Here is a 288358-nt window from a genome sequence, read left to right as displayed (position 1 = left end):
GGCTGACAATGACCAAAATACATAAGTAAAGTATATAGTATGTCAGATGGCAATAAATGTTATGAAGAGAAATAGAGCAGGAAAGGGGTAGAAGGAGTATTGGTGGGAGGGTGCTGCTTTATACAGGGCAGTTGGGGTAGGCCTCACTGAAAAGGTGAAAGTCAAGCAAAGATCTGAGGGAACTGAGGGAGCAAACTATGAGACTATCTGGAGGAGAAGCATCCCAGGCAGAAAGAACAACAAGTACAAAGATCCTAAGATGGGAACATGCTGGAATATTAGAGGACCAACAAGGCAGGCAGTACAGCTAGAGTAGAGTGATTGTGGAGAAAAGTGGTGGGAGAGGGGGTCAGAGAGAACATGGGAGGCAGATGGCATATGACTTTTTGCATTATTTTAAAGACTTTAAACTTTGTAGATTTTGAGCTGAGGAGTTGGCATGGTCTTAGTGAAATGTCTAGGGAGCTGTAGCAGCAAGGAAGGAGGAAACAGTGAGATCAGGACAGAGGCCCCTACAGTGATCCAGGTGAGAGGAGATGGTGGCTCAGACCAGGGTAGAGGCACTAGAGGTGGTGAGAAGTAGTTGAGTTCTAGATGTATTTAGAAGATAGAACTGGCCACACTTGGTGATGAAGGGTGTGAGAGAAAGAGAAGAGTAAGGAATAGGAGCTTTCAAAACTGAGAGGGAGGGATTGGCAAGGTGAGACCAGAGCCAGGACAGCTGGCTCTCCCAGAAGCCAGGGGAGACACAGGGTTTTTATAAAAGGTGATATTACCAAGAGTGTATGTGTCAGATGCTGCCCAGAGACACAGCAAGATAAAAGTAGAAAAGGTGCCATTGGATATGGATCTGAATAGTCACTGGTGATGTGGGCAAGGCCAGTTTGGAATAGATGTGAGGGTGTATGCCAGACTGCAGTGGAGTGTCAAGAATTTGGTCTGCAAGGAAAGGGAGAATGTATGCAGCTTCCTTGCTCTAGAAGTTTGACTGCAAAGAGATAGTAGGTAGAGGGGGCTCTTAGGTTCAGGTTTGTTTTTACAAGGTGGAAAGATATGAGCTTGTTTATATGCTGAGGGGGAAAACCAATCAAGGTGAAGATATAGGAAACAGGATAATTGATGGGTGCGAGGCCTGGATGTGGTTGAGGATGGGAACCAGAGCCCCTACAGATGAGTGGGCCTTGGCTGGGAGGAAAGACTAAGACAAGAGGGAAGGATGTGTGGATGCCATATAATGTGTTGTTATGGAAAGTTGATGATATCACATCTAATGACCTCTACCTGCTCTGGGAAATGGAAGGCAAAGTCCCCAAAGAGGAAAAGCAGTAACTGGGGAGGTTCAAGGAAACTTGCTATTATTGGACAAAGTTTGAAATAGTTACTGTAGAGAATGGGCAAGTCGATAAAGGCCTTTTTGTTATTATTTCTTCTATAGTGTTCATCAGTCCAGGCTTAGGAGAGGACAATGGCTTGATCCAAAGTTTCTGTGTTACTGGGTGAGAGATTGAAGTGATTTAATGAACACAGGGTGAATGATAGACAGGGAAGGAAGTGAAGACAGGGGAGGGAAACAAATGAAGAGAAGGTAGGAGATAACATGGTCCCTAAAACACAGAGCCTGGCACAGAGTAGATCTCAATAAATATTTGTTGTGTGAAAGAATGGGAGATTCTGTGGGGTCAAACCATAAGGTTCCAGGAATGTCACTTCTGGAAACAGGCAATTCTAGCTAGAAAGGAGGACCAGCATTTCCAGGTGAAGCCAAGGGAGCAGGTGGTAAAATGGAGGGTAGATGATGTTATGAGAGTCAATGAGGTGAAGGAACTGCAGGTGAAGGCATTGGATGAGTCATTTGAGCAGACCTTGCCATCAGCCCAGGCTCTACTTTTCTACTGGGAGGAGGCAACCTGTACTGGGAGGAGACTGGCAAAGTAGGAGCTAGCAAGTAGACTAGTTTCTGGAAGCCAATGTCAACTGTGACTGTAACTCAGAAGGTACCAGGATGAAACAGATGGTTGTTCATCTTGCATCTTCATCAAGAAGATGGCTTGAACATGGAAGAACAGGGTTTCCCTGAGGCTAGGAGAGCAATGAAACCCCTTTAGAGCTTGGAAATAACCAACAAAAATAGAGCAGGGAGAGGGAGAGCTCTGCTCCTCCCATATGTCCAGACCCTCACTCTGGACTTGCCACAAACCCTTTAGCCTATCCTCAGTGACTGGGGCTGCCACTGTTCCTTGCTTGCTGCATTACTCCTGAGTGCCAATTCTATCATAGGGATAAGGGCTGGGGCCTCTGACAACTAAGGGGCTGCCACCATTCTCAGTAAGAGAGAGCCCTGTATATACACTGCCCAGACCTATGAAATGAAGTCAGGGCTTGCCCCCCTCTTCCCCAGTGCTCCCACTCACATATGAGGCAGAACATGGTATCCTGTGAAAAGCCCTGTCTTAGACAAGAAACCTCATGGGTTCTAGTTCTGGCTCTACCATTGCCTCACTGTGTGACCTTGGGCAACTTTCTTCCCTTCTCTGGGCCTTAGTTTCCAAATCTGTACAAAAACTGTTCTGCCTACCTCAGAGTTATAATAGAAGTAAATGAAATAATGGATGTGTAAATGTTTTGTAAGCAGTCAAATGCTCTGGGCCCACAAGAGAGTGGTTAAATTAATGCTGCTGGAATAAACCTAAGTATATATGGTCAATTAATTTATGACAAAGAGCCAAGATATACAATGAGGACAGGACAGTCTCTTCAATAAGTGGTGTTGGGAAAACTGGACAGTCACATGCAAAAAAATGAAACTGGACCTCTATTTTACATCATACACAAAAATTAACTCAAAATGGATTAAAGACTTGAACATAAGACCTGAAGCCATAAAACTCCTAAAAGAAAACATAGGTGGTAAGCTCCTTGACATCAGTCTTGGCAGTGATATTTTGGATTTGACACCTAAAGCAAAGGCAACAAAAGCAAAAATAAACATGTGGGACTACATCAAACTAAAAAGCTTCTGCACAGCAAAGGAAACTATCAAAAAAATGAAAAAGCAACCTACCAAATAGGAGGAGATACTTGCAAACAATATATCCTATAAGGGGTTAATATAAAATATCAAAAGAACTCATACAACTCAACATCAAAAAAACAAACAACCTGATTAAAAAGGGGGCAGAAGACCTGAATAGACATTTTTTCAAAGAAGATACAGATGCGCAACAGGTACATGGAAAGGTGTTCAATATCACTAATCATCAGGGAAATGCAAATTAAAACCAAAATGAGATATGACCTCACCCCTGTTAAAATGGCTGTTATCGAAAAGATAAGAAATATCAAATTCTGGCAAGGATGTGGAACAAATGGAACCCTTGTGAACAGCTCATGGGAATGTAAATTGATGCAGCCACTATGTAAAAAAGTATGGAGGTGCCTCAAAATTAAAAATAGAACTACCATATGATCAAGCAATACCGCTTATGTGTATTTATCCAAAGAAAACAAAGACACTAGATATGTGCACCCCCATGTTCACTGAAGCATTATTTACAATAGCCAAGACACGGAAGCAACCCAAGTGTTCAAGAATGGATGAATGGGTAAAGAAAATGTGATGTGCCTGCGCGCGCACACACACACACACACACACACACTGGAATATTATTTTGCCATAGAAAATAATGAAATCTTGTCATTTGCAACAATATGGATTGACCCGGAGGGCATTTTGCTAAGTGAATAATTCAGAGAAAGACAAATACTATATGATTTCACTAAGCGAGCTTATACACAGAGAACAGATTGGTGGTTGCCAGAGGCAGGGGTTGGGGGTGGACAAAATAGGTGAAGGGTGTCAAAAGGGACAAACTTCCAGTTATAAAATAAATAAGTCATTGGGATGTAATGTACAACATGATGAATATAGTTAATAAAACTGTATTGCCTATCTGAAAGTTGCTAAGAGAATAGATCTTAAAAGTTCTCATCACAAGAAGAAAATTGTAACTGTGTGGTGATAGATGTTAACTAGATTTATTGTGGTGATCATTTCACAATATACACAAATATTGAATTCTTATGTTGTACACTTAGAACTAATATAATGTTGTATATCAGTTATATTTCAGTAAAAAATGTAATTATGCCAGATTTGCCCTGGGAAATCAGGGAACATGTTCTCTATACATTCAATAAGTCATTCCTATGACTATGCATGCCCCATTCTAAGGACTGAAATCTTCAAGTCCGAAAGATCAGGATATTCAGGGCCCTCTCCAGTCTAGTCCCCAGCCTAGCTCTTGTTGAAACTCATTGAACTGGAACCAGACTAAATTGGTTACCCAAACTGCCCTGCTTTTTCCCACTTCTATGTCTTTGCTCACTGAGTTCCCTCCACTAATACTTTTTCTTTCCTCTCTACTAATTAAAACACTTTACACCCTTCAAGGCCAAGATCAAACACTACCTCTTCCATTATCCTTTCCCTCAAGTTAGCAGCTGAAGGGGATCTCTGTGGTTTCTGCAGTACAGTAGACCATTTGCACTTTGGATCTTGTCTTTGTGGGCCACCTTTCTGAATAAAGCGAAAGAATTTTCCCATTGCAGGAAAGAATGCAGACTGGTCAGTGGCATGTGCAGAGCAGAGCCAGCCCTAAGCTAATGGCAATTCCAGGGAGGGAGGGAGGGAAGGAGAGAGGGAGAGAAGAAAGAAGGAAAAAAGGGAAGTTAGGAGGAGACAGGGAGAGAGGGAGCGAAGGGTTAAGATTTAGCTTTCTTGGAAGCTGCATTCCCACTTGTTCAGTTTATAGTCAGGATCTAACTGGGAAAACAAATTACCTGGAAACTGGTGGTTGTAATGGAGGGTGGGGGGAGGCTAAGTTATTACCTGGGGACAATGCCAACAAGAAACTAAAGGCCAAGGGTGACATTTCATTCCAGGAACCTCCTCCTCGCACCTCCTAGGGAAATTTGCCTCAGAAGATTCATCATCAGAATTTGAGATGATCCATTTTCACTCCAGGCCTGTTGTCTGGATGGGGAAGAAACCAAGGCAGCAGGCCTTAAAGTTGTTTCTGCCCACAGCAGCACAGGCAACTGGAAGAACAACAGCTCAGAGAGGTCTGGAGAGCTGAGCTGCCAATAACATGGGCACTTAACTTTGAAAGTTTCTCAGTCTGCTCATCTGGGAAACGGGGCAAAGAGTTTCAGCTCTTCCTCTCTGCCTAGAATTTGGTATGCTCCTACATCCTCGTCAATTGCAATTCTTTTGATATGCCCAGAGTATCTACGTGCTTTCAAGGGTCAACCAGAGAATCGGTGTTCCAGATGGCACAAGGGAGGCCACCATGGCCAGGCCCCATTTGAAGGGTGTACTTTCCTGGGGTCCTAAAGTAGATGGAGTTGCTGAGCTTGATTCCTAATCTCCTAAGCCCTGACTAAGGGGATGGGGAGTGGAGTGAGGAGTACAATCCCAGGTAACTCACCCTTCATGAACCCAGATTGAAAGAAAGGTAGAAAAGACCTGCAGCTCACTGCCCTAAAGTCTGTATTTACAGTCCAGTCCTTCAGTTCTCTTGCCCCTTGGAGATAAACAGTTGCACTGCTCTCCAAAATGCTTTATGCATTTGAAAGTCTGGAAGATGAGTGGGGCAGGACCATGGGGATAGATGTCCAGTATTCTTGCCTTCCTTCCTAAAGTCTCTTAGGCACTAGGAGCTAGGGAGAATGGGAGAGGTAAGAACGGGGAGAGGCAAGTCACTTCAAGACCCCATTCCCTGCCTCCCTTCCTGCATGATGGGAGATAATTATGTAGGGGCGTGTGGGGTGGGTCTGTCAAGGCAGCTCCCAGGAAAAGCTCCAAACATCTAAAGTACTCCCCATATACAGATTATCTGGGCTCGTATCCTCTACCCCTTCACCTTGTGTCTTTTTCACTGCTCATCCACATCCTCACCCATAGTGGTGCAGGAGATATAAAAGAAGTACTGTGGAAAGATGAAGATTTAGCACAATTGAAGGTGCCTGGATCTGGATTTGGGTGGTTATCTGTGCTGGTCCAGGCCCAGGTTACCTGGACCAGTTAGGAAGACTAACCACTGCAAACTGTGTTTCCCAGGCTCTCATATTAGTTGACATCTAGTTTTCCTCAGTGAGACAGACATTGAAAGCAGATTGAAGGACAAGAATGAGAGAAAGAAGAGGGTATTTCTTCCTTTTCTCTTGTTTGGATACCCATGATAAGCCTGTGATTCTACTTTCTATCAGGTGACCCCTGTCCCTAGAGTCTGGACATACTTCCTCCCTCACCTTTCCAACCTAAGGGTGATGTTGGCCTCCTGCTGTCACTAAACTCTGGGTTAACTTCCTATCCTTCTTAGATTCTCTGCCTATCACCTATGTAACCAATTTCTTCTTTGTGTTAAATTCGTTGTGACAAATATTTGGTAGTTTGTTTTCCTAGTTAGGTCTTGACTATAAAATAGACTAGTGTAATTGCAGCCTATGATTCAAGGTGAGTGAATGGGAGACTCCTTGGTCACTTGACTCAAATAAGGTATTGGGCAACAGCCCCTGAAAAGGGTGAAGCCCCTTTACTTCACCACAACCCGATGTCAGTAGATTGGCTGTGGACCCATGTTTGGTTCGGTAACAATAGCAGCCAGAGATTCAATGGAGATACAGAGCTGAGCAAGATGATGCTACCCTTATACTTACCTGAATTCTTCAGGACCTTGCTTCTAGGACATTACAGCTCCAAATTCTCTCAAGGATCTTGGTGGGGATGTATAGGTCATTGGGTTAGTTTTCTCCTTCATTGGCTAGGCTTCTATGCCTGTTGAATGCCAGATCACTCTAATCCTTCCCCATGGCCAACCAGACCCTTTCCCCCTGTGAACTCCCACATCACCCCCACCACACCAACACAACAGCCCCCAGGATTTATTTTGTTGAGGATTTTATTGTGGAGGATAATACAGGAGAGCAGCTTCAGGCGAATGGGTAGAGCTGTAGTGCCCTCAAGCTACCTGGGTCCCCAGGTGGTTTTTTGGAGGCATTGTGTGTTTCTGGGCAGGCTGCAAGGTTACAGTTGGTGTTTAAGATAGCTAATCAACACAGGGGGAATATCCAGCTGGTCGATGGCTTGTGGCTGGCTGGCGTGGCACAGGGCTCTGTGGATAACTAAACGAGCCTGTGATAGTAGTGACCGTGGAGTGGCTACAGGAAGGAAAAACAGGTCATGAGAAGCAATTATCAGTGTAGTTCTCCCACCCAAGCTTACATCCATCCTTCCCTGGCTACTGCAGCCCTAATTGCTCTCTCCCTTCTAAGAAATGTCCCCTCCCTGCCCTCAATGCATGGTACGAATGGGGACACACTGAGGCCTAGAGAGGGCATGTTCAAGGCCACAAAACAGTCATGGGCAATGCCAGAAGGAGAAGCCGGGCTAGTGATATCCCCTACTTCATCTTAGTGGTCACTTCCCTAAAAAGGAATCTGTAACCTCTTCTCCACTGGGGCCCCAGGAGAGGGAAGAAGATGGTGTTTTATCCAACTCATCCCAGAAGGATTAGCTTGGGGGGTGGGGTTTGGGGTCCTCGGCCTTCCAAGCCAGGAGGCCTATTAGAGCTGGTCTGCCTGACACTCACCTCGGGCCTGTAGCAGCAATGCAGTGCCTTTATCATATTGTGAGTTCAGGTCCAGGGAGAGAGATGGAAGGTAGATGTTAGCACCAAAATCAATTAATAGCCGGATGTACTCTGGCTCACAATTATGGTGCAGGCAGATTTCGAGGAGGGTGCGGGGCCGTGGGACTCGAGTCAGTAGGTGCTGGTCAGTACAGTTGTAGTCAGGGTCTGCCCCATGGAGCAAAAGCAGGCGGAAACAATCAAGGTGACCGTAGACTGCAGCTAAATAGAGGGGTCCAGAACATGAAGCTATGTTCGATGCCCAGACTGGTAGTTTTGCCTTGATGTTGACCTCTGCACCATGACCCAGGAGCTCCTGCAGGATGGCAACAGCACCATCACGGGCAGCTGTGAGCACAGGAGAGCAGTTGTTGTAGATGCTACCACCAGGACAAGCACCAGCTTGCAAAAGCACACGCACACAGTCCAGATGGCCATGACTGACAGCGGTAAAAAGTGGTGTCTGTGCCTTGACATCCAAGCTGTCAACATCAGCACCATGTGCCAGGAGGACCTGCAAGCAGCTAAGGTGGCCATAAGAAGCAGCCAAGCGCAAGGGTGTCCCAGGGATGCCCCAGCCACTTCTACTGTTGATGAATCGTTTATAACGCTCCTGGCGCAAAAGCTGGTCCAAGGTATAAGAGTCGTTGTTGTACACTGCTTGATTGAGAGCCTGCTTCTCCCCCGTGTCGGTGTCCTCCTCCTCCTTATCGGGCTGCAGGAGGGAGAAGATTTTGGTGATGTCCATGAGGTTCACCTTGGCTGCTTGGAGCAGAACTATTCTCATTATGAGCAGGAGGATATGCCAGATCTGTGGATGATGAAAACAGGAGAGACTGAGGACTCCCATCAAAAGCCTGGATGCTTGCCCCCCATCTTTCACCATCAGGCTCTTCACTCATGGGTCCCTTGCTTCTAACTCCTACTCCATCTTATTTCAGACCCCAGAGATGGCTGCCAAAATAGATCAGGCCATTTCACAGCCTGGTGCTTTTGCATATGCTCTTCTGCTTTCCCTTCAAACTCCTACTTCTGGGAAACCTTCCCTAATCTCCTCCTCCTCTGCTCAGGGATTCCAAAGGATTACAACTAGGCTTTAGCTATGAACTTTCACATCACATTTCCACTTATCTGTGCTTCATCAGTGTGTAAACTCCAGGGTGAGGACCCCTGTCTCCATCTTATTATTCCTCCACTCCCAGTAGAGCCTACATCGTGGCTGGGGTGTTGGTAGATACATCTTCCTTGGTTCAGAATGTGTGGACTAATGAGGTGGTTCTGGTCTGGTAGCTGCTAGGCCAACAGAATGGTGTTTTGTGGTGTCAAGCTGTCATCCCTGAGCATTCTGACATCAGTATCATGGGGCAGGCCCTCGACTCTACTTCTCAACCTTTTAGATGAGATTCAGCCTCTTCACAGCCCCTCATATGCGACCTCCCCTCAGACTCAGGCCCCATGCTTCAGGCAATAGGGTTGCTCAGGAAATGGATGTTGAATGGCATTCACTGATTAAATAAAGAGGTGACATTACAAGTAAAAGTAAAAGGTGACTTCAAGTAAAACACAGTCAAAGAGATAGTAGGAAATAGTTGAGGTTTCCAGGACAAGTCCTCCTCTCTGTTGACAACTAATTTTTCCACCAGGACCATTTCAATCCAGGAGTCCCTTTGATTGCCAGCATCTCTTTCGAAACTATGGCTTCCCAATCTCTCTGAGTCAAGCCTTTTCCCATCCTCTCTGTGCCACCCAGCCTGAAGCCTTGCCCCAACCCTCAACTCTTCTCTCCTCATTATCCCTAGGCCCTACAATATCACCCATGGCCCAATGACTGACTCAACCTAAACCCTTGACATTTCTAGTCCTGTTCCTAATGCTTCAAAATCAAAGTCACCCACCTCAGTTGGTAATGTCATCAGGGTAAGATGGTAGGGTTTTCAGAGGTTAAGTCTCCCTATTCTCCTATACACTGAAGCCCTGGGCTCAGGGCCTCACACCTCCTTTTATTCACTGTCTACCGCCACCCCTCTTTGTTAGCCTGGGACCTCAAATACACACCTCATAGAGTAAATTGTGAGATGGGTGGGTAGGGTCTCCCTCAACTTTAGCTCCCCCACCACAAGTCAGAATCAACTCCATATATGGTCTTTTATTTATTCACTTATGGGGTCCAATTATAAGAAGATAATTTTAGAAATCAGGCGGACCTAAGTTTGCAACTCAGCACCCCTATTTCCTATCTGTGTAAGTTTTGGGAAAGTCTCTTCCCTTCTTTGGGATTCAGTTTCCTCATTTATAAGACAGAAATGATAGTCCCTACCTCATGGGGCTGTTAAGAGAAAGAAAGCTACCATATACTAGATCTTCAAAGGTGAGCTTCCTCTGTGCCTTCAACCTCTCCACTGGCTCCTCCCCCCTCAATCATCTTTGGAAACATAACACTTCTATGGTCCTTTGTCCTACTCTAGCTACCTTTCTTTTCTTCTCTCTCTTTTACACCAAACATCTCCAAAGAGTTGTCTACCATCCATTTCCTCACTTCCAATTCCACCCTCTGCAGTCTGTCTCTACCCACCCTCAATCACACACTGCGATATTTCTTTAAAAGTCATCCTTGTGGTTAAATCTACTGGCTGTTTCTCAGCTCTTTCTTTTTCTGACTTTTCTGGGACATCTGTCTCCACTGACCACTTCCTCCTATGTAGTCTTCCCTTGGCTTCCTGGCCAGCACACTCTTCTTATTTTTCTCCCCTGAAATAGTTTTGTTCCCCTTGTTCTCTCTTTATCTAGAGCTGTAGCTCTCACCTTTATCAGGATGATTTCAAGCCTACCAGGATGATTTCAAGCCTACCACTCCAAGTCCCCCAGCTCTCTTCAGCAAAAGGTATGTATTCACTGAGTTCTTTCAGGTACTTCAAAATCAGCAGTATCATACCACCACTACTACTATCACCATCACCAAACTAGATCCACATCTCAGTTCCTCATCATCCAACTGGTCAGCCAAACCAAACGCCCAAGACTAATGTCAGGCCTCTTATGTCAGGCCTCTTATCTCATTGTTCCACTCGCATCTAATTGGTCATCAAATCTAGGATTTTACTTCCTAGAGGCCTCTATAGGCAACCCAATTGCTAGTGCTTTATCCAGACCCCCATCATCTTTTGCATCAACTGTTGTGGTAGTCTCCTAGCTAGTTTATCTTTTCAATAATTTCTCCACACTTTTTACATGCAATGCTGCATTTTACTTTTTTTAAACGTAACATGACATATTTCCATATTACTACATATACCAACTCATTCTTTTCAGCAATTACATATTGTAGTATCTAGTGTATAGACCCTCTTACTTAGTGTTTCATAACCTGCTTTTCACTATACAACTTTACTGAGGTATAACTGACATATAATAAACTGCACATATATAAACTTTTACAATTAATGTTTTGATGTACGTATGCACCAATGAAATTATCACTACAATCAATATAATTAATATATCTATCAACCCCCCAAATTTCCCTGCACTGCTTTGTTCTGCCCCTTTCCCACTCAGTCCCCAGTCAGCCACTGAGCTGCTTTCTGTTACTATAAACTTGTTTGTTTGCTTTTTTCTAGAATTTTATGTACATGCACTTATACAGTAGCAATCTTTTTTATGTTTCTTTTACTCAGAATAATTATCTTGAGATTTATCCTTGTTGTATGTATCAACAGTTTATTCATTTTTATTACTGTTATTTTTATTGCTGATTAGTATTCCATTGAATGGATGTTCAACAATTTGTTTATTTTTTCATCTATTAATAGGTATTTGGATTGTTTCCAGTTTTTGGCTATTAAAAATAAAGCTGCTATTTCTGCACAAGTCTGTATGGACACATACTAGTTTTTTTCTTTTGGGTAGATACTTAGGAGTGAAATGGATAGATTATATGGTAGGTGTATGTTTAACATTTTAAGAAACTGTCAAACTGTTTTCCAAAGTGGCTGTACCATTTTACTGTCCCATCCGAAGTGTATGAGAGTTCAGTCCTTCACATCTTCACCAACATTTGGTATACACGTTTTTTTAAGCCACTCTATTACATGTTCAGTGGTTTTGATTTATCCTTCTTTAACTACTAATAAAGTGATCATTTAAAAGTACAAATCCTCTCTATGCCAATCTTCTATTTTAAATCCTTTAATCACTCCCCTTTCTTTCAGAGTATAGCCCAGATGCCTTGCCAGGCTCACAGGTCCTTCATGAGAAAACCTTGGCCAATATCTTCAGCCTCATTTCCTACCACTCCTCTACTTATACCCCAATATCCATTGATAAGGGAAGAGAAATGATGGCTGTTGATATACATCATGCTTCCTTCTGTCACATGTAACTCCTTCTGATGGGTTAGTTCCTTGCTTTGCTCTTAATAGTACTATAGCAGTCATCACACTATATCGTAACTCCTTCTATATAGGTCTGTTTTGCTCCCAGTGCAGATTGGGAAGCCATATATGGAAGTGGTAAAACATGGTCTAGGATTCTGCTTCAATCTCAGCTCTACCAATTAGTAGTTGTGTGATCTAGGGCAGATCATTTAATCTCTCTGTACCTATTTCTTCATCTGTAAGGATAGTATGATAGTAGTATCTGCCTCAGAGGGTTATTGTTAGGATTAAATGAGTTGATATCAATACATCTTAAATGTTTAGAATACCACCTGTATGTAGTACTCAGTAACTATTTTCACTATGATTTTTATTATTACTTAGGTCTCTAATTTCTATGGCTGTTGCTCCCTCCTGAGGTTAATGCTCTATAACTTCAGAGATGGAATTCACATAATAAATTATTTAATTTCCTCAATTTAGAGATGGGAAAACCAATGCTTTAGAGGAGAGCAGATACTTTTTCCTAAGGTCACATGGCTGTTATTGACAGTTGTCTCATTAGCAAGAACTCAGAACACATCTATAATCGTGTGCTTTTCAGAGCTATTTCACGTAGTGGAATAGGTAATATTATTCTCATTTTGTGGATGAGGAAACTGAAGTCCAATAGGGTAAGGGATTTGCCAGGTGCCTTACATCAGGGCAATAGCAAAGCCAGAAATAGAATCCAGGTTTCCTTATTCCCCATCCTGTTCTTTCTACTGCCACCTGAAATATAAACACATAGCCCTCCCCCTTGCCTCAAGCAGTCATATTGTAGCTCTCAGGATCCTCAGGTTTGAGGGTCATACTGGATTCCAGGATCTCAATCATAGAAGGTTGCTTTACAAGTCATTTCTTCTGACAGCCAGTAGGGATTCTCTCCTATTTTATTTGGGGGAGTGGTGTTCAGAGAAATGAAGAGGAAAGGGAGTGTGAAGGGAAATGCTGAAGCTCTCACCAAGGTCATACTATGAGCCGACAGCAGGGCCCATATAGTGAGCCTCCAGAGGGAGAACAAGGCATGACCCCAGGTACCTTGGGCACTTGAGTGAATTGTGTCTCATCTCATTAGATAGGATAAAAAAACCTAACTCATCTTTTGTCTAATCTCACCGTACTGTGGTTTATTAATCAAAGAGTTTCTATGTGTGACTATTCTGTGCAAGGATCCTCGTCCTGATCCCCAAAGTGCAGGGATTTTAAACCCATTTTTGGTGGCATTGGCCCCTGAAAATCTGAATAAGTCTCTGGTCCCCTCTCAGAATGATTTTTAATACATAAAGTATATAGAATTAAAGGAAACCAACTATATTGAAATACAGCTATCAAAATATTTTTAAAACTGCATGATATAGTAATAGAAGTTCTTTACTAGCACATTAAATAACAAAATCTACTAATAATTTCTAAGTGATTATGAGCATAAATTGCATGTCCAGATCTCTGCCACAACTGTAATATGATAGGGAACATCTATGATTTCTTCTGGTGACCAAGTTACAGGAACTAGTAATACTATTGCTATTTGCTGCCTGCATTCATCCTTGAAGGAAATGGTAAATTTCAGTTAGAGATTAGGGGGACATAAAGGTGATTGTTTGCCCCATCTGTATTTTTGGACCCTTTGAATTCTATCTAAGGCCCTCTTGGGGGGGGTGTCTGTGAATCTAGGTTAAGAACACCTATGGGAGAGTGGCTGGTTTCAGTGGGCCCTAGAAGAGTCTGCCAGGCATTAGTAGACTATTTTTAATACTCATCTTTCCCCCCCCCACACACACACACTGAGGAGCTCTGCCCTTCTGCCCTGAGCCCACCCTGTTGCATCCACACACAGACTCACAAATACTACACAGGGATACAAAGACAAAACTTCACCCTCCCTGTATTGCATAACTGCAGCAATTTCCCTCAAGAAGTAGGCCCATTTGAACCCCAGAGCCTAGGCAGACACAGTTTCCTGGGACAGATGCGGCAGGAAACCATTCTTCCCTCTGCGGGAACGTTTCCACACTAACCTCCAAAGCACCCCCAGAAACCAGACCCAGTGGAACAGACTACTAAGGGTGGTGATCACAGGTCCACTGGCTGGCAGCCCTTAGGGTTCACTCGTCCCTGACAGCATCATCGCGTCCTAGGCGCCAGGTACTCACCGGGCTGCCCCTACCCGTCTGCGAAGCACTGGGCCCTGGTGGCCCCTCCAAGGGGAGCCCCTTACTTCCCCGGGGGCTGGTGCAGGCAGGGGCCTCAGTTTCCACTGTTAACAACACAGCCTAAAGGCTGGCTGAACAGATCCAGAGGGCTAATTTTAGGTTACCCTCCACCCTCCCTCCCAGGGCCGTATTATCTTACTAATGCCATACTGGGAGAGATCCCAGTGAGAGGAGAACCATCCTCGGGGAAGGCCTGGAAGGACTGACAGGCAGGTGTCTGGCTGGGCCAGGACTCAGGCTCCTAGTGTGTCCTAGGGTACCCCTCCCCACCATTCATATGGGCTACAAGGCCAGACTCCTGTGCTGTGAGTGTTCTCATCCTTTCACCAAGGGGCCTGAGAAGGCCTGGTCTCCCTTAGCACACCTTCCTCTGGCTCAGGCTTCTTCTTTTTCTCTACCTAACTTAGCCACTCTGGATTTCCTTTTTCCTTTTTTGAAGGACCAGCAACATATTTCTCTCTCCCTCTCCCACCCCAATGCCCCCACTCCCAAGAGTGAGGAGGATGGTGGGAAGCAAAGACCTCCATACTGGTACATATATCAACAAGGTTTTCTAAAATTTAGAAGGCCTGATCATTTATAAATGCCTCCTCAGTCCACAAACCTACCAGGCTCAGCTTGAAGAAAATACCCACAGCCTCTTCACTCTTCTCACACCTAAGGTATCAAACCAGATTCATGTGTCCAGCACTAGGAACGTTGTCAAAAGCTCAGGTCTTAAATGTATTGTTTTAGCTCCCTCGTTGCCATGAAATGAAGGAAGTGGTAGGGAGCTACATTTAGAAATAGTCACATTATCTACTTTAGATGTCACCCAAAAGAAAGTGGAAGCCAGCTCTCTCTTCCCTCTGGGAGGAAATGCCAGCCTAACATTTGGTATACAAACTACATCACAAACCATCTGATCATGTCTGAGAAACACTTTATGGAGAAACTATCAAGAAGCCACTATGTGTAAGGTTCTAAATGCAGGAAGAACACAAAAAAATGTAAAATATAGTATCCCTGAAAGAGTTCAGAGTTTATTAGGAAAAACAGACATGAAAACAATTGTATTTCTCATAATGCAAAAATACCAGAACTAAAAGCTGCCTATGGTTATCTTGTGTCCTTGTCAATCTCCCTGATTAGTCTGGGGGGTTACCTCAGGGTTCTATGGTTCATCCACCAAAACCAATAGTAACTTGAATTTTCCTGCAAAGAGATTCCAGTCTATATAGAACATTGATCCCAAGACCTCAGAGTCCCTTTCTTTCCCTTCCAGTCATCAAGGAAGAGAAGGTTCCAGTCAGGAAAAAACAAAAGCCAGTGAGGGAATGAGATATGTGTTGGGATAAAGCACTGGCAGCCCTGTTTCACATGATTACTTTGGTGTTAGAATCTGCACATTGAAAGGAAATTTCCACATTTCTGAGAGATGTTCAATGACTTCTCCTTAAATGCTTCCAATAATAGGACATTCTCTACATCCAGAAGTAACACATCTCATTATTGGACAGCTCAGTTAGTCCTTCTTTCTGCTAAGCCTATATCTGCATCTATAAAGCATCCCTAAGGTCAACTGCTGATCCGATCTTCATTTACCCTTAGGACCTCAGAGAACACAGTTACTTTCCTTGCCCCAAAACAGCCCTCTATCTCAGTGAAAACAGCTCAGCTCCTTCAACTATTTATTTCAAGCTGGTATCTATCCAATCACTTCCCAAGTATTGTCTACCACACTCATGAAGTGGTCATGCAGCCTGCTTACACGTTAACAGCACCAGGGAGTTCACAGGAGGTCAGATGACTTCCTAGGAAAGTGTCAAGTGTGTCTCAGTGTGATCAATGACTCTGACTATCAGAAACATCAAAAAGCATACCTGCTTCACCTCAGTTTAAACCAGTGGCCTGTAACTGTTTATTATGAGGTTTCATGCAAATCTGATTAGCAGCCAATAAACAAGCTATTATGATGCAGTATTATTCTTGAAAAAAAAGATTCATAGGATTTTTTAATAGAAAATTTTGGAGATAATTGTATATTAACACACAGTTATAAAAATAATACAGAGATCCCCTGTAGACTTTACTATTTCCTCCAGTAGTAGAATTTTGCAAGACAATGCAGTGCCACAAGTAGGATATTGACATTGATACAATCCACTTATCTGATTCAGATTTCCCAAGTAGTCATGTGTGTGGGTGGGTGTGTTTACTTCTGTACAATTTTATCACATAGTACGCTCTTGCACATACCACCACAGACAATATACAGAATAGTTCTATCACAATAAAGATACCTCAGATTTACTTTTTATAGCCATATCCATTCATTTCCCACTCTCCCTCCTTGGTCTGTAACCCCTGGCAACATCTAATCTCTTTTCCATTTCTATAATGTTGGCATTTCAAAATTATATAAATGAAACCATACTTTTCTTAAAAAATATTTTCCATGTCTCTATTTGACTTTTTAAAAAATTTTATTTATTTTTGGCTGCGTTGGGTCTTCGTTGCTGCACGCAGGCTTTCTCTAGTTGCAGTGAGCTGGGGCTACCCTTCATTGCGGTGTGTGGGCTTCTCATTGCGGTGGCATCTCATTGTGGAGCACAGGCTCTAAGTGCAAGCTTCAGTAGTTGTGGCACATGAGCTTGGTAGCTGTGGCTCAGGGTCTCTAGAGAACAGGCTCAGTAGTTGAGGTGCACAGGCTTAGTTCTCTGCAGCATGTGGGCTCTTCCTGGACCGGGGATCGAACCTGTGTCCCCTGCATTGGCAGGCGGATTCTTAACCACTGCGCCACTAGGGAAGTCCTAAAACCATACCTTTTGAAAGTAGCTTTTTTTCTTCCAGCATGCCCTTGGGACTCATCCAAGTTGTTGCCTGTATCAAGTTTTTGTTTTTGTGGTATGTATGTACCATGATTTTTTTAACCATTGACCCAGTGAAGGACATCTGGATTTTATGTAGTATTTGGCTAGTAAGAATAAGGCTTCTAAGAACATCTGTGCACAGGTCTTTATCACTCTAGTAATATCATAGGCCTTATTGAGTAAAGTGATTACCCTAACCCTAACCCTAAAGTGATTACTCCCACTTTACTCTTCCATGTCAGGATTCCTTTAGCTATACTAGGGCCTGTGACTTTTAATATACCTTTTAGAATAAGCTTGCCTATGTCTACAAAAAAAAAAAAACTTGATGAGATTTTGGTAGAAATTGTGTTAAATCTATATAACAAGTTCAGGAGAATTGACTGCTTTACTGTGTTGAACCCATGCACATGGTATGTTTTATTTTTTTAATTGTTATTGGAGTATAGTCAATTTGTATACAATGTTGTATTAGTTTCTGCTGTACAGCAAAGTGAATCAGTTATACATATACACATATCCACTCTTTTTAAGATTATTTTCCCATATAGGCCATTACAGGGTCTTGAGTAGAGTTCCCTGTGCTATACAGTAGGTTATGATTAGTTATCTATTTTTTATATAGTAGTGTGTATATGTCAATCCCAATCTCCCAATTTATCCCTCATCTCCCCCCACTTTCCTCCCTGGTAACCAAAAGTTTGTTTTCTACATCTGTAACTCTATTTCTATTTTGTAGATAAGTTCACTTGTACCCTTTTTTTAGATTCCACATTTAACTGATATCATATGATATTTGTCTTTCTCTGAACATGGTATGTTTTCTTTTCTTTTTTTTTCGTGGTATGCGGGCCTCTCACTGTTGTGGCCTCTCCTGTTGCGGAGCACAGGCTCCGGACGTGCAGGCCCAGCGGCCATGGCTCACGGGCCCAGCCGCTCTGTGGCATATGGGAACCTCCTGGACCGGGGCACGAACCCGTGTCCTCTGCATCGGCAGGCAGATTCTCAACAATTGCGCCACCAGGGAAGCCCCATGGTATGTTTTTACATTTATTTAAGTCCTTAATTTCTTTCATCACATTTTGTAGTTTTCAGCATAGGTATCATGTACATATTTTGTTAAGTGTATACCTATGTATATGAATTTCTTTGGATAAATTTAAATTACATTGGGTTTTGATTTCAGTTTCCATGTGTTCATGTAGAAATTTGATTTTGTGTGTGTGTATATTGATTTTATATCTTGCCACAGTGCTGACTTCACTAGTTCCAGTGTTTTTGTTTTTGTATATTCCTTGGGAATTTCTATATAGTCAATCATGTCATCTGCAAATAGGGACAGCTTTATTTCTTGCTTTCCAATCTGAATGCCTTATTTCCTTTCCTTGCCTTTTGCAGTGGCTAGAACTTCCAAAAATATATTGAATAAGAGTGGTGAGAGTGGACGTCTTTGCTTTTTCCCAGTCTTGGGGGGAAGCATTTAGTCTTTCATCATTAGGTATGATGTTAACTGTAGGTTTTTTATAGATGCCCGTTGTTTTATAGACAAAAACCTAGGTTCACGAAATTTGATTCTATTCATATTTCACTGAGAGTTTATATCAGGAATGGATGTTGGATTTTGTTAAATGCTTTTACTGCATCAATAGATGTGGTCATGTAAGTTTTCTTCTTTAACCTGTTCCTATGGTGGATTATGCTCATTGATTTTGAAATGTTGAATCAGCCTTTCATCCTTGGAATAAATTCCACTTGGTAATGGTGTATACTTTTTTTTTTAGTGCATTGTGGGATTAGGTTTGCTAATGTTTTGGCAAGAAATTTTATGTTTAAGTTGATGAGAAATATTGGTGTGTAGATTTTTTTTTTCTCTCTGATTTTTGTATCAGGGTAATACAGACCTCACAAAATGAGTTTAGAAGTCTACTCTTTTCTTCTGTTTCTGGAAGAGATTGTGTAAATCCATAAGATTAGCATTAATTCTTTAAATGTTTGGTAGAATTCTTCAGTGAAACCATCTGGGCATCGAGATTTTTGGGGGGAGGGGAGTTTTTACATAATGAATTGCAGTTCTTTAATGGGTATAGAACTATTCATATCAGATACTTCATCTTCATTAAAGTTTCAGTAGTTTGTGGGTTTTGAAGGTGAATTTTCTCTAAATTTTCATATTTATAAGTGTGAAGCTGTTCATAGCATTCACTTTTACAATTAATCAATTATTTTATTGTGAATATATATTTACCATTTTACTCACATTAAAAACATTTTTGTTTTATGTTCTGTTTTATGTATTGTTTTATGTTCACAGCAAAATTGAGAGGAGGCAGATAGATTTCCCATATGCCCCACCCCTATGCACAAATAGCCTTCTGCTTTATCAACATCCCCCACCAGAGTGGGCTATTAACAATTCATGAACCTACATCAACACATTGTAATCACCCTAAGTCCATAGTTTGCATTAGAGTTCATGCTGCTCGGTGTTGTACATTCTATGGGTTTGGACAAATGTATAATGATATGTATCCATCATTATAGTATCATACAGAATATTTTCATTGCCTCATAAGTACTCTGTGCTCCACCTATTCATCCCATCCCCATCCAAGCTCAGGCAACACTGACCTTTTTATTGTCTCCAAAGTTTTGCCTTTTTTAGAATGACATATAGTTAGAGTCATACAATACGTAGCCTTTTCAGATTGGCTTCTTGCACTTAGTAATATGCATTTAAGTTTGTGTTGACCTAAACTAAATAGACTGCCAAATATTTCTCCAGAAAAAATAGCTTTCTTCAAGATCAGCAGAGAATTGTAATTTGGGGTCTGTAATCATGGTGACACATGTGCAAGTCCCCCCACAGCAAGGAAAGAAGCACAGTTTTAAACATCTTTATGGGAGTATAATTGCTTTACAATGTTGTATTTGTTTCTGCTGTATAACAAAGTGAATCAGATAAATGTATACATATATCACCATATCCCCTCCCTCTTGTGTCTCCCTCCCACCCTTCCTATTCCACCCCTCTAGGTGGTCACAAAGCACCGAGCTGATCTCCCTGTGCTATGCGGCTGCTTCCCACTAGCTATCTATTTTACATTTGGTAGTGTATATATGTCAATGTTACTCTCTCACTTCATTCCAGCTTATCCATCCCAGTCCCCGTGTCCTCAAGACCATTCTCTACATCTGCATATTTATTCCTGTCCTGCCCCTAAGTTCATCAGAACATTTTTTTTAGATTCCATACATATGTGTTAGCAAAGGGTATTTGTTTTTCTCTTTCTGACTTACTTCACTATGTATGACAGACTCTAGGCCCATACACCTAACTACAAACAACTCAATTTCACTTCTTTTTATGGCTGAGTAATATTCCATTGTATATATGTGCCACAACTTCTTTATCCATTCATCTGTCGATGGACAACTAGGTTGCTTCCATGTCCTGGTTATTGTAAATAGTGCTGCAATGAACATTGTGGTACATGTCTCTTTTTGAATTATGGTTTTCTCAGGGTATATGCCCAGTAGTGGGATTGCTGGGTCATATGGTAGTTCTATTTTTAGTTTTCTAAGGAACCTCCATACAATTCTCCATAGTGGCTGTATCGATTTACATTCCCACCAACAGTGCTCTAGGTTTCCCTTTTCTCCACACCCTCTCCAGCATTTATTGTTTGTAGATTTTTGAAGAAGGCCATTCTGACTCCTGTGAGGTGATACCTCATTTTAGTATCGATTGGCATTTCGCTAATGATTAGTGATTTTGAGCATTCTTTCATGTGTTTGTTGGCAATCTGTATATCTTTTTTGGAGAAATGTCTTTTTAGGTCTTCTGCCCAGTTTTGCATTGGGATGTTTCTTTATTTGATATTGAGCTGCATGAGCTGCTTGTATGTTTTGGAGATTAATCCTTTGTCAGTTGCTTCATTTGCAAATATTTCTCCCATTCTGATACTTATCTTTTCATCTTATTTATGGTTTTCTTTGCTGTGCAAAAGTCTTTAATTTTCATTAAGTCCCATTTGTTTATTTATGTTTTTATTACCATTTCTCTAGGAGGTGGGTCACAAAGGATCTTGCTGTGATTTATGACATAGAGTGTTCTGCCTATGTTTTCCTCTAAAAAGAGTTTTATAGTGTCTGGCCTTACATTTAGGTCTTTAATCCATATTGAGTTTGTTTTTGTGTATGGTGTTAGGGAGTGTTCTAATTTCATACTTGTACAGGTGGATGTCCAGTTTTCCCAGCACCACTTATTGAAGAGGCTGTCTTTTCTCCACTGTATATCCTTCCATCCTTTATCAAAGATAAGGTGACTATATGTGTGTGGGTTTATCTCTGTGCTTTCTATCCTGTTCCATTGATCTATATTTCTGTTTTTGTGCCAGTACCATACTGGCTTGATTGTTGTAGCTTTGTAGTATAGCCTGAAGTCAGGGAGCCTGATTCATCCAGCTCCATTTTTCTTTCTCAAGATTGCTTTGGCTATTCAGGGTCTTTTGTATTTCCATAAAAATTGTAAAATTTTTGGTTCTAGTTCTGTGAAAATGCCATTGTTATATTAATAGGGATTGCATTGAAACTGTAGATTACTTTGCGTAGTATAGTCATTTTCACAATGTTGATTAATCCAATCCAAGAACATTGTATATCTCTCCATCACTTTGTATCATCTCTAATTTCTTTCATCAGTGTCTTATAGTTTTCTATATACAGGTCTTTTTTCTCCTAGGGTACATTTATTCCTAGGTATTTTATTCTTTTTGTTGCAAAGGTAAATGGGAGTGTTTCCTTAATTTCTCTTTCAGATTTTTCATTAGTTTATAGGAATGCAAGAGATTTCGGTGCATTAATTTTGTATCATGCTACTTTACCAAATTCATTGATTAGCTCTAGTAGTTTTCTGATAGCCTATTTAGAATTCTCTATGTATAGTATCATGACATCTGCAGTGACAGCTTTACTACTTCTTTTCTGATTTGGATTCCTTTTATTTCTTTTTCTTCCCTGATTGCTGTGGCTAAAACTTCCAAAACTATGTTGAATAATACTGGTGAGAGTGGGCAACCTTGTCTTGTTCCTGATCTTAGTGGAAATGGTTTCAGTTTTTCACCATTGAGAATGATGTTAGCTATGGGTTTGATATATGGCCTTTATTATGTTGAGGTAAGTTCCCTCTGTGCCTACTTTCTGGAAGCTTTCTATCATAAATGGGTGTTGAATTTTGTTGAAAGCTTTTTCTGCGTCTATTGAGATGATCGTATGGTTTTTATCCTTCAATTTGTTAATATGATATATCACATGGATTGATTTGCGTATACTGAGGAATCCTTGCATTCCTGGGATAAACCCCACTTGATCATGGTGTATGATCCTTCTAATGTGCTCTTGGATTCTGTTTGCTAGTATTTTGTTGAGGCCTTTTGCATCTATGTTCATCAGTGACATTGGCCTGTAGTGTTCTTTCTCTGTGACATCTTTGTCTGGTTTTGGTATCAGGGTGATGGTGACATAATAGAATGAATTTGGGAGTGTTCCTCCCTCTTCTATGTTATGGAAGTGTTTAAGAAGGATAGGTGTTAGCTCTTCTAAATGTTTGATAGAATTCGCCTGTGAAGCCGTATGGTCCTGGGCTTTTGTTTGTTGGAATATTTTAAATCACAGCCTCAATTTCAGTGCTTGTGATTGGTCTGTTTATATTTTCTATTTCTTCCTGGTTCAGTCCGGCAGGTTGTGCATTTCTAAGAATGTATCCATTTCTTTCAGGTTGTCCATTTTATTGGCATATAGTTGCTTTTAGTAATCTCTCATGATCCTTTGTATTGCTGCAGTCAGTTGTTACTTCTCCTTTTTCATTTCTAATTCTATTGATTTGAGTTTTCTCCCTTTTTTTTCTTCATGAGTCTGGCTAATGGTTTAGCAATTTTGTTTATCTTCTCAGAGAAACAGCTTTTACTTTTATTGATCTTTGGTATTGTTTCCTTCATTTCTTTTTCATATTTCTGAGCTCATATTTATGATTTCTTTCCTTCTGGTAACTTTGGGGTTTTCTGTTCTTCTTTCTCTAATTGCTTCAAGTGTAAGGTTAGGTTGTTTATTTGAAATGTTTCTTGTTCCTTGAAGTAGGATTTTATTGCTGTAAACTTCCCTCCTAGAACTGCTTTTTCTGCATCCCATAGGTTTTGGCTCATCGTGTTTTCATTGTCATTTTTTCCTAGGTATTTTTTCATTTCCTCTTTGATTTCTTCAGGGATCTCTTGGTTATTAAGTAGTGTATTGTTTAGGCTCCATGTGTTTGTAGTTTTTACAGATTTTTTTCCTGTAATTGATATCTAGTCTCATACCATTGTGGTCCGAAAAGAAACTTGATAAGAGTTCAATTTTCTTAAATTTGCTAAGGCTTGATTTCTGACCCATGATATGATCTATCTTGGAGAATGCTCCATGACCACTTGAGAAGAGAGTGTATTCTGTTGTTTTGGGATGGAATGTCCTATAAATATCAATTAAGCCCATCATTTTTAATGTATCATTTAAAGCTCTGTTTCCTTATGTATTTTCATTTGGGATTGTCTGTCCATTTGTAAAAGTGGGGTGTTGAAGTCCCCTATTATGACTGTGTTAATGTTGATTTCCCCTTCTATGGCTGTTAGCATTTGCCTTATGTATTGAGGTGCTCTTATGTTGGCTGCATACATTTTACTATTATTATATCTTCTTCTTGGATTGATCCCTTGATCATTATGTAGTCTCCTTCTTTGTGTCTTGTAATAGTCTTTATTTTAAAGTCTATTTGGTCTGACAAGAGAATTGCTACTCTAGCTTTTTTTTATTTCCATGTAAATGGAATATGTTTTTTCCATCCTCTCACTTTCAGTCTTTATGTGTCCCTAGGTCTGAAGTGGGTCTCATGTAGATAGCATATATACAGGTCTTGTTTTTGTATCCATTCAGTCAGTCAATGTCTTTTGGTTGGAGCATCATTTAATCCATTTACATTTAAGGTAATTATCTATATGTATATTCCTATTACCATTTTCTTAATTGTTTTGGGTTTGTTATTCTAGGTCTTTTCCTCTCTTGTGTTTCCTGCCTAAAGAAATTCCTTCAGCCTTTGTTGTAAAGCTGGTTTGGTGGTGTGAATTCTCTCAGCTTTTGCTTGTCTGTAAAGGTTTTAATTTCTCCATTGAATCTGAATGAGATTTTTGCTCTGTAGAGTAATATTGTTTGTAGTTTTTTCCCTTTCATCACTTTACATATGTCCTGACACTCCCTTCTGGCTTGCAGAGTTTCTGGTGAAAGATTAGCTGTTAACCTTATGGGGATTCCCTTGTATGTTATTTGTTGCTATTCCCTTGCCACCTTTAGTATTTTTTCTTTGTATTTAATTTTTGATAGTTAGAGTAATATGTGTCTTGGCATATTTCTCCTTGGATTTATCCTGTATCCGACTCTCTGTGTTTTTTGGATTCGATTAACTATTTCCTTTCCCATATTAGGGAAGGTTTCAACTCGAATCTCTTCAACAATTTTCTCAGTCTCTCTTTTTCTCTTCTTCTTCTGGGCCCCCTATAATTTGAATGTTGGTGCATTTAATATTTTCCCAGAGGTGTCTGAGACTGTCCTCAATTCTTTTCATTCTTTTTTCTGTATTCTGCTCTGTGGAAATTATTTCCACTATTTTATCTTCCAGGTCACTTACCTGTTCTCTGCCTCAGTTATTCTGCTATTGATTCCTTCTAGAGAGTTTTAAATTTCATTTATTTTGTTGTTCATCACTGTTTGTTTGCTCTTTAGTTCTTCTTGGTCCTTGTTAAACATTTGTTGTATTTTCTCCATTCTATTTCCAAGATCTTGGATCATCTTTGCTATCATTATTCTGAATTATTTTTCAGTAGACTGCCTATTTCCTCATTTTTTTTTCTTTGGTGGGTTTTTACCTTGCTGTTTCATCTGCTTTTTGTTTATCTGTCTTCTTATTTTGTTTAACTTACTGTTTTGGGGGTCCCCATTTCACAGACTGCAGGATTGTAGTTCTCGTTGTTTTTGGTATCTGTCCCCCGTAGCTAAGTTTGTCTCAGTGTGTTGTGTAGGCTTCCTGGTGGAGGGGACTAGTGCCTGTGTTCTGTTGGATGAGGCTGGGTCTTTTCTTTCTGGTGGGCAGGCCCATGTCCAGTGGTATGTTTTGGAGTGTCTGTGACTTTATTATGATTTTAGGCAGTCTCTCTGCTAACAGGTGGTGTTGTGTTCCTGTCTTGCTAGTTATTTGGTATAGGGTGTCCAGTGCTGTTGCTTGCTGGTCGTTGAGTGGAGCTGGGTCTTAGCATTGAGATAGAGAACTCTGGGAGAGCTTTTACCATTTGATATTACCTGGAGCCAGGAGGTCTCTTGTGGACCAATGTCCTGAACTTGGGTCTCCCACCTCAGAGGTACAGGCATGACACCCGGCTGGAGCACCAAGATCCTGTCAGCCACATGGTTCAGAGGAAAAGGGAGAAAAAATAATAAAGTTATTAAAATAAAAAATAATTATTAAAAACAAAAATGAAATAGTAATTAAAAAAGAAAATAAAAGCGAAAGAAAGAGAGCAACCAAACCAAAAAGAAATCCACCAATGATAACAAGCACTAAAAAGTATACTAAAAAAACCCAAAACAAATAAAACGGACAGAGAGACCCTAGTACAAATGGTAAAAGCAATGTTATACAGACAAAATCACACAACGAAGCATACGTATGCTCACTCACAAAAAGAGAAAAAGGAAAAAAATAATATATTTCTCCCAAATAATCATTTCTCCCAAAGTCCACCACCTTAATTTTGGTATGATTCCTTGTTTATTCAGGTATTCCACAGATGCAGTGAACGGCAAGTTGATTGTGGAGATTTAATCCACTGCTCCTGAGGCTGTTGAGAGAGATTTCCCTTTCTCTTCTTTGTTTGCACAGCTCCTGGGGTTCAGCTTTGGATTTGGCTTTGCCTCCACATGTACGTCAGCTGAGGACATCTGTTCTTCACTCAGACAGGACGTGGTTAAAGGAGCAACTGATTAGGTGGCTCTGGCTCACTCAGGCATGGTGGATGGTGGGGTACAGAATGCGGGGCGAGCTTGCAGCGGCAGAGGCCAGCATGACGTTGCAACAGCCTGAGGCATGCCGTGTGTTTTCCCAGGGAAGTTGTCCCTGGATCATTGGACCCTGGCAGTGGAGGCCTGCACAGGATCCCTGGAGGGGAGGTGTGGATAGTGACCTGTGCTTGCACACAGGCTTCTTGGTGACTGCAGTAGCAGCCTTAGCATTTCATGTGCGTCTCTGGTGTCTGTGCTGATTGTTGCAGCTTGCACCCATCTCTGGATCTCATTTATGCAATGCTCTGAATCCCCTCTCCTTGCTGACCCCAAAACAATGGTCTCTTGCATGTTAGGCAGGTCCAGACTCTTTCCTGGACTCCTTGACGGCTAGCTGTGTCGCAGTAACCCCCCTCAGGCTGTGTTCACACAGCCAACCCCAGTCTGCTCCCTGGGTTCTGAACTCTGAAGCCTGAACCTCAGCTCTCAGCCCCCAGCAGTCTTGGTCGGTGGGTGAGCAGACAAACCACTTGGGCTGGTGAGTGCTGGTTGGCACTGACCCTCTGTGCTGGAATCTCTCAGCTTTGCCCTCTGCACCCCTGTTGCTGCACTCTTCTCTGTGTGTCTGAAGCTTCCTCTCCATCACACACTGCCATATCCACCAGTGAAGGGACTTCCTAGTGTGTGGAAACTTCCTCCTTCACAGCTCCCTCCCAGAGGGGCAGATCCTGTCCCTATTTTTTTGTATCTGTTTTTTCCTTTTTTCTTTTGCCCTACCCAGATATGTGGGGAATTTCTTCTCTTTGGGGAAATCTGAGGTCTTCTGCCAGTGTTCAGTAGGTGTTATGTAGGAGTTGTTCCATAGGGAGATGTATTTCTGATGTATTTGTGGGGAGGAAGGTCATCTCCACGTCTTACTCTTCCGCCATCTTGAAGGTCTCCCCCAGTACCATACTGACTTGATTACTGTAGCCTTGTAGTATAGTCTGAAGTTGGGGAGACTGATTCCTCCAGCTCCATTTTTCTTTCTCAAGATTGCTTTGGCTCCTCAGGGTCTTTTGTGTTTCCATACAAATTGTGAAATTTTTTGTTCTAGTTCTGTGAAAAATGCCATTGGTAGTTTGATAGGGATTGCATTGAATGTGTACATTACTTTGGGTAGAGTAGTCATTTTCACAATGTTGATTATTCCAATCCAAGAACATGGTATATCTCTCCATCTCTTTTTATCACCTTTAATTTCTTTCATCAGTGTCTTATAGTTTTCTATAGACAGGTCTTTTGTCTCCTAGGGTAAGTTTATTCCTAGGTATTCTATTCTTTTCGTTGCAAAGATAAATGTGAGGGTTTCCTTAATTTCTCTTTCAGATTTTTCATCATTAGTGTACCAGAACACAAGAGCTTTCTGTGCATCAAGTTTATATTGTGCTACTTTACCAAATTCATTGATTAGCTCTAGTAGCTTTCTGGTAGCATCATTAGGATTCTCTATGTATAGTATCATGTCATCAGCAAACAGTGACAGCTTTACTTCTTCTTTTCTGTTTTGGATTCCTTTTATTTCTTTTTCTTCCCTGATCACTGTGGCTAAAAATTCCAAAACTATGTTGAATAATAGTGGTGAGTGTGGGCAACCTTGTCTTGTTCCTCATCTTAGTGGAAATGGTTTCAGCTTTTCACCTTTGAGAATGATGTTGGCTGTGGGTTTGTTATATATAGCCCTTATTATGTTGAGGTAAGTTCCCTCTATGCCTTCTTTCTGGAGGGTTTTTCTCATAAATGGGTGTTGAATTTTGTTGAAAGCTTTTTCTGCATCTATTGAGATGATCATATAGTTTTTATCCTTCAATTTGTTAATATGTTTTATCACATGGATTGATTGGCGTATATTGAAGAATTCTTGCATTCCTGGGATAAATCCTACTTGGTCATGCTGTATGATCCTTCTAATATGCTGTTGGATTCTGTTTGTTGGTATTTTGTTGAGGTTTTTTGCATCTATATTCATCAGTGATATTGGCCTGTATTTTTCTTTCTTTGTGACATCTTTGTCTGGTTTTGGTATCAGGGTGATGGTGACCTTGTAGAATGAGTTTGGGAGTGTTCTTCCCTCTTCTATATTATGGAAGAATTTGAGAAGGATAGGTGTTAGCTCTTCTCTAAATGTTTGAAAAATTCGCCTGTGAAGCCATCTGGTCCTGAGCTTTTGTTTGTTACAAAGTGTTTTAATCACAGTTTCAGTTTCAGTGCTTGTGATTGGTCTGTTTACATTTCTATTTCTTCCTGATTCAGTCTCAGAAGGTTTTGCTTTGCTAAGAATTTGTCCATTTCTTCCAGTTTTTCCATTTTATTTGCATGTAATTGCTTGTAGTAATCCCTCATGGTTCTTTGTATTTATGCAGGGTCAGTTGTTACTTCTCCTTTTTCATTTCTAGTTCTGTTGATGTGAATCTTCTCCCTTTTTTTCTTGATGATCTTGCCTAGTGGTTTATCAATTTTGTTTATCTTGTCAAAGAACCAGCTTTTAGTTTTATTGTTCTTTGCTATTTCATTCATTTATTTTTCATTTATTTCTGATCTGATCTTTATGATTTCTTTCCTTCTGCTAACTTTGGGTTTTGTTTGTTCTTCTTTCTCTGATTGCTTTACGTGTAAGGTTACGTTATTTGAGATGTTTCTTGTTTCTTGAGGTAGGATTGTGTTGTTATAAACTTTCCTCTTAGAGGTGCTTTTACTGCATCCCATAGGTTTTGTGTCATCATGTTTTCATTGCCATTTATTTCTAGCTCTGTTTTGATTTCTTCTTTGATATCTTCAGTGATCTCTTGGTTATTTCATAGTGTATTGTTTAGCCTCCATATGTTTGTATTTTTTACAGGTTTTTTTCCTGTCATTGAAATCCAGTCTCACAGCATTGTGTTTAGAAAAGATACGTGATAGGATTTCAATTTTCTTAAATTTAACCAAGGCTTGATTTGTGACCCAAGATGTGATCTATCCTGGAGAATGTTCCATGAGCACTTGAGAAAAATGTGTATTCTGTTGTTTTTGGATGGAATGTCCTATAAATATCAATTAAGTCCATGTTGTATAATGTGTCATTTAAAGCTTGTGATTCCTTATTTATTTTCATTTTGGTGATCTGTCTATTCGGAAAAGTGGGGCGTTAAAGTCCCATACTATGATTGTGTTACTGTCAATTTCCCCTTTTATGGCTGTTAGCATTTGCCTTATGTATTGAGTTGCTCCTATGTTGGGTGCACAAATATTTACTATTGATATATCTTCTTCTTGGATTGATCCCTTAATCATTATGTAGCGTCCTACTTTGTCTCCTGTAACAGTCTTTAAAGTCTATTTTGTCTGATATGAGAATTGCCACTGCAGCTTTCTTTTGATTTCCATTTGCATGAAATATCTTTTTCCATCCCCTCATTTTCAGCCTGTATGTCCCTAGGCCTGATGTGGGTCTCTTGTGTACAGCATGTATATGTGTCTTGTTTTTGTGTCCATTCAACCAGTCTACGTCTTTTGGTTGGATCATTTAATCCATTTACATTTAAGGTAATTATTGATATGTATGTTCCTATTACCATTTTCTTAATTGGTTTGGGTTTGTTTTTTTGATCTTTTCCTTTTCTTGTGTTTCCTGCCTAGATAAGTTCTTTTATCATTTGTTGTAAAGCTGGTTTGGTGGTGCTAAATTCTCTTAACTTTTGCTTGTCTGTAAAGGTTTTAATTTCTCTGTCGAATCTGAATGAGATCCTTGCTGAGTAGAATAATCTTGTTTGTAGGTTTTTCCCTTTCATCACTATAAATATGTCCTGATACTCACTTCTGGCTAGCATAGTTTCTGCTGAAAGTTCAGCTGTTAACCTTATGGGGATCCTCCTGTATGTTAGTTGTTGTTTTTCCCTTGCTGCCTTTTTATATTTTTTGTTTGTATTTAATTTTTGATAGTTTGATTAATATGTGCCTTGTTGTGTTTCTCCTTGGATTTATCCTGTATGGGACTCTCTCTGCTTCCTGGACTTTATTAATTATTTCCTTTCCCATATTAGGGAAGTCTTAAACTATAATCTCTCCAAATATTTTCTGTCCCTTATTTTTTCTTCTTCTTCTGGGACCCCTATATTCGAACGTTGGTGCATTTAATGTTGTCCCAATGGTCTCTGAGACTGTCCTCAATTCTTTTCATTCTTTTTTCTTTATTCTGCTCTGTGGTAATTATTTTCACTATTTTATCTTCCAGGTCACTTATTTGTTCTTCTGCCTCAAGTCATTCTGCTATTGATTCCTTCTAGATTATTTTTAATTTCATTTATTGTGTTCATCATTGTTTGTTTGCTCTCTAGTTCTTCTATGTCCTTGTTGAACGTTTCTCATATTTTCTCCATTCTATTTCAAAGATTTTGCATCATCTTTACTATCATTACTCTGAATTATTTTTCAGGTAGACTGCCTATTTCTTCGTCATTTGTTTTGTTTGGTGGGTTTTTACCTTGCTCCTTCATCTGCTGCATATTTTTGTGTCTTCTCATTTTGCTTAATTTACTGTGTTTGGTGCCTCCTTTTTGCAGGCTACAGGTTCATATTTCCTGTTCTTTATGGTGTCTGACCTCAGTGGGTAAGGTTGGTTCCATGGGTTGTGCAGGCTTTCTGGCGGAGGGGACTGGTGCCTGTGTTCTGGTGGGTGGTGCTGGATCTTGTCTTTCTGGTGGGTAGGACTGTGTCTGGTGGTGTGTTTTAGGGTGTCTGTGAACTTATGATTTTAGGCAGCCTCTCTGCTAATGAGTGGGATTGTGTTCCTGTCTTGCTAGTTGTTTGGCATGGGGCATCCAGCACTGGAACTTGCTGGCCATTGGGTGGAGCTGGGTCTTAGTGTTGAGATAGATATCTTTGGGAGAGCTCTTGCTGATTGATATTACATGGGGCCTGGAGGTCTCTGGTGATCCAATGTCCTGAATTTGGCTCTCCCACCTCAAAGGTTCATGCCTGACATGAGGGTGGAGCACCATGACCCTGTCAGTCACATGAAAGATGAGTGGCTTATTATCAAGGATATTTAACCACACAACAAACAGCCAGATGAAGAGATTCATAGGCTGATGTTGAGAAGAAAGAAACTTCAGTCCTCTTAGAGTTTGGAGCACAGTGGCACATGGAGGCATTCTGCTTCACCAACCTGGAAGCTCTCTGAAACTCCTCTTTTTGGATTTTAATGGTGGCTTCACTACACAGGCATGGATGATTAAATCCTTAGTCATTGGTGATTAATTCAACCTCCAGAACCTTTCTCCTCCTTCTGGGTAATCAGGGTGTCAGCCTGAAGGTTCCAACCGTCTAATCAAGATGGTTTCAGAACACTTTTATAGAGGGGGAAAAGGAAGTTGGGAAGGCTATAGTAAACACAATTCATCACTTTTCCTTGGTAGAGTCCTTGCCAGGAAAAAAGTCCTCTTCTTCCTATTGGGCTCTGCTATACTCACAGGGCATGAGAGCTCCCCCTTCTCGTCTCCCAACTATTTAATTGAGGGTTCTCTTGTTTTGCTTTTACAGTTCTTCCATGTCTTTTTATCACTTAATATCTCATTTATCTTCAGTGGTGGATTATTTTCCATTGTCTGGATGTTCCAGTTTATTTATGAATTCACCTACTGAAAGACATTTTGGTGGCTTTCAAGTTTTGGTAATTATAACCCTGCTAGAAACATCTGTATGTGACTTTTTGTGTGGATATAAGTTTTCAATTCCTTTGGGTAAATTCCAAGGAGTGCAGTTTCTGGAATGTATGGTAAAATTATGTTTAGCTTTGTACAAAACTGCCAAACTGTCTTCCAAAGTGGCTGTACCATTTTGCATTCCCACCAGCAATGAACAAGGGTTCCTATTATTCCAGATCCTTCTCAGCATTTGGTCTTGTCAGTGTTCAGGATTTTGGCAATTCTAATAGGTGTGTAGTAGTATCTCATTTTTAAAAATTTTGCATTTCCCTGATGAATATGATGTAAGCATCTTTTCATATGCATATTTGCCCTCTGTATATCTGTATATGAGGTGTCTGTTTTGATCTTTGTCCCAGTTTTTAATTAGGTTGTTTGTTTCCTTATTGTTAAGTTTTAAGAGTTCTTTGTGTAATTTGTATAGAAGTCCTTCATCAGATGTGTCTTTTGTGAATATTTTCTCCCAGTCTTTGGCTTCTCATTCTCTTAAAAGTGTCTTGCTGAGCAGACTTAAAAAATTTTAACTAAGTCTTGCTTATCAATAATTTCTTTCATGGATCATGCCTTTGGTGTTGTACCTAAAAAGTCATTGCCATACCCAAGGTCATCTAGGTTATATTCTAGGAGTTTTATAGTTTTCCATTTTACATGTAGGTCTGTGATCCATATTTAGTTAATTTTTGTGAAAGTGTAAAGTCTGTGTCTAGACTCATGTTTTTTTTTGCATGTGGATGTCCAGTTGTTCCAGCACCATTTGTTGAAAAGACTATCTTTGCTCCGTAGTATTGCCTTTGCTACTTTGTCAAAGATCAGTTGACTATATTTATGGGGTCTATTTCTGAGCTTTCCATTGGCCTATTTGTCTATTCTTTGCCAATAACACACTGTCTTGGTTACTGTAGATTTATAGTAAGTCTTGAAGTCAAGTAGTGTCTGCTCTCCATTGTTCTTCTCCTTCAATATTGTGTTGTTTATTATGGGTCTTTTGACCCTCTATATGAAATTTATAATAACTTTATAATCAGTTTGTTGATATTCACAAAATAACTTCCTGAGATTTTGATTGAGATTGCATTGAATCTATAGATCAAGTTGGAAAGAACGATGTCTTGACAATATTGTGTCTTCTATCCATTAACAAGAACTATCTCTCCATTTATTTCATTCTTGACTGATTTCATTCATCAGAGTTTTTAGTTTTCCTCATGTAGATCTTGTACATATTTTGTTAGGTCTATCCTTATGTATTTCATTTTTGTGGTGCTAATGTAAATGGTATTGTGTTTTGGATTTCAAAATTCTTCTTATTCATTGCTGGTATATAGGCAAATGATTGGCTTTTGTATATTAATCTTGTGTCCTGCAAGCTTGCTATAATTGCTTATTAGTTCCAGGAGTTGTTCTGCCCATTCTTTTGGATTTTCTACATTCAATAATGTCATCTAGTACAAAGACAGTTTTATATCTCCCTTCCAATTTTATACCTTTTATCTTCTTTTCTTGTCTTATTACATTAGCTAGGACTTCCAGTATAATGTAGAAAAGGAGTGGTGAAAAGAGATATACTTGCTTTCTTGCCAATCTTTGTGGGAATGCTTTGAAGTTCTTACCATTACATATGATCTTAGCTGCAGGTTTTTCACAGATATTGTTTATCAATTTGAGGACGTTCCCCTCTACTCCTATTTTAATGAGTTTTTGCCATAAATGAGTGTTTGATATTGCAAATGCTTTTTCTACATCTATTGATATGATGATGTGATTTTTCTTTTTCAGTATGTTGTTATGATGTATTACATTAATTGATTTTCAAATGTTGAACCAACTTTGTCATCATTCACTTGTTCATGTTGTATTATTCTTTTTATACATTGATTTTATTTGCTAATATTTTGTTGAGGGGTTTTGCATCTATGTTCATGATAGATATTGGTCTGTACTTTTCTTATGAAGTCTTTGCCTGGCTTTGGTATTAGGATAGTGCTGCTGGCCTCATAGAGTGAGGTAAGAAGTATTCCCTCTGCTTCAATTTCTGGAAGAAATTATAGATAATTGGTATAATTATTTTCCCTTAAGTGTTTGGTAGAATCCACCAGTGAACCCATCTGAGACTGGTGATTTCTGTTTTGGAAGGTTATTAATTGTTTTAGAAATTATAATTGACATACAATATTACATGAATTTCAGGTATACAACATAGTGATTCATCAACATGATAGGTCTAGTTACCATCTGTCACCAGAAGGGTTATTACAATATTATTAACTATATTCCCTATACTGTACTTTACATCCCCATGACTTATTTCTTTTATAGCTGGAAGTTTGTACCCCTTAATCCCCTTCATCTATTCACCCATCACCCAACAACCCTCCCCTCTGGCAACCACCAATTTATTCTTCACACCTATGAGTCTGTTTCTGTTTTAGCTTGTTTGTTTGTTCATTTGTTTTGTTTTATAGGTTCCAAAACATATAAGTGAAATCATACAATATTCATCTTTCTCTGACTTATTTCACTCCACCCATATTGTCATAAATTGCAATATTTCATTCTTTTTTATGGATGAGTAATATTCCATTATTTATATATCCCACCTCTTCTTTATCTATTTGTCTATTGATGGACACTTAAGTGGCTTCCATATCTTAGCTATTGTAAATAGTACTGCAATTAATATTGGGGTACATATATCTGAGTTAGTGTATTTTTATTTCTTTGGATAAGTACTCAAAAGTAGAATTGTGGATTAGATAGTAGTTCTATTTTTAGTTTTTTGAGGACTCTCCATACTGATTTTCATAGCAGCTGTACCAATTTACATGACCACCAACAGTGTAGGAGGGTTCTCTTTTCTCCACATGCTCTCCAACACTTGTTTCTTGTCTTTTTGATAATAGCTATTCTGACAGATGTGAGGTGGTATTTCGTTGTGGTTTCAATTTGCATTCCCCTGATGATTAGTGATACTGAGTATATTTTCATGTGCCTGTTGGCCATCTGTATGTCTTCCTTGGGAAAAAAAAATCTATTCAGCACCACTGCTTATTTTTTAATAGGGTTGTTGGTGTTTTGATATTGAATTTTTTATATATCTTGGATATCAACCCCTTATTGGATATATTGTTTGCAAATATCTTCTCCAATTCAGTAGGTTGCCTTTTTGTTTTGTTGACAGTTTTCCTCACTGTGCAAAAGTGTTTTAGTTTGTACTGTCATTTGTTTACTTTTTCTTTTGTTGCCATTGCCTGAGAAGACATGTTCAAAAACATATTGCTAAAACCAATGTCAGAGAGCATACTACCTATGTTTTCTTGTAGGAGTTTTATGGTTTCAGGTTTTACATTTAAGTCTTTAATCCATTTTAAGTTTATTTCTATATGTGGTGTAATGAAGTGGTCATGTTTCATTCTTTTGCATGTAGCTGTCTAGTTTTATCAACACCATTTATTGAAGAGACTGTCTTTTCCCCATTGCCTTCTTTGTTGTAGATTAATTGAGCATGTAAGTGTGGGTTTACTTCTGGGCTCTCTATTCTGTTTCATTATTACTTCTTGATTAAGTTTTTAAATAGATATAGGCCTATTCAGATTGTCTATTTCTTCTTGTGTGAATTTTTGTTGATTTTGTCTTTCAAGGAATTAATTGGTCTGTTTCATCTGGGTTATCAAATTTCTGGGCATACAATTATTCATAATATTCTCTTACTATCTTTTTATTGTCCAATTAATAATTTGTGTCTTCTCTCTTCTTTGCATAATTAACTTGGCTAGAGGCTTAGCAATTTTAGTAATCTTTGCAGAGCACCAGCTTTTGGTTTTGTTGATTTTCTTTATTGAATTTCTACCTTATTTGATGTTTTGATTTTCCTCAATGTCTGCTCTAATTTTAATTTTTTTCTTCTCCTCTCTTTGGTTTAATTTGCTCATTTTCCCTAGTTTCCTAATGTAGAGTCATTTATCTTAGATCTTTCTTGTTTTCTATTCAATGTTATAAGTTTCTCTCAATGCATTACTTTCACTGCATCCCATGAATTTTGATAAGTTGCATTTTCATTTTCACTTAGTTAGAAACATTAAAAAATTTCTCTTGAGGCTTCTTCCTTGACCCATGTGTTATTTAGAAGTGTGTTGTTCAATCTCCTAGCATACTGGACTTTTCCAGCTACATTTTGATTATCAATTTCTACTGTAATTCTATTGTGGTCTGAGAGTATACTTTGTTTAATTTCTATTCTTTTATTTATTTTTCCAGCTTTATTGTGATATAATTAACATACAACATTATGTAAGTTAAATTATACAATGTGATGATTTGATACACATATATATTGTAGAATATGTACCAAAATAAGGTTAGTTAAAACATCTTTCACCTCACATAATTATCATTTGTTGTTATGGTGAGAACATTAAAACTCTATTCTCATAGAAACTTTCAAGTATATAATATAGTATTGTTAACTGTATTTAACATGCTGTACCTTAAATCCCCTGAACTTATTCATCTTGTAATTGAAAGTTTGCACACTTTAACCAATGTCTCCCAATTTCCCCCATCCCTCAAGCCCTGACAACCACCATTCTACCGTTTCTATGAGTTTGATGTTTTTAGATGTCACATTTCAATGAGATCATTCAGCATTTGTCTTTGTTTGTCTGAGTTATTTCATTTAGCATAATGCCCTCAACATCCATCCATGTTGTCACAATTGGCAGGATGTCTTTCTTTGAAATGGCTGCATAATATTATATATCTGTATCTATATTTAAAATGTTTTCTTTATCCATTTATCTGTCAGTGGACACTTAGGTTGTCTCCATGTCTTGGCTGTTGTGAATAATGCTGCTATGAACATGGCAGTGCAGATATATCTTTGAAACAATGATTAAATTTCCTTTGGATACACACTCAAAAGTGAAATTACTGGATCAAATGGTAGTTCTACTTTTAATCTTTTGAGTAACCATACCATTTTTCATAGTGGCTCTACTAATTTACATTCCCACTAACTGTGCATCAGGATTCCCTTTCTCCACATCTTTGCCAGCATTTATTACCTCTTGTCTTTTTGGTAATAGTCCTTTTGAAACATGTGAAGTTATATCTCATTGCGGTTTTGATTTATATTTCCCTGATAATTAGTGACATTGAACACATTTTCATGTACTTATTGCCATTTGTATATCTTCCTTAGAGTCATGTCTCTTCAAGTCCTTTGCCCATTTTTAATCAGGTTCATTTTTTTTTTTGAGTTGTAGGGTTTCTTTATATATTTTAAGTACTAATCCCTTATCAGATATATGCTTCACAAATATTTTCTTTCATTCAGTTTTACCTTTCCATTCTCTCAGTAATGTGTTTTGATAGACAAAAGTTTTTAATTTTGGTGAAATCCAATTTATATATCTTTCCTTTTGTTGTCTCTGCTTTTGATGACATGTACAAGAAATAACTGCTCAATCAAATATCATGAAACTTTCCCCCTATATTTTCCAATTTGATTCTTTGGTATGTAGATATCATTTTAACAGTACCACCTGTTGAAAAGACCATCCTTTCTCTGTTGAGTGATCTTAACACTGTTACTGAGAATCACTTGATAATATATATGAGAGTTTACTTCTTTTTTTTTTCTTTTTTTTGTGGTACATAGGCCTCTTACTGTTGTGGCCTCTCCCATTGTGGAGCACAGGCTCTGGATGCACAGGCTCAGTGGCCATGGCTCATGGGCCCAGCTGCTCCACGGCATGTGGGATCTTCCCGGACCGGGGCACGAACCCGTGTCCCCTGCATTGGCAGGTGGATTCTCAACCACTGCACCACCAGGGAAGCCTGAGAGTTTACTTCTTGACACTCTACTCCATTAGTGTATTTGCCTATCTTTATACAAGCACCACATTGTTTTGATTACTGTAGCTTTCTATAATTTATGAAATCAGGAAGTGTGAGGTCTCCAGCTTTGTTTTTCTTTTTCAAGATGTTTTTGTCTCTATGGGGATACTTAAAATTCCATATGAATTTTTGGATAGAATTTTCTCTTTCTGACAAAAAATGTTTCTGGAATTTTGATAGGGATTGAACTGAATCTGTAGATTACTTTGGGTAGTATTGACATTTAACAAAATTCTTCCAATCCACGAATATGAATGTCTTTCCATTTGTGTCTTATTTCTTTCAGCATCCTTTTGTAGTTTCAGTGTACATTTCTTTTACCTCCTTTGTTAAATTTACTCCTAGGTATTTTGTTATTATACATGCTTTTGTAAATGAAATTGATTTTTTAATTTCCTTTTCAAATTATTCATTGTTAGCATATAGAAATCCAACTGATTTTTTGCATGTTGATTTTGTATCCTGCAATCTTGCTGGGTTCACTTGTCAGTTCTAACACTATATTGTATATTTCATTTATTTTATATCTTTATGTCTTCAAACATAGATAACAGATTATTTTGTCTCTTCCTTTCCAATTTGGATCCCTTATATATATATATTTTTTCTTGCCAATTGCTCTTCCTAAAACTTCCAATACAATGCTGAGTAGAAATTGTGTGAGCAGGCACTATTGTCTTGTTTCTGACTTTAGAGAAAAAGTTTTCACCATTGAGTATGATGTTCACTTTGGATTTTTCATATATGGCCTTTATTCTGTTGAGATAGTTTCCTTCTATTCCCAGTTTATTGAGATATTTTTTGTTTTTTTAATCATGAAATAGTGTTGAATTTTTTTCAAATGTTTTTTCTTCATGAATTGAAATGATCATGTGATTTTTCCCCTTTCATTTTATTAATGTAATAGGGAAGAACATATCTGACTCCATATTAGATCTGTTCTTTTTATTTTAACCTTACTTTAAGCTTTGCACTGTGTTGCCTGTGCTTAGGCTGTCTCTGCATCTTTTGTAAGAGAATGTTGCCTATATCTTGAAATATACAAAATAGCCTGACCATGACCTGACCTGAACAGAGAATAGCATTTGTCTTGTCGGAGATTTACAGGAACATTGTGACCTGACTGTGATCTGACCTACATGGACAGCTGCAAGAACAAAGGATCTGACACCAAGAAGTTTGCAACAACTAACTACACTCCTCCCTCACCTTGCCTTTAAAATGGTTTTGCTGAAAGCCTTCAGGAGTTTGGGCTATTTAAGGCATGAGCTATCCACTCCTTGCATGGCCCTTCAATAAACCTTTCTCTGCTTCAAACTCTGAGGTTTTGCTATTGTTTGGCCTCACTGCATTGGGCACACAGACTTGCATTTGGTAACGTTAATGTTGCATATTACACTGATTGATTTTAGTATGTTGAAAGATTTTTTGTATTCCAGGAATGTATCCCACTTGGCTATAGTGTATGTGCTTTCAATGTGTTGTTGAATTGTTTGCTCGTATTTTGTTGAGGACATTTACTTCAATATTCAAAAAAGAATATTGGCCTGTACTTTTCTTATAGTGTCTTTGTCTGGCTTTTGTATCAGAGTAATACTGGCCTCATAGAATAATGTAGTAGGTGTTCCCTGCTCTTCAAGTTTTCAGAATAGTTTAAGAAGAATTGAATTAATTCCTCTTCAAGTGTTAGAATCCACCAGGATTGCCATCTTGTACTGGGTTTTCTTTGTTGGGAGGTTTTTGATTATTGATTCAATATCCTTAGTAGTTATGGGTCTATTCAAATTTTTCTTTCTTCATGATTCATTCTTGGTAGGTTGTGTGTTTCTAGGACCTTGTTTATTTCATCTAAGTTATCCAAGTTTTTGGTATACTCTATTATAATCCATTTCTATAAAATTCTATAATTAGAATATAGAAATGTATGGAAAATTTATAAAATTAGTAGTAATTCTATTAAATTCTATATTTTAGATATAAAATATATAGAAAATTCTATAAAATTGGTAGTAATTGTATAAAATTAGTAGTAATGTCCACTCTTTTGTTTCTAATTTCTGATATTTGAGTCTTCTCTCTTTTTCCTTAGTAAATCTAACTAAAGTTGCATGAATTTTGTTGATCTTTCCAAAGAGCCAACTCTTGTTTTTTAAAAAATTTATTTATTTATGGCTGTGTTGGGTCTTTGTTTCTGCACGAGGGCTTTCTCTAGTTGCAGCAAGTGGGAGCCACTCTTCATCACAGTGCGCAAGGCCTCTCATTATCGTGGCCTCTGTTGTTGCGGAGCACAGGTTCCAGACATGCAGGCTCAGTAGCTGTGGCTCATAGGCCTAGTTGCTCTGCGGCATGTGGGATCCTCCGAGACCAGGGCTCGAACCCGTGTCCCCTGCATTGGCAGGCAGATTCTCAACCACTGCACCACCAGGGAAGCCCCCAACTCTTGTTTTTGATTTCCCTTATTGTTTTTGTATTTTCTATTTTACTTATTGAAGCTTCAGTCTTTATTATTTTCTTATTTCTGGAAGCTTTGGGCTGCTATATCTTTCTGGTGAATTAATACTTTTGTTATTATATAATGTCCTTCTTTGCCTTTTGTAATAGTTTTTACTTTAAGTCTATTTTGTCTAGTATTAGTATAGTCACCCCTCCTCTTTTTTGGTTACTATTTGCGTGGAATATCCTTTTCCAACCTTTTTCAATCTATTCATGCCCTTGGATCTAAGTTGGGTCCCTTGTTGATAGCATACAGTTAGATTCTGTTTTTTGTTTTTGTTTTTTAAAATCCATTTTGTCAACGTATGTCTTTTTATCGGGGAGTTTAATTCATTTACATTTAAAGTAATTACTGTTGGTGAAAAGCTTACTATTGTAATTTTGTTATTTGTTTACTGTGTTATACCTTTATTGAACGTCATTTTCTCCATTATTGCCTTCCTTTGTGCTCAGTTGACTTTTTTTGTAGTGATACATTTTGATTCCCTTCTCATCGCCTTTTGTATATTTTCTTTAGATATTTTCTTTATGGTTACCATGCGGATTACATAAAACATCTTAAAGTTATAATAATCAATTTTAAATTGATACCAGCTTAACTTCAATTGCATACAGAAACTACCCTTTACAGTTCTGCCTCCCTTTCTTTATGTTAGTGATGTCACAAGTTACATCTTTATACAATGTGCACCAATTGACACAGATTTCCAATTATTTTTTAGGCATTTGTCTTTTGCTTCAACTTGAAGGACTCAAGTTTTTTGAGTAGGGCAGGTCTTGTGATAACAAATGGCTGCTTATAAATGTAATAACTCCCCTAAGAGTTAACACCCCAGCTTCTCAAGGCCGTTGCTTTTATACTGTGTTCCTCTACCAGTATTTTCTTGCCTCCATTTTCTGTGGCTCTCTAGTCCTTCTGCGACTTTCACAAGCTGTGCTCACTTTCACGTGGTTTTTCCTAGCCTGAGATCTGAGGTCCATTTTAAACAACACAGAGACTGATCCTTCCAGCAGCTCCCAGGAAGGTTACAGCATTGCAAATTACTTCCACTCTGCTTTCTCTGGTTTGACAAAGTAACTGGGTACAGGGCCACTGCTTCCCTCCATCCACACCATGCCAGGGAGGGAGTGGGTCAAGGATGAGTAAAAATTCACAAAATTTTCTAGCTTTTTGAATGGGGCTTTTTCTTGATTGGGCATTTGCTTGGATACTATAGATATCTGTTTGATATCCAGAAGTCTTATAAAATCATTTTATTTAGTCTCTAGTCATTAAAAAATGTTTCTATGGGGGAATGAGGATTTGGATCTTCCTAGTCTACCATCTTGCTTTAAGCTTTTATCTCCTTCACATTTGAAGAATAATTTTACTGGCACAGAATTTTAGATTGGTGGTTTTCTTCTTTTAATGCTTTAAATATTTTATTCTACTCTCTCTGTGCTTGCATGGTTTTGAAGATTAGTTTGATATAGCACTTATCCTTGATTTGTTATAGGTGTAGCATTTTCCCCTCTGTGGCTCCTTTCAAGATTTTCTCTTTGTCTTTTAACTTCTACATTTTAAATATGATTTACATATGTGCAGATTTTTCTGGTATTTATTCTTCTTGGTATTCTATGAACTTCCTGGATCTGTGGTTTGTTATCTATCATTAATTTTCAGAAATCTTTAGTCATTATTGCTTCAAATGTTGCTTGTTTTCCTCCCTCCCTCTTTTTCTTTCTTTCTTTCTTTTTCTTTCTTTCTTTCTTTCTTTCTTTCTTTCTTTCTTTCTTTCTTTCTTTCTTTCTTTCTTTCTTTCTTTCTTTCTTTCTTTCTTTCTCTTTCTTTCTTTCTTTTCTTCCTTCCTTCCTTCCTTTCTTTTTCTTTCTTTCTTCTCTCTTTCAATCTTTCTTTCCTTCCTTCCTCTCTCCCTCCCTCCCTTCCTTCTTCTCCTTACACCCATGTTATACCATATGTAATTATTTCACTGTTCTTGGATATTCCATTATGTAATTTCCACTTAAAAAATCTCTTCAGATTTCAGTTTTGGAAGACTCTTCCAATGTTTCTTCAAGTCCCTGATTCTTTCCTTGGCTGTGTCCAATCTATTGATGAGCTGATCAAAGGCATTCTTCATTTCTATTACATTGTGCTTCATTTCTAGCATTTCTTTTTCATTCTTCCTTAGTGTTCTCATCGCTCAGCTAAAATTACCCATCTGTCCTTGCATGTTGTTCATGTTTCCCTTCTGTTGAAGAACTTCATTTAACTAGTATTTAAGAGTAGGTCTGCAAGCAACAAATTCGTTTAGTTTGCTGTCATCTGAGGATGTCTTTTTCCTATGCATTTCTGAAGGATAGTTTCAATGAGTACAGAGTTTGCAGTTAATAGGTTTTTTTTCAGTAGTTGAAAAAATATCCAACTCTTTTCTGGCTTCCACAGTTTCATATGAAAAAATCATTCTCACTTGAATTGGTAGCTCCTTATAAAGTCCTATTGATAATGTGTCATTCCACTCTGGTTGTTCTCAATATTTTTTTTCTCTCAATATTTTTTGTCTTTAGTTTTTAGAAGTTTAATTATGATGTATCCTGGCATGGATTTCTTTGGGTTTATTCTGTTTGGGGTTTGCTCAGCAGAAATCTGTAAGTTTGCACTTTTCACCAAGTTTGGGAAGTTTTCAGCCATTATTGCTTCACATGCTCTTTCAGCCCCATTCTCATTCTACTTTCCTTCTCCAATTCCAAAGATATGAATGTTGGCTTAAAAAATGTTACAAAGAGGCTTCCCTGGTGGCGCAGTGGTTGGGAATCCACCTGCCAATGTAGGGGACACAGGTTCAAGCCCTGGTCCAGGAGGCTTCCACATGCTGTGGAGCAGCTGGACCCATGCACCACAACTACTGAGCCTGCGCACCACAATCACTGAGCCCATGTGCCACAATTATTGAAACCCACACACCTGGAGCCCATGCTCCATGGCAGGAGAAGCCACCACAATGAGAAGCCCATGCACCTCAACAAAGAGTAGCCCCCCCCCCACCACAGCTAGAGAAAGCCCATGTGCAGCAACAAAGACCCAACACAGCCAAAAATAAATAAAATAAACAAACAAAAAATGTTACACAGGTCCCTGAGGCTCTATTTATTTATTTGTTTATTTTAAGTCAATTTTTTATGTTTTTCAGATTGGGTAAATTCTATTAACCTGTCCTTAAGTTCACAGATTTTATCCTATTATCTTCATTCTACTAGGATATCATCCAGTGAAGTGTTTTTCTTTCTTTTTTGAATATGAAGTGAGAGAGTAGCATTGACATGTACACTACCAAATATAAAATAGATAGTGGGAAGCAGCTGCATATTACAGGGAGATCAGCTCAGTGCTTTGTGACCACCTACAGGGGTGGGATAGAGAAGGTGGAGGGATGCTCAAGAGGGAGGGATATGGGGATTTTTGTATACATATAGCTGATTCACTTTATTACACAGCAGAAACTAACAACATTGTAAAGCAATTATACTCCAATAAAGATGTTAAAAAATTTTATTGTATTTTTCTGTTGTATAATTTGTTTGGTTCTTTTTTTTTAATAACTTCTATTTCTTTGCTGTGACTTTCTATTTTTCATTTGTTTCAAAATAATTTATTTGCCTTTTTATTAGTATTTTATGATGAGTTTTAAAATCCTTTTCAGATAATCTGATTCATCTCAGTGTTGATGTCAGCTGTTTGTCTTTTCTATTCAAATTGTGATTTTCCTGGCTGGAAAAATGACTTTCTATTGTATCCTGAACATTTTAGTTTAGTATGTTAGGAGACTCTGGGTCCTATTTAAATCTTTTTTATTAGGCAGTCACCTTAATTTTAGCATGTGGATTCTGGCCTACTTCTGTCAGCTGTGGTTCCAATGGAAGTTTAGGTTTTAGAACCTTTGTGGTGCTATTTTTCTGCCTGATTTATCTGGTATCACCAGGGCTCCCACTGGTTTCTGCTTGTGCTACCTCAGAGGGTGGAAGAAGGCCTGTTGCCCAGTGTCTCTCACTGGGGGATGGAAATCTCAGGTCTATAAGAACAAAGAGGCTTCCCTGGCTGGTCCTTTACTTTTACAGGGTCCTCCCTGCCTGTGGAATTGGAGAAAGCTTCCTGGGATGAGCATTTGTTGTGGCAGGGCATCTCTTATTGATGCCTCCTGGCTACTGCAGTGTCTCTGGGTGGGAAAGGGCAGAGATGAGAGCCCTCCACTTAGATTATCATTATTAGTGGGGAATATGTTTTTTTGTGTGTGTGGTATGTGGGCCTCTCACTGCTGTGGCCTCTCTCGTTGCGGAGCACAGTCTCCGGATGCACAGGCTCAGTGGCCATGGCTCACGGGTCCAGCCGCTCCGCGGCATGTGGGATCTTCCCAGACCGGGGCACGAACCCGCGTCCCCTGCATCAGCAGGCGTATTCTCAACCACTGCGCCACCAGGGAAGCCCAGGAATATGGTCTTGATCAATCCTCTTTGCTGATGCTGTCAGGCTCACCTCCTGTTAGAGGGAATCCTTTTCAATCTGGGGGAGAAATGAGCCTCCCTGGGCTGCCTTCTGTTGTTAAGTTGGAGATCAGGAAATACCCAAGAGAGGCCTAGAGAAATGAGGGAGACTTTCAAATGTGCTGTGACTCACATATACCCAATTGACATTTTCCACTTAAAGAATTGACATTGTCAGTTCTCAATTATTTGGCTCCTTGCTTCTGTGTGATAGCTTCTATGTTTGACGGGAAACCTGAAACTTCTAGGTTCAGTTTGACGGGATTTACCAATTTATATATGAAAAGCACCTCCAAAATTATAAAGTGCTTTTGCAGCTACAACTTCCCTTGCTTTCCACAATCACAGTGTGAGACCAGCAAGATTGAGATTATTCCTATTTTGCTAATAAGAAAACATAGTAAGTTCGGAGACTGAGACTCATCCAGAAGTGATTTCTCATTCAAGGCCTTCCATTGATACTTTTCCCCCTGTGAAACCAGACCTTTACTGGGTGACAGGAGGCTGTGGAAATAGTTGATTTAAGGGGACCCAGCTTGCCATGTCCTCAGCTGCGACTAACACAGTAGGTTACCATGGAACTATAGAGTGGATAAATTCCAAGTTCAAGCTTATGTTCCATATAAAATACCCTGAGAATTTGGAAATTAAGTTACCCTTAGAGAATCTGTTGGTAAAAAATCTTCCAGATAGATGAAATTATCCATCTGAACAGGTCACCTCAGGGAAGAGGGTATCATATCAGAAAGGAGGTTGCTGACTTCCAATAGAGGGAAATGAGGTGTAGTCCACAAAGGCAAGATTGAAATTTGATGTAGAAAGCTGTAGCCTGGCCAAACAATAGGGAGTTGGTTGAATAAACTATAGCTCATATATTGAGATACAATGTGATCATTAAAAGTGAGATCAATTTATATATAGAGAGAGCTAGAAAGGTGTTCAAAATATATAAGCAAGAAACATATAGGAGTGTATAGTACGATCTGATTTTTATTCTATATGCATGCGTGTAGATTTATCTCTGCATAGAGAAATTATGAAGTCTTTTTTTGGTTCTCTATATTTTAAAAACATTCTATAATGAACAAATGTTTCTCAGTTAATTATAAAATAGAGCCATAGCCTAATCCAGCTGTTATGAACTGAATGTTTGTGCCCCACAAAAATTCATATGTTGAAATTCTCCCTCCCCCAGTATGATGATAATAGGAGATGGAGACTTTGGAGGTGATTTGGATTAGATGAGATGATAAAAGTTGAACCCTCATGAATGGGATCAGTGACATTTTAAGAGTCATGAGAGAGCATGCTCCTCTCTCTGCTCTCCACCATGTGAGGATACAGTGAAAGATAGCTGTCTAGAAAGCAGGCTCTCATCAGACACCAAATCTGCCAGGTCTTGGGCTTCCCAGCCTCCAGACCATGAGAAATAAATGTTTGTTTTTTATAAGCCACCCAGTGTCTGGTATTTTGTTATAGTAGCCTAAATGGACTGACAGAAATTGTATTGTAACCTTATTGTATTGTATCTTTATTGTCTAAAGACAATGTGTCAAAAGTAAGAAGGGTGTTGAATGGATTGAAGAAAAAGGAAGCCTAAGAGTAAGAATTGGTTAGTTTAATTAGTAGCAACAGGGCTGAAAGTAGAAGGAGACTGACTAATGTATTTTGATTGATTATTAAAAATTTTCCAGGCACTGAACCAGGTAATACTTCACATATTAGCTCAGTTAATCTGCATAACCACTCTGTGTAGAAGGTATGATTATTACCCCCATTTTCCAGATGAGGCCTCTGAGGCTCACAGAGGGGAAGTAACTTGCCCAAGGCCATAAAGCTAATAAATGGCAAAGCCAGGACTAGAACCCAGATCTCCTTGTATTCTACCCACTGGAGGCCCTGGGCATGTAGTTTCCAGAGAGGGAGGCCCTGCTTTGGGGCAAGGAGAGATCACTGGCCTCTTTTGTGGCCTGGAGGAAATAATCCCTGAATTCATGAGGCTCCATGTGTGAATATTCTTGTTGGATGGGAGGTGGAGAAAAGAGAAGGGGCCCTGGAGGGGGTGAAGAGCCAGATCCCTGGAGAGATCTATCCCCCAATGTGAATGAACAAACTGGTGTTCAGTCAGTATGCTTTTGTGAGTTAAGTGGGTGTCAGTCTTGTCCTCCCAGCTCATCAATGCTAGATAGACTCTGCACTCCACAGTGCTGTCCAGAACCAGGCATCCTCTCGGATACCTATTTTGTCTTATTTTAACATCAACATTTAACCTACCTGCAGATTCTGTCTTTATAAGGTGGTTCATCCATTAAGGCTAGGTCAGGGTACCTTTTTTTTGAAGGTATACCACCTTTCCTTTAATTTGTAGCTATTACACAGTAAACTCACACACATAAATGATTGAAGGTTTTAAATTCTAGAACAAAAAACTGTATCAACCAACATCTTCAAATCGGAACACAAGTGCAGAAGGGAGCCAGTGAGCAATTTGGCACTGGACTAAACAAATGACAGTGAACATTCTGACAGGGTCACACACCCATACCTCACTGGTATGACAGGTTCAAAATAACACACAACAGGAAGTTTAAAATCAATTATATACACGGTTGTTCCTTGGAAAGTTCAGACTTGAGCTGCTGTGACAATCATTCTGTAAACCTGGGGCTAATGAAAAGTCAGGTTCTCAAAGAACCTACACAGCCTGGATTCTGATTTATACATCAGTTGCATGACGTTCATGCAGGTATATGGCTAACATTATCACACTACAGGTAACAATGGTCATATATTTGAATACTACTTCTAAAGCTGCCTGATCAATACACCCCAGCAAAAAGGACAATTACTTCACCATCACTTTGGTTTGTATCTCTGGCTTAACAAGTCCTAAAGTCCCCATGGCACTTAGCTGGACAATATCAAAGTTAGAGGTCTAGCACTAAAACAGTTTTTTATTCTTGGATAAATTATCTTCATTTGAATGCCCAAATGACCTGTCCAACCAGATGCTACTGAAGTTACAGTAAACACATACACAAATACTCTTACTATGAGTTACATTCCAAAAAGACTGAATTTATTACCTATTCCTAAGCCTGAGGCACTGTTAACTAGAATACAGGACATGGTCTGTTTCAAAACTAGTATACATGCTCTGCATTCCTATTGGCATTCACAAAATACAGAAATAACCCTGTCTGCAAATGTGAGGTGGTGGCATGGAAATACTTTATATGAACTGGTGTGGTCAACTGCATGTGAGGTAGGGTCAGAGACATGAGTCTTTTGACAGTGATCACCTCGTGACTTTGGTGTACATAGTCTCATGCGACTGGTGGCAGGGGATCCAATGATGTTTCACCTACAAAGAGGCAAAGAAGGAACTCATGACCCAACAGCCTTAGAGACATATATTAATGGGAGAGAATACCCCCTACCATCTTTGACACTTTAAAAGAAAAGAAAACCCAGGACCACATACCCTAGAAGAGAAAATTGTTGGCATAGAAAATGCACAACTCAGAGCATTCTAAAGGAAAGAATTTCTACCAGTGTAAAAGATAGCCTTAAAAGAAAATATGTCAGCCACAACACTACCTGGAAAAGAGGACCTTTTTTGGACCTTACTGGAGCACATTCAATCTTAATTAATTGGTATGCTGGTCATCCTGGACTAGCATATACTCCTTCAGCTTAATTGGCCAGGTGTATTTCTATATTACCTTCTCTTTCCTCCTCTCTTCCCCCCACCTTTTCCACAACTGGGATTCTATAAGGGCTAGTGTAGAGCTCTCTAAAGAGTCAGAGTACAAAGCCATGAAAGTGGTTGAAAAGCAACAAAGCTTTGGAAGAGAAAGAGGCTTTTAGGTCATCCCCAAAGCTTTAGAAAATGCCAGGGAAGAGAGCACCAGGCTTAACACAGAAGCTGTTGGTTTCACACAGGCCAACTTCTGAATATGTTTTTGTTTAGCCCCAGCAAGACACATGGGCCTAAATTAGCTTTCAAAGCGCACTTGCCTTTTGTGAAGACAAGTCACAAATCACAGAGCATGTAACACACTTTTACTTGCACTGACATCTAAAGGAGACATGCGCTGCTGTGACTGATGATGAAATCAATACTTCCTATTTAAGGGGAAGGCACAGACTGTCAAGTCTCACAGCCAGGGAATCAGAGAAGACATGTTCTGTATGGCTTGAAAATCACTTTTTTTTTTTTTTTTTGCATTGGAAAAGCTTCTGTTGCTGCCATCAAATGCTTTGAAAATGGAACTGCCTCTAAAAGGGAAACAAACTAAGAGTCCTTTACAACCCCAAATCTTTTCCCTTGTCCTTTGTTTGTTTGGCGTCATCTAATAGCCAAGCCATTTCTTCACATTATGTTAAAAATAACCGAATAGGAAAAAAATTCAAGGCTTAATCCATGTCTACTTTTTGTTTATAAATGTCTATATAAAAAGTCAGGTCTAGATTTGGCACTTAGAAGAAAGTAACCAGATTTGGTTACAAACACATCTGCCTGTATCATACATAGAATTCTGGGAGGGAGAGGCCTGAGGGTGGAGGAGAGATTTGGTACAACAGATATCATTAAATCATATACTTTGGAAATTGAGAGAGAAAGTGAGAACAATCTTCCTAGGAAGAAACCAATCTGTAATATACCTTTTTTAGACAAGTATTTTTCTTACAGGAAATTTACATTTCCCTACACAACTGTTTTTATAAAAAGCCACTTTATAAAATGCTCTCAGAAAGATTTTCCAGTGGTACATCAAAGCTTAATAGCATCAAGAAAAGGTATTATGTGTTTAATAAAAGTCACTATGTAACAAAGATCAGACATAGTTATTAAACTTCTCTGTCTGCTAAATTCAGGCCAAGCTTAAATATTTACCAATCTGGTTTGAAAGCAACTCATAAAAAGACTTGGATTCCTTCTGGTTGGAAGTGTTCAAGGAAAGATCTTGCATTCAGTGAAGTGTGAAGTGTTTCTTAGACAAAATGTGTCCATGCATGTTGACAGGCATGACAACTGACTTGGTAGTAACTGAACACAGTTTCTAGGGTGACTTTCCAAAAGATACCTGTGCCTAATACATGTACCATAAGCTTTACATTCTTGCCCAGTTAGTGCCAAATAAAGTTTCATGCTTTCTATCCTACAGCAAACCCCATCCTTGAATTTCTTCTTTAAAAAGATGTTACTTAGGCTTGTTATTTAGTATTGTTTTAGTTATTACCATGAGGAATCTGTTATTCTATAAACTAATACTTAATGAATTTTTAAGAAAGGTGTTCATGTAGAATCTGAGCATGGCCACACTCCCAGGCACAGAGCCTGCCTCATGCTTGGAAAAGATAAGGAGTGACCCCAGGCCCATGTAAGCTGTATAGGAAACAGGGAGATGTCAGGTTCATGGATGAGACAGTGGCAGGTGGTTAAATGCCTTCCTATTTAAGTGGAGCAGTCACATGAGAATGGAATTTTCTGCTCAGGGAACTGGAAGGGTAGGGCAGTGGCGGAGGGCATCACATTTCTTTCACAGCATAGGTGCTATATGAGGGTATGAAATGAAAGCCATTAATAGATGATCTTTTCTAGTATACCCAGTAACTTTCCTTCAGGAGCCTCCCCTCTATTGCTAGGCTCCTGACTACAGATAGCTACTGGGTTTTTACCAGTGCATAAATATTTGGATTCTACTGAACTTTTTCCTCCTTCAGATTTACAAATTCAACTGTAAAACAGGGAGGTGTTATGTGTTGAGAGTAAATAGGGGATTTTCACAAGGTTTTCCTTAGTTCCATGTATGTCATATACAGGTAACATAGGACATGCTGGGGAATAAAAATAATAAAAGACCAAACAAATTGACTGGAAATAGCAGTGTTGCTCTTCACCACTTCTCAGTCTAGAACTATATTGAAAAGAACTTGTCACTAATGATTAATTTTGTTTTGGATCTAAGAAATAAGGTGTGGTACTATGTACTGCCCTTGTACAGGTCTGTAGAAATAAATCTGAGACCCTTAAACTAACTTTTTACAGGATTTGCAAAGGTCATTTGCCGTTTTTCTTTCTCTGAAAAGACCTTAACACACTATTGGAAATATCATACTAGTTAATGGACTATAAAATTCAGATTGAGATATGGGAGGAAGCCCTGGATATAAAGCAAGATCCAGAATAAACTCATTTGTAGCAGATGATTGGTATTGTCATCCTCTTTGACAACTTCCTTCACAAAGCCAGGGTTTAGATGGAGCTTCCAGATCAAAATGACTTGTACAAATCCCATTTTTTTTTCCAGAAGTAAGAAGTCAAATGACAACTGGCAACATCTGATGATTTAAAGACCAAACAGTGGAAAGAGGGGATGACAAGATACAATCGGAAATCACATTGATGTTTTAAAATTATAGGAACAAGGCAGCTATCAAGGAGCGATAAGTAGAAAAATGGCCCCTATTTACATATGAAAAAAGACAACCAAAATGACTTAGAGTTCTTCCTCTAAATAGGAATATTTTTTTGTGTGTCCATAGTTTAACTAGGGGTAAGAAATCAAGGAACTATCCTGGGTCTTCTCTGCTACTTCTAACACTTCGATTAAAAGGTCCTTCTTTCTTATAGAGAAAAGTAACTAATGTGGTGATCCTTCAGAGATGTCTGTATTTACAAATGGATATGGTAGTAACAGAGATGGCTCTTTCACTAAGACATCGATTTTTTTTTTTTTTTTTTTTTTTTTTTTCAGTACGCGGGCCTCTCACTGTTGTGGCCTCTCCCGTTGCGGAGCACAGGCTCCGGACGCGCAGGCTCAGCGGCCATGGCTCACGGGCCCAGCCGCTCCGCGGCATGTGGGACCTTCCCGGACCGGGGCACGAACCCGTGTCCCCTGCATCGGCAGGCGGATTCTCAACCACTGCACCACCAGGGAAGCCCAGACATCGAATTTTTTAGCTTAAACCAGACCTATGGTATACAGAATAGACATCTTAGGTGAAGACATGGATTCTATTCGCAATGGGAGTTCTGAAAATGCTGACAATACGTAGTGCACGACCCAAACTACCCAAGACTCACCCTACCCCAGCATGTGGAAGTGGGTAAACTATGACTAAATATCCAATAGGAAAGTGTACAGCATGTATCAACCCCAAGTGGGGGAAAGTTTGGTGTTTAAACAACACATCCCCTTCTCCCTGGAGTATTTGGGCATGCTTTAAGAATAGACTTTTTTCAAAAGTGTACATTAGCACAAGGTGTTAAGACTACCAGATTTTAAAAGTAGTGCCAATTATGTCTAAAAATCCACAAACTTGATGTGATGTCTAGGGAAGTAAAACCACTGGTCTTCATAAAAAGACCTAAGAAGATGGACTTCCCTGGCGGTCCAGTGGTTAAGATTCCATGCTTCCACTGTAGGGGGAATCCCTAGTCAGGGGACTAATATCCCACATACCATGCAGTTTGGCCAAAAAAAAAAAAAGACCTAAGAATAGTCCTGTTTTAGGAAACCTTAGATGGGCACATATGCCATGTGCAAGCCAGGGTCTAAAGAACTGAGATTTTCAGTTGTCTCCTGAACTGATGTCGAGAATGCTATTGATCAATATTATTAATTCAGACCTCACTATTTTGGAATTGATCATTTTAGAATGTAGTGGATTTAAGTTTATCAATGGGCTATCTATGAAAAAGGGATTTGGCTGAGTATTATAAGACCTAACCAGGGTGTGAGTTGGGGAAAACAAGTGTTGTAACTTAAGAAAACTATTTCCTTATATGTTCTAAACCACCAAGTACCCATGGATCATTTTGATTTATTTCTCGGGCAAATGTTGGGGTCTCTATTGGCAATAATGTTCGCTTACATTGTATGACTAAATACAATTGCAAGTAAAATTTTCTTTTAAGCTATTCTGCAATTCAGTTACCTGTTGCACACCATCTCTCCACCCCCTCAACAGGTTCTTAATTCTCCACTGTGACAATATTTCAACTTGTTCTCATGCTATAATAGTAAGGGTGGAAATGTGAGGGAGGCTGATCTTTAAGGAAAATTGAAAAATGGAACCAGCCTAATATCTCAGCTGAAAAGCAATATTTTTAAAGCTAAATCCCATTCTAGAATAACATATTCTTTCTCTTGCCTATATTCTGGGCTGCTTGACATGCACATATTGGTTGCTTAACTAGTAAAGGCCCTAAATCCCCTTCCAGACTCTTAAGTGGGAGGAGGGTGCCTCGGCCTTGCCCATTTAACCCAATTAGAAAAGCAGCACAGCCTTTTTTGAGACAAGGATCATTGTGGGTGTTGCAGGTGCACCTAATATGGAAGCAGATGAATAGCTCACTGTTGCTTAGAGAAACCTGCCTCCTTGGTGATGGCCTTAGAGAGTCCTGTGTCTTCATAGATGCCTGTGGTCCCAGAGAAGCTCATGGCCCCAGAGATGCTGATGTCTTCATAGAAGCCCATAGCCTCAGAGGTGCCCGTGTTGCCAGAGATGCCTGAGACACCAGAGATGCCTGTGTCTCCAGAGAAGCCAACATCCCCAGAAATGTTTATGGCCCTAAGGTTGCCCATGGTCCCATAATAGTCAGGGTGGAGGTCTGCACACTGGCTTTTTACTTGATCCATCTGAACTCGAAGGCCTCCTTCCCTAGAAAGAGTGCCATTCTCCATCAAGGTATTCAGGTCTCCATCAATACCCATAAAGCCGAGAGGATTGGTTAAAGGAGTTCCCAGGTGTTGAGATAATAAACGCCCTAATTGAGCGCAGGTACAGACTTCTTCTGGTGGCTCATCATGAGCTTTCACTTTCTGTCATGGGAGCAAGGAATGGTTGAAAAGCATTAGAAACTGGAGTAAAACCAGGCAAACATCACATTGACCTATAGGGATCCTGCCTGCTGTCACTCATATGGTAGCAAATGACCTTTTGCCCCCTCCTCATCCTCAAACATCTTTTCTTCATCACTTGACAGTGCTTTAAAAGCCCTACTACTAAAGACCCTCAATAGTCTTGTATATATAAAAGTTCCCTTTTCTGATAAATGTAATTTTATTACTGGGAGCAGGGAGGGCAAGGGAAAGGATCACTAACATTTATTGAATACCTCCATGTCCCAGGCACTTTACATATAGTATTTCCTTTTATACTTAAGAGTCTTATTAGTTAGGAATTAGCTGTATTTTACAGATGAGGAAACTGAGGCTCAGAGAATTTAAGTCACCCCAAATTCACACATTTAGGAAGTGGTAGAGCTGAGATATGACCCTGCCTCTTCTTAATGCCAAAGTCTATGATCTGTCTACTACTTCATGCTATCTCCAATGGATATTTTCACCTTCAGGGATAACACAATGATTCACTGATACTTTACAACAGTGATTCTTAACTTTTTGTGGGTCATAGACACCTTTGAAAATCTGAAGAAAATGATGGACCTTCTTCTCAGAAAACTGCATGCATTCACATGTGAGTGCATGAGATGGCACACAGTCTTTAGGTATAATTTCAGGGGTTTCACAGATCCACTGAGGGGCATCTGTGGACATCTCTGGGTTCATGGACTCCAGTTAAGAGCTCCTGCCTTAGGGTATAAGCATACCACTCTTATTTTCCTGGAAATCACAAAATCATACACACACACACAAGGTGATAACACTTGGAGAGAGAAACTGAATGGGTAGGTGGCTGGAAGAGTTTTTTCAACGTTCCATTTTGTACATTTTTGTATTCTGCATATTCTAACTTTATACTTGTACTGCCTTTTTATTTAAAACGTCAACAGGGTTATCTGTTGGGCTGCTTTTGTTTCTCTTCTCTGTGTTAAAAAAGGAATGTTAATAATAGTTATTATTTTAAAAGGAAGCCTTACTTTTGAACTTTAGAATCAGAAAGTGATCTGATTCTATCTAGAATGAATCTGATTCTCTCAGGAATTAGGCAGGGATAAGTGAAAGGGCTGGGTTTAGAATAGGAGACCTGCTCTGGAGTCCTTGTGGAGAAGGCTGCTAATAGGTAAAAAAGGAGGCAGGAGACATTAGGAAAAAGGTTTCCAACTTCTCAGTTCTGCCTAGGGCTTGACCTTCTTGGGGCTGCTTGTTTCCTATGATTTTAAGTTATGCTTCAGTGTTTTCCTTCCCCTTCCCCTTCCTCTTCTTCTTTTTTTTTTAATGGAACCAAGTAACTAACTGACTGTTACCTGCCAAGAGGACATTCAAAAGTTTAGGATCTGATGTAATCACAATACATTTATTTTCACAATAAAAGGATATCTGTTTGCTTACAGTGAGCAGAAAAGCTATGCCTTATCTGGTCAAAAGGAGGTTCACACCCAGTACCTAAATAGCACACCCTTTCCAAGAATTCTTTTCTAAAAAATATCCCTCCCCTCTACTTCAAACACACCCTTAGGGACCTCTGGATTCCAGAAGCAGCTCAGTATTTTCCATTTTTTGAAAGGAAATCCCTGTTGAATTGTTTAACCTCTAATTAAAAACAAGTGTGTGACTTTGGTTTTGCTGGTACAATGAGCAGAATTTATAATCTACATGGGAAGGAAATCAGATTTTTTATAAGGTTTTCCTAATTGGAAATATAACAATTTCATTGTTCTCATTGGTACACCCAAGAAGTTATACTTATTCTCTTGATGGATAACAAATACTTGTATTACTTCCCTGTCATTCCCTCTTGTTCCTCCTAATAATTCCATCCAGATCCAAAAAGGGAACCAATCCACTTGTTTAGCTGAGTGTTATATTTACCACTTAATATGTGATGTAAAAAAAGAGTTGTGACTTAGAGCTTTATAGACACAGGATGCTTAGAAAGCAGACAGTATAACAAGCCAGCCAGGCAGCTTCTCACAAGTACCAATTCAACTCCCAGTGGATTGGGCCTACTCAGAAGGGGCAAGAGGTTCTCATTTTGAGGTTTAACTCGTCACCTTTTCTAGTTTGTGCACATCTGCCTCCAGCATTGATCTCTGCTTCTTAATTTCCAAGAGGCTCTCTAGCATACTCTGCTTGGGCTGCAGCCCTTTGTCAAAGCGGTTATACATCCCACACCAGAACCTTGAATAAACAAAAAGAAAAAAAGTGGTTAGCTTAGCTGGAGAAATAGATTATTTATGTTTTCCTCACGTCAAGAAAATATTAGCCTGGTAGGTAGGCAGATCTCAAAAGTAAGGTAACTTTGATGACATTAAAAAGACTGTACATGCTCATAATTTAAGAGTAAAGTTCCTAGCAGAAAGATCTAGGCTGAAGACAGGCTTCCTAAAGTCATACTGAGCTCACAGACACCTCTAAACACACCCCTTGAAATGGCCATGCCCCCATAGGGACAAGACCCAACTTCACCCACCAGTGGCCAGGCACAAGCACCAGGACCAACCTTAACCACCAGGGGGCAGACATCAGAAGCAAAAGGAGCTACAATCCTGCTGGCTGCAGAAAGGAGACCACACAGAAAATTAGACAAAATGAGATGGCACAGAAATATGATCCAGAAGAAGGCACAAGATAAAAACCCAGAACTAAGTGAAATGGAGATAGGCAATCTCCATAAAACATAATTCAGAGTAATGATAGTAAAGATGATCCACGATCTCAGAAAAAGAATGGAGGTACAGACAGAAAGGATATAAGAAATGTTTAACAAAGAGTTAGAAGATTCAAAGAACAACAAACAGATGAACAATACAATAACTGAAATGAAAAATACACTAGAAGGAAATCAATAGCAGAATAAATGTGGCAGAAGAACAAATAAGTGAGCTAGAAGACAGAGTAGTGGAAATCACTGCCACACAACAAAGAATGAAAAGAAATGAGGACAGTCTCAGAGACCTTCGGGAAAACATTAAATGCGCCAATATTTGCATTATAGGTGTCCCAGAAGGAGAAGAGAGAGAGAAAGGGTCTGAGAAAATATTTGAAGAGATAATAGCTGAAAACTTCCCTAACATGAGAAACGAAATGCTCACTCAAGTCCAGGAAGTGCAGAGTCCCATAGAAGATAAACCCAAGGAGGAACACAGCAAGACACATATTCATCAAACTGACAAAATTAAAGACAAAGAGAAAACATTAAAAGTTCAGTCGGAAGCTGGTAGAGGACTGGGGTTGGCTGCGTGAACAAAGCCTGAAGCGGTTAGTGCACCATGGCTAGCCGGAAGGGAGTCTGGGAGAAGTCTGGAGCTGTGGAAGTGGGAAGAGACCTTTTCTTCCCTCTTTGCTTTCTGGTGTGCAAAGAGAGGAGTTTAAGCACGCCACTTAAAGGACTTCCAGAGATGGGCGTGGAGCTGCCGAAGAGACAAGAGACTTTTTCATGCCTCTTTGTTTCCTGGTGTGAGAGCAGAGGGGATTAAGTGCACCAAGTAAAGCAGCTCCAGAAATGGGCGTGAGCCATGGCTATCAGCGCAGACACCAGAGACGGGCATGAGACACTAGGGCTGCTGCTGCCACCACAAAGAAACCTGTGTGTGAGCACAGGTCACTCTCCACACCTCCCCTCCCGGGAGCCTGTGCAGCCCAACACTGCCAGGGTCCTGCGATCCAGGGACAACTTCCCTGGGAAAATGCATGGCATGCCTCAGGCTGGTGCAACATCACGTTGGTCTCTGCCTCTGCAGGCTCGCCCTGCATCCATACCCCTGCCTACACTCAGCCTGAGCCAGAGCCCCCGAATCAGCTGCTCCTTTAACCCCGTCCTGTATGAGCAAAGAGCAGACGCCCTCAGGCGACCTATGAGCAGAGGTGGGGCCAAGCACAAAGATGAACCCCAGGAGCTGTGCGAACAAAGAGGAGAGGGGGAGGTCTCTCCCAGCAGCCTCAGAAGCAGCGGATTAAAGCTCCACAATCAACTTGAAGTGCCCTGCATCTGTAGAATACCTAAATAGACAGCAAATCATCCCAAGTTGAGAAGGTGGACTTTGGGAGCAAGATATATTACTATATACCCCTTTTTCTCTTTTTGTGAGTGTGGATGTGTGTGCTGCTGTGTGAGATTTTCTCTGTACAGCATTGCTTTCACAATTTATCCTAGGGTTCTAACCGTCCCCCTTTTTTTGGCTTTTTTTTCTTTACTTAAAAATTTTTTTCTTCTTAATAATTATTTTTTATTTTAATAATTTTATTTTATCCTACTTTATCTTCTTTCTTTCTTCCTTCCTTTCTCCATTTCTTCCTCCATTTCGTGCTCCCTTCCTTCCTCCCTATCTTCCTCCCTTCCTTCCTCCCTTCCTACTTTCCTCCCTTCCTTCCTTTCTTTCTTTCCTTTAGATTTTTTCTCCCTTTTATTCTGAGCCGTTTGGATTAAAGGCTCTTGCTGCTCAAGCCAAGCGTCAGGGCTGTGTCTCTGAGGTGGGAGAACCAACTTCAGGACACTGGTCCACAAGAAACCTCCCAGCTCCACGTAATATCAAAAGGCAAAAATCTCCCAGAAATCTCCATCTCAACACCAAGACCCAGCTCCACAAAACGACCAGCAAGCTACAGGGATGGGCACCGTATGCCAAACAACTAGCAAGACAGGACTACAACCCCATCCATTAGCAGAGAGGCTGCAAAAAATTATAATAAGGCTACAGACACCCCAAAACACACCAGCAGACGTGGACCTGCCCACCAAAAAGATAAGATCCAGCCTCATCCACCAGAACACAAGTACTAGTCCGTTCAACCAGGAAACATACTCAACCCACTGAACCAACCTTAGCCACTGGGGACACACACCAAAAACAATGGGAACTATGAACCAGCAGCCTGCAAAATGGAGACCCCAAACACAGTAAGATAAGCAAAATGAAAAGAAAGAAAAACACACAGCACATGAAGGAGCAAGGTAAAAACCCTACAGACCTAACAAATGCAGAGGAAATAGGCAGTCTACCTGAAAAAGAATTCATAATAATGATAGTAAAGATGATTCAAAATTGTGCAAATAGAATAGACAAAATGCAAGAAACATTTAACAAGGACCTAGAAGAAATAAAGAGGAAGCAAGCAATGATGAGCAACACAATAAATGAAATTAAAAATACTCTAGATGGGATCAATAGCAAAATAACTGAGGCAGAAGAAAGGATAAGTGACCTGGAAGATAAAATAGTGGAAATAACTACTGCAGAGCAGAAGAAAGAAAAAAGAATGAAAAGAACTGAGGACAGTCTCAGAGACATCTGGGACAACATTAAATGCACCAACATTCGAATTATAGGGGTACCAGAAGAAGAAGAGAAAAAGAAAGTGACTGAGAAAATATTTGAAGAGATTATAGTTGAAAACTTCCCTAATATGGGTAAGGAAATAGTTAATCCAGTCCAGGAAGCACAGGAAGTCCCATAGGATAAATCCAAGGAGAAACAAACCAAGACACACATTAATCAGACTATCAAGAAATAAATACAAAGAAAACATATTAAAAGCAGCAAGGGAAAACCAACAAATAACACACAAGGGAATCCCCATAAGGTTAACAGTTGATCTTTCAGCAGAAACTCTGCAAGCCAGAAGGGAGTGGCAGGACATATTTAAAGTGATGCAGGAGAAAAACCTACAACCAAGATTACTCTACCCAGCAAGGATCTCATTCAGATTGGATGGAGAAATTAAAACATTTACAGACAAGCAAAATCTGAGAGAGTTCAGCACCACCAAACCAGCTTTAGAACAAAGGCTAAAGGAACTTCTCTAGGCAAGAAACACAAGAGAAGGAAAAGATCTACAAGAACAAACTCAAGGGCAGGCTTAAAGATGGCGGAAGAGTAAGACGCGGAGATCTCCTTCCTCCTCACAGAGACATCAGAAATACATCTACAGGTGGAGCTTCTCCTGTAGAGCACCCACCGAACGCTGGCAGAGGACCTCGGACCTCCAAAAAGGCAAGAAACTCCCCACATATCTGGGTAGGGCAAAAGAAAAAAGAATAAACAGGGACAAAAGAATAGGGACGGGACCTACGCCAGTGGGAGGGAGCTGAGAAGGAGGAAAGACTCCCACACACTAGAGGCCCCTTCGCGGGCGGAGACTGCGGGCGCCGGAGGGGGAAGCTCCGGAGCCGCGGAGGACAGCTCAGGCACAGGGGTGCGGAGGGCAAAGCGGAGAGATTCCCGCAGAGGATCGGTGCCGACCGGCGCTCACCAGCCCGAGAGGCTTGTCTGCTCGCCCGCCGGGGCAGGCGGGGCCAGGAGCTGAGGCTCAGGCTTCAGTCGGATCCCGGGGAAAGGGCTGGAGTTGGCAGAGTGAAGACAGCTTGAAGGGGGCTAGTGCGCCACGGCTGGCCGGGAGGGAGTTCGGGAGAAGTCTGGAGCTGCCGAAGAGGCAAGAGACCTTTTCCTCCCTCTTTGCTGCCTGGGCGCGAGGAGAGGGGATTAAGTGCGCCGCTTAAAGGAGCCCTAGAACTGGGCGCGGAGCTGCCGAAGAGACAAGAGACTTTTTCTTGCCTCTTTGCTTCCTCGGGTGTGAGGTGAGGGGATTAAGAGCACCGCATAGAGGAGCTCCAGAAACGGGCGCGAGCCGCGGCTGTCGGCACGGACAGTAGAGACGGGTGTCGGACGCTAAGGTTGCTGCTGCCACCACCAAGAGGCCTGTGTGTGCGCACGGGTCACTCTCCGCGCCGGCCCTCCCGGGAGCCCGTGCAGTCCGTCACTGCCGGGGTCCCGGGATCCAGGGACAGCTTCCCCGGGAGAACGCACGGCGCGCCTTGGGCCTGTGCAGCGTCACGTCGGCCTCTGACGTCGCAGACTCGCCCCGCCCCCGTGCCACTCCCTCCCCCCAGCCTGAGTGAGCTGGAGCCCCCGAATCAACTGCTCCTTTAACATCGTCCTGTCTGAGCGAAGAGCAGTCGCCCTCGGACAACCTACACGCAGAGGCGGGACCAAGTCCAAAGCTGAACCCCAGGAACTGTGCGAACAGAGAGGAGAGGGGGAGATCTCTCCCAACAGCCTCAGAGGCGGCGGATTGGAGCTCCACAGTCAACTTGAAGTGCCCTGCATCTGTTGAAAACCTGAATAGACAACGAATCATCCCAAGTTGAGGAGGTGGACTTTGGGAGCAAGATATACTATTATTTCCCCCTTTTTTTTCTTTTTGTGGGTGTGTATGTGTGTGCTGCTGTGTGAGATTTTGTCTGTATAGCTTTGCTTGCACCATTTGTCCTAGGGTTAGACCGACCCATTTTTCTGTTTTTTGTTTGTTTGTTTGTGATTTTTGGGTTTTTTTTTTTTTTTTTAAAAGGAAATTTTTCTTCTTAATAATTATTTTTTATTTTAATAACTATACTTTATACTACTCTGTCTTCTCCCTTTCTTTCTTCCTTTCTTCCCTCCTTCCCTCCTTTCTTCCTTCCTTCCCCCTTCTTTCCTCCCTTTCTTCCTCTGCACCTTCCGTCCTTGCTTTCTTGCTTCCTTCCTTCATTTCTTCCTTCCTTTCTTCCTTCCTTCCCTCCCTCCCTCCTTCCTTCCTTTTCTTTCCTCTCTATTTATTCTACCTTTTATTTTGAGCCGTGTGGATTAAAGGTTCTTGGCGCCCCAGCCAGGCACCAGGGCGGTGTCCCTGAGGTGGGAGAACCAACCTCAAGACACTAGTCCACAAGAGACCTCCGAGCTCCACGTAATATCAGACGGCGAAAATCTCCCAGAGACCTCCATCTCAACACCAAGACCCAGCTTCACTCAAGGACCAGCAAAGAACAGTGCTGGACACCCTATCCCCAACAAAGAGCAAGACAGGTCTACAGCCCCATCCATTAGCAGAGAGGCTGCCTAAAATCATAATAAGGTTACCAACATCCCCAAACACACCACCAGACGAGGACCTGCCCACCAGAAGGACAAGATCCAGCCTCATCCACCAGAACAGAGGCACTAGTCCCCCCAACCAGGGAATCTACTCAACCCACTGAACCAACCTTAGCCACTGGGGACAGCCACCAAAAACAACAGGAACTACGAACCTGCAGCGTGCAAAAAGGAGACCTCAAACACAGTAAGATAAGCGAAATGAGAAGACAGAAAAACACACAACAGATGAAGGAGCAAGATAAAAACACACCAGACCTAACAGATGAAGAGGTAATAGCCAATCTACCTGAAAGAGAATTTAGAATAATGATGGTGAAGATGATGCAAAATCTTGGAAATAGAATAGACAATTTGCAAGAAACAGTTAACAGGGACCTAGAAGAAATAAAGAGGAAGCAAGCAACGATGAGCAACACAATAAATGAAATTAAAAATACTCTAGATGGGATCAATAGCAGAATAACTGAGGCAGAAAGACGGATAAGTGACCTGGAAGATAAAATAGTGGAAATAACTACTGCAGAGCAGAAGAAAGAAAAAAGAATGAAAAGAACTGAGGACAGTCTCAGAGACCTCTGGGACAACATTAAACGCACCAACATTCGAATTATAGGGGTCCCAGAAGAAGAAGAGAAAAAGAAAGGGACTGAGAAAATATTTGAAGAGATTATAGTTGAAAACTTCCCTAATATAGGAAAGGAAATAGTCAATCAAGTCCAGGAAGCACAGAGAGTTCCATACAGGATAAACCCAAAGAGAAACATGCCATGACACATAATAATCAAACTGTCAAAAATTAAATACAAAGAAAACATATTAAAAGCAGCAAGGGAAAAACAACAAATAACACACAAGGGAATCCCCATAAGATTAACATCTGATCTTTCAGCAGAAACTCTACAAGCCAGAAGGGAGTGGCAGGACATATTTAAAGTGATGAAGGAAAAAAACCTACAACCAAGATTACTCTACCCAGCAAGGATCTCATTCAGATTTGATGGAGAAATTAAAACCTTTACAGACAAGCAAAAACTGAGAGAGTTCAGCACCACCAAACCAGCTCTACAACAAATCCTAAAGGAACTTCTCTAGGCAAGAAACACAAGAGAAGGAAAAGACCTACAAGAACAACCCGAAACAAGTAAATGGTAATAGGAACATACATATCGATAATTACCTTAAATGTAAATGGATTAAATGCTCCCACCAAAAGACACAGACTGGCTGAATGGATACAAAAACAAGACCCATATATATGCTGTCTACAAGAGACCCACTTCAGACCTAGGGACACATACAGACTGAAAGTAAGGGGATGGAAAAAGATATTCCATGCAAATGGAAATCAGAAGAAAGCTGGAGTAGCAATTCTCATATCAGACAAAATAGACTTTAAAATAAAGACTATTACAAGAGACAAAGAAGGACACTACATAATGATCAAGGGATCGATCCATGAAGAAGATATAACAATTGTAAATATTTATGCGCCCAACATAGGAGCACCTCAATACATAAGGCAAATACTAACAGCCTTAAAAGGGGAAATCAACAGCAACACAATTATAATGGGGGACTTTAACACCCCACTTTCACCAATGGACAGATCATCCAAAATGAAAATAAATAAGGAAACACAAGCTTTAAATGATACATTACACAAGATGGACTTAATTGATATTTATAGGACATTCCATCCAAAAACAACAGAATACACATTTTTCTCAAGTGCTCATGGAACATTCTCCAGGATTGATCATATATTGGGTCACAAATCTAGCCTTGGCAAATTTAAGAAAATTGAAATCGTATCAAGTATCTTTTCTGACCACAACGCTATGACACTAAATATCAATTATAGGAAAAGATCTGTAAAAAATACAAACACATGGAGGCTAAACAATACACTACTTAATAACGAAGTGATCACTGAAGAAATCAAAGAGGAAATCAAATAATACTTAGAAACAAATGACAATGGAGACACAACGACCCAAAACCTATGGGATACAGCAAAAGCAGTTCTAAGAGGCAAGTTTATAGCAATACAATCATACCTTAAGAAACAGGAAACATCTCGAATAAACAACCTAACTTTGCACTTAAAGCAATTAGAGAAAGAAGAACAAAAAACCCCCAAATTTAGCAGAAGGAAAGAAATCATAAAGATCAGATCAGAAATAAATGAAAAAGAAGTGAAGGAAACAATAGCAAAGATCAATAAAACTAAAAGCTGGTTCTTTGAGAAGATAAATAAAATTGATAAACCATTAGCCAGACTCATCAAGAATAAAAGGGAGAAGACTCAAATCAATAGAATTAGAAATGAAAAAGGAGATATAACAACTGACACTGCAGAAATACAAAAGATTATTAGAGATTACTACAAGCAACTGTATGCCAATAAAATGGACAACCTGGAAGAAATGGACAAATTCTTAGAAATGCACAACCTGCCAAGACTGAACCAGGAAGAAATAGAAAATATGAACAGACCAATCACAAGCAGTGAAATTGAAACTGTGATTAAAAATCTTCCAGCAAACAAAAGTCCAGGACCAGATGGCTTCACAGGCGAATTCTATCAAACATTTAGAGAAGAGCTAACACCTATCCTTCTCAAACTCTTCCAACAGATAGCAGAGGGAGGAACACTCCCAAACTCATTCTATGAGGCCAACATCACCCTGATACCAAAACCAGACAAAGACGTCACAAAGAAAGAAAACTACAGGCCAATATCACTGATGAACATAGATGCAAAAATCCTCAACAAAATATTAGCAAACAGAATCCAACAGCACATTAAAAGGATCATACACCATGATCAAGTGGGGTTTATCCCAGGAATGCAAGGATTCTTCAATATATGCAAATCAATCAATGTGATACACCATATCAACAAACTGAAGGAGAAAAACCATATGATCATCTCAATAGATGCAGAGAAAGCTTTTGACAAAATTCAACACTCATTTATGATAATAACCTTGCAGAAAGTGGGCATAGAGGGAACTTTCCTCAACATAATAAAGGCCATATATGACAAACCCACAGCTAGCATCGTTCTCAATGGTGAAAAACTGAAACCATTTCCACTAAGATCAGGAACAAGACAAGGTTGCCCACTCTCACCACTCTTATTCAACATAGTTTTGGAAGTTCTAGCCACAGCAATCAGAGAAGAAAAAGAAATAAAAGGAATCCAAATAGGAAAAGAAGAAGTAAAGCTGTCACTGTTTGCAGATGACATGATACTATACATAGAGAATCCTAAGGATGCTACCAAAAAACTACTAGAGCTAATCAATGAATTTGGTAAAGTTGCAGGATACAAAATTAATGCACAGAAATCTCTGGCATTCTTATACACTAATGATGAAAAATCTGAGAGTGAAATTAAGAAAACGCTCCCATTTACCATTGCAACAAAAAGAATAAAATATCTAGGAATAAACCTACCTAAGGAGACAAAAGACTTGTATGCAGAAAACTATAAGACACTGATGAAAGAAATTAAAGATGATACAAATAGGTGGAGAAATATACCATGTTCTTGGATTGGAAGAATCAACATTGTGAAAATGACTATACCACCCAAAGCAATCTACCGATTCAATGCAATCCCTATCAAATTACCACTGGCATTTTTTACAGAACTAGAACAAAAAATTTCACAATTTGTATGGAAACGCAAAAGACCCCGAATAGCCAAAGCAATCTTGAGAACGAGAAATGGAGCTGGAGGAATTAGGCTCCCTGACTTCAGACTCTACTACAAGGCTACAGTAATCAAGACAATATGGTACTGGCACAAAAACAGAAATATAGATCAATGGAACAGGATAGAGAGCCCAGAGATAAACCCACACACATATGGTCACCTTATCTTTCATAAAGGAGGGAAGGATATACAGTGGAGAAAAGACAGCCTCTTCAATAAGTGGTGCTGGGAAAACTGGACAGCTACATGTATAAGTATGAAATTAGAACAATCCCTAACACCACACAGAAAAATAAACTCAAAATGGGTTAAAGACCTAAATGTAAGGCCAGACACTATCAAACTCTTAGAGGAAAACATAGGCAGAACACTATACGACATAAATCACAGCAAGATCCTTTTTGACCCATCTCCTAGAGAAATGGAAATAAAAACACAAATAAACAAATGGGACCTAATGAAACTTAAAAGCTATTGCACAGCAAAGGAAACCATAAAGAAGATGAAAAGAAAATCCTCAGAACGGGAGAAAATATTTGCAAATGAAGCAACTGACAAAGGATTAATCTCTAAAATTTACAAGCAGCTCATGCAGCTCAATATCAAAAAACCAAACAACCCAATCCAAAAATGGGCAGAAGACCTAAATAGACATTTCTCCAAAGAAGATATACAGATTGCTAACAAACACATGAAAGAATGCTCAACCTCATTAATCATTAGAGAAATGCAAATCAAAACTACAATGAGATATCATCTCACACCGGTCAGATTGGCCATCATCAAAAACTCTAGAAACAATAAATGCTGGAGAGGGTGTGGAGAAAAGGGAACCCTCTTGCACTGCTGGTGGGAATGTAAATTGATACAGCCGCTATGGAGAACAGTATGGAGGTTCCTTAAAAAACTACAAATAGAACTACCATACGACCCAGCAATCCCACTATGGGAATATACCCTGAGAAAACTATAATTCAGAAAGACTCATGTACCAAAATGTTCATTGCAGCTCTATTTACAATAGCCAGGACATGGAAGCAACCTAAGTGTCCATCAACAGATGAATGGATAAAGAAGATGTGGCACATATATACAATGGAATATTACTCAGCCATAAAAAGAAATGAAACTGAGTTATTTATAATGAGGTGGATGGACCTGGAGTCTGTCATACAGAGTGAAGTAAGTCAGAAGGAGAAAAACAAATACCGTATGCTAACACATATATATGGACTCTAAGGGAAAAAAATGTCATGAAGAGGTTAGTGGTAGGACGGGAATAAAACACAGACTTACTCGAGCATGGACTTGAGGATATGGGGAGGGGGAGGGGTGGGCTGTGATGAAGTGGGGGAGTGGCAGGGACATATATACACTATCAAATGTAAATTAGATAGCTGGTGGGAAGCTGCTGCATAGCACAGGGAGATCACCTCTGTGCTGTATGACCGCCTGGGGGTGTGGGATAGGGAGGGTGGGAGAGAGGGTGATGCAAGAGGGAGGAGATGTGGGAGCATGTGTGTATGTATAACTGATTTAGTTTGTTGTAGAGGGAAAACTAACACACTATTGTAAAACAATTATACTCCAATAAAGATGTTAAAAAAAAAAAAAGAACAAACTCATAACAATTAAGTAAATGGTAATGGGAATATACATATCGATAATTACCTTAAATGTAAATGGATTAAATGCTCCCACCAAAAGACACAGACTGGCTGAATGGCAAGAAAAACAATACCCATATATATGTTGTCTACAAGAGACCCACTACAGACCTAGGGACACATACAGACTGAAAGTGAGGGAATGGAAAAAGATATTCCCTGAAAATGGAAATCAGAAGAAAGCTGGAGTAGCAATTCTCATATCAGACAAAATAGAGTTTAAAATGAAGACTATTACAAGAGACAAAGAAGGACACTACATAATGATCAAGGGATTGATCCATGAAGAAGGTATATCAATTGTAAATATTTATACACCCAACATAGGAGCACCTCGATACATAAGGCAAATACTAACAACCATAAAAGGGGAAATCGACAGCAACACAATCATAGTAGGGGACTTTAACACCACACTTTCACCAATGGAAAGATCATGCAAAATGAAAATAAATAAGGAAACACAAGTTTAAAAGGATACATTAAACAAGATGTACTTAATTGATATTTATAAGACATTCCATCCAAAAACAACAGAATACACACTTTTCTCAAGTGCTCATGGAACATTCTCCAGGATAGATCATATCTTGGGTCAAAAATCTAGCCTTGCTAAATTTAAGAAAATTGAAATTGTATCAAGTACCTTTTCGGACGACAACGCTATGAGTCTAGATATCAATTACAGGAAAAGATCTGTAAAATATACAAACACATGGAGGCTAAACAATACACTACCTAATAACGAAGTGATCACTGAAGAAATCAAAGAGGAAGTAATAAAGTACTTAGAAACAAATGACAATGGAGACACGACAACCCAAAACCTATGGGATGCAGCAAAAGCAGTTCTAAGAGGGAAGTTTTTAGCTATACAATCCTACCTTAAGAAACAGGAAACATCTCGAATAAACAACCTAACCTTGCAGCTACAGCAATTACAGAAAGAAGAATTAAAAAAACCCAAATTTAGCAGAAGGAAAGAAATCATAAAGATCAGATCAGAAATAAATGAAGAAGAAATGAAGGAAACAATAGCAAAGATCAATAAAACTAAAAGCTGGTTCATTGAGAAGATAAACAAAATGGATAAACCATTAGCCAGACTCATCAAGAAAAAAAAGGGAGAAGACTCAAATCAATAGAATTAGAAATGAAAAAGAAGTAAAAATGGGCACTGAAGAAATACTAAAGATTATTAGAAATTACTACAAGCAACTGTATACCAATAAAATGGACAACCTGGAAGAAATGCCCAAATTCTTAGAAATGCACAACCTGCCAAGACTGAACCAGGAAAAAATAGAAAATATGAACAGACCAATCACAAGCACTGAAATTGAAACTGTGATTAAAAATCTTCCAACAAACAAAAGCCCAGGACCAGATGGCTTCACAGGCGAATTCTATCAAACATTTAGAGAAGAGCTAACACCTACCCTTCTCAAACTCTTCCAAAAGATAGCAGAGGGAGGAACACTCCCAAACTCATTCTATGAGGCCACCATAACCCTGATATCAAAACCAGACAAAGACGTCACAATGAAAGAAAACTACAGGCCAATATCACTGATGAACATAGATGCAGAAATCCTCAACAAAATACTAGCAAACAGAATCCAACAGCACATTAAAAGGATCATACACCATGATCAAGTGGGGTTTATTCCAGGAATGCAAGGATTCTTCAATATATGCAAATCAATCAATGTGATACACCGTATCAGCAAACTGAAGAAGAAAACCATATGATCATCTCAATAGATGCAGAGAAAGCTTTGGACAAAATTTAACACCCATTTATGATAAAAACCCTGCAGAAAGTAGGCATAGAGGGAACTTGCCTCAACATAATAAAGGCCATATATGACTAACCACAGCCAACATCATCCTCAATGGTGAAAAACTGAAACCATTTCCACTAAGATCAGGAACAAGACAAGGTTGCCCACTCTCACCACTCTTATTCAACATAGTTTTGGAAGTTCTAGCCACAGCAATCAGAGAAGCAAAAGAAATAAAAGGAATCCAAATAGGAAAAGAAGAAGTAAAGCTGTCACTGTTTGCAGATGACATGATACTATACATAGAGAATACTAAGGATGCTACCAGAAAACTACTAGAGCTAATCAATGAATTTGGTAAAGTAGCAGGATACAAAATTAATGCACAGAAATCTCTGGCATTCTTATACACTAATGATGAAAAATCTGACAGTGAAATTAAGAAAACACTCCCATTTACCATTGCATCAAAAAGAATAATATGTCTAGGAATAAACCTACCTAAGGAGACAAAAGACCTGTATGCAGAAAAGTATAGGACTCTGATGAAAGAAATTAAAGGTGATACAAATAGATGGAGAGATATAGCATGTTCTTGGATTGGAAGAATCAACATTGTCAAAATGACTCTACTTCCCAAAGCAATCTACAGATTCAATGCAATCACTATCAAGCTACCACTGGCATTTTTTACAAAAGTAGAACAAAAATTTTCACAATTTGTATGGAAACACAAAAGACCCCAAATAGCCAAAGCAATCTTGAGAACAAAAAATGGAGCTGGAGGAATCAGGCTCCCTGACTTCAGAGTATACTACAAAGCTACAGTAATCAAGACACTATGGTACTGGCACAAAAACAGAAATATAGATCAATGGAAGAGGATAGAAAGCCCAGAGATAAACCGACACACATATGGTCACCTTATCTTTGATAAAGCAGGCAAGAATATACAGTGGAGAAAAGACAGCCTCTTCAATAAATGGTACTGGGAAAACTGGACAGGTACATACAAAAGTATGAAATTAGAACACTCCCTAACATCATACACAAAAATAAACTAGAAATGGGTTAAATACCTAACTGTAAGGCCAGACACTATCAAACTCTTAGAGGAAAACAAAGGCAGAACACTCTATGACATAAATCACAGGAAAATCCTTTTTGACCCACCTCCTAGAGAAATGGAAATAAAAACAAAAATAAACAAATGGTACCTAATGAAACTTAAAAGCTCTTGCACAGCAAAGGAAACCATAAACAAGACCAAAAGTTAACCCTCAGAATGGGAGAAAATAGTTGCAAATGAAGCAACTGACAAAGGATTAATCTCTAAAATTTATAAGCAACTCATGCAGCTCAATAATGAAAAAACAAACAACCCAATCCAAAAATGGGCAGAAGACCTAAATAGACAGTTCGGGAAAGAAGATATACAGATTACCAACAAACACATGAAAGAATGCTCAACATCATTAATCATTAGAGAAATGCAAATAAAAACTACAATGAGATATCATCTCACACCGGTCAGAATGGCCATCATCAAAAAATCTAGAAACAATAAATGGTGGAGAGGGTGTGCAGAAAAGGGAACACTCTTGCACTGTTGGTGGGAATGTAAATTGATACAGCCACTATGGAGAACAGTAGGGAGGTTCCTTAAAAAACTACAAATTGAAATAACATATGACCCAGCAATCCCACTACTGGGCATATATCCTGAGAAAACCATAATTGAAAAAGAGTCATGTACCAAAATGTTCATTGCAGCTCTATTTACAATAGCCAGGACATGGAGGCAACCTAAGTGTCCATCAACAGATGAATAGATAAAGATGTGGCACATATACATACAATGGAATATTACTCAGCCATAAAAAGAAATGAAGCTGAGTTATTTGTAGTGAGGTGGATGGACCTGGAGTCTATCATACAGAGTGAAGTAAGTCAGAAGGAGAAAAACAAATACCGTATGTTAACACATATATATGGAATCTAAGAAAAAAAATGTCATGAAGAGACTAGGGGTAGGGCAGGAATAAAACACGGACCTACTAGAGCATGGCCTCGAGGATATGGGGAGGGGAAAGTGTAAGCTGTGACGAAGTGAGAGAGTGGTATGGACATATATACACTATCAAACATAGGGTGGATAGCTAGTGGGAAGCAGCCACATAGTACAAGGAGATCAGCTAGTTGGTTTGTGACCACCTAGAGTGGTGGGATAGGGAGAGTGGGAGGGAGGGAGATGCAAGAAGGAAGAGATATGGGAACATATGTATATGTATAACTGATTCAGTTTGTTGTAAAGCAGAAACGAACACACCATTGTATAGCAATTTTACTCCAATAAAGATGTTAAAAAAAAGAGTGATCCCCAAAATGATTTACCTAGGTTCTCCTAAGTAGTATAATATCACAACTAGGATGATATTGATATAGTCAAGATAAAATTCCCTCACCATATGGAGTACTTCTATTGTACTTTTATAGCCACACACAACTCTGTACCCTGTATCCTCCACCCTGTTCTTAACCCCTGGTAACCATTAATCTTAACCATTAATTTTGTCTTTTTAAAAAATTTATATAAATGGAAGCATAAAGTATGTAACATTTTGAGATTAGCTTTTAAAATTCATCACAATTCTCTGCAAGGTGTTACATGTATCAATAGTTCATTCCTCTTTATTGCTGAGTAATAATCTCTGGCATTGATGTACCAGAGTTTTTTTTACCTATGAACAATTTACTTGTTGAAGGAAATTTGGGTTGTTTTCAGTTTTGGGCTATTATGAATAAAATTGCTATGAACATTAGTGTACAGGTTTTTGTGTGAACAAAGTTTTCAGTTTTCTGGGATACATGTCCTGGAGTGCAATTAGTGAAATTGTTAGATCATATGGTAGTTGCATGTTTAGTTCTTTAGGAAAGTGAAAAACTGTTTTCCATAGTGATTGTACTGTTATACATTACTGTTATATAAATGAGCTAAAGATGGCCTCTGCATATTGGCTCTATATTGTTTACTTCTTCATAGAAGGCTGGGACCTGTTAGCTGAAAAGCCCATCAGTGCCAAACTCAAAATTTTACCCATCCAATTATTTTAAACATAGCCCAAATAAGCAGTTTTTAGCCATTTAAAGCCTACTTGCTTTGCATACCCTGAAAAACTGCACTCAGTATCTGCAAGCCATAGATAAGATGAATTTCAGCGCAATAACTGAACAGGTGCTCTGAACCACTAGACGTGTTGAGTTCTGCCAGAGGGTGCTTCTCACCAGGGCACTGCCTAAAGACGAGGTAGAAGCTTAAACTTCTGGGCGAGATGAAATGGAAGGCAGGACCCTATGAAAGAGGACTACTGCCCACTAGAGGGCAAGGCAGCACAATACCATCATGATAGTGATAAGGATACATTATCCTCTGCTTTCCTGGTAACTACTTGCAAAAGTTAAAGATATAGAAATGGCACAAGGGAAGGGCCAAAAAGGAGGGGCTGGTTCTCAGTTGGATAAAGAGATATATCCTCTCTTTTTTCCTGAGGCCCAGTCTCTCCTTAAAGACCTAACCTTGGAATCAAGTTAAAAAGGGGCTGCCTGGCTATACAGAACAGATCTGCTGAGGAACAAGCTTCACCTTATGGGGGCTGAAGTTAAGCAATTGGTTGCCAGAATTGGTGGTTCAAAATGGAAAAAAATGGTGTCCCTACTAATTAGTATGTAAGGTGGGAATGACCAACAGAGAAAGCTTTGGACCCCAGTCTATATATACCTTTTGGTATAGATTTTTATGGCTTGGAGAGCTAACCATCCTATGTCAGGCCTCATAAAGACCTAGGAAGACTAGCAATGGAAAATGTTAACTGAGGCCAAATATCTCCTTCATCAGCTGGGATGTTGGAGTGGACTTACCAGGTAATAGAGGATGCAGTATGGCATGAAGTATGATGACTCTGCAAGTCCAGAGGTAACTTAATTAGGTCCTGAGTCTACCCAGTTGTTTGTCAGGAGGGCTCCTGTTAAGTATAAGTTCTTTTTATGAGCCATGACAGCTAATGTTAAAACAATTGAAGAGGTCACAGCTGCCCTATATTTAAAAGAAACTCATGAAAGACAAACTCAGAGTTGTGTCGCTTGTTAATTCTACAAACAATACCCTATTGGCCTAAATTGAAATTGCTATCAACAGTGATGCCTCTTTCCTCTAGGCTAAACAAATCAATTACAAGCAGGGTGGGGCTTAAGTGTGAACTATGAGATGAACAAGAGAGGTTATACTGGGTTCAAAGAAACAAAGGGAATCCTAATTGGATGATCTTTGGTAAACTGGTGGAGTAATTACAATATTTACTAGCGTTAGATTACAATCCTCAATATGCATCACCTTCAAAGACAGCTACCCCTGCAAAGACTACTCCTGATCTCCTCCAGTGGCAGGCACCAGCCCCCATATAGGGATCTGGCAGTCACAGAAGGGGTGGCTGTAGAAGCTGGCCCCTTCTAGTAGACAATCACACTTTTAACATATTAACTTTAGTTTTTAATTTTTTGATATTGAGCTGCATGAGTTGTTTGTAAACTATGGAGATTAATCTCTTGTAGGTTGCATCATTTGCAAATATTTTCTCCCATTCTGTGGGTTGTCTTTTTGTTTTGTTTATGGTTTCCTTTGCTGTGCAAAAGCTTTTGAGTTTAATTAGGTCCAATTTGTTTATTTTTAATTTTCATTACTCTAGAAGACTGATCAAAAAAGATATTGCTGCAATTCATGTCAGAGAGTGTTCTGCTTAAGTTTTCCTCTAAGAGTTTTATTGTGTCTGGCCTTACATTTAGGTCTTTAATCCATTTTGAGTTTATTTTTGTTTATGGTGTTAGAGAATGTTCTAATTTCAGTCTTTTATGTGTAGCTGTCCAGTTTTCCCAGCACCACTTATTGAAGAGACTGTCTTCACCATTGTATAATGGTCAATTAATCTTGCCTCTTTTTATCGAAGATTAATTGACCACAGGTGCATGGGTTTATCTATGGACTGTCAATCCTGTTCCATTAATTTATATTTCTGTTTTTGTGCCAGTACCATACAGTCTTGATTACTATAGGTTTTTGGTATAGTCTGAAGTCAGGGAGCCTGATTCCTCCAGCTCTGTTTTTCTTAAGATTACTTTGGTTATTCAGGGTCTTTTGTGTCTCCATAAAAATTTTAAAGGTTTTTATTCTAGTTCTGTGAGAAATGCCATTGGTAATTTGATAGGGATTGCATTGAATCTGTAGATTGCCTTGGGTAGTATAGTCATTTTGACAATATTGATTCTTTGAATCCAAGAACATGGTATATATTTCCAACTGTTTGTGTCATCTTTGATTTCTTTCATCAGCATCTTAGTTTTTGGAGTACAGGTCTTTTGCCTCCTTAGGTAGGTTTATCCCAGGTATTTTATTCTTTTTGATGCAATGGTTAATGGGATTGTTTCCTTAATTTCTCTTTCTGATATTTGGTTGTTAGTGTATACAAATGTAACAGAATTCTGTGTATTAATTTTGTAACCTACAACTTTACTGAATTCACTGATGAGCTCTAGTAGTTTTCTGGTAGCATCTTTAGGATTGTCTGTGTATAGTAACATGTCATCTGCAAACAGTGACAGTTTTACTTCTCTGATTCTAATTTGGATTCCTTTTCTTTTTGCTCGCAGATTGCTGTGGCTAGGACTACCAAAACAATGTTGAGCAAAAGTGGGGAGGGTGGACATCCTTGCCTTGTTACTGATCTTAGAGGAAATGCTTTCAAATTTTCACCATTGAGTATGATGTTAGCTGTGGATTTGTCCTATATGGCTTTTATTATGTTGAAGTAGGTTCCCTCTATGCCCACTTTCCAGAGAGTTTTCATCATAAATTGGTGTTGTATTTTGTCAAAAGCTTTTACTGCATTTATTGAGAGGATCATATGGTTTTTATTCTTCAATTTGTTAATGTGGTGTATCACACGGATTAATTTGTGCATACTGAAAAATCCTTGCATCCCTGGGATAAATCCCACTTGATCATGGTGTATGATCCTTTTAATGTATTGTTGCATTTGGATTGTAAGTATTTTTTTGAGGATTTTTGCACCCATGTTCATCAGTGATATTGCCCTATAATTTTCTTTTCTTTGGTATCCTTGTCTAGTTTTGGTATCAGGGTGATGGTAGCCTCATAGAATGAGTTTGAAAAAACCAAACAACCCAATCCAAAAATGGGCAGAAGACCTAAATAGACATTTCTCCAAAGAAGACATACAGATGGCCAAGAGGTACATGAAAAGATGCTCAACACCACTAATTATTAGAGAAATGCAAATGAAAACTACAATGAGATATCACCTCACACCACTCAGAATGGCCACCATTAAAAAGTCTAAAGCAATAAATGCTGGAGAGGGTGTGGAAAAAAGGGAACCCTCCTGCACTATTAGTGGGAATGTAAATTAGTAGAGCCACTATAGAGAACAGTAAGGAGATCCTTAAAAAATTAAACATAGAGCTACCATATGATCCAGCAATCCCACTCCTCAGCATATATCCAGAGAAACCCACAGTTCAAAAAGATACATGCATCCCAATGTTCACTGCAGCCCTGTTTACAATAGCCAAAACATGGAAGCAATCTAAATGTCCATCTACAAATAAAGAAGATGTGGTACATGTAGACAATGGAATATTACTCAGCCATTAAAAAGCATGAAATAATGCCACTTGCAGCAGCATGGATGGGCCTGGAAATTAACATACTAAGAGAAAGACAAATATATGATATCACTTATATGTGGAATCTAAAACAAAAAAACCCACAAAAAACAAATGAACTTATTTACAAAACAGAAACAGACTTACAGACATACAGAACAAACTTTTGGCTACTAGGAATGAAGGGCCAGGGGCAGTGATAGAATGGGAGTATGGGATAGACATATATACACTATGATATTTAAAATAAATAACCAACACGGACCTACTGTATAGCATAGGGAACTCTGCTGAATATTCTGTAATAACCTAAATGGGAAAATAATTTGAAATAAGAAGAGATATGTGTATATGTATAATTTTCCCTTAACATCTTTATTGGAGTATAATTGCTTTACAATGGTGTGTTAGTTTCTGCTTTATAACAAAGTGAATCAGTTATACATATACACATGTTCCCATATCTCTTCCCTCTTGCATCTCCCTCCCACCCACTCTCCTTATCCCACTACTTTAGGTGGTCACAAAGCACCGAGCTGATCTCCCTGTGCTATGTGACTGCTTCCCACTAGTTATGTATTTTACGTTTGGTAGGGTATACATGTCCAAGCCACTCTCTCACTTTGTCACAGCTTACCCTTCCGCTTGCCACACCCTCAAGTCCATTCTCTAGTATGTCTGTGTCTTTATACCTGTCTGCTTACCCCTAGGTTCTTCATGATATTTTTTTTCTTAGATTCCATATATATATATATATATATATATATATATATATATATATATATATATATGTTAGCATATGGTACTTGTCTTTCTCTTTCTGACTTACGTCACTCTGTATGAGAGACTCTAGGTCCATCCACCTCACTACAAATAACTCAATTTATTTTCTTTTTATGGCTGAGTAATATTCGATTATATATATGTGCGACATCTTCTTTATCCATTCACCCGATGATGGACACTTAGGTTGCTTCCATCTCCTGGCTATTGAAAATAGAGCTGCAATGAACATTTTGGTACATGACTCTGTTTGAATTATGGTTTTCTCAGGGTATATGCCCAGTAGTGGGATTGCTGGGTCATATGTTATTTCAATTTGTAGTTTTTTAAGGAACCTCCCTACTGTTCTCCATAGTGGCTGTATCAATTTACATTCCCACCAGCAGTGCAAGAGGGTTCCCTTTTCTCCACACCTTCTTCCAGCATTTATTGTTTCTAGATTTTTTGATGATGGCAATTCTGACTGGTGTGAGATGATATCTCATTGTAGTTTTGATTTCCATTTCTCTAATGATTAATGATGTTGAGCATTCTTTCAGGTGTTTGTTGGCAATATGTATATATTCTTTGGAGAAATGTCTAATTAGGTCTTCTGCCCATTTTTGGATTGGGCAGTTTGTGTTTTTGTTATTGAGCTGCATGAGCTGCTTGTAAATTTTGCAGATAAAGCCTTTGTCAGTTGCTTCATTTGCAACTATTTTCTCCCATTCTGAGGGTTGTCTTTTGGTCTTGTTTATGGTTTCCTTTGCTGTGCAAATGCTTTTAAGTTTCATTAGGTCCCATTTGTTTATTTTTGTTTTTATTTCCATTTCTCTAGGAGGTGGGTCAAAAAGGATCTTGCTGTGATTGATGTCATAGAGTGTTCTGCCTATGTTTTCCTCTAAGAGATTGATAGTTTCTGGCCTTACATTTAGGTCTTTAATCCATTTTTAGCTTATTTTTGTATATGGTGTTAGGGAGTGTTCTAATTTCATACTTTTACATGTACCTGTCCAGTTTTCCCAGCACCACTTATTGAAGAGGCTGTTTTTTCTCCATTATATATTCTTGCCTCCTTTATCAAAGATAAGGTGACCATATGTGCGTGGGTTTATCTCTGGGCTTTCTATCTTGTTCCATTGATCTATATTTCTGTTTTTGTGCCAGCACTGTACTGTCTTGATTACTGTAGATTTGTAGTACATTCTGAAGACAGGGAGCCTGATTCTTCCAGCTCCGTTCTTCGTTCTCAAGACTGCTTTGGCCATTCGGGGTCTTTTGTGTTTCCAAACAAATTGTGAAATTTTTTGTCCTAGTTCTCTGAAAAATGCCAGTAGTAGTGGAATAGATATTGTATTGAATCTGTAGATTGCTTTGGGTAGTAGAGTCATTTTCACAATGTTGATTCTTCCAATCCAAGAGCCTGGTATATCTCTCCATCTATTTGTATCACCTTTAATTTCTTTCATCAGTTTGTAATAATTTTCTGCATACAGGTCTTTTGTCTCCTTAGGTAGGTTTATTCCTAGACATATTATTCTTTTTGATGCAATGGTAAATGGGAGTGTTTTCCTAATTTCTCTTTCAGATTTTTCATCATTAGTGTATAGGAATGCCCAAGATTTCTGTACATTAATTTTGTATCTTGCTACTTTTCCAAATTCATTGATTAGCTCTAGTAGTTTTCTGGTAGCATCTTTAGGATTCTCTATGTATAGTATCATGTCATCTGCAAACAGTGACAGCTTTACTTCTTTTCCGATTTGGATTTCTTTTCTTCTCTGATTACTGAGGCTAAAACTTCCAAAACTATGTTGAATAAGAGTGGTGAGAGTGGGCAACTTGCCCTGTTCCTGATCCTACTGGAAATGGTTTCAGTTTTTCACCATTGAGGACAATGTTGGCTGTGGGTTGGTCATATGTGGCCTTTATTATGTTGAGGAAAGTTCCCTCTATGCCTACTTTCTGCAGGGTTTTTATCATAAATCGGTGTTTAATTTTGTCAAAAGCTTTCTCTGCATCTATTGACATGATCATATGGTTTTGCTACTTCAATTTTTTAATATGGTGTATCACGTTGATTGATTTGCATACGTTGAAGAATCCTTGCATTCCTGGAATAAACCCCACTTGATCATGGTGTATGATCCTTTTAATGTGCTATTGGATTCTGTGTGCTAGTATTTTGTTGAGGATTTTTGCATTTGTGTTCATCAGTGACATTGGCCTGTAGTGTTCTTTCTCTGTGACATCTTTGTCGGGTTTTGCTATCAGGGTGATGGTAGCCTTGTAGAATGAGTTTGGGAGTTCTCCACCCAATAGTATATTTTGGACAAGTTTGAGAAGGATAGGTGTTACCTCTTGTCTAATCACTTTGCTATATACCTGAAACTAATGCAACATTGTAAATCAACTATAGTCAATATAAAGTGAAAAAAAATTTAAATAACTATAGTTTGGGTTTCATGAGACCCACTTTGGACCTAGAGACACATACAGACTGAAAGTGTGGGGATGGAAAAAGATATTCCATGAAAATGGAAATCAAAAGAAAGCTGGAGTAGCAATTCTCATATCAGACAAAATAGACTTTAAAATAAAGACTATTACAAGAGACAAAGGACACTACATAATGATCAAGGGGTCATTCCAAGAGTAAGATATAACAATTGTATATATTTATGCACCCAACATACGAGGATCTCAATACATAAGGCAAATACTAACAGCCATAAAAGGGCAAATCGACAGTAACACATTCATAGTAGGGGACTTTAAAACCCCACTCTCACCAATGGACCAATCACCCAAAATGAAAATAAATAAGGACAAACAAGCTTTAAATGATACATTAAACAAGATGCAGTTAATTGATATATATAGGACATATATAGGACATTTCAAAACCAGAATACACATTTTTCTCAAGTGCTCATGGAACATTCACCAGGATAGATCATATCGTGGGTCACAAATCAAGCCTTGGTAAATTTAAGAAAATTGAAATTGTATCAAGTAACTTTTATGACCACAACACTATGAGCCTAGATAACAATTACAGGAAAATACCTGTAAAAAATACAAACACATGGAGGCTAAACAATATACCATGTAATAACAAAGTGACCATTGAAGAAATCACAGAGGAAATCAAAATATACCTAGAATAAATGACAATGGAGACACGACTACCCAAAACCTATGGGATGCAGCACAAGCAGTTCTAAGAGGGAAGTTTATAGCAATACAATGCTACCTTAAGAAATAGGAAACATCTCCAATAAATAACCTAACCTTGCATCTAAAACAATTAGAGAAAGAAGAAAAAAAACCCCAAAGTTAGCAGAAGGAAAGAAATCATAAAGATCAGTTTAGAAATAAATGAAAAAGAAATGAGGTAAATGATAGCAAAAAACAATAAAACTAAAAGCTGGTTCGTTGAGAAGATAAACAAAATGGATAAACCATTAGCTAGACTCATCAAGAAAAAAAGAGAGAAGAGTCAAATCAATAGATTTAGAAATGAAAAAGGAGAAGTAACAACGGGCACTGCAGAAATACAAAAGATCATGAGGGATTACAACAAACAACTCTATGCCAATAAAATGGACAACCTGGAAGAAATGGAGAAATTCTTAGAAATGCACAACCTGCCGAGACTGAACCAAGAAGTAAGAGAAAATATGAACAGAGCAATCACAAGCACCAAAGTTGAAACTGTGATTAAAAATCTTCCAACAAACAAAAGCCCAGGACCAGATGGCTTCACAGGCGAATTCTATCAAACAATTAGAGAAAAGCTAAAACCTATCCTTCTCAAACTCTTCCAAAAGATAGCAGAGGGAGGAACACTCCCAAACTCACTCTATGAAGCCACCATCACCATGATACCAAAACCAGACAAAGATGTAACAAAGAAAGAAAACAACAGGCCAATATCACTGATGAACATAGATGCAAAAATCCTCAACAAAATACTAGCAAACAGAATCCAACAGCACATTAAAAGGGTCGTACACCATGATAAAGTGGGGTTTATTCCAGGAATGCAAGGATTCTTCAATATATGCAAATCAATCAATGTGATACACTATATCAACAAACTGAAGGAGAAAAACCATATGATCATCTCAATAGATGCAGAGAAAGCTTTTCACAAAATTAAATGCCCATTTATGATAAAAACCCTGCAGAAAGTAGGCATAGAGGGAGCTTTCTTAAACAAAATAAAGGCCATATATGACAAATCCACAGCCAACATCATCCTCGATGGTGAAAAATTGCAACCATTTCCACTAAGATCAGGAACAGGACAAGGTTGCTGACTCTGAGCACTCTTATTCAACATAGTTTTGGAAGTTCTAGCCACAGCAGTCAGAGAAGAAAAAGAAATAAAAGGAATCCAAATCAGAAAATAAGAAGTAGAGCTGTCAATGTTTGCAGATGACATGATATTATACATATAGAATCCTAAAGATGCTACCAGAAAACTACTAGAGCTAATGAATGAATCTGGAACAGTAGCAGGATACAAAATTAATGCAGAGAAATCTCAGGCATACCTATACACTAAGGGTGAAAAATCTGAAAGTGAAATTAAGGAAACTCTCCCATTTACCATTGCAGGAAAAAGAACAAAATGTTTAGGAATAAACCTATCTAAGGAGACAAAAGACCTGTATGCAGAGAATTATAAGACACTGATGAAACAAATTAAAGGTGATACAAATAGATGGAGAGATATACCATGTTCTTGGATTGGAAGATTCAACACTGTGAAAATGACTCTACTACCCAAAGCAATCTACAGATTCAATACAATATCTATTCCACTACTACTGGCATTTTTCAGAGAACTAGGACAAAAAATTTCACAATTTGTATGGAAACAAAAAAGACGCCGAATAGTCACAGCAATCTTGAGAATGAAGAATGGAGCTGGAGGAATCAAACGCCCTGTCTTCAGACTATACTACAAAGTTACAGTAATTAAGACAGTACAGTACTGGCACAGAAAGAGAAATATAGATCAATGGAACAGGATAGAAAGCTCAGAGATAAACCCACACACATATGGTCACCTTATTTTTGATAAAGGAGGCAAGAATATACAGTAGAGAAAAGACAGCCTCTTCAATAAGTGGTGCTGGATAACTGGACACGTAAATGTAAAAGTATGAAATTAGAACACCCCCTAACACCATACACAAAAATAAACTCAAAATGGGTTAAATACCTAAATGTAAGGCCTGACACTATCAAACCCTTAGAGGAAAACATAGGCAGAACACTCTATGACTAAATCACAGGAAAATCCTTTTTGACCCACCTCCTAGAGAAATGGAAATAAAAACAAAAATAAACAAATGGGACCTAATGAAACTTAAAAGTTCTTGCACAGCAAAGGAAACCATAAACAAGACCAAAAGACAACCCTCAGAATGGGAGAAAATAGTTGCAAATGAAGCAACTGACAAAGGATTAATCTCCAAAATTTATAAGCAACTCATGTAGCTCAATAACAAAAAAGCAAACAACCCAATCCAAAAATGGGCAGAAGACCTAAATAGACATTTCTGCAAAGAAGATATACAGATTGCCAACAAACACATGAAGGAATGCTCAACATCATTAATCATTTAAGAAATGCAAATCAAAACTACAATGAGATATCATTTCACACTGGTCAGAATGGCCATCATCAAAAATCTAGAAACAGTAAATGCTGGAGAGGGTGTGGAGAAAAGGGAACACTTTTGCACTGCTGGTGGGCATGTGAATTGGTACAGCCACTATGGAGATTCCTTAAAAACTACAAATAGAACTACCATATGACCCAGCAATCCCATTCCTAGGCATATACCCTGAGAATACAATAATACAAAAAGAGTCATGCACCAAAATGTTCATTGCAGCTCTATTTACAATAGCCAGGAGATGGAAGCAACCTAAGTGTCCATTATTGGATGAATGGATAAAGAAGATGTGGCAAATATATACAATGGAATATTACTCAGCCATAAAAAGAAATGAAACTGAGTTATTTGTAGTGAAGTGGATGGACCTAGAGACTGTCATACAGAGTGAAGTAAGTCAGAAAAAGAAAGACAAATACCATATGCTAACACATATATATGGAATCTAAGAAAAAAATGTCATGAAGAACCTAGGGGTAAGACGGGAATAAAGACACAGACCTACTAGAGAATGGACTTGAGGATATGGGGAGGGGGAAGGGTAAGCTGTGTCAAAATGATAGAGTGGCATGGACATATATACACTACCGAACGTAAAATAGATAGGTAGTGGGAAGCAGCTGCATAGCATAGGGAGAACAGCTTGGTGATTTGTGACTACCTAGAGGGGTGGGATAGGGAGGGTGGGAGGGAGGGAGATGCAAGAGGGAAGAGATATGGGAACATATGTATATGTATAACTGATCCACTTTGTTATAAAGGAGAAATTATCACACCATTGTAAAGCAATTATAGTCCAATAAAGATGTTTAAAAATAAAGATCTAAGCAGCACTGGCTGGCTTTATTGACCACGTTTTTCCAAATCTCCCTTATCCCAGAAATCACTCATGTTTTAAAGGGATCCCTTGACTCCCCACCACACCCAAGAGTTGATCAGGTTGGGAGGAAGAATAATTAAAGTAGTAATTACCCACTTTATTAAAATTGGCCCAGTTCTACAGAAAGAAGTTTCTGCTCTGGTTATAACTGTCACCCCCTATACCAAGACTATCCGGTTTCCTATTATTGGAATGGAGCTCTTCAGTCAGCACGTATTTCATGGAACTAGTTTAAGTTGTGGGCATTACATGGTAGAAACCAGTTAATCATCATTGCTGGTGCTGGTGGTAAATATGACACAGTATCAGCTAAGACAAGGCACTGAAGGTTTATGGCGTGACTTAAAGATCCTAGTAGGAAGCCTCACCTGTAAAAGGGTGCTATCAGGTGATCCATGCAGAACACCAAGGTATGCTGACTAGGAATATCCTTGTTGAAGTGAATCTGTGAGGTCTGGAAGAGGAGACTGCTTTCTCAAATGTGCAGATCAGTTAAACATGACACCACCAAAGGAAATTAATGACGTTCCAATAACTGACCCTAAAGAAATAGAGATCTATGAAATGTCTGGAGAAGTATTCAGAATAATCCTCTAAAAGTTTAGTGAACAACAAGAACACACAAACAACTAAATAAAACTAGGAAAACAATCCATGAACACAATGAGAAATGCAATAAAGAAATAGAAACAAAAAAGTATATTCTAGAGCTGAAGAATACAATGACTGAACTGAAGAATTCAACAGAGCTTCAATAGCAGACTCAATTAAGAATAAGAAAGAACCAATGAACACAAAGATAAATCATATGAACTTATCCAGGCAGAGGAGCAAAAAGAAAAAAGAATTAAAAAGTGTGAAGAAAGCCCACTGAATTTATGGGAGAAACCAAAAGAAACAAAAAATGCATTATGGGAATCCAGCAAGAAGAGAAAGATAAAGGAATAGAAAATATATTTAAACCAATAAAGGCTGAAACTTACCAAATATATTGAGAGAAATGGATGTCCAGATTCATGAGCCCTAAAAGGCCTCCAAAAGTTTGAACCCTTTTGACACCAAAAGCAAAGGTAACAAAAGCAAAAATAAGCAAGTAGGACTATATCAAACCAAACACGTTTCTGCACAGCCAAAACAAACCATCAACACAATGAAAAGGCAACCTGCCAACTGAAAGAAAATATTTTCAAATCAAATATTTGATAAGGGGTTAATAGCCAAAATATATAAAGAACTCATACAACTCAGCAGTGACAATAAAACAAACAACCCATTTTAAAAATGGGCAGAGGCTCTGAATAGGCATTTTTGAAAGAAGATATACAGGTGGGCAACAGGCACATGAAAAGATGCTCAACATCACTAATCACAGGAAAATGCAAATCAAATCCACAATGAGATCACCTCACACGCGTTAGAATCACTGTTATCAACAAGATGAGAAGTAACAAGTGTTAGCAAGGATGTGGAGAAAAAGGAACACTTGTGCATTGTTGGTGGGTTAGTTGGACCACTATGGAAAACAGTAGGGAGGTTGCTCAAAAAATTAAAAATAGAATTCCCAGATCCAACAACTCCACTTTTGGGTATATACCTGAAAGAAATAAACTCACTATTTCAAAGACATATCTGCACCCCTATGTTCACTGCAGAATTATTTACAATAGCCAAGACATGGAAATAACCCAAGTGTCCATTGATAGATAAATAAAGAAACTGTGGTATACATATATATAATGGAATATTATTCAGTCATAAAAAAGAGGAAATCCTGTCATTTGTGACAATATGGATGAACTTTGAGGGTATTATGCTAAGTGAAATAAGTCAGTGGAAGACAAATACTGTATGCTCTTACTTGTATGTGAAATCTTAGAAAATAAAACTTAAACCTAATACTAATACACTATTAAATGTCAATAAAATCTCAATTAAAAAAAGAAATGGGCAAACAATTTGAATAGACATTTCTCCAAAGAAGATACACAAATGGGTAATAATTACATGAAAAGAGGCTTAGTACTAACCATTAGGTAAATGCAAATCAAAACAATGAAATACAATTTCACACTCATTTGGATGGCTATTATAAAACAAACACACAAAGTAAGACCAGAAAATAACAAGTGTTGGCAAGGATATTGAGAAAATGTGCCTATTATGCAATGCTGGTAGGAATGTAAAATGGTGCAGTTACTATAAAAAACAGTATGGAAGTTCCACAAAAAATTAAAAATAGAATTACCATATGATCCAGCAATTTCATTTCTGGTTATATGACCAACAGAATTAAAAGCAAAAGCTCTGATATTGTGCAAACATGTGGATAGCTGCATTATTCACAATAGCCAAAAAGTGGAAGCAACACATACATCAACAGATAAACTGACAAACAAAATTTCATGTAAACATACCATGTAATATTATTGAGCCTTCAAAACTTTTTATTGAGGTTTAGATGATGTAAAATATTATATAAATTTCAGGTATATAATATAGTGATTCACAATTTTTAAAGATTATATACCATTTACAGTTACCATAAAATAGTGGCTATATTCCATGTGTTGTACAATATATCCTTATAGCTTATTTATTTTATACATAGTAGTTTATACCTGTTAATCACCTACCCCTATCTTGCCCCTTCCTCTTTCCCTCTCCCCACTGGAAACCACTAATTTGTTCTCTATATCTGTTAGTCTGTTTCTTTTTGATATATTCACAAGTTTTTTTATATTTTAGGTTCTACATAGAAGTGATAACATACACTATTTGTATTTCTCTGTCTGACTCCTTTCACTAAGCATAAAGCCAACCAGGCCCATCCATATTGTTGCAAAGGGCAAATTTTCATTATTTCTTATGGGTGAGTAGTATTCCATTGTGTGTGTTTATATATATGTATATATATACATATATACCACATATTTTATTTAAAAAATTTTTATTGAAGTATAGTTGATTTACAATGTTGTGTTAGTTTTGGGTATATAGCAAAGTGAATCAGTTATACATATATACATATATATATATACACATATACATTCTTTTTCAGATTGTTTTCCCATATAGGTTATTAAACAATATTGAGTAGAGATCCCTGTGCTATATAGTAGGTCCTTGTTGGTTATCTACTTTATATAGTGTGCATATGTAAATCACAATCTCCTAATTTATCCCTTCACCCCATGTTTCTGCTTTAGTAACCATAAATTTGATTTTGAGATCCATGAGTCTGTTTCTCTTTTATAAATAAGTTCATTTGTATCTTTTTTTTTTTTTTTTTTTTTTGCGCTATGCAGGCCTCTTACTGTTGTGGCCTCTCCCGTTGCAGAGCACAGGCTCAGAATGCACAGGCTCAGTGGCCATGGCTTACAGGCCTAGCTGCTCTGCGGCATGTGGGATCTTCCCGGACTGGGGCACGAACCTGTGTCCCCTGCATCGGCAGGCGGACTCAACCACTGCACCACCAGGGAAGCCCCATTTGTATCATTTTTAAATTAGATTCCAGATAGAAGTGATATCATTTGACATTGGTCTTTCTATGTCTGACTTACTTCACTTAGTATAATAATCTATAGGTCCATTCATGTTGCTGTAAATGGCATTATTTCATTCTTTTTTATGGCTGAGTAGTATTCCATTGCATATATGTTCCAATCTAGGTTTCATAAAAAAATTTTATTGTAGTTGATTCACAATGTTGTGTTAGTTTCAGGTGTACAGTAAAGTGAAGCAGTTATACACATACATATATCCACATTTTTTAGATTATTTTACCATATAGGTCATTACAGAGTATTGGGTAGAGTTCCCTGTGCTACACACTAGGTCCTTATTAGTTATCTGTTTTATATATAGTAGTATGTATATGTCAATCTCAATCTCCCAATTAATCCCCCCCACCTTCCCCTCTGGTAACCATAAGTTTGTTTTCTACATCTGTGACTCTATTTCTGTTTTGTAAATAAGTTCATTTGCATCATTTTTTTAGTTTCCACATATAAGTGATACCATATGGTATTTGTCTTTCTCTGTCTGACTTCCTTCAAGCAGTATGACAATCTCTAGGTCCATCCATGCTGCTGTGAATGGCATTATTTCATTCTTTTTTATGGCTGAGTAATATTACATTGTATATATGTACCACATCTTCTTTATCCACTCATCTGTCAATAGACATTTAGGTTGCTTCCATGTCTGTCTTGGTATTGCAAATAGTGCAGCAATGAACATTGGGATGCATGTATCTTTTCAAATTATCTGGTTTTCTCCAGATACATGCCCAGGAGTGGGATTGGTAGATCATATAGTAGTTCTATAATTAGTATTTTAAGGAACCTCCATAATGTTCTCCAAAATGGTTGAACCAATTTACATTCCCACCAACAGTGTAGGAGGGTTCCCTTTTCTCCAAACCCTTTCCAGAATTTATAGTTTGCAAATTTTTTGATGATTGGCAATTCTGACTGGTGTGAGCTGATATCTCACTGTAGTTCTGATTTGCATTTCTCTGATAATTAGTGATGTTGAGCATTTTTTGATGTGCTTTTTGCCCATATGTCTGTCTTCTTTGAAGAAATGTGTATTTCGATCTTCAACCCAGTTTTTGATGGTTTTCTTTTTTATATAGGTGCATGAGCTCTTTGTATGTTTTGGAGATTAATCCCTTGTCAGTCACTTCATTTGCAAATATTTTCTTCCATTCTGTGGGTTGTGTTCATTTTGTTTATGGCTTTCTTTGCCATATAAAAGCTTTTACGTTTAATAAGGTCACATTTGTTTATCTTTGTTTTGATTTTCATTACTCTAGGAGATGGATCAAAAAGACATTGCTGCAATTTATGTTACAGAGTATTCTGCCTATGTTTTCATCTAAGTGTTTAATAGTATCTGGCCTTAAAGTTAAGTCTTTAATCCATTTTGAGTTTATTTTGTTTATGGTGTTAGAGAATGTTCTAACTTCATTCTTTTACATGTAGCTGTCCAGTTTTCCCAGCAACACTTATTGAAGAGACTGTCTTCACCATTGTATAATCTTGCCTCTTTTTATTGAAGATTAATTGACCATAGGTGCATGGGTTTATCTCTGGACTTTCTATCCTGTTCCATTAATCTATATACCTGTTTTTGTGCCAGTACCATACAGTCTTGATTACTGTAGGTTTTTGGTATAGTCTGAAATCAGGGAGCCTGATTCCTCCAGCTCCGTTTTTCTTTCTCAAGATTGCTTGGTTATTCAGGATCTTTTGTGTCTCCATACAAATTTTAAAGTTTTTTATTCTAGTTCTGTGAAAAATGCCATTAGTAATTTGATAGGGATTACAATGAATCTGTGGATTGCCTTGGGTAGTATAGTCATTTTGAAAATATTGATTTCTCCAGTCAAAGAGCATGTTATATATTTCCATCTGCTTGTGTCATCTTTGATTTCTTTGTCAGCATCTTATAGTTGTCAGAGTACAAGTCTTTTGCCTCCTTAGGTAGGTTTATCCCTAGGTATTTTATTCTTTTTGATATGATGATAAATGGGATTGCTTCCTTAATTTCTGTCTCTGATCTTTTGTTGTTAGTGTATAGGAATGAAACAGATTTCTGTGTATTAATTTTGTATCCTGAAAATTTACCCAATTCATTGATGAGCTCTAGTAGTTTTCTGGTAGCTTCTTTAGGATTTTGTATGTATAGTATTATGTCATCTGCAGTGACTGTGTTAGATACTATTTTTCAATTTTGATTCCTTTTATTTCTTTTGCTTCTCTGAATGCTGTGGCTAGGGCTTCCAAAACTTTATTGAATAAAACTAGCAAGAGTGGACATCCTTGTCTTGTTCCTGATATTAGAGGAAATGCTTTCAATTTTTCACCTTTGAGTCTGATGTTAGCTGTGGGTTTGTCATATATGGCCTTTATTATGTTGAGGTAGGTTCACTCTATGCCCAGTTTCTGGAGTTTTAGTCATAAATGGGTGCTGAATTTTCTCAAAAGATTTGTCTGCATCTGTTGAGATGATCATGTGGTTTTTATACTTCATTTTTAAAATATGGTGAATCACACTGATTGCCAATATTGAAGAAATGTTGCATCACAGGGATGCATGGTATATGATCCTTTTAATGCATTGTTGGATTCAATTTGCTAGTATTTTGTGGAGGATTTTTGCATCTGTGTTCCTCAGTGATATTGGCCTGTAATTTTCTATTTTTTTGTATCTTTGTCTGGTTTTGGTATCAGGGTGATGGTAGTCTCGTAGTATGAGCTTGGGAGTGTTCCTTCCTCTGCAGTTTTTGGAAGAGTTTCAGAAGGACAGTTGTTAACTCTTCTCTAAATGTTTGATAGAATTTGCCTGTGAAGCCAGCTGGTCCTGGACTTTTGTTTGTTGGAATTTTAAAATCTCAGTTTCAACTTCAGTACTTGTGATTGGTCTCTCATGTTTTCTATTTCTTCCTTGTTCAGTCTGGGAAGGTGGTACATTTCTAAGAATTTGTCCATTTTATTGGCATACAGTTGCATATAGTAGTCTCTTATGATCCTTTGTATTTGGGTGGTATCAGCTGTAACTTTTCCTTTTTCATTTCTAATTTTGTTGATTTGAGCCCTCTCCTTTTTGTTCGTGATGAGTCTGCCTAAAGGTTTATCAATTTTGCTTATCTGTACAAATAATCAACTTTTACTTTCATCAATCTTTTCTATTGTTTTCTTCATCCCTATTTCATTTATTTCTACTCTGATCTTTATGATTTACTTCCTTCTAAGAACCTTGTGTTTTTTGTTCTTGTTTCACTGTTGCTTTACGTGTAAGCTTAGGTTCTTTATTTAAGATGTGTCTTGTTTCCTGATGTAAAATTTTACTGCTACATACTTTTCTGTTAGAACTGCTTTCACTGAGTCCCAAAGGCTTTGGATCATCGTGTTTTTGTTCAAATCTGTGTCTAGGTATTTTTTGATTTCCTCTTTAATTTCTTCAGTGATCCACTGGTTGCTTAATAGTATATTGTTTAACCTCCATATGTTTTTGTCTTTTAGAGTTTTTTTTCCTGTAATTGATTTCTAATCTCATAGTGTTGTGATTGGAAAAGGTGCTTGATATAATTTCATTTCCTTAAATTTACTGGGGCTTGATTTATGCCTCAAGATCCTCAGAAATGTTCCATGTGCACTCATATGTTCCATGAGAAGAAAGTGTATTCTGCTTTCAGATGGAATGTTCTATAAATATCAATTAAGTCCATCTGGCCTAATGTGTCATTTAAGGCCTGTGTTTCCTTAGTGCTTCCCTGTCTGAATGATCTGTCCATTGGTGTAAGTGGGGTGTTAAAGTCCCCCATGATTATTTTGTTGTCAATTTCTCCTTTTATGGTTGTTAGCATTAGCCTCATACATTGAGTTGCCCCTATGTTTGGTACATATATATTTACAACTGTTATATCTTCTTCTTGGAGTTATCACTTGATCATTATATAGTGTCCTTCCTTGTTTCTTGCAACAGTCTTTATTTTAAAGTCTATTTTATCTGATATGAATATATTGTTTCTCCAGCTTTCTTTTGATTTCCATTTGCATGTACACCTGTTTCCATCCACTCACTTTCAGTCCATATTTGGCCCTAGATCTGAAGTGGGTCTCTTGTAGACAGCAAATATATGGGTCTTATTTTTGTATCCATTCAGCCAGTCTATGTCTTTTGGCTGAAGCATTTAATCCATTTACTTTTAAGGCAATTATCGCTATGCATGTTCTTATTGCCATTTTCTTAATTGTTTTGAAATTTATTTTTTAGGTCTTTCTTCTTCCCTTCATCTTTTGTTCTCTTCTCTTGTGATTTAAGGACTATATTTAGTGTTGTTTGGATTCCTTTTTATGTTTTTTGTGTGGATCTATTTTAGTTTTTTGGTTTGCAGTTCCTATGATGTTTAGATATAGCATTGTATACATATACAAGTTAATTTTAAGTTGCTGGTCTCTTAATTTCAGAGGCATTTACCATTTCCTGCATTTCTACTCTCCTCATTGTTGCCGGTTTTGATGTCATATTTGTGTATGGATGATTGCTTACTTCTACTTTATGTTTGCCTTTACCATTGAACTTTCCTATTTGTGATTTTTTTTTACTATTTTTAAAATTTAAGTATAGTTGATTTACAATGTATCATTCTCTGCTGTACAGCAAAGTGACTCAGTTTTACACATATAAACATTATTTAAAAAAATATTCCTTTCCATTATGGTTTATTCCAGGAGGTTGGATATAATTTCCTCTGCGATACAGTAGGACCTTGTTGTTTATCCATTCTAAATGTAATAATTTGCATCTACCACCCCAAATTCCCAGTCCATCCCTCTCCCTCCTTCCTGCCTCTTGGCAACCACACAGTCTGATCTCTATGTCTGTGAATCTGTTTCTGTTTTGTAGATAGGTTAATTTGTGCCATATTTTAGATTGATATATATGTGATATCATATGGTATTTGTCTTTCTCTTTCTGACTTACTTCACTTAGTATGATAACCTCTAGTCACATCCATGTTGCAGCAAATGGCATTATTTTGTTCTTCTTTATGGCTGAATACTATTCCATTATATATATGTACCACATGTTCTTTATCCATTCATCTGTCAATGAATATTTAGGTTATTTTCACGTTTTGTCTATTGTGAATAGTGCTGCTATGAACATAGTGGTGCATGTATCTTTTGGAATTATAGTTTTGTCCAGGTGCATGCCCAGGAGTGGAATTGCTGGATCATATGGTAATTCTATTTTCAGTTTTCTTAGGAACCTCCATACTGTTTTCCATAGTGGCTGCACCAACTTACATTCCCACCAACAATGTAGGAGGGTTCCCTATCTCCACACCCTCTCCAGCATTTGTTATTTGTAGACTTTTTGATGAAGATAGAATAATGGAAATTACCCAGTCAAAATATCAGAAAGGCAAATGAATAACAAAATGAAAGCAATATAAGAGAACTGTGGGATAATATAAAGCATCCCAACCTATGTATAATAGGGATTCCAGAAGGTGAAGAAAGAGAAAAGGGGATTGAAAATGTATTTGAAGAAATTATGGTAGAAGACTTCCCAAATGGAAAGAAGGAAACAGATATCTAGATACAAGAAACACAGAGGGTTCCAAACAAGATGAACCCAAACAGACATATGCCATGACATAGTATAATAAAAGTGGCAAAAATTAAAGATAAAGAGAGGATTATAAATGTGGCAGGCGAAAAACAAAGAGTTAATTACAAGGGAACCCCCGCTAAGGCTGTCAGCTGATTTCTCTACAGAAACACTGCAGGGTAGAATGAAGTGTCAAAATACATTCAAAGTCTTGAAAGGGAAAAATCTGCAACTAGAATACTCTATCCAATAAGATTATCATTTAGAATAGGAGGATAAATAAGGAATTTCTCTGACAAGCAAAAACTAAAAGAATACAATACTAAACCTATCCTAAAAGAAATATTGAAAGATCTTCTCTAAATAGAAAAGAAGCAAAAAGATATAGAAAGAAGGAAATAATAATTTGAAAGTAAATCAAATTAGCCGGTACACAGATCAAATAGAGGAAAAAAAAACCTATTTGTGAAAGTGATCATAAACACAAGCAAAAGCACAAGGATGAATATGAAGATGTAAAAATGGAAATCAAAATCATAAAATGTGGGAAAGGAGAGTACAAAAATTCAGTCTTTTTTAGAATGTGTTTGAGCCTCTATGACTATCAGTGTAAAGCAAGAAGATATAGGAAGGGGTTAACATACATGAAAAACAGGGCAACCAAACATAAAAACATACAATATATTCATAAAAGCCAAAAAGGAGAGAATATGAGCATAACATAAAAGGAAATCATCAAAACACAAAAAGAAAGATAAAAAGAGAAAAAAAGGAACAGAGAAGAAACAAAGAATCAATAGGAAAACATGGTGTAAAATGGCAATAAATACATATATATCAATAATTACTTTAAATGTCAATGGAGTAAATGCTCTAATCAAAAGACACAGAGTAGTAGATTGGATGAAAAAAAAAAAAAAACAAGAGTCAACAATATCCTGCCTACAAGAGACCCACCTTAGGGCAAAGGACACACACAGGTTGAAATTGAGGGGATGAAAAAAGATATTTCATGCAAACTTAAATGAAAAGAAAGCAGGAGTTGCCATACTCATATCAGATAAAATAGACTTTAAAGCAAATGCTATAAAGAAAGATAAAGAATGACACTATATAATGATAAAAGGATCAAATACAAGAAGAGGATTTTACAATCATCAACATATATGCACCTAACATAGAAGCACCCAAATATATAAAACAAATACTAACAGTCATAAAGGGAGAAAATGATTGGAATATAATAATAGTCAGAGTTTTTAACACCCCACTCACATCACTGGACAGATCTTCTAGAGAGAAAAATCAATAAGGCAACAGAGATCCTAAATGATACAACAGAAAAGTCAGACTTAATTGATATCTTCAGGACATTACATAAAAAAAAAACCCACATTCTTTTCAAGTTCACATTGAACATTCTCTAGGATTGACCACATACTAGGGCACAGAAATAACCTCAACAAATTTAAGAGTACAGAAATTATTTCAAGCATTTTCTCTGACCACAACAGCATGAAACTAGAAATCAACCACAGGTAAAGAAATGAGAAAAAAAATGGCTACATGGAGACAAAAAAACATGCTACTAAGAAAACCAATGGTTCAACAAGGGAATCTAAAAAGAAATTAATAAATACCTTGAGACAAATGACAATGAAAACAGCGCCATACAAAATCTATGGGATGCAGCAAAAGCAGTTCTTAGGGAGAAGCTGATAGCAATACAGGTCTTCCTCAAAAAACAAGAAAAATCTCAAATAAACACCTAATCTACCACCTAAAAGAATTAGAATAAGAAGAACAAACAAAACCTAAAGTCAGCAGGAAGGAAATAATAAAGATTAGGGAGGAAATAGAGATAAAAACAATATAAAAATATCAATAAAACCAAGAGCTGATTCTTTAAAAGGGTAAGCAAAACTTACAAACCTCTGGCTAGGCTCACCAAGAAGAGACAGAACCCAAATAAACAAAATAAGAAATGATAAAGGAGAAATATCAAATGATACCATAGAAATACAAAAAACAAAAAACCATAAGAGAATCTATGAACAATTACATGCCAATGAATTTCACAACCTAGAAGAAATGGAGAACTTTCTAGAAACATACAGTCCACCAAAATTGAATCAAGAAGAAATAGATAATTTGGACAGATCACTAGATGTGAAATAGAATCTGTAACAATTAAAAAAAAATTCCCTACAAAAAAAAGTCCAGGACCCTATGGCTTCACATGCAAATTCTACCAAACATGCAAAGAAATTATACTGATTCTTCTCAAATTGTTCTAAAACACTGAAGAGGAGGGAACACTCACAAAGACATTCTCTGAAGCCACCATCACCCTGATACCAAAACCAGACAATGATACCACCAAAAAAAGAAAATTACAGGAAAAATTATCAGCAAAATATTAACAAACCGAATCGAACAACACATAAAGAAGATCATATCCCATGACCAAGCGGGACTCATCCCAAGCTCACAAGGATGGTTAAACATATGCAAATCAATTAATGTAATACACTACATTAACAAAAGTCAAAATCCCATTTCTGATTTTCTTGTTTTTAGTTGTGGCCTTTTTTTCCCCCTCCCGCCTAGAGAAGTTCCTTTAGCATTACTTGTAAAGCTGGTTTGGTGGTGCTGAATTCTCTTAGCTTTTGCTTATCTGTAAAGCTTTTGATTTCTCTATCAAATCTGAATGACAGTCTTGCTGGGTACAGTATTGATTGGAGGTTTTTCCCTTTCATCACTGGAAATATATCATGCCACTCCCTTCTGGCCTGCAGTGTTTCTGCTGAAAAATCAGCTGATAACCTTATTTTGATTCCCTTGTATGTTATTTGTTGCTTTTTAACATTTTTTCTTTCAATTTAATTTTTGTCAGTTGGATTAATATGTGTCTTGGCATGATCCTACTTGGGTTTATATTACATGGGATTCTCTATGCTTCCTGGACTTGAGTGCTTCTTTTCTCATGTTAGGGAAATTTTCAGCTATAATCTCTTTAATTATTTTCTCAGGACCTTTCTCTTTCTCTTCTCCTTCTGGGACTCCTATGATGCAAATGTTAGGGCATTTAATGTTGTTCCAGAGGTCTCATTTATTTTATTTTTTTTCTTTATTCTGTTCTGTGGCAGTGAGTTCCACCATCCTGTCTTCTAGCTCACTTATTCATCCATCTGCCTCAGTTATTCTGCAATTGATTCCTTCTAGTGTGTTTTTCATTTCAATTATTGTATTGTTTATCTCTATAAATCTTCTAGCTCTTTGTTAAACATTTCTTGTATCTTCTCTGTCTGTGCCTCCATTATTTCTCTGAGATTTTGTATCATCTTTATTATCATTACTCTGAATTCTTTTTCAGGTAGATTGCCTATCTCTTCGTTTAGTTCTTGTCTGAAATCTATTTCTCTCTCATCTCATTTTGTCTAATTTTCTGTTTGTTGCCTCCTTTCCATGACCTGTAGGGTTGTAGTTCCTCTTGCTTCTGTTGCCTGCCCCCTGGTAGGTGAGGTTGGTCCAGTGGCTTGTGCAGGCTTCCTTGTGGTAGGGGCTGGTGCCTGCCCACTGGGGGGTGGAGTTGGGTTTTGTCCCTCTGGTCAGCAGGGCCATGTCAAGGAGTCTGTTTAGAGGTGGCTGTGATCTCAGTATGACTTTAGGCAGCCTCTTTGCTAATGGGTGGGTCTGTGTTCCTATCCTTCTGGTTGTTTGGCCTGGGGCATTCCAGCACTGGACCTTGCAGGCTGTTGGATGGGGCCAAGTGTTGGTGCCAAAATGGGGACCTCCAGGAGAGCTCACACCGATCAGTATTCCCTGGGGCCTCTGCCACCAGTGTCCTTGTGTCCACAGTGAACTACAGCCAACCCCTTCCTCCCCAGGAAACCCTCTAAGACTCATAGGTAGGTCTAGCCCAGGTTCCTATGGAGGTACTGCTCTGTGCTGGGTCACAGCACATGTGAGACCTTGTGTGCACCCTCCAAGAGTGGAGTCTCTGTTTTCCCCAGTCCTGTGGAGCCCCTGCACTCATGCCCCACTGGCCTTCAAAACCAAATGCTCAGCAGGTTCTTCCTGTTGATGTCAGACCCTCAGACTGTCTTAGAGGGCTATTTTTATGTGGGAAAACCCCTTTGTAGCCTGCATGGGATAAATAATTTTTGGTATGAGGACTGTTTTAAGTATGGATGTCTGCCACCTCTTTAAGTGTATGTTGGCCATTATCTCCTTGATAGGAGGTGTGACTGATGCTATGGTGACCAGAGTCTGCACTGTATATTGAGTGGGGCCTCTCTGTTTCCCTGTTTGTCACTGCCCTTTCAGGGGCAAGGTCTGCTCCTTAGTTGTTGGAGTAGAAGCCTTAGATCTATTTTTAAGCTGTGTTTCTGATCTGTGGTACGAGGTAGGTGGGGTTGGAGCACTCCCATTGGGAAAGAAGGCACTGAGTATTACTCCTCTGGAGCTGTTCACCTGTTGAGTGTGATCTGTTGTGACACCTTTCACTTGCTGTGTGGGCTCACAAAAGTATACTGTTGTTGGAACTGCTCTCAGCACCACCTTAACTGTGGGTATGCTGGCAATTGGCCCCAGTGTCTCTCATTGTTTTCATCAGGCCACCAGTGCAGATCCACTGAAGTCAGGTCCCAGGACTGCAGTAGTCATGCACCTGGACCCATTGTGGGAACTATGGAGGCAGCTTAGACTCTGGCCTGGCTCACCCCCACGTGTATGTGCCCACAAAGAGCATAGCTGCTAAAGCCAGACCCGTCTCAGCTGCAGGAGCACTTGTCTGTTCAAATGTTCGTCAGGTACTGAATTTACAAAGCCAGCAATGGAGGTGTAAATCTGTGGTTTGCGCAGCTGCACAGAGTGATTTCAGCTCTTTTTCCTTAGCTGCACAGCCCTGGGGCTCAGCTATGGTTTCAGCCGTACCTCAGCTATGGTTTCAGCCCTACCCCTGTGTGTGGGCCACACACTGGCATCTGCTCCCAAGGAAGCCCTGGGGTACACAAGCCTGCCCATGTGGGAGGGGGCTAGGGCCATATTCAAGGCTCACGAGCCCACTCAGGTGGTAGTGGGTCAGAGCAGTGATTGGGTTGTGCAAGCTTGTTCAGGCAGAGGCCAGAGCAGCAATCAGGGAAACCATGCTTGTTCAGGTGGGAGGGGGCAGGAGTGGCAACTGAGGTGCATGAGGCTACTCAGGTGGGAGGGGGCCAGGGTAGCAGTCAGGGTGCATGTGCCTGCCCAGGCGGGAGGGAGCCAAGGCAGCGACTTGGACACGGGAGCTTGCTCAGGCAGGAGGGGGCCAGGGTGGTGATCTGGGTGTACAAGCCTGCTCAGGTGGGAGGGGGCTGAGACAGCAGTTGGGGCATGTGGGTTGCCCAGGCAGGAGCACTTCCTAGTGCCTGTGGAGGCACGGGTTGGCATGTGGGGAAAGAGGCTGCAATGGCAGTCCCACTCTTTGTGTGCCACTCAACAGTGGCACTTTGCTTCTATGGCAGCCTGGGCTTATTGCATGAACATTCCTGGTTGTGGAGCTCCACACTCCTGTCTCTTCAAGCTGTCTCCATGCACCCAACAGCAGTCCTCTCCACAGATCTGCTCTCCCAACCCCACATTCCAGCACTCAGCCCCCCTCCACACCAGCGGACATATGTCTCAGGCAGAGGCACACAGGGCTGTGGCACTGACCATCTGTGTAGGTCTCACTCTGTCCTGCCTGCCACAGAGCAGTTGCCACACTCTCCTCCAAGCCCCTGAAGCTCCCCTTCTGTTCCTGATGGTGAGGGGGCTTCTTTGGGTGTGGGAACCTCTCCTCTCCTTCAGCTCCTCCAGAGGCACAGGTCCCATTCTGCTTCCTCTTTTCTTTTCTTTTTTTCTTTCTTTCATCCTACTCAGTTATGCAGGGATCTTTCTTGTCCTTTTAGGTGTCTGAGGTCCCCTGTTAGTGTTCAGCAGCTGCTCTGTGAGAATTGTTCCATTGGTAGATGTATTTTTGATGTATTCGTGGGGAGAGGTGAGCTCCATGTCTTCCTACTCCACCATCTTGACTGATACTACATATTCTTTATCCATTCATATGGTGATGGATGCTTAGGTTGTTTCCCTAGCTTAGCAATTGTAAATAATGCTGCTATGAATATTGGGGTGCATGTATCTTTTCAAATTAGTGTTTTTCATTTTTGGAGGATATATACCCAGGAGTGGAATTGCTGGGTCATAGGGTAGTTCTATTTATAGTTTTTTGAGAAACCTCCATACTGTTTTCCACAGTGCCTGCAAAAATTTACATTCCCACCAACAGTGAACTAGGGTTCCCTTTTCTCCACACCCTTGCCAACATTTGTTGCTTGTGGACTTTTTGATAAAAGCCACTCTGACAGGTGTGAGATGATATCTCATTGAGATTTTAATTTGCATATCTCTGATGAGTAATGATGTTGAGCATCTTTTCATATGCCTGTTGACCATCTGTACATCTCCTTTGGAAAAATGTCTATTAAGGTCTTCTGCCCATTTTCAATTTGGTTGTTTATTTATTTTTTGATGTTGAGTTGTATGAGCTGTTTATATATTTTGGATATTAACTCCTTATCAGTCAAAATATTTGCAAATATTTTCTCCCATTCAGTAGGTTGTCTTTTTCTTTTGTGGGTGGCTTTATTTGCTGTGAAAAAGTTTTTAAATTTAGTTAGGTCCCATTTGTTTATTTTCATTTTTATTTCCTTTGTTCTAGGAGACAGATCCAAAAGAAATGTTGCTAAGATATATGTCAAAGAGTGTTCTGCCTAGGTTTTCTTCTAGGAGTTTTATGGTTTGCAGTCTTACATTTAGGTCTTGAATCCATTTTGAGTTTACTTTTGTATATGGTGTTAGACAGTGTTCTCATTAATTTTTTTACATGTAGCTGTCCAGTATTAACAGCACCACTTATTGAAGAGGCTGTCTTTTCTCCATTTGTATATTCTTGCTTTCGTTCTCATTAATTGACCATAAGTGTGTAAGTTCATTACTGGGATCTCTGTTCTGTTCCATTGATCTATGTGTCTGTGTTTGTGCCAGTACCACACTGTTTTGATTACTGTAGCATTGTAGTATAGTCTGAAGTCAGGGAGCATGATTCCTCCAGCTCTGTTCTTCTTTCTCATGATTGTTTTGGCTATTTGGTGTCTTTTGTCTTTTCATAAAATTTTTTAAATTACTTGTTCTAATTATGTGAAAAGTGCCCTTGGTATTTTCACAGGGATTTAACTGAATCTGTAGATTGCCTTGGGTAATATATTCATTTTAACAACAATAATTCTTCCAATCCATGAAGACAGTATGTTTTTCCATCTGTTTGTGTTGTTTTCAGTATAGGAGTATAAAGAGGATAGGTCTTTTACCTCCTTAGGTAGGTTTATTCCTAGGTATTTTATTTTTCCTGATGCTATTGCAATGGGATTGTTTCCTTAATTTCTCTTTCTGATAGTCCATTAAAAAGGCAGGAAATTCTGACCCATGTGACAAGATGGATGAACAATGAAGACATTTAAGCTGAGTAAAAAAAAGCCAGCCACCATAACAAAACAAATACTGTAAGATTCCACTTATATAAGGCACCTAGAGTAGTCAAATTCATAGAGGCAGAAAATAGAATGGTGGTTGCCAGAGACAGAGGGAAGGAGAGAATGAGTAGTTACTGTTTAATAGGTATAGTATTTTAGTTTCACAAGATAATAAAAAAGTTCTGGGATAGACGGTGGTGATGGTTGCACAAAAATATGAATGTACTTAATGTTTCTGAACTGTACATTAAAAATTGTCAAAAAGATAAATTTTATGTTAAGTACAATTTATCACCATTTTTAAAAAAAATAGTAAAAAACAGAAAACCCTATAGGGTCTCAGAGAATAAATCTGAGGATTCAAATTTGAGAAAAAGTTCTTAAAGGTGAACCTCCAAATCATTCCTTTCTTTTCCTCTCCCTGCCTCATCCTTCCCATTTCCATGGGATTGCTGGACATTCTTAGTGCAATTAACTCCACGTTTTATTTAACTCAAGGCCATACTCAAGGACAGAGCAGAGATTTTTTCAGTGTGATAATGAAATTCTACATGGAAAGATGGCCTTTTAAATCCTGCAGTTGTTCTGTAGCAATATGGTAATAGAATTAGTCTGAAGGGGTTTAAAAGAAATTTTACCTGTTGTGACTAGAAATGAGTTGCATAAAATTATTTTAGGGAAAAAATAAGCAAACAAAAACCAAACTCATAGATTTACTTCTTCTTTGTTGATTTGGAATGCTTTTATTTATTTTTCTTATGTGATTGCTGTAGCTAGGACTTCCAAAACTATGTTGAATAAAAGTGGCAAGAGTGGACAACCTTGTCTTGTTCCTGATCATAGAGGAAATGATTTCAATTTTTTACCATTAAGTATGATGTTAGCTGTGGATTTGTCCTATATGGCCTTTATTAAGTTGAGGTAGGTTCCCTCTATGCCCACGTTCTGGAGAGTTTTTATCATAAGTTGGTGTTGAATTTTGTGGAAAGTTTTTTCTGCATCTATGGAGATGATCATATGGTGTTTATTCTTCAATTTGTTGATGTGGTGTATCAAACTGATTGATTTGCAGAGATTGAAAAATCCTTGCATCCCTAGGAAAAATCCCACTCAATTATGGTGTATGAACCTTTTAATATATTGTTGGATTGGATTTACTAGTATTTTGTTGAGAATTTTTCCATCTACGTTCATCAGTGATACTGGCCTGTAATTTTCTTTTTTTTTGCTGGTGTCTTTTGTTTTGGTATCAGGGTGATGGTGGCCTGATAGAATGAGTTTGGATGTGTTCCTTCCTCTGCCATTTTTTGGAATAGTTTCAGAAGGATAGGTATTAACTCTTTTCAAAATGTTTGGTAGAACTCGCCTGTGAAGCCATCTGGTCCTGGACTTTTATTTGTTCAGAGTTTTTAAATCACAGATTCAATTTCAGTGCAATTGGTCTGTTCAGATTTTCTGTTTCTTCCTGGTTCAGTCTTGGGAGATTGTACCTGAGAATTTGTCCATTTCTTCTAGATTATCTATTTTTTTTGGCATATAGTTGCCTGTAGTAGTCTCTTACGGTCCTTTGTATTTTTGTGGTGTCAGTTGTAACTTTTCCTTTTTAATTTCTAATTTTATTGATATGGGCCCTCTCCCTTTTTTCCTTGATGTGTCTGGCTGAAGGTTTATCAATTTTGTTTATCTTTTCAAAGAACCAGCTTTTAGTTTCATTGATCTTTTCTATTGTTTTCTTTGTCTCTATTTCATTTATTTCTGCTCTGACCTTTACGAGTTTTACAAAATTATTTTAGGGAAAAAATAAGCAAACAAAAACCAAACTCACAGAAACAGAACAGGAGTGGTGTTGTGGGGAATGGGTGAAAGCAGTCAAAGGGTACAAACGTCCAGTTATAAGTTTAATAAGTTTTGGGGGTGTAATGTACAGCATAGTGAGTATAGTTAATAGTACTGTATTGCATATTTGAAAATTGCTAAGCCAGTTGATTTTAAATGTTCTCACCACACACAAAAAAGTGTAACTATGTTAGGTGATGTATGTGTTAACTAAAGTCGTAATTTTTAAATATACACATGTTTAAAATCACTATGTTGTATACCTTAAACTTACACAATGTTATATGTAAACTGTATCTCAATAAAGCTGGAAAAAAATTTAAAACCACGTCATATGCTCTTATTGCCACCTAGAATTCAGAATTGTGGTAAGTCATACAAATTTACCTTCAAAGAAACTCAAAGAATATAGGCAGTAGAGGGAGCTTTGTGGGCATGTAAGGGAAGAAAACGGCTTCTATCACAAGCTTCATTTTGTCCACCCCTGCACAATATTTCCTGAATTTGGGTTTGTCTCAAAATCCAGTATATTTTACACAGCTGAGCAACTTCAAGTACTTGCCCCCACAAACCCTACTTGCTGCACCTTCCCAATGCTACAAATGAGGTTTCCCACTTATCTCCCTGGTATTGACCACCTTGGCATCATTAAGTTTGGGAGCAATAGGAGAAGCATAAGTATGGAACATCACACAATAATTAAACAGAGATAGCCATTTCTAAGAAATTATCTACATGAATTTAAAAAATGGAACAAAGGACTGGAACCCCTGGCTGAATCTTTGGCAGCTGTGGTGATAGATAACTGCATAGCCCTACACTGTTTATTACCTGCATGAAAGAAGGGTCAGCAAACGTGTTAATACATTTTGATGCATGCAGGTAGATAAAACTGACCAAGTTTTACAGATAGCTAGGGACATGCATTAAAGGAGCCATAATATCACTATGCTAACAAAGACTGAACTAATGAAAGCATTTTACTTTTCTGATATATTCTCCTGGCTTTCCCCCAGTAAATGGGCAAACTGGCTGTGAAAGTGCTTTGGAATTTTAGTTTGTTCCCTTATAAGACTTTTTAAGATTCTTTAAGATTCTATATTGTTGGCACTAAACTTAGGCATTATGAATTCACATACAACTTAAAATTGTAAAACTATATACAGCCAATGTTCAGTAATGGTTAGAACGACCAGAAGAGTATCAATAAGGAAAGAGAGAACTTGAACAACCCTATAAACCAACTAGACCTAATAGACGTACACAGAAAATTCCACCTCAAACCAGCAGAATATACATTTTTCTCAAGTGCACATGGGACATTCTCCAGGATAGACTACAAGTCTTAACAAACATAAAAAAATAAATTAATACAAATTATCTTTTTCGATGACAGTGGGAAGAAACTAGAAATAAGTTAAAAAAAATGGGAAATTAAAAAATATGAGAAAATTAAACAACATACTTTTAAACAACCAACAGGTCAAAGAAAAAACACAAATGAAATTAGAAAAACCCTTGAGATAAATTAAAACAAAAATACAACATACCAAACATTAGAGATGCTTCAAAAGCAGTGCTAGGAAGGAAATTTAGAGCTGTAAATGCATACTTTAAAAAATGAATATCTCAAATTAAGAACCTAATTTTATACCTAAGGATGTAGAAAAATAATAGCAAACTAAACCCAAAGCTAGCAGAAGGAAGGTAACAATAAAGAAGACTGAAGATAAATGAAATAAAGAACAGAAAAAAATAGAGAATATCAATAAAGCCAAAAGTTGGTTCTTTGAAAAGATTAACAAAGTTGACAAACTTTTAGGTAGATTGATGTCTATGAAAAAAGACTCAAACTATTAAAATAATAAATGAAAGTGAGGATAATGGTACCAATTTTATAGAAATAAAAAAGATTATTAGAGATTCCTATTAATTATATACCAATAAATTCAATCACCTACATGAAATGGACAGATTCCTGGAAACACAATCTACCAAAACTGACCTATGAAGCAAAAAAACCTAAATAGATGTATAACTACTAAGAATATGGAATAGTAATCAAACTCCTCATAGCAAAACAGGCTATGAAAATGGCTTCACTAGTAATATATATAAAACATTTTAAAGGAATTAAAAGCACTCCTTTTCAAACTCTTCCAAAAGACATAAGAGGAGAAAACATTTCTTAACTCATTCAACTAGGCCAGCAACACCCTGATAACAAAGTTAGACAAAGACACTACAAGGGAAAAACAACAACAACAGTAACTATGGACCAATATCTCTTATGAACATTGATGCAATGATCCCCTCAAGAAAATACAAGCAAATCAATTTCTTCAGCCTACATGATGAATATGTCCCTAGTGGATATATTCCAAGAAAGAAAGGATGATCCAACATACAAAAATCAATCAGCATAATATACTACATTAATAGAACTAAGGAAAAAAAACCTTATGATCATCTCAACTGATGCATAAGAAAGGATTTAATGAAATTCAAAACACTTTCATGGAAAAAAGAAACAATACAATAGGGAAAAAATTTCCTCAATATGACAAAGGCCATATATGAAAAACCTACAGCTACCAATGTACTCAATGGCAAAAAACTAAAAGCTTTCCTCTAAGATCAGGAACAAGACAAGTATGCCCACTGTCACCACCTCTATTCAACACAGTAGTGCAAGTCCCAGTCAGAACAATTAGGCAATAAAAGAAATAAAAAGCACCTAAAAAAAGGCACCTAAATTGGAAAGAAAGGAGTAAAATCATCTCTATTTAAAGATAATACAACCTTACATGCAGAAAACTCTGAAGATTACACATGCATGCACATATGAACAACAGACACATCACAGTCAAAGCTAATAAACAAATTCAGCAAAGTTGCAGGATATGAAATCAACATGAGAAAATCAGTTGCATTTACATTTCTATATAATAGCAATGAAAAATCTGAACAGGATAATTAAGAAAACAATTACATCTACAATGGCATCAAAAAGAATAAAATACTTATGAATGAATTTATCCAAGGTCAGAGACTTGTACACTGAAAGCTAAAAATCATTGGTTAAAGTAATTAAAGAAAATACAAATGGAAAGGCATTTGATTGGAAGACAACATTGTTAAGATGTCAATACTACCCAAAGTGGCCTACAGATTCAATGCAATCCCTATCAAAATCCTGATGACAATTTGTTGCAGAAGTAGAAAAGTCAATCCTACAATTCATATGAAATCTGAAGGGATCCCAAAGAGCTAAAACAATTTTGAAATACAAGAACAAAGTTGGATGACTCACACCTGATTTCAATAGTACAAATCTACAATAATCAAAATAGTGTTGTATTGTCACAGGACTCACATACAGACCAACTGAACAGAAAAAAATTCCAGAAATAAACTCTTGCATATATGACCAATAGATTTTTATTGAATTATAGTTGATGTACAACATTATATGTTACAGTTGTACAATGTAGTGATTCACAATTTTTAAAACTATGGTCTATTTATAGTTATTATAAAACATTGGCTATGTTCCCTGTGTTGTACAATGGTCAACAGAGGTTTACAAGGGTTCTAAGACCATTCAATGTGGAAATAACGGTCTTTTCAACAAATAGTGCTGGGAAAACTGGATATCCACATGCAAAATAATAAAGTTGACCATACACAAAATTAACTCAAAATGTATTAAAAACCTAAATGTAAGAGCTAGACTATAAAATTCTTAGGAGAGAAATGAAAATCTTCACAACATTGGATTTGACAATGATTTTTTGGTTATGACATCAAAAGCACAGACAACAAAAGAAACAAATAGGTGAAATGGACTTGATTACAATTAAAAACTTTTGTGCATGAAAGGGCACTATCAAGAGAGTGAAAAGACAAAATAGAGAATGGGAGAAAATATTTGCAAATCATATATATGGTAAGGGATTAATATCCAGAATATATAAGGAACTGCTAAAGCTCAACAACAAAAAACAAACAATCCTATTAAATAATGGACAAAGGACGTAAGTGCCTCTCCAGAGAAGGTATACAGATGGCTAGTGAGCACAATTAAAGATGCTTACCATCACTGATTGTGAGGGAAATGCAAATCAAAACAATAATGAGATACCACTTCACACACGTTAGGATTGCTGTTATCAGAAAAATTGGAAAAAAGAAGAGTCAACAAAGATATGGAGAAATTGGAATACTTGTGCATTGCTGATGAGAATGGAAAACTGCAGTCACTGTTGAAAATAATTTAGCAACCCTTCCAAAAGTTAATCATAGAATTACCATGTAATCCAGCAATTCCACAACTAGGTATATACTCAAAATAACTGAAAGCAAGGATTCAAAAAGGTTTTTTGTTTTGTTTTGTTTTGTTTTGTTTTGTTGTTTTGTTTTTTGTTTTTTTTTGCAGTACATGGGCCTCTCACTGCTGTGGCCTCTCCCACTGCAGAGAACAGGCTCCGGACACACAGGCCCAGCGGCCATGGCTCAAGTGCCCAGCTGCTCCATGGCATGTGGGATCCTCCCAGACTGGGGCACGAACCCGTGTCCCCTGCATTGGCAGGTGGACTCTCAACCACTGCGCCACCAGGGAAGCCCAAAAAGGATATTTTTAAACCAATGTTAATAGGAGCATTATTCACAAGAGCCAAATATGGAAACAACCATATGACTATCAACAGGTGAATGATTAAACAAAATGTTGTACAGACATACAAAGGAATATTATTCACCCTTAAAAAGCAATAAAGTTCTGGGAGAGTGGACAAGATGGGGGAGTAGGAAGACCATAAGCTCACTTCCTCCCAAGGGCACAATAAGATTACAACTATTTACAGAGTAACTGTCAATGATAATGACCTGAAGACTAGAAGAAAAGATCTTTTACAAATAAAGGTATAAAGAAGGAACCACAATGACACAGGCAGAGGAGTCGAGATACAGTATAGTCAAAACTCATACACCCAGGTGGGCAGCACATAAATGGGAGGATAATCACAACTGCAGAGGTTCTCCCCAATGAGCAAGGGGTCCAAGGTCCACATTGGGCTCCCCAGCCTGGGGGTCTTGCACTGGAAGACAAATCCTAGAATATCTGGCTTTGAAGGCCAGTGGGGCTTACTTTCAGGAAAGACAGAGAGCTGTGGAAAAAAGACTTCACACATAAAGGCTGCACACAAAATCTCACACACACCAAAACCCAAGGCAGAAGCAGTAATTTGAAAGCAGCTGAGATTAGACCTACTTGCTGATCTTGGAGAGCCTTCTGGAGAGGCAGGAGGCAACTGGGACTCACCCTGGAGAGACAGATGTTGGTGGCAGCCATTTTGGGGAGCTCATTCTACCACAGGGACACTGATACTGTCAAGCAGTATTTTGGAATCCCCCTCTCTAGCTGATTAGAGACGGGAATCCACCACACTGACCAGAGGACTGGTCCTCACCAGTCCTGGGATGCCCCAGGCAAAGCAGCTGCTGTAGGATTCCCTGAGCACCAAGTCTCCCCTGGATCCTGCCCCACCCACCAGAAGGCCCAGGACCCGGCCTCAACTACTAGTGGGCTGGCACTAGCCCCAGGACCCCTGAGGCCTGCAGCCAGGAAGAAACTCAGCCCCACACTTCAACAGGCAGACACCAGTTCCAGAACCCTTGGACAATGCAGCCAAAGATCCCAGGACATGGCTCTGCTCACCAGTGGGCTAGTGCTATCCTCAAGATCCTCTGGGCCCTGGCCTTGCCCACCAATGGGCAGAAACCAGCTCAGGGAAACCTGGGCCCTGATGGCAGAGACTCTAGCACATGACGGCACCCACCAGTGGCCAGACACCAGCCCCAGGACCACCTGGGACCCAACCTGGCTGACCAGAGAGCTGACACCAGCTCTGGGACGCTTTGACCTTGCAGCCAGAGACTCCAGGAACTGCTTCTGTATACCAGTGGGCTGCACTAGCCCCCGGACATGACCTCATCCACCAGAGGACCAACACCAGCTCTTGGATATCTTGGAACCCACAGCCAGCCAAGTCAGAGAACAGCCCCACCCATCAACAGGCTGACACTAGCTCCAGGACCCACAGCATCACATGCAGTCATCCTGGGACAAATTCCACCCACCAACGGGCCAGCAGTAGCACTGGGACCCTCCAGGGCATTGCACCCAACTGCCTCATGACCTGGCCTCACTCACCAGGAGACTAGCAACAGGACTGGGACTCCCCAGGACATGCAGCCAGCCATGCCAGGACCTGCCCGCAGCTAGCAGCCTTTGCCCTAGTCAGGGCCTGGCAACCAACTGGACTGAGGGCCATCCAGTCAGGGCTACAAGCACATCCACAGTAGTAAACTTGCTACAACAGAAGGACCAATGCAGGCCACATAGAAGGTAACCTGAGAACATATAGCACTAATGACCAGAGGAGAGTGTGCTGATGGAACCCATAGCATGCCTCCTACATAAGGCCACTTCTCCAAGAAGTGTAACATGCCAAACATATAGAAATAAAAACAGCAAATTACAGAAAATGAGGCAACAGAGGAATATGTTCCAAACAAAAGAACAAGATAAAATACCAGAAGAACTAAGTGAAGTGCAGATAAACAATTGCCCTGATGAAGAGTTCAAGGTAATGATAATAAAGATGCTCAAACAACTGGGGAGAAGAATAAATGAACACAGTGAGAAGTCATAAGTTTCTAACAAATGGTAAGAAAATAATTTTTTTAAAAGCAGAGCTGAAAAATACAATAACTGAAATTAAAAAAATAGACTGAGAGGAACCAACAGTAGATTCAATGATATAGTGAAAAGGATCAGTGAAGTAGAAGAAAGAGTAGTGTAAATCACTCAAGCTAAACAAAAACAAACAAATTTAAAAAATGAGGACAGGACTTCCCTGGTGGTCCAGTGGTTCAGACTCAGTGCTTCCACTGCAGAGGGCATGGGTTTGATCCCTGGTTGGGGAAGTTCCGCATGCCACGTGGTGTGGCAAAAAGAAAAAAAGGACAGTCTAAGAGACCTCTGGGATAACAAGCATACAAACATCCTCATTATAGGGGTACCAAAAGGAGAAGAGAGAGAAAGTTGCAGAGAGTATGTTTGAAGACATAACAGCTAAAAACTTCCTTAACCTGGGAAAGGAAACAGACATCCAAGTCCAGGAAGCACAGAGAGTCCAAAACAAGACCAAACCAAAGAGAACCAAACAAAGACAAATTGTAATTAAAAAGGCAAAAATTAAAGAGAATGTTAAAAGCAGCAAGGGAAAATCAACTAGGTATGTACAAGAGAACTCCCATAAGGCTATTACTTGACTTTTCAGCAGAAAGTCTACAGGCCAGAAGGCAGTGGCATAATATATGTAAAGTAAATATAGGAAAAAAAAAAAACCTGTAACCAAGAATACTCTACCTGGCAAGGCTATCATAAAGATTTGAAGGAGAGATCAGGAGTTTTACAGAGAAACAAAAGCTAGAAGAGTTCAGCACCATAAAACTAGCTTCAGAAGAAATGTTAAAAGGACTTCTCTAAGTGGAAAAAAAAAGTCACAATTGGAAATATGAGAGAAAAATCTCTGGTAAAGTAAAATATGCAGTAAAGGTAAGTAGATCAACCACTTATAAAGCTAGTAGGAAGGTTTAAAGACAAAAGTAGTAAAATCATCTGTTCCACAATAAGTAATTAAGGGATACACTGAAGAAAAAGCTGTAAAACATGATTCCTAAAACATCGAATGTTGTGGGGGTAGTAAAAATGGAGGGTTATAAAATGTGTTTGATCTTAAGAGATCATCAACTTAAAATATCATACATGTGTGACCCAGCAATCCCACTCCTAGGCATATATCCAGAGAAAACCATAATTTGAAAGGATGCATGAACCCCAATGGACTATTTACAATAGCCAGGACATGGAAGCAACCTAAATGTCCAATGACAGAGGAATGGATAAAGAAGATGTGGTACATATATACAATGGAATATTACTCAGCCATAAAAAGGAATGAAATACTGGATGGACCTAGAGATTGTCATAGAGTGATGTAAGTCAGAAAGAGAAAAACAAATATTGTATAATATCACTTAAATGTGGAATCTAGAAAAATGATATAGATGAACTTATTTGCAAAGCAAAAATGGAGTCACAGATGTAGAGAAAAAACTTATGGTTACCAAGGGGGGAAGGGGGGGTGGGACGAATTGGGAGATTGGGATTGACATATATACACTACTATGTATAAAATAGATAACTAATGAGAACCTACTGTATAGCACAGGGAACTCTACTGAATGATCTGTGGTGACCTAAATGGGAATGGAATCTAAAAAAGAGTGGATATATGTATAAGTATAATTGATTCACTTTGCTGTAGAGCAGAAACTAACACAACATTGTAAAGCAACTATACTCCAATAAAAGATATCACATATGTGTATATGTAGATTGCTATAAATAAACCTCATAGCAATGACAAACCAGAAACCTATAAGAAATACATATGCAAAAAACCAGAAAGGAATCCAAAAATAACACTAAAGATAGTCATTACATCAAAAGGGAAGAGAGAAAAAGGAAAAGAAAGACACAAAAAAGTCCTAAAAAATGTGAGTGGACTAAATGCTCCAATCAAAAGATACAGAGCGACTGAATGGATAGAAAAATATTACCCATCTATATGCTGCATACAGTAGAATCACTTCAGATCTAAAGAAACACAGACTAAAAGTGAGGCAATGGAAAAAGTTATTCCATGCAAATGGAACTCAAAAGAAAGCTAGAGTAGCAATACTTTTATCAGAGAAAATAGACTTTTAAATAAAGACTATAACAAGAGATAAAGAAAGACATTACATAATGATATTGAGATCAATCTAAGAAGAAACTATAACAATGGTAAATATATATGAACCAAAAATAGGAATACCTAAATACATAAAGCAAATATTCAGAGACATAAAGGGAGAATTTGATAATAACACAATAATAGTAGGGGAATTTAAACCCCACTTACATCAATGCACAGATCATCCAGATGGAAAATTAATAAGGAATCACTGGCCTTAAGCAACACATTAGACATATATATATATATATATGTAAAACATTCCATCCAAAAGCAGCATAACAAACATTATTTTTAAGTGCACATGGAACATTCTCTAGGATAGAGCACATGATAGAACACAAAAAAGATGGTAAATTTTAGAAGACTGAAAGCATATTAATCATCTTTTTGAACATAATGCTGAGTCTAGAAATCAATAAGAGAAAAATGCAGAAAAGACAAACACATGGAGTTTAAACACTATGCTACTAAAGAACCAATGGGACACTGAAGAAATCAAAGCATAAATTAAAGAAATACCTAGAGACAAATGAAAATAAAACCCCAGTAATTCAAAAATTATGGCATACAGCAAAAGCAATTCTAAGAGGAAAATTTATAGTGATACAAGCCTACCTCAGGAAACAAGATAAATCTCAAATAAACAGCCTAATCTTATACCTAAAGGAAATAGAAAAACAAGAACAAACAAAACCAAAGTTAGTAGAAGGAAAGAAATAATAAAAGCCAGAGTAGAAATAAATGAAATAGAGACTGAAAAACAAAAAAAAGATTAATGAAACTAAGAGCTGGTCATTTGAAAAGATTTTAAAGAATGATAAAACTTTAGCCAGACTCATGAAGAAAAAAAGACAGAGGGCCAAAATAAATAATTTCAGAAATGAAAGAGGAAAGATACAACAGATACCACAGAAATACAAACTATCATGAGATTACTATGAATAATTATTTGCCAATAAAATGGACACCTAGAATAAATAAATTCCTAGAAATGGACAGTCTACCAAGACTGAACCAGGAAGCAGCAGAAAATATGAAAAGACCAATTATCAATAATGAAGTTGAATCAGAAAAAACCCAGAAAAAGAAAAAAAAAACCCAACCAAACAAAAAACAACTCCAAACAAACGAAAGTCCAGGAGAAGTCTTCACAGGTGCATTCTGTCAAACATTTAAGAGTTAACAGTTATCTTCTTCAACTACTCAAAAAAAATCACAGATGAAGGAATGCATCCAAACTCACTCTACAAGGCCAAGATCACCCAGGTACCAAAACCAAAGACACCACAAAGAAAGAAAATTACAGGCCAATATCACTGATGGGCATAGATGCAAAAATCCTCAACAAAATATAGCAAAAAGAATCCGACAGCACATTAAAAGGATCATACACCATGATCAAGTGGAGTTTATCGAGGAATGCAAGGATTCTTCAATATACATGAATCAATCAATGTGATACACCATACTAACAAATTGAAGGAGAAAAACCATATGATCTTCTCAATAGATGCAGAGAAAGCTTTCAACAAAATTCAACACTGATTTATGATTAAAACCTCCCAGAAAGCAGGCATAGAGGGAACTTTCCTCAACATAATAAAGGCCATATATGACAAACCCACAGCCAACATCATCCTCAATGGTGAAAAACTGAAACCATTTGACTAAGATCAGGAACAAGACAAGGTTGTTCACTCTCACCACTATTATTCAACATAGTTTTGGAAGTTTTAGCCACAGCAATCAGAGAAGAAAAAGAAATAAAAGGAATCCAAATTGAAAAGGAAGTAGTAAAGATGTCACTGTTTACAGATGACATGATACTATACATAGAGAATCCTAAAGATGCTACCAGAAAACTACTAGAGCTAATCAATCAATTTGGCAAAGTAGCATGGTACAAAATTAATGCACAGAAGTCTCTAGCATTCCTATACACTAATGATGAAAAATCTGAAAGTGAAATTAAGGAAACACTTCCATTTACCATTGCAACAAAAATAATAAAATATCTAGGAATAAGCCTACCTAAGGAGACAGAAGACCTGTATGTAGAAAATTATGACACTGATGAAAGAAATTAAAGATGATACAAATAGATGGATATAGCACGTTCTTGGATTGGAAGAAACAACGTTGTGAAAATGACTATACTACCCAAAGCAAACTACAGTTTCAATGCAATCCCTATCAAACTACCACTGGCATTTTTCACAGAACTAGAACAAAAAATTACACAATTGGTATGCGATCACAAAAGACCCCAAATAGACAAAGCAATCATGAAAAAGAAAAACAGAGCTTGTGGAATCAGGTTCCCTGACTTCAGACTATACTACAAAGCTACAGTAATCATGGCAGTATGGTACTGGCACAAAAACAGAAATATAGATCAATGGAACAGGATAGAAAGCCCAGTGATAAAGCCACCCATATATGGTCACCTTATTTTTGATAAAGGAGGCAAGAATATACAGTGTAGAAAACACAGCCTCTTCAATAAGTGGTGCTGTGATAACTGGACAGGTACTTGTAAAAGTATGAAATTAGAACACTCCCTAACACCATACACAAAAATAAACTCAAAATGGATTAAAGATCTAAATGTAATGCCAAACACTATCAAACTCTTAGAGGAAAACATAGGCAGAACACTCTATGACATAAATCACAGCAAGACCCACCTCCTAGAGAAATGGAAATAAAAATAAAAATAAACAAATTGGACCTAATGAAACTTAAAAGCTTTTGCATAGCAAAGGAAATCATAAACAAGACCAAAAGACAACGCTCAGAATGGGAGAAAATAGTTGCAAATGAAGCAACTGACAAAGGATTAATCTCCAAAATTTACAAGCAGTTCATGAAGCTCAATATCAAAAAAACAAACAATCCAATCCAAAAATGGGCAGAAGACCTAAATAGACATTTCTGCAAAGAAGATATACAGATTTCCAACAAACACATGAAAGAATGCTCAACATCATTAATCCTTAGAGAAATGCAAATCAAAACTACAGTGAGATATCATCTCACACCAGTCAGAATGGCCATCATCAAAAAATCTAGAAACAATAAATGCTGGAGGGAGTGTGGAGAAAAGGGAACTCTCTTGCACTGTTGGTGGGAATGTGAATTGATACAGCCACTATGGAGAACAGTATGGAAGTTCCTTAAAAAACTATAAATAGAACCACCATATGATCCAGCAATCCCACTACTGGCCATATACCCTGAGAAAACCATAATTCTACAAGAGTCATGTACCAAAATGTTCATTGCAGCTCTATTTACAATAGCCAGGACATGGAAGCAACCTAAGTGTCCATCAACAGATGAATGGATAAAGAAGATGTGGTACATATATACAATGGAATATTACTTAGCTATAAAAGGAAACGAAATTGAGTTATTTGTAGTGAGGTGGATGGACCTTGAGTCTGTCATACAAAGTGAATTAAATCAGAAGGAGAAAAACCAATACCGTATGCTAACACATATATATGGAATCTAAAAAAATGGTCATGAAGAACTTATGGGCAAGACGGGAATAAAGACACAGGCCTACTAGAGAATGGGTTTGAGGATATGGGGAGGGGGAAGTGTAAGCTGTGAGAAAGTGAGAGAGTGGCATGGACATATATACACTACCAAACGTAAGTGAGGTAGTGGGAAGGAGCTGCACAGCACAGGGAGATCAGCTCAGTGCTTTTTGACCACCTAGAGAGGTGGGAGGGAGGGAGATGCAAGAGGGAAGAGATACGGGAACATATGTATATGTGTAAGTGATTCACATTTGTATAAAGCAGAAATTAATACACCATTGTAAAGCAATTATACTCCAATAAAGATGTTAAAAAGTGAGTCCCTTGAAGACAGCATGTAGTCAGATGTGTTTATTCCTTTTGCCAACTTTTGCATTGTAATTAGACAGTTTAGTCTATTTATATTTAAAATAATTACTGGTAGGAGGACTTCTTCTTTGCTGTTCTTTTCTTTGTATCTTACACCTTTTTTTGTTCCTTAATTTCTCCATTACTATTTTGTTTTGTCTTAAATTGAATTTTATGTGTATCATCTTGATTTTCCTCTCCTTTCCTTTTCTGTATATATTTTAGTTATTCTTATTGTTGACCTTGGCAGTTACAATTCACATCTTAAATTCATAACAATTTAGTTCTAACTCATGCCAACTTTTCTTCAATAGTGTACAAAATCTCTGCTTATATAGAGCTCCATTCCCCTCTTTATGTTATTGTCACAAATTACATTCTGTATGTTGTACACCCATTAACAAAGACATAGTTATTTAAGGGGGAAAAAGCAGAATTATGAACCAAGAACACAATAATGTTGGCTTTTATATTTATCTAATTAGTTGCCTTTACTGGTATTCTTTATGTTTTGTTTGTATTAGAATTACTGTATAGTGACTTTTAATTTCAGCCTGAAGTTTACTTTACAGCTTTTCTTATAGTTCTTAGTTTTCTTATAGACTACTAATGATGATCTCCTTCAGCCCTACTTTATCAAGAAATATCTTAATTTCTCCTTCATTTTAGAAAGATCTGCCAGATACATAATTCTTGGTTGACAGGTATTTTTCTTTTAGCACTTTAAATACACTATCCTAGTGACTTCTGTCCTCCATGGTTTATAATAAGAAATCAGCTGTTAATATTATTGAGGCTGGATCCCTTGTATGTGGTGAGTAGCTTCTGTTTTGTTGCTTACCTGATGCTCTCTCGGTGTGGATCCCTTTGAATTCATCCTTTTTATTGTTTATTGAGCTTTTTAGTTGCAAAGATTCATATCTTTCATCAAATTTAGGATTTTTTTGGCCAATATGTCTTTGAATATTTTTCATACCCCTTTCTTTATCTTCTTTCCTTCTGGGACTATCATTGTGTGTTTGTTGGTATGCTCATGGTCTCCCACAGGTCTGTTATGCTCCCCACTTTTCATTATTGTTTTTCTTTCTGCCCCTTAGAGTGGGTAATTTCAGTGAACCTATCTTTAAGTAATGCTTCTGACTGCTCAAATCTGTTGTTGAGTACCTCCAGTGAATTTTTCATTTCACTTATTGTACTTTTCATCTCCAGAATTTCTATCTGGTTCTTTTTAAAAAATAATTTCTCTCTATTAATACTCATTATTTCATGAGATTTCATTTACCTCCTGTCCTTTAGTTCTTTTAGCATATTTTAAGACAATTGATTTAAAGTATTTTCCTCGTAAGACCAATATCTGGGCTTCCTCGTGGACAGTTTATATTAGTTTCTTTTTTTTTCTGTGAATGGGCTATACTTTCTTGCTTTCTTCCATGTTTCATTTTTTGTTGAAAACTGGACAGTTGAATAATATAATGTGATAATTCCAGAAATCAGATTCTCCCCCCTCTTTAGAGTTTGTTGTTGCTACTTGTTGTGCATTGTAGTTTTCTGATTAGTGGCTTTTGAAAACTATTTTTGTCAATACTGTATTCATTGTCATCAGTCATGACTAAATTGTCTTTCCATTAGCTTAGTTGTCAACTAGTGATTTGACAGAGATTTCTTTAAATGCCAAAAATAAAAATAGTCTCCTGTCTGTGCACATTGACTCTGTATTTGTGTATAACTTCAATGCTTAACCAGATCATTTATAACTCTTCCTTAACCATCACTTCCTGCTTGGGCAGAACCTAAAAGTCTGCAACAGATGAAATCTTAGGGTCTTGTCAGATATTTTCTGAACATGTGTCCAGCCCTGGTCATGTACCTGGCTGTCTATTTTCCCTTGTGTATACAGGAGCTTTTCAGTGCCCCTAATTTCCCATGTATCTCCTTGTCAAGCCTCTTCCTAGGCTTTTCAGTCTGTCTTCTGTTTGCCCCATATATTATCCCTTCCCTCAGGTGGCTGTGGATGGTATATTTGCCTTTAAATTTTTTGACAATGACAGGAAGGCCACTCTAGCCCTGCAAAAGTTCTGAAGTGGACAAAAAAAGCCCCTGAACTCATCCAGGAGGAGCTACCAGGGAGGTCAAAATATACAACCACAATATTTTAATAACAACGTCTGTGTTGTCCCCTCTGATACCAGAAAGCCACACTGTTAATGTGAACTGTCATTCCCAAAGTTTCTGGTAAGCTGGAGAGTGAGACTGGAAGGCAGGTAAGTCAAAATGTTATAATACTCTTACCAAAATTTAGCAGGTTATTCTTTGATGAAGCCTTCCCCTGATTGTTGTAAGCTTCTGCTTAGATTTTGAAGTTTAAAATAAGTTGATTATTGCCTGCTTAATCATTGCTTTAGTGAGGGGACACAGTTTTGGAGATCCCTACTTCACCCTCATCTTGGTTGCTTCCAGGTTTTAGCATCTACAAATTAGGCTGCTATAAACATTTGTGTGCAGGTTTTTGTGGGGACATAAATTTTCAACCCCTTTGGGTAAATATCAAGGACCACAGTTGCTGGAATACATGATAAGAATATGCTTAGTTTAGTAAGAAAGAAGCAAACTATCTTTCAATGTGTCCATATAGTTTTGCATTCCCATCAGCAATGGAAAAGAGTTCCTGTTGTTCCAGAGCCCTCTCAGCATTAGGTTCTGATATTTTGGCCATTCTAATAGGTATGTAGTGGTATCTCACTGTTTTACTTTGCATTTCCATGATGACATATGATGTAAGCATCTTTTCATATGCTTGTTTGTCATCTGTATACCTTCTTTGGTGAGGTATCTGTTATGATCTTTGGCCCATTTTCTAATAACGTTGTTTGTTTCCTTATTGTTGAGTTTTAAGATTTCTATATGTAATTTGTATAGCAGTCCTTAATCAGATTTGTCTTTTGTAAATATTTTCTCCCAGGCTTTGGCTTCTCATTCTCTTAAGTGTCTTTAGTAGAGCACATATTTTTCTTCTTAATTTTAATGAAGTCCAGCTTATCTATGATTTCTTTCATGGACTGTGCCTCTAGTGTTTTATCTAAAAAGTCACAGCCAGACCTTAAAGATGATGGAAGAGTAAGACATGGAGATCACCTTCCTCCCCACAAATACATCAGAAAAATGTCTACATGTGGAACAACTCCTACAGAACACCTACTGAACACTGGCAGAAGAACTGAGACTTCCCAAAGGGAAAGAAACTTCCCACGTTCCCGGATAGGGCAAAAGAAAAAAGAAAATACAGAGACAAAACAATAGGGACGGGACCTGCAACACTGGGAGGGAGCTGTGAAGGAGAAAAGTTTCCACACACTAGGAAGCCCCTTCACTGGCGGAGACAGGGGGTGGCGTGGGGGAAGCTTCAGAGTCATGGAGGAGAGTTCAGCAATAGGGAGGGGTGCAGAGGGCGAATGGAGAGATTCCTGCACAGAGGATTGGTGCCAACCAGCACTCACCAGCCCAAGAGGCTTGTCTGCTCAACCGCCCGCCAGGACAGATGGGGGCTGGGAGCTGAGGCTCAGCCTTCAGAGGTCACATCCCAGGTAGAGGGCTGGGGTTGGCTGCATGAACACAGTCTGAAGGGGGCTAATGCACCACAAATAGCCGGGAGGGAGTCCAGGAAAATGTGTGGACCTGCCTAAGAGGCAACCGACTATTGTTTCAGGGTGCGTCAGGAGAGGGGATCCAGAGCACCATCTAAACGAGTTCCAGAGACGGGCACAAGCCAAGGCTATCAGTGCAGACACCAGAGACGGTCATGAGATGCTAAGGCTGCTGCTGCAGCCACCAAGAAGCCTATGTGCAAGCACATGTCACTATTCGCACCTCCACTCCTGGGAGCCTGTGCAGCCCACCAATACCAGGATTCCATGATCCAGGGACAACTTCCCGGGGAGAACACAAGGCGCACCTCAGGCTGTTGCAATGTCACGCAGGCCTCTGCCACCACAGGTTCACCTCACATTTTGTACAGCTCCCTTCCCACAGCCTGAGTGAGCCAGAGCCCCCTAATCAGCTGCTATTTTAACCCCGTCCTGTCTGAGAGAAGAACAGACGACCTCAGGTGACCTACACACAGAGGCAGGGCCAAATCCAAAGCTGAAACCCAGAAGCTGTGTGAACAAAGAAGAGAAAGAGAAATTTCTCCCAGCAGCCTCAGGGGCAGCAGATTAAATCACCACAATCAACTAGATGTACCCTGCATCTGTGGAAAACCTGAATAGACAACGAATCATTCCTAAATAGAGGCAGTGGACTTTGGGAATAAATATATATACACATTTTTTTCCTTTTTCTCTTTTTCTGAGTCTGTTTCTGTATGTTTCTTTGTGTGATTTTGACTGTATAGCTTTGCTTTTACCATTTGTCCTAAGGTTCTATCAGTTTTTTGTTTTGTATAGTTTTTAGTGCTTCTTACCATTGGTAGATTTGTTTTTTGGTTGGAATGCTCTCTTCTTTCTTTGTTTTTTTTTTCTTTTTAAATTTGTTTTTAATTTGTAATAATAATTTAAAAATCTTATTTTAATAAGATTATTTTATTTTTTTCTTTCATTCTTTCTTTTTGTTCTCCCTTTTCTTCTGAGCTGTGTGGCTGACAGGGTCTTGGTGCTTTGTTCGGGTGTCAGGGCTATTCCTCTGAGGTGGGAGAGCCGAGTTCAGGACATTGGTCCACCAGAGAACTCCCACCTCCATGTAATATCAAACCATAAGGACTCTCCCAGAGATCTCCATCTCAACACTAAGATCCAGCTCCACTCAACGAAGAGCAAGCTACACTGCTGGAGAGCCTATGCCAAACAACTAGCAACACAGCAAAACAACCCCACCCATTAGCAGAGAGGCTGCCAAAAATCATCATGTCACAGACACCCCAAAACACACCAACGGATGCTGTCCTGCCCATCAGAAACACAAGATCCAGCCTGATCCACCAGAAAACAGGCACTACTCCCTTCCACCAGGAAGTCTACACAACCCACTGAACCAAACTTAGCCACTGGGGGAAGACACCAAAAACAATGGGAAATATGAACCTACAGCCTGCAAAAAGGAGGCCCCAAACACAGCAAGTGAAGCAAAATGAGAAGACAGAGAAACACACAGCAGATGAAGAAGCAAGGGAAAAACCCACTGGACAAAAAAAATGAAGAGGAAAGAGGCAGTCTACCTGATAAAGAATTCAGAGCAATAATAGTAAACATGACGCAAAATTTTGGAAATAGAATGGAGCAAATAAAAGAAACATTTAAAAATGACCTAGAATAACTAAAGAGCAAACAATGATGAACAACACGATAAATGATATTAAAAATTCTCTAGAAGGAAACATTGCCAGAATAACTGAGGCAGAAGAAAGGATAAGTGACCTGGAAGATAAAATAGGGGAAATAACTACTGCAGAGCAGAATAAAGAAAAAAAAAATGAAAAGAATGGAGGAGAGTCTCAGAGACCTCTGGGACAACAGCAGATGCACAGACTTTTGAATTATAGGGGTCCCAGAAGAAGAAGAGAGAAAGAAAGGGACTGAGAAAATGTTTGAAGAAATTATAGTTGAAAACTTGCCTAATATGGGAAAGGAAATAGTTAATCAAGTCCAGGAAGCACAGAGAGTCCCATACAGGATAAATCCAAGGAGAAACACGGCAGGACACATATTAAACTATCAAAAATGAAATACAAAGAAAAAAATATTAAAAGCAGCAAGGAAAAAAGAACAAATAACATACAAGGGAATCCCCATAAGGTAAACAACTGAACTTTCAGCAGAAACTCTGCAAGACAGAAGGGAGTGGCAGGACATATTTAAAGTGATGAAAGGGAAAAACCTACAACCAAGATTATTCTACCCAGCAAGGATCTCATTCAGATTCAAAGGGAAATTAAAACCTTTACAGACAAGCAAAAGCTAAGGAAATTCAACACCACCAAACAGCTTTACAACAAATGCTAAAGGAAATTTGCTAGGCAGGAAACACAAGAGAAGGAAAAGACCTAGAAAAACAAATTGAAAACAATTGAGAAAATGGTAATAGGAACATACATATCAATAATTACCTAAAAAGGATATGGATTAAATACACCAACCAAAAGACATAGACTGGCTGAATGGATACAGAAACAAGACCAGTATATATGCTGCCTACAGGAGACCCACTTCAGAACTAAGTACACATACAGACTGAAAGTGAGGGGATGGAAAAGGATATTCCATGAAAATGGAAATCAAAAGAAAGCTGGAGTAGCAATTCTCATATCAGACTTTAAAACAGACTTTAAAGACTATTACAAGAGACAAAGAAGGACACTACATAATGATCAAGGAATCAATCCAAGAAGAATATATAACAAGTGTAACCATTTATGCACCCCACATAGGAGTACCTCAATACATAAGGCAAATGCTAACAGCCATAAAAGGGGAAATTGACAGAAACATAATGATAGTAGGGGACTTTACGACCCCACTTTCACTAATGGACAACTTATCCAAAATGAAAATATATAAGGAAACACAAGCTTTAAATGATACTTTAAACAAGATGGACTTAATTGATATTTATAGGACACTGCATCCAAAATCAACAGAATACACTTTTTTCTCAAGTGCTCATGGAAGGTTCTCCAGGATAGATCATATCTTGGGTCACACATCAAGCCTTGGTAAGTTTAAGAAAATTGAAATCGTATCAAGTATCTTTTCTGACCACAACGCTATGAGACTATGAATCAATTACAGATAAAAATCTGTAAAAACTAGATACATGGATGCTAAACAATACACTACTTAATAGACAGGAGATCACCAAAGAAATGAAAGGGGAAATCAAAAAAATATTGAAAAAGTAATGACAATGAAAACACGATGACCCAAACCCTATGGGATACAGCAAAAGCAGCTCTAAGAGGGAAGTATATAGCAATACAATCCTACCTCAAGAAACAAGAAACATCTCAAATAAAAAACAACCTAACCTAACAACTAAAGCAATTAGAGAAAGAAGAACAAAAGAACCCTCAAAGTTAGCAGATGGAAAGAAATCATAAAGATCAGATGAGAAATAAATGAAAAAGAAAGGAAGCAAACAACAGCAAAGATCAATAAAACTAAAAGCTGGTTCTGTGAGAAGATAAACAAAAATTGATAACCATTAGCCAGACTCATCAAGACAAAAAGAAGAAGACTGAAATCAATAGAATTAGAAATGAAAAAGGAGAAGTAACAACTGACACTGCAGAAATACAAAGGATCATGAGAGATTGCTACAAGCATCCAAATGCAAATAAAATGGACAACCTGGAAAAAATGGACAAATTCTGAGGAAAGTACAACCTTCTGAAACTGAACCAGGAAGAAACAGAACATATAAACAGACCAAACACAAGGACTAAAGTTGAGACTGTGATTAAAAATCTTCTAACAAACAAAAGCCCAGGATCAGATGGATTCAGAGGCGAATTCCTTCAAACATTTAGAGAAGAGCTAACACCTGTCATTCTCGAACTCTTCCAAAATATAGCAGAGGGAGGAGCACTACAAAACTCATTCTACATGGCCACCATAACCCTGATATCAAAACCAGACAAAGATGTCACAAAGAAAGAAAACTACAGGCCAATGTCACTGTTGAACATAGATGCAAAGATCCTCAACAAAATAATAGCAAACAGAATCCAATAGCACATTAGAAGGATGATACATCATGATCACGTGGGGTTTATCCCAGGAATGCAAGGATTCTTCAATATATGCAATCAATCAATGTGATGCACCACATTAACAAACTGAAGGTTTAAAAACCTATGATCACCTCAATAGACGCAGAAAAAGCTTTTGACAAAATTTAACACCCATTTATGATTAAAAACCCTCCAGAAAGTAGGCAAAGAGGGAACTTACCTAAACATAATAAAGGTCATATATGACAAACCCAGAACCAACTTCATTCTCAATGGTGAAAAATTGAAACAATTTTCACTAAGATCAAGAAGAAGACAAGGTTGTCCACTCTCACCATGATTAGTCAATATAGCTTTTAAGTTTTAGCCTGAGCAATCAGAGAAGAAAAAGAAATAAAAGGAATCCAAATAGGAAAAGAAGAAGTAAAGCTGTCACTGTTTGCATATGATATGATACTGTACATAGAGAATCCAAAAGATGCTACCAAAAAAACTACTAGAGCTAGTCAGTGAATTTGGTAAAGTAGCAGGATACAAAATTAATGCACAGAAATCTTGCATTGCTATACACTAATGATGAAAAATCAGAAAGAGATATTAAGGAAACTCTCCCATGTACCACTGCAACCAAAAGAATAGACTACTTAGGAATAAACCTACCCAAGGAGACAAAAGACCTGTATGCAGAAAACTATAAGACACTGATGAAAGAAATTAAAGATGATACAAACAGATGGAGACATATACTGTGTTCTTGGGTTGGAAGAATCAATGTTGGGAAAATGACTATACTACCCAAAGCAATCTACATATTCGATGCAATCCCTATCAAACTACCAATGGCATTTTATGCAAAAACTCGTGAAAAATTTCACAATTTCTATGGAAACACCAAAGACCCCAAATAGCCAAAGCAATTCTGAGAAAGAAAAACGGAGCTGGAGGAATCAGACTCCCAGACTTCAAACTATACTACAAGGCTACAGTCATCAAGACAGTATGGTACTTACACCAAGACAGAAATGTAGATGCATGAAACAGGATAGAGAGCCCAGAGGTATACCCACACACATATGGTCACCTTATTTTTGATAAAGGAGGTAGAACACTCCCTAACACCATACACAAAAATGAACTCAAAATGGATTAAAGACCTAAATGTAAGGCCAGACACTCTGAAACTCTTAGAGGAAAACATAGGTAGTACACTCTATGACATCAAGCACAGCAAGATCCTTTTTGACCCACCTCCTAGGGAAACGGAAATAAAAACAAAAATAAACAAATGGGACCTAATGAAACTTAAAAGCTTTTGCATAGCAAGGGAAACCTTAAACAAGATGAAAAGACAGCCCTCAGAATGGGAGAACATATTTGCAAATGAAGCAAGTGACAGTGGATTTATCTCCAAATTTTACAAGCAGCTCATGCAGCTCAATATCAAAAAAACAAACAACGCAGTCCAAAAATGGGCAGAAGACCTAAACAGACATTTCTCCAAAGATATACAGATTGCCAAGAAGCACTTGAAAGAATGCTCAAAGTCACTAATCATTAGAGAAATGCAAATCAAAACTAAATTGATGTATCACTTCACACCAGTCAGAATGGCCATCAGAAAATCTACAAATAAATGCTGGAGAGGGTGTGGAGAACAGGGTTGGTGGGAATGTAAATTGATACAGCCACTATGGAGAACAGTATGGAGGTTCCTTAAAAAACTAAAACTAGAACTACCATACAACCCAGCAATCCCACTACTGGGCATATACCCTGAGAAAACCATAATTCAAAAAGAGTTATGTACCAAAGTGTTCATTTTAGCTCTATTTACAATAGCCAGGACATGGAAACAACCTAAGTGTCCATCGACAGATAAATGGATAAAGAAGATGTGGCACATATATACAATGGAATATTACTCAGCCATAAAAAGAAATGAAATTGAGTTATTTGTAGAGGTGGATGCACCTAGAGTCTGTCATAAAGAGTGAATTAAGTCCAAAAGAGTAAAACAAATACAATATGCTAGCACATTTATATATGGAATGTAAAAAAAAAGTTCTGAAGAACGTAGGGGTAGGACAGGAAGAAAGACACAGACGTAGATAATACACTTGAGGACACGATGGGGGAAGGGCCAACTGGGATGAAGTGAGGGAGTGGCATGGACTTATATATACTAAAAAATGCAAAATAGACAGCTTGGGAAGCAGTTGCATAGTACAGGGAGATTAGCTTGGTGCTCTGTGACCCCCTAGAGGGGTGGGATAGGGAGGGTGGGAGGGAAATGCAAGATGGAGGAGATATGGGTATATATGTATATGTATAGCTGATTCACTTTTTTATAAAGCAGAAACTAACATACCATTGTAAAGCAATTATACTCCAATAAAAATGTTTTAAAAAATAAAAAATAAAAATAAAAGTACAAATAAAAATTCATTGCCATACCCAAGGTCATCTAGGTTTTCTTTTAAGTTATTCTCTAGGAGTTTTATAGGTTTTCATTTTACATGTAGATGTCTGTGATCAAGTTTTAGGTAATTTTTGTGAAGGTGATAAAGTCCGTGTCTAGATTCCTTTTTTTTTAAAGTTTGGATGTGGATGTCCAGTTGTCCAGCATTTGTTGAAAAGTTTATCTTTGCTCCACTGTATTGTCTTTGCTACTTTGTCAAATATCAGTAGACTAAATTTATCTGGGTTTATTTCTGGGCTCTCTCTTCTGTTCCATTGATCTATTTGTATATTATTTTGCCAATAGCACACTGTCTTGGTTACTGCAGGTTTACAGTAAGTCTTGAAGTTCAGTAGTGTCAGCCCTCTATTGTTGTTATCATTCAATGTTGTGTTGGTTAGTATGGGTCTTTTGCCTCTCTAGATAAACTTTATAATCATTTTCTTGATATTTATAAAATAACTTGCTGGGATTTTGACTGGTTTTGCACTGAATCTATAGATCAAGTTGGGAAGAACTAAATATTGAGTCTTCAAATCCATGAAGAAGGGCTATCTCTCTATTTAATCTTATTTGAGTTCCTTCATCAGAATTTTGTAGATTTCCTCATGTATATCTTGTACATTTTATTAAATTTATACCTATGTATGTGATTTTTTTTCAAGTGCTAATATAGTGGTATTATGTTAAATATATTTTTATATTTGAATTATAATTAAACTATAATTTAATTTATAATTAAATTTAATTGGGTATTAATTTCAAATTCTACTTGTTCATTATTGGTATATAGGGAATTGATTGAGTTCTGTATATTAGCCTTGTATCCTGCAACCTTGATATAATTGCTTATTACTCCCAGGAGATTTTCTGTCCAGTCTTCCATGTTTTCTACATATAATCATGTCATCTGTAAACAAAGACAGTTTTATGTCTTCCTTTCCCAATCTGTATACCTTTTATTTCCTTTTCTTGTCTATTACATTAGGTAGGACTTCCAGTATGATGTTGAAAAGGAGTGGTGACAGGGGACATCCCTGCTTTGTTCCTAATCTTAGGCTTTGAATTGCTCACCATTAGTTATGATGTTATCTGTGGGATTTTTGAAGATATTCTTTTTTTTTTTTTTTTTTTTTTTTTTTTTTTTTTTTTTTTTTTTTGCGGTATGCGGGCCTCTCACTGTTGTGGCCTCTCCCGTTGCGGAGCACAGGCTCCGGACGCGCAGGCCTAGCGGCCATGGCTCACGGGCTTAGTTGCTCCGTGAAGATATTCTTTATCAAGTTGAGGAAGTTTCCTTCTATTCCTAGTTTACTGAGAGAATGCTGGATATTGTCAAATGCTGTTTCTGCAACTGTTGACATTATGACTTTTCTTTTTAGCATGTTTCTGTGATGCATTACATTAATTGATTTTCAAATGTTGTACCACCCTTGCATACCTGGAATAAATCCCCTGTCATTATGCTGTATACTTCTTTTCTTTTCACTTTTATTTATTCAGTTTATTGTTTGAGCACCCACCTGCCCTCAGGGACAGGAATTCCCCTTATTTCCCAAAGCCTCCTCCAACCACCCTACTTGGGCAGGAACACTAGGGACTTAGTTCAAAGAAGACTGGTCCTGCTGCAAAAAGCCAGGAAGAGAGAGAAAACCAGGAAGCATGACAAATCCACTAACACCGTGGCTTGGGTCTCTGCCACATGAGGTTACAGGTGGTCCTGCGCATTCTGATGGCAGGAAATTTGTTCATGGTTGCTATGATACTCCTATTAACTCAGCTTTTCTCTTTGAATCACCCCTGCAGCATCCCCGAGCTCTGAGGATGCTTCTCTTTTAGATCACACTCCCATACTCAACCCTTTCCGCCTAATGCTTAGCACATTGCCAGGTGGGCCACATTGGAGAAGAACCCAGCCCAAGCCTCCTGAGGTGCTGGAATAAATCTTCCCCATGGAGCCTGGCTCACTCCCCATGCATGGGACCGCCTCAGCACATCCCAACAAGGGATCTCCTCACTGCACATAAAGGGAAAAGGCAAATGTTGATAAGCAACACAAATTTTACATACCTACACCTACGCCTACACACAAACTTTCATTGGCAAGGATTGCCTGTTTGCCTTAAATTTTTATCACTTAGGGAGTCTTTTAAATCCTTCTCTACAATGAAGCAGTATCCTCCAAGGGACTGTTCTTGGCTTTACAGTAGAAATGGCACCTCATTCCAATACTAATTTTTCATAAAGAAAAGTCTGCTCCAAAACTATGGCTATTGAGTGAGCCCAGGTAATCATTATTCAGGGCTTGAATGCTCATTGGGGAGAGTTAATCAGCCATTTGCATCTTCCCCAGCATCTGGTACTTTTACCCAGCATTAACATTTTTTAAATTTGTAACGCATGTAACTGCAAAGGATTAATATCCAAAATATATAAAGGGTGCCAATGGTCAAGAAAGAATGTAGTAGAAAAATGGTAATTTCACACAAAGGATTAATATCCAAAATATATAAAGGATGCCAATAATTCTTTTTATAAATTTTTGGATTTGATTTGATAATATTTTGTTGAGGACTTTCACATCTACCTTCATGAGATGTATTGGTTTATACTTCTTTTTCAAACTGTTTTAACGATTCTGGTTCCTTTGCCTTTCTATATACATTTCAGAATATTGACAATATCTCCAAAAATCTTTCTGGAATTTTGATAGGAAATGCATTATATCCATATAACAATTTGAGGAGAATGGACATCTTTACTATATTAAGTTTTCCAATCCATGACTACATTATGTCTTCCTATTTATTTAGTATTTTATTTCTTTCAGCAGTTTTACAGTTTTCAGCACAAAAGACCTATATATATTTTGTTAGATTGTCACGTATTTCTTTTTTTTATCAGATTGGTTAGATGGAATGTTTCCTGGTCACATTTTTTTATTGTGGTAAAAAAGACATAACATTAAAATTACCATCTCAACCATTTTTAAGTGTAAAGTTCAGTAGTGTTAAGTATCATTACATTATTGTGCAACAGATCTCTAGAACTCTATTTTGCAACACTGAGACTGTACACTTACTAAACATAAATTCCCTCCTCACCTGCAGCCAGACCTTGGCAACCACTCCTCTACTTCCTGTTTTTCTGATTTTTACTACTTTAGATACTTCATAGGAGTGGAATAATACAACAGTTGGCCTTTTATGACTGACTGATTTCACTTAGTATAATATCCTCAAGGTTGTTCCACGTTGTAGCACGTGATAGAATGCCCTTCTTTTTTAAGGCTGCATAATGTTCCATTTTGTTGTATATACCATATATCCTTTATCCATTTCTGTGTCAATGGTCATTTGGGTCACTTCTAACTCTTGGCTATTGTGAATAATGCTGTGATTAGTGTGGGTATGCGAAAGTTCTTAGAGATATTGAATTATTTTTGATATAAATCTAGAAGTAGGATTGCTGTACCATATGGTAATTCTATATTTAATATTTTGATGGACTGCCAAATTATTTTCAACAGTGAGTACATCATTTTATATTCCCACCAGCAATGCACAAGGGTTCCAACTTCTCTAAATCCCTGCTGATTGATGTTTTTACCAATTTTTTTGATAGTAACAATACTAATGGGTGTGAAGTAGTATCTCACTGTGGTCTGATTTGCATTTCCCTTATGATCAGTGATGTTGAAGGTTTATTGTCCTTCTTGTGCTTATTGGCCATCTGTATACCTTCTTTGGAGAAGCGTTTAAGTCTTTGCCCATTTTTGAGTAGGATTATTTGTTTTTGTGTTGTTGAGCTTTTAGAAATTCATTATATACTCTGGATATTAATCTCATACCATATATATGACTTGCAAATATTTTCCCATTTTCTAGTTTGACTTTTCACTCTCTTGATAGTACTATTTTTTGAGGGGGGGGCACGCCACGTGGGATCTTAGTCCCCTGACCAGGGATCGAACCTGTGTCCCCTGCAGTGGAAGCATGGAGTCTTAACCACTGGACCACCAGGGAGGTCCCGATAGTACCCTTTTATGCACAAAAGTTTTTAATTGTGATCAAGTCCAGTTTACCTAGTTTTTCCTTTTGGTCCACTCTTGTTATATCCAAGAAACCACTGCCAAATCTAATGTTATGAAGATTTTCTCTATGTTTACAAATTTTACAGTCTAGATCCTACATTTAGGTTTTTAATCAATTTTTAGTTAATTTTTGTATTTGGTGTAAGGTAAGGGTCCAACTTCATTCTTTTGCTGTGGATATCCAGTTTTCCCAGTACCATTTGTTGAAAAAACTGTCCTTTCCCCATTGAATGGTCTTGCAACTCTCATTGAAAATCTATTGACTATATATGTGAGGGATTATTTTTAGGCTGACTATACTATTCCATTGGTCTATATGTCTGTCCATATGCTAGTACACTATTTTGATTACTGTTGAGTTGAAGTAAGATTTGAAATCAGAAAGTGTGAGTCCTTCAACTTTGTTCTTGTAATTTAAGATTGTTTTCTGGCTAATCAGGATCTCAAGCATTATATTTAGGGAAATGATTATAAACAGTATACACATTTTTGTTTCTGTGTCCTTTTTTTCATTAGTAGTACATGCAAACACAATTGATTTTTGTACATTCATCTTGTATCCTGTAATCATGAACTCACCTATTAGTTCTAGAAGGATTTTTACAAAATTTTTATTAGATTCCTTGGGCTTTTGAGCTTATCCATTCAGCATTTTAAAAAAATTCTTATTATTTTATTTTTCAGTTGTATAATTTCCAATTGGTTGTATATGTTTTCAATTTCTTTTCTGAGAGTTTTTTTCCATTTGTAAATGTTTGTTGAAGAATTTTAATGATGGCTATCTAAAATCTTTGTCAGATAATTCTAACATCACTGTTATCTTTCTGTTGATGTCTACTGAATGCTTTTTTCATTTAAGTTGATACTTATTCTTGGTATGATCAGTCAATTTCAACTGAAACTTAAGAAATTTTGGTAGTATTGTTATGAGACTGGTGCTTATTTAAACCTTCTATTTTAGCAAGCTAACTATGACACTGTTCTAGCAGAGGAAATGTGGGTGCTTCTTATTCATGCCAGGAGGAAACAGAGTTTAAGGTTCCCCACATGGCTTCCACTGACACTCAAGTTGGGGAGGGTCCCCACAGTACTGCTGAATAGGAGTGGGGATTCAAGCACCTCACTAGTGTTATGCTGATAGTACCCCAGCTAGAGTGGGCAGACGTACTTCATTACTTCTCCTCATGTAAATTCTAATGATGCCATAGGGTTTGGTTTCATTAATGCTGGGTGGTAGTTAAATTCATGACTCTCCACTAGGTCTCCTTCGATACCATTGAACTGGGGAGAGGGTAAGGTAACTTATCATCAATGAGTGGAGGTGGAAGTCCAGGTTCCCCACATGACCTCGATTGACACTACCAGGAGGAGAGTATCTGGTGGGGATAAAAATCACAGCTCTTCACTTGACCATCTCTGACACCACTCTGGGGAAAGGATATAGGGGCACTTGGGTGCTTTGTTACAGCTTGATGAGGGTAGAAATCTAGGCTCTTTACTTGGCCTATGCTAGATAGGTAGGGCCATATTTTGTTTTTGTAGTGTTTGACTGGAGGAGAACAGTTATTATCTAAAAGTTTTGTTTTGGTAGGCTGCCCCTTTTTTGGTCCTTTGGCTAAAGATAGCAGGCTTCACATATGTCTTTTTCTTCTGTCTCCTTGATGTTTCTTGGTTGCCAACTTCTTCAGCTTCAAGTCTAGAATATATAAAACAAAAAAACCAAAAACCATGGAACACACCATTGTGTTTTCCTTTAGTTCTGTGGACCATAGTCAGTCTGCCATCTTCTTTCCACCTTTGTAGTAGCTTAATGTTCATTATATAATATCCAGGGGTTTTAGTCTTACTTAGTGGGAGAAGTAGGGAAAAACATTTCTCCTACATCTTTCCCTTAATAGGTATTTTCTGTTGCTTTTTGTTAACAAAAAATACCTATCATTGGTGATATCACTGAAAAGGGTGAAGTAGGGATCTCCAAACCTCTATCCCCGCAATAAAGAAATGATTAAGCAGGCAATAATCAACTTATTGTAAACTTCAAAATCTAAGCAAAAGCTTACAACAATCAGGGGAAGGTTTAATCAAAGAAAAACCTGCAAAATTTTGGTAAGAGAGTATTAGAATATTTTGACTTACCTGCCTTTGAGTCTATGTCTTTTGGTTGGAGCATTTAATCCTTTTACATTTAAGGTAATTATCGATATGTATGTTCCTATTACCATTTTCTTAACTGTTTTGGGTTTGTTATTGTAGGTCTTTTCCTTCTCTTGTGTTGCTTCCCTAGAGAAATTCCTTTAGCATTTGTTGTAAAGCTGGTTTGGTGGTGCTGAATTCTCTTAGCTTTTGCTTGTCTGTAAAGGTTTTAATTTCTCCATCAAATCTGAATGAGATCCTTGCTGGGTAGAGTAATCTTGGTTGTAGGTTTTTCTCCTTCATCACTTTAAATATGTCCTGCCACTCTCTTCTGGCTTGCAGAGTTTCTGCTGAAAGATCAGATGTTAACTTTATGGGGATTCCCTTGTGTGTTATTTGTTGTTTTTCCCTTGCTGCTTCTAATATGTGTTCTTTGTATTTAATTTTTGATAGTTTGATTAATATGTGTCTTGGCGTGTTTCTCCTTGGATTTACCCGTATGGGACTCTCTGTGCTTCCTGGACTTGATTAACTATTTCCTTTCCCATATTAGGGAAGTTTTCAACTATAATCTCTTCAAATATTTTCTCAGTCCCTTTCTTTTCCTCTTTTTCTTCTGGGATCCCTATAATTTGAATGTTGGTGTATTTAATGTTGTCCCAGAGGTCTCTGAGACTGTCTTCTATTCTTTTCATTTTTTTTCTTTATTCTGCTCTGCAGTAGCTATTTCCACTATTTTATCTTCCAGGTCATATATCCATTCTTCTGCCTCAGTTATTCTGCTATTGATCCCTTCTAGAGAATTTTTAATTACATTTATTGTGTTGTTCATCACTGTTTGTTTGCTCTTTTGTTCTTCCAGATCCTTGTTGAACGTTTCTTGTATTTTCTCTATTCTATTTCCATTATTTTGGATCATCTTTACTATCATTATTCTGAATTCTTTTCCAGGTAGACTGCCTATTTCCTCTTCATTTGTTAGGTCTGGTGGGTTTTTACATTGCTCCTTCATCTGCTGTGTGTTTCTCTGTCTTCTCATTTTGCTTAACTTACTGTGTTTGGGGTCTCCTTTTCGCAGGCTGCAGATGTATAGCTCCCGTTGTTTTTGGTGTCTGTCCCTAGTGGCTAAGGTTGGTTCAGTGGATTGTGTAGGCTTCCTGGTGGAGGGGACTAGTGCCTGTATTCCGGTGGATGTGGCTGGATCTTGCCTTTCTTGTGGGCAGGTCCATGTCTGGTGGTGTGTTTGGGGGTGTCTGTGGCCTTATTGTGACTTTAGGCAGCCTCTCTGCTAATGGATGGGTTTGTGTTCTTGTCTTGCTAGTTGTTTGGCATAGGGTGTCCAGCACTGTAGCTTGCTGTTCGTTGAGTGAAGCTGGGTCTTGGCATTGAGATGGAGATCTCTGGGAGATTTTCACCATTTGATATTACGTGGCGCTGGGAGGTCTCTTCTGGACCAGTGTCCTGAACTTGGCTCTCTCATCTTAGAGGCACAGCTCTGACACCTGGCTGGAGCACCAGGAGCCTTTCATCCACATGGCTCAGAATAAAAGGAAGGAAAAAAAAGAAAGAAGATAAAATAAAATAAAATAAAATAAAATAAAATAATTAAAATAAAAAAATAAAAAAATTAAGATTTTTAAAAAGTAAAAAAAAAAAATGGACAGGCAGAACCTAGGACAAATGGTAAAAGCAAAGCTATACAGATAAAATCACACACAGAAGCATACACATACATACTCAGAAAAAGAGAAGAAGGGAAAAAATATATGTATCTTTGTTCCCAAAATCTACCTCCTCAGTTAAGGATGATTCGTTCTCTATTCAGGTATTCCACAGATGCAGGGTGTATCAAGTTGACTGTGGAGATTTAATCCTGTGCGCCTGCAGTTGCTGGGAGAAATTTCCATTTCTCTTGTTTGTTCCCACAGCTCCCAGGGTTCAGCTTTGGATTTGGACCTGCCTCTGTGTGTAGGTCGCCTGAGGGCATCTCTTCTTTGCTGAGACAGGACGGGGGTAAAGGAGTAGCTGATTAGGGGACTCTGGCTCACTCAGGCCAGGGGGAGGGAGGGGTACAGAGTGTGGGGCGAGCGTGCAATGGCAGAGGCCGGCATGACATTGCAACAGCCTGAGGCACGCTCTCTGTTCTCCCGGGGAAATTGTCCCCGGATCACGGGATCCTGGCAGTGGTGGGCTGCATAGGGTTCCTGGGAGGGGATGTGTGGATAGTAACCTGTGCTTGCACACAGGCTTCTTGGTGGCTGCAGCATTAGCCTTAGTGTCCCATGCCCATCTCTGGGGTCCACACTGATAGCCATGGCACGCGCCCATCTCTGAAGCTCCTTTAAGCGGCACTGTTAATCTCCTCTCCCCGCTCACCAGGAAACAAAGAGGCAAGAAAACGTCTCTTGCCTCTTTGGCAGCTCCAGACTTTTTCCAGGACTCCCTCCTGGCTAGCTGTGGTGCACTTGCCCCTTCAGGCTGTGTTCACGCAGCCAACCCCAGACCTCGCCCTGGGATTTGACTGAAGCCCAAGCCTCAGCTCCCAGCCCCCACCCATCCCAGCGGGTGAGCAAACAGACAAGCCTCTCGGGCTGAGTGCTGGTCGGCACCGATCCTCTGTGCAGGAATCTCTCCACTTTGCCCTCCGCATCCCTGTTGCTGCACTCTCTTCCATGGCTCTGAAGCTCCCACCCTCCACCACCCACAGTCTCCGCCCATGAAGGGGCTTCCTAGTGTGTGGAAACCTTTCCTCCTTCACAGCTCCCTCCCACTGGTGCAGGTCCCATCCCTATTCCTTTGTCTGTTTTTTCTTTTTTCTTTTACCCTACCCAGATCTTTTGGGAAGTCTGAGGTCTTCTGGCAGTGCTCAGTAGGTGTTCTATAGGAGCTGTTCCACATGTAGATGTATTTCTGATGTATTTGTGGATAGGAAGGTGATCTCTGTGTCTTACTCTTCTGCCATCTTGAAGCTCCTCCCCCAAGAGACTCACTTTAGGCATTAAGTCAAAAATTGTTACAAGAGACAAAGAAGGACATTATGTATTCATAAAAGAATAAATTCATCAAGAATATATAAATTATAATCACATGAGCACCTAACAATAAAGCCCAAAGTATATGTAGCAAAAATTGATGGAATTGAAGGGAGAAATAGACAATTTCACAGTTAGAGTCAGAGACTTCACTATCCCACTTTCTATAATGGATAGAACAATGAGATAGAAGATAAATAAGAAAACAGAAGACCTGAAAAACATCATATACCAAGTAACACTAACAGACGTATAGAACATTATGTGTAAAACAGCAAAATCAACATTCTTCTCAAATGATTAATATCATTCACAAAATAGATATTCTCCAGGACAGAACACGTTAGCCATAAAACAAGTCATTAAAATTTAAAAAGACTGAAATAATACAAAGTATGTTCTCTGATCAGAACTGAATAAAGTTAAAAATAAATTACAGTTAAAGAAGGACAACCAGAGAATTCACAAATAAGTGGGGATTAAACAACACACACTTAAACTATCAGTGGATCAAAGAAGGAATATAAAACATACTTGGGGATTGCTGATGTCAGCATCATGGCGATGTGAGACAATCTTTTTGTCTATCCCCTTCAATCTACAACCAGTAAAACATCCATAACTCAACAAAGGTTCCTTTGCTCAACACACAAGGACACTGAACAGTTCCATATATCTGTTCATCTAAAGGTGTGTGGACTGGAACAACTACAGGAGGTGAAACCAGAAGAACAGTGGAGGAGGTGCCTGTGATCACACTGCCCCATCTGCAGTGGCTAAGCGTGCAGCCTCAGAGAACCTGGTAGCAGCAGGGGAGGTGATGCACATGACACTGGCTTGCCAGCTTCAGTGTTGTCTGTGGCCACAGCAAACCAGGTATTAGCAGCAGTGAGGCCTGCAATCCCACCACTCCAGCCATGAAGGCACCTGTGATACTAGCCCCCCACGCACAGTGGCAGAGCCCAAGAACTCAACAACCCTTAGACATGGCACAGGTGCCTGTAACCCCAGGTCCATGACCTCAACCTGCTCTTCTGAGGAAGTGGTGCTTGTGACTGAGATGAACCCAGATGTTTTGGAGGCACCTGTCATCTTGGCAGCCCAGGCAGCAGTGCTGAAGACAGCAGTGACACTGGCAGCAATAATGTACCAGTAAACCCAGAGGCACAGGGGCCTAGAAAGAAAGCACTGGGTGACATCTCTGGCAGAGATGGTGGATGGTTGCAAGTGCCCATTCTGAAATATAGCAAGAGGCAGCTCAGAATCAAGTTATAAAACTTTACTAGACATCATGGGTATGCTCTATCCTTGGGCCAAATGGAATTTGTTGACCATTCTGAATGTTGTTTCCCTGAAGCCTGTAACAGAGTCCAAACAAGATGGCAGAGTAGAAGGACTTGAGCTCACCTCCTATCATGAAAACACCAAAATCACAGCTAACTGCTGAACAACTATTGACAAAACGGGATGGAACCTACCAAAAAAGATATTTTACATAAAAAGACAAAGAAGAAGTCACAATGAGATGGTACAAGGGGCACTTTTGTGATATAATCAAATCCATAACTGCAAAGGGGGTGACCCACGAACAGAAAATAATTATATTGCAGAGGTTCTCCCACAGGATTGAGAGTTCTGAGACCCACAACAGGATCCCCGGCCTGTGGGTCTGGCATTGGGAAGAGGAATCCCCAGAGCACTTGGCTTTGAAGGCCAGTGGGCTTGAGTGCAGGAGCTCCACAGGACTGGGGGAAACAGAGACTCCACTCTTGGAGGGCACACACAAGGTTTCATGTGCACTGGGGCCCAGGACAAAGCAGTGACTCCATAGAAGATTGGGCTAGACTTACTGGCGGGTCTTGGAGGGTCTCCTGGGGAGATGGGGGTTGGTTGTAGCTCACTGTGAGGGCAATGACACTGGTGGCAGTGGGCCCAGGGAATATTGATTGGAGTGAGCTCTACCAGAGGTCACCATTTAGGCACCAAGACCTGGCCTGACCTAAGAACCAGCAGGCTCCAGCTCTGGAATGCTTCACACCAAGCAACCAGCAGGGTGAGAACACAGCCCCACCCATCAGTAGACAGGCTACCTGAAGTAATACTAAGATCACAGCCACCTCTAAACACACCCTTTGACACGGCTTTGCCGAACAGAAGGACAAGACCCAGCTCTACCCCAAAGTGGGCAGACACAAGTCCCTCTCACCAGGAAGCCTGTACAAGCCCGTGGACCAAACTCAGCCACCAGGGGGCAGGCAACAGAAGCAAGAGGAACTATGAACCTGCAGGTTGTAGAAAGGAGACCACAAACACAGAAATTTAGACAAAATGAGATGGCAGAGAAATATGGTCCAGAAGAAGGAAGAAGATAAAAACCCAGAACAAGTAAGTGAAGTGGAGACAGGCACTCTAGCTGAAAAATAATTCAGAGTAATAATAGTAAAGATGATTCAAGATCTTGGAAAAAGAAAGGAGGCACAGATTGAGAAGATACAAGAAATGTTGAACAAACTGCTAGATGATTTCAAGAACAAACAAACAAATTAAAAATACAATAACTGAAATGAAAAATAAACTAGAAGGAATCGCAGCAGAATAACTGAGGCAGAAGAACAAATAAATGAGCTGGAAGACAGAGTGATGGAAATCAATGCCATGAAACAGAATAAAGAATGAAAAGAAATGAGAACAGTCTCGGAGACATCTGGGACAATATTAAACACACCAACATTCACATCATAGGGGTCCCAGAAGGAGAAGAGAGAGAGAAAAGGCCTGAGAAAATATTTAAACAGAGTATAGCTGAAAACTTTCCTAACAGGGGAAAGGAAACACTCACTCAAGTCCAGGAAACACAGAGAGTCCCATACAGGATAAATCCAAGGAAGAACACACTGATACACATATTAATCAAACTGACAAAAATTAAAGACAAAGAGAAAATATTAAAAGCAACAAGGGGAAAGCAACAAATAACATACACGGGAATCCCCATAAGGTTATCAGCAGATATTTCATCAGAAATTCTGCAAGCCAGAAGAGAGTATAATGAAGTACTTAAAGTGATGAAAGGGAAAAACCTACAACCAAGAATACTCTATCCAGCAAGGCTCTCATTCGGGTTTGATGGAGAAATCATAAGCTTCACAGACAAGCAAAAGCTAAAAGAATTCACCACTACCAAACCAGCTTCACAACTAATGCTAAAGGAACTTCTCTAGGTGTAAAAGAAAAGGCCAAAACAAGAAACAAAAAAATAATGAATAAGAAAGCTCACCAGTAAAGGCAAATATACAATAAAGGTATGATATCATCCATACTCAAGTATGATATCTAAACAAGGAATCATGAGAAAAGAAGAGTATAAATGAAGGATATTGAAAATGCATCTGAAATTTAGAGACCAGCAACATGAAACAATCTTGTAGATATATGATATGCTCTATCAAAACGTCATGGGGATGGCAAATAAAAATCTACAATGGATACACACACACACAAAGAAAAAGCAATCCAAACACAACACTAAAAATAATAATCAAAACAAAAGAAAAAAGAACGAAAGAGGATGAAAAGAAAAAGACCTACTAAAAATCCAAAATAATTAACAAAATGACAATAAGTACATATAGATTCATAATTACCTTAAATGTAAATGGATTAAAGGCTCCAACTGAAAATCATATACTGGCTGAATGGATACTAAAACAAGACCCACATGTATGCTGTCTATAAGAGATCGACTTCAGATCTAGGGAAACAAACAGACTGAAAGTGAGGGGATGGGAAAAGGTATTTCATGCAAATGGAAATCAAAACAAAGCGGGAGTAGCAAATTTCATATCAGACAAAATAGACTTTAAAATAAAGACTGGTACAAGAGACAAAGAAAGACACTACATAATGATCAAGGGATCAGTCCAAGAAGAACATATAACAATTGTAGATATATATGCTCCTAACATAGTAACACTTCAATATATAAGGGGAATCCTAAGAGCCATAAAAGGAGAAATCGACAGTAACACAATAATAGTGGGAGAATTTAACACCTCACTTACATCAATGGATAGATCATCCAGATAGGAAATCAATAAGGGAAAACAAGCCTTAAATGATACATTAGACCAGATGGCCTTAACTGATATTTATAGAGCACTGCATCCGAAAGCAACAGAATACACATTCTTCTCGAGTGCCCATTGAACATTCTCCAGGATAGATCACATGCTGGGCCACAAAGCACACCTTGGTACATTTAAGAAAATTGAAATCATATGAAGCATCTTTTCTGACTACAACCCTATGGGCTTACAAGTCAATTAGAAGAAAATGTAAAAAGCAAACACATGGTGGCTAAACAATATGTCACTAAACAACCAATGCATAAGTGAAGAAATCAAAGAGGAAATAGAAAAATACCTAGAGACAAGTGACAATGAAAACATGATGATCCAAAAACCTATGGAACAGAGCAAAAGCAGCTCCAAGGGGGAAGTTTATAGCAATACAATGTTACCTCAGGAAACAAGAAAAATGTCAAATAAACAGCCTAATCTTACACCTTGAGCAACTAGAGAAGGAAGAACAAAGAAAACCCAAAGTTAGTAGAAGGAAAGAAATCATAAAAATCAGAGTATAAATAAATGAATTGCAGGTGAAGAAAACAGTAGAAAGGAACACCGAAACTAAAAGGCAATTCTTTGAAAAAATAAAATTAATAAACCTTTAGTCAGACTCATCAAGAACATAAAGTAGGGGTCTCAAATCAATAAAATTAGAAATGAAAAAGAAGTTACAATTGACATCACAGAAATAAAAAGGATCATAAGAGACTACTACAAGAAACTATATGCCAAAAATAAGGACAACCTGCAAGAAATGGACAAATTCATAGAAAGGTACAACCTTCCAAGACTGAACCAGGAAGAAATACAAAACATGAAAGGACCAATCACAAGTACTGTAACTGAAAGTACTATTTAAAAAATTTCAACACATGAAAGTCCAGGACCAGATGGCTTCACAGGTGAACTCTATCAAACATTTAGAGAAGAGTTAACACCCATCCCTCTGAAACTCTTTTAAAAAATCGCAGACAAAGGAACCCTTCCAATCTCATTCTATGAGTCCATCATCATCCTGACACTAAAACTGGACAAAGATACCACAAGAAAAGAAAATTACAGGCAAATATTACTGATGAACATCAACACAAAAATCCTCAACAAAATGGTCAGAAACTGAATCCAACAATACATTAAAAGGATCATACACCATGATCAAGTGGGATTTATTCCAGGGATGCAAGGATTCTTCAGTATCCACAGGTCAATCAGTGTGATGCACCACATCCAAAAATTGAAGAATAAAAACCGTATGATCATATCAATACATACAGAAAAAGCTTTTGACAAAATTTAACACCCATTTATGATCAAAACTCTGGAGAAAGAGGGCATAGAGGGAACATACCTCAATTTAATAAAGGCCATATACGACAAACCCATAGCAAACATTATTGTCAATGGTAAAAAACTGAAAGCATTTCCTCTAAGATCAGGAACAAAGCAAGGATGTGCACTCACCACTTTTATTCAAAATTAGTTTTGGAAGTCCTAGCCATGGCAATCAGAGAAGAAAAATAAATAAAAGGAATTCAAATTGGAAAGAAGTATAACTGTCACTGCTTGTAGATGACATGATACTATACATAGAAAATCCTGAAGCTGCTACCAGAAAACAACTAGAGCTCATCAATAAATTAGGTAAAGTTGCAGGATACAAAATTAATACACAGAAATCACTTGCATTCCTATACACTAACAATGAAAGAGTCATTAAGGAAACAATACCATTTACCATCACACCCTAAAGAATAAAATACCTAAGAATAAACTGACCTAAAGAGGTAAAAGACCTGTACTCAGAAAACTATAACACACTGATGAAAGAAATTGAAGATGACTCAAACAGATGAAAAAATATACCATGTTCTTGGATTGAAAGAATCAATACTGTCAAAATGACTATACTACCAAAAGCAGTCTACACATTAATAATTCTTAAAAGCTTTTGCACAGCAAGGGAAACCATAAACAAAATGAAAAGTCAACCGACAGAATGGGAGAAAATATTTGCAAATGAAGCAACCAACAAGGGATTAATCTCCAAAATATACAAACAGCTCATACAGCTCAGTATCAAAAACACTAACAGCCCTATAAAAAATGGACAGAAGATCTAAATAGACAACTGTACAAAGAAGACATACCAATAGCCAAAAAGCACATGAAAAGTTGCTCAACATTGCTAATTATTACAGAAATGCAAATCAATACTACAATGAGGTATCACCTCACACCAGTCCCAATGGCCATCATCAAAAAGACTACAAAAAATAAATGCTGGAGAGGGTGTGGAGAAAAGAGGAACACTCCTACACTGTTGGTGGGAATGTATATTGGTGCAGCCACTATGGAGAACAGTATGGAGGTTCTTAAAAAACTAAAAATAGAACTACCATATGATCCAGCATCCCTCTCCTTGGCATATATTCAGAGAAAGCCATAATTCGAAAAGATACATGCATGACAATGTTCACTGAAGCACTCTTTACAATAGGCAAGATGTGAAAGCAACCTAAATGTCCACTGACAGATGAGTGGATAAAGAAGATGTTGTACATATATACAATGGAATATTACTTAGCCATAAAAAGAATGAAATAATGTCATTTGCATCAAAAAGTATGGACCTAGAGATTATCATACTAAGTGAAGTCAGAGAAAGACAAATAATATCACATGCTATCACTTATTTGTATAATCTAAAAAATGATACAAATGAACTTATTTATAAAACACAGACTCACAGACTTAGTAAACAAACTTATGGTTACCAAAGGGAAAAGGTGTGGGGGAGGGATAAATTACGAGGCTGGGATTAACATATACATACTACTAAATATAAAAGATAATCAAGAAGGTCCTACTGTATAGCACAGTGAACTATACTCAACATTCTGTAATACCACACATGGGAAAATAATCTGAAAATAATAGATATATGAATATGTATAACTAAATCACATTGCTGTATATCTGAAACACAATATTTTAAATCAACTTTACTCCAATATAAAATTAAAAAAAAATAAAAGACTTACCTGAAGAAGAAAGGCTTTTCTGACTTCACATACACTGGTAGATAAATGACTCATCAAGCACCATGAAAAACCACAGTAATATTATTACACTAAATGAAAATGACAATTCACCAGAAATCAAACTTAAAGTCATGGAATAGGTTAAGACTGGCAGAGAATGCAGAGTAGAAAGACCCTGAGCTGATCTCCTTTTACAGGCACACCAAAATCACAACTATCTGCAAAATTGATGAAAAAGCCTAGAACATACCAGAAAAGATTATCTATAACTAAAGAAATAAAGATGGAATCACAAAAATATGGGCAGGAATGACTGTTCCCAATAAGATCAAGTCTCAATACAGTCAAATACCCCTGCGCTGGGGACCCACAAACAGGACAATCATTACAATTGTAGAGGTTCTCTTAAATTAGTGAGAGGTCTGAGAACGTTGGGCTCTCAAGCCCTTGGTTCCTGCACTAGTAAGACAAGGGCCCAAAAGCATTTGACATTTTTTTTAACATCTTTATGGGAATATAATTGCTTTACAAGGGTGTATTAGTTTCTGCTTTACAACAAAGTGAATCAGTATACATATACATATATTCCCATATCTCTTCGCTCTTGCATCTCCCTCTCTCCAACACTCCCTATCCCACCCCTCTAGGTGGTCACAAACCACTTAGCTGATCTCCTTGTGCCATGCGGCTGCTTCCCACTAGCTATCCACCCTACGTTTGGTAGTGTATATATGTCCATGCCACTCTCTCACTTCGTCACAGCTTACCCTTCCCCCTCCACATATCCTCAAGTCCATGCTCTAGTAGGTCCGTGTTTTATTCCCATCCTACCCCTAGTCTCTTCATGACATTTTTTTTCTTAGATTCCATATATATGTGTTAGCATACGGTATTTGTTTTTCTCCTTCTGACTTACATCACTCTGTATGACATTCTCCAGGTCCCTCGACTTCAATACAAATAACTCAGTTTCGTTTGTTTTTATGGCTGAGTAATATTCCATTGTATAAATGTGCCACATCTTCTTTATCCATTCATCTGTTGATGGACACTTAGGTTGCTTCCGTGTCCTGGCTATTGTAAATAGAGCTGCAACGAACATTTTGGTACATGACTCTTTTTCAATTATGGTTTTCTCAGGGTATATGCCCAGTAGTGGGAAAGCTGGGTGGTATGGTAGTTCTATTTTTAATTTTTTAAGGAACCTCCACACTGTTCTCCATAGTGGCTGTATCAATTTACATTACCACCAAAAGAGCAAGAGGGTTCCCTTTTCTGCACACCCTCTCCAGCATTTATTGTTTCTAGATTTTTTTGATGATGGACATTCTGACAAGTGTGAGATGATATCTCATTGTAGTTTTGATTTGCCTTTCTCTAATGATTAATGATGTTGAGCATTCTTTCATGTGTTTGTTGCTAATCTGTATATCTTTTTTGCAGAAATGTCTATTTAGATCTTCTGCCCATTTTCAAATTCAGTTGTTTGTTTTTTTGTTATTGAGCTGCATGAATTGCTTATAAATTTTGGAGATTAATCCTTTGTCAGTTGCTTCATTTGCAACTATTTTATCCCATTCTGAGGGTTTTCTTTTGGTCTTGTTTATGGTATCCTTTGCTGTGCAAAAGCTTTTAAGTTTCATTAGGTCCCATTTGTTTATTTTTGTTTTTATTTCCATTTCTCTAGGAGGTGGGTCAAAAAGGGTCTTGCTGTGTTTTATGTAATAGCGTGTCCTGCGTATGTTTTCCTCTAAGAGTTTGATAGTGTCTGGCCATACATTTAGGTCTTTCACCCATTTTGAGTTTATTTTTGTGTATGGTTTTAGGGAGTGTTCTAATTTCATACATTTACAAATACCTGTCCAGTTTTCCCAGCACCACTTATTGAAGAGGCTGTCTTATCTCTACTGTATATTCTTGCCTCCTTTATCAAAGATACGTGGACCATATGTGCGTGGGTTTATCTCAGGGCTTTCTATCCTGTTCCACTGATCTATATTTGTTTTTCTGCCAGTACCATACTGTCTTGATTACTGTAGCTTTGTAGTATAGTCTGAAGTCAGGGAGCCTGATTCCTCCAGCCCCATTTTTCATTCTCAAGATTGCTTTAGCTATTCGGGGTCTTTAGTGTTTCCATACAAATTGTGAAAAGTTTTGTTCTAGTTCTGTAAAAATTGCCAGTGGTAGTTTGATAGGGATTGCATTGAATCTGTAGATTGCTTTGGGTAGTAGAGTTATTTTCACAATGTTGATTCTTCCAATCCAAGAACATGGTATATCTCTCCATGTGTTTGTATCACTTTTAATTTCTTTCAACAGTGTCTTATAAATTTCTGCATACAGGTCTTTTGTCTCCTTAGGTAGGTTTATTCTTAGATATTTTATTCTTTTTGTTGCAATGGTAAATGGGAGTGTTTTCTTAATTTCACTCTCAGATTTTTCATCATTAGTGTATAAGAATGCCAGAGATTTCTGTGCATTAATTTTGTATCCTGCTACTTTACCAAGTTCATTGATTAGCTCTAGTAGTTTTCTAGTAGCATCCCTAGGATTCTCTATGTAGAGTATCATGTCATCTGCAAACAGTGACAGCTTTACTTCTTTTCCAATTTGGATTCCTTTTATTTCCTTTTCTTTGATTGCTGTGGCTAGAACTTCCAAAACTATGTTGAATAAGAGTAATGAGAGTGCACAACCTTGTCTTGTTCCTAATCTTAATGGAAATGGTTGCAGTTTTTCACGATTGATGATGATGTTGGCTGTGGATTTGTCATATATGGCCTTTATTATGTTGAGGAAAGTTCCCTCTATTGCTATTTTCTGCTGGGTTTTAATCATAAATGGGTGTTGAATTTTGACAAAAGCTTTCTCTGCATCTATTGAGATGATCATGTGTTTTCTTTCAGTTTGTTGATATGGTGTATCGTGTTGATTGATTTGCGTATATTGAAGAATCCTTGCATTCCTGGAATAAACCCAACTTGATCATAGTGTATGATCCTTTTAATGTGCTGTTGGATTCTGTTTACTAGTATTTTCTTTAGGATTTTTGCATCTATGTTCATCAGTGTTATTGGCCTGTAGTTTTCTTGCTTTGTGACGTATTTGTCTGGTTTTGGCATCAGGGTGATGGTGGCCACAGCGAATGAGTTAGGGAGTGTTCCTCCATCTGCTATCTCTTGGAAGAGTTTGAGAAGGATAGGTGTTAGCTCTTCTCTCAATGTTTGATAGAATTCGCCTGTGAAGCCACCTGGTCCTGGGCATATGTTTGTTGGAAGATTTTTAATCACAGTTTTAATTTCAGTGCTTGTGATTGGTCTGTTCATATTTTCTATTTCTTCCTGGTTCAGTCTCGAGGGTTGTGCATTTCTATTAATTTGTCCATTTCTTCCAGATTGCCCATTTTAGTGGAATAGAGTTGCTTGTAGTAATCTCTCATAATGTTTTATATTTATGCAGTGTTAGTTACTACTTCTCTTTTTCATTTTTAATTCTATTGATTTGAGTCTTCTCCTTTATTTTCTTGATGAGTGCAGCTAATGGTTTATCAATTTTGTTTATCTTTTCAAAGAACCAGCTTTAGTTTTGTTGATCTTTGCTATCATGTCCTTCATTTCTTTTCCATTTATTTCTGATCTGATCTTTATGATTTCTATCCTTCTGCTAAATTTGGGGCTTTTTTGTTCTTCTTTCTCTTATTGATTTACGTGCAAGATTAGGCTGTTTATTCGAGATGTTTCCTGTTTCTTAAGGTAGGATTGTATTGCTATAAACTTCCCTCTCTAGAACTGCTTTTGCTGCATCCCACAGGTTTTGGGTCATCGTGTCTCAATTGTCATTTGTTTCTAGGTATTTTTCGATTTCCTCTTTGACTTCTTCAGTGATCAATTCATTATTAAGTTGTGTATTGTTTAGCCTCCATATGTTTGTATTTTTTACAGATCTTTTCCTGTAATTGATACCTAGTCTCATAGCGTTGTGGTCGGAAAAGATACTTCATACAATTTCAATTTTCTTAAATTTGCCAAGGCTAGATTTGTGACCCAATATATGATGTATCCTGGATAATGGTCCATGAGCACTTGAGAAAAATGTGAATTCTGTTGTTTTGGGATGGAATGTCCTATAAATATCAATTAAATCCATCTTATGTAATGTATCATTTTAAACCTGTGTTTCCTTATTTATTTTCATTTCGGATGATCTGTCCATTGGTGAAAGTGGGGTGTTAAAGTCCCCTACTATGATTGTGTTACTGTTGATTTCCCCTTTTATGGCTGTTAGTATTTGCCTTATGTATTGAGGTGCTCCTATGTTGTGTGCATAAATATTTACAATTGTTATATCTTCTTCATGGATCGATCCCTTGATCATTATGTAGTGTCCTTCTTTGTCTCTTGTAGTAGTCTTTATTTTAAACTCTATTTTGTCTGATATGAGAATTGCTACTCCAGCTTTCCTCTGATTTCTATTTGCATGGAATATCTTTTTCCATCCCCTCACTTTTAGTCTGTATGTTTCCCTAGGTCTTAAGTGGGTCTCTTGCAGACCGCATATATATGAGTCTTGTTTTTGTATCCATTTGGCTACTCTGTGTCTTTTGATGGGAGCATTTAATCCATTCACATTTAAGGTAATTATCGATATGTATCTTCCTATTACCATTTACTTAATTGTTTTGGGTTTGTTCTTGTAGGTCTTTTCCTTCTCTTGTGTTTCTTACCTAGAGAAGTTCCTTTAGCATTTGTTGTAAAGCTGGTTTGGTGGAGCTGAACTCTCTCAGCTTTTGCTTGTCTGTAAAGGTTTTAATTTCTCTATCCAATCTGAATGAGATCCTTGCTGGGTAGAGTAATGTTGGTTGTAGGTTTTTTTCCTTCCTCACTTTAAATACGTCCTGCCACTCCCTTCTGGCTAAGTTTCTGCTGAACTATCAGCTGTTAACCTTATGGGGATTCCCTTGTGTGTTATTTGTTGTTTTTCCCTTGCTGCTTTTAATATTTTTTCTTTGTATTTAATTTTTGACAGTTTGATTAATATGCGTCTTCACGTGTTTCTCCTTGGATTTATCCTGTATGGGACTCTCTGTGCTTCCTTGACTTGATTAACCATTTCCTTTCACTTATTAGGGAAGTTTTCAACTATAATCTCTTCAAATATTTTCTCACTCCCTTTCTTTTTCTCTTCTTCTTCTTCCGGGACCCCTATAATTCGAATGTTTGTGCGTTTAATGTTGTCCAAGAGGTCTCTGAGACTGTCCTCAATTCTTTTCAATCTTTTCTTTATTCTGCTCTGCAGTAGTTATTTCTAGTATTTTATCTTCCTGGTCACTTATCCATACTTCTGCCTCACTTATTCAGCTATTGATCCCATCTAGAGTATTTTTATTTTCATTTATTGAGGTGTTCATCATTGCTTGCTTCCTCATTGCTTGCTTCCTCTTTACTTCTTCTAGGTCTTTGTTAAATGTTTCTTGCATTTTCCCTATTCTAGTTCCAAGATTTTGGATCATCTTTACTATTTTATTCTGAATTCTTTTTCAGGTAGCCTGCCTATTTCCTCTTCATTTGTTAAGTCATGTGGGTTTTTAGCTTGCTCCTTCATGTGCTGCGTGCTTTTCTGTCTTTTCATATTGCTTATCTTACTGTGATTGGCGTCTCCTTTTTGCAGGCTGCAGGTCCATAGTTCCCATTGATTTTGGTGTCTGTCCCCGTGGCTAAGGTTGGTTCAGTGGGTTGAGTAGGTTTCCTGGTTGAAGGGGTAGTGCCTGTGTTCTAGTGGATGAGGCTGGATCTTGTCTTTCTGGTGGGCAGGTCCACGTCTGGTGGTGTGTTTTGGGGTGTCTGTAACCTTATTATGATTTTAGGCAGCCTCTCTGCTAATGGATGGGGCTATGGTCCTGTCTTGCTATTTGTTTGGCATGAGTTGTCTAGCACTGTAGCTTGCTGGTTGTTGAGTGAAGCTGGGTCTTGTTGTTGAGATGGAGATCTCTGGGAGATTGTAGCCGTTTGCTATTACATGGAGCTGGGAGATCTCTTGGGGACCATTGTTCTGAAGTTGGTTCTCCTATCTCAGAGACACAGCCATTTTGCCTGGCTGGAGCACCAAGAACCTTTAATCCACACAGCTCAGAATAAAAGGGAGAAAAAAAGGAAAGAAAGAAAGAAAGAATAAAGTTATTAAAATAAAAAAAATAATTATTAAGAAGAAAATTTTTAAAAAGTAAAAAACAAACAAAAGAAAACGGGATAGTCAGAACCCTAGGACAAATGGTGAAAGCAAAGCTATACAGACAAAATCTCCCACAGAACCATACACATACACACTCACAAAAAGAGAAAAAGGGGAAAAAATAATATATCTTGCTCCCAAAGTCCACCTCCTAAATTAGGGATATTCATTGCCTACTCAGGTATTCCACAGATGCAATGTACATCAAGTTGATTGTGGAGCTTTAATTCGCTGCTTTTGAGGCTGCTGGGAGAGATTTCCCTTTCTCTTCATTGTTCGCCCAGCTCCAGGGGTTCAGTTTTGGATTTGGCTCCGCCTCTGCATGTAGGTCAGCTGAGGGCATCTGCTCTTCACTCAGACAGGACTGGGTTAAAGAAGCAGCTGATTCGTGGGCTCTGGCTCACTCAGGCCAGGGGGAGGGAGAGGTACGTATGCGGGGCGAGCCTGCAGCAGCAGAGGCCAGCGTGATGTTGCACCAGTCTGAGGCGCAGTGGGCATTCTCCTGGGGAAGTTGTCTCTGGATCACAGGACCCTGGCAGTGGTGGTCTGCACAGGCTCCAGGGAGGGGTGGTGTGGACAGTGACCTGTTCTCGCACTCAGGCTTCTTGGTGGCTGCAGCAGTGGCCTTAACGTCTCATGCCCGTCTCTGGTGTACCCGCTGATAGCCGTGGCTTGTGCCCATTTCTGGAGCTCCTTTAAGCAGTGCACTTAACCCCCTCTCCTCATGCACCAGGAAATAAAGAGGCAAGAAAAGGTCTGTTGTCTCTTTGGAAACTCCGCTCCCATCTCTGGAGCTCCTTTAAGTGGCGCACTTAACCCCCTCTTCGCACACCAGGAAGAAAAGAGGGAAGAAAAAGTCACTTGCCTCTTCGGCAGCTCGAGACTTCTCCCGGACTCCCTCCGGGCTAGCTATGGTGCACTAACCCCTTCAGGCTGTGTTTGCACAGCCAGACCTCTCCCTGCAATCCATACATTTGACTTTGAAGGCCAGTGGGACTTACTGTCCGAGGGCTGTGAAACAGAGAGTTCACTTTTAAGGGTGCACACAAAAATCTCACCCACTCTGGGACACGGGAAGAAACAGTAGTCTGTCAGGAACCTGGGCCAGACATATTTTCTGATCTTGCAGAGACTGACAGACAGTCATGAGAAAACTGTAGCTCACCCTGGTGAAATAGGCACTGGAAGCAGCCATTATAGGGATATTGTTATACCATGTGGACACTGGTGCTGGGAAGTGCCAATGTCGAGTTCTCCCTGTATCCAATTAGCCCCAGGGTCCAACCCCAACCCAGGCCAATGGACTACAGATGGCAGTATTGGGACACCTCAATCAAGCAACTAACCAGGTAGGGACACCGACCCATCCACCAGCAGACAAGCAACCTTAAGACCCCTTGAGTCCACAACTGCCTCTGGACATGGCCATTCCCACCAGAGGGCCCAGGACACAGGTCCACTCACCAGTTGGCAAGAACTAGCCCCTGAATCCCAAAATCTTCCAGAATTCCATGGAGGGCCTTGTCCTCCTGGGAGCCTACCATAGCATCTGAACCAGCTGCACCCATCAGGGGGCAGATGCTACAAACAAGAAATCCACAGTCCTGCAATTTGTGCACCTGATCTGCTCACCAGAAGGCCAGCCCCATTCTGGGATGAGCTGGGCCCTGGCGATGCAACACTAGTGAGCCTGCTCTAGCCTTGGGTTCAGCCTAACCCACCAGCGGGCAGACAGCAGCTATGAGAAAACAGCAGCAACATATCCAGTGGACCCAGCCTACCCACTAGCAGGCCAGATTCTGCACTGGAACCAGCTGGGATCTGGCCCCAACTACAAGCGGGTCAATAGAAGCTTTAGGAGACACCAGATTGTACAATGAACTGTGCCAGGAACAGGCCCTAAGCACCAGCAATCCAATACCAGCTCTTGGACTCTGGGGCCTTGTAGCCAGATTCTAGGACATGGCACTGCCTGCAAGCAGGCCAGCACTAGACCCAGGACCTGGCTTCACCCACCAGCAAACAGGCAAAAGACCTGAGGATTCCTGTACCTTGACTCTTCCCGCCAGTGACCCAGCACTTGCACCAGAGCCCCCCAGGGTTCCACAAAGACACCCTGTGTCCCAGTCCCACCAACCAGCAGCCATCAGCCTCCATGTAAGGCAAGACATGGCAACCAACCAGACTGGGGGCCAACCAACTTTACCAGACTGCCCACATAATCAGCATAACACAAAAGAAAGACCCACAAAGCCTACATAGAAGGAGCCCCTAGAGCATATATCTTGGGTTATGAGACAGGAATTTGTTGCTGGGATGCATTAGAACGTCTTCTACAAAAGGCCACTTCTCTATGGCTGGGGACATAATCAACCTACAAGATACATAAAAATAAAAACAGCAACATAGGAAAAATGAGGTGACAGAGGAACATGTTCCAAACGAAAGAACAAAATAAAACACCAAAAGAAAAACTAAGTGAAGTGGAAACAGGCAATCTACCAGACAGAGTTCAAGACAGTGATCAAAAAGATGATCAACGTACTCAGGGAAAAAATGGAGGCATAGAGTGAGAAGTTAAAAGTTTTAACAAAGAGAATGAAAATATAAAGAACAACAAGGGATGAAAAATATAACTAAGGGCTTCCCTGGTGGCGCAGTGGTTGAGAATCCGCCTGCCGATGCAGGGGACGCGGGTTCGTGCCCCGGTCCGGGAGGATCCCACATGCCGCGGAGTGGCTGGGCCCGTGAGCCATGGCCGCTGGGCCGGTGCGTCCAGAGCCTGTGCTCCGCAATGGGAGAGGCCACAGCAGTGAGAGGCCCGCATACCACACACACTATATATATATATATATATATATATATATATATATATATATATATATATATATATATATATATATATATATAAAACTGAAAGGAAAATAGGAAACAGGGAATCAATAGTGGACTAAATGATACAGGGGAACAGATCAGCGAGCTGGATGACAGAGTAGTGGAAATTACTGATGCTGAACAGAAAAAAAAGAAAAGAATGAAATGAAATAAGGACAGTTTTAGAGACCTCTGGGACTATATCACAAAAACAATATTCACATTGTAGGGGTCACAGATGGAGAAGAGAGAGAGAAAAAGGGGCTGAGGACATATTTGAAGATATAATAGCTGAAAATTTCCCTAGCCTGGGAAAGGAAAGAGACATCCAAGTCCAGGAAGCACAGAGCCCCATATAAGATTAACCCAAAGATGAACATACCAAGATACATTGTAATTAAAATGGCAAAAATTAAAGATAAAGAGAGAATATTAGAAGGAGCAAGGAAAACATAACAAATAGCATACAAGGGAACACCCAAAAGGCTCTCAGTTGACTTTTCAGCAGAAACTCTGCAGACCTGAAGGGAATAGCACCATATATTTAAAGTCATGAAGGGCAAAAACCTATGACCAAGAATTCTGTACCTGGGAAGGTTCTTATTCAGGTTTGATGGAGAGATCAAAAGCTTTACAGACAAACAAAAGCTAAAGGAGTTCAGCTTTACATTAAATGGTAAATAAACTTCTCTAAGAGAAAAAGAAAAGGTTACAACTAGAAACATGAAAATTATGAAAGAAAAGCTCATTGGAAAGACAAACATACAGTAAAGGTAGGAAATCATCCACACACAAAACTGGTAGGAAGGTTAAAAGATAAAAGTAGTAAAATCATCTACATCCACAATAAGCAGTTAAGGAATATATGAAAAAATTAGATTATGTAACATATGATATCAAAAACAGTAATCATGAGGAGAGGAGAATACAAATGCAGGGATGTAAAAATTCATTTTAAATGAAGATATCAGCAACTTAAAACAATCACGTATATAGATCAATTGCTATATGTTAACCACAAACTCTATAAAAAATACACACACAAAAGAAAAAGGAATCCAAACATAACACTGAAAACAGCTATCAATTCACAAGAGAGGAGAATAAAAGAAGAAAGGAAGACAAAAAATCCTACAAAGACAATGCCAAAACAATTAACAGACTGGCAATAGAAACATGCATATCAATAATTACTTTAAATGTAAATAGATTTAAAGCTCAAATTAAAAGACATAGACTGGCTGAATGGATACAAAAACAAGACCTGTATATACAGGAGACTTCAGATCTAAATACAAAACAGACTGAAAGTAATGGGATGGAAAAGGTATTCCGTGCAAATGGAAATCAAAAGAGTGCTGGGGTAGTAATACATATATCAGACAAACAGACTTAAAAATAGACTGTTATAAGATACAAAGAAGTACATTACATAATGACCAAGAGATTGATCAAAGAAGATATAATAGTTGTAAATATATACGTACCCAACACAGGAGCACCTAGATACATAAAGCAAATATTAAGAGACATACAGAGAGAAATTAATAGTAACACAATATTAGTAGGGGACTTTAATACCCCACTAATATCAGTAGACAGATCATTCAGACAGAAAATCAATTAGGAAACATTGGCCTTAAATGACATATTAGACCAAATGGACTTGAGATATATATATATATATATATATATATATATATATATATATAGATATGTATATATATAGATATATATATATATAAAACAATCCACGCAAAAGCAGTTTATGTGAATTGTTTTATATAATAAATATCACAGTTATATATATATATATAATATATATAATATATATATATATATATATACACAGTTTTTCAAGGTCACATGGAACATTCTCAGGGGTAGATCACATACTAGGCTGTAAAACAAGCATCAGTAAATTGACGAAATTTAAAATTTATCAAGCATCTTTTCCAACCACAAAGCTGTGAGACTAGAAATCAACTACCAAAAAAACCTGCAAAACAACAAACACGTGAGGCTAAACATATGGTACTAAACAACCAACGGATCACTGAAGAAATCAAAAAATACCAGGAAACAAATAAAAACAAAACACAATGATGCATAATCAATGAGACACAGCAAAAGCAGTTCTAAGAGGGACGTTTGTAGCAAGACAAGCTTACCTCAGGAAACAAGAAAAACCTCAAATAAATAATCTAACCTCACTCCTATAGGAGCTACAGAAAGAAGAACAAACAAAACCCAAAGTTGATAGAAGGAAAAAAAAATCATAAATACCAGGGCACAAATAAGAGAAATAGAGACTAAAAAATAAAGATCAATTAAAATAAGAGCTGGTCCTTGGAAAAGGTAAACAAAACTCATAAACCATTAGCCAGACTCATCAAGAAAAAAAGAGGGCCCAAATAAGTAAAATCAGAAATGAGAAAGAACAATTTACAACTGACACCAGAGAAATACAAAGGATCATAAGAGATGAACAATTACATGCTAATAAAATCGACAACTTAGAAGAAAAGGACAAATTCCTAGAAATGTACAATCTCCTAAGACTGAACCTGAAAGAAATAGAAAATATGAATGGACCAATTACCAATAATGAAATTTAATCAGTAATACAAATACTCTCAACAAAAAAACCTCAAGAACCATACTGCTTAAGAGGTGAATTCTACCAAACATTTAGAGAAGAGTTAACATAGCTCCATAAATTATTCCAAAAAATTGCAGAGGAAGGAACACTTCTGACCTCAATCTATAAGGCCAGCATCACCCTGATACAAAATCCAGACAAAGACAACACAAAAAAGAAAATTACAGGCCAGTACCACTGATGAACACACATGCAAGAATCCTCAAAAAGATATTAGCAAACCACATCCACAACATATTAAAAGGATCATGCACCATTATCAAGTGGAATTCATCTCAAGGATGTACAACATCTGCAAATCGATCAATGTGTGTTTCAATATCTTCAAATCAATCAATGTGATATATCACATTAACAAATTGAAGAATAAAAACAATATGATTAGTTCAATAAATGCAGAAAAAGCTTTTGACAAGATTCAACTTCCATTCATGATAAAAACTCTCCTCAAAGTTGATATAGAGGGAACATAACACAACATATGGATTGGAAGAATTAATTTATTGAAATGAGCATACAACCCAAAGCAATATACAGAATCAATGCAATTCTTATCAAAAAAAGGAATGCTTAAGAGAACTAGAACAAGTAATTTTAAAATATCTATGGAAAAAATGAAAGACCTCAAATAGACAAAACATCTTTGAGAAAGACAAACAGAGCTGGAGGAATCATGTTCCCTGACTCCAGATTATACTACAATGCAAATCAAAACAGTATGGTACTGGCACAAAGACAGAAACGTAGATCAATAGAACAGAGAGTCCAGGAATAAACCCACACAACTATGGTCAATTAATCTATGACAAAGGAGGCAGGAAATTACAATGCAGAAAAGACAGTCTCTTCAATAAGTGGTGCTGGGAAAACTGGACAGCTACAAGTAAAAGAATGAAATTAGAACACTCTCTAACATGATATACAAAAATAAACTCTAAATGGATTAAGACCTAAATGTAAATCTACAAACCATAAAACTCCTAGAAGAAAACATAGGCAGAACACTCTTTGAAATAAAGCATAGCAGTATTTTTTTGGAACTGTCTCCTGAAACAAAGGAAATAAAAGCAAAATAAACAAATGGGACCTAATAAAACTTAAAAGTTTTTGCACAGCAAAGGAATTCATTGACAAAACAAAAAGACAACCTACTGAATGGGAGAAAATATTTTCAAATTATATAACTGATAATGAATTAATATCCAAAATACATAAACAGTTCACACAACTCAACATTAAAAAACAAACAACCCGACTGAAAAATGGGCAGAAGAACTGAATAGACATTATTCCAAAGAGGAAATGCAGGTGGCCAACAGGGACATGAAAAGATGCTAACCTTCATTAATCATCAGAGAAATGCAAACCAAAACCCCAATGAGATATCACCTCACACTTGTCAGAATGGTCAAAAGATGTCAGAATCCAAAAAGAACACAAATAAGGATGTGGAGAAAAAGGAACTCTTGTACACTGTTGGTGAGAATGTAAATTGTTATAGCCACTGTGTAAAACAGTATGGAGGTTTCTTAAAAATTAAAAAAATACAACTATTATAGCATATAACCCAGCAATTCCACTGCTGGGTGTGTATCTGAAGAAAATGAAAACACTAATTTGAAAAGTTACATGTACTCCAATGTTAATGGCAGCATTGCTTAAAATTGCAAAGATATGGAAGCAACCTAAGTGTCCACCAACAGACTAATGAATAAAAATGTGGCATATACATATACAATGGAAAAGTACTCAGCCATAAAAAAGAATGAAATGTTGAACTAGCGGCTGGACAATCATCGACAGGAAGACACTGGAACTCACCAAAAACGATACCCCACATCCAAAGACAAAGAAGAAGCCACAATGAGACGGTAGGAGGGGCGTAATCACAGTAAAATCAAATCCCGTAACTGCTGGGTGGGTGACTAACAGACTTGAGAACACTTATACCACAGAAATCCACCCACAGCAGTGAAGGTTCTGAGCCCCACGTCAGGCTTCCCAACCTGGGGGTCCGGCAATGGGAGGAGGAATGCCTAGAGAATAAGACTTTGAAGCCTAGTGGGAATTGATTGCAGGACTTTCACAGGACAGGGGGAAACAGAGACTCCACTCTTGGAGGGCACATACAAAGTAGTGGGCACATTGGGAGCCAGGGGTAGAAGTGACCCTATGGTAGACTGAACCAGACCTACCTGCTAGTGTTGGAGGGTCTCCTGCAGAGGTGGAGGGTGGAGGGCTGTGGTTCACCATGGAGACAAGGACACTGGCAGCAGAAGTCCTGGGAAGAACTCATTGGTGAGAGCCCTCCCAGAGTCTGTCATTGGCCCCACCAAAGAGCCCAGGTAGGCTCCAGTGTTGGGTTGCCTCAGGCCAAACAACCAACAGGGAGGGAACCCATTCCCACACATCAACGGTCAAGTGGATTAAAGTTTTACTGAGCTCTGCCCACCAGAGCAACAGTCAGCTCTACCCAACACCAGGCCCTCCCATCAGGAAACATACACAAGCCTCTAAGATAGCCTCATCCCCCAGAGGGCAGACAGCAGAAGCAAGAAGAACTACACTCCTGCAGCCTGTGGAACAAAAACCACATTCACAGAAAGATAGACAAGATAAAAAGGCAGAGGGCTATGTACCAGATGAAGGAACGAGATAAAACCCCAGAAAAACAACTAAATGAATTGAAGATAGGCAACCTTCCAGAAAAAGAATTCAGAATAATGATAGTGAAGATGATCCTGGACCTCGGAAAAGAATCAAGGCAAAGACCGAGAAGATGCAAGAAATGTTTAACAAAGACCTAGAAGTATTAAAGAACAAACAGAGATGAACAATACAATAACTGAAATGAAAACTACACTAGAAAGAATCAATAGCAAAAAAACTGAGGCAGAAGAATGGGTAAGTGACCTGGAAGACAGAATGGTGGAATTCAATGCTGCAGAACAGAATAAAGAAAGAAGAATGAAAAGAAATGAAGACAGCCTAAGAGACCTCTGGGACAACATTAAACACAACAACATTCACATAATAGGGGTCCCAGAAGGAGAAGAGGGAGAGAAAGGAACCACAAAAATATTTGAAGAGATTATAGTCGAAAATTTCCCTAACATGGGAAAGGGAATAGCCACCCAAGTCCAGGAAGCGCAGCGAGTCTCACATAGGAGAAACACAAGGAGAAATATGCTGAGACACATAGTAATCAAATTGGCAAAAATTAAAGACAAAGAAAAATTATTGAAAGCAGCAAGGGAAAACGAAAAATAACATACAAGGGAACTCTCATTAGGTTAACAGCTGACTTATCAGCAGAAACTCTACAAGCCAGAAGGGAGTGGTATGATACACTTGAAGTGATGAAAGGGAAGAACCTACAACCAAGATTACTCTACCCAGCAAGGATCTCATTCAGATTCGGCAAGGATCTCATTCAGATTCAATGGGGAAATCAAAAGCTTTATAGACAAGCAAAAGATAAAGAGAATTCAGCACCACCAAACCACTTCTATAACAAATGTTAAAGGAACTTCTCTAAGTGGGAAACACAAGAGAAGTAAAGGATCTACAAAAACAAACACAAAATAATTAAGAAAATGGTCACAGGAACATACATATCAATAATTACTTTAAACATGGCTGGATTAAATGCTCCAACCAAAAGACACAGGCTTGCTAAATGGATACAAAAACAAGACCCCTATATATGCTGTCTATAAGAGACCCACTTCAGACTTACGGAAACAAACAGACAGAAAGTAAGGGGATGGAAAAAGATATTCCATGCAAACGGAAATAAAAAGAAAGCTGGGGTAGTTATACTCATATCAGATAAAATAGACTTTAAAATAAAGAATGTTACAAGAGACAAGGAAGGACTCTACATAACGATCAAGAGATGAATCCAAGAAGATATAACAAATATAAATATATATGCACCCAACATAGTAGCACCACAATACATAAGGCAACTGCTAAGAGCTATAAAAGAGGAAATTGACAGTAACACAATAATAGTGGGGGAGTTTAAGACGTCACGTACACCAATGGACAGATCATCCAAAATGAAAATAAATAAGGAAACAGAGGCTTTAAATGACACGATAGACCAGATAGATTTAATTGATATTTATAGGACATTCCATCCAAAAACAGCAGATTACACTTTCATCTCAAGTGTGCACGGACTATTCTCCAGGATAGAACACATCTTGGGTCAGAAATCAAGCCTCAGTAAATTTAAGAAAATTGAAATCATATCACACATTTTTTCTGACCACAATGCCATGAGATTAGAAATGAATTACAGAGAAAAAAACGTAAAAAACACAAACACATGGAGGCTAAACAATACGTTACTAAATAACCAAGAGATCACTGGAAAAATCAAAGTGGAAATCAAAAAATACCTGGAGACAAATGACAATGAAAACGTGATGATCCAAAACCTATGGGATGCAGCAAAAGCAGTTCTAAGGGGGAAGTTTATAGCTATACAAGCCTACCTCAAGAAACAAGAAAAATCTCAAATAAACAATCTAATCTTACACCTAAAGGAACTAGAGAAAGAAGAACAAAAAAAAAACCCCAAAGTTAGCTGAAGGAAAGAAATCATAAAGATCAGAGCAGAAACAAATGAAATAGAAACAAAGAAAACAATAGCAAAGATCAATAAAACTTAAAGCTGGTTCTTTGAGAAGATAAACAAAATTGATAAACCATTAGCCAGACTTATCAAGAAAGAAAGGAAGGCTCAAATCAATAGAATAAGGAAGGAAAAAGGAGAATAACAACTGACACTGCAGAAATACAAAGGATTATGAGAGCTTACTACAAGCAACCATATGCCAATAAAATAGACAACCTGGAAGAAATGGACAAATTCTTAGAAATAAACAACCTTCTGAGATTGAACCAGGAAGAAACAGAAAATATGAACAGACCAATCACAAGCACTGAAATGAAAACTGTGATTAAAAATCTTGCAACAAACAAAAGCCCAGGACCACATGGCTTCACAGGCGAATTCCATCAAACATTTAGAGAAGAGCTAACACCCATCCTTCTCACAGTCTTCCAAAAAACTGCAGAGGAAGGAACACTCCCAGACTCATTCTATGAGGCCATCATCCCCCTGATACAAAAACCAAAGATACTAGGAAAAAAGAAAATTACAGATCAATATTTTTGATGAATATAGATGCAAAAATCCTCAACAAAATACTACCAAACAGAATCCAACAACACATTAAAAGGATCATACACCATGATCAAGTGGGATTTATCCCAGGGATGCAAGGATTCCTCAATATATGCAAATCAATCAATGTGATATACCATATTAATAACTTGAAGAATAAAAACTATATGATCATCTCAATAGATGCAGAAAAAGATTTTGACAAAATTCAACACCGATTTATGATAAAAACTCTCCAAAATGTGGGCATAGAGGGAACCTATCTCAACATAAGAAAGGCCATATATGACAAACCCACAGCAAACATCATTCTCAGTGGTGAAAAACAAAGCATTTCTTCTACAATCAGGAATGAGACAAGGATGTCCACACTCACCACTATTATTCAACATAGTTTTGGAAGTCCTAGCCACAGCAATCAGAAAAGAAAAAGAAATAAAAGGAGTACAAATTGGAAAAGAGGAAGTAAAACTGTCACTATTTGCAGATGACATGATACTATACAAAGAGAATACTAAAGATGCCACCAGAAAACTACTAGAGCTAATCAATGAATTTGGTAAAGTTGCAGGATACAAAATTAATGCACAGAAATCTCTTGCATTCCTATACACTAATGATGAGAAATCTGAAAGGGAAATTATGGAAACACTCTCATTTACCATTGCAACAAAATGAATAAAATACCTAGGAATAAACCTACCTAGGGAGACAAAAGACCTGTATGCAGAAAACTATAAGACACTGAGGAAAGAAATTAAAGGTGATACCAACAGATGGAGAGATATACCATGTTCTTGGATTGGAAGTATCAATATTGTGAAAATGACTCTACTACCCAAAGCAATCTACGGATTCAATGCAATCCCTATCCAATTACAAATGGCATTTTTTACAGAACTAGAACAAAAAATCTTAAAATTTGTATGGAGACACCAAAGACCCCGAATATCCAAAGCAGTCTTGAGGGAAAAAAAAAACGGAGCTGGAGGAATCAGACTCCCTGACTTCAGACTAAACTATAAAACTACAGTAATCAAGACAATATGGTACTGGCACAAAAACAGAAACATAGATCAATGGAACAAGATAGAAAGCCCAAAGATAAACCCACGCACCTACGGTCAACTAATCTATGACAAAGGAGGCAAAGATATACAATGGAGAAAATACACTCTCTTCAATAAGTGGTGCTGGGAAAACTGGAAAGCTACATGTAAAAGAATGAAATTAGAACACTCCCTAACACCATACACAAAAATAAACTCAAAATGGATTCGAGATCTAAATGTAAGACCGGATACTATAAAACTCTTAGAGGAAAACATAGGAAGAACACTCTTTGACATAAATGACAGCAAGATCTTTTTTGATCCACCTGCTAGAGTAATGGAAATAAAAAAATAAACAAATGGGACCTAATGAAACTTCAAAGCTTTTGCACAGCAAAGGAAACCATGAACAAGACAAAAAGACAACCCTCAGAATGGGAGAAAATATTTGCAAATGAAGCACCGGACAAAGGATTAATCTCTAAAATATATAAACAGCTCATGCAGCTCAGTATTAAAGAAACAAACAACCCAAACCAAAAATGGGCAGAAGACCTAAATAAACATTTCTCTAAAGAAGACATATAGATGATCAAGAAGCACATGAAAAGCTGCTCAACATCACTAATTATTAGAGAAATGCAAATCAAAACAACATTGAGATATCACCTCACACCAGTTAGAATGGGCATCATCAGAAAATCTACAAAGAAGAAATGCTGGAGAGGGTGTGGAGAAAAGGAACCCTCTTGCACTGTTTGTGGGAATGTAAATTGATACAGCCACTATGGAGAACAGTATGGAGGTTCCTTAAAAAACTAAAAATAGAATTACCGTATGATCCAACAATCCCACTACTAGGTATATACCCAGAGAAATCCATAATTCAAAAAGACACATGCACCCCAATGTTCCTTGCAGCACTATTTAAAATAGCCAGGTTATGGAAACAACCTAAATGCCCATCGACAAACAAATGGATAAAGAAGTTGTGGTACATATATACAATGAAATATTACTCAGCCATAAAAAGGAATGAAATTGAGTCATTTGTTGTGATGTGGCTGGACACAGAGACTGTCATACAGAGTGAAGTATGTCAGAAAGAGAAAAACAAATATCGTATGTTAATGCATGTATGTGGAACCTAGAAAAATGGTAGAGATGAACCAGTTTGCAGGGCAGAAGTTGAGACACAGATGTAGAGAACAAAAGTATGGACATCAAGGGGGGAAAACCACGATGGGGTGGGGATGGTGGGCGATTGGGCGATTGGGATTGACATATATACACTGATGTGTATAAAATTGATGACTAATAAGAACCTGCAATATAAAAGAACAAACAAAGAAACAAAAAAGACAACTAATACTATACTTTCTTTGGCTTATTTGTATGGAAATATGTTAATATAAGTGTTTCAGACATTACATGAAATTTCTAAAAATCTTATATGTTCTGGTATAATGTGATAAGTCATAATTCGAGTTATTACTTTAAAATGTATATGTCAGAAATAACTAAATTTCCTTGTCAATTGCATTATTATGAACTTTCATCAAATCTTTAACCATGGTCTTTTGTCATTTATAGACAGTTCTGAGTGTATTCTTATGCTTTTGCCTTTTATAGGAAAAGGGTTTAATCTTCAAGGAATTCATGGAAAAGACTCTGACAAGTACAGGTTTCTGGTAACTGACTGTACTGCTGAACTGAATGAATAAGCATTTTCAGAACTCTAATGGAAAATGGATAAATTAATAAAAGTGCTAACAAAAGATCAAGATGAAAAGAAAATTAATTACATGGGACTGAGTGAACTGATGAGGATGATTATAATTTTTGTGACTTTCTGTTTGAAAAAAAAAATCCCTTGCGCTTCCCTGGTGGCGCAGTGGTTGAGAGTCCGCCTGAGAATGCAGGGGATGCAGGTTCATGCCCCTGTCCGGGAAGATCCCACATGCCGCGGAGCGGCTGGGCCTGTAAGCCATGGCTGCTGAGCCTGCACGTCCAGAGCCTGTGCTCTGCAATGGGAGAGATCACAACAGTGAGAGGCCCATGTACCGCAAAAAAAAAAAAAAAAAAAAAAAAAAAAAATCCCACAAGGACTCAGAGGCAAAAAATATACAAATCAATTTTCACTGCAAAGTAAAGGAGCTGTTACAGAGGAAGATTACTGGACTGAATGTCAATATTATGACATAGTATGAGTGTGTTACATGTTTGGTAATTGTAATCATTGTTGCTTTTGTTGTGGTCATCCATTTATAATGCTTGGTGTCAGTTTATTTATCTCTTGTAAAAATAAAATACATTGTGTGTGTGTGACAAAAGGAATGAAATGTTGCCATCTGAAATAACATGGATGGACTTGGAGGGTATTAGGCTATGTGAAATAAGTTATACAGAGAAAGACAAATACTGTATGCTATCACTTACATGAGGAATCTAAAAAATAAAACAGACTAGTGAATATAACCAAAAGAAACTGACTCACAGTTATAGAGAATAAACTAGTGGTGGAGAGAGGGAAGATGGGTGTGGCAAATTAGGGTTAGGGAACAAAGAGGTATCAACTACTATGTATAAAATATGTAAGCTACAAGAATATATTATACAGCATATGGCCAGTATTTTATAATAACTATAAATCGAATATAACCTTAAACAATTGTATCACCATGTTGTATACCTGAAACTTATATAATATTGTGCATCAACTATACCTCAGTGGAAAAAAATGTCATGGAATACAGTGATCTGATTGAAAATTCAAAATATCTCTAATGAAGAAACTCAATAAGCTATAAGAAAACTCAGAAAGGCAGTTCAATGAGCTCAGGAATAAAATTAAGTAACAGAAGGAATAATTTACCAAGCAGATTAAAACTCCAGAAAAGAACCAAACAGTAATTCTAGAACTAAAGACCACAATAAACGAGGTGAAGAATGCAATAGAAACCATTGGAAAACAGAGTTGACCATATGGAAGAGAAAATTATTGAGCTTGACGATAGGAATCTAGAAATGACACAAGTAGAAGAGAAAAGACAAATGAGATATTAAACAATGAAGAAATTGCATGAGAGCTATCCACCTCTTTTAGGTAGGTCATCATTAGGTTAATGTGTATCCCAGAAGGATAAGAGAAGGAAAGGGAGTAGAGAGTTCATTTGAAGAAGTAATAGCTGAGAACTTTCCAAACCTGGGTAAGGAACTAGATATATACGTCCATGAAGCCAAGAGAACACCTAATTACCTTGGTGAAAAAAGACCTTCTCCAAGAAATATTATATTAAAACTGTCAAAAGTAAATGACAAAGAAAAAATTTCAAAGGCATCCAAGGAAAAGTAGATGGTAACCTACAAAGGAACCTACATTAGGCTATCAGCAGATTTCTCAGCAGAAACTCTACAGGCCAGGAGGGAATGGGATGCTATTCTAAAAATACTGAAAGATTAAAAACTGTAACCCAATAATACTCTATCCAGTAAAGTTATCATTCACTTATGAAAGAGAACTGAAGGTTTTCCCCAGAGAACAAAAGCTGTGGAAGTTCATCAGCACTAGACTTGACTTACAAGAAATGTTAAAAGGAGCTCTTCTACCAGAAAGAAAAAGGCAAAGGTACGGAAAATGTTGAATAAGGTGGTAAATAGACAGAATCAGAAAATTACAACTGTATATTAGAATAGATTGTTTAAAACTTAATTATAACATAAAAGTTAAATGGAAAAAGAAGCAAAACTGACTATAGCTACTTCAACTTAGTAACAAACTCACAACTTAAAAAGGTATAATTTGAGACAACAGAAATATAAAAAGGGAAGAGGAAAAGGATGGAACCTGTATAGAAAAATGAAGATAAGATGCTATCAGAAGAAAAAAGCTACTTTATTTAAGAGACACTTTGTGTAAACCTTATAGTAACCACAAAACACAAATCTAGAGCAGAGCACGAAACATGAAAGAGGTAACTGAGAAAAACATCATTGAAAACTACAAAACTAAAATAGCAGACAGAAGCACAAAGAAAAAGAAACAATAGAAATATATATCAACCATAAACAAAAGTGTATATGGCATTACTAAGTCCTTGATAGCAATAATCACCCTAAATGAAAATTGGTTGAATTTAGCAATCAAAAGACACAGAGTGGCTGGACAAATTAAAAAACAAGACCCAACTACATGCTGCTTCCAGGAGACTCACCTCAGCTCTAAAGACAAACATAGGCTCAAAATGAAGGAAATGGCAGCCAAAAAAAAAGCAGTGTAGCCATACCATATCAGACAAACACACTATGCCAAAAAAATGTAACAAGAGACAAAGATGAACATTATAAAATGATAAAGGGTACAATTCATCATGAAGATATAAAAATTATTAATGCATATGTACCATATTAAGGAGCACCAAAATATATAAAGGAATTATTAACAGAATTAAAGGGGTACATTGAAAGCAACATAATAATTGTAGCAGATGTTAACACCCCATGTACATCAATGGACAGATCATCCAGTCAGAAAGTCTTCAAGGAAATAGTGGCCTTGAAGGAAACATTAGACCAGGTAGATCTGATAGATTTGTATTGAACATTCCTTAAAAATATAGCACAATACACATTCTTCTCAAGTGCACATGGAACATTCTCAATGATAGATCATATGCTAGGACACAAAAAAGTCTCAATAAATTTCAGAAGCCTGAAATCATATAAAGTCTCTTTTCTGATCACAGAAGAATATATAATTAGAAATCAACTACAAGAAATAAGCTGGAAAAAATCACAAATAGGTGGAGACTGAAAAACATGCTACTAAACAACTCTTGGGTCAATGAAGAAATTAAAGGCAAAATCAAAAAATACCTGAAGACAATGAGAATGAAAATACGACATACCAGTAGAAGGAAGGAAATAATAAAGATCAGAGTGGAAATAAGAGAAATAGAGATTAAACAGACAATAGAAAAGATAAATGAAACTAGGAGCTGGTTCTTTGAAAAGATAAAGAAAATTGATCAACATTTAGCTTAACTCATAAAGAAAAAAAAAGAAAAGGCTCAGCTAACTAAAATCAGAAATAAAAGAAATTACAATGGATACCACAGAAATACAAATGATTATAAGAGAATACTATAAACAGCTATATGGCAATAAATTAGACAACCTAAAAAATGGATCTTCCAAGACTGAATCATGAAGAAATGGAATATCTGAATAGACCGATCACTAGTAAAGAGACTGAAGTAGTAATCAAGAACCTCCCAAGAAAAAAACATCGAGAACAAGATGCCTTCACAGGTAAATTCTACCAAACATTTAAAATCGATTTAATGCCTACCCTTCTCAAACTCTTCCAAAATATTGAAGAGGAGGGAATGCTTGCTAACTCATTTTATGAGCTCAATACTACCTGATACCAAAACCAGACAAGGGCAATGCAAAAAAAGAATTGTATAGGTCAGTACTTCTAATGAATATATATGCAAAAATTGTCAACAAAATATTAACAATGCATATACAGCAATACATTAAAAGGATACAACATGATCAAGTGGGATTTATCCCAGGCATGAAAGGATGGTTCAACATTCACAAATCAGTCAATGTGATATACCACATCAACAAAGTGAAGGGTAAAAATCATATGATCATCTCAATAGATGCAGAAAAAACATTTGACAAGATTCAACACCCACTTATGATAAAAACTCTCAATAAAATGGGTATAAAATAAATCTACCTGAACATAATAAAAGCCATACATAACAAGTCCATAGCTAACAACATACTCAACAATGAAAAACTGAAAGCTATACCTCTAAGATCAGGAAAAAGACAAGGATGCACACTCTTGCCAGTCTTATTCAAAATAAGAAGTCCTAGCTAGAGCAATTACAAAAGAAAAAAAATAAAAGGCATCAAATTTGGAAGAGAAATAAAACTGTAACTATTTGTGGATGACATAATTTTATAGGTAGAAAAACCCTAACAACTCTACCAAAAACTATTAGAAATAGTAAATGAATAAAGTTGCAGGGTACAAAATCCATATGCAAAATCTGTTGATTTTCTACACACTAACAACAAACTAGCAGAAAGAGAAATTAAAAATAAAATAATCCCACTTACAGTCACAACGAAAAGAATACCAGGAATAAATTTAACCAAGGAGGTGAATGACCAGTACACTAAAATCTGTAAGATACTGTTGAAAGAAACTGAACAAGACACAAAGAAATGGAAAGATATTCTGTGGTTGTGGCTTAGAAGAATTAACGTTGTTAAAATGTCCATATTACCTAAAGCAATCTACTGATTCAATGCAATCCCTATCAAAACCCCAATGACATTTTTCACAGAAATAGAACAAAACATCTTAAAATTTATGTGGATCCTTAAAAAACCCTGAGTAGCAAAATAAATCCTGAGGAAAAAGAACAAAGTGGAGGTATCATCCTCCCTGATTTCAAAGTATACCACAAAGCTGCAGTATCAAAACAGCATAGCATTGGCAGTAAAAAGACACACAGACCAATGAAACAGAAATGACAGCAAAGAAATAAACTCATGCATATATGGACAATTAATTTATGATAAAAGAGCAAAGAATGTACAATGGAGAAAGGTAGTCTCTTCAATAAATGGTGTTAGGAAAACTGGACAATCCACATACAAAGAAAAATGAAACTAGACCACTATCTCATGCCAGGAACAAAAATCAAATAAAAATGGATTAAATCCTTGAATATAAGACCTGAAACCATAAAACCCCGAGAAGAAAACATAAGCAGTACACTCTTTTTTTTTTTTTTTGGTACGCGGGCCTCTCACTGTTGTGGCCTTTCCTGTTGCGGAGCACAGGCTCTGGACGCGCAGGCTCAGTGGCCATGGCTCATGGGCCCAGCTGCTCCGTGGCATGTGGGATCTTCCCAGACCGGGGCACGAACCCATGTCACCTGAATCAGCAGGTAGACTCTCAACCACTGCGCCACCAGGGAAGCCCAGCAGTACATTCTTTGATACTGGTCTTAGCAATATCTTTCTGGATATTTTCTTCAGGCAAGAAAGACAAAAGCAAAAAACAAACAAATGGGACTACATCAAACTAAAAAGCTTCTGTACAGTAAAGGAAACTCAGCAAAATGAAAGGACAATGTACCAAATGGGAAAAGTTATTTGCAAATCATATATCTGATATGGGGTTAATATCCAAAATGTATAAAGAACTCATACAACTCAACAACAACAAAATAAACAATATGATTAAAAAATGGGCAGAGGATCTGAAGAGACATTTTTCCAAAGAAGACATACAGATGGCCAACAGGCACATGAAAAGATGTTCAACATCACTAATTATTAGGGAAATGCAAATCAAAACCACAACATATCACCTCATGCCCATCAGAATGGCTAGTATCAAAAAGGCAAGAAACAACAAGTGTTGGAAAGGATGTGGAGAAAAGGGAGTCCTTGTGCACTGCTAATTGGAATGTAACTTGATACAACCACTATGGAAAGAAGTATGGAGATGCCTCAAAAAGTTAAGAACAGAAATATCATACTATCCAGCTATTCCACTTCTGGGTATTCATCTGAAGAATGTGAAAATAATCATTTGAAAAGACACACATGACCCCTATATTTGTTGCAGCTTTATTTACAAGCACACAACCCCTATTTATTTACAATAGCCTAGGTATGGAAACAACCCAAGTGCTCACTGATGGATGAATGGATAAAAATGATGTCATATATGTGTACACACACACAAACAAAATACACAATGGAATACTACTCAGCCATAAAAAGCCAGAATCTTGCCATTAGTGACAACATGGATGGATATTAAGGGTTTTATGTTAAGTGAAATAAGTAAGATGGAGAAAGACAAATACTGTACGGTTTCACTCATATGTGGAATAAAAAGAAAAATGAACAAACAAAACAAGACAAACACATAGATACAGAGAACAGGGTACTGGGAGAGGGGAAGCACGGATACAGGCCCATTGCAATAGGCTCCAATATAGCTCATCACAGCACTGGTCAGAACCCTAAATTGTTGATGAAATGGGTCAGGGGAAAAGGGCAAGGCTGTCTCCTGAAAGAAGTAGGTAGAGGGGTTGGGCTGGGAAGTCAAGCTCTGCCTGCTGAGAGAGAGAGGAGCAGGTGACCCCCAGAAAAGGGTCAGGCTCAAGAAGAAACAACTAAGGCTAATCTGGCATCACCTACTAATGAATTAAACACACACATTCCCTTCAACCTACATATTCCCTTCCTTCTAATCTATTCCATAGACCTTTAAGGAATAAAGTGATTTAACTGACTGCTTCCTGGAACCTGCATGGGAAAAGGGATGTCTGGGGGGTCTCACCTGGGTGACGATGACACCAAGGGAGATGAGAGAAGCTGTGCCTTGAACTCCCCAATTCACCATTTCTTACTTTTAACTTTTAACTGTAACTTTCAAATCCATTTCTGTACACATTTTAGAACTGTCTTTTTTTTTTTTTTAAGTGGTACGCGGGCCTCTCACTGTTGTGGCCTCTCCCGTTGTGGAGCGCAGGCTCAGCAGCCACGGCTCATGGGCCCAGCCGCTCCGCGACATGTGGGATCTTCCCGGACTGGGGCACGAACCCACGTCCCCTGCATTGGCAAGTGGACTCGCAACCACTGCACCACCAGGGAAGCCCTAGAACTGTCTTTAAATGCATTAAAGGGACATATCATCCAAGCTTTTTAAGCAAATTATTTTTTGTTTATCTGAAATTCAAATTTAAAAATACTTTGGGATGGGTATAAACAAAAACACAATATACCAAAACTTATAGGATACAGAGAAAGAACTGCTAAGAAGGAAGTTTATAGCTGTAAATGCATTCATTAATAAAGAAGAAAGATCTCAAGTAAATCACTTTACACCTTATGAAACTAAAAAAGAAGAGCAGGGCTTCCCTGGTGGCGCAGTGGTTGAGAGTCTGCCTGCTGATTCAGGAGACACAGGTTTGTGCCCCGGTCTGGGAAGATCCCACATGCTGCAGAGCGGCTGGACCCGTGAGCCATGGCCGCTGAGCCTGCGAGTCCGGAGCCTGCGCTCCACAACAGGAGAGGTCACAACAGTGAGAGGCCCGCATATCCCCCCCAAAAAAAGGAAGAGCAAATTAAACCCAAAGTCAGCATAAGGAAAGAAATAATAAGGTTTAGAACAGAGATAAAATAAATAAAGATTATAAAAAATAGAGAAAATCAACAAAACTAAAATTGGTTCTTTGAAAAGATCAATAAATTCAACAAAACTTTAAGCTAAACTGATTAAAAACAATGAGAGTGCTCACTTTAGCAGTACATATAATTGGAATGATACAGGGATTAGCATGGCATGTGTGAAAGAATAACATGCAAATTTGTGAATTGTTCCATATTTTTGCTATGAGTGTAGAGCTTTAATGTTCTCACCATAACAATAGCAACAGCAAAATGGTAATTGTATGAGATAGAGGATGTGTTAACTGATCTTATATTGTGATAAGCATTTCACAATATTTACATGTATCAGATCACCACATTGTACACCTTAAACTTACACCATGTTACATGTCAATTATATCTCAATAAAGTGGGAAAAAATGCCCCCAAAACCCCTAAATGTCATATAAATGTATCATTTAATATGTATTATCCAGTTTACGTACAGGATGCCTTGGATATTAAAGGAAAGTATTTTGGCCTCAAAAAATAAAAGAAAAAAGAGAAAAGTCTCAAATTAGTAAAATCATAAATTAAATTAGGGATGTTACTACTGAACTTACAGAAATAAAGAAAAATGAGAGAATATCCTGAACAATTGCATGCCAACAAATTAGACAGATGAAATGGACACATTTCTAGAAATACACAAACTACCAAAAATGACTCAAGGAGGAATAAAACATTTGAATAGGCCTATAACAAGTAAAGACACTGATTCAGTAATCAAAAACTTCCCAACAAAGAAAAATCCAGGACTAGATGGCTTCACTGGTGAATTCTACTAAACATTTAAAGAATTAACAACAATCCTTCTCAAATTATTCCAAATATTGAAGAGAATGGAACACTCCCAGCTCATTCTATGAGGTCATCGTTACCCTGCTACCAAAGCCAGAACAGAACATCACAAAAAAACAAAACTGTAGATTAATATGTTTTATGAATATAGATGTAAAAATCCTCAACAATATAGTAGCCAACTGAATGCAGCAGCATATTAAGAGGATTATACACCATGGCCAAGTGGGATTTACCCTAGGAAAGCATGGGTGGTTCAACATCTGAAAATCAATCAGTGTTATACACCATATTAATAAAATTAAGGACAGGGAGTTCCCTGGCGGCCTAGTGGTTAGGATTCTGGGCTTTCACTACTGTGGCCCAGATTCAACCTCAGGGAACTGAGATCCTGCAAGCTGTGTGGCATGGCCAAACAAAAAGGAAACAAAAAATTAAATAAAAAATAAATAAAATTAAGGAGAAAATAACACACAGTCATCTGCATCTCAACATGATTCAGAAAAAACATTTGATATAATCTAACACCCTTTCATCACAAAAGCACTCAACAAACTAGGAACAGACAGGAATGTCGTAAACGTGATAAAGGTCATTTGTAAAACAAAACAAAACAAAACTATAACATACTCAATGGAGAAACACCAAAAGTTTTCCCCCTAAGATCAAGAACAGTACAAGGATGCCTGCTTTCACTTCTTCTATTCAACACTGTAAGTTCTAAACAGGGCATTAGGCAAGAAAATAAAAGGCATCCAAATTGGAAAAGAATAAGTAAAACAATCTCTATTCAGAAATGACATGATCTTACATATATAAAATCCTAATGAATATACAAAATAAACCATTAGACTTAATAAATGCATTCAGTTCTGTCTTGTACTCATTGAGTTGTGATCAGTGAGCATGGCACCCTATACTTTACACTTTTGGGGGAAAGTAGAGCAAACAATACCAGCACATTCTCTTTCTCTGTTTTTCCTTCTCTTTGTTGGGGAAAAGGATGGGAAATAAGAGGAATATACAAGGAAAGACTCAAAGGAATGAAACAACCTACATCTTGACTGGTTGTATTACTACAAATCAACTATTGTATCTTGTTTATTTCCCTCAGCAAGTAACAACAACCAAAGGCAGTGTGGTCTTGTTTTCAGAGGCAGCAAGGAATGGGTGATCTGGGGAGAGAGTATCCTACTCCATAGCCAGGCTTATGGAGATGATGTCAGCTATAAAAGGAGAGGCAAAGCAGCTGAGGCTCTGGGCTTGCTGTAAGAAAGGATGGGACAGCTTAGGAACTTACTGAATGTTGTAGGGCACAGTACTAGGATTGAGTACCCCATACACAGTGAAGCCTTTATAGAGAGGGTTCCTGAAGTCGGGTTTCCTCTGAACCAAGAAAGGCCACACGGAATGGGTTTTCTCATAGATTCTGTCAGGAAAAAAAAAAGCCAAAAAATTAAAAGCAGCAAGCAAGTGAAATCAACAGTCCTGTTGAACTTGATAATCATCCAAATTTTATTAACAATTAACCTAATTCAAGACAGAGGGATAGGATACGATAGAAGGAAAGTGAAAATAAGTGGTAATAAACACTGATGGAGTAACAAATAATCTGGGCTTCAACTTACCCTTTTTTTAATGAATTAGAGGTTAGAAAGAGTTCCACATTGAAGAGCAACAGATGCTGAGTATAGTCTCCACCATGGAGTAGCTATGTAATCTGAGGAATGTCCCTAGCTCTTTCTGGGCCTATTTCCTCATTTGTAAAATATGACCTTTAAGATCTCTTCCAAATCTCAGATTCTATGAACTAATGACCTTTCCAGTTTTAAAAAATCTAGAATTGCTTTTAAAAATCTGGTAAGTTAACAGAAAGACTAGAGGGTGAATTTCTGGCTTTGCTATATTTTATTTCAAGCCAGCTTCTCCTCCTCTCTGAAGGTATAAGACAGTGAAAGAGAATTAGTAATTTATATTAGCAAATATTTGTGAGTTATCTAGGTGAGCAGCACAGACTGTGATATTTATATTGCAAGATTGACTCTTCTTATACCTTAGTTGAGTCCTTGGGGAGCCACTTAGTTAACATTGCAAAAAACATGGAATCCATTGTCCCAATGAGAACTGCTGCATAACCATGCATGGGAAGTTCATTTACTCACACAGTGTCAAAGAAAGCTCAAGGAGGACAACAAAGAGAAGCAGTATGGGTTGTAGGACCTAAACATTGTAGTCTTGTAACTTTTAGAATCCTCAGACCATTTCAATAAGGTCAAAGGATTTGTATATCCATCTTTCTCATTAGTTTTTGGTTGAAAAAAGAAAAAAAAATCTTGCAGAGGTAAGGTAACTAGCATTTGTTGAGTATGTACTATGTGTGAAACACTGTTCCAGACTCTACCTAAAATACCTCATTAAATTTTCATAATAAAACCCTGTGAGATATTTTATCCCCAAAATAATAATGAGAAAATGAGACAGAAAATAATTTGAAAAAAGTCACATAGCTAGTAGGTGACAGAGCCAAAATTTGAACCCAAGTCTCTCTGATTCTAGAGTCCATGCCTTTTCTTTTATGGATGAGTGATATTTCTTTTTATTTTATGCAATCACTATTTTAACATGTTAAAATTTTCAACTTTTGTACTTTTACATGGAGATTCAGATTTGTGTGGGGAATGGGTCTAGGATATATTAGCCTCATTTTAAGAGGGCGGAAAAAAGAATATGGAAAAGATCTTAGATTTTAATGCTAGAAAAGCAGGTCAGAGACAGAATGAATGTGTCTGAAAGCATCTGCGAAGAGGGTAAGAAAGGTCTAGTTGCAAAATGAAATAGAAATGTGCGTAGAAGCTACCAAGTAAGCACAAATGTTAAAGCAGCAAGATCCATCTCTGTGTTGACAAGAAAACAGAACTAGAGATGTCATCCGATTCATCCAGGATACATCATAGAGGGGCCTGAGAACTTGAGCTAACTGCCACTCAGCCAACAGCTATGAAACAAGAGTGGGTTGTGTGACAGCTACTTCCCTCTCTATTTCTTTTTCCCTGACTCTAAAACAAGGAGAATACTATTCACAGAAACTCTATCTTGTCAACTTCAAAAACTATTTACGTTTTATATATTGTGAGGATGTTAGAGTTTTAAATCTGGTGCAAATTCAACTGCCTATAGGAGCTGGGAAGATAACATTAGAAGTGCGCTGAGAATAAACTATAGAGAGTGGTGAGAACTGTGGCAAACAAGAGTGAGTTTGCTTCATTCAAGTGGAGCAGCTGTTATTCAGCTCTAGCTGATTACTGCCATTAGAAAATACAGGTCTGGGCTTCCCCGGTGGTGCAGTGGTTGAGAGTCCGCCTGCCAATGCAGGGGACACGGGTTTGTGCCCCGGTCCAGGAAGATCCCACATGCCACAAAGCAGCTGGGCCCGTGAGCCAGGGCCACTGAGCCTGCGCATCCGGAGCCTGTGCTTCACAACGGGAGAGGCCACAACAGTGAGAGACCTGCGTACCGCAAAAAAAAAAAAAAAAAAAAAAAGAAAGAAAAAAAAGAAAATGCAGGTCCAGTACTGCCAGAGCTACTGACTTTGCAGAATATCTTGGCACAACAGCTTTTTGATTTCAGAAAAAATCCTAAAATAACTGGAGTTTTATGTGAAATATCGTGATATTTAAATGTTGACAACTTATTCACAGTTTAAAAAATACTCCACAGACTAAAGAAAATATACCTGTTAAGCTAGATTTGGCCTACGAGCTGCCATTTTGTGATCTTTGACACAAATGATAAAGGACTGTAACTACTGACTACTCACACCTGCACAGTAATTCATTCCTTACAAAGTCCTTGCACATCCATTGCTTTACTGGTTCCTCAGGATTGCTCTGAAAAGTAGGTATTATCCCTATTTCACAGATAAAGAATCTGAGGTTTTGAGGAATCTCCATGCAAACAATGAGTGATTTATGCTTCAAAAGTTATTTTTACAGTTGTCATCTCCTCCCCTTTCGTGAACTGCTATCCCAAATTCAGGGTGGTGGGTAAATTTCTTTTACACTGATCCCCTCTCCCTATTCAGTGTTTTTTCAAAAACTGAATTCACCTCAGATATTCTCGATCCTTCTGGCAGTTTCCAAGGAAGTTCCCAAACTGGCAGGAGAAAACATGGTCATGAATTTCCAGCAAGAAATTTTCATTAAACTCAAAGGCACAAGGAAATTGTTCCATTAATTGCCAGATACAGTCTAGGAACTGTGTGAAGATAGGGGATACTTCTTTAGATTCCCCATCCAGGTGGCCACACCTGAGAGATGCAAATAAAGGTAAAGAAAGACAATGATTAACATCAGGGATTACACTGTTTGGAATAGGCTATAGCAAGTTCACCTTTTGTCTCTGTTCGTATTGGTAAGGAAATGCCTAATGCCAAAATGCCACCCAGAATCTCAAAGTTCATTAATCCCAATGGACCTCTTAGCCACCAGCATCCTTCACTATTATCCAGATTGTAAGCCCTTGATCATCTATTCTACTTCATTTTACATCCTCTACAATAGAACTTTCTGTAATGATCAAAATGTTCCATATTTGTACTGTCCAATATGGTAGTCACTAACTATTAAGCAGTTGAAATGCAGCTAGTGTGACTAAGGAACTGAATTTTCATTTGTATTTAATTTTAATTAATTTAAACAGCTACCTTTAGCTTCATGTGAGCAAGGACCATAGCTATCTTGTTTATTGGACAGTGCCTGGCATGAAAAGGGTATTTAATAAGTTTATTAAATGAATGAAAAAACCTCATCCCAGAATTGTTTAATGTTTCCTCTCCCATGATGTCCTCTTTCCCAACTCTACCATCCATTAGATGTTTCTATTCCACTAGAAACAAACATGGCATCCTTAGCTTTTACACTGAATGTTCTACCTTTTGATTTAATTGTAATTCATCTCACCAAGAACACTACTTCTTCTTTGGGCCCAAATCAAATGGAGAATGCTCATCATTCCACTCTCCATGTATAATAATCCAAAAACAGAGTAGAAGTGGGATCGGCTTTCTCCTTTCTACTACTCCTTTCACTCTCTTAAAAACACTTCCACGATGGGTCATGCTGTTGTTCACTTTCCTCAATGTTGTGTTCCACAATCTTTGGGTCACTTCTCCACATTTTCTGAAGAATCTGACTCCAGTCATAAGTACTTATCTTTGAAGTCGATGCAGATGACCTACACTTGGCTTAGCAGGTTCCTTAACTAACTTGAATCTAATTATCTTCACCAATCTTTACCTCTACTTCACATCAGCCTCTCGTATCCATGGCTGTTTCTTGATGTTAGCTAAAGGTCCTTCCTCCACTTTGAAACCTTAATCTCAATATCCTACTCTGATCACCTTATATTATATTTCCAAAGGCTGCTCATCTTATCTCCTCCAGCCCCATCCTGGACCTCTCACCTTTCCAGATTCCTACTAGCTTCCCTTTCTTCCTTACCCAGACTATATTCTATGGTCTGCCCCATCAACTATTCTCTCCCCATTTTCTTCAATTTTCTGGTCAGTTTTTTGGTCATTATTTGCCTTCAAAATCCAACCACTGATGAGCCTAAGAAGCTATGTTCTCTACTCCCACATCTTGACTGATAAATGCTGCTTGAGAAAATTATAAAACCATGCAAATTGATACCATAAGTCTCCATACTCAGCTGGAACTTAATTGCCCCCAAATAACCTTTATGAATATCCTTAACACAGTTTTCCCATTAACCCTTACAGCTCTTGCAAATTTTAAGCTATCTTCTTAAACCCTAACCCATTTCACATTGATGTCTACAGTGTGAATGAAAAAGATCAAGGCTATCAAGTAAAAATATCTAACATCTGCCTTGGACACTCACAAACTTAGTTCCTTCTCCTCCTGTCCTTCCACGTAGTCTCCATGTGGAGAAAAGGGAGCCGTCCTACACTGCTGGTGGGTATGTAAATTGGTGCAGCCATTGTGGAAAACATTATGGAGATTTCTCAAAAACTAAAAATAGAATCAACCTCATCTTCTTAAAGTTCTAAAATGCCATCAGTTCTAGGAAGTTTTCTTTGCCCAGAATAGGTAAGGTTCCCTTATATATGTTTACCTTTGACTTAGCACTTATCATACTATACTATCATCATTGATTTTATTTTCTATAAAAGAAGAGACAGAGACCATATCTGGTCTAATACAATCTCCTTAAAGCCTGGCATATTGCCTGGCCCAATGTTTGTTGACAAAGGAAGAATGAATGGATGGACCCAAATAGCTAGAGAGTGACAATCAAATGAAATTAAATGGATACACACCGATGCAGGAGAATAAGACCTGAATAGTAACCTCCTTGAGGGTAAAACTCACATTTTATGTGCCTTTGGCACCAGCTCAGTGTCTGATATAGTATACAGCATATTGTTAGGTGTTTGGTAAACATTTGTTATTGTTCTCATAACACACATAAAGTCTCAGTGAGGCTGTTTGGCTTATAGCAGCATTAGGTCACTAAATAAATGTAAGTCCTTGCATCCACCTCTTACCAAAGAACAGAAATCTGCACATGCATTTTCTTCTTATACAAGGTTAAAAAGTACATTGTCTTAGATATTATTCCCTCTGCCTGAATGCCCACTGTTCTCTCTAGCAAACTCCTATTCATTCCTTAAAATTCACTTTTAAATATTGCCTATTCCTGGAAGGCTATCCTGTCTTCTTCAGAAACAGTTAAGCACTTTTTCCTCTGTGGCCCGTGATGTCTGTCCTTCCCTGAAATATTTAACAATTTGATATAATCATTTGCTCACTTTGAAGGCAGATATGATATTCTAGTCACCCCTGTAGCCCTAGTCCCTTAGCATAGTGTCTGGAATATGTGTTTCTTGATGAAAAGAGATTCATGCCATGTTCAACCTACTCTTCCTTCTTTCACAAGAACATATTGGGGTTTTTGATAAATCTCACCCTAATAAATTCTCCTTAGCTTCTACCTTTAAAGTAATATTTTTACCTTTGGGAGAACTTGTGGCCCATGGATATCCATTCCTTCTCTATCAGGATCTTCATTTTTATACGAAAAGAAAATGTTGCATTAGGAAAACCATAAAATTAATTAACCATACCTATAAAGTATCATAACACTTTGCTGAAGTGGATTTTGTACAAATTTGCATTGAACTAATAATAAAGTTAATTTCCCAAATGATAAATAAGTAACTTGGATTTCATTTAAAAACCTATACAGGCTACCTTCAAATTTCAAAGCTCTCAGGACAAATTATTCTGGACTTGTATCCATTGTCACGTTTCTTTTGGCTTTTACATAATGTGTGACAAGCCATAACTAAACACAATCTTGATAAACATATTACATTCATCCTATGAAAAAACAGGAATCCAAAGGCAGTACTTGAGTTTATACCAAGAACAAATCTTGATATAAACACATTTTCAAACATTAAAAAACGTAAAGCATTTCCAAAAGAAAAATGAGCATAAACTCCTACTGTGAGTTCTGTTTCATGGAAAGACAAACTAAGAAACCTTGGATTCAGCACCAGAAAAAAACCATGTGTCTGACATCCAGACAGCTGATTCTGAAGATGATGAGCCCATCAGTCTGCTTATTTAACAGTCATCCATTCAACTTTGCAAACTTTTGGAGTCTTTCCTACCCCTTACATCAGCCTATTACATCCAACTGATCTTCTGATGGGTAAGAAACTATGTTGAGTGTGCAATGGAAAGTATATAGACTGTAAATGCCTAGTTTAGTAGAAAGAAGCTAAATTGAAAAATAGAGCTATTTTTGTAGACCTCTTTCTTGTAGAAAACAAGTTCGCTGAGAGTTATTTTTGATCTATTCACAATCTCCCACTTGTGCAAAGTAAAATCCAATCACTTGTTCTCTTACCATGAGTCCTTTGAATGTCCTATAAAATGGATCTAGGAGGATGCTGGCCACAGAGCAGACCTGTGCTGTGCGGTCCCACCCATCAGAACAATGGACTAAGACATTAGTCTTTTCTACCTTCACTGCCTGTGAAGACAAGAGGCAAAAAGTAGCATAGACAATTTTTCATAGCATGCGGAGTTAATAAATAGGGTTACCATCCCTACAGCAGAGAACTTGATCTTACTGGGCTACATTAATTTCTTCTCAAAATATTAGCATCCTGTATGGGGATGACAAGGAAAATAAAGGAGTGTAACAGGTGAGCTTACCTAATAAGGAAAAGAAAATCAAAATCAACACATGATACAGTGTAAAAAGGAAAACAAAAGGAGGTCTACATTCATAAAACTTCTGAAAAAGACATGGATCAATTCTCAATTCTCAGAGAGAGAAGTGGGCAAGAGGAAGAATTCAGGCGCAAAAACAGACAGGACAGTTCTGCATTCCAGTCCCAGACCTGACAATAATTTCCTCTGGAAGCTTTATCCATTTAGCCTTACTAATATAATTCCTTCCAACTTAAGATGGAGAGGTTTACCTGTCTTAGGTCAGTTTCTGTACAATCAGGACTATGTAAAAATATGGGCAGTTACTCAACCTGTGCAATTTTGGCAATGGTAGATATTGAGCATTCACTTATTCATTCTCACACTTAATTATGTATACCTCTGTGCCAGGGATGTGCTAAGTATTAGAGATACAAAGATGAGACTCAGTTTCTGACTTCAATGAGCAAACTAGTCAGGGTGACCAAAGGTAAATAAATAAATACAATGCAGTGGAAAAACTGCTGCTATAGGGTAATGTGTAGTAACTATATCCTTTTGTAGGAGACAAGGAAGCTTAAGCCTTGAAGAAAATGTAGGATTTTCTCAGGTGAGGAAGGAGAAGGAAATTTATTCACTCATTCATACATCTACTCACCTAGCCATTAACTACTGAGTGACTATACAAGATGCACTATTGTGTGCACTAGGTACACAAAAAAAGATAAACATTTAAATGAATGACTACAAACCAATGATAACCAAAACAATAAAAGTTAATACCAGGTACAACAAAGGCACACAATAACTAAAGAAGAGGAGACAACTAAAGTGGGTCTTGTCAGATGAGTAGGCATTTGGCAGATGGACCAGGAGGAAAGGACATTCCAGGCAAGGGGCATAATATGACAACATGTACAAAGGCAAGGATGAGAGGCATAGGTGAGGAATTCTTAACTAGCTTGGTGGTTGAGGCTAGGCTGGGAGTGAGGAGAGACAGGTCTGGCCAGGAGGGCAAGGGTCAGACTAACAAGTGTGCATTTTATCTGGTGGCAACAGGGAGTCACTGGAGTGTTAAAAGCAGAGGAGTGCCATGATTAGATGTACTCACTGTGGTGACAGTAGGAGAATAGAGGACATAAATTTGGATTTAGGAAGACCAGTCAAAGAGTTACTAAAACTGTGAAATGCAACAAGGATCTGAATTAATGCAGTAGCAGTGGGGCTGAAAAGAAGAGGGATGTTAAGAATGAAGATTTAACAGGACATAGTAAGAGAATGGATGTGGAATGAAGAAGAAAGAAAAGTCAAAGATGACTCTTAAATGTGTCACTTAGTAACTAGGTGGATTACAGTACCATTAGCCTGAACAGTGAACACAGAAGAAGAAACAAGTTTTAGTTGATGTTGGGAGTAGATAAGATTTCATTTGGGGCCGTGGAGATTCTGCGGTAGTTGAGGGACATCTAATGGAGCATCCAGTGGACAACTGCATATGTGGGTCTGGAGTTCAAGAGAAGGAGGAATCTGAGCCAGAGTATAGATTTGACCACTATATGAATACAGATGGTAGTGGAAACTGTGTATGCCTGGTGCTGTCCACGCAGAGACCAAAGTGAGAAAAGGAAAGACCTTAGAAAGTAGTAACGTTTAAAGGGTAAGTAGAGGAAGAGGAGGGGGCTATTAAGGAGTCAGCTTGTGAAAAAGAAGCCTGAAAGGTAGAAAGAGAACCAGGAAGTAACAGTGGGATTAAGGCCAGAACTACAAAAATGGTTCAAAGAAAGGGGATAACAATGTCAAATGCAGCAGAGTGGTCAAAATAGAATAAAGATTAAAGAGTGACCCTGAGATTGACAAATTAGGGGTCATTAGTGACCTCAGCAAGAACAGTATTAATGGTATGTAAACTGGATCACAGTGAACTGAAGAGTGAAGGGAGGTGAGGAAGTGCGAATAGGGAAGGCCAATTACTTTCAAGAAAGATCTAAACTAGAGGAAAGAGAACAGTAACTAGAAGAGAATAAGGAAAGTTCTTTTTCTTAGGAATAAGAAAGTATTGAGCATATTTCTGAGGGATGAAGCCAGTGAAAGGAAAAGTTTGAAAATGTAGGGGAAAGAGGTTCCTTGAAGATGGAGGGGATGGGATTAAGAATACAGGTAAAGGGATTAGTCTTACACAGAATATGAAGCACCATTTCCTCTGAGATAGCAAGAAAGGAACAAAAATAAGTTGGTAAGAATAGTAGCGGGAAGATGAGAGATTACCTTTATTTTTCTATAAAGAAGGAGATATGTCTGAATATGTGCTTACAGAGAGGGGAGTAACAGTGGTGTAGCCAGCTTGAAAGTAAAATACAAATTAGGAATATCTGCTTGGTGGAACAGGGCTGGGAACCAACCAGGGACACATAAAATGACTGTTAAGTGGTCCTAAGACTATAGGACTACAGTCAATATTGTAGACCATAAACCTGTAATTATACCAAGTAACATGCCTATGGGATTTATTTCTTTGTGGCAATGTTTAGTTGCCAGCGCGTAAGAGCAGAGAAAGTAGAGAATGAATGGGATTAACAGGATGGGTAGAGTGGAAGGATAAAGAGGCAAGGTGGAATAGATGAGGTGCTATACCACTAGGTTTTGGCTTCATACAGAAGAAGGTAGGAAAAGGTGGAAAAAGCGGAGTTAAAAGTGTAGCGGTCTCCATGGGATAGAAGAACCAGGTTAGATGGAGTAAGAGTGTAAGAACTGGAGTACAAAAGCTCAAAGAACTATCAGTGTGGAGTGTTTTATAGGTTGTACATGGACATTCAAATCTCCTAGGATTGAGAGGAAGAATCAGGATGGAGAGGAAACCACCTACCTAAAGCGGTTTCCAAAGTCCTTAATGGAGAAGGAAGAGTCACTAGGAAAGGTACAGAGTGGTACAGCTAACTGCAATAGACCTAAAAGGAGGAAGGAGTTTTGTAAGGAGCAAGGGAATATTGAACCTGTCATGGACCGCGTGGTTCATGGAGTGTGGGAAAATGAGTAACCTTTGTAGTAGAAGGTAAAAGAGAAATGATATTCCTAGAAGGATAGTTAGGTTGTGAGTAAGACAAGAGTTAGAGAGATCTGGAAAAAAGTTTCTCAACCTTTTAAACTCCTCAGTTAACCAGATACCTCAGATAGTATCAGAGGCCTAATAGTAGCGACTATACTCTTTCCTTAGGACTCCAAATGGAGTGAAAAGTCACTGGTGGACAGAAAAAGATGCTCAATTTCACTAATGATTAAAGAAATGCAAATTAAAACATGACATAAAATGCATAACCTATCAAACTGGCAAAGATTAAAAAGATTGATGATAACCATTGCTGGCTATGTGGAGAAAGAGGCATTGTTGGTGGGAATGGAAACTGGTGCATCCTATTTGAAAGGTAATTTGGCCACATCTAGTAAAGTCTGAAATATTCATACTCTTCAAATGAAAATCCACTTTTAAGAATGCCCACACATATAAATATATATGTTCAAGGATATTTGATGCAACAATGTCTGCATTTGTGAAAAATGTGAATAACTGAATTGCCCATGAACAGGGACCATGTTAAATTCACTTAATGGAATATTATACAGTCACTGAAAAGAATGAGGTCACACTGACTGAACTGACCTGGAAAATGTTCACCATACATTATAAAAAGTTAGATGCAGAAAAATATGCACAACATAATCTCATTTTTAAAAATTAGTAATAATATATGTAATTATATATATGTTGAAAAATTCTAGACCTGTACTGTCCAATATGGTAGACACTAGCCACAAGTGGCTAGTTAAATTTAAATTGATCAAAACTAAATAAAATGAAAAATTCAGTTCCTCACTCTCACTAGCCACATTTCAACTGCACAACTGGCACATGTGGCTAGTGGATATTGTATTAGTACAGATCCAGAACATTTCCATCATCATAGAAAGTTGAAATAGTGCTGATCTAGCAGCATATATTAAACTATTAATAGTGTGTGTTATGGGGCAAACTACAGGGAATATTTACTTTTTATGTTATATATTTCTGAAATGTTTACTTCTTAGATAATGTACATGTATAACTTTTGTAATGAGAAAAAAATAAATAAAATAAAGATAATGAGAGACAAAGTGAGAGAGGGAGGGATACTATAGTGGGTTTTTTTGTTTTTTTTAAACATCTTTATTGGAGTATAATTGCTTTACAATGGTGTGTTAGTTTCTGCTTTATAACAAAGTGAATCAGTTATACATATACATATGTTCCCATATCTCTTCCCTCTTGCGACACCCTCCCTCCGACTCTCCCTATACCACCCCTCTAGGTGGTCACAAAGCACAGAGGTGAACTCCCTGTGCTATGTGGCAGCTTCCCACTAGCTATCTAATTTACATTTGGTAGTGTGTATATGTCCCTGCCACTCTCTCACATCGTCACAGCTTACGCTTCCCCCTCCCCATATACTCAAGTCCATGCTCTAGTAGGTCTGTGTTTTATTCCCATCCTACCACTAATCTCTTCATGACATTTCTTTTCTTAGATTCCATATATATGTGATAGTATATGGTATTTGTTTTTCTCCTTCTGACTTAGTTCACTCTGTATGACAGACTCCAGGTCCATCCACCTCACTACAGATAACTCAGTTTCATTTCTTTTTATGGCTGAGTAATATTCCATTGTATATATGTGCCACATCTTCTTTATCCATTCATCTGTGGATGGACACTTAGGTTGCTTCCATGTCCTGGCTATCGTAAATAGAGCTGCAATAAACATTTTGGTACATGACTCTTTTTGAATTATGGTTTTCTCACAGTATATGCCTAGTAGTGGGATTGTGGGGTCATATGGTAGTTCTATTTGTAGTTTTTTAGGGAACCTCCATACTGTTCTCCATAGTGGCTGCATCAATTTACCTTCCCACCAGCAGTGCAAGAGTGTTCCCTTTTCTGCATACCCTCTCCAGCATTTATTGTTTCCAGAGTTTTTGATGATGGCCAATCTGACCAGTGTGAGATATCTCATTGTAGTCTTGATTTTCATTTCTCTAAGGATTAATGATGTTGAGCATTCTTTCATGTGTTTGTTGGCAATCTGTGTATCTTCTTTGGAGAAATGTCTAGATCTTCTGCCCGTTTTTGGATTGGGTTGTTTGGTTTTTTGTTATTGAGCTGCCTGGGTTGCTTATAAATTTTGGAGATTAATCCTTTGTCAGTTGCTTCATTTGCAAATATTTTCTCTCATTCTGAGGGTTATCTTTTGGTCTAGTTTATGGTATCCTTTGCTGTGCAAAAGCTTTTAAGTTTCATTAGATCCCATTTGTTTATTTTTGTTTTTATTTCCATTTCTCTAGGAGATGGGTCAAAAAGGATCTTGCTGTGATTGATGTCATAGAGTGTTCTGCCTATGTTTTCCTCTAAGAGTTTGATAGTGTCTGGCCTTACATTTAGGTCTTTAACCCATTTTGAGTTTATTTATGTGTGTGGTGTTAGGGAGTGTTCTAATTTCATACTTGTACAGGTAGCTGTCCAGTTTTCCCAGCACCACTTATTGAAGAGGCTGTCTTTTCTCCACTGTATATCCTTCCCTCCTTTATCAAAGATAAGGTGACCATATGTGTGTGGGTTTATCTCTGGGCTTTCTATCCTGTTCCATTGATCTATATTTCTGTTTCTGTGCCAGTACCATACTGTCTTGATTACTGTGGCCTTGTAGTATAGTCTGAAGTCAGGGACCCTGATTCCTCCAGCTCCATTTTAAGTTCTCAGGATTGCTTTGGCTATTCAGGGTCTTTTGTGTTTCCATTCAAATTGTGAAATTCTTTGTTCTAGTTCTGTAAAACATGCCAGTGGTAATTTGATAGGGATTGCATTGAATCTGTAGATTGTTTTCAGTAATACAGTCATTTTCACAATGTTGATTCTGCCAATTCAAGAACATGGTATATTTCTCCAACTATTTGTATCAATTTTAATTTCTTTCATCAGTGTCTTATAGTTTTCTGCATACAATCTTTTGTCTCCTTAGGTAGGTTTATTCCTAGATATTTTATTCTTTTTGTTGCAATGGTAAATGGGTGTGTTTTTGTAATTTCACTGTCAGATTTTTCATCATTAGTGTATAAGAATGCCAGAGATTTCTGTGCATTAATTTTGTATTCTGCTACTTTACCAAATTCATTAATTAGTTCTAGTAGTTTTCTGGTAGCATCCTTAGTATTCTCTATGTATAGTATCATGTCATCTGCAAACAGTGACAGCTTTACTTCTTCTTTTCCAATTTGGATTCCTTTTATTTCTTTATTTTCTCTGATTGCTGTGGCTAGAACTTCCAAAACTAGGTTGAATAAGAGTGGTGAGAGTGGGCACCCTTGTCTTGTTCCTGATCTTAGTGGAAATGGTTTCAGGTTTTCACCATTGAGAACAATGCTGGCTGTGGGTTTGTCATATATGGCCTTTACTGTGTTGAGGAGAGTTCCCTCTATGCCTACTTTCTGCAGGGTTTTTATCATAAATGGGTGTTGAATTTTGTCAAAAGCTTTCTCTGCATCTATTGAGATGATTATATGGTTTTTCTCCTTCAGTTTGTTGATATGGTGTATCACATTGATTGATTTGCATATATTGAAGAATCCTTGCATTCCTGAAATAAACCCCACTTGATCATTGTGTATGATCCTTTTAATGTGCTGTTGGATTCTGTTTACTAGTATTTTCTTTAGGATTTTTGCATCTATGTTCATCAGTGATATTGGCCTGTAGTTTTCTTTCTTTGTGACGTCTTTCTCTGGTTTTGGTATCAGGGTGCTTCTGGCATCATAGAATGAGTTTGGGAGTGTTCCTCTCTCTGCTATCTTTTGGAAGAGTTTGAGAAGGATAGGTGTTAGCTCTTCTCTAAATGTTTGATAGAATTCGCCTGTGAGGCCATTTGGTCCTGGGCTTTTGTTTGTTGCAAGATTTTTAATCACAGTTTCAATTTCAGTGCTTCTGATTGGTCTGTTCATATTTTCTATTTCTTCCTGATTCAGTCTCAGCAGGTGGTGCGTTTCTAAGAATTTGTCCATTTCTTCCAGGTTGTCCATTTTATTGGCATAGAGTTGCTTGTAGTAATCTCTAATAATCTTTTGTATTTCTGCAGTGTCAGTTGTTACATCTCCTTTTTCATTTCTAATTCTATTCTTTTGAGTATTCTCCCTTTTTTTCTTGATGAGTCTGGCTAATGGTTTATCAATTTTATTTATCTTCTCAAAGAACCAGCTTTTACTTTTATTGATCTTTGCTATTGTTTCCTTCATTTCTTGTTCATTTATTTCTGATCTGATCTTTATGATTACTTTCCTTCTGCTAAATTTGGGGGGTTTTTGTTCTTCCTCCTATAATTGCTTTAGGTGCAAAGTTAGGTTGTTTATTCGAGATGTTTCCTGTTTCTTAAGGTATGATTATATTGCTATAAACTTCCCTCTTAGAACTGCTTTTGCTGTATCTCATAGGTTTTGGGTCGTCGTGTCTCCATTGTCATTTGTTTAAAAGTACTTTTTGATTTCCTCTTTGATTTCCTCTTTGATTTCTTCAGTGATCACTTCGTTATTAAGTAGTGTATTGCTTAGCCTCCATGTGTTTGTATTTTTTACAGATCTTTACCTGTAATTGATATCTAGTCTCATAGCGTTGTGGACAGAAAAGATACTTGATACAATTTCAATTTTCTTAAATTTGCCAAGGCTAGATTTGTGACCCAAGATATGATCTATCCTGGAGAATGTTCCATGGGCACTTGAGAAAATGTGTATTCTGTTGTTTTTGGATGGAATGTCCTATTAATATCAATTAAGTCCATCTTGTATAATGTATCATTTAAAGCTTGTGTTTCCCTATTTATTTTCATTTTGGATGATCTGTCCATTGGTGACAGTGGGGTGTTAAAGTCCCCTACTATGATTGTGTTACTGTCAATTTCCCCTTTTATGGCTGTTAGTATTTGCCTTATGTATTGAGGTGCTCCTATGTTGCGTGCATAAATATTTACAATTGTTATATCTTCTTCATGGATCGATCCCTTGATCATTATGTAGTGTCCTTCTTTGTCTTTTGTAATAGTTTTTATTGTAAAGTCTATTTTGTCTGATATGAGAATTGCTACTCCAGCTTTCTTCTGATTTCCATTTGCATGGAATATATTTTCGCATCCCCTCACTTTCAGTCTGTAAGTGTCCCTAGGTCTGAAATGGGTCTCTTTTAGACAGCATATATATATGGGTCCTGTTTTTGTATCCATTCAGCCAGTCTGTGTCTTTTGGTGGGAGCCTTTAATCCATTTACATTTAAGGTAATTATTGATATGTGTGTTCCTATTACCATTTACTTAATTCTTTCAGATTGTTCTTGTAGGTCTTTTCCTTCTCTTGTGTTTCTTGCTTAGAGAAGTTCCTTTACCATTTGCTGTAAAGCTGGTTTGGTGGTGCTGAACTCTCTCAGCTTTTGCTTGTTTGTAAAGGTTTTAATTTCTCCATCAAATCTGAATGAGATCCTTGCTGGGAAGAGTAATCTTGGTTGTACGTTTTTTTCCTTCATCACTTTAAATATGTCCTGCCACTCCCTTCTGGCTTGTAGAGTTTCTGCTGAAAGATCAGATGTTAACCTTATGGGGATTCCCTTGTGTGTTATTTGTTGTTTTTCCCTTGCTGCTTTTAATATGTTTTCTTTGTATTTAATTTTTGACAGTTTGATTATTATGTGTCTTGGCGTGTTTCTCCTTGGGTTTATCCTGTATGGGACTCTCTGTGCTTCCTGGACTTGAATGACTATTTCCTTTCCTATATTAGGGAAGTTTTCAACTATAATCTCTTCAAGTATTTTCTCAGTCCCTTTCTTTTTCTCTTCTTCTGGGACCCCTATAATTCGAATGTTGGTGCGTTTAAAGTTGTCCCAGAGGTCTCTGAGACTGTCCTCAGTTCTTTGCATTCTTTTTTCTTTCTTGTGCTCCGCAGTAGTTATTTCCATTATTTTATCTTCCAGGTCACTTATCCGTCCTTCTGCCTCAGTTATTCTGCTATTGATCCCATCTAGAGTATTTTTCATTTCATTTATTGTGTTGCTCATCGTTACTTGCTTCGTCTTTATTTCTTCTAGGTCCTTGTTAACTGTTTCTTGCAATTTGTCTATTCTATTTCCAAGATTTTGAATCATCTTTTCTATCATTATTCTGAATTCTTTTTCAGGTAAACTGGCTATTACCTCTTCATTTGTTAGGTCTGGTGTGTTTTTATCTTGCTCCTTCATCTGCTGTGTGTTTTTCTGTCTTCTCATGTTGCTTATCTTACTGTGTTTGGGGTCTCCTTTTTGCACGCTGCAGGTTAGTAGTTCCCTCTGTTTTTGGTGGCCGTCCCTAGTGGCTGAGGTTGGTTCAGTGGGTTGAGCAGGTTTCCTGGTTGGCAGCACTAGTGCCTCTGTTCTGGTGGATGAGGCTTGATCTTGTCTTTCTGGTGGGCAGGTCCACATCTGGTGGTTTGTATGGGTATGTTGGTAGCCTTATTATGATTTTAGGCAGCCTCTCTGCTAATGGATGGGGCTGTAGACCTGTCTTGCTCTTTGTTGGGAATAGGGTGTCCAGCACTGTTCGTTGCTGGTCCTTGAGTGCAGCTGGGTCTTGGTGTTGAGATGGAGATCTCTGGGAGATTTTCGCCATTTGATATTACATTGAGTTGGGAGGTCTCTTATGGACCAGTGTCCTGAGGTTGGTTCTCCCACCTGAGAGACACAGCCTTGACACCTGGGTGGAGTGCCAAGAGCCTTTAATCCACACGTCTCAAAATAAAAGGGAGAGAAAAATAGAAAGGAAAGAAAGGAAGGAAGGAAGGAAGGAGGAAGGGAGGGAAGGAAGGAAGGAAGAAGGGAAGGGATGGAGGAAGAAAGGAAGGGATGAAGGAAGAAAGGAAGGAAGGGAGGAAGGAAGGGAGGAAGTAGGAATGAAAGGAGGGAAGAAAGGAAGAAATGGAAAAGACAAAATAAAGTAGGATAAAATATAGTTATTAAATAAAAATTAATTATTAAGAAGTAAAATTTCTGTTAAGGAAACGCCCCCCCCCAAAAAAAAAAAAAACAACAGGCCGGTCTAACCCTAGGACAAATGGTGAAAACAAAGCTATACAGACAAAATCTCACACAGCAACACACACATACACACTCACCAAAAGAAAAAAGGGGAAAATAATAGTATATCTTGCTCCCAAAGTCCACCTCCTCAACTTGGGATATTTAGCTGTCTATTCAGGTTTTCCACAGATGCAGGGCACTTCAAGTTGACTGTGGAGCTTTAATCCGCTGCTTCTGAGGCTGCTGGGAGAGATCTCCCCCTCTCCTCTTTGTTTGCAGAGCTCCTGGGGTTCAGCTTTGGACTTGGCCCCGCCTCTGCGTGTAGGTCATCCAAGGACGTCTGCCCTTCGCTCAGACAGGACAGGGTTAAAGGAGCAGCTGATTTGGGGGCTCTGGCATAGGCCAGGGGGAGGGAGAAGCATGGATGTGGGGTGAGCCTGCGACGTCAGAGGCCAGCGTGACGCTGCACTGGCCCGAGGCACACCATGTGTTTTCCCGGGGAAGCTGTCCCTGGATCCCGGGACCCCGCCAGTGGTGGGCTGCACAGGCTCTCGGGAGGGGCATTGTGGAGAGTGACCTGTGCTCGCACACAGGCCTCTTGGTTGCGGCAATAGCCACCCTAGCGTCCCACACCCGTCTCTGTTGTCCGTGCCGACAGCCGCGCCTCACGCCCGTTTCTGGAGCTCCTTTATGCGGTGTCCTTAATCCCCTCTCCTCGCTCCCCAGGAAGTGAAGAAGCAAGAAAAAGTCTTTTGTCTCTTCGGTATCTCCGCGCCCGTTTCTGGAGCTCCTTTAAGCGGCGTGCTTAAACCCCTCTCCTCGCACACCAGGAGGCAAAGAGGGAAGAAAAGGTCTCTTGCCTCTTCAGCAGCTCCAGACTTCAACTGGACTCCCTCCCGGCTAGCCGTGGTGCACTAACCCATTCAGGCTGTTTTCACTCTGCCAACTCCAGACCTTTCCCTGGGATCCGACTGAAGCCTGAGGCTCAGCTCCCAGCCCCGCCCGCCCCAGCGGGTGAGCAGACAAGCCTCTCGGGCTGTTGAGTGCTGGTTGGCACGGACCTTCTACGGGTATCTCTCCGCTTTGCCCTCCGTACCCTGTTGCTGTGCTCTCCTCTGCGGGTCTGAAGCTTCCCCCCTCCGCCACCCACAGTCTCCGCCCACAAAGGGGCTTCTAGTGTGTGGGAATCTTTCCTCCTTCACAGCTCCTTCCTACTGGTGCAGGTCCCATCCCTATTCTTTTGTCTCTGTTTATTCTTTTTTCTTTTGCCCTACCCATGTACGTGGTGAGTTTCTTGCCTTTTGGGAGGTCTGAGGTCTTCTGCCAGCGTTCGGTGGGTGTTGTATAGGAGAAGTTCCACATGTAGATGTATTTCTGATGTATCTGTGAGGAGGAAGGTGAGCCCCGTGTCTTACTCTTCCACCATCTTCTCACTCCCCCGCGATGGTGAAAGGATGGCCAGGGAGCCGCAAGAGCTAGCTGGTCAGGAAGCATGAGTTAATTGTGGTCCCAGTGTGCACGGTTTTGTGCTTTCCTAGAGAAGCACTGGGCTGCCTCTATAGTGTTTTTGAGAGCAACAAGAATTTCACTAATTACCAGGGTCTTACGGGCAATGGGGAACCATTGGAGGATTTTGAGTTTAAAGTGACATTATCATACGTGCTCATGAAAGATGGCTTTAGAAGCAATCTGGTGGCCATACTGGGGGGAGCAACTACTGGAGACAAGTAAAGCAGTCAGGAAGTTATTTGAGAAACGCTTTTGAGGAGAATTGACAGGATGAGGCAATTGCCAGATGGAGGGGAAGAGAGAAAATTCAGGCTGACTGAGTTTTCAAGCTTGGGATACTGAATAGGTATTGATGGAGATGGGAAGAACAGGATAATTGTGCAATCACAAGCCTATCTTTTTCATCCACTCGTTTTAATTCAACCAATATTTATGAGGTTGTACGGTCTATCAAATCTATCCCTCTTCTCCATTCTCACTCTCTTTGGTCTAATGAAGTCAGTTTCAGAAAGGAAATACAAATGTATGGGTATAGGGCATGTGAAAAAGGAACAGTATAAAGAATGGCTAGAACAGTGGGCTTGAAATGATCAAGGGGGTCACGTAGTAAGCACTAATAATAAATTACAGTGAAAAATGTAGGCAATAGGACTAGGAAATTGGAAAACAATAGGGCTGGATATTTAAGACAGTTAATACACACACTCTCTAAAAACCTTTTAAGTCAGAAGCTATAAATCTCATTATCTTCAACTGTAAAAATGACAGCAGAGAGGTGAAGAGTGATTCTCTCCTTTTCTTTACTTCTACCAAATAATAGGGGTGTGGTGAAAAGAGCAAGTTCTCATGCAGGAATATATAAACAAAACTTCAAAATGAGAAAATGTACACTCCAAATTTCTTCTTCTGTTTTTTTTTTTAAACATCACCTAACAAATGATACAGAAGCCAGGGTTCTGAAAGTCAGAAATAAGTGAGTCAGCATAAATGAGTGATGAAGCCTACTTAGACTGCATTCAGATACAGACCTATACAAAGAAGTCAGAAAAGTCTGCTTTATACTCAGAGCTCTGAAAACCCATAGAAACACAAACTCTGCATTTATTTTACACCCAGTCTTACTTCCACTTGATACCTTAGAATCAACACAAAAATACATCAGAGTATTTGAGCTGGAAAGACCATGAGAATATTTGAGCTGGAAGGACCATGAGAGATTATCTAAGAGCTTTAAACTTGAGATCTGGGGTCTGTGTATCCCTGAAATTAAGTTCTATTTTCTGTATGTATAGCCATATGTACATTTTTCTAGGGGCAGAGGGTCAATCATATTCTTAAAGAGTTCAGTAGGCCCCCCAAAACTTATACCATTAGATTCTAGTAGAACCACCTTGTTTTACAGACAGAGAAACTGAGGCCCAGAGAAGGGAAGAGATTTTCCAAGGGCACGCAGTAAATTAGTGGCAGACCTGAATCTAGAAACCAGGTTTTTTTTCCAATATTCTTTCCACCATGAATACACTGCTACCTCAAGATATCCCATAATTAAGTCAGTGCAAGTTCTTAAAAGTCCTGATTATTACCTTTGCAATGAAAATTCCAGCATCCATAATAGCTTTAATGTGTCTCAACCACCCTGAGCTCTCCAGGCCGCTAAGAAATTCACTCATTGTTGGAGATTTCAATTCACAAACTAAGGTAGAAAAGGAAGCAGAGATTGAAATTCACAATTACCTCAGTTTATTCACCAAGAAAGGGGACAAAGTGGATCCCCATTTTGTAAATGAGGAAGCTGAGGCACAGAAAGGTTAAATGATTAGTTGGAAACTGCACCGTGAATCAGGGACAGGACTAGGGCTAGAGCCTACCATATCTCCTAGCTCAGGTCTCTGCTTTCTTGACTTGTAAAACCCACCCCAAGCCCACAGAGATCTCTGAAGAACAGAGCCAGAAGACTGAGTCAGCATCCACAGGAAAATACTCACATCTCCTCTGATTAGAAAACACATTTGATTCCCATCTTAACTTCTCCTACTCAGCCTAACTTTGTAGACCCTTAACATCTGTCTCTGCTTCCACATCCCCACCTACTCCCTTTCAGCCCTGTGCTGTCTCAACAGGTTGAAAAAAAATCAGTTAATTTTCATGCATTTTGCACTGGTTATCCAGCAGAGGGCAATCTTTTGCCTCAAAAAATCTGCAAAAAGTCCTCTTACACTCACTCCTACTATAGAATATTCTGGGACAAAAAAGAAAGGAGGAAGAGACCCAAGGAAGAGGAACATCAATATCCTAAAAGGGATGCAGACTGAGAAGACAGGATGTGATAAGGGTTGTGTAAGGGAGAGGTCCTGGCAGACACCATAAGTGAACAATTGAAGAAAAGAGAGGAAGAACAGGGAGTTCACTTAATGAGGGCAGGTTTTCCCTATGTGTGCCTGAGATGACATACCACATCATGGAATCCTGGGTAGTAGCTTTGGGAGAAATGTTCTAGACTCAAGAGTCCTGTAAAGCCCTGATCTCACCTTGTCCCCATTCTGATCCCAATTACATTGCGGTGATGACAGATGACCCAAATTGTCTGCTATCAGCTTTATTCCTTTGAAGTCTAAATTCGCCCCCTTCATCAGCACAGTGATGAAACTGGACTGACTCCTTACAGCAGATTAAATGAGGAAGATGAAATAAATCCCAATTCATTTATATTTATCTTGACCTACCCACCCCTATACAGCAGTCTCTGTAATTCTATATAGAGAAATTATTTCCATAGCCACTAAACCCAGATGAACTCCACAGTTATGAAAACTAAACATTGTAGTTCCTCTGTCAGACCAACACTGCTATAATTCAGTACTATCTATGCAAAGTGGATTTATACTATAGTCAAAAATCTTATCACCTGTTGATTCTGCTCGCCTGGCTGCTTTTATGTTTCACCACAAAATCAGGCATACTTTTTCTTACATAATTATGCAAGCTATATAGCCTCTGGCCTAGCCCAGGTGAAATCCCTGTACCTTCCAAGAGTTTCTGCAGGCTGCTCCGCATCACATGGATGTTCTCAATGCCCATGAACCTGAAGCGAATGTTGGCATAGTTGTCTTCATTTTCATACCCCTTCCCAGCTGCTCGGTTGGCCATGGCATTTAACTGCAATATAGAGGACATAACAGAACAGATAGGGCAGATGATAAAAGAACATGGTTCATCAATCTCAATGCTTCATTCTAAACAGTTTTAAATCTTACCCATTTAAAAAGAAGTTAGATCACATAGAACACATTCTGGAATGAAGAGGATCTCACTGGCATTTATATCAGGTATCTTAAGTAATAGGGTAGTATAGGGAAAGAGAAGGAGATTTAGTGTTTTTATTTTATTATTAAAACCCTGCTTAAGAGATTGATTGAAGGATATGGCAGCTATGAGGATATCTGATCTGAAGAACTAAAATAATAATTTTGAGCTTCCTATCACAAACAAATGGGCTTTATACTGATAAACATGTGAAAGTTCAAAAATCCTCATTACTGAGAAGCTCTAGAAAGAAGTCTAAGAACTTCAGGGCCAATTAATTATAAATAGCTACTCTAGAAAAATGTCTAAAACATGACTGCATAAGATAAATGACTTTCATTCACTGACAAAATTTAAAAGGAGATACCAAGAGCTGTTTTAACACTATATTCAGCTTGTGGTAATCAGAATACTTCTAGGTCATATGAAGAATGTTGGGTGGGGTAGTGAGGGGCTAGAAAGGGGCTTCTCTGGTGGCACAGTGGGTTGAGAATCTGCCTGCCAATGCAGGGGACACGGGTTCGATCCCTGGTCTGGGAAGATTCCACATGCCACGGAGCAACTAAGCCCATGTGCCACAACTACTGAGCCGGCAGGCTGCAACTACTGAAACCTGCATGCCTAGAGACCATGCTCTGTAATAAGAGAAGCCACTGCAATGAGAAGCCCTTGCACCGCAATGAAGAGTAGCTCCCGCTCGCTGCAACTAGAGAAAGCCCGTGTGCAGCGACGAAGACCCAACACAGTGAAAAATAAAATAAATAAAATAAATAAATTTATATATAAAAAAAAACTAGAAAGCAGCCAAGATATCTTCTATGATTATAACCATCTTACTAATTAAATTATTTTCTGTTGTCTGGGCCTATTTTCTAATCTCCCATTATTCATTTCAGAAGATAGGAGGAGAATGTATATGGATAGGGTGTAGTTTTTGTATTAATAAAAAAGAATGCCATTAAAAACCTCAAAAGCACAAATTATTCACATTAACACATGGAGGGAAGAAAAATCTATATGTCAACATTTAGAATGCAGGATATTTGTTAAAGAGAGAAACATGATGGTAATTTTTATCTCTTATCACACAAACAATGTCACTGAGTTTTCATTAAATTAATGACAAATCAATGGGACACCTGAGGAGGTGTAAGCAACAGCCACCTAGTAACAAAAAAGTTTGTTATGACTGATGGATGCTTCAGCAAATGAAACAATAATTACAGCAGTCCCAACCCAGGTCGGGGCAGCAGTAGAAAGGTCAGCTACTACAGATAGCTAGTTACATCATACCAGTATACACTCTTTGGGAATAGGACTGACATTTGAGAAACTGCTACATATTAGCAGCCTAATGTTCAAGTAGAAAAGAACATATAATATTTACTGAGCCCCTAGTATGTATGTGCCAGACACTGCTAGATCCTTCACTTCTCATTTAATCCTCATGACAGCTCCTAAAGATAGGTACTATTATTATTCTCATAAGGAAACAAGTTCAGAGAGGTGAACCAATTTCAACCAGGATCATATGGATAAAAGCTGAAGGCAGGATCTGACCCCAGATTTGACTGACTCCTAAAAATGTAACTTTGTCACTACAATACAGTTTCTACTAAAAGTATATATCTAGCCATCCAGAAGAGAAGTGTTGCTAGATATTTCTAGGCTCTCTGAGAGAGGAAAAAGGGACCTATTAAAAAGGACTTTTTGGTCTTTCATTTGGACAAAGGGCATCAATCCTTTAGTTTTTCAAAAGCTTGGTACTTCTCTTTACCATTTTAAGACTAATACCGATGGAAGACACAGATCTGATTAAACTCTTTCTAATCCCAGAATGTCAAATGCAGTTATAGTTGAAGCAAGACAGCAAAGTTCTGAGAAACTGAAGGATGGTACCTGAGCAGAAAGGGAAATTATTTTCTCTATTGAGCCCAGTCAGTTCTAGGTAGCCCTGCAGAACAGTCAGTGGGAGATCCCCCAAATGGGCAGACATCTGTCTAAGACCACTATCTGGTTTCAAGCACAACTAATTGCTTAATTCTGAAGTCACAACCACCTGGCTTAGGCTTAGAATATAAATCACTGACTTAGCAATCCATAGTTAGCAATGAAACCTCCTAATCATCTACAGTCAACATATCAAAGTATAAGCAAAATTATTTCTTTCTGGGGCTGTCTGTGAAAAGAACAGCCTTTAAGAAAAGGAAATCTGTTCTTTACTTGCCTTGTGGGGCACAATTAATTCCTCTACGATCCCTTATTAAAGCTAGACAAAATGTTGAGGGTCAAGGAATTAATGCAGAGAGTTTAAGTTGATCTGAGGACCCTCCTCTCTGTGACATTCACAGGCAGTGGCAAGACTAAGTTGTTCAAAGTACCTTCTCATAGTCTTGCTTGACAGTGACAGCTATGATAAAAAGAGTTCCAAATGGCTTACTCAAATGATTTTACACAGTTATGACATAATAAGCCCATATACACAAACCTAACTTTCCCATTAACACTGCAAAGCTCAACATGTGGGGAAGGGGATTATAACACGAGTAAAGTAGTAGTATTAGAGAGGTCATTGATACATAGATACCTTTGGTCTTGTGTCTACAACATACATAAACTGGCTCCCTGGGTTAGTCTGGCTAATAGCCTCCAGCAGGAGCTCATCATCTATGCAACGAGTATAAAATCCAGACAGAGGCTGGCTACAGCGGCAAATGGCAGCCTGTAAGGAAAAAAATGTATCAGTTGAGTGGTCAAATGTACAGGTGGTCAAAAATCCTCCTTGATCCCATGTTCAGTGAGTAGAAGAAGAGGATGAGACAACTCAGGATAGTGAAATAAAAAGAAATGTAGCTCTGAAGACCAGGCATTCCACTGACATTGGGCTCAGCCTCCTGCCTCTCTCCCCACTCCAGCATGTGGGCTGTATTATCACAAACTTGCTCAGATAGTCTTCTTTTCTTCTACATGGCTATGATTCCCAACCCAGTCTTGGCAAATCCAGACTACAAGAAAATCACACCCTGAGTGTTTTCTTAATAAAATTTTAACTACTTTCAATATATATTAGGCTAGTAATTACCTGAAACTTTCTTGCTTTTTATAGTCCCAGTAATATCACCCATATAAACCACAGGCTCACAGTGACAGCAGAATTCAAAGACCTAGAGTCTCTTAAGAGAACAGGGTTCAATCATTTCAGGAGTTAATGCCAAATCAGAGGGCTGGTTTGTTTCAAGCCATTTCAATAGGAAAACAACATAGCTATTTAGCAGATACATCTGGTAATAATTAGTTAGTGAACTGCATTACACTTTGGTGTGTTTTTTATGGAGTCTGCTTACTTCAATAGTTTGACACAAAGACACCCACTTGTATTACTGTACTTTTTAGCACTTGATAGTTGCCTACCTGAGAACTTGACTGTTTGTCTAATTCCAGATCTCAGAGAGACCACAAGAGGCAAGAACTATTATCCCATCCTATGGAAGGGGACTCAAACAGAGGAGTCAAGCAAAATGTTCCCCTACTACCTTAAATTGTATGAAAAATAGTGAGAAAGAATCAAGGACATCTGTGTTCTAGTGGGAGGCCACAGTCCCCAAATATCCTTTCATACAGCTGTTCCCTTTTATTCAGCAACTTGCCATCAAGGAGCCCATAGAGAAGAAAAGAAACAAATGAATGCACTACAAATGCCACTTAACATCTGTACAACACTTTAAAATTTACAAAGTACACATATATTTTTCTCTCATATTACACACTTAAAAACTCTCAGAAGTACTAAAGTTCAGAGAAGTAACTTGCTTGAGGTCATACAGCTAGTAAGTGGCAACGGTGTGACTTAAACCCAGGTCTTCTAGCACCAAGTTAAGTTCTCATGAGAGAAATTTGCTCAACTCACATTGTTCTCTTTGTAGAGGTAGGAAAGCACAGGCACACGTTCTTTACTTCTGAACTTCGAACTTCCAACCACTGTTCCCAATGTAACAGATTTAGGAACCACTATTTCAGGAGGGTAGGTACTGCATATCTAAAACAAAATAAACTCAATTTTTTAAACTCAATTCTTTTACATATTTTTACTTGCTAGCAACAGGTTAGAATAGCAATCACTCAAGAATTAGCTGTCTGTTATTTATCATCTAGAATCATCCATTCCTCAGAAATAAGAACAAACTTATCCTTGACGGGAGGACATTCAAGATGGCGGAGGAGTAAGACATGGAGATCACCATCCTCCCTACAAATACATGAAAGATACATCTACATGTGGAACAACTCCTACAGAACATCTACTGAACGCTGGCAGAAGACCTCAGACTTCCCAAAAGGCAAGAAACTCCCCACTTACCAGGGTAGGGCAAAAAAAAAAAGAAAAAACAGAAACAAAAGAAAAGGGATGGGACCTGCACATCTGGGAGGGAGCTGTGAAGGAGGAAAAGTTTCCACAAACTGGGAAGCCCTTCACTGGCAGAGATGAGGGTAGTGGTGGGGAAGGTTCAGAGCCACAGAGGAGAATACAGCAATAGGGGTGCAGAGGGCAAAGTGGAGAGATTCCCGCACAGAGAATCAGTGCCGACCAGCACTCACCAGCCTGACAGGCTTGTCTGCTCATGTATTGTGGTGGGCGGGGACTGGGAGCTGAGGCTTGGGCTTCGGAGTTCAAATCCCAGGGAGAGCACAGGGGTTAGTTGCGTGAACACGGCCTGAAGGGGGCTAGTGAGACACAGCTACCTGTCAGGGAGTCTGGGAGAGAGTATGGACCTGCCTAACAGGCAAGAGACCATTGTTTCAGGGTGCACAAGGAGAGGGGATTCGGAGCATCGCATAAATGAGCTCCAGAGACGGGCATGACTGCGGCCATCAGCGTGGAAAACAGATGGGAATGAAATGCTAAGACTGCTGCTGCAGCCACCAAGAATCCTGTATGCAAGCACAGGTCACTATCCACACCTCCCCTCCCAGAAGCCTGGGCAGCACGCCACTGCCAGGGTCCCGTGATCCAGGGACAACTTCCCTGGGAGAAAACATGGCACGCCTCAGGCTGTTGCAACGTCACACTGGCCTCTGCTGCTGCAGGCTCACCCCACATTCCATACCCCTCCCTCCCCACAGACTGAGTGACCCAAGGTAACCTAATCAACCACTCCTTGAATGCCCTCCTGTCTGGGCAAAGACCAGACTCCAGAGGGGGACCTACATGCAGAGGCGGGGCCAAATCCAAAGCTGAACCACAGGAGATGTGCGAACAAAGAAGAGAAAGGGAAATTTCTCTGGGCAGCTTCAGGAGCAGCAGATTAAACAGCAACAATCAACTTGATGTACCCTGCATTTCTGGAATACCTGAATAGACAATGAATCATCCCAAAATTGAGATATTGGACTTTGAGAGCAACTGTAGACTTGGGGTTTTGGCTGTATGTGACTGACTAGTTTCTGATTTTAGGTTTATCTTAGTATAGTTTTCAACACTTGTTATAATTGGTGGCTTTGTTTATTGGTTTTGTTGCTCTCTTATTTTTTTCTTTAATTATTTTTTAAATTTTTAAAATTTAATATTTTCATTATTTATTTAATAACTTTTTATTTTATTTTATTTTATTTTATTTATTTACCTTTTCCTTCTTTTTTTTCCTCCCTTTTCTTCTGAGACGTGTGGCTGACTGGGACTTGGTGCTCCAGTCGGGTGTCAGGCCTGAGTCTCTGAAGTGGGAGAGCCGAGTTCAGGACATTGGACCACCAGAGACCTCCTGGCACCATGTAGTATCAACTGACGAGAGCTCTTCCAGAGATTTCCAACTCAATGCTAAGACCCAGCTCCATTCAACAAGCAGCAAGGTCCAGTGATGGACACTCCATGACAAACAACATCAAGACAGGAACACAACCCTATCCATTAGCAGAGAGGCTGCATAAAATCATAATAAGGTCACAGACACACCGAAAGACACCACCAGAAGTGGTCCTGCCTACCAGAAAGACAAGATCCAGCCTCATCCATCAGAACACAGGCACCAGTACACTCCACCAAGAAGCCTACACAATGCATTGAACCAACCATACCCACTGGGGGAAGACATCAAAAGCAACAGGAACTACGAACCTGCAGCCTGCAAAAAGGAGACCCCAAACACAGTAAGTTAAACAAAATTAGAAGACAGAGAAATACGCAGAAGATGAACGAGCAAGGTAAAAACCTACTAGACTAAACAAATGAAGAGAAAATAGGCAGTCTACCTGAAAAAGTATTCAGAGTAATGATAATAAAAATGATCCAAAATCTTTGAAATAGAATGGAGAAAATAAAAGAAACATTTAACCTAGAAGAACTAAAGAGCAAACAATGAGGAACCACACAATAAATGAAATAAAAAATTCTATACAAGGAATCAACAGCAAATTAACTGAAGCAGAAGAACGTATAAGTGACCTAGAAGATGAAACAGTGGAAATAACTACTGCAGAGAAGAATAAAGAAAAAAGAAGGAAAAGAATTCTCAACAGTCTCAGAGACTTCTGGGACAACATTAAATACACCAACATTTGAATTATAGGGGTTCCAGAAGAAGAAGATAAAAAGAAACAGACTGACAAAATATTTGAAGTGATTATTGTTGAAAATCTCCCTAATATGGAAATGGAAATAGTCAAGCAAGTTCAGAAAGCACAGTCACATACAGGATAAATCCATGGAGAAACACGCCAAGACACATATAAATCAAACTATCAAAAATTAAATACAAATAAAAAATATTAAAAGCAGCAAGGGAAAAGCAACAAATAACATACAAGGGAATCCCCATAAGGTTAACAGTTGATATTTAGCAGAAAATCTGTAAGCAAGAAGGGAGTGGCAGGACACATTTAAAGTGATAAAAAGGAAAAACCTACAACCAAAATTACTCTTTGTGTGTGTGTGTGTGTGTGTGTGTGTGTGTGTGTGTGTGTGTGTGTTCATACAACATAATTTTATTTTACTTTTTTTAACATCTTTGAGTATAACTGTTTTAAAATAGTGTGTTAGTTTCTCCTTTACAACAAAGTGAATCAGTTATACATATACATATGTTCCCATATCTCTTCCCTCTTGTGTCACCCTCCCTCCCACCCTCCCTATCCCACCCCTCTAGGTGGTCACACAGCACAGAGGTGAACTCCCTGTGCTATGTGGCAGCTTCCCACTAGCTATCTAATTTACATTTGGTAGTGTGTATATGTCCCTGCCACTCTCTCACATCGTCACAGCTTACCCTTCCCCCTCCCCATATACTCAAGTCCATGCTCTAGTAGGTCTGTGTTTCATTCCCATCCTACCACTAATTTCTTCATGACATGTTTTTTTTTAGATTCCATATATATGTGTTAGCATACAGTATTTGTTTTTATCCTTCTGACTTACTTCACTCTGTATGACAGACTCCAGGTCTATCCACTTCATTACAAATAACTCAGTTTCATTTCTTTTTATGGCTGAGTAATATTCCATTGTATATATGCGCCACATTTTCTTTATCCATTCATCTGTTGATGGACACTTAGGTTGCTTCCATGTCCTGGCTATCGTAAATAGAGCTGCAATAAACATTTTGGTACATGACTCTTTTTGAATTATGGTTATCTCAGGGTATATGCCCAGTAGTGGGATGGCTGGGTCATATGGTAGTTCTATTTGTAGTTTTTTAAGGGAACTCCATACTGTTCTCCATAGTGGCTGTATCATTTTACATTGCCACCAGCAGTGCAAGAGTGTTCCCTTTTCTCCACACCCTCTCCAGCATTTATTGTTTCTAGAGTTTTTGATGATGGCCAATCTGGCCAGTGTGAGATGATATCTCATTGTAGTTTTGATTTGCATTTCTCTAATGATTAATGATGTTGAGCATTCTTTCATGTCTTTGTTGGCAATCTGTATATCTTCTTTGGAGAAATGTCTATTTAGTTCTTCTGCCCATTTTTGGATTGGGTTGTTTGGTTTTTTGTTATTGAGCTGCATGAGTTGCTTATAAATTTTGGAGATTAATCCTTTGTCAGTTGCTTCATTTGCAAATATTTTCTCCCATTCTGAGGGTTGTCTTTTGGTCTTATTTATGGTATCCTTTGCTGCACAAAAGCTTTTAAGTTTCATTAGGTCTCATTTGCTTAGTTTTGTTTTTATTTCCATTTCTGTAGGAGATGGGTCAAAAAGGATCTTGCTGTGATTTACGTCATAGAGTGTTCTGCCTATGTTTTCCTCTAAGAGTTTGATAGTGTCTGGCCTTACATTTAGGTCTTTCACCCATTTTGAGTTTATTTTTGTGTGTGGTGTTAGGGAGTGTTCTAATTTCATACTTCAACAGGTAGCTGACCAGTTTTCCAAGCACCACTTATTGAAGAGGCTGTCTTTTCTCCACTGTGTATCCTTCCCTCCTTTATCAAAGATAAGGTGACCATATGTGTGTGGGTTTATCTCTGGGCTTTCTATCCTGTTCCATTGATCTATATTTCTGTTTTTGTGCCAGTACCGTACTGTCTTGATTACGGTGGCCTTGTAGTATAGTCTGAAGTCAGGGAGCCTGATTCCTCCAGCTCCATTTTTCGTTCTCAAGATTGCTTTGGCTATTCGGGGTCTTTTGTGTTTCCATACAAATTGTGAAATTTTTTGTTCTAGTTCTGTAAAAAATTCCACTGGTAATTTGATAGGGATTGCATTGAATCTGTAGATTGCTTGGGGTAATAGAGTCATTTTCACTATGTTGATTCTTCCAATCCAAGAACATGGTATATTTCTCCACCAATTTGTATCATCTTTAGTTTCTTTCATCAGTGTCTTATAGTTCTCTGCATACAAGTCTTTTGTCTCCTTAGGTAGGTTTATGCCTAGATATTTTATTCTTTTTGTTGCAATGGTAAATGGGAGTGTTTTCTTAATTTCCCTCTCAGATTTTTCATCATTAGTGTATAAGAATGCCAAAGATTTCTGTGCATTAGTTTTGTATCCTGCTACTTTACCAAATTCATTGATTAGTTCTAGTAGTTTTCTGGTAGCATCCTTAGTATTCTCTATGTATAATATCATATCATCTGCAAACAGTGACAGCTTTACTGCTTCTTTTCCTATTTGGATTCCTTTTATTTCTTTATTTTCTCTGATTGCTGTGGCTAGAACTTCCAAAAATAGGTTGAATAAGAGTGGTGAGAGTGGGCACCCTTGTCTTGTTCCTGATCTTAGTGGAAATGGTTTCAGTTTTTCACCATTGAGAACAATGCTGTCTATGGGTTTGTCATATATGGCCATTATTATGTTGAGGAGAGTTCCCTCTATGCCTACTTTCTGAAGGGTTTTTATCATAAATGGGTGTTGAATTTTGTCCAAAGCTTTCTCTGCATCTATTGAGATGATCATATGGTTTTTCTCCTTCAGTTTGTTGATATGGTGTATCACGTTGATTGATTTATTTTATTTTATTTCATTTTTTTTTTTTTTTGTGGTACGCGGGCCTCTCACTGTTGTGGCCTCTCCCATTGCGGAGCACAGGCTCCGGACGCGCAGGCTCAGCGGCCATGGCTCACGGGCGCAGCCGCTCCGCGGCACGTGGGATCTTCCCGGACCGGGGCACGAACCCGCGTCCCCTGCATCGGCAGGCGGATTCTCAACCACTGCGCCACCAGGGAAGCCCTGATTTGTGTATTTTGAAGAATCCTTGCATTCCTGGAATAAACCCCACTTGATCATGGTGTATGATCCTGTTAATGTGCTGTTGGATTCTGTTTGCTAGTATTTTGTTGAGGATTTTTGCATCTATGTTCATCAGTGATATTGTCCTGTAGTTTTCTTTCTTTGTGACGTCTTTGTCTGGTTTTGGTATCAGGGTGATGTTGGCCTCATAGAATGAGTTTGGGAGTGTTCCTCTCTCTGCTATCTTTTGGAAGAGTTTGAGAAGGATAGGTGTTAGCTCTTCTCTAAATGTTTGATAGAATTCGCCTGTGAGGCCATTTGGTCCTGGGCTTTTGTTTGTTGCAAGATTTTTAATCACAGTTTCAATTTCAGTGCTTCTGATTGGTCTGTTCGTATTTTCTATTTCTTCCTGATTCAGTCTCAGCAGGTTGTGCATTTCTAAGAATTTTTCCATTTCTTCCAGGTTGTGCATTATATTGGCATAGAGTTTCTTGTAGTAATCTCTAATAATCTTTTGTATTTCTGCAGAGTCAGTTGTTACATCTCCTTTTTCATTTCTAATTCTATTGATTTGAGTCTTTTCCCTTTTCTCCTTGATGAGTCTGGCTAATGGTTTATCAATTTTATTTATCTTCTCAAAGAACCAGCTTTTACTTTTATTGATCTTTGCTATTGTTTCCTTCATTTCTTGTTCATTTATTTCTGATCTGATCTTTATGATTTCCTTTCTTCTGCTAAATTTGGGGTTGTTTTGTTCTTCCTTCTCTAATTGCTTTAGGTGCAAAGTTAGGTTGTTTATTCGAGATGCTTCCTGTTTCTTAAGGTATGACTGTATTGCTATAAACTTCCCTCTTAGAACTGCTTTTGCTGTATCCCATAGGGTTTGGGTCGTCGTGTCTCCATTGTCATTTGTTTCAAAGTACTTTTTGATTTCCTCTTTGATTTCCTCTTTGATTTCTTCAGTGATCACTTCGTTATTAAGTAGTGTATTGCTTAGCCTCCATGTGTTTTTATTTTTTACAGATCTTTTCCTGTAATTGATATCTAGTTTCATAGCGTTGTGGTCAGAAAAGATACTTGATACGATTTCAAATTTCTTAAATTTGCCAAGGCTTGATTTGTGACCCAAGATATGATCTATCCTGGAGAATGTTCCATGGGCACTTGAGAAAAATCTGTATTCTCTTGTTTTTGGATGGAATGTCCTATAAATATCAATTAAGTCCATCTTGTATAATGTATCATTTAAAGCTTGTGTTTCCCTATTTATTTTCATTTTGGATGATCTGTCCATTGGTGACAGTGGGGTGTTAAAGTCCCCTACTATGATTGTGTTACTGTCAATTTCCCCTTTTATGGCTGTTAATATTTGCCTTATGTATTGAGGTGCTCCTATGTTGGGTGCATAAATATTTACAATTGTTATATCTTCTTCATGGATCGATCCCTTGATCATTATGTAGTGTCCTTCTTTGTCTCTTGTAATAGTTTCTATTGTAAAGTCTATTTTGTCTGATATGAGAATTGCTACTCCAGCTTTCTTCTGATTTCCATTTGCATGGAATATCTTTTTCCATCCCCTCACTTTCAGTCTGTGAGTGTCCCAAGGTCTGAAGTGGGTCTCTTGTAGACAGCATATATATGGGTCCTGTTTTTGTATCCATTCAGCCAGTCTGTGTCTTTTGGTGGGAACATTTAATCCATTTACATTTAAGGTAATTATTGATATGTGCATTCCTATTACAATTTTCTTAATTGTTTCAGGTTGTTCTTGTAGGTCTTTTCCTTCTCTTATGTTTCTTGCTTAGAGAACTTCCTTTAGCTTTTGCTTGTCTGTTAAGGTTTTAATTTCTCCATCAAATCTGAATGAGATCCTTGCTGGGTAGAGTAATCTTGGTTGTAGGTTTTTTTCCTTCATCACTTAAAATATCTCCTGCCACTCCCTTCTGGCTTGTAAAGTTTCTGCTGAAAGATCAGATGTTAACCTTATGTGGATTCCCTTGTGTGTTATTTGTTTTTTATCCCTTGCTGCTTTTAATATGTTTTCTTTTTATTTAATTTTTGAAAGTTTGATTATTATGTGTCTTGGCGTGTTTATCCTTGCGTTTATCCTGTATGGGACTCTCTGTGCTTCCTGGACTTGGTTGACTATTTCCTTTCCTATATTAGGGAAGTTTTCAACTATAATCTCTTCAAGTATTTTCTCAGTCCCTTTCTTTTTCTCTTCTTCTGGGACCCCTATAATTCGAATGTTGGTGCGTTTAATGTTGTCCCAGAGATCTCTGAGACTGTCCTCATTTCTTTTCATTCTTTTTTCTTTCTTCTGCTCTGCAGTATTTATTTCCACTATTTTATCTTCCAGGTCACTTATCCGTCCTTCTGCCTCAGTTATTCTGCTACTGATCCCATCTAGAGTATTTTTCATTTCATTTATTGTGTTGCTCATCGTTACTTGCTTCCTCTTTATTTCTTCTAGGTCCTTGTTAACTGTTTCTTGCAATTTGTCTATTCTATTTCCAAGATTTTGAATCATCTTTACTATCATTATTCTGAATTCTCTTTCAGGTAGACTGGCTATTACCTCTTCATTTGTTAGGTCTGGTGTGTTTTTATCTTGCTGCTTCATCTGCTGTGTATTTTTCTGTCTTCTCATTTTGCTTATCTTACTGTGTTTGGGGTGTCCTTTTTGCAGGCTGCAGGTTCGTAGTTCCCACAGTTTTTGGTGGCTGTCCCCATTGGCTGAGGTTGGTTCAGTGGGTTGAGCAGGTTTCCTGGTTGGGGGGACTAGTGCCTCTGTTCTGGTGGATGAGGCTGGATCTTGTCTTTCTGGTGGGCAGGTCCATGTCTGGTGGTGTGTATGGGTATGTTGGTAGCCTTATTATGATTTTAGGTAGCCTCTCTGCTAATGGATTGGGCTGTAGACCTGTCTTGCTCTTTGTTGGGTATAGGGTGTCCAGCACTGTTTGTTGCTGGTCCTTGAGTGAAGTTGGGTCTTGGTGTTGAGATGGAGATCTCTGGGAGATTTTTCACCGTTTGATACTACGTGGAGCTGAGAGGTCTCTTGTGGACCAGTGTCCTGAGATTGGTTCTCCCACCTCAGAGACACAGCCTTGACACCTGGCTGGAGTGCCAAGAGCCTTTAATCCACACGGCTCAAAAAGAAGGGAGAAAAAAATAGAAAGGCAAGAAAGGAAGGAAGGAAGGAGGAAAGGAGGTAAGGAAGAAAGAAAGAAAGGGAGGGAGGAAGAAAGGAAGGGAGGAAGGAAAGAGGGAATAAAGAAAGGAAGGGAGAGAGGAAGAAAGGAAGTGAGGAAGGAAGGGGGGAATAAAGGAAGGAAGTGAGGAAGGAAGGAAGGAGGGAAATAGGAAAGGAGGGAAGAAAGGAAGAAAGAAAGGGGAGAAAACAAAATAAAGTAGGGTAAAATACAGTTATTAAAATAAAAAAATTATTATTAAGAAGAAAAATTTCTATTAAAGAAAAAAAAAAAAAAGGGTCGGTCTAACCCTAGGACAAATGGTGAAAATAAAACTATACAGACAAAATCTCACACAGCAGCACTCACATACACACTCGCAAAAAGAAAACAGGGGAAAATAATAGTATATCTTGCTCCCAAAGTCCCCCTCCTCAACTTGGGATATTTCGCTGTCTATTCAGGTTTTCCACAGATGCAGGGCACTTCATGTTGACTGTGGAGCTTTAACCCGCTGCTTCTGAGGCTGCTGGGAGAGACCTCCCCCTCTCTTTGTTTGCAGAGCTCCTGGGGTTCAGCTTTGGACTTGGCCCTGCCTCTGCGCATAGGTCATCCGAGGGCGTCTTCCCTTCGCTCAGACAGGGCGGGGTTAACGGAGCAGCTGATTCATGGTCTCTGGCTCACTCAGGCACTGGGGGGTGCACGGATGTGGGGCGAGTCCGCGGCGGCAGAGGCCAGCGTGACGCTGCACTGGCCCGAGGTGCACTGTGTGTTTTCCTGGGGAAGCAGTCCCTGGATCCCGGGACCCTGGCGGTGGCGGGCTGCACAGGCTCCCAGGAGTGGCGGTGTGGAGAGTGACCTGTGCTCGCACACAGGCCTCTTGATGGCTGCAGTAGCAATCCTAGCATCCCACACCCGTCTCTGTTGTCCATGCCGACAGCCGCAGCTAACACCCGTTTCTGGAACTCCTTTATGCGGTGCCCTTAATCCCCTTTCCTCGCGCCCCAGGAAGCAAAGAGGCAAGAAAAAGTCTCTTGTCTCTTCCGCCGCTCCGTGACCGTTTCTGGAGCTCCTTTAAGTGGCGTGCTTAAACCCCTCTCCTTGTGCAGCAGGAGGCAAAGAGGGAAGAAAAGGTCTCTTGCCTCTTTGGCAGCTCCCGACTTCTCCCAGACTCCCTCCCGGCCAGCCATGGTGCACTAACCCCTTCAGGCTGTTTTCACTCTGCCAACTCCAGACCTTTCCCTGGGATCTGCCCAAGGCTCAGTTCCCAGCCACGCCCGCCCCGGCGGGTGAGCAGACAAGGCTCTCAGGCTGGTGAGTGCTGATCGTCAAGGATCCACTGCGGAATCTCTCTGCTTTGCCCTCAGCACCCTGTTGCTGAGCTCTCCTCCGCGGCTCCAAAGCTTCCCCCTCCGCCACCCGCAGTCTCTGCCCACGAAGGGGCTTCTAGTGTGTGGGAACCTTTCCTCCTTCACGCTCCCTCCCACTGGAGCAGGTCCCGTCCCTATTCTTTTGTCTCTGTTTATTCTTTTGTCTTTTGCCCTACCCAGATACGTGGGGACTTTCTTGCCTTTTGGGAGGTCTGAGGTCTTCTGCCTCCGTTCGGTGGGTGTTCTATAGGAGAAGTTCCACGTGTAGATGTATTTCTGATGTATCTGTGAGGAGGAAGGTGATCCCCGTGTCTTACTCTTCCACCATCTTCTCACTCTCCCTGGAAAATTAATCTTAACAAGCAACTATCTCATTCAGATTCAACAGAGAAATTAAAATCTTTACACACAAGCAAATGCAAAGAGAATGCAGTACCACCCAACCAGCTTCACAACAAATGCTAAAGGAACTTCTCTACACAGGAGAGACAAGGGAAGGAAAAGACCTACAATAACAAAACCAAAGCAATTAAGAAAATGGTAATAGGAGCATACACATTGATCATTACTTTAAATGTAAATGGATTCAATACACCAACCAAATAAACAGATTGGCTGAATGGATACAACAACAGGACGCGTATATATACTGTGTAGAAGAGACCCACCTCAGATCTAGGGATACACACATACTGAAAGTGAGGGGATAGAAAAAGATATTCCATGCAAATGGAAATTTAAAAAAGCTAGAGTAGCAATTCTCATATCAAATAAAATAGACTTTAAAATAAACACTATTACAACAGACAAGAAGGACACCACATAATGATCAAGGAATCAATCCAAGAAGAAGATATAACAATTGTAAATATTCATGCAGCCAACCTAGAAGTACATCAATACATATGGCAAATGCTAACAGACATAAAAGGGGAAATCGAGAGCTATACAATAATAATAGGGGACTTTAACACCCCGTTTTAACCAATGGACAGATCATGCAGAATGAAAATAAATAAGAAAACACAAACTTGAAATGACACATTAAAAAAGATGGACTTAATTGAAACTTATAGGACATTGCATACAAAAACAACAGAATACTTTCTTCTCAAGTGCTCATGGAACATTCTCCAGAATAGATCATATCATGGGTCACAAATCAAGCCTTGGTAAATTTAAGAAAATTAAAATTGTATCAAGTAACTTTCCTGACCACACTGCTATGAAACTAGATATCAATTACAGGAAAATAAACATAAAAAACACAAACACATGAAGGATAAACAGTATGCTACTAAATAACAAAGAGATCACTAATGAAATCAAAGAGGAAATCAAAAAATACCTAGAAACAAATGACAATGAAAACACAACGAACCAAAACCTATGGGATGCAGCAAAAACAGTTCCAAGAGGGAAAATTATAGCAATAGAATCCTACCTCAAGAAACAAGAAACATCTCAAATGAACAGCCTAACCTTACACCTAAAGCAATTAGAAAAAGAACCAAAAAAACCCCAAAGTTACCAGAAGGAAAGAAACCACAAAAATCAGATCAGAAATAAATGAAGGAAACAATAGCAAAGATCAATAAAACTAAAAGCTGGTTCTTTGAGAAGATAAACAAAATGTATAACCATTAGCCAGACTCATCAAGAAAAAAAGAGAGAAGACTCAAATCAACAGAATTACAAATGAAAAAGGAGAAGTAACAATGGACATTACAGAAATACAAAAGATGATGAGAGATTACTACAAGCAACTCTATGCCAATAAAATGGACAGCCTGGAAGAAATGGACAAATTCTTAGAAAAGCACAACCTTCTGAGACTGAACCAGGAAGAAATAGAAAATATAAACAGATGAGTCACAAGCACTGAAATTGAAACTGTGATTCAAAATCTTCCAACAAACAAAAGCCCAGGACCAGATGGCTGCACAGGTGAATTCTAGCAAACATTCAGAGAAGACCTAACACCTATCCTTCTCAAACTCTTCCAAAATATAGTAGAGGGAGGAATACTCCCAGACTCATTCCACTAGGCCACCATCACCCTGATAACAAAACCAGACAAAGATGGCACAAAAAAGGAAACTACAGGCCAATATCACAAATGAATACAGATGGAAAAATCCTCAACAAAATACTAGCAAACAGAATCCAACAAAACATTAAAAGGATCACACAGCATGATCAAGTAGAGTATATCCCAGGAATGCAAGGATTCTTCAATATATGAAAATCAATCAATGTGATACACCATATTAACAAACTGAAGGATAAGAAGCATGATAATCTCAATAGATGCAGAAAAAGCTTTTGACAAAATTCAACACCCATTTATGAAAAAAACCCTCCAGAAAGTAGGAATACATGGAACGTATCTCAACATAATGAAGGCCATATATGAAAAACGCACAGCCAACATTGTACTCAATGGTGATAAAATGAAACCATTTCCTCTATGAGGAACAAGACAAGGTTGCTCACTCTCAACACTATTATTCAACATATTTTTGGAAGTTTTTGGAAGAGAAATGAGAGAAGAAAAGAAATAAAAGGAATCCAAATCAGAAAAGAAGTAAAATTTTCACTGTTAGCAGATGACATGACACTATATAGAGAGAATCCTAAAGATGCTACAAAAAACTACTAGAGCTAATCAATAAATTTGGTAAAGTAGCAGAATACAAAATTAATGCACACAAATCTCTTGCATTCCTATACACTAATGATGAAAAGTCTGAAAGAGAAATTAAGGAAACACTCCTATTTATCATTGCAACAAAACAAATGAAATACCTGAGAATAAAGCTACCTAAGGAGATAAAAGACCTATATGCAGAAAACTATAAGACAGTGATAAAAGAAACTAAAGGTGATACAAATAGATGTAGAGATATACCATGTTCTTGGATTGGAAGAATCAACATTGTGAAAATGACTATACTACACAAAGCAATCTACAGATTCAATGCAATCACTATCAAACTACCAGTGGAATTTTTCACAAAACAAAAAAAATGCACAATTTTCATGGAAACACAAAAGACCCCAAATAGCCAAAGCAATCTTGAGAAAGAAAAACAGAGCTGGAGGAATAAGGCTACCTGACTTCAGTCTATACTACAAAGATAGAGTAATCAATACAGTATGGTACTGTCACAAAAACAGAAATATAGGTCAAAGGAACAGGATAGAAAGTGCAGAGATAAACCCACCTACATACGGTCACCTTATCATTGAGAAAGGAGGCAAGAATATACAAGGGAAAAAATAAAGCCTCTTCAATAAGTGGTGCTGGGAAAACTGGACAGCTACATGTAAAAGAATGAAATTAGAACACTTCCTAACATCATACACAAAAATAAACTTAAAATGGATTAAAGCCCTAATTGTAAGACGAGACACTATAAAACTCTTACAGGAAAACACAGGCAGAACACTCTCTGACATAAATCACAGCAAGTGCCTTTTTGACCTACCTCCTAGAGAAATGGAGATAAAAATAAACAAATGGGACCTAATGAAACTTAAAAGCTTTTGCACAGCAAAGGAAACCATAAAAAAGATGAAAAGATAACCCTCAGAATGGGAGAAAATATTTGCAAATGAAGAAAATGACAAAGGATTAATCTCCAAAGTTTACAAGCAGCTCATGAAACTGAATATCAATAAAACAAATAACCCAATCCAAAAATGGGCAGAAGACCTAAATAGACATTTCTCCAAGGAAGATGTACAGATTGCCAACAAACACATGAAAGAATGCTCAACATCACTAATCATTAGAGAAATGCAAATCAAAACTACAATGAAGTATCACCTCACACCAATCTGAATGGCCATCATCAAAAAATCTACAAACAACAAATGCTGGAGAGGGTGGGGAGAAAAGGGAACACTCTTGCACTGTTGGTGGGAATGTACATTGATAGAGCCACTATAGAGAACAGTATGGAGGTTCCTTCAAAAACTAAAAACAGAACTACCATACAACCCAGCAATCCCACTACTGGGCATATACCCTGAGAAAACCATAATTCAGAAAGAGTCATGTACCACAATGTTCATTGCAGCTCTATTTACAATAGCCAGGACATGGAAGCAACCTAAGTGTCAATCGACAGATGAATGGATAAAGAAGATGTGGCACATATATAGAATGGAATTTTACTCAGCCATAAAAAGAAACGAAATTGAGTTACTTGTAGTGAGGTGGATGGACCTAGAGTCTGTCATACAGAATGAAGTAAGTCAGAAAGAAAAAAACAAATATGCTAACACATGTTTATGGAATCTGAAAAAAAAGGGTTCTGAAGAACCTAAGGGTAGGACAGGAATAAACACACAGACATAGAGAATACACTTGAGGACACGTGGAGGGGGAAGGGTAACTGGGGACGAAGTGAGAGGCATGGACATATATACAGTATGAAATATAGCCAGTGGGAAGAACACACATGCAGAGGGAGATCAGCTCGGTGCTTTGTGACCACCTAGAGGGGTGGGATAGGGAGGGTGGGAAGGAGATGCAAGAGGGAGGGGATATAGGGATATATGTATACGTATTGCTGATTCACTCTGTTACACAGCAGAAAGTAACACAATGGTGTAAAGCATTTATACTCCAATAAAGATGTTAAAAAATATCCTTGATGTAAAAAGCTCTTCCAAGTGTGCTATTATTTTCTATAATGGAAGATATTGAGATATATAAGAACAAAATATACCTTTACAATAACTAACTTTATAGGTAGAAATGAATGTATAATCTACCCTGAAATTGCTACACTTCCCTAACCGAGAAAACAATGTATATTATAAGCAAGTAAATTAAAACAAATAGACTCAAACACAAGCCAGACAGGTAAAGAAGGGGGAAACATGATTTATCCTTTCTTTAAATGCCTACTAGGTTCATAATATGCACATCTTGAGGACCTTTAAAATCCCTGTCTTGGGGTAGAAGTGTTGATATTTTAGGTAGGACTTACTCTATAAGACTCATAACCTATCTCTAATTTATCAGTTTTTAGTGGTTTCCAAAATATATCGTTCCAAACAGACAGTGACAAAATATTATAACAGCACAGACCTGATATTGGCATATTAATTCTTATCACTCCTCTAAGAGTGGATCAAACAAATTAAAAAATGAATATGCGGGCTTCCCAGGTGGTGCAGTGGTTGAGAGTCTGCCTGCCAATGCAGGGGACATGGGTTCGTACCCCAGACTGGGAAGATCCCACATGCCGCAGAACAGCTGGGCCTGTGAGCCATGGCTGCTGAGCCTGCATGTCCAGAGCCTGTGATCTGCAACGGGAGAGGCCACAACAGTAAGAGGCCCGTGTACCCCCCAAAAAACAATATGCAAAAGAAGTTCACGGTGGAATAGATTAGGAATTGCTCTATGTAAATCGTTAAAGCCATTGTCTCAGAATGCAGAACATTTGAAAGAGAAAAACTTCTCTACCCTTCCCCTTACCTAGATGTAGGCTTTGGATAAGCTGGTCATAAAAAGAGAAATAAATCTAGTTTCCCTTTCATTTCAGAAGGCCACACGTGTGAAAGGTGCCAAATGAGCTATCTCAGACCTCATTTGGGGGACTTAGACACATATTTTAACTGGAAAGAATCCACCTCATCTCTTCTCATTCCTGTTAATTATGACTCTAACCAGCCACCTCACCCTGCTGAGTGATAGCTCATCAATCCAATATCTAGTGGATATTCAAAACATAATTACCGGAGAAGGACCTTCAAGATGACAGAGGAGTATGACATGTAGATCACCTTCCTCCCAACAAGTACATCAAAAATACATCTACATGTGGAGCAACTCCTACAGTACACCTACTGAAGGCTGATAAAAGACCTCAGACTTCCCAAAAAGCAAGAAACTCACCATGCACCTGGCTATGTGGCTGACAGGATATTGGTGCTCTGGTCAGGTGCCAGGCTTGAGTCTCTGAGGTGGGAGAGCCGAGTTCAGAACACTGGACCACCAGAGACATCCCGGTCGGATGTAATATCAATCAGCGAGAGCTCTCTCAGAGACCTCCAGCTCAATGCTAAGACCCAAATCCACTCAACGACCAGCAAGCTCCAATGCTGGACACCCCATGCCAAACAACTAGCAAGACAGGAACACAACCCCACCGATTAGCAGAGAGGCTGCCTAAAATCATAATAAGGTCACAGACACCCCAAAGCACACAACCAGATACTGTCCTGCCCACCAGAAGGACAAGATCCAGCCTCATCCATCAGAATACAGGCGCCAGTCTCCTCTACCAGGAAGCCTACAAAAACCACTGAAACAACATTACCCGATGGGGGCAGACACCAAAAATAACAGGAAGTACAAACCTGCAGACTGCAAAAAGAGGACACCAAAAACAGTTAGTTCAGCAAAATGAGAAGACAGAGAAACACGCAGTAGATGAAGGAGCAAGGCAAAGACCCACCAGACCAAACAAATGAAGAGGAAATAGGCAGTCTACCTGAAAAAGTATTCAGAGTAATGATAGTAAAGATGATCCAAAACCTTGGAAATAGAAGGGAGAAAATACAAGAAACGTTTAACATAGAATAACTAAAGAGCAAACAATGATGAACAACACAATAAATGAAATAAAAATTCTCTAGAAGGAACCAATAGGAGAACAACTGAGGTAGAAGAATGGATAAGTGACCTGGAAGATAAAAACGTGGAAATAACTGCTACAGAGCAGAAGAAAGAAAAAGGAAAGAAGAGAATTGATGACAGTCTCAGAGACTTCTGGGAAAACATTAAACACACCAACATTTGAATTATAGGGGTTCCAGAAGAAAAAGAGAAAAAGAAAGAGACTGAGAAAATATTTGAACAGATTTTAGTTGAAAAATTCCCTAATACAGGAAAGGAAAGTCAATCAAGTGTAGGAAATGCAGACTCCTATGCAGGATAAATCTAAGGAGAAACATTCCAAGACACATATCAATCAAACTATCAAGAATGAAATACAAACAAAAAATGTTAAGGGGCTTCCCTGGTGGCGCAGTGGTTGAGAACCCGCCTGCTGATGCAGGGGACACGGGTTTATGCCCTGGTCCGGGAAGATCCCACATGCTGCAGAGTGGCTGAGCCCGTGAGCCATGCTGGGCCTGTGAGCCATGGCTGCTGAGCCTGCGCGTTCGGAGCCTGTGCTCCGCACAACGGGAGAGGCCACAATGATGAGAGGCCTGCGTACCACACACACACAAAAAAAATGTTAAAAGCAGTAAGGGAAAAGCAGCAAATAACATACAAGGGAATCCCCATAAGGTTAACAGCTGATCTTTCAGGAGAAACTCTGAAAGCCAGAAGGAAGTGGCAGGACATATTTAAAGTGATGAAACGGAAAAACCTACAAACAAGATTACTCTACCCAGCAAGGATCTCATTCACATTTGATGGAGAAATTAAAATCTTTACACACAAGCAAAAGCTACGAGAATTCAGCACCACCAAACCAACTTCACAGCAAATGTTAAAGGAACTTCTCTATGCAGAAAAGACAAGAGAAGGAAAATACCTACAATAACAAATCCAAAGCAATTAAGAAATGGTAAGAGGAACATACATATCAATAAATACTTTAAACAAAGATGGATTAAATGTTCCAACCAAAAGACACAGATTGGCTGAATGGATACAAAAACAGGACTTGTATATATTCTGTCGAAAAGAGACCCACTTCATACCTAGGGGCACATACGGACTGAAAGTGAGAGGATGGAAAAAATAGTCCATACAAATGGAAATCAAAAGAAAGCTGGAAAAAAAAAAAAAAAAAAAAGAAAGCTGGAACAGAAATTCTCATATCACACAAAATAGACTTTAAAATAAACACTATTACAACAAAGAAGAACACTACATAATGATCAAAGAATCAATCCTAGAAAAAGATATAACAATTATAAATATTTATGCAGCCAACATAGGAGTACATCAAAGTACAAGGCAAATGCTTACAGCCTTAAAAGTGGAAATTGATAGTTACACAATAATAATAGGAGACTTTAACACCCCACTCTCATCAATGGAGACATCATCCAAAATGAAAATAAATAAGGAAACACAAGCTTTAAATGACACATTAAACAAGATGGACTTAATTCATATTTATAGGACATTCCATCTAAAAACAACAGAATACACTTTCTTCTCAAGTGCTCAAGGAACATTCTCCAGGATAAATCCAATCTTGAGTCACATTTCAAACCTTGGTATATTTAAGAAAACTGAAATCATATCAACTATCTTTTCTGACCACAACTATGATATATCTAGCTATGAGACTAGATATCAATTACAGGAAAAAAGAACTGTAAAAAACACAAACACATGAAGGATAAACAATGTGCTACTAAATAACCAAGAGATCACTAAAGATATCAAACAGGAGATCGAAAAATACCTAGAAACTAATGACAATGAAAACACGATGATCCAAAACCTATGGGATGCAGAAAAAGTTGTTCTAAGAGGGAAGTTTATAGCAACACAATCCTACTTCAAGAAACAAGAAAAATCTCAAATAAACAACCTAACATTCCATCTAAAGCAATCAGAGAAAGAAAAACAAGAGAAACCCAAAGTTAGCAGAAGGAAAGAAACCATAAAAATCAGATGAGAATAACTGAAAAAGAAATGAAGAATATGATAGCAAAGATCAATAAAATTAGAAGCTGGTTCTTTGAGAAGATAAACAAAATGGATAAAAAATTAGCCAGACTCACCAAGAAAAAGAGTGAGAAGACTCAAATCAACAGAATTACAAATGAAAAAAAACTAACAAATGACACTGCAGATATAGAAAGGATAATGAGAAATTACTACAAGCAACTATATGCCAATAAAATGCAGAACCTGGAAGAAATGGACAAATTCTAAGAAAAGCACAACCTTCTGATACTGAACCAGGAAGAAACAGAAAATATAAACAGACGAATCAGAAGCACTGAAATTGAGACTGTAATTAAAAATCTTCCAACAAACAAAAGCCCACAACCTGATGGCTTCACAGGTGACTTATATCAAGCATTTAGAGAAGAGCTAACACCTATCCTTCTCAAACTCTTCCAAAATATAGCAGAAGGAAGAACACTCCCAAACTCATTCTACGAGGCCACCATCACCCTGATACCAAAACCAGACAAAGATGTCACAAAGAAAGAAGACTACAGGCCAATATCACTGATGAACATAAATGCAAAAATCCTCAACAAAATACTAGCAAACAGAATACAACAGCACATTAAAAGGATCATACACCATGATCAAGTGAGGTTTATCCAGGAATGCAAGGATTTTCAATATATGCAAATCAATGTGAGACACCATATTAAAAAGTTGAAAGAGAGAAACCATATGATCATCTCAATAGATGCAGAGAAAGCTTTTGACAAAATTCAACACCCATTTATGATAAAAGGCCTCCAGAAAGTAGACATAAAGAGAACTTACCTCAACATAATAAAGGCCATATATGACAAACCCACAGCCAACACTGTTCTCAATGGTGAAACTGAAACCATTTCCACTAAGATCAGGAACAAGACAAGGTTGCCCACTCTCACCACTATTATTCAATATACTTTTGGAAGTTTTAGCCACAGAAATTTAGAGAAGAAAAAGAAGTAAAAGGAACTCAAATTGGAAAAATTAAAACTGTCACTGTTTGAAGATGACATACTATACATAAAGAAGTCTAAAGATGCCACCAGAAAACTACTAGAGCAAATCAATGGATTTGGTAAAGTAGCAGGATACAAAATTAATGAAAAGAAATCTCTTACATTCCTACATACCAATGATGAACGATCTGAAGAAAAGTCAAGGAAACACTTCCCTTTACCATTGCAACAAAAAGAATAAAATACCTAGGAATAAACCTACCTAAGGAGACAAAAGAACTGTATGCAGAAAACTATAAGATACTGATGAAAGAACTAAAAGATGATTCAGATGGAGAGATATACCATGTCCTTGGATTGGAAGAATCAACATTGTGAAAATGACTATACTACCCAAAGCAATCTACAGATGCAATGCAATCCCCATCAAACTACCAATGGCATTTTTCACAGAACTACAACAAAAATTTCACAATTTGTATGGAAACGCAAAACACCCTAAACAGCCAAAGCAATCTTGGGAAAGAAAAATGGACCTGAAGGAATCAGGCTCCCTGGCTTCAGACTATACTACAAAGCTACAGTAATCAAGACAGTATGGTACTGGCAGAAGAACAGAAATATAGATCAATGGAGCAGGATAGAAAGCCCAGAGATAAACCCACCCACATTTGGTCACCTTATCTTTGATAAAGGAGGCATGAATATACAAAGGAGAAAAGACAGTCTATTCAATATGTTGTGCTCGGAGAACTGGACAGCTACATGTAAAAGAATGAAATTAGAACACTCCGTGACACCATACACAAGAATAAACTCAAAATGCTTTAAATACCTAAATGTAAGTCCAGACACTATAAAACTCTTACAGTGAAACATAGGTAGAATACTCTATGACATAAACCCCAGCAACATCCTTTTTGATCCACCTCCTAAAGAAATGGAATTAGAAACAAACATAAACAAATGGGACCTAATGAAATGTAAAAGCTTTTGTACAGCAAAGGAAAACATAAACAAGACCAAAAGACAACCCTCAGAATGGGAGAAAATATTTGCAAACGGAGCAACTGACAAAGGATTAATCTCCAAAATATACAAGCAGCTCATGCAGCTCAATATCAAACAAACAACCCAATCCAAAAATAGGCAGAAGACCTAAATAGACATTTTCTAAAGATATACAGATTGCCAACAAACACATGAAAGGATGCTCAACGTCACTAATCGTTAGAGTATTGCAAATCAAAACTGTAATAAGGTATCACCTCACACCAGTCACAATGGTCATCATCAAAATATCTACAAACAATAAATGCTGGAGAGGGTGTGGAGAAAAAGGAATCTCTTGCATTACTGGTGGGAATGCAAATTGATACAGCCCCTATGGTGAACAGTATGGAGGTTCCTTAAAAAACTACAAATAGAACTACCATATGATGCAGCACGACACTGAGCATATACCCTGAGAAACCCTTAATTCAAAAAAAAGTCATGTACCACTATGTTCATTGCAGCTCTATTTACAATAGCCCAGACACGGAAGCAACCTAAGTGTCCATCGAGAGATGAATGGATATAGAAGATGTGGCATATATATATAATGGAATATTACTCAGCCATAAAAAGAAATGAAATTGAGTTTTTTATACTGAGGTGGATGGACCTAGAGTCTGTCATACTGAGTGAAGTAAGCCAGAAAGAGAAAAACAAATATCATATGCTAACACATATTTATGGAATCTAAAAAAATCTGGTTCTGAAGAACCTAGGGGCAGGAAAGGAATAAAGACAGAGATGTAGAGAATGGACTTGAGGACACCGGGAGGATGAAGGTTAAGCTGGGACGAAGTGAGAGAGTGGCATGGACTTACGTATACTCCCATATGTAAAACTGATTGCATTGGATTACACTCATTACACATAGCATACATGTGCTATGTGGCAAGCAGCCGCATAGCACAGTGAGATCAGCTCGTGCTTTGTGACCACCTAGAGGGGTGGCATGGGGAGAATGGAAGGGAGATGCAAGAGGGAGGAGATATGGGGATATATGTATATGTATAGCTGATTCACTTTATAAAGCAGAAACTAACACACCAGTGTAAAGCAATTATACTCCAGTAAAGATATTAAAAAGAAAACAAAACTGAAATACCAGAAAGTCATTAAATTTTTGTCTTTTCATGATAGTAAACAGCTGGAAATGAAGATCCAACAATTCAGAAATACCACTTAAACACCCTATGCAGAAAAGTTATCATAGCAGGCCTGACTGCTGTCCTTGGGAAGGCCAACTTGCAAGGTTGCCCCTTGGCTGATGGCTGTGAGCTTGAATTTTGGAAAGGTTCCCTCCATTCCATAACTGATAAGAGTGACTCATTGTGCCTAAACTGTACAAACAATGTGGCTTATGCTAAATGCTTGCTTTCCTTGTGAGCATCTAGAACTTTGGTATACACCAAGCAGAGTGCTTATGTGACCAGCCCCCAATAAAAATCCTGGCACTGATTCTCCAATGAGCTTCTCTAATAAACAAGGCTTTTCACATGTTGTCACAATTTGTTGCTAGAGGAGTTAAAGCATGTCCTATGTGACTCCCATGGGAGACGGCTCTGAAGCTTGTGCCTGGTTTCCTCCAGACTTCGCCCCTTTTCCGTTTGCTGATTTTGCTTTCTATCCTTTCACTTTAATAAATCACAGTCACAAGTATGACTATATGCCAGGTCCTGCGAGTCCTCCTAGTGAATCAATGTGCTTGAGGGATGGTCTTGGGGACCCCCAACTCATTCCCAAACTTCTATATTTGGCTCAGAGCTCTTTCTTGAGACCTAGACTCAAATGCTTGATATCAAATACCTGATATGTTTTTAATCACCTTGAATTCAAGTCTAAAACTGAAGACACTGTCTGTCCTTCTTCTTGTGCTCCTTATCTTGCTAACATATCCATAACCACTTGGGTCACCTAAGCCAGAAACCAGGAAACCTGGGATGCATACTAAACTTCTCCCTCTTTCTCCCAATCACATTAATGTGTCACCAGGTTCTTTTAATTCTACCACCGAAATATCTCTTAAAACCATCTCCTCCTCTCCATCCACAGTCATTGCCTTAGTTCAGGTTCTCATCACTTCTCATATCACTCTCCTGCATTCTTAGCTCCAGCAAGCCAATTCTCCATGCCAAAACCAAAGTAATCTAAGATAAAAATATACTTACAGTCCTTTCCAGCTTAAAATAAATACGCTTGTGGTTGCTGTCTTCAGGATAATGTTCAAATTCCTCAATCTAGCCACGAAGCCTTTCATGATCTGAGTTCACTTACTGACCTCTTTCCTTCTCTCCCTCTGTAAGTTAGGGTAGAATTCCTTCTCCAGGCTATTACCCAAAGCATAAGGCTGTTTCTGGCTTCCCAGTCTGAATTCCATATTCTTCATCTATGCTCCCATAGCACCCTATGCTTTAGACTATGAGAACTCTGACTCAGTGTTTTGAGTGCACTAGTTATTTAATAAAAGCTTGTTGAATTGCTGAATGTTGAATGAAAAGGAGAGATCATGAGTTGTTTTTGCCCTTTTAAAAAATTTGTTTGCTGGTATTCTTCTGTTTTAATTAAATGAACCAAAAGAAAGCAACAGTGAAAAAATTACCTCATAGTTTCTGTTGGCATCTGTTATGGTCCAGTACCTGTTAGGAAGTCCCATACGTCCAAAGTCTGATATTGGGTCAATCAGCTTCCATCCATTTTCCCTCATCTCTTTTGAGGATTTGGGATTGTAAGAAAAAGCATACAGATCTTCATGTAATGCTAGAGAAGAAAGATAGGCATGAAAACAAAGTAATAATGAGTGAAACTTAATACCAAATAGTGCAAAAAAGCCTAGATTTTCTTCTCTCTAAGGGAATGTTTGTCAACAGCCCCTGAAAAGGACAATAGTTTGTGTACAAGGTTGCCTTTATTTGTATACAAGGCATAAGAACTGAAATATTGCTTCAGAGTCTTCTTTTAAAAATATTTAAATTTATATGATACCAATACAAAGCAGGAACATTCTGCCTGGTTTCCTGTGAATTGTTGGACAATGGACCAAACTCAAGCTTCCAGGTTTCACATGCCAAGAAAGTGGTCCTTACCATAAGTTTTTAACTGAAATTCAATGTCCCAATTGCAGTTTGTTGTAACATACTGCAAAACATTAACAGTGTTCTTGCATTCTACTCGTCAGGTCAATACCTGCTTCTGGCTGAAAAATGGCCATTTCTTCTCTTCTTCCGGTCAACCCCACTTCCTCCCTTCACAAAGTTCAACATGTAATCAATAACTCATTTGACCAACTTATGTGGCAGTAACTTTTCCAGAAATGGATGGAGTCTTCCAGAACCTTTTACAAAGTGTTGGGCCAGCTAACAGACAGCCTCTGTCAATAGAGCACCAGCAAATTCTGAGAACTTATTCTAGGAAAAGGGTAGAAGAAAATGGGGAGGGAAATGTAAGTTTAATCCACAGATTAGGACATTAGTCCACAGACTAAAATCAGAGGAAGCTGATGGGTTAGCAACCTGGAGTTGGGGCTGAAAGATGAGAGGGTGAGGCTGGAGGAAGCAGGGGTAACTGCATTAAGGACTCTGATAAACTTCCCTAGTTTGCTAGTTGGAACTAAAAGTAGGGGTAGGAACAATAGGCCAAACATAAAGCTTGCAGGACAACAGTAAACAAATTTTCCTCCAAAGCAGTCTTACTTCCTGAAGTGTTGAAAAATTTACAAGTTGATACTTAAGAGGAAAGAGGGAAAGTGAAGGAAATAACAGCTGTTAAACATCTACTATATATTATACCAAGTACAGAGTAAAAATGCACACATGCATTTAAACCTCAAAATAACCACCATAGGGAACTTATACTATCATTATTTTTACAGGTGAGGAAGCTGAGTTCAAAGGTTATGTATCTTGTCCAAATACCATGGAGCTGTAAGAGGCAAAGCCCAGATTCAAACTCTGCTCTATTTAACTCCATAACCAATGATCTTTCCATTATGCCATTCTGGGAGAAAAATTACAATGGTTTTAGATAAAAATACTATCATAACTACCTGGCTGAGAAAGCTTTAACAGTGAAATGTAAACCTCATGGCACACAACGTCAGATTCTAAAACAAAGTGGGCCACCCGGAAGTTCTTACAGTGGAGGATCAGGGGACAACCCAGGCTAGTGATGGACAACTTCTCCACAGTTGCAATATGATGCAGTGCAATCTACAAAACAGAAAAGAACCAAAATAATTCACAGACATGCACTAGATCTATCACTCTCAGTGTGCCTGACTCTCAGTAACGGTAACAGCATGGCCAGAGATGTGATCACATCTACAGCCTACAACCATCCTTTGCAAGGTACAACTGGGTTTTTTTTAAACAGAAGTAAATAGTGGTAAAGCAATGAGAAGCAAATTACGATATTATAAAACTTCCCTCTCCTTAGGGATATAAGGTTAAGAGATTTACGGGGCAATTGTGGTGAACTGGCTCAGAACAAATGGCTTCTAGCATGCTGTGGTGTTTAAAAATAATAGTAGAATGATTGTCAGAGAGGGAAATAGAACTTCCTTTTGTTCTACCAAATTACTAATTAAAATGATTAACAATTGGTATTGTGCTTTACTGCCCATGAGGTAGTCCATGATCATTAACTATTTAATCCCTGTAACAACACTTTGAGTATAATCATCCCATTTCAGGAATGAAGAAACCAAAGCTCTGAGAAGTGAACTCTTCATCAGAGGCCACACAGCCAAAAAGTGGCACAAACAGAATTTGAACCATGGCAGTCTAACTTTGTTCAGGGTTATTTCTCTAGAAATTCTAAACTCTAGTCCTGGAATTAGGATTTAACTAGAAATATTACAGGGAAAATTTCTCTTCCACATTTTAGACTCTAGTGACAGTAAAGCAAAGAATGAAATGGGGGAAATTTTTACCTAAGTGACTAAGGGAATGAGTGGAGACTGTAAGACTAAGGACTAAAGGAACTATACATAAGCACTGTACTGCAGTTAATAAAGTTGTTTCCCATGGGAGTACAGGTTAATAAATCAGATGTTTTTAAAAAATGAAGGATTATTAAATTTTTAGTCTCATCATTCCTGCTCATGCTGATGCCAGCAAAAAAGAAATGCATGGAAAGGGAACAGGTACAAGAAACTGTATACAAATAATACAAGTCTCTCATTATAATTTCAAAAAGCCATGGAATCATGGTTTTACATTTTAGTCTTTGATGTTCTCCTCTTATCTGTGTCTCTGATGTTTCCTACAACTAGAGCCTGAATGTACTCTTTTCATTCTCTGGACTCCCTGTCCTGTGCCTGGAATGGCCTTCCGATCATCACTGTCTTTTCTTTTCCTCCATCTCACACAGTCTACGGCCCAGCCCCCATTTAGTTGGAAAAGAAATCTCTTCCTGGAAATCTTTCAATCATATCCATCATCTAAGAATGGGGTAGATGTAGGGACTATTCACATATTCTGAGAAGGAATTTTCCATCTTAATTTCTGTCTTAACTATTCTGTCAAACTCAATTCCTCCTATGGCAGTTTTGAAGGGCCATAAAAACTACTGATACTATAACAGGAATTAATGTATCAAATTTCAAGAAAATCAAAGCCCTGTTGATCAATATGGGAGACCTGTGTTTGGGTAGTAAAACAGTGATCATAGAGATCAGGTGCCAGGCAAAAAGTGGTGAATTGGAAAGAAGCAGAAAGTAAAGCAGACTAAGGATGGAAAGAGCTTCATAAATAGTACTAATTGGGTAAATATGCCTCCTTTGACATACAGAAATAATTAACATAAGTTCTCCCTTCCCAATCTAGTCCATTAGGTTTGAAATAATACCCAGTAGAAACAAATCTGGAGACGTGTGCTGTCCGTAAATGCAGGTACAAAGGGGAAAGGCTCATGGCACAGTACTAAAGAACTGGTTCCCAAACTGTTAGAAATGGAAGAGTCCTTACTATTTATATAATCTAACAACCTCATTTTACATATGAGGAAACTGAAGCCCACAGAGCAAGAGTCACTTACCCAAGGTCATATAGCCAGTTAGTGCACAACTGAGTCTAGCTAGAACCAACTCTCCTGATTCCTCTTTTCTCATTCCTTTCATCATACCAAAGTGAACAAGATACAATGTCATATGGGGAAAGCTCATGGTGTTTTTAAAAAGGAAGTATTAAAACACGTCTTTCAAATGTATATTCTGTTTAATTCATTTTATACTTATATAATCATATCTATCATGTGTCAAACACCATTTTAAGCATTTACAACGTTAACTTTTTAATTCCATAACCAGGTATTATTTCCTCTATTTTAGAGATGAGGGAAGTGAGCCTCAGAGAAGTTAAATAACTTGCCCAAGGTTACAAAAGTAGTAAATATTGAAGCTGGGATTTCACCTTGAGCAGGCTGGCTCTAGAGTCTGTGATCTTAATCACTATGCTATGCCATATACCAGAAGCATGTTTTACTTGTTATAAAGGGCTAAGCATAAGTCTGGCTAATGATTAAGATTAAATGGTCCTACTTTAGGATGAGGTAGGCATAAAGTAACATTAGCAGTGCTAAACTAATTTACACAACATTGTTTAAAGGTATAACACACACACACACACACACACACACACACACACACACACACACACATCACCCTGTCTTAGGTCAGAGTGTTGGTCTAAATTATTGATACCCAAAATGTAGTTCATGAGCCACCAGCATCACCTGAGAGCTCTTTAGAAATTTAAAATCTGAGGCCTGAGATTCTGCATTTTTAACAAGCTCCCAGGTGATACAGATGTTCTTGGTTTTGGGACCACATTTTATGGGTAGCAAGGCTTTAAATTACTTTGGGATGCTTACCAAGTAAGCTCAGAAAATAAGCAGAGGCTACTTTAACTAAAAATATTGAGGAAAAGTCCCATGTAGCTTAAGATGACTATAGTCAACAACTTGAGGGACAAGAAATCATATGATTCAATCTCTGAAACCCCCCCCCACCAGAATAGATCCTTTGAAGAAAAGGTTTTACAGCAATTTAACTGTTAACTGAAATTTAACCATGTTAGAAAGCATGTATACACAACTCTTCCAGACCCTTTGATATTTCTTCTAGTGAACATACCCATGTCTCTTTTCGGGCTGCACCAGAAGCCTCCACATAGATCAGGTGGGTTGCAGTAAGATATAGACTCCCATTAGCTGGTTTCTTACCTATATAACGATCCAGTAATTTCACGTTTTCTACCTGTTATATGAGGGGGGAGAAAAATACTGATTAAGTTATCAACTCACCACCTGTGATTAAAGTGGTGTAATTCAAAGCAAGATAAATGCTGTTAATTTGCTATAAAACTTCTTTGAGGCTTTCTAGGTCCTGTCAAAGTGGCAAACCGCTATGATCTGTGTTTCCTTTTCCTAAATCAGCCCTGAAGAAACTATAAAAGTGAGAGGGAAATGTAGATTCTAAGAAGGATTAAAATTCTAGATGATGTTACTATGGTGGGGTAGATGTGTGTGGAAGATAATAAATAGGACATAAGAGCCTGCTGAGGTACTAATCTTGTTAGAGGGAAGTGGCAGTTATTGTACGTGGAAAAATAAATAGGTGTAAATAACGTGAGATTAGATCTTAAGTTAAAGGGCAAGAAAATAGAGTATATAACTTTCTAAAAAGCAGGAGAAAACTTGATCTATCCAGTGGAAAGCAGAAAAGAAAAAAATGCAAACAAAAACCCCAAAAAGAGTACCATAAATGGAAAGTATAAAATTAAATGCCAGAAATAAGTCCCAATATAAAAGAAATAACAAATGTACACAAATTAAACTTACCAGTTAAAAGACAGACTTACAGACTGAATTAAAACAAATACTCAACAATATTCAGTCTAGAAGATATATACCTAAAATAGAGATGTAAATAAGTTGAAAATAAAAAGATAGAAAAGATATACTAGACAAATATGAACAAAGCCTGAGTAGATTTAATATCTGACAAAATAGAATCAAGAGACAAAGAACAACAGGACAAGAAGATATATTGATCATAAATATATATGCATCTTACAAGACAGTTTCAAAATACATCTTGCTTGATATACTTGCTTGTAGCAGAACTGCAGAGAGAAAAGAAACACTTGGATACTTTAACACTTTAGTTAGGAATTGATAGATCAAGGATACGAAAATAAAAAACAAAAATGAATAGAGATACAGTATACTTGCACAGTACAACTACAAAGTTCAAGATATTAGATATACAGAGAACTCTATATCCAACAAATAAAGAACATAAAGTCTTTCAAGACAACTAATATAACATTTCTAAAAAGACATCATGATAATGGCTGTAAAGGAAGCCTCAATAAATTCTAAAGGTTCAATATCACACAGTCTACATTCTCCAACCATGACACAATGACATTACATTAATAACAAAATAATAGGCAAAGTTAGCATATGTTGGGAAACAAAATAGCATATTATTAAATTAACCTTGGGTTAAAGGGAAATCATAAATAAAATTAATAAATATTTAGAAGTGAATAATAATAAAAACACAACAAATGAAAATTTGTGGGGCACAGCTAAAGCAGAACTAAGAAGGAAATGCATACCTTTAAGTACACTTATCATTAAAGAAGAAACGTTGATAAACTAGTTAAGCATTCAATGCAATGAAGAAAGCAAAAGAACAGAGAAACAAGGAAGACAAAGGACAGAAATTAAGAAGAGAATTGCCCCTCCACATACACACACACCAAAAAAACCAACAGAAAAGATGAACAAAACTAGAATTTAATACTTTAAAATGGTTAATAGATCTTTTTTAATAGATATTTTAAAATTAATTTTTATTGGAATATGGTTGCTTTACAATGTTGTGTTAGCCTCCACTGCATAACAAAATGAATCAACCATACACATACAGATATCCCCTCCCTTTTGGACTTCTCTCCCATTTAGGTAGAGTTTCCTGTGCTATAGAGTATGTTCCCAACAGTTGTCTATTTTATACATAGTATCAATAATGTATATGTGTCAATCCCAGTCTCCCAATTCCTCCTACCACACCCCTTTCCCCCGTGGGATCCATACATCTGTTCTCTACATCTGCGTCTCTATTTCTGCTTTGCAAATAAGATCATCTATACCATTTTTCTAGATTCCACATATATGCATTATTATATGATATTTGCTTTTCTCTTTCTGACTTACCTCACTCTGCATTACACTCTCTAGGTCCATCCACGTCTCTACAAATGACCCAATTTCATTCCTAAAGGTTAATAGATCTTTGACAAGACTGATCAGGAAAAAAAGGGAAAAGAGGCAAATACACAAACTACAGAATGAAAAAGGGAAGACAATGTAACAAATTTCTTTAAATGATAGTATTATGAAAAATATGCTAATAAATTGAAAAACCTACATGAAGTGAAAAAATTCCAAGGAAGATACCTCAGGATGACTTATTAGTGAATTCTACCAAACTTCCAAGAAACAGACTACCTTATCCGATTGATTCCAGTTATTAGAAAAAGAATGACAGTCTATTTTATGTATGAAGCTAGTGTAATCTTGATTCTAAAACCAAACAGACAACTATAAGAAATGAAAATTTATACCCATTTCATTTAAGAAATGTAAATGCAAAAAATCCAAATAAAAATTATTTAGTGAATCAACAGTATATTTTAAAACATACATTTGATCAAGTAAATTTAACTCAAGAAAGCAAAGATAGCTCAACATTGAAAAACTTCAATGGAAAACATCACATTAACGATTAAAAGAGAAAAATCAAATGCTTTATCTCAATTAATAGAGAAAAATACTTTTAAGTTCACTTCTACTTATGATAGCTCTTAGTGAATTAGGAACTGAAGTAAACATCCTTAACTTGGTAAAGATTATATATCAAGAGCCTACAAAGAATGTCATGTATAATGGAGAAACTAAATGCATTAATTTAAAATGACAAAAAAGACAAACTGGACCCATCTATCACTGCTACTCTTCTAGATATCCTAGCCAATAAAATAAGAAAAAAGAGGGGGAAAATTAAGACATGAAAGGGTTGGAAATGAAGTGCTATATCTGGCACAATTTACTGGGAAGATAATTTTACCAATAAAAAGATAATAGAAGATCTTCTACCAAGAAAAAAACAAAAGAATCAACAAACTATTAGAACTTAAATCAGAGGAATTCAGCAAGGTTGCAAGATAAAATATCAACCTACAAAAATCAAGTGTTTCTCTAAACCAGCAATAACCATTAAGAAAATACCATTCACAGTTGCAACAAATTCCATGCTGAATCCAGGAATTAGCTTAACCAAGCATATATGAGACTTTTACATTAAAAACTTTAAAACTCTAATAAGAAAACTGAAGACAACTTAAAGAAATGAAGAGACATCCATGCTCTTGCATGGGACAACTTAATTTTGTAAAGTTGGCAATTATCCCCCAAATTAATCTATAAATTTAATGCAACTACAATTAAATTTCACAGTGGATTTTCCACAAATGTATTCTAAATTTAAGTAGAAGACTATACCCCATAAGTAGCTAAATAAATCTTAAAAGAGAACAGTGAAGAAGGGAAGATTTTCTCTACTAGATATGAAGACATACCCAAAGCCATGGGGTAAAAAAAAAAAAAAGCCTGAATTACTAATGCAAGAACAGACAAATAGACCACTGATAAAGGACCATAGCTCAAAGACAGACTCGGGTATGAATGGGTGCTTCATATAGGATAAATGTGGCACTACAAATTATGAACAAAAGAGTACTTACTAAATCTGTTGGGGAAACTGTATGAATACATGGAGAAAAATAAAACTAGATCCCTGTAACACCATATACAAAAGTGGAATCTAGATATATCTATATGTAAGAAGTAAAACTATAAAATTACTAGAAAAAATGCAAAACACCTTGGGTCTAGAGACCGGAAAAGACTTCAAAACTTAATAAAAGAAAGGAAGAAAATATATTAAATGTCTGAAACTAACAAGAGATTACTAGGGAGGAACCAAGATGGCAGAGTAGGACGTGCTCTCACTCCCACTTGCGAGAACACCAAAATCACAACTAGCTGCTGGATAATCATTGACAGGAAGACACTGGAACTCACTGAAAAAGATACCCCACATCCAAAAACAAAGAAGAAGGCACATGAGACAGAAGGAGGGGTGCAATCACAGTAAAATCAAATGGCATAACTGGTGGGCGGGTGACTCACAGACTGGAGAACACTTATACCACAGAAGTCCACCCACTGGAGTGAAGGTTCTGAGCCCCACATCAGGCTCCCCACCCTGGAGGTCCAGCAATGGGAGGAGGAATGCCTAGAGAATAAGACTTTGAAGTCACAGGACTTCGACAGGACTGGGGGAAACAGAGACTCCACTCTTGGAGGGCACATGAAAAGTAGTGTGTACATCGGGATGCAGGGGAAGGAGCAGTGACCCCAGGGGAGACTGAAACAGACTTACATGCTAGTGATGGAAGGTCTCCTGCAGAGGCAGGGGGTGGCTGTGGCTCACTGTGGGGACAAGGACACTGGCAGCAGAAGTTCTGGGAAGTACTCCTTGGCGTGAGCCCTCCCAGAGTCCACCATTAGCCCCACCAAAGAGCCCAGGTAGGCTCCAGTGTTGCCTTGCCTCAGGCCAAATGACCAACAGGGAGGAAACCCAGCCCCACCCATCAGCAGTCAACCAGATTAAAGTTTTACTGAGCTCTGCTCACCAGAGCAACAGTCAGCTCTACCCACCACCAGTCCCTCCCATCAGGAAACTTGCACAAGCCTCTTAGATAGCCTCATCCACCAGAGGGAAGAAAGCAGAAGGAAGAACTACAATCCTGCAGCCTGTGGAACAAAAACCACATTCACAGAAAGACAGACAAGATGAAAAGACAGATAGCTATGTACTAGATGAAGGAACAAGATAAAACCCCAGAAAAACAACTAAATGAATTGAAGATGGGCAATCTTCCAGAAAAAGAATTCAGAACAATGATAGTGAAGGTGATCCAGGACCTCAGAAAAAGAATGGAGGCAAAGATCAAGAAGATGCAAGAAATGTTTAACAAAGACCTAGAATGAAAGAACATGAATGTAAGAATGAAAGAACAAACAAACAGAGATGAACAATACAATAACTGAAATGAAAACAACGCTAGAAGGAATCAATAGCAGAAAAACTGAGGCAGAAGAAGGGATAAGTGACACGGAACACAGAATGGTGAAATTCACTGCAGTGAAACAGAATAAAGAAAAAAGAATGAAAATAAATGAAGACAGCTTAAGAGACCTCTGGAATAACATTAAATGCAACAACATTCACATTATAGGGGTGCCAGAAGGAGAAGAGAGAGAGAAAGGACCCAAGAAAATATTTGGAAGAGATTATAGCTGAAAAGTTCCCTAACATAGGAAAGGAAATAGCCACCCAAGTCGAGGAAGCGCAGAGAGTCCCATACAGGGTAAACCCAAGGAGAAACACACAGAGAAACATACTAATCAAATTCACAGAAATTAAAGACAAAGAAAAATTATTGAAAGTAGCAAGGGAAAAACAACAAATAACATATAAGGGAACTCTCATAAGGTTAACAGTTGATTTCTCAGCAGAAACTCTACAAGTCAGAAGGGAGAGGCATCATATACTTAAAGTGATGAAAAGTAAGGACCTACAACCAAGATTACTCTACCTGGCAAGGATCTCATTCAGATTTGATGGAGAAATCAAAAGCTTTACAGACAAACAAAAGAGAAGAGAATTCAGCACCACCAAACCAGCTCAGCAACAAATGCTACAGGAACTTCTCTAAGTGGGAAACACAAGAGAAGAAAACGACTTACAAAAACAAACCCAAAACAATTAAGAAAATGGTCATAGGAACATACATATCAATAATTACCTCAAACGTGAATGGATTAAATGCTCCAACCAAAACACACAGGCTTGCTGAATGGATACAAAAACAAGACCCATCAATATGCTGTCTACAAGAGACCCACTTGATATCTAGGTACACATACAGACTGAAAGTGAGGAAGTGGAAAAAGGTATTCCATGCAAATTGAAATCAAAATAAAGCTGGAGTAGCAATACTAATATCAGATAAAATAGACTTTAAAATAAAGAATATTACAAGAGACAAGGAAGCACACTACATAATGATAAAGGGATCAATCCAAGAAGAAGATATAACAATTATAAATATATATGCACCCATAATAGGGGCACTCAATACATAAGGCAACTCCTAAAAGCTATAAAAGAGGAAATCGACAATAACACAATACTACTGGGATACTATAACACCTCACTTAAACCACTGAACACATCATCGAAAATGAAAATAAATAAGGGAACAGAAACTTTAAATGACACAACAGAACAGATAGATTGAATTGATATTTATAGGACATTCCATCCAAAAACAGCTGATTACACTTTGTTCTCAAGAGCACACAGAACATTCTCCAGGATAGATCAAATCATGGGTCACAAATCAAGCCACAGTAAATTTCAGAGTACTGAAATCATATCAAGCATCTTTTCTGACCACAATGCTATGAGATTAGAAATGAATTACAGGGAAAAAACAAAAAAAAACCCACAAACACATGGAGGCTAAACAGTATGTTACTAAATAACCAAGAGATCACTGAAGAAATCAAAGAGGAAGTCAAAAAATACCTGAAGATAAATGACAATGAAAACACGCTGATCCAAGACCTATGGGATGCAGCAAAAGCAGTTTGAAGAGGCAGGTTTAAACCTATACAAGCCTAACACAAGAAACAAGAAAAATCTCAAATAAACAACCTACCCTTACACCTAAAGGAACCAGAAAAAGAAGAACAAACAAAACCCAAAGTTAGCAGAAGGAAAGAAATCATAAAGATGAGAGCAGAAATAAATGAAATAGAAACAAAGAAAACAATAGCAAAGATCAATAAAACTAAAAGCTGTTTCTTTGAGAAAATAAACAAAATTGATAAACCATTAGCCAGACTCATCAAGAAAAAGAGGGAGAGGACTCAAATCAATAACATTAGAAATGAAAAAGGAGAAGTTACAAAAGACACCGCAGAAATACAAAGCATCCTAAAAGACTACTACAAGCAACTCTATGCCAATAAAATGGACAACCTGGAAGAAATGGACAAATTCTTAGAAAGTTATAACTTTCTAAGACTGAACTAGGAACATATAGAAAATATGAACAGAACAATCAAAAGCCATGCAATTGAAACTGTGATTAAAAAACTTCCAACGAACAAAAGTCCAGGACCAGATGGCTTCACAGGTGAATTCTATCAAACATTTAGAGACGAGCTAACAACCATCTTTCTCAAACTCTTCCAAAAAACTGCAGAGGCAGACACACTCCCAAACTCATTCTACGAGGCCACCTTCACCCTGATACCAAAACCAGACAAAGATACTACAAAAAAAGAAAATTAAAGACCAATATCACTGATGAATATAGACGCAAAAATCCTAAACAAAATACTAGCAAACAGAATCCAACAACACATTAAAAGGATCATACGCCATGATCACATGGGATTTATCCCAGGGATGCAAGGATTCTTCAATATACGTAAATCAATCAGTGTGATAAACCATACTAACAAACTGAAGAATAAAAACCATATGATCATCTCAATAGATGCAAAAAAAGCTTCTGACAAAATAAAACACCCATTTATGATAAAAACACTACAGTAAGTGGGCATAGAGGGAATCTACCTCAACATAATAAAGGCCATATATGACAAACCCACAGCAAACATCATTCACAATGGTGAAAAACTGAAAGCATTTCCTCTAAGATTAGGAACTAGACAAGGATGTCCACTCTCAGCACTATTATTCAACAAGGTTGTGGAAGTCCTAGCCATGGCAATCAGAGAAGAAAAAGAAATAAAAGGAATACAAATGGGAAAAGAAGTAATAAAACTGTCACTGTTTGCAGATGACATGATACTATACATAGATAATCCTAAGGATGCTACCAGAAAACTACTAGAGCTAATCAATGAATTCGGTAAAGTTGCAGGATACAAAATTAATGCACAGAAATCTCTTGAATTCCTATACACTAATGATGACAAACCTGAAAGGGAAATTAAGGAAACACTCCCATTTACCACTGCAACAAAAAGAATAAAATACCTAGGAATAAACCTACCTATGGAGACAAAAGAATAGTATGCAGAAAACTATAAGACACTGATGAAAGAAATTAAAGATGATACCAACAGATGGAGAGATATATCATGTTCTTGGATTGGAGGAATCAATATTGTGAAAATGACTATACTACCCAAAGCAATCTACAGATTCAATGCAATTCCTATCAAATTACCAATGGCATTTTTTATGGAACTGGAACAAAAAATCTTAAAATTTGTATGGAGACACAAAAGACCCTGAATAGCCAAAGCAGTGTTGAGGGAAAAAAACGGAGCTGGAGGAAGCAGACTCCCTGACTTCAGAATATACTACAAAGCTACATTAAACAGGATAATATGGTACTGCAACAAAAACAGAAACATAGATCAAGATAGAAAGCCCAGAGATAAACCCATGCACCTATGGTCAACTAATCTATGACAAAGGAGGCAAAGATATACAATGGAGAAAAGACAGTCTCTTCAATAAGTGGTGCTGGGAAAACAGGACAGCTACATGTAAAATAATGAAATTAGAACACTCCTTAACACCATACACAAAAATAAACTCAAAATGGATTAAACACCTAAATGTAAGGCCAGGCACTATCAAACTCTTAGAGGAAAACATAGGCAGAACACTCTATGACATAAATCACAGCAAGATACTTTTTGACCCACCTCCTAGAGAAATAGAAATAAAAATAAATATAAACAAATGGGACCTAATGAAACTTAAAAGCTTTTGCACAGCAAAGGAAACCATAAGCAAGACAAAAAGACAACCTTCAGAGTGGGAGAAAATATTTCCAAATGAAGCAACTGACAAAGGATTAATCTCCAAAATTTACAAGCAGCTCATGCAGTACAGTATCAAAAAAAACAACCCAATCCAAAAATGGGGAGAAGACCGAAATAAACATTTCTCCAAAGAAGATATACAGATTGCCAACAAACACATGAAAGAATGCTCAACATCATTAATCATTAGAGAAGTGCAAATCAAAACTACAATGAGATATCATCTCACACCGGTCAGAACGGACATCATCAAAAAATCTAGAAACAATAAATGCTGGAGAGGGTGTGGAGAAAAGGGAACCCTCCTGCACTGTTGGTGGGAATGTAAATTGATACAGCTACTATGGAGAACAGTATGGCGGTTGCTTAAAAAATTAAAAATAGAACTACTATATGATCCAGCAATCCCACTACTGGGCATATACCCTGAGAAAACCATAATTCAAAAAGAGTCATGTACCAAAATGTTCACTGCAGCTCTGTTTACAATAGCCAGGAGATGGAAGCAACCTAAGTGTCTATCAACAGATGAATGGATAAAGAAAATATGGCACAGGGCTTCCCTGGTGGCGCAGTGATTTAGAGTCCGCCTGTTGATGCAGGGAACATGGGTTCGTGCCCCGGTCAAGGAAGATCCCACATGCCACGGAGTGGCTGGGCCCATGAGCCATGGCCACTGAGTCTGCGTGTCCAGAGCCTGTGCTCTGCAATGGGAGAAGCCACAATAGTGAGAGGCCCGCGTACCGCAAAAAAAAAAAAAAAAGAAAAGAAAATGTGGCACATATATATACAATGGAATATTACTCAGCCATAAAAAGAAACGAAATTGAATTATTTGTAGTGAGGTGGATGGACTTAGAGTCTGTCATACAGCGGGAAGTAAATCAGAAAGAAAAAGAAATACCATATGCTAACACACATATGTGGATTTTAAAAAGTGGTCATGAAGGACCTAGGGGCAAGACGGGAAGAAAGACACAGACCTAATAGAGAATGGACTTGAGCATACGGGGAGGAGGAAGGGTAAGCTGGGACAACGTGAGAGAGTGGCATGGACGTATATACACTACCAAACTTAAAACAGATAGCTACTGGGAAGCAGCCGCATAGCACAGGGAGATCAGCTCAGTGCTTTGTGACCACCTAGAGGCATGGGATAGGGAGGGTTGGAGGGAGGGAGATGCAAGAGGGAAGAGATATGGGAACATATGTATATGTGTAACTGAGTCACTTTGTTATAAAGCAGAAATTAACACACCATTGTAAAGCAATTATATTCCAATAAAGATATTTTTTAAAAGGACATATTCAAATATAAATATAACATTAATCACATTAGAATGCTTGCATATAATAAGGAAGGGAAACAGAATAAAAGGGGGCTAAATAAATAGGTACAGGCATACCTTGTTTAAATGTGTTTCATTTTATTGCTCTTTGCAGATATTTAGTTTTATACACATTGAAGGTTTGTGGCAAACCTGTGTCAAACAATTGTATCTATGCCATGTTTCCAAAAGGATTTGCTCGTTTCGTGTCTCTGTGACATATTTTGCTAATTCTCACAATGTTTCAAACATTTCATTATTATTATATTTGTTATGGTGATGTGTAATCAGTGATCTTTGATTCTTCTATCATAACTGTTTGTAGATGACATTAACCGTGCCCATACAAGACAGTGAACTCAATCAATAAACGTTGTCTGTGTTCTCAGTACTCCACCAACAGCCATTCCCCTTCTCTCTCTCTCTCCTTGGGGCCTCCCTATTCCCTGAGACATAACAGTATTGAAAATAGGCCAATTAACAACACTACAATGTCTTCTAGTGTTCAGGTAAAAGGAGGAGAATCATGTCTCTCAGTTTAAGTCAAAAACCAGAAATGATTAAGATCAGTAAGGAAGGTAGATCTTCAAGATGGTGAAGTAGTAAGACTTGGAGATCACCTTCCCCCCACAAATACATCTACATATGGAACAACTCCTATAGAACACCTACTGAACGCTGGCAGAAGACCTCAGACTTCCCAAAAGGCAAGAAACTCCCCATGTACCAAGGTAGGACAAAAGAAGAAAGAAAAAACAGAGACAAAAGCATAGTGACAGAACCTGCACCACAGGAAGGGAGCTGTAAAGGAGGAAAAGTTTCCCCACACTAGGAAGCCCCTTCACTGGGAGAGACGAGGGTGGGGGTGGGGGGGTGGGAAGGTTCAGAGCCACAGAGGAAAATGCAGCAGTAGGGATGCAGAGGGCAAAGTGGAGAGGTTCTCACACAGAGGATCGGTGCCAACCAGCACTCACCAGCCTGAGAGGCTTGTCTGCTTACCCACTGGGATGGGTGGGAGATGGGAGCTGAGGCTCCAGCTTTGGAGTTCAGATCCCAGGGAGAGGACTGAGTTTGGCTGTGTGAAGACAGCCTGAAGGGGGCTAGTGCACCACAGCTAACAGGGAGGGAGTACAGGAAAAGGTCTGGAACTGCCTAAGAGGCAAGAGACCATTGTTTGGGGGTGTGCGGGGAGAGGGGATTCAGAGCACCGCCTCAATGAGCTCCAGAGACGGACATGAGCCATAACTATCAGCGCAGACAGAAAGATGGGTATGAAACGATAAGGTTGCTGCTGCAGCCACCAAGAAGCCTGTGTGCAAGGACAGGTCACAATACACACCTCCCCTCCCAGGAGCCTGAGCAGCCTGCCACTGCCAGGGTCCTGTGTTCCAAGGAAAACTTCCCCGGGAGAACAAACGGCATGCCTCAGGCTGCTGCAATGTCACATCGGCCTCTGTTGCCAAAGGCTCACCCTGCATTATATATGCCTTCCTCCCCCCAGCCTGAGTGAGCCAGAGACCCCTAATCAGCTACTACTTTACCCCTGTCCAGTCTGAATGAAGAACAGACGCCCTCAGGACGACCTACACACAGAGGCAGGGCCAAATCCAAAGCTGAACCCCAGGAGCTGTGGGAAAAAAAACAGGACAAAGGGAAATTTCTCCCAGCAGCCGATTAAATCTGCACAATCAACTTGATGTACCCTGCATCTGTGGAATACCTGAATAGACAATCAAACCAAAATTGAGGCGGTGGATTTTGGGAGCAACTGTAGACTTGGGGTATGCTTCCTGCATCTAATTTGTTTATGGTTTTATGTTTACCTTAGTTTAGTATTTAGAATATATTATCATTGGTGGATTTGTTTTTTGGTTTGGGTGTTCTCTTCTTTCTCTCTTTATTTTTCTTTTCTTATTAATTTTTAAAATTTTTAATAATTTATTTTTTATTTTAATAACTTTATTTTATTTACTTTTTCTTTCTTTTTTTCTTCCTTTTCTTCTGAGCCGTGTGGATGACAGGATCTTGGTGCTCCGGCTGGGTTTCAGACCTGTGCCTCTGAGGTGGGAGACCCAAGTTCAGGACATTGATCAACCAGAGACCTCCCAGCTCCACGTAATATCAAATGGTGAAAGGTCTCCCAGATAGCTTGATCTCAACAATAAGACCCAGTTCCTCTCAATAACTGGCAAGCATCAGTGCTTGACACCAGATTCCAACAACTAGCAAGATAGGAACACAACACCACCCATTAGCAGAGAGGCTGCGTAAAATCATAATAAGATAGCAGACACCAAAAAACAAACCACCAAATGCAGTCTTTCCCACCAGAAAGAGAAGATCCAGCCTAATTCACCAGAAAACAGGCACGAGTCCCCTTCACCAGGAAGCCTACACAACCCACTGAACCAACCTTAACCACTGGGGGCACACACCAAAAAATATGGGAACTACGAGCCTGCAGCCTGAGGAAAGGAGACACCAAATACAGTTAAGTTAAGGAAAATGAGAAGACAGACAAACACACAGCAGATGAAGGAGCAAGGTAAAAACCCACCAGACCAAAGAAATGAAGAGGAAATAGGCAGTCTACCTGAAAAAGAATTCAGAGTAATGATAGTAAAGGTGATCCAAAATCTTGGAAATAGATTGGAGAAAATACAAGAAACGTTTAACAAGGACCTATAAGAACTAAAGAGCAAAGAAACAATGATGAACAACACAATAAATGAAATTAGAAATTCTCTAAAAGGAATCAACAGCAGTATAACTGAGGCAAAGAATGGATAAGTGACCTGGAAGATAATAGTGGAAATAACTACCTCAGAGCAGAAAAAGAATAAAAAGAATAAAAAGAATTGAGAAGAGTCTCAGACCCCTATGGTACAATATTAAATGCACCAACAGTGGAATGATAAGGATACAGAGAAGAAGAAGAGAAGAAGAAAGGGACTGAGAAAATATTTGAAGAGATTATAGTTGAAAACTTCCCCAATATGGGAAAGGAAATAGTCAATCAAGTCCAGGAGGCACAGATAGCCCCACACAGGACAAATCCAAGGAGAAACACGCCAAGACACATATTAATCAAACTATCGAAAATTAAATACAAAGAAAACATATTAAAAGCAGCAAGGGAAAAACAAAAAATAACATACAAGGAAATCCCCATAAGGTTAATAGCTGATCTTTCACCAGAAACACTGCAAGCCAGAAGGCAGTGGCAGGACATACTTAAGGTGTTAAAGGGAAAAACCTACAACCAAGATTACTCTACCCAGCAAGGATCTGGTTCACATTCTATGGAGAAATTAAAATCTTTACAGACAAGCAAAAGTTAAGCTAATTCAACACCACCAAACCACCTTTACAACAAATCCTAAAGGAGCTTCTCTAGGCAGGAAACACAAGAGAAGGAAAAGACCTAAAACAACAAACTGAAAACAATTAAGAAAATGGTAATAGGAACATACATATCGATAAATACCTTAAAAGTAAATGGATTAAATGCTCCTACCAAAAGGCAGAGACTGGCTTAATGGATACGAAAACAAGATCCATATATATGCTGTCAACAAGAGAACCATTTCAGACCTAGGGACACATATAGACTGGACATGAGGGTATGGAAAAAGATATTACATGTAAATGAAAATCAAAAGAAACCTGGAGTAGCAATTCTCATAACAGACAAAATAAAGACTATTCTAAGAGACAAAGAAGGACACTACATAATGATCAAGGGATCTATCCAGGAACAAGATATAACAATTGTAAATATTTCTGAAGACAATATAAGAGCACCTCAATACATAACACAAATGCTAACGCCATAAAAGGGGAAATCGACAGCAGCACATAAGAGTAGGGGACTTTAACACCCCACTTTCACCAATGGACAGATCATCCAAAATGAACATAGATAAGGCAACACAAGCTTTGAATTATATATTAAACAAGATGGACTTACTTGATAGTTATAGGGCATTCCATCCCCCCAAAACAGAATACCCTTTCTTCTCAAGTGCTCATGAAACATCCTCCAGAAAGATCAAATCTTGGGTCACAAATCAAGCCTTGGTAAATTTAAGAAGATTGAAATTATATCAATTATCTTTCCCGACTACAATGCTATCAGACTAGATATCAATTAGAGGAAAAAACCTGTTCACTGAAGAAATCAAGGAGGAAATCAAAAATTACCAAGAAACATATGACAATGAAAACACGATGACCCAAAACCTATTTGATGCAGCAAAAGAAGTTCTAAGAGGTAAGTTTATAGCAATACAGTCTTACCTCAAGAAATGAGACACATCTCAGATAAACAACCTAACCTTACAACTAAAGCAATTAGAGAAAAAAAAAAAAAAACCCAAAGATAGAAGGAAAGAAATCATAAAGATCAGATTAGAAAGAAATGAAATAACAGAAATGAAGGAAACAGAAGCAAAGATCAATAAAACTAAAAGCTGGTCCTTTGAAAAGATAAACAAAATTGATAAACCATTAGCCAGACTCATCAAGAAAAAAAGGAAGAAGACTGAAACCAACAGAATTAGAAATGAAAACAAAGTAAAAACTGACACTGCAGAAATACAAAGGATCATGAGAGATTACTAAAAGCAACTATATGACAATAAAATAGACAACCTGGAAGAAAAGCACACACTCTGAGGAAAGTACAACCTCTGAGACTGAACCAGGAAGAAATAGAACATATAAACAGACCAATCACAAGCACTAAAGTTGAGACTGTGATTAAAAATCTTCTAACAAACAGAAGCCCAGTATCAGATGGATTCACAGGCGAATTCTTTCAAACATTTAGAGAAAAGCTAACACCTGTCATTCTCAAACTCTTCCAAAATATAGCAGAGAGAGGAGCACTCCCAAACTCATTCTATAAAGCCACCATCACCCTGATACCAAAACCAGACAAAGATGCCACAAAGAAAGAAAACTATAGGCCAATAACACTGATGAACATTGATGCAGAAATCCTCAACAAAATACTAGCAAACACAATCTAACAGCACATTAAAAGAATCATACACCATGATCAAGTGGGGTTTATCCCAAGAATGCAAGGATTCTTCGATATACATGAATCAATCAATGTGATACACCATATTAACAAACTGAAGGAGAAAAACCATATGATAATCAAAATAGATGCAGAAAAACTTTTGAAAAATTTCAACACCCATTTATGATAAAAACTCTCCAGAAAGTAGGCATAGAGGGAACCCACCTCAACATAATAAAGGTCATATATGACAAACCCACAGCCAACATCATTCTCAATGGTGAAAAACAAAAACCATTACCAGTAAGACCGGGAACAAGACAAGGTTGCCCACTCTCACCACTATTATTCAACTTAGTTTTGGAAGTTTCCGCCACAGCAATCAGAGAAGAAAAAAATAAATAAAAGGAATTCAAATTGGAAAAGAAGTAAAGCTGTCACTGTTTGCAGATGACATGATAGTATACATAGAGAATCCTAAAGATGCTACAAGAAAACTACTAGAGCTAATCAGTGAATTTGGTAAAGTTGCAGGATATAAAATTAATGCACAGAAATCTCTTGTATTCCTATACACTAATGATGAAAAATCTGAAACAGAAATTAAGGAAACATTTCCATTTACCACTGCAACAAAAATAAAATATGTAGGTATAAACCTACCCTAGGAGAAAAAAGGCCTGTAGGCAGACAACTATAAGACACTCATGAAAAATTAAAGATGATACAAACAGATGGAGAGACATACCGTGTTCTTGGATAGGAAGAATCAACATTGTGAAAATGACTATACTACCCAAAGCAATCTACAGATTAAATACAATCCCTATCAAACAACCAATGGCATTTTTCAAAGAACTAGAACAAAAAATTGCACAATTTGTATGGAAACACAAAAGACCATGAATAGCCAAAGCAATCTTGAGAAAGAAAAATGGAGATGGAGGAATCAGTCTCCCTGACTTCAGATTATACTACAAAAGCTACAGTAAAAAAGACATTACAGTACGGCAGAAAAACAGAAATATAGGTCAATGGAACAGGATAGAAAGCCCAGAGATAAAGCCACCCACATATGGTCACCTTATCTTTGATAAAGTAGGCAAGAATATACAATGGAAAAAACACAGTCCCTTCAATAACTGGTGCTGGGAAAACTAGACAGCTACATGTAAAAGCATGAAATTAGAACACTCCCTAATACCATACACAAAAATAAACTCAAAATGGATTAAAGACAAAAATGTAAGGCCAGACACGATCAAACTCCTAAAGGAAAACATAGGTAGAACACCCTATGACATAAATTACAGCAAGATCCTTTTTGACCCACCTCCTAGAGAAATGGAAATAAAAACAAAAATAAACAAATAGGACCTAATGAAACTTAAAAGCTTTTACACAGCAAAGGAAACCATAAACAAGACCAAAAGACAACCATCAGAATGGGAGAAAATATTTGCAGATGAAGCAACTGACAAATGATTAATCTCCAAAATTTAGTAGCAGCACATGCAGCTCAATATCAAAAAAAAACCTAATCCAAAAATGTGCAGAAGACCTAAATAGACGTTTCTCCTAAGAAGATATACAGATTGCCAACTAACACATGAAAGGATGCTCAACATCATTAATCATTAGAGAAATGCATATCAAAACTACAACTAGGTATCACTTCACACCTGTCAGAATGGCCATCATCAAAAACTGTACAATCAATAAATGCTGGAGAGGGTGTGGAGAAAAGGAAACATTCTTGCACTGTTGATGGGAATGTAAATTGATACAGCCACTATGGAGGACAGTGTGGAGGTTCCTTAAAAATAAAAATATAACTACCATATGACCCAGCAGTCCCACTACTGGGCATATACACTGAGAAATCCATAATTCAATGATTCATGTAAGAAAATAGTTGCAAATGAAGCAACTGACAAAGGATTAATCTCCTAAATTTATAAGCAACTCATGCAGCTCAATAACAAAAAAACAAACAACCCAATCCCCAAATGGGAAGAAGACCTCAATAGACATTTCTCCAAAGAAGATATACAGATTGCCAACAAACACATGAAAGAATGCTCAACATCATTAATCATTAGAGAAATACAAATCAAAACTACAATGAGATATCATCTCACACTGGTCAGAATGGCCATCATCAAAAAATCTACAAACTATAAATGCTGGAGAGGGTGGGGAGAAAAGGAAAACACTCTTGCACTGTTCGTGGGAATGTAAATTGATACAGCCACTATGGAGAACAGTATGGAGGTTCCTTAAAAAACTATAAATAGAACTACCATACGACCCAGCAATCCCACTACTGGGCATATATCCTGAGAAAACCATAATTCAAAAAGAGTCATGTACCACAATGTTCATTGCAGCTCTATTTACAATAGCCATGACATGTAATCATCCTATGTGTCCATCAACAGATAAATGGATAAAGAAGATGTGGCACATATATACAATGGAATATTACTCAGCCATAAAAAGAAATGAAACTGAGTTATCTGTAGTGAGGTGGATGGACCTGGAGTCTGTCATACAGAGTGAACTAAGTCAGAAGGAGAAAAACAAATACCATATACTATCACATATATATATGGAATCTAAGAAAAGAAATGTCATGAAGAGACTAGGGGTAGGATGGGAAAAAACACAGACCTACTAGAACATGGACTTGAGTATATGGGGAGGGGGAAGAGTAAGCTGTGACGAAGTGAGAGAGTGGCATGGACATATATACACTACCAGACGTAGGGTGGATAGCTAGTGGGAAGCAGCCGCATGGCACATGGAGAACAGCTAGGTGGTTTGTGAGAACCTAGAGGGGTGGGATAGCCAGGGTGGGAGGGAGGGAGACGCAAGAGGGAAGAGATATGGGAACATATGTATATGTATAACTGATTCACTTTGTTGTAAAGCAGAAACTAACACACCATTGTAAAGCAATTATACTCCAATAAAGATGTTTAAAAAAATAAAATACATTCTTTGAAATAGTTAGTGTTAAGATTGTTATCATTTCCTCCTTATATGTTTGTAAGAAAAAAAAAGAGTCATGTACTACAGTGCTCATTGCAGCACTATTTACAATAGCCAGGATATGGAAGCAACCTAAGTGTCAAGTGACAGATGAATGGATAAATAATATGTGGCACATATATACAGTGGAATATTACTCAGCCATAAAAAGAAATGAAATTGAGTTATCTATAGTGAGGTAGATGAACATAGAGTCTGTCATACAGAGTGAAGTAAGTCAGAAAGAGAAAAACAAATACCACATGCTAACACATATGTATGGAATCAAAAAAAATAGTTCTGATGAACCTAGGGGCAGGACCGGAATAAAGATATAGATGTAGAGAATGGACTTGAGGACACAGGTGGGGAAGTGTAAGCTGGAATTAAGTGATAGAGTAGCACTGACATACATACACTACCAAATGTAAATAGATAGCTAGTGGGAAGCAGCCACATAGCATAGGCAGATCAGCTCAGTTCTTTGTGACCACCTAGAGGGGTGTGATAGGGAGGGTGGCGGGGAGATGCAAGAGGGCGTGGCTATGGGGATATATGTATACATATAGCTGATTCAATTTGTTATACAGCAGAAACTAACACAACATTGTAATGCGATTATACTGCAATAAAGATGTTAAAAAACATATCTGAAAAATGACTGGTATGCATATACATAAAGAACTATTAAAACTCAACAATAAGGGCTTCCCTGGTGGCGCAGTGGTTGGGAGTCCGCCTGCCGGTGCAGGGGACGCGGGTTCGTGCCCTGGTCCGGGAGGATCCCACGTGCCGCGGAGCGGCTGGGCCCGTGAGCCGTGGCCACTGAGCCTGTGCGTCCGGGGCCTGTGCTCCGCGGCGGGAGAGGCCGCAGCGGTGAGAGGCCCGCATACCGAAAAAAAAAAAAAAAAAAAAAAAAAAAAAAAACTCAACAATAAGACAACAGACAACCCAATAAACAAATCGGCAAAGTTCTGAATAGACATCTCATTAAAGAAGATATGCAGGACTTCCCTCGTGGTACAGTGGTTAAGAAGCTGCCTCTCAATTCAGGGGACATGGGTTCAAGCCCTGGTGCAGGACGATCCCACATGCCATGGAGCAACTAAGCCCGTGCACCACAACTCCTGTGCCTGAGCTCTAGAGCTCACATGGTGCAACTACTAAAGCCTGCGTGCCTAGAGCCTGTGCTCCACAACAAGAGAAGCCACCACAATGAGAAGCCGGCGCACCACAACAAAGAGTAGCCCCCTCTCGCCACAAGTAGAGAATGCCTGTGCACAGCAATGAGGACCCAACACAGCCAAAAATAAATTTTAAAAATAAATAAATTTTTAAAAATGAAAATATGCAGAAGGCACATAAGTGTATGAATAGATGCTCCACATCATATGTCATGAAGGAAATGGAAATTAAAACAACGAGATACCACTACACACCTATTAGAATAGCCAAAATCCTAAACACTGACAACAGATGCTGGTGAGGATGTAGAGAAAGGGGAACTATCATTCATTGCTTATAGGAATGTAAAACAGTACAGTCACTTTGGAAGACATTTTGCTGGTTTCATACACAACTAAACATAATCTTACCATAAAATACAGCAACTGTGCTCCTTGGTATGTGCCCCAATCAGTTGAAAATTAATGCCCAAATAAAACCTGCACACATTTATTGCAGCTTTATTCATAATTGCCAAAACTTGGAAGGAACCAAAATATGCTTTAATAAGTGAATGGATAACGAAACTGTGTTACATTCAGTCATTAGAATACTATTCAGTGATTAAATAAAATGAGCTATCAAGCCATGAAAAGACATGGAGGAATCTTCAATGTATATTGCTAAATGAAATAAGCCAATATGAAAAGGCCACATACTGTATGATTCCAACCACATGGCATTCTGGAAAAGGTAAAACTCTGGAGGCAGAAAAAAGATCTATGATTCCAGGAGTTGGGGGGTGGGAGGAGATATGAATGGGCAAAGCATGTAGGCATTTTAGGGCTATAAAAATATTCTATATGATACCATACTGATGGATACATTTGTCCAAACCCATAGAATGTACAAAACCAAGAGTGAACCCTAATGTAAATGATGAAGTTAATCATAATAATGTATCAATATTGGGTCATCAATTGTAAGAAATGTATCACACTAATGCAAGATGTTAATAACACGAGAAACTGAATGGGGCAGGGGGAGGGTGGATGAGGGTGTATATGGGAAAACATCCCAATTTTTCTGTAAATCTAAATTGCTCCAAAAAACTGAAGTTTTCTTTTTTTAAAAAAAAGAATGAAAGGAGTGGCCTGAATTCTCAGTAATTATCTCACTTGATCTACAAGCAGACATAGTTAGCAATCCTTCCTCCTTGAAACACATAGAAAGTTAATGGCAAACCTGAGTTGAAACTAAATGGATATAGAAAAAGAGGGTTGGATCAAAAAAGATTCTGCTCAAATTGGGTGATTATTTTTTCTGGTTAAAAGACTGAAAGAGAGTATGTACTCATACTGGAGGGAAAATATTTTTTCAAGGTTGTGTGCATGGCATATTATAGCATAACACTGTGCAATAGGAAACCTGAGTACAAATCCAGCTCTGCCAATGGGGTAACCTTAGGGAACTTACTTCAACTCTCTGTACCAGTCTCCTCATCTGTAAAATGGGGAAAATTAAGCCTGCCATGTGAATTTATTATAAACATCAAATGTATATAATAGTACTTAATAAACCATAAGAGGCGATTACTACAGGATAGTTTGACCCAGGAAAGCTCACATATTTAGATTCTAACTGAAGAATTAGGTTATATCTATAGCAATTAAAACTCTGCAGTGTCTTAGTCTCACAAGCACAAACTTCCTTTCAGGTAAATTAATGGTCTTCAACATGAGCTATATACCAGAGGAGCTTTAAAACAATGCAAAATAAAAACAAAACAAGGACTATGCAGGCCTCACCCCCCAAACTGATTTAATTGGTCTGGGGTGGGGAAGTGGAATTTTTAAAAACCCCACAGGTGATTCTATTGTGTAGCCATCATTGAGAACCAGTGAATTATTCCAGACAACATATCTAAATAAAATGTACAGCCGAGAAAAACTTAGAGATGCAAAATTAATGGAAGCCAAAATCATTAAATATATAAATGTAAATATAGATTAATAGACATAAATGCATATATGTGTTTATATATATACACATACACACACACACACACACACACACACACACACACACATATATATACATATATATATAAATGCTTAGCTAAATATTGGAATCAACTGGGCAACTTTAAAAATACTGATGCTTGGGCTTCCCTGGTGGCGCAGTGGTTGAGAGTCTGCCTGCTGATGCAGGGGACATGGGTTCATGCCCCAGTCCAGGAAGATCCCACATGCCACGGAGCGGCTAGGCCCATGATCCATGGCCGCTGAGCCTGCACGTCCAGAGCCTGTGCTCCGCAACAGGAGAGGCCCATGTACCACAAAAAAAAATACTGATGCCTGATTCCCACTCCTAAGGGTTTTGATGTAATTGGTTTGGTCTTGTAAGTTTGAAAAAGTTTCCCCAGGTGATTCCAGTAGGTAGCCAGGTTGAGAACCACATCTTTAGGGAGTTACGACTTCATCCTTTTATTTTCCAGGGTTAGGTTCCAAGTTTCACCTCTCAAACACAGGAACAACTGTAATAACAAAATATAGAAGTTACTATGCACCAAGTATTGTGCTTTACATGCTATGTTTCATTTTAATCTTTACTACAACCCAAAGTAGTTATGCTTGAGAAAAATATCTCCCTTGAACACCTGCCCCTAGGACTCAATCCTGTAAAGTCATTCTTAAAGCTGTTCTCCAGCACAGAAAGTCCTAACCAGAGCAATTAGACAAGAAAAAGAAATTAAAGGCATCCAAATTGGAAAAGAAGAAGTAAAATTATCTCTGTTCACAGATGACATGACCTTACATGTAGAAAACTCTAAGGATTCCACCAAAAAACTGTTACAATAAACAATTTCAGTAATGTTTCAGGATACAAAATCAACATACAAAAATCAGTTGCATTTCTATAAACTAACTATGACCAAACCAAAAAGGAAATTAAGACAACAATCCCATTCACTATAGAATCTAGAAGGATAAAATACTCTGGAATAAAGTTACCAAGGAGGTGAAAGACTTGAACACTGAAAACTAGAAAACATTGTTAAAATAAGTCAAAGAAGATACAAATAAGTGGAATTGATATTCCATGCTTGTGGATTAGAAGACTTAATATTGTTAAAATGTCCACACTACCCAAAGTGATCTACAGATTCAATGCAGTTCCAATCAAAATCCTGATGTAATTTTTTCCAGAAATAAAAGAATGATCCTAAAATCTAAAATTCATATGGAATCTCTAAGGATCCCAAATAGCCAAATCAATCTTGAAAAAGAAGAATAAAGTTAGAGGTCTCACACTTCCTGATTTCAAAACATACTACAAAGCAACAGTAATCAAAATGTGTGCCACTGGCATAAAAACAGATATACAGACCAATGCAACAGAATAGAGCCCAGAAATAAACACATGCATATTTGACCAAATGATTTTTGATAAGAGTACCAAGACTACACAATGGGGAAAGGATAGTCTCTTCCACAAACAGTGTCAGGTAAACTGGCATGATGTTAGACCCTTACTTTATATCATATAAAAATTAACTCAAAATGGGTTAAAGAGCTAAACATAAGACCAAAAACTATAAAACTCCTAGAATAAAACATAGGGGAACAGCTTCAGGATATTAGACTTGGCAATTATTTCTTGGATATGACACCAAAAAGCACAAGCAGAGAAAGATAAGAGACTACATCAAAATTTAAAACTTCTGTGCAACAAAGGAAACAATCAACTGGGTGAAAAGGCAACCACAGAATGGGAGAGAATATTTCCAAATCATATATCTGAAAAGGGTTTAATATCCAGAATATAAAAGAGAACTTTTACAACTCAACCATACACACACACATATAATAGTAATCTGATTTTAAAATTGGCAAAGGACTTGAATAGACAGTTCTCCAAAAAAGATCTACAAATGACCAACAAGCATATGAAAAGATCAATATCACTAATCATAAGAGAAATTCAAATCAAAACCAAGAAGTATCACCTCACACCCACTAGGATAGCCATTATAAAAAGAACAGAAAATAACAAGTGTTGGTGAGGCTATGTAGAAGTTGGAACCCTTGTACATTGTTGGTGGGAATGTAAAATGGTGCAGCCATTATGAAAACCAGGATACAAGTGTCTCAAAAAACTAAAAAGAGAATTATCATATGGTCCAGCAATCCTATTTCTGGACTTATATCCAAAATAATTCAAAGCAGGATACTGAAGCGATATTTGTACACCCATATACAATGCCGCATTATTCACAATAGCCAAGAGGTGGAAGCAACCCAAATGTCCATAGACAGCTTAATGGATAAAGAAAATGTACACACAATGGAATATTATGCAGCCTTAACAAATCCTGCCACATACTACAACATGGATGACATTATGCTATATGAAATAAGCCAGTCATAAAAGCACAAAAACTGTATCATTTCCCTCATATGAAATATCTAAATTAGTCAAAATTACAGAAACAGAAAGTAGGAAGGTAATTTTCAAGGGCTGTGGGGAGGTGAGAGGGGAAATCAGTGTTTAGTAGATACAGAGTTTCAGTGTTGCCGGATGAAAAAGTTCTAGAGATTTGTTGAAGAATAATGTGAATATACTTAATACTATGGAATTATACACTTAAAATGGTTAAGTTGTTGAATTTAATGTTATAGGGTTTTTTTCCCACAATTACAAAAGAAGTCTTTACCAATCCCAAGAAAAATTGATCTTGTTTTCCTGTACAGGCTAGGAATGAGGCAGGAGATAGGTGGGCTCCAGGTTAGACATTTACAACTGGCCTTCTGTTTACATTTCATGGGGCAGGAAAAAGTGGGCTTCAGGCTGGACACTTACAACTAGCCTCCTGTTTGCATTTCCTGAGACAGGAGATGACAGGTGGGCTTCAGGTTAGGCATTTAAAATCAGCCTCCTGTTTGCTCTCTGAAATGGAAGTAATGACAGAGACAGGGTAAAGAGCCAAGCTTTGTCTCTTGTGGATGTCTTAAGATAACAGTCATGGCAAGAACAAAGAAGGCCAAAATCTTGTCTGAATAAAGGATCAGGGATTTCCACTCCCCCCACCTGCCCACCCTTTGGGGCAAGAGAGACACTAGGCATGCGCAGAAAGGCTCCTTGGAGGTCAAAAGTCAGGGGACAACTCCAGGCCATAATAAGACTTGCTTCTCCCAGATGCCTTCACAGCAGGATCATCTTGACTGAGAGGTGTGTGTGCGCACCTATGAGGAGGGTCCTGAGACTGATTAGCCAGGACGGACAAAGCAAAATGATTTGTCAGAAAGGAAAAAAAGACCCAGAAAACTGCCCCCTTAAAAAGGATTTAAACTTCCCAAAGGTGCGACTCTCTCTGAGTTCGCCCATGTGTCTTTCCGCATGTACTTTGTTTTTCCAATAAACTTTTTACTTTTCTCTTTACCTTCTGCCTCCTCACCTGAATTCATTCTTGACAAGGCAGGCAAGAACTAGGGACCCAGGCCCTAGTCGCTGGCCTCTGTGGCCTAGCAGTTAGGACTCCAGGCCCGGGAACTAAGATCTTGCTTCCAGCTATTGCTCGCTGATGCTTGCTGCAAGCTGTCGCTTACTGATGCATGCATCCGAAATCAGGAAGGCATTTATTTGCAGCACAGTCACCCATGCTAGAGGTACAGATATAGAAGGTGGCTAAAGGGTGACTGGAGAAAAAGAAGCAAGGGAAAGATAGCAAGAAGTGTCCAATTAGAGAAGGGAAGGAGGGTGGAAGGACAAGGCCAGAGAAGGAGTAGAGTTAAGCAAAAAGCCAAACTCAGAAGGCCCAGTATAAGATAAAGAAAAAGGAACTATTAGAACCTAGGAGATATTTTAAGACCAAAAACCCAAATGGAGAAGGAAGGTGCTTTGGTCTGAATGCTTATGTCCACCCTCCAAATTCATATGTTGAAATCCTAATGCCCAAATGTGATGGTATTCAGAGGTGGGGACTTTGGGAGGTGATTAGGTCATGAGGGTGAAGCTCTCATAAATAGGATTAGTGAGATTAGTACCCTTATAAAAGAGGCTCCAGAGAGATTCCTTGCCTGCTTTTGCCATGTAATAACAAGGTGAGAGGTCATCGGCAGTTTACAACTCAGAAGAGGGACTTTACCAGAACCCAAACATGCTAGCACCCTAATGTTAGACTTCTAGCCTCTAGAACTGTGAGAAATAAATTTCTGTTGTTTATAAGCCACCAATCTGTGGTATGTTATTATAACAGCCCAAATGGACTAAGAGAAAAAAAATTAAAAAAGAATCCACAGCACCCTTCAGGCAGAGAACAAGTAGAAGAAGGTTAGGAATGAGGTATGGGGTAAAAATGCTTATAGGAAATGCTGCAAAGTAATGCTGCAAAAGAAACATGAGTGCATACCATTTCCTTTCCTGATGAGGAAGCTGTAGGTAGGCATTTGCTAATCTGAATGCAGGAGGCAATGTAAAATTCATGAGAATAGTTTGGTAAAAGCATGTGTTTGCTTCAGCTAATTGAAAGTTAAAAGGAAGTAGTCTTGCTGTTGCTAGAAGAAACTATATTGTGATTAGGTTAACAGAAGACATCAGTGCCAGCTGGAATAAGGGCTCACTCTCTCATACTCAGGAAAAGAAGTCAAACTTCAGGAAAATAATGGCAAGGGGTGAGGAGTAGAAATTGAAACTATAGAAAATGGAAGGAAATGCACAACAAAGGGGAAAATCAGCCACTCAAAAGGAGTTGCTGCTAAGGCCCAGGGCACTATCTACCAAAAGGCTGCAATGTCCGTGTATGATGGTTACCAAGTGCCTCAGAGAGAGGGAAACTGTTAATATTGAAACTGTTAATATGGACTTCCTGGAGGCTCCACACTTCAAGGAACCTGTGTGTATTAGCAGGTAGGACCTTTTAGGAAACCTGCAATTACTCAGACCCACCCCTTTCTCTATTCATAGGCACTAGAGATCCCTCTGGTTTTAAGACAGTGTGTAAGAGGGTGTATCTGCCTGGTGTGCTTTTTTCCCACAGAAATCTGGGTCCCATGGTATGTGTATAGGGGGAAGAGAGAAAGAAAAAGAGAGATGTGGGGAAGAGACTTAAAAGACCTGAGGGGAGGGTGAGGGGAGAGAAAGGATAGAGGGGGGAGTAAAAGGAAAAAGGAGAGAAAGAGAGAAGGGAGGAGAGGGAGAGTAAAGAAAGAGAGATGGAGAGAGAAAGAAAAGAGGTGAGAAGAAGATGATCACCACTAAGTACTATAGAGACTCTAATTCCCAGTAAGGCCACCCAACTGCTTTGTTAGTTTTGCACACCTGGACTGTAAACAGAACATGCTGACATTCACGAGATCTTTGCTCCTAGAGAAAATGTAGACCATAAACCATGTTTGTTTGTTTGTTTGTTTTTTCATTACCCTTCCAGGAAGGGAGAAAGGGAGGAAATCAGGTGCACTTCAGAGGTCTCTGAATTCATTTACTATCCTTATTTGTCACAATTACTGATAACAACTTGGAAACACTGCAAAAATAATTAAATAAAAGACAGGACATCTGGCTCCAGGAGGACTAACAGTGTGGTGATATCTAACAGCCCGTGTTCCACATAAGCCCTGTTCCATGTGGCATCACCTCTGACAACAAAGAGTATTCATCATGAAAACAATTGCTGCACCCTGCACGTATTAAAAAAGCTTTCTCCTATTTTCATAACAAGCATCTCTGATTTAAGTCTCTTCTTTTAAGTAATAAGTGAGAAAATATGTTACAGGGCAGGAAGGAGGAAAGGAAAAGGTAGAGGGCAAATGAAGTGTTTTATGTGAAGACGTACAAGGTCATTTGAAGCAAGTGTTAAAAATGCAACCCAGACCAGCCTTTAATTTATGCCTCATCACACCGTAATTTGCAGCACCCCTCCAATTAAAGAAAATTTGAAACTCAGAAAGGAATGCTGCATTTTGCAGTCCACATACATGTCATTATTAAGTGCTGGAAGCACTTAAGAGAATGAATCTTCCAGATTAACAACAACATTTCTCAAAGCACGTTCTATAAACGCTAGTTCCACAGAATGTTAATAGGTGTGTGTGCATGCACATTGCACACACACACGCGCACACATACACACAGAGTTCTGTGGTCATGTTAGGGAAACACTGCATTATAAGCAGGTTTCTTACAGGGTTTCTCAGAGACTTTAACAGATGAAAATTCACTATCAATCTCCACAGTGTTTGTGGTGTCAACATATTTTACCTTAGAATCCTTTTTTTCTTTTTTAAACAACTTATCTTGTGGGACTAGTGGTCATCAGGAACAAAGTTTAAGAAGTGCTGGTATAATCCAATCTGCTCATTTTATTGAAGCAGTACAGTGCAGGGGTTAAGAGCACAGGCTTTTGAGTCACAGACTGCTTCATTTTCTGACTCTCAGCAAGTTGCTTAAGCTTTCTGGGTCTTGATTTCTTTATCTTTGAAATGAGGATAATGATAGTTATTGTTGTCAGTCTTAAATGAGTATATAAATATGCAATATTTATGTAAAGCACTTACAATAGTGCCTAGCACTTAGTAATTGCTCAATAAAGGTTAGATATTATTATTTTATCCACAAGGAAAATAAAACCTAAGGTCATGCAGCATGTCAGTATCAGCCCAGAACTCCTGACTCCCTGTCCAGTATGCATTTCTCAACCAAGGAAAATGTCTTTGGAGATTATCGAAAACTCTTTCTAAAGCAGTTAAATATTGCACCACAAAACCACAAAATGACTTTTAAAAGACACAACCCTAAAATAAATCCCAGTGGTTTCTAGGAGTAACAGCTTCATTGGGGTTTCCCAAGTACAAAGTTATATCAACGGAGGAAGTTCTGGTGGTGAGGAAAACAATTCCAATCCCTATAAAATAGTGGCCACAATATCAGACCACTGCTACCAGGGCTTCCTTGGTAGGCTTTCTCTTTGAACTGTAGTACCAAGAGCCTTGGTACTCAGGATGCTCAGGAAAATACTCCTCTTTGAGACGGGCTGATCTTTGAGACCTTCAAGGACTAATATATATACTAAAGCCTCTACCATTGTTGTTTGGCTCTGACGGAAAATGAAGGGAATACATAATCATGGAACACTTAATTTGTGTCAGTCCCTTATCATACCATATCTTAATCTTCATCATAGTCCCAAGATGTAGATATTATCTCCATTTTACAAAGGAGGAAACTGAGACCCAGATCTTTTGAGTGATTTGCCCAAGAACTCAGAGTTAAGAAATAATACATCTGGAATTCAAACCTGGCTCTGTCCACGTTTTTTCCCCACTAATATTATACTACTTCCTTGATTGAAAGGATCAAAGTGAAGCCAACTGGATTTAGGCTTTTGAGAACTGAAAGAGGAGTACAACCCTTGTCTCTAGAAGTCACATTTCCTTGATAATGAAAAACACTTTACCCAGTTTCATCTTGATTGATTTTGACCTTGCTTCTTTCCTAAATGAATTTGAGGTGGTTTATAATAAAACATAAATCTACAATTACACTATCAGAACAGAAAATCAAAGCCATGAAAAAGGAGGAGGAAGCAATAATGCTAAATACAAGGGCTAATGTAGTTAATATGATTGAACACTAAATTTAGTTCTCAGTTTCCTGGAAGTCAAGCCAAAAATTATCTGCTTTTAGGAAAGCTTCATATAAATTTTTACGTTGAGAGCAGGTAGGGTGGCTTGAAAAGCACTTTGTAAACAGTAAAGTACTATAAAGTGTTATTACTTACTACTATTATCCAGAATAGCGTTGCATACCCATCCAGCATTCCCAATTATTTTGGTTCTTGTTTCAATGATAATTCCATACAATTTATCATAGTCTGAACCAGTCATGCATACTAAACAACAACAAGAGAATGCTGGCTCTAACACTTGTTGCTAGATGTTTGACCTTGGACAAGAAACTTCAGCAATCTGGGCCACAGCTTTCACATTTGTGAAATAAGAGGCTTGGACTATCATGAGATGATCTTATTCATTCGTTCATTCATTCATAACTTTAATGAACTTACATACCATAAAATTCCCTTGTTTTGCATGTACAATTCATTGATTTTTTTTAGTGAATTTACAGAGTTGTAAAACCATCCCCACAATATAATTTTAGAACATTCCCGTCATGCAAAAAAGAAACTGCATTCCCATTCTTCATTTAGATAATCTTTTAAAAGGTCCTTTCTAACTTTTGCATTCTATGTTCTAGACTTACAAAGCTTTAGCAGGTTGTTGCTACCTGTAAAACCAAGTTCAAGTTCTTCAGTGTAACATTCAAGGCGTTCTACAATCTACAAAACCTATTTCTCCAACTTAATTCCTTTCTTCATTCCTCTCAATCCTGCCTCTGAGCTTAAGCCTCTAAGGTTATGCTCTTGCAGTTCCTTTGGTAGGGAGTCCCTCTCACCTTCCCAATCTCTGAAGAGTAAAATCCTATTATTCAGACTCAGCTTACACGCCACTCCTTCTATAAAGCTTTCTTCATTTCATACTCTTCACATTCATCTAGAACTGGATCCTATTTGCCTTTAAACTCTAATAGTATTTCATTTGTCCCTCTCTTGAAAGTTCTCACTTTCATTCTTGAATTTTATGCTTAACATCTCATCACCTTACTTAAGAGATCCTAGAGGAGAGTTCCTATATCTAAGATAGCTATGAATCCTTAACAATTCCCAATGTGGGGTTCTGTAAATAGTAACAATTAATAATGATGATGATGATAGTAATCAGTAGCTAAATTAAGCATTCACAATGTGCCAGGCACTGTTCTAAGTACTTTTACAAATATTAACTCATTTAATCCTTATAACAACCCTGTGAGATAGGTACTATTATTATCACCACCATTTGACAGATGAAGAAACTAAGGCACAGAGAAGTTGCATACTTGTCAAGATTACAAAGTTAGTTAAGTAGCAGAGTTGAGATTGAATTCAGACAGTCTGGATCCAAAGCACACACTCTTATTCACTACAGTAAATTTCTAAGCCAGTTGAAACTCAATAAATGTTAACTGAAAAAATCCTAATTAATAAAGTTCCATTCCAGGAAAGTAAGCTAATTAAGAACTCTGTGCTAAATAACACAGAAGTGATGGGGGGTAGGATAATTTCTGATTTAGACAGGAGAGTCACCAAACTTTTGGGTAGTCCTGAGGTGCTACAAAAATCATAGTTAAACCCTAAGGCTATAACTTTAAAGGACAGATCCTCTCTTATACATAGGTGTTGCGAGTGCAAAACTGGTAGTATCTACTCTAGCTGAATGAATGCATATCTACTATCCAGAAATTTCACTCCTGTGTATATACCCCAACAAAAATGCATGTGTATAGCTGTCAAAAGAATGCTCTACTTGTAACAGCCAGAACTGGACATTTCCCATCAACAGAAAAATGGATACATCATATGTGGCATGCTAACAAGGAACATTATACAGCAATGAGAATGATCTACAATAGCAAGGAATAATATGGATGAATCTTTAAAACATAGTATCAAGCAAAAAAAAAAAAAATCCAGATACAAAAGAACATAAACTGCATGAATCCATTTATGTTAAGTACAAAAAAGGGTAAAACTATTCTGTTGGAAGTCAGGATACTGGTTACCCTTGGGAGGGGTATTGACTAGAAGAGGAATGAGGGGATTCCTAGTAATGTTCTGTTTCTTGGACCAGGGTGCTGGTTACATGGGTATGTGCAGTTTGTGAATATTCATGAAGTACAAACTTATAATCTATGAACTTTATGTATGTTATACTTTAATAGTTTTTTTAAGTCTTCCCAAGAAGAGAAAAAGACTCAAGCAAGAGCCAAAAATAAAAGTCACTTTTGCACTTGACATGCAGAACTAATGACTGACAAGCTCATGGTTATCTCTTTGTCCTGAAATAAACAAGACAGATGTATTTCCCTTTTGTGGAAATGGTGAATAAATGAGAGAGGCAATTCTAAGTCCTTGTCATTAGTTCAACCCTAATTCTTCCCAGAACTTATAATAAAGTAAAAATAGACTTCTGGCAAGATACCATCTATTGGCACTCACAGCCCTGCCAGGCACCAAAAGAAATGCCAATTTTATTTAAAGAACTAAGTATTCATTTGGAATTTTTATTTATTTTCAAGACTTACAATCCCATCCATGAAGTACAAATGGAGTTTGAACATGATGCCAGTTAAAGTTTTCTTGAGCACTAACCCCATCTCCACACCAGTCTAAAACTTATCACTCCTATCTTTATTAGACAAGTCACTTCACCTCTAATGGTCCCAGTTTCCTCATCTGTGACATGGGATTATTAATACTACCTCCCTTATGGGTTGTTTAGCACAGTGCCTGCCACATAGTTAAATACTCAATGTATTAGCTGCTTCTATTATTTTAATGTGGGTGGGATAATGGTATCTTCTCCCTTACCATACAGCTAGCCAAGTTTTATAGCTTGAATCCCCCAATAGGGGGGTTTAATATTTTAATTTTTTTAATATTTTAACACTCAAGTACAAGGGCAGTTCTGCCTCCCCTTCTCCCCCAGGTGAAAAGGTCAAAAAAGGAAGAATTCAGATAAACTCATTTTGAACTGGGCAAGTACAGTGGCCCAGGGTTAGATGGGTTGGGATAAGAGGCTGTATGAATAGCAGAAGCCCCTTTGCTTTGTGAGGTCACCTTCTTCTACCATGCCAGGGAACCTGGTGCAAATGATATGACCTGGAAAGGAAGGGACCCAGAAAAAAGCAAGGCTGGATCCTACCAGGGATCTTGCTTGGAGTTCCTGCTTTGCCCATCAAGCAGCATCATAATCTTAAGTTAACAAGTAGGGAGAAGACTTTTCTAGTATGAAAATAACTGTCAGGAATGACTGAGACATGACCTGAGCACCTCCATATTTGCTGTCCATGCTGGACTTTTGCTTAACACTCCAAATTGAAACTGTTATATAGTTGCTGAGTTGCTAAAAGGAAAGAATAATACTGAGAACTGGACTTTATTTGGCCTAAGAAAACATACCTTTCTTTAGTAACAAATGAGATGCATTCCATAACCCAAACATATTATATAGAATAATTTTGACCTCCAATCCAAATTCGTGGTAAACAACTTGAGTAAACCTGCATTAACTTCCCTCTTTTCCTATAAAAACCCCCGCTATTCTCCTCTAGTGAGATATTATTCTGGTATCCTCCAGAATCTATGATTCCTGAATTGCAGTTCTAAGACCCCAAATAAACTGCTTTTTGCCTTTTTACAGACCGTGGTCCTTTCAGCTGACATTATTAGTGTCAGAAATGGGTCTGAAGTGATATGCCCAGCTCCAAAGCTGTTATGGATTTGAGCAAGGTACCTGCATGAGCCCCTTGTGCTTTACTGCCTCCCTGGTGGCCCCAGGCCTGGGCAGTAAGTCCTTTTGGTCCAGAACCTCCCTCTTTGGTTGAGGTTGGGGCCTTTATTCTGGGTGTCTTTTGTTTAATCAGCTGATCATTTAAGGACTTCCTTCCTTCTGGTGAGTGCATAATAATGGGATGGTCACAGTCTCAGGCTGCTATGGGGGAAGATTCTCACCCATCTGGGACTCCTGCTGGGTAAATATACAAAAAGTATGGGGCTGCCTCCTGTGCTTACCTAGGTAAATGGCAATGGTATACCAGAGACAACATAAAATAACCCTGCTGTCACCTGTTATCTGGTAGACTATAGGGTTTGGTCCCCTGCACAATTACGGGCCATAGCTCGGGAATTTCCCAAGGTCACTGAGGCCCACCCCCTCCTGGTTTGTGGAAGAATTTAACTTTGTGATACGAACCTATGATCCAGGCTTCTCTGACTTGTATCAACTAACCCACATCTTAATTGGAGAAAGCCAAGCCAGACATTGGCAAACTACTGCCAACTGGCTTCACAGAAAGATATCCATAGAAATGACATTGATGCAGTGGCACCAGCTTCTCAGGTAGCTCGAGCCCTTCATGAAGCAACTTCTCAGGCTTTTCCCTGTACCACTGCCTGGGGAAAAATTCAGTCTACTACACAAGACCTGATGAAACTGTTCACAATTATTACTCATGTCTATAGACAGTATTCTGGGAAAACCCCAGAATACCTGCTGGAGCAAACAATACTCAAACCCTCTTTAATTCAATCTTTGTTGGGGGATTAGGTGAGGAACTTAGACTGCTGGTGAAACAGGTACAATTAAATTGGGAAATAATGGCCACTCCTGATTTGGTCAATTTGGCTAATTAGCTATCTCAAACAATCAAACATACAGAAAAACGCAAGACCATTAAAATCATGAATGTGCAGCTGCAGCAACTGTCCACTGCTGCTCAGCAGCCACCTCAAGGGAAAGACCAAAATTCCTCTAATGGACCCTACCAAGATCAAGGCCCCAGCCTGACCACTGGAAGAAGTACCCAAAGTTAAAAAGAGGGCCCTATCAGCATCCCAAAGCCCCTTACCCTGGCCCCTTTCATGAACTCTCTGAGAAATTTGAGAAACGCCTCCCTGTTTTAGACACTCACAAATAGGGATACTCTGGAAGAAAGTGTTGGGGTCTTCCCAGTATTCCCACTAACACCGTTGGGAGAACTGGACCATTTTATAGGAGCTGAAGCAATTACTGCTCTTCTGAACACAGGAGCAACTTTGTCTTTAACCTCACCAACTTCAAGGATCCCCGTTCCTCGAAGTACAGAAAAGGTACAAATGGTGGGAGTTTCCAACACAGTTATGAAGGTAAGCAAATTGTCCCCATTGTCTTTTTTTTCAAGGGAGAGCGCACATGCAGTCCCCCACCACCACAAATTACGCAGTCGAGTTTCCCCCATTTGGAGAAATCACAGGGGTCAGCATACTCGCAGTGCAATGAGTGAGCCTCACCCTGGGAAAACCACCCTCATGATCATGCTATCTCCCCTGCCAGGTAGGTATCACAATGTCTTTTGAAATAGGCTCTTTTCAGTGAATTCACCCCAGTTCCTTCTTGTTCCTTCTGCTCCTGTACACCTTTTGGGCCAAGACCTACTGGAAAAATTACAAACTAATATTTCCTTTTACCCAAAAGGGGAAATACATTTACAAATTCTTGACCCCTTGAGATTTACTTCTGAATCTAGTACTAATATTGAAATTCCCCTCCTTGCTCATACCTTGTCAGTTCTCAGTCATAAGGATTTGCTAGATTCTGTTCCTCCTAACTTAAGGTCTACCTCTTCAAATGAAATAGAATACACTCAGTTCAGCACCACCAAGTAAGATACAGATAAACCCTAATAAATCTTCACCTCAACTCAGACAATACCCTCTCAGGCCTGAGGCCCTGGAAAGAATTCATCCCACTGCCAAGGTACACCTCCAGAAGGGTCTCATAATCCCATGCACCAGTCCTTGTAACACAACAATCCTTATGATATTCAAGCCTCATGGTAGAGTTTGTCATATTATTCAATATCTCCAAGCCATAAACAATATAGTCATACCACGTTACCCTGTATTCACCAACCCTCATACCATTCTCAATTTAATCCCTTTAAACACACAATTTTTTACAATCCTTTCTTCACCATTCCGGTCCATCCAGATAGCCAATACCTGTGTGCCTTCAGGTGTGAGGGATGTCAACTTACTTGGACCATTATGCCTCAGGGCTACATGGAAAGCCCTACTTATTTTTCACAAATATCGAGACAAGACTTGGTCAATGTGAATTTAACCCATGGCTCTACGTTACTCCAATATGTTGATGACCTTTTGTTATGCTCCCCCACTGAGGAAGCAAACCTCAAGGACAGACTACATCTCCTCACTCAGCTAGCACACAAAGGGCATAAGGCCTCAAGGGATAAGCTCCAATTTGTTCCAACTCAGGTAAGATACTTCGGTTATCTGCTTATGCCCCACCCCAAGGACTACTGCTTCAACCTACACACATACAGGGCATATCTCAGTTACCACTTCCTGGAACCAAATGTAAATTTAGAGGCTTTCTCAAGCTAGAAAGCTATTGCAGAAGTTGGGTTCCCAATTTCTCCTTGTATGCACAACCCCTTTATTCCCTTTTAAAGGACAAGAGAGACCATCAGATGTCAGAGGAGTAGGACTTAGAGATCACCTTCCTCCCCACAAATACATCAGAAATACATCTACATGTGGAACAACTCCTACAGAACACCTACTGAAAGCTGGCAGAAGACCTCAGACCTCCCAAAAGGCAAGAAACTCCCCACGTACCTGGGTAGGGCAAAAGAAAAAAGAAAAAAAAAAAAAACAGACAAAAGAATAGGGACAGAACCTGCACCTCTGGGAGGGAGCTGAGGAGGAAAAGTTTCCACACACTAGGAAGCCCCTTCATTGGTGGAGACAGTGGTTTGGCTGGATGGAAGCTATGGAGCCACGGAAGAGAGTGCAGCAATAAGGGTGCAGAGGGCAAAGCGGAGAGACTCGCACAGAGGATCAGTGCTGACCAGCCCTCACCAGCCTGAGATGATTGTCTGCTCACCTGCCAGGGCAGGTGGGGGCTGGGAGCTGAGGCTCCAGCTTCGGAGGTTACATCCCAGGGAGAGGACTGGGGTTCGCTGCATGAGCACAGCCTGCAGGGGGCTAGTGCACCACAGTTAGCCAGGAGGGAGTCTGGGAAAAAGTCTGGAACTGTCTAAGAGGCAAGAGACCATTGTTTCAGGGTGCACGAGGAGAGGGGATTCAGAGCACCGCCCAAAAAAGCTCCAGAGACGGGCATGAGCTGTGGCTAACAGCGCAGACACCAGAGACAGGCATGAAATGCTAAGGCTGCTGTTGCAGCCACCAAGAAGCCTATATGCAAGCACAGGTCACAATACACACCTCCCCTCCTGGGAGCCTGCACAGCCCACCACTGCCAGGGTCCCGTGATCCAAGGACAACTTCCCTGGGAGAACACACAGCACGCCACAGGCTGTTGCGTGACACCAGCCTCTGCCACCTCAGGCTGGCCGCGCATACCGTAACCCCTCCCTACCCCCCGCTGAGTGAGCCAGAGACCCCTAATCAACTGATACTTTAACCCCATCCTGTCTGAGTGAAGAACAGATGCACTCAGGCGACCTACATGTAGAGGTGGGGACAAATCCAAAGCAGAACCCCAGGAGCTGTGCGAACAAGGAAGAGAAAGGGAAATCTCTCCCAGCAGCCTCAGGAGCAGCCGATTAAATCTCCACAATCAACTTGATGTACCCTGAATCTCTGGAATACCTGAATAGACAATGAATCATCCCAAAATTATGGTGGTGGACTTTGGGAGCAACTGTAGACTTGGGGTTTGCTTCCTGCATCAAATTTGTTTCTGGTTTTATGTTTACTTTATTATCATTGGTAAATTTGTTTAATGACTTGGTTTCTTCCTTCCTTTTCTTTTATATATAGATATATATATTGTTTTCCTTTTTCTCTTTCTGTAGCTGTGTATGTATATGCTTCTTTGCTTGATTTTCTCTCTATAGCTTTGCTTTTACCATTTGTCCTAGAGTTCTGTCTGTCCTTTTTTGATTTTTTTTTCGTAGTATACCTTTTAGTGCTTGTTATCATTGGTGGATTTGTTTTTTTGGTATGGTCGCTCTCTTCTTTCTTTCTTTCTTGTTTTTCATTTTTTATTACTTTTTAATTTTTAATAGCTTTTTAAAATTTTTTACCATAATAACTATATTTTATTTGTTGTTTTTTTCTTTCTCTTTTTCTCCCTTTTCTTCTGAGCTGTGTGGCTGACAGGGTCATGGTATTCCAGCCGGGTGTCAGACCTGTGCCTCTGAAGAGGGAGAGCTGACTTTAGGACACTGGTCAAACATAGACTTCCAGGCTCAATGTAATATCAAATGGCAAAAGCTCGCCAGAGATCTCCATCTCAACGTAAGACTCAGCTCTGCTCAACAACTAGCAAACTACAGTGCTGGACACCCTATGCCAAACAACTATCAAGACAGGAACACAACCCCACCCATTAGCAGAGAGGCTGCCTAAAATCATAATCAGGTCACAGACACCTCAAGAAACACCACCGGATGCAGCCCTGCCCACCAGAAAGACAATATCCAGCCTCATCCACCAGAACACAGGGACCAGTCACCTCCACCAGAAAGCCGACACAACCCCTGAACCAAAATTTGCCACTGGGGGCAGACACAAAAAACAACAGGAACTACGAACCAGCAGCCTGTGAAAAGGAGACACCAAACACAGTAAGTTAAGCAAAATGAGAAGACAGACAAACACACAGCAGATGAAAGAGCCTGGCAAAAACCAACAAGATCAAACAAATGGAGAGGAAAGAATCAGTCTACCTGAAAAATAATTCAGAGTAATGATAGTAAAGGTGATCCAAAATCTTGGAAATAGAATGGAGAAAATATAAGTAATGTTTAACAAAAACCTTGAAGAACTAAAGAGCAATAAAACAAGAATGAACAACACAATAAATGAAATTTAAAATCCTCTAGAAGGAATCAATAGCACTATAACTGAGGCAGAAGAACGGATAAGTGACCTGGAAGATAAAATAGTGGAAATAACTACTGCAGAGCAAAATAAACAAAATAAGAATGAAAAGAATTGAGCACAATTTCAGAGACCTCTAGGACAACACTAAATGCACCAACAGTGGAATTATAGAGGTCCCAGAAGAAGAAGAGAAAAAGAAAGGGACTTAGGAAATATTTGAAGAGATTATAGCTGAAAACGTCCCTAATATGGGAAAGGAAATAGTCAATCAAGTCCAGGAAGTGCAGAGAGTCACACACCGGATAAGTCCAAGGAGAAACACGCCAAGACACATATCAATCAAACTACCAAAACTTAACTACAAAGAAAAGATATTAAAAGCAGTAAGGGAACAACAACAAATAACACACAAGGGAATCCACATAAGGTTAACATCTGATCTTTCAGCAGAAACTCTGCAAGCCAGAAGGGAGTGGCAGGACATATTTAAAGTGGTGAAAGGGAAAAACCTACAACCAAGATTACTCTACACAGCAAGGATCTCATTCAGATTCGATGGAGGAATTAAAATGTTTACAGACAAGCAAAAGCTAAGAGAATTCAGCACCACAAAACCAGCTTCACAACAAATGATAAAGGAACTTCTCTAGGCAGGAAACACAAAAGGAGGAAAAGACCCACAATAACAAACCTAAAACAATTAAGAAAATGGTAATCAGAACATACATATTGACAACTACCTTAAACGTAAATGGAATAAAGTTTCCCACCAAAAGGCAGAGACTGGCTGAATGGATAAAACAACAAGACCCATATATATGCTATCTACAAGAGACCTGATTCAGACCTAGGGACACATACGGACGTAAAGTGAACGGATGGAAAGAGATATTCCATGCAAATGAAATCAAAAGAAATCTGGAGTAGGAATTCTAATATCAGACAAAATAGACTTTAAAATACAGAATATAACAAGAAACAAAGAAGGACACTACATAATGATCCAGGGATCAATCGAAGAAGAAGATATAACAATTGTAAATATTTATGCATCCAACATAGGAACATCACAATACATAAAGCAAATGCTAACAGCTTATAAAAGGGGAAATCAACAGCAGCACAGTCATATTAGGGGACTTTAATTCCCCACTTTCACTAATGTACACATCATCCAAAATGAAAATTAATAAGCAAACACAAGCTTTAAATGATACATTAAACAAGATGAACTTCATTGATACTTATAGGACATTCCATCCAAAAACAATAGAATACACATTCTTCTCACATGCTCATGGAACATTCTCCAGGATAGATCATATCTTGGGTCACAAATCAAGCCTTGGTAAATATAAGAAAATTGAAATCATATCAAGTATCTTTCCCGACCACAAGGCTATGAGACTAGACATCAATTAAAGGAAATAATTTATAAAAAACACAAACACATGGAGGCTAAACAATACACTACTAAATAACCAAGAGATAACTGAAGAAATCAAAGAGGAAAACAAAAAACATCAAGAAACAAATGACAATGAAAACAAGATGACCCAAAACCTATGGGATGCAGCAAAAGCAGTTCTAAGACGGAAGTTTATAATAACACAAACCTACCTCATGAAACAAGAAACATAGCAAATAAACAATCTAACCTTACACCTAAAGCAACTGGAGAAAGAAGAAAAAAAAACCCCAAAAGTTAGCAGAAGGAAAGAAATCATAATGATCAGATCAGAATAACTGAAAAAGAAATGAAGGAAACAATAGCAAAGATCAATAAAACTAAAAGCTGGTTCTTTGAGAAGGTAAACAAAATTGATAAACCATTAGCCAGACTCATCAAGAAAAAAAGGGAGAAGACTCAAATCAACAGAATTAGAAATGAAAACGGAGGGCTTCCCTGGTGGCACAGTGGTTGAGAGTCCACCTGCCGGTGCAGGGGACATAGGTTCATGCCCCGGTCCAGGAAGATCCCACATGCCGCGGAGTGGCTAGGCCCATGAGCCATGGCCGCTGAGCCTGTGCTCCGCAACGGGAGAGGCCACAACAGTGAGAGGCCCACGTAAAGCAAAAAAAAAAAAAGAAAAGAAAAGAAAAAAGAAATGAAAATGGAGAAGTAACAACTGACACTGCAGAAATACAGAGGATCATGAGAGATTACTACAAGCCAGAAAAAATGGACAACCTGGAAGAAATAGACAAATTCTTAGAAAAGCACAACCTTCTGATACAGAACAAGGAAGAAAAAGAAAATATAAACAGAACAACCAGAAGCACTGAAATTGAGACTGTGATTAAAAAGCTTGCAACAAACAAAAGCCCACGACCAGATGGCTGCACAGGCATATTATATCAAACATTTAGAGAAAAGCTAACACCTATCCTTCTCAAACCCTTCCAAAATATAGCAGAGGGAGGAACACTCCCAAACTCATTGTACGAGGCCACCATCAATCTGATACCAAAACCAGACAAAGATGTCACAAAGAAAGAAGACTACAGGCTGATATCACTGATGAACAGAGATGCAAAAATCCTCAACAAAATACTAGCAACCAGAATCCAACAGCACATTAAAAGGATCATACACCATGATCAAGTGCAGTTTATCCCAGCAATGCAAGGATTCTTCAATATATACAAATCAATGTGATAAACTATATTAACAAATTGAAAGGGGAAAACCATGTAATCATCTCAATAGATGCAGAAAGAGCTTTCAACAAAATTCAACACCGATTTATGATAAAAACCCTCCAGAAAGTAGGCATAGAGGGAACTGACCTCAACATAATACAGACCATATATGACAAACCCACAACCAACATCATTCTCAATGGTGAAAAACTGAAACCATTTCCACTAAGGTCAGGAACAAGAAAGACAAGGTTGCCCACTCTCACTGCTATTATTTAAAATAGTTTTGGAAGTTTTAGCCACAGCAATCAGAGAAGAAAAAGAAATAAAAGAAATCAAAATTGCAAAAGAAGAAGTAAAGCTGTCACTGTTTGCAGATGACATGATACTATACATAGAGAATCCTAAAGATGCTACCAGAAAACTACTAGAGCTAATCAATGAATTTGATAAAGGAGCAGGATACAAAATTAATGAACAGAAATCTCTTGCATTCCTATACACTAATGATGAAAAATCTGGAAGAGAAATTAAGGAAATACTTCCATTTACCATTGCAACAAAAAGAATAAAATACCTATGAATAAACCTACCAAAGGAGACAAAAGACCTATATACAGAAAACTATAAGACACTGATGAAAGAAATTAAAGATGATACAAATAGATGGAGAGATATACCATGTTCTTGGATTGGAAGAATCAACATTGTGTAAACGACCATACTACCCAAAGGAATCTATAGATTCAATGCAATCCCTATCAAACTACCAATGGCATTTATCACAGAACTAGAAATAATTTCACAATTTGTATGGAAACACAAAAGACCCCAAATAACCAAAGCAATCTTGAGAAAGAAGAATGGAGCTGGAGGAATCAGGCTCCCAGACTTCAGACTATACTACAAAGCTACAGTGATCAAGACAGTATGATACTACCTCAAAAAGAGAAATATGGATCAATGGAACAGGATAGAAGGCCCAAAGATAACCCTACACACCCATGAACAATTAATCTGCGACAAAGGAGGCATGAATATACACTGGGGAAAAGACAGTGTCTTCAACAAGTGGTGCTGGGAAAACTGGACAGCTACATGTAAAAAAAACTAAATTAGAACACTCCCTAACACCATACACAAAAATAAACTCAAAATGTTTTAAAGATCTAAATGTAAGGCCGGACACTATAAAACTCTCAGAGGAAAACATAGGCAGAACATTCTTTGACAAAAATCACAGCAAGCTCTTCCTTGAACTGCATCCTAGAGTAATGAAAATAAAAACAAAAACAAAGAAATGTAACCTAATGAAACTTAAAAGATTTTCCATGGCAAAGGAAACTATAAACAAGACAAAAAGATAACCCTCAGAACAGGAGAAAATATTTGCAAATGAAGCAATGGACAAGGGATTAATCTCTGAAATATACGAACAGCTCATAGAGCTCAATATCAAAAAAAAAAAAAAAACACGTGATCAAAAGAATTGCCAGAAGACATAAACAGACATTTCTCCAAAGAAGATACACATATGGCCAGGAGGCACATGAAAAGATGCTCAACATCACTATTAGAGAAATGTAAACCAAAACTATAATGAGGTATCACCTCACACCGGTCAGAATGGCCAACATCAAAAAATCTACAAACAGTAAATGCTGGAGAGGGTGTGGAGAAAAGGGAACCCTCTTACATTGTTGGTGGGAATGTTAATTGATACAGCCACTATTGAGAACAGTATGGAGACTCCTTAAAAAACTAAAAATAGAAGTACTATATGACCCAGCAATCCCACTGCTGGCATATACTCTGAGAAAACCATAATTCAAAAAGATACACGCAACCCAATGTTCATTGCAGCACTCCTTAAAATATCCAGGTCATGGAAGCAACCTAAATCTCCATCAACAGATGAATGGATAAAGAAGATGTGGCACATATATACAATGGAATATTACTCAGCCATAAAAAGAAACAAAATTGAGTTATTTGTAGGGAGGTGGATGGATCTAGAGTCTGTCATCAAGAGTGAAGTAAGTCAAAAGGAGAGAAACAAATACCGTATGCTAACACATATATATGGAATCTAAGGGGAAAAAAGTCATGAAGAACCTAGGGGCAAGACAGGAATAAAGACACAGACCTACTAGAGAATGGACTTGAGGATATGGGGAGAGGGAAGGGTAAGCTGTGACAAAGTGAGAGAGCGGCATGGACATATATACACTACCAAACGTAAAATAGATAGCTAGTGGGAAGCAGCCACATAGCACAGGGAGATCAGCTCAGTGCTTTCTGACCACCTAGAGGGGTGGGATAGGGAGGGTGGGAGGGAGGGAGATGCAAGAGGGAAGAGATATGGGAACATATGTACATGTATAACTGAGTCACTTTGTTATAAAGCAGAAACTAACACACCATTGTAAAGGAATTATACTCCAATAAAGATGTTACGGCTTGTCTGCTCACCCACTGCGGTGGGCGGGGCTGGGAACTGAGCCTCGGGCAGATCCCAGGGAAAGGTCTGGAGTTGGCAGAGTGAAAACAGCCTGAAGGGGTTAGTGCACCACGGCTGGACGGGAGGGAGTTCCGGAGAAGTCTGGAGCTGCCAAAGAGGCAAGAGACCTTTTCTTCCCTCTTTACCTCCTGCTGCGTGAGGAGAGGTGTTTAAGTGTGCCACTTAAAGGAGCTCCAGAAACGGGCACGGAGCTGCCAAAGAGACAAGAGACTTTTTCTTGCTTCTTTGCTTCCTGGGGCACGAGGAAAGGGGATTAAGGGCACCGCATAAAGGAGCTCCAGAAACGGGCGCGAGCTGCGGCTGTCGGCACAGACAACAGAGACGGGTGTGGGACGCTAGGGTTGCTACTACCGCCACCAAGAGGCCTGTGTGCAAGCACAGGTCACTCTCCACGCCGCCCCTCCCGGGAGCCTGTGCAGCCCGCCACCGCCAGGGTCCAGGGATCCAGGAACTGCTTCCCCAGGAAAACGCGCGGTGCACCTCGGGCCGGTGCAGCGTCACGCCAGCCTCTGCCGCCACGGACTCGCCCCACATCCGTCCCCACCCCTGCCTGAGTGAGCCAGAGACCACGAATCAGCTGCTCCCTTAATGCTGCTCCTTTGACCCCGCCCTGTCTGAGCGAAGGGCAGAAGCCCTCTGATGACCTGCACACAGAGGCGGGGCCAGGTACAGGACTGAGCCCCAGGAGCTGTGCGAACAAAGAGAGGGGGAAGTCCCTCCCAGCAGCCTCAGAAACAGCGGGTTAAAGCTCCACAGTCAGCGTGAAGTGCCCTGCATCTGTGGAAAACCTGAATAGACAGCGAAATATCCCAGGTTGAGGAGGTGGACTTTGGGAGCAAGATATACTATTATTTTCCCCTTTTTTCTTTTTGTGAGTGTGTTTGTGGGTGCTGCTGTGTGACATTTTGTCTCTGTAGCTTGGTTTTCACAATTTGTCCTGGGGTTAGACCGACCCTTTTTTTTGGGGGGGTTCTTTTTTTTTAATAGAAATTTTTCTTCTTAATAATTATTTTTTTATTTCAATAACTGTATTTTACCCTACTTTATTTTGTCTTCTCCCCTTTCTTTCTTCCTTTCTTCCCTCCTTTCTTTCCTATTTCTCTCCTTCATTCCTCCCTTCCTTCCTTTATTCCCTACATCCTTCCTCCCTTGCTTTCTTTCTCCCTCCCTTCCTTTCTTTATTCCCTCTTTCCTTCCTCCCTTACTTTCTTCCTCCCTCCCTTACTTTCTTCCTTCCTTCCCTCCCTTCCTCCTTCCTTCCTTCCTTTCTTTCATTTCTACTTTTTTTGTCCCTTTTGTTTTGAGCCGTGTGGATTAAAGGCTATTGGCACTCCAGCCAGATGTCAAGGCTGTGTCTCTGAGGTGGGAGAACCAACCTCAGGACACTGGTCCACAAGAGACCTCTCAGCTCCACATAATATCAAAGGGCAAAAATCTCCCAGAGATATCTATCTCAACACCAAGACCCAGCTTCACTCAAGGACCAGCAAAGAACAGTGCTGGACACCCTATACCCAACAAAGAGCGAGACAGGTCTACAGACCCATCCATTAGCAGAGAGGCTGCCTAGAATCACAGTAAGGCTACCGACATCCCCATACACGCCACCAGACGTAGACCTGCCCACCAGGGAGACGGGATCCAACCTCATCCACCAGAACAGGGGCACTGGTCCTCCCAACCAGGAAACCTGCTCAACCCACTGAACCAATCTCAGCCACTGGGGACAGCCACCAAAAATAGATAGAACTACGAACCTGAAGCCTGCAAAAGGGAGACCCCAAACACAGTAAGATAAGCAAAATGAGAAGACAGAAAAACACACAGCAGATGAAGGAGCAAGATAAAAACACACCAGACCTAACAAATGAAGAGGTAAGAGACAGTCTACCAGAAAGAGAATACAGAATAATGATGGTGAAGATGATTTAAAATCTTGGAAATAGAATAGACAAATTGCAAGAAACAGTTAACAAGGACCTAGAAGAAATAAAGAGGAAGCAAGTAACGATGAGCAACACAATAAATGAAACGAAAAATACTCTAGACGGGATCAGTAGCAGAATAACTGAGGCAGAAGGACGGATAAGTGACCTGGAAGATAAAATAGTGGAAATAACTACTGCAGAGCAGAAGAAAGAAAAAAGAATGAAAAGAACTGAGGACAGTCTCAGAGATCTCTGGGACAACATTAAGCGCACCAACATTCGAATCATAGGGGTCCCAGAAGAAGAAGAAAAAAAGAAAGGGACTGAGAAAATATTTGAAAAGATTATAGTTGAAAACTTCCCTAATGTAGGAAAGGAAATAGTCAATCAAGTCCAGGAAGCACAGAGAGTCCCATACAGGATAAACCCAAGGATAAACACGCCAAGACACATAATAATCAAACTGTCAAAAATTAAATACAAAGAAAACATATTAAAAGCAGCAAGGGAAAAACAACAAATAACACACAAGGGAATCCCCATAAGGCTAACATCTGATCTTTCAGCAGAAACTCTACAAGCCAGAAGGGAGTGGCAGGACATATTTAAAGTGATGAAGGAAAAAAACCTACAACCAAGATTACTCTACCCAGCAAGGATCTCATTCAGATTTGATGGAGAAATTAAAACCTTTACAGACAAGCAAAAGCTGAGAGAGTTCAGCACCACCAAACCAGCTTTACAGCAAATGCTAAAGGAACTTCTCTAAGCAAGAAACATAAGAGAAGGAAAAGACCTACAAGAACAATCCGAAACAATTAAGTAAATGGTAAAAGGAACGCACATATCAATAATTACCTTAAATGTAAATGGATTAAATGCTCCCACCAAAAGACACAGACTGACTGAATGGATACAAAAACAGGACCCATATATATGCTGTCTACAAGAGACCCACTTCAGACCTTGGGACATTTACAGGCTGAAAGTGAGGGGATGGAAAAAGATATTCCATGCAAATGGAAATCAGAAGAAAGCTGGAGTAGCAATTCTCATATCAGACAAAATAGACTTTACAATAAAAACTATTACAAGAGACAAAGAAGGACACTACACAATGATCAAGGGATCAATCCATGAAGAAGATATAACAATTGTAAATATGTATGCACCCAACATAGGCACACCTCAATACATAAGGCAAATACTAACAGCCATAAAAGGGGAAATCAACAGTAACACAATCATAGTAGGGGACGTTAACACCCCACTGTCACCAATGGATAGATCATCCAAAATGAAAATAAATAAGGAAACACAAGCTTTAAATGATACATTGTACAAGATGGATTTACTTGATATTTATAGGACATTCCACCCAAAAACAACAGAATACACATTTTTCTCAAGTGCCCATGGAACATTCTCCAGGATAGATCATATCTTGGGTCACAAATCTAGCCTTGGCAAATTTAAGAAAATTGAAATCGTATCAAGTATCTTTTCTGACCACAACGCTATGAGACTAGATATCAATTACAGGAAAAGATCTGTAAAAAATACAAACACATGGAGGCTAAGCAATACACTACTTAATGACGAAGTGATCACTGAAGAAATCAAAGAGGAAATCAAAAAGTACTTTGAAACAAATGACAATGGAGACACGACGACCCAAAACCTATGGGATACAGCAAAAGCAGTTCTAAGAGGCAAGTTTATAGCAATACAATCATACCTTAAGAAACAGGAAGCATCTGGAATAAACAACCTAACTTTGCACCAAAAGCCATTAGAGAAGAACAAAAAAACCCCAAATTTAGCAGAAGGAAAGAAATCATAAAGATAAGATCAGAAATAAATGAAAAAGAAATGAAGGAAACAATAGCAAAGATCAAAAAAAGTAAAAGGTGGTTCTTTGAGAAGATAAATAAAATTGATAAACCATTAGCCAGACTCATCAAGGAAAAAAAGGGAGAAGACTCAAATCAATAGAAGTAGAAATGAAAAAGGAGATGTAACAACTGACTCTGCAGAAATACAAAAGATTATTAGAGATTACTACAAGCAACTCTATGCCAATAAAATGCACAACCTGGAAGAAATGGACAAATTCTTAGAAATGCACAAGCTGCCAAGACTGAACCAGGAAGAAATAGAAAATATGAACAGACCAATCACAAGCACTGAAATTAAAAACTGTGATTCAAAATCTTCCAACAAACAAAAGCCCAGGACCAGATGGCTTCACAGGCGAATTCTATCAAACATTGAGAGAAGAGCTAACACCTATCCTTCTCAAACTCTTCCAAAAGATAGCAGAGGGAGGAACACTCCCAAACTCATTCTATGAGGCCACCATCACCCTGATACCAAAACCAGACAAAGACGTCACAAAGAAAGAAAACTAGAGGCCAATATCACTGATGAACATAGATGCAAAAATCCTCAACAAAATACTAGCAAACAGAATCCAACAGCACATTAAAAGGATCATACACCATGATTAAGTGGGGTTTATTCCAGGAATGCAAGGATTCTTCAATATATGCAAATCAATCAACGTGATACACCATATCAACAAACTGAAGGAGAAAAACCATATGATCATCTCAATAGATACAGAGAAAGCTTTGGACAAAATTCAACACCCATTTATGATAAAAACCCTGCAGAAAGTAGGCATAGAGGGAACTTTCCTCAATATAATAAAGGCCATATATGACAAACCCACAGCCAGCATTGTTCTCAATGGTGAAAAACAGAAACCATTTCCACTAAGATCAGGAACAAGACAAGGGTACCCACTCTCACCACTCTTATTCAACCTATTTTTGGAAGTTCTAGCCACAGGATTCAGAGAAAATAAAGAAATAAAAGGAATCCAAATAGGAAAAGAAGAAGTAAAGCTGTCACTGTTTGCAGATGACATGATACTATACATAGAGAATACTAAGGATGCTACCAGAAAACTACTAGAACTAATCAATGAATTTGGTAAAGTAGCAGGATACAAAATTAATGCACAGAAATCTCTGTCATTCTTATACACTAATGATGAAAAATCTGAGAATGAAATTAAGAAAACACTCCCATTTACCATTGCCACAAAAAGAATAAAATATCTAGGAATAAACCTACCTAAGGAGACAAAAGACTTGTATGCAGAAAACTATAAGACACTGATGAAAGAAACTAAAGATGATACAAATAGATGGAGAAATATACCATGTTCTTGGATTGGAAGAATCAACATTGTGAAAATGACTCTATTACCCAAAGCAATCTACAGATTCAATGCAAGCCCTATCAAATTACCACTGGCATTTTTTACAGAACTAGAACAAAGAATTTCACAATTTGTATGGAAACACAAAAGACCCCGAATAGCCAAAGCAATCTTGAGAACGAAAAATGGAGCTGGAGGAATCAGGCTCCCTGACTTCAGACTATACTACAAGGCCACAGTAATCAAGACAGTACGGTACTGGCACAAAAACAGAAATATAGATCAATGGAACAGGATAGAAAGCCCAGAGATAAACCCACACACATATGGTCACCTTATCTTTGATAAAGGAGGGAAGGAAACACAGTGGAGAAAAGACAGCCTCTTCAATAAGTGGTGCTTGGAAAACTGGACAGCTACGTGTAAAAGTATGAAATTAGAACAGTCCCTAACACCATACATAAAAATAACCTCAAAATGGGTTAAAGACCTAAATGTAAGGCCAGACACTATCAAACTCTTAGAGGAGAACATAGGCAGAACACTCTATGACATCAATCACAGCAAGATCCTTTTTGACCCATCTCCTAGAGAAATGGAAATAAAAACAAAAATAAACAAATGGGATCTAATGAAACTTAAAAGCTTTTGCACAGCAAAGGATACCATAAACAAGACCAAAAGATAACCCTCAGAATGGGAGAAAATAGTTGCAAATGAAGCAACTGACAAAGGATTAATATCCAAAATTTATAAGCAACTCAGGCAGCTCAATAACAAAAAAACAAACAACCCAATCCAAAAATGGGCAGAAGAACTAAATAGACATTTCTCCAAAGAAGATATACAGATCTCCAACAAACACATGAAAGAATGCTCAACATCATTAATCATTAGAGAAATGCAAATCAAAACTACAATGAGATATCATCTCACACCGGTCAGATTGGCCATCATCAAAAACTCTAGAAACAATAAATCCTGGAGAGGGTGTGGAGAAAAGGGAACACTCTTGCACTGTTGGTGGGAATGTAAAATGATACAGCCACTATGGAGAACAGTATGGAGGTTCCCTAAAAAAGTACAAATAGAACTACCATATGACCCAGCAATCCCACTACTGGGCATATACCCTGAGAAAACCATAATTCAAAAAGAGTCACGTACCAAAATGTTTATTGCAGCTCTATTTACGATAGCCAGGACATGGAAGCAACCTAAGTGTCCATCAACAGATGAATGGATAAGGAAGATGTGGCACATATATACAATGGAATATTACTCAGCCATAAAAAGAAATGAAACTGAGTTATTTGTAATGAGGTGGGTAGACCTGGAGTCTGTCATACAGAGTGAAGTAAGTCAGAAGGAGAAAAACAAATACTGGATGCTAACACATTTATATGGAATCTAAAAAAAAATGTCATGAAGAGATTAGTGGTAGGATGGGAATAAAACACAGACCTACTAGAGCATGGACTTGAGGATATGGGGAGGGGGAAGGGTAAGCTGTGATGATGTGAGAGAGTGGCAGGGACATATACACACTACCAAATGTAAATTAGATAGCTAGTGGGAAGCTGCAGCATAGCACAGGGAGTTCACCTCTGCTTTGTGACCACCTAGAGGGGTGGGATAGGGAGGGTGGGAGGGAGGGTGACACAAGAGGGAAGAGTTATGGGAACATATGTATATGTATAACTGATTCACTTTGTTGTAAAGGAGAAACTAACACACTATTGTAAAACAGTTATACTCAAATAAAGATGTGTAAAAAAAAGATGTTAAGAAAAAAAAAGATGTGGTACATATACACAATGGAATATTACTCGGCCTTAAAAAGAAAGGTATGGGGTCATTTGTAGAGACATGGATGTACATAGCGACTGTCATACAGAGTGAAGTACGTTAGAAAGAGAAAAACAGGGCTTCCCTGGTGGCGCAGTGGTTGAGAATCCGCCTGCCGATGCAGGGGATACGGGTTCGTGCCCCGGTACGGGAAGATCCCACATGCCGCGGAGCGGCTGGGCCCGTGAGCCATGGCCGCTGAGCCTGCGCGTCCGGAGCCTGTGCCCCGCAACGGGAGAGGCCACAACAGTGAGAGGCCCGCGTACCACAAAAAAAAAAAAAAAAAAAAAAAAAAAAAAAAAAAAAGAAAGAGAAAAACAAATATCGTACATTAACATATATATGTGGAATCGAGAATGCTACAGAAGAACTTGTCTGCAAGGCAGAAACAGACACAGAGACACAGAGAACAAATGTATGGATACTAAAGCGAAAGTGGGGATGGGATCAACTGGGACATTGGTATAGATATATATACACTAATATATATAAAATAGATAACTAATGAGAACCTGCTGTATAGAATAGGGAACTCTACTTAATGCTCTGTGGTGACCTAAATGTGAAGGAAATCCAAAAACAGAGGCGATATATGTATATGTATAGGTGATTCCCTTCACTGTACAGCAGAAACACAACAATGTAAACCAACTCTACTCCAATAAAAAAATGTTGCCCAACATTTAAAAAAAATGGGCAGAAGACCTAAATAGGCATTTCTCCAAAGAAGACAGACATATGACCAACAAACACATGAAAAGATGCACAACATCACTAATTATTAGAGAAATGCAAATCAAAACTACAGTGAGGTATCAACTCACACTGGTTAGAATGGCCATCATCCGAAAATTTACAAACAATAAATGCTGGAGAGGGTGTGGAGAAAGGGAACCCTACACTGTTGGTGGAAATATAAATTGGTACAGCCACTATGGAGAACAGTATGGAGGTTCCTTCTAAAACTAAACATAGCAGTACCATATGACTCAACAATCCCACTCCTGGGCATATACCTGGAGAAAACCATAATTCAAAAAGATACACACACTCCAATGTTCATTGCAGCACTATTTACAATAGCCAGGACATGGAAACAACCTAAATACCCATCAACAGAGGAATGGATAAAGAAGATGTGGTGCATATATACAATGGAATATTACTCAGCCATAAAAGTGAACGAAATTGCATCATTTGTAGAGACATGGATGGACCTAGGGATTGTCATACAGAGTGAAGTAAGTCAGAAAGAGAAAAACAAATATCATATATTAACGTGGATATTTGGAATCTAGAAAAATGGTATAGATGAACTTATTTGCAAAGCTGAAATAGAGACACAGACCTAGAGAATAAACATATGGATACAAAGGGGGGAATGGGGGGTGGGATGGATTGGGAGATTGGGATTGACATATATACACTACTATGTATAAAATAGATAACTAATGAGAACAGACTGTACAGCACAGGGAACTCTACTCAGGGCTATGTGGTGACCTAAATGGGAAGGAAATCCAAGGAAGAGGGGATATATGTATACATGTGGCTGAATCACTTTGCTGTACAGCAGAAACTAGCACAACATTGTAAAGCAACTATTCTCCAATAAAATAAAAAAGAATATTATTAGAGATGGGCAATTGCATGCTACAGCTAAGTAACAGCGGTGGTTTTCTGAAGGATGAACATTTGATCAACTTACTGGGCTTTGGTATAAGCCAATGGCCACCCTCCTCTTTCTGAAGCCACTCAAGAAACCATACTAAAATTAATACATTAAATGACTCATTGGGGGACCTGATAAAATGATAGCCTGGGGAAAACAACTTTTGGAAACCTTCTCCCAAAGTAGTAGCTGAAATATGTCAGAGGTGTCAGATCTGTCCTAAGTATAACCAAGAAAAACCTATTTATACTTCTCAGAACCACTTTCCTTTGCCTCCTGGTCCCTTTGCTATCTGTCAGCTGGGTGTTATCTACCTGTCTCCCTCTCAAGGATACAAATATGTTCTGATGATGGTGTGCATGTATTCCCATTTGGTGGAAGCCTTTCCTTGCAGACGTGCAACTTCCCTTACAGTGGCCAAAATATTGTTGGAAACAATTATTCTTAATTGGGGAATTCCTCTGCAATTACATAGTGATAATGGTGTCCATTTCACTGGACAAATTCTAAATGCTGTTTGTGAAATCTGGCCTATACTACCACATTTCCACTGTGACTATCAATCTCAATCTTCTGGTCTAATGGAAAGAACAAATGACATAATCGAGACCTAACTAGCAAAAATCACTGAAGCCTGAGGCCTTCCTTGGCCTAAATTGCTACCCATAGTTCTGGTAAACTTAATATCTCTACCCTTTTGAAAACACAAACTGTAACCATTTGAAAAAATTATTGAAAAACCCATGATTCGTGACTCAGGACTATATAAGCCCCTTCTAGTCCAGGGAGATCTTTTACATTACTGTCAAAGTCTCATTAAGACTCTAAAAAATGAGCACCTGGTTGAAAACTTTTTCCACAATGAGCTCCTGGGAGATGGAGATACAGAACACCACAATTTAAAACCAGTGGACTATGTTTGTTGTAAAAGACATATTTTAAAGGACTCCTTACAACCCAGATAGAAGGGACCCTATTAGGTACTTTTAACCAACACCCAGTGCTGCTAAACTTAAAGGCATTGATTCTTGGATTCATATTTCCAATTTTTTAAAAAAAGGCTTCCCCACCTGTGTGGGCCTCTGAAACAGTTGGAGACCTAAAGGTGAAATTGACCCAGAAGTGACTCAGATGGCACCTAGTGTAGATGGCTTTCCCAAGACTTTGGACAAGGCCGGTACTATCCATGATCCTCATTGATGAAATCCCTCAAGTTACTCTCGTTCTAATTGCTGTCATCATAGAGTTGTTACATCTCCTTCATTATGTAATAACTGATGAGGCATCAAATTGCTTTCCTTCTTTTTTTTTACTTTTGCAGTACGCGGGCCTCTCACTGTTGTGACCTCTCCCATTGCGGAGCACAGGCTCCGGACGCGCAGGCCCAGCGGCCATGGCTCACGGGCCCAGGCGCTCCGCGGCATGTGGGATCTTCCCGGACCGGGACACGAACCCGCGTCCCCTGCATCGGCAGGTGGACTCTCAACCACTGCACCACCAGGGAAGCCCTGCCTTTCCTTCTTATAGACATACTTTTTCAAGGAGTGAAAATTTTCATGAATAGGTTTATGGCCAGGAATTGAAGTTTAGAGGAAATGACCCTGGCCCTTTGGTCCTTCGATTTTGACTATGAAGGACTGGAGAATTGAACTTTTGGGACTCCTCCTTGAAGTTACAGTTTTATTAATGTGCTTTGCCCTATTACATACAGTGGGCATCCTCCATGAGTGGTGATTCTATCTTGCATTAACTCTTCTAGGAATAAGCCTCTGGCTCCAATTCTTGCTCATTTGATTAATCCATTCCACTTGGGATTCTTTCACCAACCAAGACCAGGAGTTACCCTTAGTCTTCCTTTATATTAAAATAGCTGACTTTTCTTGGGATAGTTCTTTTACTAGAGTTATGTTATTATCTCTCGTATTATCCACCCAGGCTCCTTATGATTGGGAAAATAATGCCTTATTCTGCATTTCCCAAAGTCTAGCCACGGGAGGAAATCTAACAGACTATTGGATATGTCATCAGCACCCTAGATCATTCACTGAATACCCAGGATCCCCTTGCCTTGGCTATCTCCAATCTTACTGGTATCCCTCTACCATATCCTTTTCAGAATTCATCTATTCTCCAAGCATACCATGTTCATCTACTCAAATCCACAGTTCCCTTTCCTTGTTTGCCTTGTTTGGAACCAGATAAAACCCAGAATATTCCCTTAGGAACATGTGCTCCAACGAGGCCCTTTGGTTACCCGGAAACATCAGATCCAGCTTCCAAACACCCAACTTTACTTCAGTGTGCAGAAAACAAAACATATTCTCATGATAACCCCCACATATTCCTACAAGGAAGGCTTCTAGGCTGCTCAAATATAACCAACCCATGGTTGAATTTCACCTTTGACACCTCCTTTCTCTATGCTCCATCTATGTCTTTATTTGTGGTTAGAAGAGTACCACCTGGGGGATGTCCTGCCCCAACACCCTAACCCCACATTCTCAATGTGCTCTAGGACTTTTAATAGTTCCTTTGACTGTGTTAAGTTCTTCAGAAATTACCAAATGGCACACACACTCTACCTTCTGCCTATGCCAAGAAACCCCTTCTGAGGGATTTCAAAGGTTCCCAAGAAGTATTCAAACCACGTGGGGAGTTGGAGCCATTGACAAAATTATTCGAAATCTCTCTGCTACCATAGCAGACACAGCTAATGCCACAGCTAGAGCATTAAGTGCCCAAAAAGACTCCCTGAATTTGCTTGCTCATGTTATGTTAGATAAAAGATTTGCCTTGGATTACCTTCTTGCAGAACTTGGAGGTATCTGTGTCATCTTAAATAACACTTGTTGTACTTGGATAAATGCCTCTGGTATAGTAGAAACTCAAATTAAGGTCTTAACAAAAGAAGGCCAATTGACTTCATTCTGATAGTCTTAATACTCCCCTAATGTTTGATTTGTTTAGTTGGTTACCCTCAAACATTGGATCTTGGCTCAAAACTGTTCTGCAAACTGGGTTATTACTTTCAATAATTGTTGTCAGTTTCTTTATATTGATAAAGTGCTTGCTTAAATTGATTACTTCTATACTTAGCCATTCTACTGCTCAGTTGATGTTCACACAAGTCGATATACTCCAGGCAGCACAACATCACGGTGCCTCCAATGAATTTTACAATCCATCCATTGATTCATTCACACAACCACCCTCTAAGGGACATGATGGACCTGGAGCAGGCAACCAAGCCATTCTGGCTATGTGGGAATAAGAATTGCTCCAATGATGTTTTCTTCAGGAAAAAGCATGGGCAAAAGGGGGAAATGTGAAAAGAACTATGTCAGGAACGACTATGACATGACCTGAGGACCTCCATGTTTGCTGCCCATGCTGGACTTTTGCTGAACACTCTAAATTAAAACTGCTAAACAGTTGCTGAGTTGCTAAAAGGAAAGAATAATGCTGAGAACTGGACTTTATCTGGCCTAAGAAAACATAACTTTCCCTAGTAATGAATGAGATGCATTCCATATCTCAATCTTATATACAGAATAATTTTACCCTCTAATCTAAATTGTTGGTAAACAACTTGTATAAGCCTGCATTGACGTCCCGCTTTTCCTCTAAAAACCCTGGCCATTTCCTCTAGTGGGACACTACTCTTGTTTCTTCCAGACTTTCTGTGATCCCTGAATTGCAATTCTAAGATCCCAAATAAATTACCTTTTTGCCTCTTTACAGTTAATGATCCTTAATGGTTGATACAAAAAAAGCTTAGTTACAAAAAAGCTTTCACACACCTCCTTTTATTTAGTCCTTACAACCACCCTGCGAAGTGAGGAGAACAAACTTCATTATCCCCATTTGGTAAAGGAGGAAAGACAGTCTCAAAGAGGTTAATAAATTTGTCCAATGTCATAAGCTACTAGTTGAGGGGACCAGCATTCTAACTCGAGTCTTCCAGCTTCAAAATCTGTGCTCTTTCGATTACAATATACTGGGCTTTTATGTGCGGGTCAGTTAGCCTAGGCCACATCTGTTATGATGGATAGAAAAAAAATTAAGCAGAGACTAGTTGTAACTCTTCTCTGATTCTCAGCCTGATAGTAGAAAGAAAACTGACAGGAGGGACGTGGAATTCGAATAGAAAGAGGCTGGAGTTAGGGAGGGAAAGAGTAGGCTCTGTTAAGAAAAGAAGTAGAAGAGGCTCTAACTGGGGGTCAGCTATACACAGACGCCAGCTGGCCTGGCAATGTCACCTCTCGGGTTTTCCTACCTGGCTGAGCAAGGCCAGGTCCGCTCTGCTACACTTCCTTCCTTTCTCATAGCCCACCTTGGGGCTGGATAGATGCTTTTGCCCCCAAAACCCACACATGCATGCGAGGGAGTTGGGGTGGGGGTGATGGTGGTGGTCTGGGCAACTGCTGGGGCAGGTCAGGGGCAGGAGTCAAGAGGAGAGTAGGGAAACGCTGGATAAAGGAAGTAACTCTCCGGGAGGCAATGCCAAATGCGGTGCTCAAGAAAGGCTGTTACAACTGCAGCGAGTGTATATAAAAGGCTGGAGTAAAGGCGTGTGTGAGGTAACGATTGGGGAGCCGAGAGGAGCTGGGGTCGGAGGGACATGTCAGGGAAGGACCTGGCAGGCAAGCACCCGGCGCGAGGTCGGCGTCACGTAAGAGGACGGTTGGCACAGGACCACCTCTCCTTCGCGCCGCAGCCGCCAGCAGGAGGATCCCAAGGAGAAGAAATTTCAGATTGGGTGAAAGGGGATGTGAACCGAGGAATATCACTTGGGTCCCGCGCGGAAGGGGGCGTCAAAGAGCACCCTGAGAAAGCTTGAGGGCGCGTGCCTGGGCTCACGGCTGAGCACCGAGAGGAAGCCCACGGCTCCCAGCCTCGCTGAACTCTTCTCCTTACCTTGGGCACCGTGATATGGTCCATGACCGCGGTTCCCGCCACCCGAATGCCTCACCGCTACTCAAGCTGCTGCCACCACCACCGTTCTACTTGCCTCCTTGCCCAGCCCGGGTTTCAGCTCCAGCCCTCCCCGTACTGGATCAAGCTCTCGTCACCTGATCCTCGCGGAGGCTCCTATCGCGACACTTCTCTCATGGCCGCTCCCGCCATCTTGCTTCCTGGCAAATGCCCTTTTCTTTGGGGGAGCCTGTCAAAATGCCATTTCTTTGGCGGGGGAAACTGCTAAATATACATTCTAGTTCTCTAAGAACACTTAGTTTAAATAAAATCCAGTGATTATGAGCTTTTAAATATTTTTTAAGTGCAAAGCTACTAGGAACGTAGACAGGAGGCAAAACAGTGACACATTAGGCTCACAAATATTTCTAGGACTGCTTCCATTTTCTTAAGATTAAAAAACAACAACAGATTGTTGTAGCTCAGACTCCAGGTTTGGCCGGGGAGTTCTTAAGTCCCAGACTCGAGTGCTGACACCCTTCTCACATCCCATGATGCTGTAAGGATTCTGAGCACCAATATCATTCCACTACTATTTAATATTAACAGTGATGCACCAGGCAGAGATAATACAGACTGCCTTGTGGTGATGACTGGTTTTCTGAAGAGTTTACTGTGAGACCTTGGGCAAGTCACTGTAGAATATTTTTGAAATGGTTTATAAGCATATCCTCCTTTCACTCCCCTTATCCAGGGGGAGCCTACTACCATCAATCTAGTTAAAGCCTGGACTATTACAGTAGCCTCATAACTTTTGTCATCACAGATGTGGGGAAAGGACCAAGGACCCACTGGACCACCCCTCAGATGAGATGCAGTTACTCAGTAGTGTTCTCTGAATCAGACTTGTGATGGCCAAAACAACAGTCTGGGAGTTGGAAAACCTGTTTTTTTTAAACATCTTTATTGGAGTATAATTGCTTTACAATGTTGTGTTAGTTTCTGCTATATAACAAAGTGAATCAGCTATGCATATACATATATCCCCATATCCCCTCCCTCTTGTGTCTCCCTCCCACCCCTCTAGGTGGTCACAAAGCACCGAGCTGATCTCCCTGTGCGATGCAGCTGCTTCCCACTAGCTATATATTTTACATTTGGTAGTGTATATATGTCAGTGGAAAACTTGGGTTTTACTCTCAGGTCTGCCACTAACTTGCTGTGTGACCTTGAGCAAATCATGTCGCCTCTCTGGGGCTTAAGTTGACCAAGGTTACAATGAGGGTATTGGCCACAATTTGTACCGTCATTTCTACCTCACTATTGTGATGTTATGGTTTGAAATATCACCTTCCCTACAAAGTGATTTTTTCTTCTTTTAGTATCCATAACATTTGCTAGTTAAACTACTCATTCATCATATTTTGCTTTTTTCCCTAGCCTAAAAGCCCTTCCCTCAATCCATGACCCGAGTATCCCTTTACTTCCACGTCTTCAGAACATACTCACTGCATGCTAAGCACTCCTCTCAATTGGCTCTTTTACAATCATCCCAAACTCCAGTTGCTGCATCCAATAGCTCTTTGCAGTGTTCAATCTCCATTTGTTTTGCAGCTTTTTACACTGTTGATTCACTTTCCCTTTTGACATTCTCTCTTCCCTTAGCCTTTATTATAAAGCAGACTCATTGCTGGCAACCCTCAGTATTCCTTTTCTGCCTTCCTCCCAACTCCTCTTTGCCCTTATTTATCCATTTCCCTGGCTTCTGTCCTCATTCTTCTACTCTCTCTGTTTTCTTTCCCTTGGTAATCTTGATCTCATTCTCAAGTTATATCCTTATCTGCTGGTAGGGTACTCCCAAATTTAAATCTCAAGTCCTGTGACCTTTCTCCTGTGCTCAAGTTTGGAACTTCCAACTCTTCCGAGAGAGTTCCACTTTGGTGTTCCGGCTAGCACATTAAAGGCATCACGACTGAAAACAAACTCCTCATCTTTTACACCTTCCTCCTGCCTCTTGCCCTCTCCCACTTCTGCCACCGGCTCTTTCTCAAGTTTTCTTTATCCCTAGTAATGCCACCATCATATACTCAGTTACTTAGACTTTAACCTCACGTCCATTATGTTTCGGATAGTTAAAAGGAGTATGGACTTCAGGTTAAAATTTCGACTCTGCTATTTGCTAATGGTATATGACCCTGGACAAGTTACACAACATCTCTGAGTCTCAGTTTTCTCATCTGTAAACCAAGTCTAGTAAGGTGCTTGTGAGGATTCAAAGAAGTAACGTATATCAAGTACCAGGAACATCATAAGGGCACAATGAATATTGGCGGTTACCTTCCCTTCCTCAACTCAGTTATTAAATATTTCTGTTCTCCTCTCTCTCAGATGATTACCCTGTTTCCTTGTTCACTGTTAAAATAGAAGGCATCAAAAAGGAACTTCCACATCCTCCCACAACCAAATCTAATTTCTGCTCTGCATGTGAACCCATATAATCTTCCTTCAATGAATCAACTGTTCCCGAGCCTTCCTAAGGCAACTCCTCCACTTATCCACTCAATTTCATACTCCCTCGACTACTAAATTGTCCCTTCTTTCCTTTATCATAAAACATTCCCACTTTACCAGATCATTTCCATCAGCACAAGAACATGTTTATAATAACATGTTTATTTCCAATTTTAAAAAACCCTTTCTTGGGCTTCCCTGGTGGCGCAGTGGTTGAGAATCCGCCTGCCGATGCAGGAGACACGGGTTCGTGCCCTGGTCCGGGAAGATCCCACATGCCGCGGAGCAACTAAGCCCGTGAGCCATGGCTGCTAGGCCTGCGCGTCCGGAGCCTGTGCTCCGCAAAAAAAACCCTTTCTTGACCCACATTCCTCTCCCCCACCTACCATCCCCTACCCCATTTCTCTATTGCACTTTATAGCAAAATTCCTCCAAAGATTTGTCTAAATTATCTACCTCCACTTCTTTTTCTCTCCTCCCATTCTCTCTTGAAAACACTCTAATCAGGTTTTACCCCCACCACTCCAACAAACTGTTCTTGTCAGGGTTACCAGTAATCTCCATATTGCAAAATCCAATGGGTAATCCTCAGACTTATTTTCCTCTCAGCAGTATTTGATCACTCCCTTCCCCTTGATACATTTTTTTCACTTGGTTTCAGAGACACTGCTCTCTCTACTACTTCTCTGACATCTCTTTCGAAATCTCCTTTGCTATTTCTCCCTTATCTTACCTTCTTTATATGTTGGAATGCTGACAGGCCTCAGACCTTGGTTCTCTTCTCTATTTACACTTATTCCCTGGGTGCTGTCATCCAGTCTCATGCCTTTAAATACCGTATTTACAAAAAACTTCCAAAATTTTATCTCTATTCCTGATCCATCCTGTTAACTCTTAAACTTATATAATATCCAACAGCATACTGACATGTCTACATGGATGTCTTAGAGGCACCTCAAACTTACCATATCCAAAGCAGAATTTTTGATTTCTACCTATCTCCTCAAATCTGCTCTTTTTATAGTACATCTCATATCAGAAGTTGGCAACTCCCTTTGTTTAGGACAAAAGCCTTGGAGACATTCTCTTTCTTTCACACCCCATACTCAATTCATCATCAAATCCTATTAGCTCTTCTTTCAAAATATTCCAAATCTAACCACTTCTCACCCCTGTGTTCTGGCCCCAACCTCTATTTATCTAGTCTGGATTATTGTCATAGTCTATTCTCCATGTTTTGGCCCTGGTTCCCCTAGCATCTATTCTCTACATAGCATCTTCTAGACTCTAAAATCTATAGAGACATATCTCCTTTGCTTAAAACCTACCAGTGGCTCCCCATCTCAGAGTAAAAGCCAAATCCTTACATGGCCTATGAAGCTCTACATATGATCTAAGCCTAGTGCCTCTCTGACTATACCTTCTATCGCCCTTTTCTTTCTCTGTTTATGTCATATTGATCTTCTTGTTCTTTCTCAAATATACCAGACATGCTCCTGCCTTGTGAGCACTTGCTGTTCCCTCTGCTTAGAATGCTCTTCCCCCAGAAATCCTCATGTTCACTCCCTCATCTCTGTCAGGTCTCTGATCAAATGTCACAATATCAGAGAATCCTTACTCGAGCACCTCATATTAAATAAACCCACCACCACTTCTTCCCCAGCATTCTCTATCTTCTTAACCTTTTTTTCTTTATAGTTATCAATACCACCTGATACGCTATAAATGTCTTTGTCAGTTATTTGTCTTCCCCTCTAGGATGTCAGCTTCATGATAGCAGGGACTTTCTGTCCACTGCTAGATCTCCAAAGTCTAGAACAGATCTGGAACACAGTAGGTACTCAATAAATATTTGTTGAATAAATGAATTTTCTAAACTATCCCAGATTTTCTCCACCATTAACTTTAATCATTCCTCCTAACATTCCCTCCTTAAGGCAATTTAGTGTCATTTCAGAGGAAATTAAGATACAGATGGTGACTTGTCAACGGTTGCAGAAGAGTCACATGTCAGATTGGACCCCCACAGGAGTAGAGAAAGCCTGGGACTAAGAGGAAAAATATGGAAGAAGAAAGTATTAGACTTGTAAAATATTTTCTGTGAAAGGGATACTATTATCTATTATTTATTTTTTTACTGCCATTATGATATCAACTCCATAAGGTTTTTCTCTGTGCACTGCTGTACCCCAGTGCCTAGAAAAATACTTGGCACATAGCTAGTGCTTGATAAATACTTGCTGAATGACTAAATGAAAATGAATTACTCTAGACTCACAGCTGGTGTGGGCCAGAGGGTAAACAACTAAAGGGAAAGAGTGTGGAGGGGCAAGGTAATCATTAGGAGGCTATTATGTTCATCCTCAAAAGATTGTAAGCCAGTGAGCCTGTGGGCTTTTTGGCTTTGTACACAGAGCTCAGATCTTAGATTAGCCAAGGTCTGAGATACTAGTTGCCACACTAAACCTCACCTGTCCTGCTTTATATGCAAGCCTCCAACTCAGTTATTATCCACTTATTTTCTACTTTAAGGGACTTTCTGCTATTAGGGGTTGGTGTTCTTCCCATGGTATCCTAGGGAAGTAAGTAGGTGTGCTTTGCCCCAATATCTCACTAGCTGGAGATATAACCTAAGAAAGCTACTGCCAAAAGTTACCCATGAAGTGGTGCATTATGACTATTTAACAAGCCACAGAGCCTTTGTGACCTCACTCCTGCTCCAGAGATAGCTTGATAAGTCACATCAGAGGGCAGTTGGGGCATAACTTCACACAAGTCAACAAGACCTCCTCCACCTTGCTGCTGGGGAGAAGCCATCAGAAACAGACTGTATTTTTAGCTTATTTCAGTTTCAGTTTATCAGTCATCTTGGACCAACTACCAACAAACTTCTTTTGAAGACCAATTTGCCATAAAGCACTTTTTTCATCTTTCAGATACAGCTTACTTGAATCATGCAGTGAATAGGGGATATCAGTGAAGAAGTCTGGCAAGACTGCATCACACTCTTCCTACAGACTGGAATGTGTTGTGATGCAGTGATAATCACCAATTCCCCACCCTGGTTGTTAGCTTCTTATCCTGAAGTCAACTTGTTCCAATTGACCCAGGAAGAAATTCAGATCTTGCTGGTGAGAGAGGAGAGAGAGAAGTTGTTTCTTCAGGGAATCACCCTTGCAGGGACCAAATGCTTGTTGATCCGGGACAATTTGTACACTGAGGGAAACAACACCATGGACCTCCACACAAAAGGCCAGAGTTGGGGCAGCCAGGCAGTAGTTCAGATCGAGTCTGTATACCTTGTGGTGATGGGACACAAAGGAACAGAAGGAGGGTCTCTCAACCTCAAGGCTTTCAAGATGGCAGGTTACATCAGAGAGGCCATTCATCCTGGCCCATTTCTAACTAGTATTTGACCTGGAATTTGAATTCAGTGTTATCTGATTCACCTTCTAGATTAACATAGTCCTGAGGAAAATAAAAGGAGATCCCAGATCAGGTTTGGAGATGTGTGTGTGTGTGTGTGTGTGTGTGTGTGTGTGTGTGTGTGTGTGTGTGTGTGTGTGTTTTAGGAGAGGGGCAGATTGGGGAGTGAGTATCCAAGCATTTGTTTTTTTTCACATTTTTTACACCTAGAACACAATCCCTCCCTTCTCAACACTTGGAAGGAAGTGTAGTGGACTGGGAAGTAGAAAATCTTGGTTGTACTCCCAACTTTTTCCTGACTTACTATATTTTTCTCTGGGCCTCAGTTTCCTTATCTGTACAATGAGGAGTGCACTATGTCTCTAAGGGCCCTTCAAGCTCTGTAAATCTATGATTTTGTAATAATCACATACATCCTTCAAAATCCAGTACAAGTACTACCTCCTTGAGGAAGCTTTCTCTGCCTGCCTCAACCTTAGGGCTGACCATAATTTGAATTACTAAAGCACTAACTCTCTGGGTAATTTGCTTGGACTTAATCATACTTTGCCCAACATTTCTTGTATGATTGTCCTGTGATCTTGTTTAACTTTTCACGTACACATTAGTTTTGTTTCCCAACTTTATTATAATCTCCTAAAGGGCAGGTTGTTTGTCTTCTACTTCTCTATTTCCCTCCTGGGATAACCCAGCATGGGGCTTTGCTAGGGGAGTTGGCTACACACATAAAATCACTTATCAGGAATAGAGAGATTTTCCAAAGTGGGGATTCTGCTGGGTGTGGATGATCCAGGGCGCTTGTGGCTAGATTTTATTCTTCCAATTTGTAGCTCACCTTTGGACCATTCATCTGTTCATTGTTGTCACCATCAGGGGAAACATGGGTGGGCAGAAGCTAAGAAAGAAGGTAAAAAGTTCTAACCATTCCATCTGGCTTGTTGCTAGCTACTGTGGACAAGCGGGGGTAAAAGAAGACAGAAATGAGAAAGATGAGGTTGAGTAATAAAGCATAGTGCTTATTTGACCCTGCTGCCACCAGTCCCCAGGAGCAGTGATTATGGAGAACCCTCTCCTCTGTCAGTTACAGGGAACCACTTCAAGCCCCCCATACACACTCTCACAAGCCTGTAAAGGTCAAGGTTTAAACATGGAGGTTGTAAAAAATCTGTGTGCTATTCAATACAAGTATAATGCCTGTCATATATGTAACAAATATTTTAATAGCCACATTAAAAAAGAAAAAATGATACAGATGAATTTAATTTTAAGAATGTATTTTATTTAACCCATTACATCAAAAATATTATTATTTAAACACATAATCAATAAAAATATTATTGATGAGATATTTTACATGTTTGCATACCAAGACTTCAAAATCTGGTGTGCATTTTACATTTGCAACACATCTCAATTCAGACAAGTCTCATTTCAAATGCTCAATAGTCATAAGAATCTAGTGACTACCATATTTGGCAATGTGGGTCTAGGCCAACGCCATCCAATGTTTGAAGCCCCTCTACAACATCCTTGCTAGCACATCCATCCATCCAACACTCTTCAGGCC

The 288358-nt window shown here is 38.7% G+C and overlaps 2 protein-coding genes, 1 non-coding gene and 1 pseudogene across 7 annotated transcripts; 1 reads left to right on the top strand and 3 right to left on the bottom strand.

Moving 5' to 3' along the window:
- Positions 1-6941: 6941 nt before the first annotated feature.
- Positions 6942-25606, bottom strand: ASB12 (ankyrin repeat and SOCS box containing 12). 2 transcript variants are annotated; one of them, XM_067023273.1, is made up of 3 exons: positions 25548-25606; positions 7650-8499; positions 6942-7218 (listed from the first exon to the last, which is right to left on the bottom strand). In XM_067023273.1, exons 2-3 carry the CDS (start codon positions 8473-8475, stop codon positions 7085-7087), a joined length of 960 nt encoding a protein of 319 aa, XP_066879374.1. In that variant the 5' UTR covers positions 8476-8499; positions 25548-25606; the 3' UTR covers positions 6942-7084. The 2 variants fall into 2 exon arrangements, with proteins under 2 accessions (XP_066879374.1, XP_058906991.1); XM_059051008.2 differs by lacking the exon at positions 25548-25606 and adding an exon at positions 14257-14391.
- Positions 25607-47273: 21667 nt separating this feature from the next.
- On the bottom strand, positions 47274-280982 carry MTMR8 (myotubularin related protein 8). Of its 4 annotated transcripts, none has more exons than XM_059050986.2 (14): positions 280858-280982; positions 224153-224275; positions 221066-221228; positions 219623-219780; positions 195984-196112; positions 194664-194798; positions 191797-191929; positions 190357-190466; positions 176847-176972; positions 175944-175993; positions 173014-173214; positions 170209-170337; positions 55845-55971; positions 47274-53709 (listed from the first exon to the last, which is right to left on the bottom strand). In XM_059050986.2, exons 1-14 carry the CDS (start codon positions 280879-280881, stop codon positions 53239-53241), a joined length of 2079 nt encoding a protein of 692 aa, XP_058906969.1. In that variant the 5' UTR covers positions 280882-280982; the 3' UTR covers positions 47274-53238. The 4 variants fall into 4 exon arrangements, with proteins under 4 accessions (XP_058906969.1, XP_066879371.1, XP_066879373.1 ...); XM_067023270.1 differs by having other exon boundaries at positions 221156-221228; positions 280858-280954; XM_067023272.1 differs by having other exon boundaries at positions 224153-224271; positions 280858-280909.
- Positions 168189-168287, top strand: LOC131749052 (U6 spliceosomal RNA; annotated as a pseudogene).
- Positions 258402-258565, bottom strand: LOC131749109 (U1 spliceosomal RNA). Its single transcript, XR_009333217.1, has one exon. It is a non-coding gene; the product is annotated as a U1 spliceosomal RNA (small nuclear RNA).
- Positions 280983-288358: the final 7376 nt, after the last annotated feature.

This window comes from Kogia breviceps, chromosome X (assembly GCF_026419965.1).
Source record: "Kogia breviceps isolate mKogBre1 chromosome X, mKogBre1 haplotype 1, whole genome shotgun sequence".
Taxonomy (NCBI): domain Eukaryota; kingdom Metazoa; phylum Chordata; class Mammalia; order Artiodactyla; family Physeteridae; genus Kogia; species Kogia breviceps.
Note: the sequence above shows the minus strand (reverse complement) of the source record. Positions and strands in the feature narration are given on the sequence as shown.

Excerpts from the sequence above, each read along its gene's own strand:
- ASB12 (XM_067023273.1), bottom strand. The coding sequence starts at position 8,475 with ATGAGAATAGTTCTGCTCCAAGCAGCCAAGGTGAACCTCATGGACATC. Across the intron at positions 7,219-7,649 it reads ATTGCTGCTACAGGCCCGAG|CCACTCCACGGTCACTACTA; the intron begins GTGAGTGTCAGG and ends TCCTTCCTGTAG.
- MTMR8 (XM_059050986.2), bottom strand. The coding sequence starts at position 280,881 with ATGGACCATATCACGGTGCCCAAG. Across the intron at positions 219,781-221,065 it reads GTTAAAGCTTTCTCAGCCAG|CATTACATGAAGATCTGTAT; the intron begins GTAGTTATGATA and ends TTTCTTCTCTAG. Across the intron at positions 191,930-194,663 it reads TTGTAGACACAAGACCAAAG|TTAAATGCCATGGCCAACCG; the intron begins GTATCTATGTAT and ends TCTATATTGCAG.